A 288,358-nucleotide genomic window follows, 5' to 3' on the forward strand; every position below is an offset into this window, starting at 1 on the left:
ATATTGTGTGAAACTGTCAGGTCAGGTTTTTTTGCCCTGGTTGCAGGGGTGGAACAGGTTCACAGTGAATGGATTTAGAAACTACTTTTAAAGACTTGTGAGATAATTGCTCCCCGACCAGCAGCTACACGCAGACCACCCCTTCCTGCAACTGGGTCAGACATTTCTATGGCACTGCTTCCCCTCCATCTGCCGTGGTTTCACATGTTATGGTGAGTATGAGGGGGAGAAGGACACACCTCTACCTCCTCCCACCACCACTGCTAAACACTCCCCAGTGTTTGTCTAATACCAGGGAAAGGCCATCAGAGCTGGTGCAGAACCTCCCACAGTGTCTCTTGAAGCCACATGATATTTAAGGGAAAACAGGGATGTTTTGGTGGGGTGGAAAGGTGGGGATAAATGTTTCGGATGGAAAAGCTGGGGCAGGGTTAGGGGAGTTTTTCCCCAATTGCGCCATCAGAGATGGGGATTTTACCCACATTTTAATGTAGCACAGATCAAAGGTGTTTTAGGTAAATTTTCAAGTTAAACCTTTCATGAGGCAAGTGCCCTAGTAACGACACTGTTTTGTCTTGGTTTGTAGGAGTGAGGATGATACCATATGGCTTCAGAACAAATCAGCCACCTGCCCGTTGATAGGAAATAACTATCCTACTGGTGCAGATTACCTGCTGCTTTCTTTTCCTCTTCTGAAACAGAATTCAAAACTTAGCCTCAATGAAAGCAAAAAGGCTGTTTGAACTCTGGATTCAGGACTCATCACATCACTGCACAAGATTAGCTGATCTGTCCTTGGAGTTCAATGATGGTCTCCCTGGGAAGTGCAACATCGCCCCCTCCAGGAAATGTAGAAGTTTCATAATTATTTGTATTGCTGAGCCCTACAACACTAGAACATATCCTGGAGGTTTTTATGATAACATTACCAGTTCATTTAACTATACAAGTTGCTTTAAATTGAGCAACGTGAAGCCTCTTTCATGTAAACCCTATTGATGCTGGTTTTTTCTCTTGGAGTGACCAGACTCCATTGCAAGCAAGCCCTGAAATCTTCCTAGAGTAGTAGTAGCTACTGAGTAACTGTAAAAAGTGCAACTGGATCAAGTAGTGTAGATAGAACTCACCCTATGCCTGTAAAGAGTTTTCTATGCACATGCATATCTATTGAGCATATATAAACTTATACCCTAAAGAGTCTGTTCACAGAAGAAGGTTGTGAAACAAACCCACACTAGAATTTTCCTGCTTCCTACCATTACTGTTGATATCCTGTTATGTTTTTGGTTGCACTTTCCCCCTCACCTTCTTAGCTATGCACCCCTGTCTGTGGCCCCACAAAGTCATGGGACCTCCTGGCCCTGGCTAAAATGGCTATCTAGAGGAGGGTGGCTGATGGGGTTCTCCTGTGACGGTGGGGCCTATTTCCGATCCTCCATCCGCTCACACAGCCGGGCAGCGTTCCTCTGGGGGCATCCACTGGCTCCCTTGATGCCTTCGAGGGGCCCCGTCAGGTTCCCTTCGTTTGACCCTTTGACCTCACTCCTGTCCCTGTTATTTCATTAGTTGTCCCCCAGAATTATTTGGTTTCCAGGTCTTGTGGACACTCCCTTTAGGCAAGGGGAGGTCCTTTAGCAGTGGGGGGGATCCCAATAGGATCACTTGCCTATAGCCATCTGGCCTGAGCCTGTCACACTACACTATTACTGTTGGTTCAGATCCAGCGCTGAAAGCAGCATGGCCACCAGCTGTGAAGCAGATTAACAAAAGCTTCCCCCTGACTCTACTTCTGCATGAGCCTCTCTCCTTGTCAGACCTTTCTGAGGAGCATGCCAAGCCTGTAGCCAGCTGAAAAGGAGCAAGACATCCAGGAGTTACTCTCATTTATTGTAGCTCAGGAAGAGCAAAGGACTAAATCCACAAAGAGGATGTAGGCTCAGTGTTTCAACACCTAACTTTAGGTGCCCTGCCCTGTGGTTTGTACTGGCTGCCATGACAGCAGGTGCCTTCCTTTAGCTGCCCATAAACTAGGGCCTGGGTATTATCTGGGTAAGTCAGCTGTACAAACGAGATGCCTAGACCAGTGCAGCTGTTTTATGTGCATGCTTTGGGTGCCAGACAACAACTGGATTTCCCTATTGGGAATCGTGTTCCCATCAGTTGTCCCTGCAAACTGGTCAAAGCTCTCGCTGCACTGCAGGGAGAGAGTTCGGTACTGAAGAAAGGGCTCCACAGCAAGCTGAGGAAGGTGCCACCTAACCTAGCCAATAGGAAAGGCCAAGGATGGGTGTGGTCCAAATCCCTCTCCTGCAAGAGAATTAGGTGCCTATGTCCAGGCCAGAGGGAGGCATCTGGCTCTGCCTGGGATTCACAGGCATGAACCAGCTCCTGGAATGTTGGTGCCTGAGGTGGCTGTTCCCCTTAGCCCAGAGGTTGGAACACTAACCCCTCAGGGGGGAGATGCAGGTTCAATTCCTACCTCTACCCTGTGGAACAGTGCCCTGAACACACGTTCCCCACCTCCCTGGTAAGCGCCTTGGGCTAGTCAGTCACACACTGATTCAAAGCCTTATGCCAAGTGGAACAGGAGCTACAGTGCCAGACCTGCTGAAAAATACCCCAAAGCCCAGTGCGCAAGAGATCGGCGTTCAAGCCCTACTCAGCAGGCAGTGGAATGAGGTGAACCTGGGGGGGGGGGGGGGGTGTGCCAATCCCTGAGTTGTTACAAGGCAGCAGTGAAGCCAGTGCAACTAGTGGTGTTTTGGGCAGCAGCCATGCTGTTAGGCAGCCTCTGAAAACATGGGCTAGGCCCCAGCTGTTAAGACCAGTGTGGCTGTGAGCATGATCACTGCCAGCCAGTTAGCAGCCCTGGGGACGTTATTGACAGGAACGGCAGGCGCAGCAGCTGAGCAGGGATTCTGAGGCTCAACATGTTGAACGTACGACTGTAACGGCGCTAGTACCTCAGGTCCGTTGGGGTTTGAGCCTCAAGGGAATTGGAGCAGCCTTTGTTAATTGTTCCTCTTCCTGGGGCAATGGCTCCCGGGGGGGAGCGCACAGAACGGCCAGGCAAAGGTACGATTCTATCCACAGCAGAGAGCAGTATAACCCCGCTAATATAATTTACATCATCCTCCCCAGCACACAGAACCAAAAGGCAAACAAGGATGACAAAACTAAGACAGCACCAAATTCCCTCTAAGTACATCCCAGGTCACTTCAGGATGCAATCAAAGCAGCCGCAGAAGTACTACAGGCCAACACTCCCCTTCTCCCCCAAACCAGGGTGACTTTATCTTGCTCAACCAAGAGATGCAGCAAGAGCAGCCCTGCTACACCACCAGCTCTTCCTGTTGAAGTAACTTCCTGACTAAGGTGTTTACTCACCATTAAATGGAGTCATAGCAACAGAAAGTCAAAACTGCGTCCTCAGGCTCATTCAGCTACTTTGCCAAAGCAATTCTTGCACAGAAACCCCTTGCTTGCAGCTTGCAAGGAGCGACATGGGGAAGAAGCAGTTACTACAGGGTCCCACGCTACCAGAACACGGTACAGCGTGATCCAATGAATGGAAGTTGAAACTAGACCAATTCAGATAGGAGCCAAGGCACCCATTTTTGAGAGAGGGTGTAATTAATCCTTCGACCAAGGTGGATTTGCCATCACTGGCACCTGGTAAATCAAGCTTGGCTGTTTTGCTAAAAGAGCTGCTCTAGGAATTAGTTTGGGGCAGTTCTATGGGCTGGGGTATGCAGGAGGTAAGAGCTGATGATCACAATGGTCCCGTCTGGCCTTGGAATCTAGTGGCCAGTCTTCCAGCCAAAAAGGAGTTGGGGGAAGGAGACTGGCCGGACAGAGAGTGTTCCTGCTCATGCAAGCACAGACATGGCCCAGCTGCTTTTCAGGGTTGGTCCCTCTTTTTGCCATGGCTGGATCATGGTCCCATGCTGCACGTCTCACACTTTGTGCCCTGACCCTGCCATCCCACGGAGCAATTTCTTTATCCAAACCGGTCTTAGCCGGACAAAGGTCACCCCCGCCTCCCTGCTCGCTGACTTTGCTCGGCCTTGTTTCAGACCATCAGTTCAATGGCCCCTTGAAAAGTCAGGGGATATTAGCACAGGTAGGCACCTTATTTAGAAGAACCACTGCCCACCCCCCACCATGGCAATGGTCGAAGAGAAGCCCAGTCCTGCCTGAGCTGTGGTAACTGCCATTCTCTCGCCTTTAGACATTGCCCCCCCAGCAGGGGTGAAGTATGTGAGGAAGCAGATAGTGAATGTGTTTCAGAGTAACAGCCGTGTTAGTCTGTATTCGCAAAAAGAAAAGGAGGACTTGTGGCACAAATAAATTGGTTAGTCTCTAAGGTGCCACAAGTCCTCCTTTTCTTTATAGTGAATGTGGCAGCCTCTCACCCTTCAGCCCCACAGCCAGCTCATTAATAAAGAATCTGTCACTCCGCTGCCAGGTCCAGTCACAGGCCCATAGGCTTAGCAAGTGACTTTAGCCTGCCCTTCACATTGGCTGCGTGGAAGTTTAAGAGCGTTGTTTGTGGCTGAGGGGTGCGTAGCTGCCACTGCCCAAGCACTGGGGCTGTGCGAATTCATTGAACGTGGAAGAGCTGGGATAGCTGAGTGGGGTGGGAAGTGACACCATCCCTCTGCTGAAAAGAAATGGCTTGTAGGCAGAGTCCTAGGACAGAACAGCTGCCAGCAGCCTCCGTGTCCCTGTTCACAAGATCGCTCTGTTAGCACTAGCTGGCCCCGTCCTTCCACAGGCTGCAGCGGACGGGAGTTTAGGCCAGATTCATCTCCAGCAGCCACAGTGGGCAGAGGGGTCTCCTGAAAACAGTTTGACCATTCCTCTCTCCTTTCCATCTGGCCCGTTTACCGTGGGGCAGGGGCTTCCATTCACTATTGGCAGAGTTGCCCTTGGCTTCCTCTTTGACCATACATGGATGACTTTCAGTTTTGGTCCCTCTCGTCCCACTTCGCACTGTGTAGGGCTTAGGGTGGGTTCTTTGGCTTGTGCTGCCCCCTGCTGGAATTCCACTGGTCCTGTTCTAAGCCAGAGTCACTTTCATCTCCAGTTCTTCCATCTCTCATTTATAACTCTCCTGCCAAGAGGCTGCAGATACCCAACACCGAGAAGTCTCTTGAAGGACAGAATATGGCACTGTATGGCAGCTCAGGGCTTATGAAAGTCACAGCCTGTGCACCCACCCCTGGTGTGTTGGAAGAGAGGGGTAGGATACATTACAATGCATTGGGCCGTGCAGGAGAGTGGGCCTAGCCAGCTGGTCAGTTCATGAGTAATAAAGTGGAGAGTGAGTGAATTATGGCCTTCAGACAGCTCACAGAGTTAACAAGCAGGCTGCGGGGGAAATGACAGTATGGGAACGGGCACTTGAGAAGAAGCTATTCTGTCCTTCTATGCCATAGGTCATGTGTCTGGCCTAGAGGATCTAGGCTCGCTTGCTCTGATGTTTGTCTAGTAGTCTATCGTGTAGAAGATATGATATCCCACTGCTTCAGCACTTCACTGCCCCACACCGAATTAGGGCTTCACGTGCAGCAGATTGAGGGGCCAATCCAAACAGCAGCTGATCTTTCAACAGCTTCTGTCTCAAAGGAGGCTCTTCACTGTGATAAGTTTAACCTGTGGTGCTGTGTGTATTCTGGAGCAAGGGTCACTTAGTAAAGCCAAAAGGTAGTGCAGTAGGATTTCTCCAGCACCCACAGCATCTCCCCCTCCTTTTCATACTACACTAAGGAAAGCCAAAGATATTTACATTTTCATCCTACTCACCACTCCTTTTGCTTCTCAGTGTAAATCTTACAGGCGAGAGCAACGCTTGATCACACTCACACTCTCTTTAGGACCGCTGGCTGGCTAATCATATAGCTTTAAAAAAAAAAATCCAAGGTGTGTATTCGTGTGTGAACACTCCCTAGCTCACACAATGGGCTTAGCCCAAGTTCTTGGCTCACTTTTCTAGCCAATGGTTCTCAATCATTTTTGGGCTCAAGACCCATTTGCAAACCTTGAGGGCCTGTTGCCACCCAGTAAATAGCTTTAGAGACTTAAAGCCTCACTAAATATGTCTTACCCATGCTATATATTAGACACATTAACATACTAAATAAGTACCCCGTGCATACCCCAGTGGTGGCTCCTGTCCCATGGCACTGGCTGGGCTTAGCTCCCTGCTCCAGTGTGGCGACCTCCAAGTTTGCAGTAACGCTCAGGTTTGACTGGCCCCCCACATGGGATGCTGGGCAGGTCAAATTTGAGAGACACACACTTTAACCTGGCACATGGGGGCACAGTGCCACACTCAAATTTAGCCTGGCTGGAATGACTCTGTCAGATTCCGGCACCCCAAATTTTGGGACATGACCCATGGGTTGAGAGACTGTGTTCTAGCCTCTACTGTCCTTGCAGAATGGTTGAAACAACCACAGTGCTTTAAGCAACGGAGGTTTTGCTCTGTATTTCAGTGACAGGCCCATGCCCCGCTCAGCTCATGTCACCATTATCTTGGCCTTGTTTAGCATGATTTCCAGGTTCCTCACCTGTTTACCCACCTGACACCAATGGCCATTTAAGTAGCTGACTGATGTTAATGCAACAGTACAATTCACCTTGGCATTGTTTTGGGTGGGGAGCAGCCCCTGCATTTTGAACAGCGTTTCCTTTTTAAAGCAGCTGCTGTCTCACGGCGACACTAACAGGAAGCCCAGGTGCAAGTCCAGTGAATTGTGCTGCACAGCCGGCAGAGGAAGTAGGAGCGAAGAAACACAGTCCGAGCCATGTTGCTGCCACTGATCAAGCTGGGACAAACTGACAAAGTAGCTTAGTTTCAGGGGGCACAAGGCTGGGACAGGGGAAATCGCAATCTGTCCCATGAAAAGGAGCAGTGAGAAGGGAGACTCCTTATGTTCAAGTTTCACAGATGGTGTTTTGCAAACTGCTTGGATGGAGCATTTCCAGCATGGCAGGCTGGGGGTGGAGATGTTGCAGCACCTGCAGTTACTAAGCAATGATGCTTCCGGAATACTGCAGTCCAGTCACGGGTTCCAGCAGCTTTTCTATTCAACTAAACAAAGCCAAGCCCCCTTTCCATACCCTGTGTGGCAGCTTCAAGTCTCACTTTGTCAGGTGTTTCTTGGGTATAAAGTGACTCAAGATCAAATCTGGGGCTGAGCCCAAGGTTGCGGGGGCAAAGACGCAAGTAGAAATTCACCTGGAGAGATCAGAGCAGCAGGGGCTGCAGGCCACCTGGGGAGATTTGGTACCAAGATGCGTGAAGCCGTATACAGAGTTGGAGGAAAGAAACAGGCACGCCATATGGGGAATGTAACCAAATCGCCACTGAACTGAAGTGAGCTTATTTTCACCTTGTCCCTTAACATGACCTTAAGTGAAACCTTAACACCCGCACCAGGGTAGAAGTTGGACCAGATCTGACTTTGGGGCTGGTCCGTAGCTGCAGAATAGGTCTAACAAAAACTATGGAGCTTGCGTCGCTCCCCTTTGGGTTTTGGGCCTGTGTAGCTTAGACCCATCAAGACTCCTAACAGTCCTTTCCCAGTTGCTGTGGGAATCAGGAGAAGTCTGGGAGGGGCTCTTCCTTGTATCCCACTCTGACAGATCCAGTAATTCCCAAGCTCGAAGAGGTTATTACAAAAAATGAAGGGTGAACAAGAAGGATTCGAAAGGTCACTGGCCCTTTCAAGATGAGGCCACGGCAGGATTTACTATGTTTAAAAGTTGTTCTCCAAGTTTAGACATTTGAATTTTTTAAGCTTTAGCTCAGCAGATTGAGAGTCCCTTAAGTTTTCCTGGGGATGATGGAACAGCTTAAAATATTCTGCCTTTCAAAATGCTCTCCACAAATAGCCTACTTCCAAACAACTGGCTATTTATGACTATGTGATGCGGAGAAGCCTCCTCTAGGAGCTGGAGTTATGGAAACTATTTGACCCTAACTTGCTGCTGGGAAAGTGGCAGGAAGAGTCAGATGAACACCCATAAAGTTACTGCAGTGCAGATCCCTCCCCATGCCACAAGAAGTTCTGCTCTGCTCCTGCACATGCCATAAAGTTCCAAGCTGGCTCCAGAAGCTTTTCATAAACCCAGGAAACGAGCAACTCTTTACTCTTGCTCTTCAAGCCCTTGTTTGCTTGACGCAGTTTGGCATTCCAGCAGCAACAAACCCAACTCTTGCCTTAGCATGTCAACCCTCTCCCACGTAAACTAGCTCCCGGGACATGCATCTGTCTATTCCAAACTCCCCTCGCTCTGGCCTTGTTCGGAGATTAAGGTGCAAGATTGAATTCTTGCCTGAAAAGCATTCGCTAGAATTCCCTGTGATGAAGCTGGGCTGGAGTTGATAGATGCTACTTTTGAAAGCGGGCCTTGCCACAGCTCAAGTCCAGAGCCTGGGCAGGGGTCAGCCAGAAAAGTAGATGAACAGCTTTCCCCAGGAGGGCGATCTGATGGCTGGTGTGATGTGCTGCAGGAACACAAACAGGCCCCTAAGGAATGGACATGAACTACAGCCCAATAGGGTCAAGATGCCCTGAACATGGTCTCTCCCATCTCCCCACAGCCAGAGTGGGAACATTTCTCCTGATACATATGAATGCTACAGTGGGCACCGTTCAAAACTCAACATTAACACTGCAAAGGGAAATAGTCCTCTCTCTCAGCTACCATTGGGTGGGAACTACTGCACATGGGCCAGGAACCCCTCTGCCAAAGTCTGTGGCCTCTAACACGTGTAACTAGGGTATCTTAGCTCCACAAAACTATTAAGCAGCATTGAATATGCATTGAAGCACGGCCTCCCAAAGCACAGGTGAGGATCCAGAATATTCACATTCCGTGACCAATAAAGAACAAACCCCCAATAGGTTTCTGCCATCTTTGGTTTTATGACAACGGGGCAGCTGATACTTCAATTCTCTCCTTCAAAACTACACTTCTTGCTGGTGCCACGATCACTGCCTCCAGACAAACTCAAGACACACATAGGGGAGACTGTAGCAAGATGCCCCAAAGCGGCCATTCAAATCAGAGGCCACTGTGGATGCCAGAGCCACCTCACGATCCCGCAGCATTAGCATTAAGCCAGATGCTATAGGGCAGAGGAGAAAACATCTCTAAACACAACGGGGAGACAATGTCCTTACTGCAGGTGAAAGAGCATTCAGATTAACTTAAAACCAACAATAGTGGATTGTTCCACCCCAGAACATTTGTCAGTTTTCATTTCACTACAATGCTGGCTATAAATAACTCAGTTGGGTGCTTGCTCCTCAGTCAGCTCCACAGTGAACTTCCTGCAGCTCCAGCTCACAGTAATGTCTAGACTAAGCTAGTGTGTTAGCATTTTACTGCACACAGCTGCGACAAGAACCCGAAACAGCTGTGTGACTTTCCAGGCTTTGACTCAGTGACATTACAATGCGGGCATCATGGGAAGAATGTGATGTCGCAATATAAGTCTCCCTCCCCCACGGATACTTGGAAACAAGATTTGCCAAGCAAACTTTCCTGGGGGTGCGAAAATGACGGTGACCATCTTCCAAGCCACAGCAACACCTACATACGTGATCCCTTAAGGCTACAGCCAGCAAAGCTCTTTGGACCCTGCTGAGGGTAACCAGAGATGCTCTCAGAACGTAATAGTTTCCAAGAACAAGGAAACTACAATACAGCAGCTACACGACAAAGAAAAGGTGATGCTGACCTGTGTTAGGAGCCCAGGCCCAGATCTACAAGTGTATTTAAGTGCCTAACTTCCACTGAGATCAATGGAAGTGAGGAGCCTAACTACCTTTATGTGGATCTGGGCCCCAGTGTCTATGCCACACATTGTTCCACCACCCGGATGTTGGTCACAGAGATGGCTGGAAACCACAGACCTGCTGTCTTAGGGGATGCCACTTCTCCCACTAGTAGATGTGAGTTGAACACTGCCATTGCAAGACAGTCTGGCTCCTGTGCGTTTGACTGTCATGAAAAGCCCCTTGATTAAAAGCCAACAACTGGCTGTCACCCCGTGTTCTGGATACGGTACCCTTCTCTTAACAATCAGAGCATGTCTGATTCTGGCCAGTCCCTGTTTCACCAGAGCAGAAAGCTGAATGCAAAGCAGTCCTTTGTTTAGACGTTCTTGTGCTTGTTCCCTCTTCGGGGCAATTAGTGCCCTCCCTCCCCCATGTGCCCTTGGGGATGCTCAGCAGAAAGTGATGCATGGGGGCACACAAAGGAATGGAAGGCCTATCGGTTATGAGGACCAATGGAGAAAGGAAGTTCTGAAACCAGCCGAACTGCGTTTAGCAGCCATTAAGCAACAGTCAGCTGGCTTTTCCACTGGGGTTTAATTATAACTCATGGCTATTAAAGTCATTCCTTTTCTAGAGTATAAAATGACAGTTACCAGAAACCAACTGCAGGCCCCGCAACGCAAGCCTGCTTGTTTAAACCATAGAAACTCCGTGGATGATTTTGATACCGTCAGTTGCAGTGCCAAGGGGGAGGGAGGGTGGGAAGTAACGTAGCGATATCCGAAGAGAAGAATGGACGCACATCGTCAAGATAATGCTTAGGGATGGACTGACAATTCAGTGCACTGAAAAACAGTAAAAGCAACTCCGGGGCAGGGTTATACTCCTTCCAGTTCAGTAGCCCACAAGCAGGTGAGGGATATTGCCCTCGGAGAATTAAAACAGCCTCCACTAAAGAGAAGACAATCCAAATGGGGCTGATTGAGAATTTCTGTCCTGGTCAGTTTTATTTTGATGTTATAAAAAAAAAAAACGCTCCTGGGAGGTAAGAGGGACAGCCCTAAATACCAGAACTTGGCTAAATGATTTGGGGTGTGGGGCACAGGGAGATGAGAGGCATGAGAACAAGTCACAAATATTAGCACTCACCAAGAGCAAACACCAAAGCTGGGAGAGAGACTGGTGTGGGCCAACTTTCACCTGGACATCATCTGGTAAATCAGTATGATGGCTCCAGAGAAGAAGCCAAACAAATGTCACCTTCTTCAGCAAACAGAGTCCAAGTAAAAGCCATTTTCAGAGCAGAGCAGAGCAGTCTGGAAAGAGAGTTGGAGTGTGGGCAGGGACAGTAGCCACATGCACCATCTACCTCAACTGGAGACCTGGGTTTACACAGCTGAAGCTTCTGTGGAATTCTACCATCAAACCTCGTTCTGCAACCTAGGTAGAGATAACGTGAATGAAATCTGTGAGGTGTAACAGGAAAGTAACATGGTAATTCATTTACTTTACATACACACATCTGACCGAGCAGCTGTGCAACCCATCCCAAGTCCCTCGGCTGGCTTTCCAGATGACATTAATGCACAGCCTACAATAAACACAGTGCAAGGGACACATTACACATCACTGCTATTTAATGGCAAACAAATCTGTGATATTGGAAGAAAAGGGCGTAAAGAAGGGATTTTATTAGAGGAAGAAAAAGGAGACTCCTGCTAGAAGTGTCCTGATGGAACATTCCACCAGGAGCTAGTCAGCCTGTGTTCAGTGCCGTCAACTCCTCAATGTTCTGACAGACAGGAATGGACTAGTGGGAGTCTTTTTTGTCCCTAACATATATAGCTCTGGGCCCCATCCAGTCCCACAAGAGCCAGTGGCAAGACTGACTTCAATGGGAGTGAGAGCAGGCTCTCTGACACTCTTGGCAATGTAAGAGGACAGCAACAAGCTGGGGAAGTATTCATCATGACCTGTGATCAGCAAGGAACTCTGATCTGCTGCCATCACTGGATTCCCTCTCATGATGAGGAAATTATCAATCTGTCCTTTAAATAAAATAAAGATGAAACATGGAGAAGGGAAAATGCATAAATTGGAATGTTCAACAGAAAAATCATCATTTATCTAAAAAGAGCAGAAATAAACAAAATGTTTTTAAACAAAATCACAAAATATACAAATAAATCAGGTACAAAATAAATAGGAGAGATTGGAAATCTACAACACAATTGGAATAATTATAACATTCATTCGTACGACAATCGGTTTATGAAACGTATACACTTCGTTCATGGATTTCATTTGTGCTTATTCAGGTTTATGTACACAATTTGAAATACTGTAGTCAGAATACTACATCTCTGATAAAAAATGGAGTAATGTACAATATGATACAATTAGTGAAGACCACATATGATGGAAAATAAGACATAGTGAAAAGGCCTAGGAATAGCAGCATAATCTAAAGACAATTGTGTAAGTTTAAACAGTTGTGAACATACATTTTAAAGGTGAACTTCAAAGCTTTTTGGTGGAGAAAAAGGAAAAGTTTTATGAATAGAAGTTGAAGAAGAACTGTACAGACTTCAATATGTAGTCGTACAGGTTTTAAAGGTAAGGTTTAAATGCAGGGGAATGGCTTGATTTTAGGAATTAGGTGATGTAGCCGCTGTTACAGAGAGACAGCTGAATGTAGAACCAGAGGTCTTGGACTGTTAAGTGACAGAGGAGCATATTTGCCAACAATCTGGCTTCCAGATTAAATTAATTTGGCATCGACACATCTGCACCTTGATTTAGTTACTAATCTGGGATCTCAAGTAGCGTTAAGAACAAACAAAAGCTTTGCAGTTCACCCCCTAGGGCCCAACCCTACAATCCTTGTGCCCTTTAAAATCAGCAGGAGTTCTGAGGACAGGAAATGCAGGATCGGACTTGAAGGGTACACCTGCACAGTGTTTTGGAGCCTACGGCAGTGAGCCTCCCAGCCTGGGACAACAGTCTTGGGCTTGGTGGCGCTCTAAAAGTAGCTGTGTAGACAGTACTTTGAAGTTGCAGCTTGGGCTAGAGCTCAGACCCTGAACTCCACCAGGGCTATTTTTAGAGTGCTAGCACAAGCCCTGCTTGCCTAAGTCCATCAACCCAGGCAGGGCGGATCGCTCCCATGGGCTCCAAAATGCTGCGTAGACGCGCCTTTAGTGTCGGAGGAGCAGGTCCTGAGATTTTCCCACTATCCAAACGCCATGTGAGTGTGCAGCAAAGCTAAGACAGCAAATCTTTGAGTGATGTCCCCTCCCTCTTTAATAGCTACAGTTATTATGGGTGGAGTGGGGAGAGGATCAGAACAGTACAGTCAATTACTGCCTTCTGCAACTGCATGTGGCTAGATGTGCAGCGTTTCTTCTTCTTCCCCCTAACTCAACCAAAGCAGTGGGAGGATGGCAGGGAACTAGACACAGACAGAGCAGCAGCAGTGTCAGAATGTTGCATCCACGTACCAAGAGACTATTATCCAGAATGACAGAATGCATTAGCTAAGCGAGACTCCAGCAACGAAAAACTTCCCAGCCCAACCATGGAACATGGACCCTAGCAAGTAGGAACTGTGTTGGAGATTATCGAGCTACCACATGTCTGTTGCCTTTGTGAACATAGGCTCACAAACCTAATTAACTTCTTAGTGATGGAGGCACTAACCTATGGATGGGCCCAGAAGGCATTAATGCAAGTATCTACACTTTCAGTGACAGGTGTAAAACCCAGGTTAACTGGTTACCCATCTACCTGGGTTCTGCACTCACTCCAGATTCAGAACATGCCCCACATGCTGACACACTTCTCCACAGAATGGGGCACTTGAGATCTGCAGCACAGAAGAAACCAAATTTTTGCTCCAGGAGGAGCAAATCAACCAAATGCTGCTCGTCAACCAGACTCCACTTGCCCTATGTCCAAACACTGCCTCACAAAGGACGCAGACCTCTAGAGATACCAGCACATCCCAGTAACTCCTTGAGTGTCACAGCTGCTTACAATCTCAGATTTCGTTCACGTAGACTCTTTGCTGTTGCTGATGTTATGGCTCTGACTTTCCATTACTAGTGTCTATAAAATCTCAGCCACCACTCTGCAACAGACAGGTTCTCTTCATAACCCTCCAAATCATTCTTTAGAGAAGAGGAAAAAGATTGACTCAACAGCAAGCACGTGTCTAAAATGGAATTAGATTTTCTTAATAGCATTTTCACGGCAGCTGGGAAGGCACTTTACTCTGCAGGATTCCAGCCGCCAGCCCTGTTCAAAGGTAGAAGTCTCAGGAGAAATCACGAACAATAGGTTTGGGGTGGGGAAGGTGAGTCAGAAATCCCAAGAATCTTATCTCAATGTGAAGAAATATTATAATGGAATCAGACTTAGTCATGTTTGCGTCCCTCAACAGTCATCTTGGCTTGCAGATGAAGATATGACAAGAACAAAACCAGGCAATGGAATTTAATCCACTGATATACACACACTGTAGGTTTTTAAGGGTTTGATCCCATCCATAGGTGAGACTTTAAAGCAGCATGTGAATGGGGGTGGGTAGGACGGAAGAGAGGGCTCCATGTGACTCACAGAAACTAGGTGTTCAGACGATGTCGAATGTGTCTCACACCTGCGCCAGAAGTCAGTGCTAACAACAATTAAACATCTCAAACCAGGCTTCTTCAGTGGGCAAGAGGCTGACTGCATCGTTTTATTTCCATGCCTCCTACATTCACCTTCCCCAGCTCAGGAGGAAAGAAGCTGGGATTTCCTGCATTACCAAGGTCTTCCCCCTTCTCTCCTAAGGTATGCTCTAGCCACCCCTAACCCAGTTTCCCAGGTGTTAATGTAGAAAAGCAATAAACACATGAAATCCAAACTGAAAATCTAACCTGTGCTATTTAGGAGAGGGAAGTGCCATTGCCATAACGCGCCTCGTGCTGAACATGCCCTCATGGTGTGGGCAGCTAGCACTGTAGGGAAGCAAAAGGTGGAGAGATTAAACAGAACATGAAGAGTGGCCTTTTGGAGGAGAGGGGCAGAGCAGGACAACGAGGCGAAACCTTGATAATAATTTGGGGGTGGTGGCAGTAAATGAGGCAAGCCCATGTATTGCTGTTAGGCTCCTCAACGCCAGTCCTCACTTGCTATATGTGAGCTGCCGCATCATGTCAGTGTGCCGTTGGGGTAGCAACACTTCAGAAGCAACTCTCCCCAGAGAGACCACAAAGGGAGGTGCACCGGGACTAACGCGCAGACACACAGCATAGCAGTTCCGCTAGTTACTCATTTAAGATCTCCCACACACGTGCTCGCTCTGCCCTCTAGTCAGAACCAGGATGAGGGTTACTTTCTGCAATAATTCAGCCAGGATAAACCACCTGGCCTTTGGCATCCCTCATCAAGATGATTATTTCCCTGTCAGAAGAGGCCAACCCCCTATTGTTCTTTCAATCCAAGGGTCAAGTACTTCTTTAGATCCTTTTGAAGCCACACGATGGACAGCCTAAAAAAAGAACACCACACACAAAGCCAAAGCAGCATGAGGTACAGCAAGTCCAAGGTCTGTTTCACACAGTGCTATTGAGCATACCCCGGGTATGGCATCAAAGTCTACAATATACACATTTCTATACAACATATTAATGCCAGTCAGAGACCTTCAGTATAAAGTCTCAAGTTATAATGTTAACAAAGATACTGTAATGGTAACACCCACCCCTCCCCAAGTTTGCTAGTTCTAAACTAATCCAGACACTGGATAACGTAACAACTGGTACACAGGTACTAGTTTTAAACCAATGATTTGTGTATTCAACATCCTATCACATATGGTACGTATATCACATGGGAATGAGTTGTGTGTCTATTCTATATCAGCACGAGGAAGATGCATTTCCCAGCAGGTCCTGGAGAACTTGGTCACCCCCTCTGTCATCCTTACCTGGGACGCTAGCGAGAAGACAATGCTGCCATCTGCCACTCACAAACAACTCCCTTGTGGCGGAGCGCCACAGAGATCACGTGAAGCACCACTGCACCCAAAGGGGGCGGAGCACTGGTGCTGTCCAGTCAGCCACTCCATTTTCCTTTGAGCCGCTTTCAAACAGAACACAGCAGCAGCTCCCTGCATCACCTCCTCCAAGGCCAAATCCCAGCCTGTTTAAATGCCTGCCCATTGAGGGGTTAGGAGCAGCAATGGGGAGATATTAGGGGGTCTCCCAGATGCCACTCACTTTTTCCCCTCCCCACATGCCTTCTCCCCAGTCATCTTTCTCCCCAGGAGAGGTGAACGCCAAGGGAATATTAACAGGAATATGAGTCAGGAGGAAGTGTGTGTGTGTGGCATTACCACCACACTGCTAAATCTGGCACCAGATTAGACTTTGACTGCTACATATGGAAACAATACAGGGCACCACACGGAGCTCAGTATAGGAACAGTGACACAAAATGGTCTGGGAGAAGTTGGAGAGAGAATTGTATGGGAATGAAAGCAACAACCAAGGCAGGGAAGTACTGTATAAGCCTGCCCCTTCAAGCTCTACTGATGCATCTCAACCCTGATCCATAGCACCTCCTGCTATGCAATCCTGGGTCCCCCACTCAGCTTTGACAATGCACATCAATCCCAGGCTACACTGGCTATGCCAATCCTGGGCTATCCCACACCTCTGCCAATGTACCTCAATCCTGGCCTTCATTCTCTGCTATAATCCAGTCCCAAGTAATCCTTGGGGAAAGGCTTCCCACTGTGCAGGGATTTTGGGATACAGACAAATAGCAGATGAGGGCCCTGCAAACTCTCACCTGTGATTAGGGTCTGCAGAAGGGAAAGGTTATATGCTAAATCCACCTCCACACTCAGAGCTCATGTGCTTCATATGATCTCCATGTCACCAGAGTCAGCCTTGTTTGGAGCGAGAGATTCTCATTATAAAGCAAGAATATTCCTTTCCTCTTTACAAAGATTTGGCAATACACAGAATTAAAAATCATGGTTACAACAGATTCAGGTTCATTTCATTCATACAGGATTCAACCAACAGGAGTGTAAAAATTAATTCACAGTTGTGCATTTAAGATATTAGTGTGGAAAACCTCACTTCAAAGAACTTTTGTGCAAAAACTGTATTGACATAAGAAACTGGTGGCATGCCTTCCTGCCTCCCAGAGACCACCAGCTAACAGGCTGGATTCTGCACTTCGTGTTGCACTTCGATGCAGGCGGAAGAGGGAAACCATACAGGCCACAGGAGCCAATGTTGAAAGATACTGTATCCTTTCTACAAATCAAAGCCTTGCAAAAGGACAAGGACTGAAATCAAGTCCAATGGTTCCCAAAGCTTTCAGCTGGTGCCTTGTTTTATGACAGTGACTGATTGACAGCTCTGCTTTGGGTGTGCATGGCACTGTACTGCAGCATCCAGAATCTGAGCACCCCTGAATTTGGACAGCCAAGCGGAGACTCACACAATGCTATGTCTGCTCTCGGTAGACGCTTACGGCACAGGAGGAGCTCTTGGAAGCCTGGGGATTTCCACTGCAGCAGTAATAGACAGAACACTATTTCTGCAAACACGGGTTCAAAAACTAAGACTGGTTCTTGAGTTGGGCTTGTCTTCCCTCTGCTTGCATTGGTACCTGCCACACGGCCTGCTAGCCATTTCCCTCGGAAGCCCATCTCTACTGTGTCCCGCTTCGCATTTCAACAGGCCCATGTACTCTTACAGCAGAGAGACTGGATTTTTTCAAGGAAGCCAGTCTATGGAAAGACAGCATGCCTTGTCCCTGAAGCCAATTCGTGGGAGCTCCTGTCCCCCTAGAGAGGATGTCCATTTTCCATAAAAATCACACCTGTGACCAACTAGCTTTATGAAAGTTTCTTCACCTTCTCTTACCAAATTTGGAAGAGTGATGAGAAAAGTTATGTAAAACCAGCCTGGAGAGTTTGGACTGGCAACACATGGACAGAGACAGGAGTTACTCGCCTTTGGGATGACATGGCTTTTGTGGTTTGTGTTACAGGGGAACAAATATTTTCAAAAAAGCCACAACACAGCATGAAAGCCAGAAATCCAATCAAATTAGAAATCTCCCTGGCAGAGAATTTCCAGGAGGTTTGAGACAAGGCATACCGCGTCCCAGGGTTACCAGGCTCTGCATCGCTTTCAACAATGGTTCACAAGTAGGAACATTAGGGCACAAAGGCAGCTTAAACAAAAGGGACCAGAGCAAGGAAACAGATCACTCCCTCTATGGGGATTAACGTCATAACATTTCATCACTCTGCTCTGGCAGAAAAGGTGCAACGTTGGCAGTCCTCCTTGAGACAGCTAAATGGGGGGCTGCTGGGGCTAGACAATCAGGTGCTGTAAATAACCTGTGAGTTGCCAGCTCCATCCGAGGCATGTGTGACACATACGTCCACAGGTGGCTGCAGTTCTCTCGCAGCGCTGTACCAGAGCCAACGGGTGGGCCAGAAAATGCTGAAGGAAACAACAGGCACACAGTTTAAAAGGAAAAAGCAGGAGCATTTTTTTAAAGTACAAGGTTAAAAAATGAGGGAGTTAAGTTTCAGGGCCGAATTTCCCAGTCTGACTATTCCACATGTTAAATACCATGCATGGAACTACCATGCCCCCGTGGGGGACTTTATTAACTGCCCTCAAAAGGGCTGGAGTGCCTGCTGTGAAAGGGGCCAGGAACTGCCTCTCCCCATGCCATCTCTCCTTGAGGGGCACAGAGGACCCGTCTGTGGTCCCTTCTCAGAGTAAACAGCAAAATTCTTCTTAAGGCCTAAAGCAAATGGGACAGACTCCCATGTAGCAGCAACATACTCTGGCTTCCCGCAAGGAGTTGCTGCAGTGAAATATTGCACCTTTTCAGAACGTGTTTGCACAGACGTAACTTGTCTCGTAACCACAGAGAAGGCGCTTCCCACCTGGACTAAGGGACGGGGGAGGCAGCACTGACACCAAGGATTCCACAACTGGGCTTTGATTTTAAGCTCAGAGTCCGGTAAAGCTTACATGAGCGTAAAGGAAGAAAATGGTCCATGACAATCAGGCCACGGGACATTCTTGGAGCAGTGCAGACTGAAAGTCAACAGAGAAACCACCATGCAGCATTTGTTCACTGACAGACTCTGCATTTTGGGGGTTTACAATATACAACACAGTGAACTCCCAATGAACGCGTTTCCCCTCCACTCTGAGGCCAGGCTCCGGGATGGGCAGGTGGAGTGGCACTGATGGCAGTCATGGAGGACGCTACTGTGGACAGCAAGAAGAACAATAGATAAAAGGGAAGAGGGAAGGAAATCCAACAGCTCCTCAGAAATAGGGGAATTGCCTGGAGACTAACCTCTCCAATCCCTGAAGTGCAATATGCTCCCTCGAACTCCCTCCATAGATCAAGCTTGTAGTGGAAGTTCTTGGTCAGTCTTTGGGGAGATCAGGAAGGCCCTGACTCCACCATGAAATCCATCTTGCAATGGCAAAGGTTTAGGATCCACCTGGAGGATTTGCTTTGGACATTGTTGTAGCAGCATCTTTTGTCTTAACACAAACAACAATTCTGGGGGAATGGTTCGTCCTGAATTCTATCCCAGTTATTTAATATGCCCTGCAAATATGCTTTGGGTAAAGAGAAGGGCACTCAGACTACTTCAGTATGTTAGAATCTGAGATTGGACATTTCGGGGTGCACGCTTTCAGTACAGCAGGGGAGACAGGGAAATTGACCATGTGATTCCCAGTAACATTAATGCAAATCCCAGGGGGACAAAAATTGCCCAGTACACTACTAGGGAAATTTATCCCGGTCTGTAATTTGATGAGACTGCAGTTATGTCGATTAAAAACCCACCTTCATAGTCAAAACACACAACATCTGTGGAGGTTACAAAACTGTAAATGTAACAATCTTTTTGTTTGTTTTACAAGGAACCGTCTGAAATTTCAGATATTATGAACGCATGCAACCAAAATAACCACCCCTTCCCTGAAACTCAACTGGGGAGAAAATAATGCCCATTCCCCCAAACTTCCATACTGCTAAGCCCCAAGTTCCTTGAAATCTCATCCATTCTTTGTTCTCAGGACACATATACATATGGGTACCAGTTGCTGTTTTAACAACAGGGCAACAGACAGGACCAAAAGGAGGGGTGGAAACAGGTCTATGACACTGGAGCTGATTCACAAAGTCACAACAGAGCCTATTTGGGGAAGGGGAGGGACAGCAACAATTTAAAACTCTGCAAAATTCTTTTTAAAAACATGATCTCTCTTGAAAAAATAATCAGAGCAGTTTTAAAAACTTCTCTGCGCGCATCTAGGAAGGAGGGAAAACCAATGAGGATCAAAGATACGGCTGAAAAAATAAACACGATTCTACTTTGCGAGGAAGAATTCCATCGTTCTCCAAGGGGCACTCAACATGCCCAAGGTTTGTTTGGTTTTTGTCTTGCTGTGTTCTCGTTTCTTCCTCTTCTGTTCCCATGAAGGGCGCTAAGTCTTTGGTCTCAGAACACTGGATGCAGCACAGCATTGCAAGCACATACTAAGAGCGTTTGCAGTCAAGAAGGAGCAAGGACTGGTCCTGCTGAAGTGAAGGGTGGGAAAGGATGCAGATCGTTAGCTCCTAGATGGAGCCTTCGCTGTGCATACTGTGATTGGACTTGTTGTGTGTCACGCAGTTCTGTTCATTCAGCAGGTTTGCCGTCTCATCCGGCAAACCATCATGTAGCTCCGTAAGAGTCAGTTCGATTTTAGTGTTTTCACTGTCCGAGGACTGAGGTGTCTTGTCCATCCGGGATGCCATCAGGGCATTTTGGTACTGCTGTCTTGAGATCTATTTCATGCAAACAAGGGGGGTGGGGGTGGGAAACACACACACAAAAAAGACACAATAACACTTTGGTTTCTAATGCTGGTGTCCTACAGGACACACTATGAACATAAACTCTCTCCTCTTGCCAAATTCTCCTTTCAGCCCTGTTTTTCACGGGATCATCCCACTTTCTATAAGACAAGGCTGAGTTCTGCAAGCCTAGCAGGATAACAGAGAATCCTAACTTAATATCATGATGTGGTGACAGTTCAATGTGACACAACATTGTGATGATAATGTTGCCACGTGGTTCTATCCTGTCTCAGTGTTGTGATGCATGGATTTGTCTCACTGGATATACTCTCAAGAGGCCCAAGAGATTTCCAGTTACTCCTAGCTAAAAGCCATTGATGTTGTGATGCAAATTTTTAGGGCCTCATCCAAAGCCCATTGAAGTCAATGTGCTTGGGATCAGATTCTTAGAGCCCTCTTGTAGGAAGGGAGTCAAACAAGTGTTGCAATTCTGACACAGTTCAGCAATTCATGGTCTCACATGCAGCGTGGGCCAAATCCTGAAGTCCTTGCTCTGATGCCAATGGGTATTTGCCTGAGTAAAATCTGAGCTCTACATAGGGCCAACATAGATCATAGAATATCAGGGTTGGAAGGGACCTCAGGAGGTCATCTAGTCCAACCCCCTGCTCAAAGCAGGACCAATCCCCAATTTTTGCCCCAGATCCCTAAATGGCCCCCTCAAGGATTGAACTCACAACCCTGGGTTTAGCAGGCCAATGCTCAAACCACTGAGCTATCCCTCCCCTCCCCCCATCAAATTAGCCATTTGAAAAGTATCTTAGGTTAGCCAGCTTTTTGGGGTTTGCTATACTGGAGTAGCATATAAGTCAAATATTTCAATACCTTTTCCTGGTACCTGACGCTCCAGAGGAAAGAAAACCCACTAATTTCACACTATACCCGATAGTAGTGCCATGCTATACATGGGGAAATGGGGAACTCCTTCCTGAAAACAGTGAGCAATCCCCTTGCACTGCACTAGATTCACCTTCCCAGTTATATCAGCATATCGCTGTCTGAAATGATGTACATGTAAGATGACCCCAACTTCTGAGCAGCAACATCAGACTGACATGGGGGTTGGGAAAATGAAGGAGGTGGGAAAGGAGTTCTGCTTCTCCCTCACTAGGATCGTATCTCTCAGAGCAATTTCAAGGCATGTGGGTGCAACATAACCTTGGGTTGCCTCTCAATACAAAAAAATAATTGGCCATTGCAGTGTATAACAAGGGCCTGTAACACTGACAGTGAACTCTCAGTTCACCCTGGCCAGTATTAAACCCTTATTAATGTAAGTCTGTAAGACTCAGTGCATCAGCTGCTTGGAGCATGTGTCTCTGTGTTAAGACAGCATCACTTAAATCTTATTCCCAGTATACCTGGGAACATAATCAACATCTCAAACATTAAAAAGATTTTTTTTATTCTCTCCCTTATTTAAAGAGTTTTGAGTATCTGATTAACTGTGGCAAAGGGCAAAACAAGTTAAAGTGCACTGTTCGAGCAGTGTGCTTACAAAGAAAGTCTGAATGTAAGTAACCAATTGAAAACGGTTTTGTTTAAACTAAGCACCACGATCATTCAGGGACAGTGGGATACCAGCTTCCCTAATCTAACGGGGGACTTCAGCTAGGTTTGAATTTCTGGTTCCATCACATTGGTCTGCTCATCCCACAAGATCTCTACACATTTCAGCACCTTGCCTGCTTATCATGATGGGACACAGAGAGCTGAAGAACAGAGCAATATGCATGTGCCCAACGGTAGTTAGCACGAGAGGTGGGCCTGACATGGGGAGTCCAGATGCAGAGATGAAGTCAAGACTTCTCCAAAGTTGAGGAAGGGGAACAAGCTGGGAGGCAGGCTGGATTCCAAGTTACATTCTGGGCCAATTTTTAGTTAGAAATAAATCAGTTGCAACCACCAACAAATTCTTCATTCTTCAACTAATGAGAACGGATTCAGATTGTTCAAAAGGCTTTACAAAACTTCACAGCAATAGATGGGCTTTCAAGACTAACTCCAGTGGAAATTTTTTTTTTAAAGCTTCCTCTGAAGTGCTGGTAATCAGAAAATGAAGTGACCAGTCCGATTTCACTGTCCAAACCGAGCAGTGGAGGAAAGTCAACCAACAGCAGAAACAGGGGAAAGTAGGCAGTTCAAAATGACTACAGCTTGCATAATCCTAGTTGCTCTTTGTAACTCAAGGACATAACAGATCTGTCATCTCCCTCCCCCTGCCTCTCAGCTCTGCAACGTAGTGCAGCTTTTCTGAGAGGGAAGCCCCGCTGACTCTTTTCCTACCTTGACAAACTGAATATCTGAGAGTGCTTTCACTGAATAGTCTGGGACGTACACCTGAAGAAAAGATGCATTCAGCTGATTGTTGCTGCTCCCCAACGTTGGTGTCACTGCTTCAATGCGATCACCTCGATTTAGAGAGTCCGAATGATTCAAGCCACAAGGACGAGGGGGTGACTTGTTTTCAGCTGAAGAATAGGAATGAAGAGAGAAAAACTTTTTAAATAAAGCAGGAAACGGTTAGTAATTAGTTCTCAAAGACATTTGTTAACCCATGATATAGCATGGAAGACTGCACAGGTACTTAAGTCACTGAGTACACAAAGTACAGTTCAGCAGCAAAATTACCATGAGTGTTAGGACATTTTAAATCCCGAGCTAACTCGTGACATCACTATAACTAGGATAAGCTGTAAATGATTATGATCACGCACATTGGACAGTGCCTTTCATCCAGGGACCTTGGAGCCATTTACCAATATTTACTTCATCATACCATTTAGTACATTTCACCTACATCACAGGGGTGTCCTCTACTATATCACATCTGGCTGCTTCACAAGGTAGGGTGCATCCACCTTTAGAGGCTAAGGGACGTGGTTCTAATGGGCCAAAGGGCTCTCTCTTTATTTCATCTGTTTCTGAAACGTTCTCCCTGACACCTGCCAGGGCTCAAGGTTTGAAGGGATAACTTGGGCGGATGCAGTTCAGAACCTCTGTCAGCCAGGTGAGACAGTGGGACCAGTGAATTACTCTACTCCCGATGGAGAAACACCCAGATTCTGGAAAGGCCTGGCTTGTCCTCTGGATATGGCAAAATCATGACTGATCAGCTTCTTGCTCTCACTTTTTTTTAAAGTGCTGAGCTTCGCTGGCCGACCAAAGCATTGTAGCCATCCCAGAAGGGTGCCCTGGCCATAATGTACCTACTGCAAATGGTCCCTTCTGGCTTTAAACTATGAAAATACTAAAATGCTGCTTTCCTTGTAAGATGACGTTCACTTCCTTAAGTTTCCACCAACTCAATGCCCTACACGGACTGGGGCCCTACGTCTACACAGCAAAAGAGACCCACAGCAGTGAGTCTAAGAGGCCAGGTCAACTGACTTGGGCTCACACGGAAGGGCTAAAAATAGCAGTGTAGATGTTCGGGCTGGAGCCCACGCTCTGAAACCTGGTGAGGGAGTTGTGTCTTGGAGCCCAGGCCCAAACAACTACATTGCAATTTTTAGCCTTGCAGCACAAGCCCGAATCAGCTGACCCAGGCTCTGAAACTTGCTGCGGAGGGGTTTTTTGCTGTGAAGATGTGCCCACAGAAATGCATTCCAAAATGCAACTTCCCAAGACTTTTAGCAGGTCCTCTTCCCTGTCTGGATGCAAATACTGTGTGTGTTGATCAAGATACAGATTATCTGCAGGATCAGTGTGGTTTTGGTCCCTATCAGACCCAAAGTTCACCAATTCCAAATTAAAGCTAAACCTGGCTTGTTCTGAAGAGCTCATTGGGTAGCAAGTGTATCAAGTGAGAGGTCTCACTTTAAGACGTCATGGTGAAAGCCTTTTTGCATTGACTTAGCAACCAGCAGAACAGCATCTGGACAGCTGGAGCCTTTCTACAAAGGAGCTTTGATCTTAAAAGGTTTCACAGTGCTCTGAGCATTGTCTCCTTCATTTAATCATAAAATTCTTAATGCTCTCCTTGGTGGTTGGACACAGATCTGCCTTGTCATGGGCAGCACAGCCCACTCTCTGCACTGGCCACATGGATATGCAAACCATGCCGTCCTTGTAGGAAAATGAAATGTGGTTCTTCACTTCTTGCGTTCTTTTACCTTTTATCTCTTTCTAAAGTCCTAGCATCTCAGACTCCTCCTGGCTTATGACGGAATTGAAGTGACCCGCCAATTGCTTTTAAAATCCAGTGGCTACTTTACATCTTTCATTTCAAAACAGCAAGGAGGAAAATAAAGGTTTTGAGAAACAGGCAATTCTGTGCTGCAATTTCCATCAGCGGGGCAATCATTTTGGCCTCTAAGAGCAATGCCAAGCTTAGACTCAGAGGCAAGCAGTCAGATTTCTGTCAGCCCTCCAAGTGGATACTCCCTTGTCGTCTTTGAAAACCACTATAAGGCTACAAAGGCTATTAGAAGAAGCAACCCAATGCTACTAGGCATCTTTCTTCACAGAAAGTAGTCTGACAATATGCCATCATTCTGTCAACAGACCAAATCAGTCAGCCTTTGCTTTGCCATACTGATGCACAAAATACATATCTATGTGGCAAGAATAGCACATCACTAGTTTTTGGAAGAAAGTTTTTTTCTGAAGTAGCTTCAGCATCAGTGTGAATCTGACATGGACTCCTGAAATCCCCATTTATCAAGGGTAAGGAAATTATTAGAAAAATATGGTGAATGAAGGGGGGGGAAGTGAATGGAAAGAATGCATGTGCTAAAAACATGGAGTGGATGGAGGCAGAGGACAGAACAAGAACAGCAAGCATGCAGGAGAGCACAAAAAGCAAGGGACTGAAAGCTTGGCTCTTCCCAAATTCCTACAGAAAGGATCTAATGGCACAAACCACAAGCCTAACAGCGAGTTACACATTTGGGATTAACACAATGGAACCATTTTCAGAATGCCCCAGTACCACAGCCGAGAATCCTGGTATAGTCACCTCTTGTACCACATGTTCAGCAACACAACTGACAAGCTGCATTGTCAGTTGCCATAGCAACCAGGGTTACCATATGATTTCATTTCAAGTGGTATATCCCCTCCCCCCCCCCGCATTATTATTTTCCATTATTATTTTATTTCTTTCAGTTGGAAATAGCTAGGAAAAAATGTCTGGCATTTATATTGGAAATAGTTTGCAAGTGTGAGGGGTACATTTAATTTGTTAAATGGACAAATAAAAAAAAGATGATCTGGGCACAGCAAAATAATTGAGCAAAAAAGATAATCAAAGCTGCAGAGTTTCAAGAAAAAAAATAAAGCCATCAAACAGTTTAATTAAAGAAAGATTAAACTTTTTCCCCTTCGATTTTAGCTGCTGGAAACTTTAACTGGGCATGAAAAAAAATCCCCTGCAGGGCAATAACCTGTAGTTTGTTTGGAATGTGCGTAATACTAATTTCAGGACAGAGGGTAAAATATAGCAGAAAGCTAAAGAGAGAGAGGAAAAACCCAGGGAGTAGATGCCGCATAAACACCAAAAGCTCAGGAAATGGCCAATGAAGGAGAGCTCCTTTTGGTTTGTACATTAAAGTTTGGGGAAAAGGGGACAGTTTTGTTTTTTTAAGCACACACACACACATATTGTCCTGTTCATGTTCTGGTTAGAGGTACAGAGAGACAGTGGCATTAACATGAACATGGTAACTTCAATGGAAAACAAAATTTCAGCACGGCTCAGCCTCTGTTGAGGAACAGGTTTCAGAGTAACAGCCGTGTTAGTCTGTATTCGCAAAAAGAAAAGGAGTACTTGTGGCACCTTAGAGACTAACCAATTTATTTGAACATGAGCTTTCGTGAGCTACAGCTCACTTCATTGGATGCATACTGTGGAAATTGAGGAACAGTCATTCCAGTACACTCTGCCATTTCCCTCGGGTAGCGTTTTCATTTATCTCCTAACTAGAAAAGGCACCCCCGGTGCTCACTATAGGTGAGGCTGGCTTCCAACTTCCATTCTGGATTCCTCACCTCCCTGTTTCCAATCATTCACAAATGCCCCTAACAAGGTCTTTTTGGCCTGATACATTCCATACTTGGTCTCAGCCCTGAAGTGAAACGTTTTGGGGAAGTTTAAGCAAAATCAGTTCAAGTTCAGTCATCTGAGTAACATGGTCTTAAAATAAACAAAAACCCCAACCCCCACATTTCCCCCACATATCTCATCCACACATTACGTGTCTGAATAACTCAAATACCACTATGGGCAGAACTATCACATCTGGCTTTATTTATAAGTCTCCATAGAAATCCGTGAAATTAATTAATTTTGAAGACGACAGAGTTTTTGAGCATGTGAAACAGGATATTCTGTGTATAACCAATATATAATTTAAATTTTGTTTGGAGATAAGGTACCTCTTTCTCAGTTAAATTTTTTTTTTTTTTTTTTTTTTTGGCAGTTCAGCAGTATGCTTTCCTCCATTTTAACTCCATCTTCTGCAGAATTGAGACATTTTGTATATTTTTACATGAATCCAGGCTAGGGACCAGAATATTATCTTTAAAAAAAAAAATCACTCTGATACTGTATCAGTATAGGAGTAAGAGAAGCAAGAAGCTTTTCATTACCAAATATGTTCTCTTTAAACAGTTATTACTTTTATTTCATTTTGATGTGTCTGTAAGTTTGCTACCAATTAGTAATTAGTCATAAAAGAAAGTTTAGGATACTTACCTGTTAGGCATATCTCTTGGCTGAACTTCTCTCTAACAAGGAAAGGGGTCAGACAAATACAGACTGCAATGGGCTTTTTATTGGGTCAGTTCAGGCACAAGAATGATGGAAAAGAAGCATGCGGATTTACCTGGAGAACCTGCTGCTAATAATTCTGTTCTGCTGACAACAAAGGTACGAGACAGGGACAAGGGAACTAGAAGAAGGAGAGAAAAAGGGTGAGATCATGACTGGGAAGGGGACAGCTATCCACATTGCCAGGGAAAGAGTCAATTCATACTCTTTGAAGAAACCAGAAGCACAAATCAATTGCAGAAAAGAAAAGGGGGGGAAAAGCTGATTAGGCAATTTGTAGAAATAATTAAAAAAAATAAATCAGCAAGACTACATACATTCCACTTGGTAATCCTAACTGGCATTCAGTACAGAGATCTCTATTTACATTTCAAGACCCATTCATTTAAAAACAGTACACAACGCAAAAGCAGCAACCACTTTAGCCCAAGAGATGAAGAATAAAAATGAAAACCCGGCAAGTCATCTTGGGGGAAGGCCCAACGGGGGAACTAAATACAGAAACAAAAACAGGATAGATTTCACTATTCTTCAAATTCTTTTTATCAGACCATCAAAAAGAGCTCGCAATTCTCCAAGTTTAGCCATTTTAGGGTGAAGAACATAAGAGCAGCCATACTGGGTGAGACCAGTAGTCCACCTAGCCCAGTATCCTGTCTTCCGACAGTGGTCAATGCCAGATCCTTCAGAGGGAATGAACAGAACAGGGAATCATCAAGTAATCCATCCCCGGTCACCCATTCCCAGCTTCTGGCAAGGGAGGTTAGGAACACAACAGAGCATGGTTCTGCATCACTGCCCATCCTGGCTAATAGCCACTGATGGACCTATCCTCCATGAACGCATCTAGTTCTTTTTTGAACCCCATTATAGTCTTGGACTTCACAACATCCTCTAGCAAAGAGTTCCACAGACTGACTGTGCATTGTGTGAAGAAATACTTCCTTTTATTTGTTTTAAACCTGCTGCCTATTAATTTCATTTGGTGACCCCTAGTTCTTGTGTTATAAGGAGTAAATAATACTTCCTCATTTACTTTCTCCACGCCAGTCATGATTTTATAGTAACTTTAATAGTGATAATTTGCACTTAAGTAGCACTTCCCATCTACAGTTCAAACTGGACTTTACAGATATTTAAGCCTCAGCAACCTTGTATTGTCTTCACTTTCCAGATGGGGAAACAGAGGCATGAGGGCTGTTAGGGATTGGGAGTTTTAAAGAGTCAGGTAAGAGCACCTACTCTTGCTCTGCAGTGCCTCTCTCTGGCTATTACCCAGAGTGCTGAAGGGGAACAGCTTCCAGACCTACATGGAGAAATTACAGCCACTTTATTTATAAGAGTTCATCCTGGACATAAAATCTCAAAATAAAATGTACTCTCTTAACATATAGAAAAATGCATCCACAAACTAACGGCTTTGCTACTGGAAAAGGGACTGTAGAAAAAGTAATAAAATACAGAGCCACTAGCAGTCAATTTAAAACAAACCCCAGATGTATGCACTTGGAGTTTGGTGAGAGGAAGACCAACATGGATTTCAGAGCAGGAGGGCCCACCCTGGGAAAGATGCAATGACACAATCTATGGTGGAGTGGTGGGATCCCTAAAAAGACAGGTGTCGTCTGAGTGCAAAAACTGGAATGAAGGAAGGAAGAACCCAGAATATGTCAGCAAAAAAAGGACACAAGGAAGTTCACACTGAATAACAGTGGCCAAAGGACAGCTGTGAAAGATTTTCCAGTGAAGTGTTGGTACATGTGAGGTGAGAGATGATGCTCTAGCATACCCCCAGACCCAGCTGTATTGTAAGAGCTGAACCTCAAAATGAGGGGAACGGGGAGGGTGTAACACACACACACACACACACACACACACACACACACACACGACTGTTTCTAGAGCACAGACAAAACTCTTCCAAGGATCTGTCATTTAGCAAATCTGCTGTTCAAAAACCTACAGGGTAGCAGTAAGATCTATTAACTTCAGCACACATAATCAAGGAACAATTGCTCTCTACTTTGAATGTGAAATTGCTAACATATATTCAGAAAAATGTCAGCTAAATGGCAACATAGATTACTGCTTACATCTCATATGTCCCAGAGAATTGCTTTTGTCTTTGGAATTTACTCTAACCATCTGCTCTTACAAGGAAATGATAATACCTTATTTATATAGAGTACTTTTCATCCTAAAGGCTCTCAAAGCCATTTAACAATATATACTGAAATCATTAACCCACTTTTGAACTGCAGCTATTTCTTGGGTGGAACATGGAAGGTATTTTACTCCAGTAACACCAGAAATAAATTTCTGTGTGAGTGAAGAAAAACTTGTTCATTTGAAGCCATTCAAGGAATTTTAGGTGGGCAGAATGTAACTGCTAGACTAAACCACCAATATTTATGAAAAGTGTTGTGGGATTTTTAAATACTTCAGCTGATCAGAATCTTGTTTTTTTTGTCTCTAGCTGAAAGGCAGCATTTCCAGCAATAAAATATGCCCCCTGGCACCATGGTGGAGGCAGTGGCTCAATACTGTCTAAGATGGACAGGTACTACCCACTGAATCACTAACATCGTTTTCTGCAGCACTTGAGATTTCTGGGAGGTCTCCCATTAGACACTGAGCCAGCCCAACCTAGTTTAGCTTGTGAGATTTGACAGAATCACAGCCCAAGGTGGTACAGAGAGAACAGCATACTTATAGAGACAATTGAAGTGTTACCTTTACTTCTTGTAATCAGGGTTAGCCCACAGTGAATGTCTAATACATACTTATGTGATGGAGGTGGCTTGACAGGGTACCTGGCTCACAAGATTATGGTTTTTGTAATGAGGGTTCGCCTGGGTCCCAACTTGCTTTTCTCATTGTGGTTGCCCACATTTTTACTTACACATATTTTAAAGAAGATACATTTCTGTGCAAGTTGGTTGTATGGGCTGATTTTCAGCATCTTTGCATGATGGGAAAATCTCTCTTCCTCATTCTAGTATAACTGATAATTCTCAGAATCTCAGGTTTGTTTCACAAACTTCAGACTTGTCTACATGACAAGTTACTGCCCCGCAAAGCAGGATGCCAATCTACAGTGCACCAGCTTGCCACGCAGTAATGCCCGACATGGACACTGCTATACTCTGGGGCTTTCAGTACGCTGTAGCAGCATCCACATGGGATGTTACTGCGCAGCAAACTGGTGTGCTGTAGATTTGCACCTGGGCTTGCTGCACCGTAACTCGCCATGTAGACGATTATTAAGATATATCATTATTCTTTCCTGATATGTGTCATTTTCATTTGACAGCACCATATGTCTTTCTAGTACTTAGTATTACTTATTCTGTTCCTTCAGCCCCTATTGTGCTGCTATTAAAAACAAACAAAAACCCCCAAACCCAACTGTCCCTGTATTCAAACAGAAAAACAGATCACTAACTAGCAGACTTCTTGTTTGCCTGGAATCTGGCAAACTTGTGACAACTGGTCAGATTTCATGAGTTAATACCACAACCATTATCAATCTCTCCCAGGTGTGAAACACCAGGCAGCTAGTTACATTGGCAGGATGCTACCATGCATTGTGGATGCCAGCTGCATCAAACACCACAGGGGTCTCTCCTACACAGCTCCCTCCATCCACATTAACAGTGAGAGGCATGCTTGGGCATGAAAGAATTTCAAAAGCAGAAGGTAAGAGAACATACCTGGCGATGCTGTGAGGGCCATCACCCCATAATAGGAAAAAGCACCAGCTTCAAACTTCATTCCCTCTTTCCCAGCCTCCACTTCCACTTTCCCCTGTTGAGGAAAACGAGAGAGCCATAATTAAAAGGGGCCTCAAGCATCCCAAAGATCCAGAGACCTTATAACAGGCTGGCACCCTGAAAGCTGCAGCCTTGCCTGAAGTGGCAATTTAGGGTTAATTCCTGCCTTCTGCTGAAGTCCGTAAAAATGCACAGACAAGGGTAGAACTTTCCACCTCAAATCAGTCCCATCGCCCCACAAAACTTTCCAGCCTCATATCTGCTCCAGCTAATTTAACTCAGCAAGGTGGGTGGGCTCATCACTGCAAAGAAATATAGTAGCTTCTCAGTGGCACTTTTTTCCACTTCCAAAGAATGTTTGTGCACCACTAAGCCATTTACTTCGAACTGAAGGGAAGGAGTGGTCTCCAAGTCTGAGAAAGCCCATACTTACACACAGTTTGTCCATCAAGACAGATCTACTCATTTCAGGTAATTGCCCAAAATTCACACAAGGCCCTTCCGAACACAAACACAGGAAATCTCAACTGGGAATGTGAGTAAGCTCAACATATTTTGGGAGGCTGAAGTTAAGGTTGTATGCTTTCCCACACAGAAAAGAAATCCACAATTCCTGAAAGAGTCCCGAGTCTTCTTTCTCAAGGTTCTTTTTGGTTAGTTGGTTTCCAACGGTTTTACAAATTCCACATCCCTTGCTATTTGATACTGACTTTTATACAGGATCTTATCAAAGGATCCCAAAACACTTTACAAACTATACACAAGTATATCACCACAGAAATGCAGCCGCTTCTGGTGTGGAACACAGAAGTTATTTAACAGCACATAACCACTCTATATCCATGAGTCTAATACAGAAAAAGAACAGAAGTATCTATTCTAGAAACGTATTTTTAATGTTCAAAGTATAAAATTAGAAGCTTCAGTAACTACCTAGTGGGACCCTATTTTCAACGCCACCCCCAGTGCAGTGACACCACTAGTGGATTTTGGGACAAGGGAAGTAGAAATCTGATTCCATATCAAGCTGAAACTATATTTTGCAGGAGGAAGGAAGGGTAAACAGAAGTTAATTAATTACTTGCAGTGTTCTCGGTCTCTGCTGGGCTGGAGAGAAGGAACAGACTGGGTCCTCCCACATGTAATGGATAAATACGCCACTGAACGGATAGTCAGGTCAAACTGAAGCTAAAATTTAGGTTTTGTAAAAACAAGCTTACACTAAACCTAAGACCAATATCTATGTTTCCAAGTGTTTTTTTCAGTTCAATTAAAAACCATTTAAAAATAATCAGCCTTGTCCATCAGTATTTTCAATCCAAACTATGCAGCAATGTGCTAGTGCAGTAAAGTGCAATCAAATTATCTAGTCTAATTGTCCAAAATGAGAGTAGCGCAAAAAGGAATCCAACAGCATAAACAGGTCAGAAGTACGTTTGATCTTTATAATTATTTCAAAAACATACTGTTAATAATTTGTTAAAAATACAATGCTCAGCCTAGTAGAATCAATTGAGTAATTACTGGCAATTATTCATTGCACAGTCATAGATTCCACCCCCGAAATTAGATGTCTGCAGGCAGAATCCTCACATGGGAGTCCCTTTGAAATTAATGGTTGGAAAGTTTGAGCTGGCAGTTAGCTGTAAAAATGGGCCCTCAATTCTGCGACCTAGTTATTTCATTAGTTACACACTCCAAAAATGTCACCCTTGCCAAATCTGGGCCACACGACGAGCATGCGGCATGCTGAGCAGCTTGATAGCTGAGAATCAGGCAGCAAAATTTCACATGCATGATACTAGAAATGTCCTGCCACACTTTACAGGTCTGTCTTTGCATTTTTGCCAACATTGTTTAATGACACAACATGGATTTTGAAGAAGAAAAAAAAAGTTACAAATTGCTACATAATGTAGTGCAGTGGAAGAGATGAGCCTATCCAGTGGAAATAAATTACAGTTCAGAAATCAGTTAAATAGACTATTTGAGATTAGATTAAATTAATTTACAGAACTGTACATTTGTTTTCTTGTATATTTCCTATGTGAAAGAGTATTAATATACCTTGGGACATCCAGATCAGAGACTGACCATATTGCCAACCAAAGGGAAGTACCTATTATATGCTGATACTTGTTCTGCTAGAACCAAACCTTAGTACCACTTTCACAGCGTGTGTCTTTTTATACACTCACTTTCAGATGTGACACAGGCATGTAGAAAAGTTTCTTCTAAAAACAGCATGCTAGTTTTTACTAATCATATGCTTGCTTATTACAAGATGGTTTGTTTGTCTTAATGTGTGCTCTTTATTATGCCCATGCAATACTGCATCCTACAGCACTTGATCTATTATCTTGCCTACAGTGTATTTCAAGCTGCAGTGATCCACTGCAGAAGTGTGGGAGTTCACAGAGCTGATAATTCCTCATGGAAAGCAATCCATATTAACAAAGCTCAACTGGATACACAGCACTACATTTTTGGTGCTCCTTTCATTCTTTATTACTAAGATCATGGAAAAATAAAGACATCTTTATGTTTAATGCCACATAAGAGAGTCTACAACCCTGGTTTACAGTATAAGTTATAGTACTATAATGTTGTTTTGAAAGCTATTTTGTAAACACAACTGAACCCAGTCTACTCTGAGATTTGAGAAGTTAGCACCTTTCCAGCAAGATCCATGTTTAAATACCATTCTTGCTAGAAAGGTGCTATTGGGTTTCAATCTCAGTGTAGACAAGTATTCCTATGCGCCTGCTGCTTATCTCCTGAGGAGTAAAGTTCAGGAGATGAACACTGAAGAAATTAATGAGAAAATATACTTCCTAATCTCGAAGACAAAAGAGTATTTCCTCATCACCTGGGCCTGTAATCTCATTAGATCACACAAATTAAGCAGGGTCAGGCCAGGGTTACTGCTTGGATGGAGGACCTCCAGGAAAACCCACAGGGCTGGAGAAAGCAATGTTGGCAATTCAGTAGGTGGCGCTCTTCCCTAAATTAATACTGAACGATTGTGCTGTGATTCTGGAGATGCAGACTTTCAAACATAAAAAATGAGTTTTTGATCAGCTATCAAACATCCCACGGCACTTTTTGCAAGGAAAAAAATGCATTCGCTAGAGTGTCCTGGCCAAATGTCAATTCCAGTCATTACATTTTGCCTACCAATGTTTTCCCAACTGTTTCAACTGGACACAAAATTCTTCTTCGCTGCCTGCCCAAATAATACTGGCTGCATTTCTGTTGCAATTTTCAACAGATGATCCTTTTTGAGAAGTAGGGGCCTATTATCCACACCGTACAGAAGGTTAAAATTGAGTCTGGGAGCAGTTGAATGAGTTGCTCAAGGTTAGCAACTTAGCAAGAGTGTCAGGAAGAGAGGCCTGGTGGCCTGGCTCCATACCTTAAGAAGTAGACTAACATGACGATTTAAGTTTAGATATGGAGGGGAAGGAGTAAGGAGACAGATATCATGATACACATATATCTAGTCATGTGCCTGACCTGTAAAATGAGAACAAAGTAGTCGACAGGCTTGTTTCTCTGGTAGAGGTAGTATTCTGGGGCTTTCTTGTTCTTCTCATCGTATTTCAGCTCCTGGATGACATGGGGATGTTTTAGCAGCCTTAGGAGGATCTTCTCTGACATCTGGGATGGGCCAAATGCTTCTACTTCTAGAAACACAAGACATAACTTGGCATTACACCTTACGTGCATGGGGATGAATTGGCATTAGTTGTTAAGAAACATGGAAGCAGAGGCATATGTTACAGAATTGGAGTTTTCCTGTCTTTTAAGCCTCTTAGGGTACGTCTGCACAAGGATAAGGACCCATGGCACGACTGCACGTGACCCAGGTCAGCTGACTCGGGTGCAGGCTTTGGGGCTAAAAATTGCTGTATGGACACTTGGGCTCTGGAATGGACCACCCTCAGCCCGAGCCCAAACATCTACACAGCAATTTTCCAGCCTGAGCCTGAGTCAGCTGACCTGGGCCAGCCACAGGGTTTTATCCCTGTGTATACATACCCTGTGGAAGAGTTTCACGGGAAAACAAGACCTACTGCAGTTCCCAGATATTACAAATGTATTTGCCCTCCTTGAGTTAATAACATACATTTCAGATAACTGAGAATGATCTCCCCAACATGAAGGGAAAAGGAAGAGGAATTTGCCCAGCTGAGAGCTCAGAAAGCCATAGTTGTTCGGGCTTGCTCATGGACTGTGAAGGGAAGGGGTTTACAGTTAGGGTCCCGAGGACCTTTCAGTTTGGTTTTGAAATGATGTTAACGTGGATTCATTATTTATTGCATTTGTTTCTAAAGGTCTCTGATTGTTCATAGACCTAGAAAATGGCTATAAATAGGCCCACTGAGTAAACCCAAAGAAGAAATAAAGGAAAGGTGCCACAGCCCACATGGGGACAGCGGCTCAAAGTGAGAGGCAGAGTGCAGGCAAATTCACACCAGTGGGATTAATGCATAGCACACAGAACACACCTTATAATCTCTTGCTCTTATTGGTCAACCTTCCCAAGGAGAGCTATTTGAAGCGAAAAAAGCCCAGCTTTTGGTGGGATGGATTAGGCCAGGGACACTCAAGAAGTAGACATGCAAATTGCCAATACTTGCTAACGCTGGTTTCAGATCAGGACTTTGGAGACACAGGACTGTCTGCAGATCCTGGTCTGCATTTAGAACAGTCCAACCAAACTGAAATATCTGACTTACATAGCAATGCCTCCACAGCCAGACTTGGATTTAAATTATAAAATCATTTTACATTTCCTAGACAAGCACAGAAACAGCACCACCAAATTAAGTCAATAAAAATCTGTCAAGACGGTGTTTGGGAACTTCCATCGAACTTCGTGCACATAAATGAATGAAGTGCTATTTGTTATTAAAGCCGCGTCTTCCTGTTGAACGGTTTTCTTTCACTGGAAGCAGCAATGGTGAAAGGTGCTGACTGAAAGGCCTGTACATGGAAAGCCACTGCCTACACACCAAACAGGTACAGCATGAGCAATAGCAGGTCAAGCTTCACACACACTGCTGCTAATGGGTCTTATCTCTGATGCAGAGAGACCAGCTCTATGATGAAAAGAAAATCCAGTCGCAGTAGCCTACGCAATCCATGGGCTCTTTGCAAAGACTGCCCAGAGGGGGACCAACCATCATGGTGGGATTTGGGAATGCAGACATCTGCCCACTAAAAACTGGACTGAAGCCACCAACTCATGCCCCAGAGGCCAACAAGAAATCCATTTTAAAAATACAATTCCACAACCTGTTCAATTTGCATTTAATTTGCAAAGAAAGATTTTCATTTTCATTCAAAGCCTCATGGAACAGGTTACACTTTCCCCCTAAAGTCCAGGATCTCTTCCCAGATGAGCCACCAAACGGGAATTACAGTCAGCAGTCCAGTGAACTGGCCAGTTGGCACAGAGTCCTCATTAGTTTGTTCCCTGAACTCTCCCTAGTGGGGTGTACTTGCTAGTCGTTAACCTGACTGACTCTACACATGCAGTGTGGCACTTGCATTCAACCTTACCTTTCAGACCAATTTAAAGTTACTGGTCCACCCCTGGTAAATGTCTCAGAGGGTTCATGCCGACACTGAACACAGGAGAGGAGAGAATTTAAAAAGAAAACACAAAATACACAAAAGTGGCATTATTTGTCACCCCATTGTCCAGCCTCCCTCCCTGCCAGCACTGCCCACTGGCCTCGCCAGCCTCCACTGACAATCTAGCTCTCAGGCACTTGTGTGATTGCAAGCTGTGATAAGCCGTACTTGCCTGTTGCCAGGAAACGGTGCATTGCCAGGAGGAGTTGTGGTGATATTTTAACCTTCATCTCACTGTCTGTCTGTTTGAAGGCAGAGAAGTCCTGCTTCCTGTCCCGATGTGCTACTTTCTTTTTTGTCTTGTTATCAGCTGTGGAAGGGAGGGTGGGAAAAGGAAGGAAGCAAAGTCTGTTAGAACAGGGTCCAATATGAGCTTGACTAAATGTAGTTGTCTGAGGCCTTGTCTACACTACAGGGAAAAGTTGATCTAAGCTATGCAATTTGAGTTACGCAAATAGCATAATTCAAGTCAATGTAGCTTAGATCTACTTACCGCGGGGTCCACACTATGCGACGTCGACGAGAGACGCTCTCCCATCGACTCCCCGTACTCTTCTCGATCTGGTGGAGTACAGGAGTTGATGGGAGAGCAATCTGTGGTTGATTTAGTGGGTCTTCACCAGACCCAATAAATCGACCGTTGATGCATCGATCGCCGTGCGTCAATCCCCTGGTAAGTTTAGACAAGCCCTAAGACAATCCAAACTGCAACAGCCATCTAGAATAACAAACAGGACAGAGAGACCTCCCTACAATATACTCAAAGCCGATTATATGAGTGATAAAACTTTAATTGTACTACAGAACTCATCTTGCATTTGCTCCACAGGGTGTGGTCTCAGGCAGCAGCCCAGAATCTCACCAATTTCAGTGGGATGAAGGAATCTGCCTGTGGAATTTGGACTGGAGGACCATGGCCTGTATTGTTAGACCTAGTGGAAGATCTTGTTCTCAACATTTTTACTAATGATAAACAGAGAAATCATTTCAGTATCTGTAGCAGTCACTTTCGTTCTCCTATGCACATTATAGGAATACCTTGCAAATACTCAGGTTATTTAACTGCAGACTGAGCTATTTAATGTAACTGATAAGCATTAAAGAACCACCATGGTATGCTACCCCCTGACGGTACAGATCATTATATCTATTTTCTATGTATTATAAAATATTTCACACACGCTATGTTAAAAGGTTGTGAAGTCAAGCACTCAAAAGTTAGTCTTAATTCTGGTATTTCCTATCTGTGCAACTTTCATTTGGCCTCCTTGTCCATACGTATTATGGTATAGTCTTTCGTTACACAATCACATCCATTCTTGGGCTTCTCATCTCAGTCCCAGTCTCCTCGGGTTCTTCCCTTCCAAGCTCCTTATCCGATTTGTCTCTTCCCCTTGCCCTGGCCTCCAGTCTTAACCCCCTCTCACACTGCTGGTCCCAACTGCTCTCAGACCCAATCTCCCTCTCCTGTCTCCTTATCCCACTCTTTGCCCAGCCAATGCCAGTTCTCCCCCTATACCCCGGCTCCTCGCCAGATCTTCCTCTCCCCCCAACCCCACTGGTTCTCAGTCCCAATCTCTGCCAACCTACTGGTTCCAAGAACCCCCACCTCATTTCCTCCCAGCTCCTGTCCCCTTGCCCAGTCATTTCCTGTCCTTCCCCTGCATGCTCCCAGAGGCACTCTCCCTTTCCCCCTAACCTCCTGGCTATGTCTACACCCCAGTCTCAGGCTATGTCTACACTACCGCGGTAAGTCGACCTATGCTACGCAACTCCAGCTACGTGAATAACGTAGCTAGAGTCGACGTACCTTAGGTCAAGTTACCGCAAGGTCTACACCACAGGGGGTCGACGGGAGAACCTCTCCCATCGACTTACCTTACTCTTCTCATTGGGGGTAGAGTACAGGGGTCGACTGAAGAGCCATCTGCTGTCAATTTGGTGGGTGTTCACTAGACTCTCTAAATTGACCGCCGGTGGATCAGTCTCAGAGCGTCGATCCCGGCTGTAGTGTAGACCTGCTATCAGTTCCTTCTCCCCCAGTGGCTCCTTTTTCCATTCTACATTCCTCCCCCGAGTCTACCTCTTGTTCCCTGAGCATTTGAATCAGATGTTTCCTTCTCAACACTGCACAGGCTCCTCCACGCTACCAGGCCTCACTGAGAGCACAGCAGAGACAGACTCCCTGCTCTCAGTTCAGGTGCCCTGGCCTGGTACAGCCCAGTGGCAGCAGCCCAGAACTGCATATGCCCCAGGCTGAAGCATGATCAAAGCAGATAGAATCTTTGGGAGTCTACTGAGCATGTGCAAACTGCAATTTTTCAAAGGCTTACAACTTAGCCAAATTTGGGCAGATTTTCATGGGGATGGCAAAAAGCCCATCCCTGACACAAAGCCCACCCCTACTGGCAAATTTCATGTCCCTGTCCCAAAGCATGGGGGCACTAGAATGTTTCAAACAAGAAGTTGCTAGAAATTTTTAATATGGGCAAAATGAATTTTTGCTTTGCCTGGTTCTTGGAAATAGCTGAGCCATGTTGACTGAAAAAATGTGAGCCTGACGCAGAGACCCAGCAAGGAAAATTTCAGCCCAGTTATAAGTAACTGAAACCAGATGGAAGATGGGAAGCGTCAGGTAACCTTAATTGTAGGCAGTGCCATGACACTTGTCTATAAAACTACACACACAGAGTGATGTTTCCCATACAAGAAGCTTGACTAGAGTTCAGGTTGCACAAGAGTTAATTTCCACCCTGTTACAACATACTCACTAAACATTAAGGAAACCTGCAGTTAAGACAACATTAACGTCAAACCCCACAAAATTTATATGCTTTACCTCCTACTCACAGTTCATATACCATGCACAAACCACTTGTACTTTCCATCACTACACTGATTTGGAGTGAATACTTGGAGTGAGTACTAAATAATATAAATACAAAATACTGGTGGAATGGATTCTAGTACTTCATAATGAACCAACAGGTCCCTTGGATGCTTTCTATTAATTTACAGCAGATGGTTTTGGATGGCCGCAGCATCTTCCAGGAGGCCAGGAGAGTTCTCTACTATTTGTATTATACTGCATAAACGTACAATAGTTAAACTTTCCAAGGAAGAAAAATTTCACATGGACTTATGTTCACCAGATCTAATTTATCAGCCTACAAAGACCATGAAATACAGAGCCTAATTTTCTGGCCCCTTTCATAGCATTAATACAGTCAACCCCTTTTTATTTTCGGTATAAAATACAGAATAATCCAAATTATTGCTCTTTATAAAAAAGCAAAAAAGCTATACCAAAAAGCATAAACAGTACCTCCCACCTCTGGGAGCACTCCACTATCATCAAAGAGGCAGGTATAATACATCCAAAGGGAGGATGTTTTTGCAGTGTAAATGAAATCATAAGATCCAACTGTAAAGCATTAAGCCACAATCCTATTGAATGGACAATTAGAAGAGTTGATAGTAATGAGAGTTCCATCACACAGATGGTGAATTCTAGATGTATTATAACACTGCTCTTATATTGGTGCTTTTCATCGGTAGGTCTCAAAGCACTTTACAAAGGAGATCAGTAATATTATCCCCATTTTACAGGATGAAGAAACCGAGGCACAAAGCAGGGGGCATGCATGACTTGCAGAAGGCCACCCAGGAGGCAAGAGCCAGGAATAGAATCCATGTCTCCTGAGTCCCAGTCCAGAGCTCTATCCACTAGGCCATATTGCCACCTTATAAAACACACTTAAGGTAAGAATATTATGTCTTAAAGGACTGCCATACAGGAACTTCTGGGCACCTGAATACTGGTAAGATACTGACAAACTGAAAGTGGTTCAGAGAATAACATACTATTAGGAAGCTGAAGAGATGGACCTAGGAAAGATTCACTTAATATTTACAGAAGGGGAAAAGAACAGTGAACCAAAGGATATCTGAATAGCATAGGGGTATTTCAAATGATTATTTGTATTGTGATCATGCTTGTAGGCCCCAATGTGCTAAGCCCTACACAAACACACAGTAAGAGACAGTGCCTGCCCCCAACCAACTTAAAGAACAGTTAAGACAGATAAAGGACGGGAGAAAAGAAGTACTGCATTTGTAACCCAGTTGTACATGTGGGAAATGGGCAGAGGGAGAGATTAGGTAACTGGCCCACAGTGAGACAGGAAGTCTGATGGAGCTGGGAAGGGACCCCAGATTTCCGGGGTCTCAGTCTAGGGCTCTAACCACGACACCTTCCTTCATCTCAAAATATATTAATATTAAGGAGGGAAAGAAATTGTATTAAGTGGTGCAGGGAGAAATAATTACGGGCTGAGTAATCACAGTGCTCTGAAGGAAAGTACCTCATCACTACTGTGTCCCTACCAATTCACTGGCAGTGACCAACTCTAAAGAGAAATCATCCAACTTTCCTCTATGAAAGAATGGGAGTAGTACTGAGAGCTCCCAAGGGTGACGTGGATATTAATCAAGGAGAGGCATGGAGATCTCGACAGGCGCAATAAGGACACAGAATAGGATTGTTGGAGGTGGGGAAATGATAACTGAAGAAAACTGAAGTTTTGCTCACATAAACCATTGAGATTGAAGGGTTCCACAAAAAAACTGTCCTGTCTCAGCTAGAGGGTCATGCAGAGGGGGCCATATTGCAGAAATGAAAATGTCGTCAGCCAGCATGTGGATTTGTGTGGAAATTTGAGTTTCTAGATCTTAAGTAATATGTCATCACCTCTCCCAAAACAAATTAGCTAGACCGAGAACAGAGATTGGAAGAATTCTCTTTGATGTTTAAAGAAAAAGCACAAAATACTTCTACTCACTGTACAAATCAGTTTCATCTAGAATCTCAGACTTGATGATTTCTTCAATCACATCTTCTAACGTGACAATTCCCAGGACTTCATAAAAAGGGTCCCCTTCCCCTTCATTGTTGACTCGCTGTACTATTGCCAGATGAGATTTGCCTGCAGGGAGACAGATTAATAATTATGACTTTAGACTCAAAGATTAGAAATGGAATTATGAGCAAAGGATAAAAATAGACACTCATAAGAAACCGTGTTTCACGCATTCTAGAACAGAGCAACCATAGTCCAGTAGATGCTTAAAGGGATACTGTCAAGTAGAAGAAAAAATACATCAGATTTCCATATGAAAATGCCGTTCCTGTTGCTGTCACAAGTTGCCTCTAAGATTACCAGAGCTGAACAGTTAGACATATTGAACATTCCTCCCAGTTTCGCAAAAAGAAAAGCTTATGCTCAAATAAATTTGTTAGTCTCTAAGGTGCCACAAGTACTCCTTTTCTTTTTGCAGATACAGACTAATACGGCTGCTACTCTGAATCCTCTCAGTTTGTTTACCCTGTGCATTTGTCAGCACTTGGTGTTAAGTCCATTTCACTGTTTTGTTGATGGTCAGCTTCACTTCCTGTCTTGTACACCAGCACCAGGACATCACACCCCTCCACTGCATTGCACAGAGCTTCCATACATGCATTTCCTCACACTCTAACATCAGCAACAAAGCTGAAACTGAAGTAGCAGCAGGCAGGTGTGTGCAGAGGGCAGATGTGGGGGAGGAGAGGTAGGTCCGATTGTGTTTGGTGGCAATGGTCTGTCTCTGCCTTCTTCTCCCCCCACCACCAAACAAGAGATTGGCAGTCAAGTAGACAAGCCCATAACATTATAATTTTTTTTTTTAATGTAAGGCATACTATTTAAAGGGAGTTTTTTCAGAAAACAGAGTATTTTGAAATTAAAAAGAATTCAGGCTGACGTCAAAGTACGTCAGATTACAGCAAAGAGGCTAAAGCTGAAACGTGACACGCGAGTAGCAATGAAGCTCCCTCCGATTTCACAGTGCACTAACAACTCTTAAAATCTTCTCTGCCACCTACGGTATCGTTTTGTTTCATAGAACATGATAATGCCATGGTCACAGAATGAAAGAAACGCATTTGATAGCCAATTTCTATAGCCATCACTGAAACTCACTTAACGGCAAAGCCATGTAGAAAAATGCCTCAGACTCTAGGATCAAAGAGTTTGCCAAGACACACCCAACCAACCAGACCAGAGCTACATGCTGAAGCACAGGTATAGTGGTCTCAATGTATGTAGTCTATTACGAACTGGGCAATATTATGTTGCATCCCCTTTGTTGGTCTCCAGCCTGGCATCTAAGCCACCCACTCTGCGATCCATGGAACATAACCAAAATAGTCCAACTTTTGTTTCCTTTGCTCAGACCCCTTTATAGGCAATAATGTCTGGATGCATAAGGATTTGGATTATTAGACTAACAGGCATTCAAACTATTCCAACCCAGGCTCACTCATGCTCAAAGAATGAAAATATCTTGAACAAATTAGACCAGAGAGGAAAACTTATCAACGACTGATATAAACACTGCATCAGGTCAAGTCAATTCACTTCGGTAAGATTTTCACATCTGCTTTCCCAGGGACCCAACATAAGCAGTTAAAAACAATTCTTGGTGAATGCTGTCTGTCGAAAGTTAAATTCTTTTGCTATTCCCAGCTTGTAATCATTTAAAAGGAATTTTCCAAAGCAAGGTCTAATATTAGACTCAAAATGAAGTTTCCATTCCACTTAGGCGATATTCTCACCAAACTAACTACTGCATAATCGGATTGTCTTGGAGCTACTCGTTTAGATGCAGATGGACATACTTTAAATACCAGCTCCACAGAACCAATGAATCTTATCTTGAAGAGACCTTATTCAAGAGTGAGTTATTAGAATGATTATTTGCAATTTAAAAGATCAACATGCTTAGTGAGCTGAAAGTCTCACTGATCTCTCTTTACCAGCATTTCTTTCTTTGTGTCCCTGGTGAGATTTCCAGATCTCTCAACCTCTCTCAAGTTCTCAGGAGACACCATTTAAAACTACTGGGCTTTGTTCCCCGCAACTGAGATAACATTAGCTAGATACTGTGCTGTCCACGCATTAACTCTTTTGATGTTAGCCTGAAGATTTGGAGGTAACATCAAGGCAAGCTCCAGAAATCAACACATTTATTTTCAAACTAGAAGGCACCACTCTTTTCAATGAGCTGTTGATTTCTATCACATCCCAGAATGGATAGAAATGAGCATGCAGTCATTTAGATGTTAATACAACAGAATAATAGTTCTAGATCTTAATAAATAGAAGAAAGTATGCTCAGCTCTATACTAGACAGAGGACAACAAGGTCCCTTTCCCAAACAATTCACAATCTATTGAATTGTTTCAGCTCTAGATTATATAAACATAGCCTTTTACTCCATATCTATTGTCCTTTCAGAATAAGGCAGAACTGGTTTATCTAATTTTACATTTCAAACAGAAAATAAGAATCATTTACTAAGTGTGAGGTCACGGAGTTAGAGACACATCTGCCAAGCCATTTGCCACCACTAAACATTTCAAAGTGTAGAACATTCTCCATGACAGAATCCATCTAATCTTTGTATCTGTGGCATCCTTGTTATTTTGGTGGAAGATGCTTAATGTGGGAAGGTGAGCTATTCCACTAACCATCCGTATTTATGCAACTTTCTTTAAGGTTCCTTCCCCACTCTGAACTCTAGGGTACAGATGTGGGGACCTGCATGAAAAACCCCCTAAGCTTATTTTTATCAACTTAAGTTAAAACTTCCTCAAGGTACACACTATTTTACCTTTTGCCCTTGGCCTTTATTGCTGCCACCACCAAGCGTCTAACAAATATATAACAGGGAAAGAGCCCGCTTGGAAACGTTCCCCCCCCCCCCCCCCCCAAAAAAAAATCCTCCCAAACCTTACACACCCTTTCCTGGGGAAGGCTTGATAAAAATCCTCACCAATTTGCATAGGTGAACACAGACCCAAACCCTTGGATCTTAAGAACAATGAAAAAGCAATCAGGGTCTTAAAAGAAGAATTTTAATTGAAGAAAAAGTAAAAGAATCACCTCTGTAAAATCAGGATGGTAAATACCTTACAGGGTAATCAGATTCAAAACATAGAGAATCCCTCTAGGCAAAACCTTAAGTTACAAAAAGACACAAAAACAGGAATATACATTCCATTCAGCACAACTTATTTTATCAGCCATTTAAACAAAACAGAATCGAACGCATATCTAACTAGATTGCTTATTAGCCCTTTACAGGAGTTCTAACCTGCATTCCTGCTCTGGTCCCGGCAAAAGCAACACAGACAGAGAGAACCTTTTGTCCCCCCCGCCTCCAGCTTTGAAAGTATCTTGTCTCCTCACTGGTCATTTTGGTCAGGTGCCAGCAAGGTCATCCTAGCTTCTTAATCCTTTACAGGTAAAAGGGTTTTTCCTCTGGCCAGGAGGGATTTAAAGGTGTTTACCCTTCCCTTTATATTTATGACATGAACTATGAAGGATTTTTTTTTAAAAACAGGGCTGAGCCCTTTTTCACTTCTTTATGATGCAAAAAGAAGGTCAGAGGGGTTTTTGTTTTTTTCCAGGTTTATTTTTTGGCTTGTTACCTCACAAATATCAATTATGTCAAGACTGCTCTTCTCTGGCTTTGCTGGAAGACTTTTTGGCAGGTCACGTTATTGAGAGAGCCAATCCTTTTGTTGAAGGGATGGGTTGTGGAGAGTAAATCTCTAGGAAATACACACTTTATCGATAATGTTAGTCAGTCATTGAAGTAAAATAGATTTTAATAAAAATATATACCCTCTCCCCACATTTTTTATAATTTTATTTTAAAAATAGTTGGACTAAAAGTCCCATCCCGTCTCATCTGGCCGACTTGCACGCTCAACTCCTGTGGTATTGTCATTTCACTGGGTTCCCCAGTCATCAGTCTTTCAGCCTAGACAGCAATTAGCAGGGGGAAAAAAGGCTAAGAGGAAAACCGTATGCCTTTCAGGCCTTCTTTATACATCATAAAGATGCATTATAAGGCACAAAACCAGGTTTTTCTTCCCTTGCAGGCCACCTTTAACAGACCTTCCAGATTTATTAAGCAGAACCAAGCTCCACCTTTATTAGAAGATTACATACATGAAGCAACCAATTTTTGGTCAAATCCTTTAGTGGTAATTTAAAAACAGGTTTCACTGCATCTTTTGAAGCTAAAACTAAAATATATACACAGCTGAGTAGTGATGTAACTCACAGAAACACCTAACCAAACAGACAATCCATAATGATTGGTTAGCATTTTAGGTACAGAACAAAATTTAAAAATAAATATATAGCAAATATATATGGTATTCTCTTACCTCACTTAGACACCTCAAATGTGCCTTTTGCCATGATAAATAGCAGCCATGCATCTACTACTTCAACCTCTTTTTACCTGCCCACTTTAAGTGTCAGTCCGGTGAGATGCTGATTCTGTCAATGCTGCTGAACTGCATAATGGCCCAGACTGCTTGAGAGAGGTGTGCAGCTACTGGGAGACAGGAACTCCTGAGTTCTTACCTCAGCTTTACGGACTCTCTCTGTGGTCTCAGATAAGTAGTTTCATATCTCTGCCTCAGTTTCTCCACTATAAAATGGTGGTAACAGTAACAACTCACAATCTTGCTCCAAGAGCTAACGTTTGTACTGAACTCTGAAGGTGAAATGTGTTAACTGATAATTAGGACAAGAAGGAACGGGCTTAAATCTGTAGCAAGGGAGATTTAGGTTAGATACTGGGAAAAGCCTTCTAACTATAAGCGTAGTTAAGCTTTGGAATAGGCTTCCAAGTGAGGCTGTGGAATCCTCAACACTGGAGGTTTTTAAGAACAAGATGGACAAACACTGGTCACAGCTGGTCTAGGTTTGTTTGGTCCTGCCTCAGCATAGTTGGACTGGACTTGATGACTTCACAAAGTTCCTTTCAGCCCTATATTTCTATGATTCTAATTATTCAAATTATCTTTAGGGGTGACAATAGCTTCTAAGAGAGAATTTCGTTAAGAGCAAATCCCATCTAATTCTATTGTTCAAGAACTTGCAATACTTTGTTTCAGAGTAGCAGCCGTGTTAGTCTGTATTCGCAAAAAGAAAAGGAGGACTTGTGGCACCTTAGAGACGAACCAATTTATTTATAAATTGTAGTACTAGTACTCCTTTTCTTTTTGCAATACTTTGCTCTCTAGGTAGCATACCAGCAAAGTCAGGATTTTGCTCTCTGTCATAACTTTTGCCTTCAGTATAATAAAAAGTATTTTAAAATCCTGAAGGCCCCTAACTGAAATCTCAGTATGTCAGTGAATGTTCTAGATACAATCTTTGTTAGATGGGAGCGGATTCCTTGAAGTTTTCAAAGGGAAGTATTCCAAAAAGAACGGAAGGGAGATCAGGGTTAGAAATTATATTTGAAATACAGAACATACCTGGCCATTCTATTTCTGATGTGGGATCTTCATATTTTACGTTTGGGAATATAAATGTGTGTTAGGTTTTCAGTACACAAAGATGATGTGATCAGAATACTGATCTGGATTGACATACTACACTTTTGTAGGTGACCAAATGCAATAGCAGAATGCCATTATTAACCTCAGCAGTACCAGAATGTTCAACATTACTATGCGGCAGCTGCTATTTATACCACCACCACAAATAAAACAACTTTAAAACAGACAGATGTCAGGAAATAATTGAGCCACAAGGGAGAACACCCACACTTCATTCTGGGCGCTTTTAACTGGGAAGGGATAGAATGAGTATGAGTTGTCAAAGGATAAACTTGTGTTACTGGTGGATAACTGGAAACTCCCGTATCTCTGGAAGTGCAAGGTTTGCTAACTTTGCATCTAGAAAGGAGAGTGCCTTACGTAAGTTCCACAGAGCAGAAGATCTGGTTTGGCCATTTTATTAAAGCCTTTTAATTCAGTATTATTAAAAAATAAGGGACAACATAAGAATTGCCATACTGAGTCAGAACACCACTCCAACTAATCTAGATTGGCCAAGACAGTAGCCAACCACCAGGTATTTCAAATGAAAGCAATCCATCAATAGACAATTATATAATAGCATGACTATATGCAGGAAGCTTTTTCCTAATCCTATGCCGTAAATGCTTGATGATCGTCTTAAAGCTTGAAGGTTTGATCTCTTTTACATCCGATAAGATGTATAAATGAATGGGGAAGATTTTCTAAAGCATAAATGACAGGTGCCAAACTTTCCTTAACTTTCAGCAGGAGTTTGGCAGCTAACAAGTATTTGTGCCTTTGAAAATCTTCCCTGACATTTTTAAGATATGATGATTTAATCCTCATTTGAATCCTAAACTTTCAGTAATATCTTATGGGAGTGAGTTTCACAGGTTAATTGTGCACTGGGTAAAAATTACTTTAATCAGTTTGAAGTTTGTTGTATAACTTCAAGTGAGTTAAAATGTTGGTTCACAGATTCTATGTCCAGAAGGGACCATTGTGACCATCTAGTTACAGGTCATAGCATTCTCCCCAAATAATTCCTGTTTATCTTTACTTATGTATTCAATTACATCCAAGAAAGAATTATTTAAATTGCTTTCCCTACATTACTTTTCTGCTACATGGTGGATGAGCATTAACGCTCTTCTGCTTTCTGAAATCTACACTCTTGTTGTTTGCTTTTGCATTTCACCCACTTTGAACAGAGAGACAGAACTATCTGTTGCACTTTCTAATTATTCTTTGTTTCACTATCTGGTTTGCATGTTCTAGCAAAACTCTGTTTGGATTCAAAACACTGCACGAGAATATTAAAAGGTTTTTATTTAAACAAATTCAAAGGTTCAATAGATGCTTCCCTTTCCCTCACTCCAATCCTATCCCCCAAAACCAGAACAAAAAACACTTTATAAAATCTAAATTTGGGAATGAAAACTAGTTGCCAGTGATCCTTTAACATCCACAGTAAAATCACCCAGAATATGTAAAGAAATGACTAAGAATCAGATTGCTAGCACAAGGCAGATAATGATTCTTAGTATTTTATGACATACAGCTTTACAGCTTCAAAATCCTGAACAAATACTGATTAGACAAACACATCAGCTCTTTCCTCATATTCAAAATGCCATATTACAATAACTTCCTAGTATTAAACCCCCCATTCCCTACAGTCAGATCTTTCTGATCTAGTGGGATAACACCAAGACAGGGAAAAATTAAACTGAGTTTCAGGGAAAAACTTCCCAACAGTGAGTTGAATTAGTAGCGGAATGGCCTCTCAGGGGAAGTGGTGAAAGGTCAGTTGCTTGGGACTTTTAGAACTAGACGGGACAAAGCCATAGATTAAAGCGTATCCTGTATCTATCAAAAAATCCTGTATTGACTCTAAGCAGATGGAATAGAATGGATAATCTAATAGGTATTTTCCATCTTTAACTTCTAATATTCTCTCATTCAGTGCACACACACACTCCAATTCAACTGCTGTAGCCGACAATTCAATTTGCTTTTGTATGAAGCTGGTATCCCTGGTGAGGGGGCATTCTGCCAGCCGCCCTTGAAGTAAAAACATCGTTAGAGGCAGCTGCCACCTGCTGCAGTTTAGAAGGTAACTTAGCAAGCATGTCTCAGTCAAAAAAAGGGGCCATGGCCTCACCCATAAAGTAACGTGCAAGTCAGCAAAATCTACAGGAGAAGGACAAAGGTAATTCAGAACCGAGCCCTGCTGTCAGAAATGGAGTCTTAAGGAGGGATCCAGAGAAAAGAGAGAACGCTTGGGAGTCTCAAGATCAGAAGACTCTTACCACACATAGGGGACAGCGTCAGTGAAGGTCCAAAGCCAAGAAACGGAAGATATTAATCAGGGAACATTAAGGACATCACTGCATGAAAAATGACCCTCTGTTTGGCCCATATGTACCACTGCTGGCCACTGGTCAGTCGGGCCACCTTTAACTCATCATGCAGCTTGGGCTGACTGTGATTTTAAGACTGATTAGTAGCCCCAGTTGATTTAAAGCTTGCTCAGCTGAATGGGTTACAGTCAGCACTGGCCAGCACAGCTGACGTCTATCTGGTAAACTGGTACAGCTGCCTCTCAAAGTTGTCCCCAATATCTTAGAGAATGTATCCACTAGATCATACTGTAAGAGATGATAAGATTGGAAACAACACAGAACAAGGCTCAAAGAGCATGTTACCTGAAAAGCAAAATACTCTACACAAACTGTGAGGAGCCAACTTGGCAAGATTGCTGAAAGGGAGGGAAACTTTTCTGTGGGGCACGTGAAGTTATCAGAGCACTGACTGTTTCAACACAGAGACAGGTTAGGAATTTAAAACATCAGGGAAATATTTCAGAAGAATTAAGCAAACTAAAGCAGAGAGAAGGGGTTGCAATTTTAATAAGGGAAAATATTGAGTCTGGAGAGAGACCTATCAGTATTTTGGCTAACTCAAAAGAAAAAAATTCAGATAAAATTTAAGGACAAACAAACATACAGCATTAAAGTCATTTTTGGTCATAGTTCATCCAGGACAATTTAAGACAGTATTATTATTATTATTTAGACAGTTCTGATTCCCCCACCCCACATGCCCCAATTTCCCATGGTAAAGTGGATCTTTTTGAAAGACTCCTAAAACAGACTTCATTTCCATACAGATTTGCCCCTTTACTAGTCAGTAAATAAAAATTTATTTGTCCCTTGGTGTCTAATTAAGTTTTAAAAACACCATGCTAATTTTATTATTTCCTTGTTTAGCAAGACAGTCCTCACTGATGTCAACATCTCTCTGGGACCAGTAGCAGCCATTAACTAGCAGAGATGTAGCCAGCAGGGGGAGCACAAAACATTAGGTTTTGCTAAACTAAAACAAAGGTGCGGTAGGTATTCTCTGGATAAAACATTTCATTCTCCAGGGCTGCCACTTTTCAAGGGAGACACGACAAGGAAGCTGGATTGGGGAGGAAGGAAGGGAGACAATTTTCTGAGAGCAGGGCCTTTCTCTGGACCCTTGTCCATTCCTGCACACAGGCAACAATCCTCTGGGAAGCATCCACTGACTCCTTGGAGCAGTGGGTGTTCCCCAGGATTCCCCATTCAGTGTCCCCCTCTTTATCACTGTTTTGCCCTTGTGACCTGCTCCTCCACCCCCCCTTTTTGGTACCCTGTAATTGTTGATTTCTGGAGCTTGTGGCAGCCGCCTCACCTCAGGCTTTTCATTGCTTTTGGGCTCCTCCCACCAAGCCCAGTTATCACATAGTTCTGGTGAAAGTACCATGCTAAGTCCAATTTGAAAAAATAAAAGTGAAAAGGTCAGGAAATGTTTCTGAGAAACAAAAATCAAAGCCTGCGATGCTGACGAATTCTAATTGCCTACATACTGAGGTAGCTCATATGTCAAGTTGAAGAAAGCAAGCACTCTGCTGCTCTTTAAAAGCCAGCATCACAGCATAACCTACATTTAATCCTACTTGGCCCATTTCCTAGGGTAAGTACAATTTAATTTGGGGCGCTTCTAGATCCCAGCATCCACAATGCCGCTGGATTTTAAATTCCTGTAACGGTAAAGCACTAGCGGCAGCAACAGAAACATGCTTAGACTTTAGGAAGAGGTTATCTGAGGACACCGTGCTTATATAAGGATGTAAATAGTGCTGAAAGCAATGTATCAACCCAAAAGAAAGGCCAGCCAGCCTCTCTGGAGAGTGGGTGGCGGAGGTAGGGAAGGGAAGTGGGGGCTGGGTATATTTCCTTTTTATTATCTTCTCTTGCACTTTACTTTTTGTCCATTAAGCACATTCATTTTTAAAAATGACTTTTAACATAAGTGCCTTTGCGTTCCTAAGATCTTAGATCATTAACATTCAGTTTTAATGATCTAATCGACTTTTTGCCATTTACGTTGTTCATGTTTTGCAATTAGGCTGACAATGAAAACAGATCCCATCAGCTACACCGTCCGATATTCCTGTACTCCCATAAAGCTGCATCATTTCAGTTGCAGACTCTGCAGGGGAATGTTTAATTCTTACAAAAAAAAAAAAACAACCTACCCTCTGACTTTTTTAAAGTGACAAATACATCCTTTAATAGAAGGATTCATAAAAAACTTTAAATACAAAAGTTTAAACAACATGAGAGTAGAGGCTACAATAATGTGTGCAGTTTGGTTACAAACATGGCTAAAGTTAGTGAAGCTACTTCCAATGAACACCAGCGTGAGATCAGTAGACTATTGGTTCTAGACTATTCTCAGTGGTAGAAGAGGACAGGACAAGGAGTAATGGTCTCAAGTTGCAGTGGGGGAGGTTTAGGTTGGATATTAGGAAAAACTTTTTCACTAGGAGGGTGCTGAAACACTGGAATGCGTTACCTAGGGAGGTGGTAGAATCTCCTTCCTTAGAAGTTTTTAAGGTCAGGCTTGACAAAGCCCTGGCTGGGATGATTTAATTGGGGACTGGTCCTGCTTTGAGCAGGGGGTGGGACTAGATGACCTCCTGAGGTCCCTTCCAACCCTGATATTCTATGATTCTATGAGTACCAGGACAACATGTATATTATCTTTTTATGCTGTAATGTACACAGAAATGTACATGATATCAAACATCAATTAAGCACGGCAGAGTGTTGCGATTATTATTGAAGGTTCCTTTAAAATTATCTTTACGCTAGACAGAAGATACCTTAGAAGTCTACCTAAATACTTACAACACCCCTGCTTTGTAGTTCCTGAGCACTATGGAATGTATCTACACAAAATCCCTTCTACGAGAACTTTTTCTGGGTTAATTTCATTCTTCTGGAGGTAAAATGAATCGCTGTTATCAAATGTAGATGTCACAAATGCAGCATGGATCACTGTGGTCATTTCAGAGAGAGAGGATGGGGCATCACCCTTGGTTGGCCATAGACAGAAGGGGATGTTTTAGTAGCCGTAGGTATTTGGATATCTAAAAGTAACAAAGAGTCCAGAAGGATCGGCCATTGTAGAGAATTTTGATTGAGAGGAACATTGTAAAAGTTTTTCCACAGTACTTCCCTTGCCTCCCCAGAAATCACCTCCTACTTTCAGTTTCAGCCAAGTTAATCTTCATCAACATGCTGATAGCTCCTAGACACTGGGACAGCATGGATGATCACTAGAAACCCCCTGCGAACTGAAACATTTGTGCATGTGAAAGGAAAACTCATTTAAACTATCTGAAGACATGCACAAATGATCTGATGTGACTAGTACGAAGCAGAGAATAAATGCCTGCAGTTTCAGAAGAGCTGGGTGTCTGTCCTAACACCTGAGAAACAGTGTTTGAGAGATTTCAGAGTAACAGCTGTGTTAGTCTGTATTCGCAAAAAGAAAAGGAGTACTTGTGGCACCTTAGAGACTAACCAATTTATTTGAGCATAAGCTTTCGTGAGCTACAGCTCACTTCATCAGATGCATACTGTGGAAAGTACAGGAGATCTTTTTATACACACAAACCATGAAAAAATAGGTGTTTACCACTACAAAAGGTTTTCTCTCCCCCCACCCCACTCTTCTGCTGGTAATGGCTTATCTAAAGTGATCACTCTCCTTACAATGTGTATGATAATCAACGTGGGCCATTTCCAGCACAAATCCAGGGTTTAACAAGAACGTCTGGGGGGGGGGGGGGCGGGCGTAGGAAAAAACAAGGGGAAATAGGTTACCTTGCATAATGACTTAGCCACTCCCAGTCTCTATTCAAGCCTAAGTTAACTGTATCCAATTTGCAAATTAATTCCAATTCAACAGTTTCTCGCTGGAGTCTGGTTTTGAAGTTTTTCTGTTGTAATATCGCAACTTTCATGTCATGCATCACAAATTAAGTGTCTGAGAACGACACTGTCTATGGAAATAGAGACCTTATATAAATTTTAAAAAATGTTATTTCTTAAGTCCATTTCATCCTGACAGAGAAATGTTACTGTAAAACCTATCAAAAAAGGTTTTAAAGTAACATCAAGATGATTCCAAATAAGCTGTTTGTTTACAGCCCGGTTCCAAAATAGAAAGATCACTATAAGTTGTGTTATTGGTGAGAAGAATGACGACATTAATCATAAATTTGAACTTATTTTTCATATGGCTGATGAATGAAATGTTGTGACTGGTTTTCTTCTAGGGTTTTTTCAAACTTTCCGTAAACTGGTGACACGTCATCTCAAGATCTTTTCACTCAGAGAAGATCATGTTAGCCTCCTCAAATGGTCTCATGTGTACAGATTTTCTGGGGAGAAGAGAGGAGAGTGTCTGTAGATATCAATCTCTGTGATATGGAAAACTTTGAATATTTTAAAATTGTTGATTTAAAAATGGGACTTTTTCTAACTTGACACTCGCTAGTAAGTGACCTAATTTGAGCCTGACTGCACCATGTTGCATGGCTCCAATGTAGGCTGTGCATCTGATTTGTCCAAAGACCTTTTAGAGAAAGGAATGAGTAAGCAAAGTTCACAAACCGTATGAATCAAGGGTAACACTAAGATGCCTCATCTTTCAGGAAGACTGATTTTCTAGAGTCCCCACGCCTGATCACCCTGGGGAGAGGAAGTCACAGCATCAACCACCAGCCCCCTCTGGCCTTTGGCCAGTCTCTCTCTGCATCTGAAGAAGGCCCCACTAGGAATTACTGCAGCCCGACCGCCTGACTCCCTAACTGCTGTTCTAGCTTCTATCCGAATATCCAGAAGATGGCCAGAGCTGAAGATTTTGCAAATCCTCCTTTATCTTAAATATTGTTGTTTTTCCCCCCTTTTTTTAATCTTGTTTTAGTAGCTGGGAGATGTCCCAGCCTTTCTATTTTTAGAGTGTGGAAGAGAAGGTTTGGCTGTGCACATGCACATGAGAGAGCATCCAGAAAGTCCATACGGAAACAGGGCCAGAAAAAAAAAGTTTCCCATATTTAAACAGCCCTAAACATTGTCTCAAAGATACTCACTGAAGTGTATTCTGTCCTTTATTTAAAAGTCACAAGGAGCTGTCAAGAGTCTGTTTATTGGAAGTGTTCCGTTAAAGTCTGTGTTATAAAATCGGTTTCTTTTGGGCAGAAGTTAGCCACCATATAATAATTGGATTCTGAAAATGGAAACCTGACAATTGGCTCTGAGGTTGTGATTCAGACATTAGATAATAATTTGGTTTCAGAATTAAGATATTTAACCAGCTTTAAATTCACAGATTTGATTGACTCTGGACAAATCTTTCATCAGGAATTATAACCCAACAGCCACCTTCTGAGAATCATCTTTACTATTTATAAGGATTGATTATTTTTATATTAATTTGATGATTTAATGCATATGATGATTGAATTCCAATCCCACGTTGAGACTAATTTATTGATTTGATCTTGATTTGTGTTTAGTTTAGTATGAATAACAGCTTAGCTTTGATTATATGTTTTCTTGATTTTATTTTCTTGATTTTTAATTGTTATAATAAAGTTTATTAGAAGATACTGGGTTGTGATTCTTTCAATGAGCACCATGGGTCCAGAACCTTTGAGGTCGGTGGTGGACGCTATCCAGTTAATATAAAAGCCTGATCAGCTCCCCTAATTAGTCTTTGATTCTCAAAAGGTCCTGATCCTGCTGCCATTCACTGACATGAAGAGCAGCGCTTACTCACATCAGTGGGAACAGGATCAGACCATTAAGCCTAAGCTCACAGAAACAAACATTGGGCCACTTTTGCTGAGTGTGTGAACATGTACTCCTGCACATGCATAGCATTGGTCCTCAGGGGATTCTAGCCCACAGCAAGAACAGCGTTACCCACTGGTTGGATCCAAAAGATGATCGTCCTTGGTTGGCTTCTACTATATGAATCTACTCAGCTTAGTCTCCTAGATGTGGGCACTAGAGCAGGTTGCTTGCAAAGGTACGTCTGTATGTGACTGGACAGTATCATGGAATAACGTTGGCTAGAAGGTGGATATTGGGATATAGACAACCACCAAGACTTTCAGCTCTCAGGGATACTAAAAGCAGAGAGAGGACCCCCCCCCCCCAAAAAAAAAAAATCAAAGGTCTGAGATAAGAATAAGCTTCGGACAATTTGCCTCCAACTGAAAAATAGCAAGATGGTGTATGGAGGAATTACAGTCTGAGTTCTACTCCTGTCCCAAACTCCCCAGTGTTAGCATAAGTAAACATGCTCCACAGACTCCATAACTACATTTTCCCTCTGTTGTACATCCAGCCAGACAAACCTCCTTAGGGAGCTGGTTGCAGCTTCCTGATCCTGAGCCACACAGCTCCAGGCACAATTTAAAGCTGCAGAAGAGCAGCTATAGTTTACGTCAATTGGGAAAATCTTTGCTCCACCATGCCCCGCCCTGCCCACACAGATTATGCAACACAAATGGTTTTAGTTGATCGGAGAATCTGGCCCAATATCACTCATAATATGCTTTACATTTATGACACATTTCATTTAAAGATCTCAAAGAGCTTTACAAAAAGAAAATAAGTAAGTCTTATCCCCATTTTACAGATGGAGAAATGGGCACAGAACGGTTATGGGACTTACCCAAATCACACAGAGAATCAGTGGTAGAGTTAAGAACAGAGACGACGGTCCCACACTTTAACCACAAAAGGATGCTGCCTAATCACTCCTATATGCACTCTACTATCCTTTTAGTTCCCACCCTTCTTAAGGTGTTTTGCTGTGACAGTTATTTATCATGAACAGTTGTCTTAAGCCAGCATGAAGTCACACAAGGTTATCACACTGAAAAATAAACACCTAATAAAGTAACTGGGGTTTTTAACTTCAGGCTTCTTGGACCCAACTTCTTTTAATGATTGTATAAAACCAAGTTAATTCAGTAGCTTTTCAGTTACTGGCTGGGACATGACCTGGTACATATTAAAGTTTTGTCTAGGCATTTATTCTGCACTCGCTGCCGTATTATCCAAGTATGTCTCTTCTTCTGGCAAATTCTTTACCAGTTTCCATAGGCATTTCTGACCCAAGTCAGTGCTTTGATCTTTGCAAATGGGTGATAATTTCAGTAATGGAGCAGAAATCTATAAATATGGCTTTTTTAGACAGGCTGCCTGGTTAACATTTGAGGAGGTTTGGCAGAGCCAGTCCCCTGGATTTCTTTGCAATCCTGCAGAAGCTTGTATTTGATGCTACTATTTTATCCCCTTCCAAAATGAACCTGGAAATATCTGTACAGAGATGAGGAGAAAAATTGTTAAAAGCACCTACATGACTTAGGTGCTTATGTCTCTTTGATTTTCAGTTGCATATTGTTGCTTTTGAAAATTTTATCTCAGAACAAGGCTGACATCTGAAGGGGATAGATACTAACAGAGGAACAGAATAGGATAGAATAGGAAACTTTAATGCTCAGTCTGCCAGGATTAGGGATAGCACTGACCACTGCTTTAAATCTACTGTTTTTAAAAGTTTGTTCACATAGTTTGATGAAGTTGGTGTCCTACAGGAGCTCTTGGTTCAGGTGTGTTTGTCTAAGGCATCATCTTTACTCCTTTTCGAGCACTTCAGAGGAAGTGTGTCCTCTTATGACTTTGGCCTTCAATTTGTTTATTTTTTTAGCTAGGATTAAGCTGAAGTCCTCTACCTCCCAATAAATGCTAAACTAAACTCAAACAGCTCTAACCGCTAGTGAAGATATGGGCAAGTAGATCACTCAATATGCACACACACTTCACAATTGTTTGCTGTGACTACTCACAAATCCAAACACTTTGGATTTGTATATACAAAATCTTACAAAAACTTTCAACACATATATACTGATTAAAACTCAAACTATTATATTCTGGGAGATGTACCCTAAATCTACAAAACAGTGGTACTTATTCAGTATACTAACAGTAGCAGAAAAGATATGCATCACCATATGTGGCTCACAAAGCAATACCCTACAATAATTATATGTACAGATACAATACAAGAGAGATATGGAACAGATCACAGCTTGGGCAGACGTGTTGGGCTTTAGTCAGTGAGCTACCTTTAACATGCAAAAAGCAAAAGAAATATTTCAATATCAAACTACCCTGTATTAATTACATCTAGAAAGATATGATTTGCCTATGGAATAACCATGTTATTCATCCTTACACAACGGGAGCACTTCTGCACCAAAGACCCACGTACCTCGCTGCATATAAACATTCTACAACTCTTCTTGATTCATCATTGACTAATACTGCACCAAATACTGTATATAAACTAGCAAACATAGTACTGCTATGTCAAGTGCATACACCAATTCCGTTTACAGATCCATATAATACGTCAATTAATTGTATCACCATACCACACATAAAACCTGCACACACATTTATGTTAACCTGTATGCTTACATATGCTTCCCTGTAACTATTCCTATGAAACAGTTTTTAAAATCACAATATTGCCACCATTTCATTAATAAGGAGGCCAACATCTGTGAACTCAAAGTAAAGCCACAGAATGACCCATTATAATAAACTGCAACTAAAAATGGTTATTCAGATATTGTTATTAAGACCTAAACCCTATGATGTGCTGTGTGAGCTAAACAACTCTAACCACCTCCTCATTTCAATCGGGGGGACAGATATCATCTCAATAAGAGGAACACTATACACTCCAACACCCTGCATCTTTCCCATACACAGACAGAGAATTTAAAGAGGCAGAGAGAACAATAGTTCAGTTAAGTTCCACACACTGCCGTGTGCACTTAAAGGTTCCATTCCAGGCCTAGTGACAGTTCACATATCTGGTACTGCACACTGTACTGCTGTCCTTACAAGGGTTAGACAAACAGACCAGCGAATCCTGGCAAAAAGGAAATGCATGCTGAGTTCATGTTGGGGCTATCACTCGGCTATTTCTGGAGCGCCCGTAACTAAAAAAAGATCCAGTTCACACGAGTAGTTATTTTACCTTACTGTCCCACAAGAACTAAATGCATTTTTTCCGATTACATTTTCCCACAATAAAATACACTACAAAATGTGACAAATACTCCTATAAAAGCATATTTATTAATATATACAGAAACCTAGGCATAAATAGAAACATATAAAAGGGTATGTTTATATATAGACATGTCAATTTCTAACTAAGGCTAGTCCATGGGATTGAAGTCATGTCTTAATTCATTCCTAAAAATTTTTGTTTTACAACAATCAAATGCTGAAGTTACAGCCATCATCATATCCTGCCCCTTCATTAACAGCTAGCCAACAGTTCAGTTTATCTGAATTAAATAAGGGTCATTACATTTGGATAAAAGGGATTTTAGAGAAGAAAGGCAGTTTTCAATGGTAACGTTCCAGATACTTTTCTGGTATCTCTTGGGGAAATTAAAAATCAATAGAAGTGATCTTTACAAAGTGACAAAAAAAGGGAGGGTAATTTGCTCCAGCTCTTTTCTAAAATATGAGAGCAAACGTCAAACAGCTGAAGATGCATGGATTCCCAATCCTGTTTCTCCTGATGTTAAAAACCACCAGACTAACACAACCAGGGCAGGTTTCAGAGTAGCAGCCGTGTTAGGGCAGCAGTCTATTATCAATCAGAAGAAGAGCAGCTGGGTAGAGAATTCAGAAACCAATTCACACTGTGTGAGTTTACATTAGCCTCCCATTAAAAAATATCAACAGAGGAGTTGTTAGGAATAGACATCAGAGATCCTTGCATGCCAGCTGATTGCAGTGCAAGGTATAGTGGGGATTTTCTGAAATCAAGAATTAGAGTCTAATGAACTTCAGTAGCATTCTCCCATCAATATGACAGATCAGCGTCACCTTTCATGCTTAGTTCTCATGCACAGTGTTACCATATTAGGCTGCTTTGATTTCTTATTTGAAAAGCAGAGGTGTTTTTCTCCCCCTTAGCCTTCCCACTATGTAGGGTAACTGTCAATCAAAGGTCTGGAGATATGTTGGACAGTGGACAAATAAATACAAGATTCTTACCATTGTACTTAAACAGTTCTCTGCATCCTAATGAATCCCAAAAGCCCTTTACAAACATTACTTATTTTACAAGTCACTCTGCCCCAGCACTGCAACGCAGTCCTCTTTGGGGAAACATAGTAGGTTCAACAGTTACCACACATATGCCAGGCTGTAGGGGGAAGAGTTACACAAACTAGAATTAAGGCCAAGACACTGGGGTAAACAACCTCAGTTCACACCCTCTTGCAGAAAGGCCATGGACCCTTAAGAATCACAAATGGTCAGAATCTCCATTCTACATTTCATCCAAGAGATGACATCTCTGACAGCTGAGGCATTAATGCAACTAACAGAAGAAAACCACTTACTGCATTAACCTGTTTCCTGAAGCATTCTGGAATTTCCTAAGAGGTCCCCCATCCAAGTATCACCAAAGCCAACCTGGATTAGCAAATGCTATATGAGGAGATCAAAGCTTGAGGCAGGATGACTACAGGTCACAATAAAGGAGGACACTTCTTACCAGTGGTGTTAGCAAGCAGTGGACCCACAGACACAGGAAACACTGAGATTAAAGGTCAGACAAATAATGGCATATGATGCCTGGCACTCTTAGCCAATGAGTCGGTTCTCCTCTTGATGCTCATGTGTCACTTTCATTGATATCAATCAAAGCTTCACATACACACACAAAAGTCTCTAGCCTGCTTTCAGAAGCATATGTAATAAAACAGACTCCAGCAGGAACTCTATAATCCTAGCATAGGTTTATGGACCAGTTAATGTTACAAGACAGTTGGTCAATAGAAAGCTAGAAAGATTCCCTAGTAGAGATCTAGAGATCACGTAAAGTCAGCTTCCACACAATCAGCACTGCTACTAAATTAAGCATCAGGATGATTTGGGTTGTTTTGTTTTCAGAGCTGTTTATTCCCTTTGCACATTAGTCCACAAGGCAGTGGTAGCCATGTAACTGGTGTATCTTGCAACATACTGCTCTGCTTTCCAGCTGAATGGAAGTTAGGGTTTGGCTACAATGTGTTTTAAAAAACATTTGGAGACTTAACAGAAACAAACTATGCGGGGGGAAACTGGATGAGTCTGAGTAGTTGCAAGTGGGATATTTATTTGTATTATGGTAGTACTTAATCAATACCCAACTGACAACTGCATCTCACTGTGCTGTGCAAACACACAGGGATGGTCTACATTACAAGTTAGGTCAGTTTAACTACATTGCTCGGGGCTGCAGACACCACTAAGTGAATGGAAGAATTTTTCCGTCAACCTAGCTACCGCCTCTTAGAGAAGTAGGTTTACTAAAATGATGAAATAACCCTTTCCATCACTATAGTACCTACGCGACAGTGCTACAAAGTGCAGCTGCAGCTGTGCTCCAGCAGCATGACTAGTGTAGACATACCCAGAGAGAGATCTGGTCCCTGCCTCAAAAAGTTTACAATTTAAGGTAAGAGGAAACAACTAAATATCACACACTGGGGGAAAAGATCATAAGAATGGCCACAAAGGGTCAGAACAATAGTCCAGCTAGCCCAGTATCCTGTCTTCCAACAGTGTCTTGTAACAGACACTTCAGTCAGAATGAACAGAACAGGGCAATTATCAAGTGATCCACCCCATTGTGCAGTCCCAGTTTCTGGCATTCAGAGGTTTAGGGACACCCAGAGCACGGGGTTGTGTCCCTGATCATCTTGGCTAATAGCCATTGATGGACCTATCCTCCATGAACTTACCTAATTCTCTTCTGAACCCATTTACAATTTTGGCCTTCAAAACAAATCCTAGCAATGAGTTCCAAAGGGTAACCGTGTGTTGTGTGACGTAGTACTTCCTTCTGTTTGTTTTAAACCTGCTGCCTATTAATATCATTAGATGACCCCTAGTTCTTGTGTTATGTGAAGGGGTAAACAGCACTTCCCTATTCACTTTCTCCACACCATTCATGATTTTACAGATCTCTATCATATCCCTCCCTAAATCATCTCTTCTCTAAAAGGAACAGGCCACATTCTTCTAAACTCTCCTTAGATGGATGCTGTGTCATACCCCAAATCATTTTTGTTGCCCTTCTCTTTCCAATTCTAATATATCTTTTTTGAGATAGGACAACCAGAACTACATGCAGAATTCAAGGTGTGGCGTCCCATGGATTTACACAGTGGCATTATAATATTTTCTGTCTTATTATCTATCCCTTTCCTAATGCTTCCTAATACTCTGCTAGCTTTTTTGACTGCTCAAAAATGTTGATCGGATGTTTTCAGAGAACTATCCAACGACTGCAAGATCTTTTTCTTGAGTGGTAACAGCTAATTTAGGCCACATAACTTTGTATGTATAGTTGGGATTATTTTTTCTCCAATGTGCATTAGTTTGTACTTATCAACATTGAATTTCATCTGCCTTTTTGTTCCCCAGTCGCTCAGTTTTGTGAGATCCCTTTGTAACTCTTTACAGTCAGCTTTGGACTTAACTACCTTGAATAATTAGGGTTATAATAATATAAATTAGGGTTATAATAATATAAATCTGCCCACTGTATTTTCCACTGAATGCATCCGATGAAGTGAGCTGTAGCTCATGAAAGCTTATGCTCAAATAAATTGGTTAGTCTCTAAGGTGCCACAAGTACTCCTTTTCTTTTTGCGGATACAGACTAACACGGCTGCTACTCTGAAACTTGAATAAATTTGTGTCAGTTGTGAACTTTGCCAACTCACTGTTTACCCCTTTTTCCAGATCATTTATGAATATGTTGAACAGCATTGGTCCCAGGATAGATCCTTGGGGGGACCCTGCTATTTACCTCTCTCCACTGTGAAAACTGATAATTTATTCCTACCCTTTGTTACTTATCTTTTAACCAGTTACTGATCCCTGAGAGGCTCTTTCCCTCTTATCCCATGATGGCTTACTTTGCTTAAGAGCCTTTGGTGAGGGACCTTGTACTTGAACTTTCAGAAAGCCTTTGACACTATATCCATTGAATCACCCTTGTCCACACTGACTCCCTCAAAGAATTCTAATAGATTGGTGGGGCATGATTTCCCTTTACAAAAGCTGTGTTGACTCTTCCCCAACAAACCATGTTCATCTATGTGTCTAATAACTCATTTTTTTACCATAATTTCAACCAATGTGCCTGGCGCTGAAGTTAGTCTCACCAGCCTGTAATTGCCAGGATCGCCTCTGGAGCCTTTTTTAAAAATCATCCTCACATTAGCTATCCTCCAGGCATCTGGAGGATGGTTTGAGGATTTTTGGTCCTCTTACTTTTTTTTTTAATATGAATATACATGCAGTTTGAGTCTCTATTATGGTGTTTTTAAAAAGTTTCCATGTGGCATGTTAGTCACTCTTGTGACTGTTCCTTTTAATGTCCATTTAATCAGCCGCCTCATTTTTGTGCAGTTCCCCTTTTTGAAGTTAAATGCGACCGTGGTGGGTTTCTTTAGTACGGTATTTTCCCCACTACAAGGATGTTACATTTAATTCTAATATAGTCGCTATTACCTAGACGGAGGTCACTAGAGGGAGGGCAACATTTATGTAGGCTACCAATGTGCTTAACGTGATGGTCTGCATCCTTTACACTTTTTTTTTTTTAAATATCTATAAATAAATGTCAGCAAATTTCCCTGGCCAGTATCAAATGGCAATTTCCTCTAGGCATCCCAGTAGAAGGGATCTTGTGGGAAAGATTTGAAGGAAGAGTCTAGTGGCTTTACAGACTAGATTAGAGAATGTGTTCTTTGCATAGGGGACAGTGTGAAAGCGCTTGCAGGAAAAGAGAGCAGCTAAAACTGACTCTGTTTGTGCAACTGTGGGGGTGGGTGGTTCAATAAAGTACAAGAGCTGTTAAGAAAGGAGCAGCAGAGTGCCTTTACTCCTTAAAATCACCCCATCAAACTTGGTAAAAATTTTTGGGTCAGATGAACAGAGTGAGACCATCTGATAGCTACTGGGTGGGCTTCAGTAAAAGCCAGCGGGTGTTTGCAGTTCACTTCCTAAAAGGTAAAACAGACATTACATGAACTTCTGTCATAACGAGCCCTAATCAAGCCCTTTGATAGAAGTTTCAGGGTCCAAATATTGAATGACCCATGGAGACTCAACATCCCTCTTATCCCTTGAGTGTGTGTGGTGGGGGGAGGGGATGGGCAAAGGGTAGGGGGGGAGAAAAACTTACTCTGTTCTGCCCGTTCAGTACCTGTTCTGTGGGTAAAGGGCTTCAGTTTCCACGACTATCAACCTGGTACCTTTATTCAGCACTGACCTCATGCCAAAGAAACATCACTTTCCCCACCCATCTCTTGCTCCTTTAACCATCTTCCAGCAAAATATGAAGCATATGTGCAAAAAGCATAAATAAACACAGCTCCTTCCCCCATGATGAAGGTCTGATCCAATCTCTGAAACTATGCAAGCAGGAACTCAACATAAAGAAAACTCATACCTTTAACAATGAGATTTCCCCATCCATTAGCCTTTACTATCACACCAGTTTCTTTGTCATAAAGGAGGGGAAGTGGATTCTTTCCACTTTCCACAAGGTAGAGTTAGTCAGACAAAGAATGAGCTAGAGCTAGAGAAAAAAGGTAGTGATCACATAAGGTCAAATAGAAAAGGAGGAGTACTTGTGGCACCTTAGAGACTAACCAATTTATTTGAGCATAAGTTTTCGTGAGCTACAGCTCACTTCATCGGATGCATACTGAGGAAAGTGCAGAAGATCTTTTTATATACACACAAAGCATGAAAAAATACCTCCTCCCACCCCACTCTCCTGCTGGTAATAGCTTATCTAAAGTGATCACTCTCCTTACAATGTGTATGATAATCAAGTTGGTCCATTTCCAGCACAAATCCAGGTTTTCTCAAAACCCCCCCACACACACACACACACAAACCCATGAAGTGAGCTGTAGCTCACGAAAGCTTATGCTCAAATAAATTGGTTAGTCTCTAAGGTGCCACAAGTACTCCTTTTCTTTTTGCGAACACAGACTAACACAGCTGTTACTCTGAAACCTGTCATAAGGTCAAACACTAGATGGCACTGTTACTAAAATGTCTAAAGGTACTAAAGGAAGGTGCAGATAGCAAGAAGGTAACCTGACAAAGTAAATGCACTGAACTGAAAGAAAAATATCACCTCAAAGCAGCTTAAAATTTTCAAGGGGAAAGTGCACTTAAATGTTTAAGGATTTTAAGAATAATAACTGGACAGAAAACACTAGTTAATGGCAGAGGCACATCGGGGTAGGGTGAAATGGTGAGACGACAGATAGGACTATCACAAGCTCTGGGTTACTGATGTCAGCAGGTCACTTGCCCCAAGAAGCATGTTACTTACTAGAAAGTGAGCGTGAAAAGCAAGTACCCATGGGACGAGGCAAGAATCTTCCAGTTAAAAGGAAGCTATGATGTTTGAGAGATATAACTGAGGACTGGACAGCCTGTGAGAGTTCATGCAGCCCAGGAGAGTTGTGGTGCTCCCCACACTATCTACAGTTTGCCTCTCTCTCCTCTTCATTAACTGATCAGTTACCCCTGAAAAGAGAGGGCCTTCTATGTACAGGAATCTCTCCAAATCATATGGACTTGCCCAGTGGGTTCCGCCAAGCCTCTCGTGAGAAAGTCTCCTGAACCCTGTGGACAATGAAAGCAGCCCTTTTTCCATCCCTCCCAAAGTATTTAAAGACTTTAATTTTCCCATCTCTGTTTTGGTTCATCTCTCTCTTCCTATAAATAGAGAAGGAGCAGCGCACCCATCTCCTCTTCATTTTTCGGGTGGTCTAATATTGTATGCATGCTGGAATGTTTTTCTAGTAAACGATAAGCGATGTGAAACATGTCACAGACAAAGGACGAGTGACCTTGAGCTCAGAGAGATACGAGAGAGGGGAGCCTTCTCCTCTTTCCCAAGCGGCAGGTATCTTTTCTCTGAACCAAAGGGTTGTGTTTTGGAAACAAATGTATCTATTTCTGTCATTTCCTTTAGACTTACAGTCTTCATAGGGCTCATAGTGAGACTGACTACAGTGTCTGAGAATGACAATTTGGCCCCATCAGAAAGCATTTCCAATCTAAATATGAGATTTTCAAAGGAAATGTGCTCCTGCTGCTAAGCACATGTCTGAGTGGACTAATGCTGTGATCCCAGAGCCTCCACTTTAATCCAGTGACTCATAATCGAGTTAGCACTTTGGGTGGAGGGCCAAGTCTTCTGAATTCAATTGAACACACCGCTGAGGGACTGAAATAGAACTCAGCAGGCATTCTAGCTGCCATGGGAAAACAGTAGGGTAACTAGCCAACCCACTCTTTTGAGAAGAGCTGAAAGAAGGCATGCAGCCTTGAGCCTCACCCATAGGTGGTGCTATGGCTAATTATACAACTATGAAAGGTCCCAAGAAAGCCAAAAAATTCCTATAAGTGAGCGAGGAAGAGCCAGAGTGGGGGGAATAAATGCTGGGCCCTATTGGTTTGGTCACAGAGCTAGCTTCATACATCACCCACTCATGAGTGTAGAACATAAGACACTACATGACCAACAGTAAAATATATATTTTAGGCTGTTCACACTGGACTGGTGAACAGGCAGGTCTGCTGTATATTCATTTCAGTTAACTGAGGGAGAAGTTGGAGGGGCACAGGGGAAGAGAGGGAGAGAATTAATGAATTCCAGAAGGCAATGGTCCTCAACATCTTTTTAAGAACAAGAACTGCAGTCAAGGGTTTTAGATGGAAACTGACTGAAACCTCAAAATCTGACTCTGAATTTGAACACCCCAATGGTCAGAGTTAATTAGATTTGGAACATCTTAAAAATCAAAAATATCCTGCAAGGTCTGGACCAAGCTACCTCCCACTCCAAATATGTGAGCCTCTGAAAGTAGAGGATGGTAAAATGGAGCTTTGATCCAAAGTTACCTGTCCACTTTCTCACCCTGAAGTTGCAATGCTGCCTGCCAGTACCTTAAGAAAGTTGTTGGCAGTGTCACACAGACTCGTTGGCAAAGTGAATGAGAACTAGCTACTTTTACTTTCTAAGCAGTATTCATTGGGCAGTCAGGTTCTTGTAGAGCTGTCAGGGCCCTTGACTCTTGGCTAGCCTAATCCACTAGAAGATAAATCCTTTCCAGAAAACATTCCTTACTGCCTGAAAAAACTCCTTTGGCAACTGAAGGCCCATACTTTAGAACAGGAGCCTGAGAGGAATGTTCTCTGCTGCTCCTGATGGGGGAAGACAGGACACGGCTGGTGCCCCCAGCCTCAGCACATGAAAATCTCCAATGAACAGCCCTGATTTGAAGGGGGAATGGGAAAGCTGAGCAGAGTATGGGGGGCACTCACCAGCCCAAGATGAATGGCACCCAGACTCCCAGTCTGCTGTCACAGCCATGGACCTTGTTCCACAAGGCCCTTCCACCTCCCCTGAAAAAAGTCTGAGCCTGGACCTGTACCAATCAGCCTTGAAAGAGTGCAGAATGGGGCATTATGGTTATGGCAGCAGGAGTTTGCCAGTGAAGAAATTTGGACTTAGCCACATATGTGCATTTTCTGCCTACCTGGTTACCGCTCCATTAAGCGCAAGATGAACAAACAAGAAGTACAGGACTGTGCCCTCAATCACTCTGTCTAGCAATCTGAACAACAGAGGGAAATCCACTGGGGCCCAGATTGTGGAACGAGAGGAACTGGACCCATTTCATGCTTCTTGATTCATCATAAGAGCAGCCCCAAAAAAGGCACAACCCAGTTTTTAAAACTCCTCCGCAGAACACCTTCAATGGAACAGTTTGCCAAGGCCTACGCAAAAGGTGCTTCTTTAAATACATTTTCCTACATTCTTCCTTCCTACCTCCCTACAGCAGAAGAAGTTTTGAAATACGGAGAGCTAGCTCAAGTCACATTATCCAGGCATGTTGCTGTTAATAGGCTTTTGACCACAGCGGGTGCACACCATCTTTCTTGCGTGCACATGTACCAAACCTGTTTATCAGCTAGGGCAATATGGTTCACTCTAGATGATGGAACAGCCCTTCACCACTGCTTTGGTACTAAAAATAAGACCACAAAAATATAAGTTTAGAACAAAAAAAAAAACAAGTGAACTAATGGGATCCCACTCCTAACATTTTTCACCCATTCTTGTGTTTAATCCTGTAAAGTCACTGTAACTCTAGTGCAACTTCTCAAATATGCAGGGATAAATTTGATTACAAAGCAAGTACAGTGCGACGGTTAACTGTTCTCCAAACAGAATCATCATTAAGTTGATTCTAAGTTACATTCATTAGCAGATGATGCCTTCTGGGGACACAGTAAAGCCCAACGCACGACGTACTTTAGAAATGTTGAGAACCTAGGAACTTTCGTGTTGTTTTTATTCTTCAGATCACATAGAAAAAAGTCTAACACACTGCTGCTAAAAATGTTAAAGGGAACCACATGACATTAAATAAAAGAAACTTTACATTAAAAATTTTCTCTCCTTCTGTTATTACAAGACATGCCCAAGATTACTGTAGCCAGTAATGGGAAAATACTTTTTTATTCTTACTTTGTGCATTTGACAGCACTTTGTTTATGGTCAGCTTCATTGTTTCCCCTGGCTATATGGGTTTTTCACTCAGCAACATGGAAGCAAAAAACAAAAGAAGGAACCTTATAGTAAAACCATTCGGAACTAGTAGGGAGACCCAGAGGTAGTTATACACTTGTGCTTGCTTTAAACTCAATTTTATGGAACTGACTAAATTTCAAGCTGATGGTTTCCCATTAAATATATCAAAATTAGATACTATTTCTGAGCCACCCCTCCTCCTTCCCTCTCAAGAAAATTATACTGAAAGCATGCCCAGTTAAACAGGCCTATCTTCTTCTCATCCTCCAAATTTCTCTGATCACCCATAGTTTGGAGGACCAGCAAAGACCAGCTAGCTACCCTCAGAAATTCTGGTTACAGGGATGAATATATTACTGAATCCAGGCACAGTACTTCCTCCACCCCTGTAGTTGGCACTGTGAAAAATAAGACACATTTATTCAATGTCCAAATGCTTGACACTTCTTTCCACAGGGGCTTATGATCTAGCTTACATAAAAAGGGTTCAGATGTGCTGGAAAATGGAGTCCTTACAGATTACAGTTGCTTACTGAAACATGAGGGCACTGCAAGCTGCTCCATTTTATGCAGATACAGCCCTTCTTCATTTGGCAAGTTGCCAAAGTGGCTGTCAGCTTGGCAATGTTTATGCCTTCCTAGTTTATGGCATCTTCAATAGCCAGGACCAGTGATCTAGTGCAAGACCTTTAAAAGAAAACATAACCATTCTAGAAGTCTGAGTTGTCAAGGTTCCTTCCCCACTCTGAACTCTAGGGTACAGATGTGGGGACCTGCATGAAAGACCCCCCTAAGCTTATTCTTACCAGCTTAGGTTAAAAACTTCCCCAACATACAAACTTTGCCTTGTCCTTGAACCCTATGCTGCCACCACCAAGCATTTTAAACAAAGAACAGGGAAAGAGACCACTTGGAGACATCTTCCGCCAAAATATCCCCCCACGCCCTACACCCCTTTTCCTGGGGAAGGCTTGATAAAAATCCTCACCAATTTGTACAGGTGAACACAGACTCAAACCCTTGGATCTTAAGAACAATGAAAAAGCAATCAGGTTCTTAAAAGAAGAATTTTAATTAAACAAAAGGTAAGAGAATCACCTCTGTAAAATCAGGATGGTAAATACCTTACAGGGTAATCAGATTCAAAACATAGAGAATCCCTCTAGGCAAAACCTTAAGTTACAAAAAGACACAAAAGCAGGAATATACATTCCCTCCAGCACAGCTTATTTTACCAGCCATTAAACAAAAGGAAATCTAACGCATTTCTAACTAGATTACTTACTAAATAACAAAAGTTCTGAGACTGCATTCCTGGTCTGTTCCCGGCCAAAGCGTCACACAGACAGACAGACCGACCCTTTGTTTCCCCCCCGCCAGCTTTGAAAGTATCTTGTCTCCTCATTGGTCATTTTGGTCAGGTGCCAGTGAGGTTACCTTAGCTTCTTAACCCTTTACAGGTGAAAGGGTTTTGCCTCTGGTCAGAAGGGATTTTATAGCGCTGTCTACAGAAAGGTGGTTACCCTTCCCTTTATTTTTATGACATGAGTCAAGCACAGTGTAAACTGGATTTTGAAACCCAAAATGCTATCCTTGTGGTACCACTCACACCACGGCAGGATATCTTGTTGATGTCCAGTTTGGCTGTAAGAATACGCTCTGGGCTAAAATGTCGCCTATGAGAGCTCAGCCTCAGCTTATATTTCCAAATGAATTCACTAACAGTCATTGCCTTAGTCAAGTACAAAATACAGCAGAGAGAAGCCATATCACAATTTAAGATGCTTTGTGCTTATTCAATCACCTGGGATGTATTTTCTGTGGCTCATGTGTTCCTAAAAAGGACTGAATGCACGAGGTACATTAAAAAGGGGAAATCAAGGCTCATTGGTGGTAATGCCATCAAAATCAACAGCTGAAAAAGCTAAGGGGAACTGCCATTTCTGAGGCCAGGGACTGGTAAAGTGGGAGATAGTCCCCAGGATCTAGTTTTCCTTCTACAGCAGCAGCAGCAGTTTTGTGATCTGTTGATATTTCCCTCACATAGGTAGTTCTGGCAATTAAATCTATTTTGGGGGGAATGTGATCTTCACCCCAGAAGTTGCTGTATTTCAGTGGTGCTGTATGTGTTTTTAAAGCAGTTTGGGATGCCTCAGAATATGAAGCATTACAGCAATGTATTAACAAAAACTCATCTCCTAATCCCACCATGAGTCCCGAAGTATCTGCTTAACCCAGGATTACAGTGTACTCTATCAATGCACAGGTAGACCGAGTCCCTACTCCAGGAACAAAGCAAGATGTGGCTTCCCTAAATGATATTAATTGACCCCCTTGCTGACAGTCTCAGCAGAGAAGCCAAGAACAGAGTAGACCACAGAGATTTAATGATCCTCTTCATCCTTAGGTAATAGGAGGTGACAGTCTGCGCTCAAGAACCGGAATGACAGCAGTTATTGCCGGTTTTCAAAGCTCGATTCACCAGGAGATGGATTCACTACAAAGGACAGCAACTCCCCAAGAGGGGAGAGGGAAGTCAGAAGGGAGCTGCACATGTTGCAACTGGAGAAATGCCAACGCTAGCCTGGTTCGGGGGGAAGGGACCACCTTGTTTGAAAGCTTGTGGTTAATTACCTCTCTGTTGGCAACAGCTATGGTAACCAGAGGCAGACCCACGATCTAAAATGCACTCTCCTTCAAACCTTGATTTTATAAGTGGCCACCTCTAGAATGAAGGGCAGGGAGGACACAACAAAGATAGGGAGCTTAAGTGATCACAAATATCAACTGTTGTAATTCACTCCTCCAAAACTACTGCATCTCAATATTCAACTGAGAGTGCAGGGAACTTCAACCTCCATAATGCCAAAGGAAGCTCAGTGCTATGGATCAGCCAACAAATACACATTCCCTCCAACAGAATTAGTTCAGAGCGTAAAAGGGCTTTGTGTGAGAGCATTGTGTGGTTTTTCCCAAAAATCTTCTGATTCCCTTTCCATCAGCAGCTTTCCCATCACAGAATCTGTTGTTCCACTGAAAGACTCAAGTTTAAGTACGCTTGTTACTGAAACCCTCTTTGCTCAAATCCTCTTCTCTCCCTCAAAGAGAAACGCATCAACTGACACCCGTGCTCCTGGCCTCTTTTGCAGGAAATGCTCTAGTCTACTGTGTACTACATAGGTTCTTATATTATGCTCACCACTGTTGTACTGCCAGTCTAGTACTGGAAGCTATTGGGAATCAAATAGACTCTGCTTATCTCATGATCCCCTACATAAGAAAGATCTTTCTTTAGGCTAGCAGCAGAAAGTATTGGATCTTACAGCTCTAGCCCACTAGACATTTTCAGTGTAAAGCAGCAATTTCACCATTTAAAAAAAAAAAAAAAAAAAAAAAGACATGTACTGAGTAGAAATTTTATGCAAGATCTCCGCTTAGCGTAAAGGCACAAAACCACTCAGCCTTTTTTACTGCTTTAGAAGTCCAAACGCAACTTTACTGTGAACAGGGAAGGAAGAGTGGGAAGCTGGATTGCATGTTGCTTTTGGCAGAAATGGAGAAATCATGATTGGGGGTCATTTGAACTCTTCCCCTACAAGCTCTTTTACACTAGGGAGCTTAAGGAAAACTGTAGTGGAAAGTAAGAGACTCCAATTGCTACATTCAACTACAAAGAAGAGTCAAACTTTTAACATCTTACAAGTAATTTCAAAAGGTATTAGACCTAATGAACCATTGCAGTTTCCCCTGTAAAAACCTGCAGCTCTGTCTGAATTAAAGTCCAATCTAGCTGTTAACCCCTGCAATGCACAATGACCTTTTTATTTTCCACTGCTCTTGCAATTTTCCAGCAGTTTGAGTTCATTTGGGCTAATTGTCCCAACACAGAGCTGCAGATGGAAAATGTTGCTGCTAAGTTGTTCCATTCACATCCCTTTCGGCCTACACTGGTTGCGTCAGGTTCTACCTATTTTCTCCGTTTCCTTTGGCATCCCAACTTCAGGCCTCCAGTGCTACTCTACTTTCAGCAGTCACATGCCACAGACTACATGAGCAAACTCTAGGAGGAGGCCATTGACCTTTCATCTGGAGTGCTCCATCAAGTGCACAGGGTTTGCTCCTGGGCACCTTTCCTTTGCGGCACATCATGGGTTGGTAGCTGAGTGGACGCACATTGAGCCACCTGGAACTTGCTCTCCAGTCCTGTGTAAGAGAACACACTTGCTGACCACTTTGGAAACTGACATTCCTTGCAGTTTAATTATGGAGCAAAAGCAGTCACTCCATAGTTAACGTTGCCATTGACTTTCCATTATAAATTGGATTTTTGACCCCACCTTTAAAATGCAGAAAAAGGCATATCAATCTCAAAATTAGTATTTTGTATCCAGCATGGAGGCTGAATTTTTCTACCGAATTGAAAGTTAATTGGACAAGCAGTTCTTTAATTCTGACACTACAAACCAGAACTGCTAGATTCAGTTTCAAAGCACATGCACAGAAAGGAGGCCATGCTTCTACACACTTTAGAGATCTGCATGAGGGGGATGGGGATATCAAAAGGCATTTGTCATCCTGTGACCCTGCTGAGGTCTGGAAGGGAGAACCCCTCCAGGTATGTCTACACTGCAGTGGACAGCGAGCCTCCCAGCTCACATAGACAGACTCGCACTAGCTTCACTCGAGTTAGCGTGCTTAATATAGCAGTGTGGATGTTGCAGCACAGGTCTGGGTCTGAGTACTTATAAACTGCTCTCAAATCCCCAGTTAGTCATTGGTTCAGCCAGGCTATAAATACTTAGCTCTTTTTCTCTTTCCTCATTAGTCAATGCCTCCAGCTCCTTAATCATTTTTTGTTGCTCCTCTCAAAATTCTCTCAAGCTGGTTGTGATCTTTCATGTACAGCAGGACCCCGGAATTGCTGGCAGTACTCTAGGTCCAAAGAGCTGCTCTAAGAAACAAGCAGCATTCTTTACTACAAAAATACAAGTGTTACAGTGAGATGAATGGTTGTAGAGAAACAGACTTCACTGTATACCATATGTCCAAGTGAACACTCCAGTTTATGCCTTTTAGTGCTTCTTTAACTAGCCCCCTACAGATGGCACTGTACCATCATCTACAGCACTCCTGCTGGGCAAGTCCAAGCTTGGAGCAGCTAAGAGTTCCTAACACACTGAGTCAGCCGTGAACAGCCAGTTGATGCCACATGATGGAGTTTCCCACTTTCGGATGATGAAAGCACCAAGGGTATGATGATAGGGACACAGAACAACGACAGTGGCTGGGGGGCACAATGCTCTTGTACATCGAAACCTCTCTATTTGAGATTAGGAGGAGACCTAATGGAGGGGGCAGATTATCCCACATCAGCCTACCACAGGATTCTGGCACCTTATCTGAAGCAAGTGATTCTGGCCACTGTTGGAGACAGGGTATTGGACAAGATGGACAGCGGATCTGATCCAGTCTGACAATTCCTGTGAGAGACAACAAGGGAACCTCACAAGAAACCAGGCATCTCATGTGACATACGTTGGACTGACATGTCAGATATTATACAAATGCAATAAAAACTGCAGATATTTTTCCTAAACGATGCCAGGTATTTATATTACCTTCTCTGTGACTTTTTTGCATTCAACAAAAGCACACTGGGTAGAAAACATAGCAGTAGAAGTTACCCTTTGCCCTTGGTGAGAGGAATAATTAGTTGATCTGGCACTTCTCAAGACATGTGTGAAAGGGAGAAGTACTTGGCTCACACAGGCCCATGTTTATTAGCAGTGAATTCAATCCATGGTGTATTTTACCCACTGCTTCTTAATTTCCCTGCCTCTCAGCTGAACAGATTTGTAAGATAAGCATTTCATCTCAACATTCCATGACTGCTGAATCTTTTTTGCTTTTGATTCACTACTCTTATTAGTTGAGGGCAAAATTTTGCCCGTAGATGCACATACACAGTTCCTACTGACTCCCAAAGCAGATTTTCATTAACTAGTTTCAGAGTAACAGCCGTGTTAGTCTGTATTCGTAAAAAGAAAAAAGAAAAGGAGTACTTGTGGCACCTTAGAGACTAACCAGTTTATTTGAGCATGAGCTTTCGTGAGCTACAGCTCACTTCATCGGATGCATCCGATGAAGTGAGCTGTAGCTCACGAAAGCTCATGCTCAAATAAACTGGTTAGTCTCTAAGGTGCCACAAGTACTCCTTTTCTTTTTTCTTTTCATTAACTAGTGATTTCAGGTGCTGAGCCTCAGACACCTTAAAGGAGCCTGAGTTTCATGAAGTGCTGAGCAACCACCCTCTGAAAACTGGGCTCATTTAAAGGCTCTCAAGTTAGGAGACTGAAAATTGAGGAACCCAAGTATCACTTTGCACTTTTGAAAATCTTGGACTATGATAACAGAAGACTAGCATTTTATTAACATAATGGTGTCACTGTGCCCACCACTGAAATACATCCAGCTCTGGGTGAAACACAGAAGCTGTTTAACAGTACACATCAACATTCTGCAATAGTTTAAGACCTGGAAGTGAAAAAGAATACTGCAATCTATTGAAGCTGTGTAAACGAATTTAGGATCACAATGCAATTAGAAATTGACCAGGGCTAGCTGGCCTTCAGTTTTACCAACCAATCAAGAAAAGGCATCTCCATTGACCTACTACAGACTCAGGTGACAAAGAAATACCATTTTCTGCAGCATCCCGATTGTCTTTGATCAGAACTAGCTCTGCCTAGCTTCTGAGATCTGAAGAAATCATAGCCCAGTGTATTACGGAAGTAGACTTACATCTTTCTGTATTATTGGTTAGTAATACCATCGCCCACTGTAACTTTCAACAATCAGCAGCAATCCAGGTTACTTGGGAAGCAAGGAAGAGCAGACACCAAGGATTCAGAACCTGCTAGATTTCACACTCCATATGAAGAAAATAAAGCCACAGGTAGCCATTCAAATAAGCACAGAGCACTTTATCTGAGTGATGGTTAGCCAACAACGGGTGTTACTTAGCACAACACAGCTTTCTGAAACACTTCAGTTCAAGGACGAACTGAAAAGATTCTTCTATCACAAGATGACTTAACTAGGGTGCTTTATCACCCACAATTTGATTTGGGTTATAGATAGATGAAATCATGAATTGAAATATGTTTCTAAGTTCAAAATACCTTCCCCCTGGTCATTTGTTAATGTAAGAAATACTTTATTTTGTAAAATAAATACAATTTCATATGATAGTTATTTTAGTAGGTCATAGTTTAGAGTATCTGTCTTCTATTCCCAGCTCTTCCACTGATTTTTGCTGTATGACCTTTGGAAAGTCACAGCCTCTCACTGTCTCAGTCCTAACTAACCAAACTGGGCTACCATGAAGTTTAATGTCCATATAATACTCAGACTCCCCTGAGGACAGTTGCTATGTATTAACTACAAAAGAAAAGGAGTACTTGTGACACCTTAGAGACTAACAAATTTATTTGAGCATAAGCTTTTGTGAGCTACAGCTCACTTCACTGGATGCATTAACTGTATGTGGAAGGAAGATAAATATATTTCACATCCAAAAGAAAAGCTGAGGGAGGGAGGTTGACCGTTCTGGAGCCCCAAACACCCGCATCGGCTCAGAGGTCTGGGGCCCCCACGGTGGCTGACAGCTGTGAAAATGTCACAAAAGTCTCTGAAAGTCATGGAATCCGTGACCTCTGTGACCAAATCTCATCATCCTTACAACACAAAAACAAGGAGACATTCAATGAAATTGAACGTGTGAAATACAAAACCAATAAAACCAAGTACTTTCTCAAACAATGTACAATCAGATTGAGGAACCCATTGCAATGTGGAAGTCATTTAGGCCAACGATTTAGAAAGATTTTTTAAAACACTTGACTTTTATATGGGTAACGAGACTATCAAGGGTTGTCATAGCTAACCCTAACAAACATTTTGGAAAGAGTTTAAAACCTCATGCTTCAGGGATTCAGCTACCCTGTATTAGAGATCAGAATAAAACCTAATCTGGAGATCAGATTATCCTACAACTGTTACTGTAGGGTTCTTACACCTTCCTCGGAAGCATCTGGTTCTGGGCTCTGTCAAACAGGATACTGGACTAGATGGACCTTGAGTCTGATCTCAGATTAAATGTTGTCCCTCCTAATTCTGAGCAGGGCCTTAGAGAGTGGGAAGAGGGGCAGGGAAGAGAAGACTGCAGCTTCCCCTCTGCAAGAAGCAGAGAGATAAGCACCCCTTCTTTCCCCAGTTCCTGAAAGCCTTGCTCTCTCACAGCTCCCCTAGTTTTGGTTGGTGTGATGAGAATTCCCCCTCCTGCTTCATTCTATTTTAACAACTGCTTTTTGACAAGTCCCCAGGAAAGAGATCAATTCCCATACAGCTAAATTAAACATTGGCTGGGAGATGTTTTGGAATCAGAATTAGTAATGCCTGAATCAACACCCCCCCTCCCCCCAAGAGAAAATGCTAAATGAGTCTTGTCTTCCTAAATATTTAACCATAACCATCAGTAGTGACTAAACAAACAAGGAAATGCTCCTAATGAGGCTTGTGCCTATTTTGGGAGGCTGAGTTGTATAAGCAACTCACCTCTGAAGTAATGAAGCCGTTTCCCTATTCCCACTTTCCAAAGTGATCACATTGGGGCAAGTATCAATTGGCTTATTTCTGATTTCCTCCCTCCCCAATCACACACACAATCTATTACCCTGGCCAAACGGGAGAGGATAAGATAACTGCTGTTGACTCTTTGCAAGACGGTCACAGTGCTAGATAACATGTTTTCTGGGGTTGTAAAGCTTCTGGGAAGGTGCCTTGAAAATTTTGACTAATATACTCTAGGTGGTCCCTCCATATTGCAAAGTGGGGGAGCTCTCTTCCAACCCTAGACCTGAATCCATCTAGCTTGTGCCAAGAAATGTGTGGGTGGGACAAAACAAGTTCTACTGGCATACAGTGACTGACGGGAAGACAACAACATTTATGGAATGGACAGTCCAGGGCAGACCTCTAGACAGTGCTTTTCTTGAGAATGCACAACTGCACAGACCAGCTTGAGGAATGTGAACAGGTGGAATTTCCCATCTGCTCTGAACAGAGCATACAGTCAACATCTAGTCCAAGTTCCCCCTCACTGGGATTTGGCTTTATTGATAGCCAAATAATACCAACATAAGCCTCAGCCTAAGCTTATGCCTTTAGCCTGGCTGTTTCTAGGGCTTCCCTGCAGAGTCTTCTCTGTTGCAAACCCCAGTCCAGAGATCAGATCCATCTTCTACCCTCATGGAGTTAAGTTGCCCATGTCACAGTAAGTCAGCCACACTTACTCCGCAACTTCCAGAGGGGTTCTAATAGGGCCCAAACAACAAGAGAAACCGGACCTCCTCTTACAAGCACACAATCATCCCAAAGAACACCTTTTCCCACAAGACTTTGCATTAAGATTTGGATTTCTGAGGGCATGAGCTCCTCCCTTCTCTTCTCAGTTCACCAGCCCCAGTAAAATTCAGGAAAACTGCTAAAATAATAACAAGTTACATGAGAGACACATGATCTAGTGAGCTACATGGCTGGAGATCAGGAACTTTGGGGTACAACTCCTTCCATCGCTTTGAGCAAATCACTTTACCTCTAACCATTTCCCCATCTCTAAAATGAAGATTAGAGTGTTATTTAAGTGGCAAGTAATAAATTAGCATCATGACCCCCATGTACATATGGAATTGTGCTGTACTGTGTCTTCCTGAATTTAGGTTTCTCTTCCTGCATCAACAGCAACACAGTGAAAAATGGGAACAATACAATTACTGTATTATGTTTCTTCACATTTTATCTCAAAAACTCAATTGGCAGAGAAGGGGGAATGAGGACTGGACACGCCAATACAATTAGTCACTAAGTTCACTTCCAAACAACATCGGGATGGGGGAGGGAAGAGAGGAGGAGAACCACCATTGATGACACAGGCTGCATCAGGATCTGTCCCACCCTCCAAATCCTTAAACCCAAGAAAACAAGTTAAGGGGGGAAGTTCCCTGTGTTCCTTGTCCCCATCACATTCCCTACAATGCTGCTGCTAACACTACAACGCTCCATTGGGCACTGAGTCATAGATTTTTAGGCCAGAAGGGACAATTATGATAGTCTAGTCTGGTCTTCTGTATAATACAGGACTGAGACCCTCATCCACTAAACTCTGCATCAAGACCATGACTTCACTTCTGTTTGAGCTATAGCATATCTTTCAGAAAGATATTTAATCTTGAATTCAAGACTGAAATTCAAGTGATGGAGAATTCATCATATCCCTAGGCAAGCTGTTCCAATGGTTAATTACCGACACTATTAAAAAATTATATTTTATTTGTAGTCTGAATTTGTCTAACTTCGTCTTCCAACCATTGTATCGCTATATATTTCTATGCTAGATGAAAGAGCGGTCTACTCTCAGAAATCTCTTCCCCATATAGGTACTTGCAGATCATGACCAGGTCACCTCAACCTTCTTTTGGATAATCTAAATAGACTGAGCTTCTCAAGTCTTGAATTACAAACACTGCAGCTAGGAGGTATCATTCCCAGGGCAGGCAGACATACACATACTAGCTCTGCTCGAGCTAGTGTCTAAAAAATAGCAGGGGTGGTTGCAGTGGCACAGGCAGTGGGTCAGGCTACTCATCCGAGTATGTACCTCGCATCTGGGATAGGGTTGACGAACAAGCTCTGCTGTGACTACTCTGCTATTTTTTAGCATGCCAACTTGAGCATTATGCCTCCTAGCAGCAGTATAGATGTACCCTGTCAAGGCACATTTTCCAGACCTCAGATCATTCTTATGGCTCTTTTCTGAACTCCTTCCAATTTTTCAACAACCTTTTTGAAGTGTTGACACCAGAACTGGCCGCAGTATCTAGCAGTGGTCTCACAGACAGTTAATATCACCTCCCCACAGGCCCCTCATTATGTACCTGAAGGTCATGTTTGTCCTCTCTGGGTACATCTACGCTGCAGTCGGAGGTGTGATTGCAGCTCATGTAGGATGCCCATGCTAGCTTTAATCGAGATAGCACGTCTAAAACTAAGAGCGAGGATGCAATGGCATCGGAGGTATCAGCCTGCCCAGCACCTGGGCTCGTGTGCCTTTTTTGCCCCCTAGTGGCTAGAATACATTTTAAGCTTTGTGAGTCTGATGTTGCCTCTAGTCCTTTAGCCCTAGTCCTTTAGCTCAAACAGTTGAGGTTCATACTTTTAAATTCAAATCCTGAATTCTGGAATGACTCAAGTAGGGTCACTATTACATACAACAGAGCTACTAAAGAGGAACAACAAACCCCAGCATTGCGTTAATGTGGGTTGCACACTCTCTTAGCCAAGTAAGCTAGTCCCTAGCTGCAGAGATCCCCAGAAATTTTAATCCCTTTGTGCGTCTGTAGGGACTGATCCCAAGATTTCTGGATCTAAAAAGCCACCACCCTCCATTGCTTGAGCTAAAGGACCAATCTAGTTAGCTGAAAAGCTGTAGCAAACTCAAAACCCTCTACAAATGATTTAGCCACTAGAGGGTGACAGCCAGCCATACTCCATTAGCATGGGCAATCCTCCTAGCACTGAAAGTTCAGCAGTTCTAATCCCCATGTGTATCTGCTGGAACAGAACCGGGGACCTCTGGATCTAAAGCACGAGTCCTAGTGCTTGAGACATGGGAGCAGGTCCATTAGCTCAAAGGCAGGAGCAGACTCAAAACACTGTATGTGGTCTAGCCCCAACAGGGACACAACAAGCCACAGAGTGTTAGGGTGGGTCACAATTGCATCGTCTTAAATCCTCTACTGTTGCAGCAAGCATCATGTTGGAAACCTTGTTCGGTTGCAAACCTTCTGCCATTACATTCACATAACTTCTATGCTGTAATTATATCTTATGTCATCAGTAACCGTGTCAATGCAATTTCTGCTTATATTCAAAACAGCTCCTACTAAACATTAATTGTTCATAAAAACATGTTGCAACTTTTAATAAATCTTCCTCCCAACTACTCATAGCAAAGAATCACACAAAATTAATCTAATAACTCAGACTGCTTTAGCATCTTTTAAAGAGGGGTCGAAGAAGACATTATACATTGGAATATTTTTGGTCAATTGGTGCTTATAGAAATAATTGTAACTAACCTCATATTGGACTTCCCCCCCCCCCCCTTCATAATCCCACAGAAAATGCAAGCGGTTCATAACCACAATAAAGCATTTGAAATCGTTCCTCAAGCTCAACACTGAGATTTTAAGCCTTGTTAAAATGAAATTCTAAATGTAACCTCAGGAAACAGGAAAATGGTTTATTCACTTAAGCACATTCTCTTGGTTTTGCTGATTTTTCTCTTATCATTGTCACCCTTTCAAATGTCTCCAGAGAAACTGGATTAAGTAACAAGCTAACACATCTTCCCCAGACCCAACCAGCTTGTTCACTGAACAGCATGCCTCCTGGGATCTGCAAGTGGTACCTTCAAATAGATGAAGTGAGCTGTAGCTCACGAAAGCTTATGCTCAAATAAATTGGTTAGTCTCTAAGGTGCCACAAGTACTCCTTTTCTTTTTCCAAAGTCTTCCCTTTCCCTGCTACCTGGTTCTGGAACTCAACCAACAGGGGACGAAATTTCAGGGCTGCTCTCTTCTACCCTTCCCCCCTCTCCCCCCACCCCAGCACACCCCCTGGGCGGGGGGGGGGGGGGATTAACAGAATAAGATCAGGGTAATGATGGCCCAGGACATTTATCATTAACAGATTTATTTTTTTAAGCTTTAAAAAAAAATAAAACAAATGTTTTAGTGCAGGTTAAGAACATGAAACTGTCCCAGCAGGTCTGTCAGAGACTGTGTGTATATCCTGAAGATGTTACAACCAGTTCATGCAACTTTGCAGGAATTTCCTAATTACAGTACCCTGTTTTAAATTAACTTAAATCCAATTTTGTCGCTTGGTGTTTTCATTCCATTGAAGGGATTTGTCGTTCTTGTACATCTGTGGAATGTTAAAGATTTTTTTAGAAAAACATTTTATGCTGTCTCCACTCCCCTTCACCCCATTTTATTATAGCTTATATAAGCCGTAATAAAATGAATGGGATAAATACAATTTAGGCCTAACAATTTTAAGGGTGCAGATTTTTCTGTCCACGTCAAAGAGTTTTTTTGGTCAACTATTATAGTCAAGAGGACCAGAGTTGTTAGTTTTGTTGCCTTTGCAGCATAGCTGGGTGATGTCTTTTGGGGAGGCAGATTAGTGGAAAGGGGAATTTTCTGTCCTATAAAGAGATCAGCTACTATAGGCAAGGCTTCAATTCTGCAGACACCTATGAACATGCTTAACTTTAAGTATGTGAGTACTCCCATTAACTAGGCCGTGTTCTGATACAACTATTTCAGAAAAAAAAAGTCACAACCCTAACAGAAATAGTTATACTTATACAAAAATCAGTGTGTGGACCAGGCCTGAGTGAAGAGAATTCAGTTCCTCAGTAGCAGGGAATGGAATTCCAGGAACCTGAAACTTGGATCCAAAGATATTTTGCAATCCATGCTGGGTTCTCTACTGCTAACAGAATGCCCTTTGCTAAATGTAAGTAAGCAGGATCAATGGGAGCAGGACTAGGGACTTACTTAAGGTCTAAACTCACCTGTTTCCCTCCACTGAAACTGATGTAAGTATCAAAATCTCAGGGTTTTCCTGCTCTCACTGCATTGCTTTAGAGGTCAGTCTTCTGCCTGGAGAGTTGTTTTTCCTTTTTAAATAGAATTTCTTTCTGTGCCTGTTTCAGCAATTTTCAATCAGGAGACAGCAAATAACAGCAGTGAAAAAAAATGATCTTCAAGGAGCCTGGCAGATGGGGAACTATTTACTTCAGCAATTACTGACCACTGACTGCACTACAAACAGTTCTTTTATTATAAAATTTCAGTTCCTTTGGGCTCCATCCTGAGCAGTGCTGAGCACTCACTCCCGAATAAATGGGAGTTATAGGTGCTCAGCACCTCCCTCAATTCACACCCTGATCCTACTGGTATCTGGCATTAGACAGTGTTCCAACCCCAAGCATTTACAACTCATAAGTCAGGACCTAACAAAAGCATAAGATTGGCTTTAAAATCAGGAGGTTTTTTAAAAGTATCAATTTTGAGGAGTTGGGAGGCAGCCTTCTGGGTTCTGAGTCTTCAGGGGTCATATTGTCAAGCTTTTCTCCACTACACCACATTGGCTTCTTCTTTTTTTAAATGAAAGATGAGATTCACTCACCTAATCACATGACCCCGGATGTATATCCTCCCCACCACCAAGTGCTACCCTACAAATCTGAAAACCCAAGCAGCACAGAACATGGGCACCACAAAATCAGGAAATGCAATTTACATTAAAAAGTGACTCAGAGAACTGAGTCAAAAGAAAGATGCTAATGGCCCCTAAGAGGAGCCATTTCTTTCATTTCTGATCACTGGTTTTGGGCAAGTGATTTGAAAAACATAATGGTCCTGAAAGCATGTCTGCAGACGCCACCAAACATTTTGTGATCCCAGAAAGCAAGATGAGACATCAGACCTTCAGATCCTGTCATTCTGCAAAGCACCTTGCTCCTCCATGCCCACATGTCAACTGGAACAGGATTTTAGCATCTGCTATCTCATGAACTGCTAGAGTCAGAGATTATTGCTTTACACAGAATTTGAAAACTTGGATTCCAAAGCTGCTTTCAGAGGGAATAAAACACTGGTTTCTTGCTCTTATGGTTCTCAAGGTATCAGTCTCTACAATCAGGTCAGAGTTCAACTGGGGAAATCAAGAAAGATGGTAATAAGGGTTATGGGAATTAAAGTTCTAATATCTTCCAAACTAGCAGAAACAGAAATACATTTATCAGTGGAAAGCTGGGTTTTCCAGCCTGCCAGAGATACACAGCAGCCTTAGCTGCATACAAGATATCAGACCTTAAAATGGTCATTAGCCTCTCAGTATCACTGGGCTAGTCCATACCTAACAATAGTAAGTCCCAGGTCAAGGTATTTTTCAGTTGTTCAGTCCAAGAGTCTTAACGTTTGCTTCTCTTCTTTGCAGCCATCATGCACAGACCCCTTCTGAATTCACCACTATTATCCTTCAATGGAAAAGTGCTTTATATAGAAAAATCCTCAAGGACAATATGCAGGCAAAAAGCCAGCCCCAGATTTGGCATGTGCCTTTGCAGGGGTCAGTGACCCTGACACTGCTACATGTTGTTAAAGCTCCTTAGTTTGATCCCTCAACTTTGGAAAACCTGCCAGGTTTTTGCATAATTCCCCCTCCTCCCAGCCATGCCCCCTCCCCCCCCCCGACCCTCGCTCCCTGGGTTAATTTTACATCAGCCTTCTGGAAAACAACGGTGAGACAGACGCCTGTAGGCCGAAGCTAGCTGCAAACACAATTCCAGAGGACCAAAGCAATTAGCATTTGGCAGAGAGTTCTGTTTCAGCTCCAAATCCCATGGCCAATTCCACCTTCTCTCCACCTCCTAGAAAGGAGAGCACTTCGGGGAGTCCGTGCTGGGCTCAAAGCAAAATAGTCCTGCTTTATGTAAGATTCATTTTGGAATCAGGGGAGCTGAGTTCGAACTGAGTGGGTTCTGCATTAAATCGGAGGATTCGTTTCTCCACTGTTTCTTTTGTCATTTCTGTTGTTCTGTGTACAAGGGCAGAAGTGCCAAGTGATCACACAAGCCTATCATCACATAGAGCAAGGAAAAATCATAAGCTGCATCTAGTCCACCTCCGTCACCCCAGCCAGTAAAGGACTGTTCATCCCTGACAGAGTTTTCTTCAGGGCTTTGCTTAGTCCAATTTTAAATAATCCAAGCAAGGGGGAGCAGATTATTATGCGATTCATTCATTTTTATTAAACGCCAACGAAACCTTTAACCTCTCAAATGCTGGTACGTAACACATGTGGCAAGGCCACCCAGTTGAGTACATTCCCTGGCTGTGTTCTGCAGGTCCACATAACCAGGCAGTGCCAGTATACTGTTTGTACATCAGTCTATATGCTGGGCATGCTGAGTGATTTATATGATTATGGTGTATTTTAGTGGACAAGGACCATCTGGGCTGGGAACTTATACAGCACATTTTTTAAAAAATAGAAACTAAGGTCCATGAGGCAGTGTGTGCCGGAAAGATCCTTGGGAAGGCTCTCCATGGCCTGTCCCACAGCCACTTATGGCCCATTTCCCAGATAAACTGAGACCCTGTGGAGAGGAGGATGGGAGGAAGGATGCATTGACTCATCGTTCTCCCACTCAGGGCTAGAGGAACATTTAGTTTGCTGCAAGCTGGGATGTGACACTAAACTGCCACACGCTAGCTATCCACATGGACCCTGCTGACACGCACAAACAGTTCTTTAGAACATGTTGATCAACTCCTGCTTTGAAATGGGAGAAGGTCAAAGCACACAAGGGAAATGTTAGTGTGCGGCAGCAGGATCCACACGGACAGTTAGGCTAGTGCAGGACAGAGTCACACACCAGCTTCCCACAAACAAAACGTTCGAGTAGACAAGCCTTCAGAAAAGGCAGTGGTCTTCGGCAGGGGAAAGGGGAGACAGCACTTGGCTCCCAACTTCCATCACCTTCAGAGTACAAGGAATTTCTTGGGGACAATAGAGAGGAGATGCTCACTTATCGAATCTCCCTCTACCTTTCCCCGTTGAGTTCCTTTTGACCAGAAAGAAGTGGGAAGAAGGGCAAACTCACAGCCTACCCACGTCCCTCCAGAATGGCAGGGATAGTCCCTGTGAAAGTGCAGTTGGAAGAGACACAGCCCAACTTCTCCCTACTCTCAAAGAAGCAGTGACCAGAGAAAGAATCACGATCCCCTAGAGCAGAATAGCTCAGCTACATTGGACTGACTGAAGCACAGTGATTACCGTGAAGATGGAACTGATATCTCCATGAGCTTTTTTGAGGTGAGAGAGGCAGTTGGGTATTGGTCACAGTTAAAACTCCCCCAGGATTACACTCCCCCAACTCCAATTGGATTTTACTTGAACTGACTATATACAAACATGGAGAGGGGCTGGTCTTGTGATCAAGACAGATGATGGGAGACAGAAGACCTGCCCTCTAGTGAGCACGACTCTAGAAAAGTCACTTCCTCTTCATATCTTGTCTTTCCCCATCTGTTAAATGCTGTAATACAGACCTACCTCACAGGTCACTGTGGGGCTTAATTCATTAGTCTCTGTAAAACATCTTTTGACCTTGGAAAAAAGGTGTTAGCGAAAGCAGTAAAGACTTACCTTTATCTTAGATTTATGTAATTGCTTTCAGCTCAAAGAGCATCCAAAGTGCATTACAAAGTTTACAAACTATGTACACAAAACATTACATCCACCACCAATATTCAGCCACCTCTAGCTTGGAACACAGCAGCTTTTTAATAGCACAAACGAACGCTATAGAACAGTTCCACTTAAGAAGTGAAGAACTCCACGTCCAGTTGCAATTACAGAGCTCATTAGAAAACTAGAACAACCCAAATAAGAATTTGGGCAGGAAATAAGGACAAACTTTTCTGAAAGATGCCATAAAACCTCTAATAGACACCAGAGGTCAGGATCTCAGTACTACCTCATACTAAATATGGCATCGCCAGACTCAAAGCACCCGCTGACACCATGTTTGGGCACTGGCTCATTATTGCCTTAGAGGAAAGAGTGACACCTCCCGCTACACTAAAACCTCTTTTTGTAGCATTTGCTTTTACTTTGAGGTTTTCCATCCAAGTGCCAATATAGCTCAAACCTGCTTAAAACTGTGCAAAATAATGGGATCACTGCCTGAAATAATTTGGATATGGGATGCAGAGGGCATTATTTTTTGTGGAAGAATATCATGGTTTAACTGAAGGGAGTCCTGATACATCATGAACTGCGTAACAAAGGCTACCCTGCGTGCTTTGTCAGCAACACAGAGCCAACAAAACATCTGAAATATAAACTCTAGAGTTCATATGAGAAAGTGCTTGACTAATGACCCCTAACTACAGGAACACGAGCACTAACTAGCCATGCCTGCTCCAACAGTACAATGTGCTGGGCTGACTGCACACTGTTGTGTGTGCACCAAAGGAGTCAAAGACACTGGTTCCTAATGTTCCAAATGTTAGTGAAATTGGCCACTTTAGTCACCCACAGAGAACATTTATGCAATATCTGCCTTCACAATAGATTTAATGTCAATACACTGGGCACAGATTGGCACCTTTATGAACACAATGTTGATCATTAACCCTTAGAATACTAGCATTTTCCTGTCACCTAAGTAAATCCTTAGAAGAAGGTCAGTTGGAATTGACTGAAAGTAGTTCCCACCCAATTGCTCTTCGGTGGCGTATGTGAAATGAGTTTGTTGATCTCCAGTTTCTAGTGGTCAATGGTTCACATGATGAAAGTACCACCAAAATAGCTGGCATCCTTTCTGGCCATCTCAGTAAAGACAAAAGGACGGAACTGGCTTGGAGACGAGTCTTATGGGGCAGTGCTGAGGTTCAGTGATGGCAAGGTGAGGAGGTACGTGTGCTGTGTGTTGCTAGCACTGCCTCTGCTCTATTTGTTGTTTAGCTAAATAGAGAATGTCAGTCTCTGAGGGCTGTCAAACCAATCATTTTCACCAATGCTAAAGTATCTGATAACTTTTTAAAATGAATACTTAGAAGAACTACATTAAATATTCAATACATTACCCCATGGGGGCATGCACCTGTAAGCAACATGATTTTCTTTTAGAAAAACATGATTAAATCCAAGCACTATTCTAGTTGACTAAATGGTATCTCCTTTGCATGGCTCCTGTAGCACTGTCTTCAAAGGGTTTGATTCTGCAATGTGCTGAGCATCCTCAGCTACCCCTGATTTCAACAGGCATGAGGTGCTGAATGCCCTCCTTAGGAGCATACTGCATCTTGCAAAATTGAGCCCAAGAGCAGCTGTAAAAAAGGCTAGTGTAAGCTGTCTCCCCAGCGGAATCACCATTCATTTTAATCAGTTAAGCACTGTAATAAGATTAGAGGTGATTGGATTGAGAGTAGTGGGACAAAACTCATCTATTAATCCTCAAAGCTTACTATCCACAGCTCAGATGCATTACGCTTTATGAACAGGATGGGCTCAAACTCAATTTTACAACATGTCATGTTTAGAAAGGAAGAGGAAGTGAACATTAATATCTTGTAAATACAAGATGCATCATGCTCCCTGACTCTGGATAATTTGTGCCACAAGCTTACTAGACAGCAGAAATGCAGTTTTTATTAGTTGAATAGCTCCATAGCTGTCCACTCTACAAAGGTGGGGAGGGGAAAAGGAATCTGTCCCTACAAGGAGGGTACAATTTCTCCAGGAGAAGGGGAAATTTTTATAGGTACCACACAGAGTAGATTTATTTTGCATCCTTGATTTCTTTGATTTGTTGAACTTATTTTTTATTAATTTAAATTCTGTGTTTAATTAGAAACTCCCTCAGATGTGAGGGCAGGGAAGGTGAGTATATGCAGAAGGCAGAATTCTCCCACAAAACCTAGCCAGAGCTGTTCTAATGTCCTGGCAGAATGTTGTTTTACAAAAGCAGCTCTTGTATTCCATTGAAGCTATCCAGGTATTCTTCTGCAACATCTCCCCAGTACGCAAGCATCTTAAGTCATTTTACAATGCAAAGCAACAAGACCTATACAATGGAAGCATTTTTCTACTCATTTGCTAAGGTCACTTATTCAGAGATCCTATATGAGTGTGGAAACTGACTTAAGACAGCAAAGTTAACTTGCAACCACCAAAACTTTGCCATTTGATAGAAACATCCATTTGGAGATAGCCATATGTGATTCTCCCACCTCCCGCCCCCCCAATACAAGACCTGGAGGGATTGAAGTCATTAGGCAGGCCAATTAACTGCCCAGGCTACACCTGAGGAAGGAGACAGGGAACAGGCCATTAACTGGAAACGAGCTCAGCTGGACAGGAAAAGGAGGGGCCTGTATAAAACCCAGGAGCTGTGAGCAGCAAGGCATTGCAAGGAAGTAGTCTACAGTCACTCTCTTGGAGGAGGGAGCTTGGACTGGCAAACCCAGAAAGAGGGGGAAGCCAGATAAGTAGGAAGCAGTCCAGGGAAGGAGCAGTGAGGGCTGAGAGAGTAAAGTCCAGAACTACTGGGTTGAGGGTCCCTGGACTGGAATCCAGAATAGCATGGAGACCTGGGTTCCCCTACCAGCCACTGGGAAAGTGGCACCATCATGGCACTACTGGAGAAGACTTCCTGAGACTGTGCAGGCCAGAGAGCCAAGTCACAAAGAGAAGGCTGCGGTTCTTGGAACAAGAGGGGCCACTGGGTGAGATGAAGATGGGAGGGACTCTGCCGGAGGAGGGTGCAACATCTAGCCAGAGCTAATCCCCAGAACGGCCAGGAAGAGGTGCCACCTGAAGCCTGTGACACAATACATTAAAGCTCATCTGTGAAATGAGGCTAATAAAGATATGATTAAATAACCTGTCCAGCATTACGAAGTGAGACTGAGTAGCAGAGCTAGGTGAAGCCCAACTGTTAGTCCCTGCTCCAACTACTGTATCAAACTGCTTCTCAATGATTCTACTAAGCCAGTTGTTCCCAAACTTTAAAAACCTGTGAACCCCTTTCACTAAAATGTCAAGTCTCAAGAACCCCCTCCTAAAAATAAATATTTCCAGGGATTTTCTCCTTTACCTGACTATAAATTATAAAAGCAGTGATCTTGGAAATATAAAATTTGTTTTTATGACATGCTTATTACACACTATTTATTGTTAATTATTATCATCATTACAGTATTTTGATTACATTATGAAAACGGCAACAGTCTTCCATGATCTCACTTTTGTAGCTTGTATCACTTTAAATAAGCCTGTTCTAAGACAAGGCTCCTATGTTTCATCAAGAAGCATCAGATGTGAAACAGCATGAAGGTATTTAAGAAGCCAACTCAAAGAGTTCCTCCTGCACAAGCATTCAGGTCTTGAGCAGTCCAGGCAAACAACGCACGTTACAACAAAGCTTAAACTTGTTCTTCATAATAATTTTAAAAACAACACTAGCTGCCTATTTAATTTTAAAAACAGCAAAAAATATCCACCTCCCTTTCCATTTTTTATAAGGAGTCTTGAAGTTTAAATCTCCTCACTGTGATGATATGCTTGCTTTGATCTGCTTAGCTCTTAGAAGTCCAGGGGCTCCAGGCTGCTGGCCCCATGCTGCCCAGAGTCCCTAGGGACAGCTCTGTCAGCCATTACGGAATTTTTTCCCCGAGAACCCCCTGTAACATTTTGCGAACCCCAGTTTGGGAACCACTGTACTAAGCTACTTAAATTCAGCATGAATCACCTACTCTTTTTCAAGATTACCATATGATTTAACATCCTTTCAGAATTCCATTCAGATATATTCTCCCTAGAGTCAATATTCATCTCTTTTCCCTCTCCCATAGGCCACCAGTAATCAGATCATGGACTAACCTCCTAATAAACTTGAACAATTCCTGCAATTATAGAAATTCATAGATACTTAGAAAACGAAACTTCTTACTTTATTTTGCTTGTCCAACGTTAAAAAAAGACAGCACTATTGAGATTTCGGAAATTTAGCACAAAAACGATAGATATCAGGGATCTTGAACGTGTTAAAGACTTGGGGTTGTAGTTGCACAGTTAAAGTTATACAGTATGACACCTCCGTTCTTCTGTAAGAGAGGATGAACACACTCAGGGTGGAGGCTCCATGCATTAGCATTCTTTATTGCCCAACTCCCTTACTAACATTCCCAGAAATGTTCTTCCACCATTTCAGTCCCATGTAAAAGAAGAAAGATGAGTCTGAAAAGGACTAAGTCATCAGCAATTAGAAAGTCAAATGGAATAGGTGCAAAACACAAATTCAGAGACATCCACTTGGTCTCTTATTGACCTTTGCATTAAAAAAGATTCTATTATTAAGTCAACTTGTAGTGCTTAGAAGCTCATGCATTGAGTGGGTGTCCACTGACCTATCGTTTCCAAGGACATCAGTAGAGTCTAGAATTTCTGAAACTGGCAAAGCGCTGGACTCTGCATGAGTCACAAAGGCTGAAGCATGGCAATTTGTGACTTCTTTTTTTGTTCCAAAGGCTATAAGCCAGCAGGGCTTCTACTGTAATTATTGTTCAGGGAGACACATTAGGAAACATGCTCAGCATGCAGGCTCTTTTCCCTAAAGCAAGCTTTTCTATCTTAAATGTTAAAGATCCCTCCAGCATGCTGATTTCTGAAACGTGAGAAAAATAAGAGCAAACTGAACTGCTCTTAAAGCTAGTGCAGCTGAGCATTTCTAAGCTTATTCCACTACTGCAGGTGAGATAAGGCACAAAACAAGAGACAGTGTGCATGTACCAGCCTAGAATGAAGACTGCAATGACACAGTTGCTACTGATCACACAAGAATGCAACTAGATAACGTCCTTCAGCCAAAGATCTCGAAGTGCTTTAAAAAACACTGATAGTTCTACAGACATCCCTGTGAGAAATAAACCTCTCGATGTTTTCCTTTACCAACCTGTAAAATGGGAGTAAACAATTAATCCAAAGCCATACAGCAGATCAGTCAAAGTTGGGAGCAGAACCCAAGAATACTGACTATCCCTTGCTCTGACCATTTCAGAACATTTCCTTCCCTGGAGGGTTACAATGGAAATGCCTCCACAGTGCGTGATGTGAACTGCAAAGACCCAGATGACTTGGCTACATGATCACTTCATATCATACTCTTCAGAGCATGACAACAGAAACAATCCTGACAGGAAGACAAGTACAGCAAAACGTACATCGTATGTGCAGCAAGTCTGCATTTCTGTAATGGGAGAGAAACTCCAACCAGCTACATTATAGTAATTGTTAACATAATGCCAACATGAAGTTACAGCACAGCCACCTAATACTAAATGAAGAGAAAGTGGAAACTGTTGACCTTAAAGTATTAAGTGTTCTTCACATCAATTATGTATTCCAATGAGGTTAGTGGAGAAGTTTCCTTCGGCTCAGCACTAGACGAAGCCTTAGGCATAATGTTCTCCACCTGATACCCACACAACTGCCATTTACATTAATGAGAGTTCGATGTAAATCACAGGATTATACCCTTTAATGTAGCTGTTCTTACATTTACAATTAAGTATCAGCAAAAACAAATTATTGTGATCTCTTTTTTCAGGGACGTGATCGTATACAATAATTCACAGCAGGCTGGTGCAGTTAACAGCGCACGTTTAGCCAACTGTAAAAGCTGTTAAGAATTTGGAACCTAACCTTTTTGTGCTCAAGAAGGTCCAGTACCAACAAGCCTAGTACTTTCAACTTCAGTAACATTGTTCTTTCAAAGTTCTTTGACTAGTTTCTCTGCATTTCCACCCATGCAGCCAGCCAGCACTGCTGTATCAGACAGAGCAGACTGTTTTCCTAAAATGGGACACTGATCTCTACCCTCAACACAAATTTTTTTTTTTTCTGTTTTAATATCTAATTTACTGTCACCATTCATACTGTTTACTTTTTCCATTTCACTCTGTTTGGACAGCGATAATCATGCTTCACCTGAGGAATAGCACTTCACAAGACACCCCCTGGGACCGTTCCTATTTTACAGATGGGAAACTGTGGGACACAGAGGCAATGTGACTTGCTCAAGATTACACAGGAAGTCTGGTGTGGAGCCAGGAACAGTGGCGGTCTGATTCCCACTCCTGTGCTTGCACTAAACCATGGTCCACCTTCCACTTGACTTGCACTAGCTAATGGCTGGGTTCCCAAAACTGCAGGGGAAGAGAGTTAAATAAAAATAAATCTTGCTATTGACGTTTTTAAGAATTTATTTTTTCGTTTAAAATAAAACCTAGCTCTGGAGGCTAAAACTATATGTCAGAGTCTCTTCAAACTTGCTCTGCAATATGGCTGCCACGAACACTGCAGCAACAGGAATATAAAGGAGCTGGACACTATTTGCACTGGTTCCCATCTTTTCAGTATCCCACAGCTCATGAATAGAGAAATCTGTATCCACTTTCGATCCGTGATCCACAAACATGGTCCGTGGATGCAGATATCTGCATATATAAAGTAGATATCCACACATTTGCAGAGCTCTACTCAAATGGTCTCAAAACTTGGATAATAAATAATTCACGATGGAAAGAAAGTGGCTACTGGTCTTTTTCTCTCTCTCTCTTCCCAAAAGGGATTCATACACGAGGAATATTTACATGGGGCAGGTTATAGAACTAGGGAAGACTGTAATAAACCCTGGGTAATAGCAAGCCTGGAGATTCCCATCCCTATCTCTACTATCACCCTCTTCCCACCTTTACCCCTTTTTGTTATTTTTGCTCCTTTTTCAGCTCCCTTCCCTAACTCCCAAAGCTACATGCTGACCAAAGTGGGTGTGTGCGAGTCACCTTGTGGCCTCAACAGGCTGGAATGGCATGATCTCATAGCTAAGCAATACAGGAGCAAAAGAAGAGCACTTATAGGCCACTAGGCTGCTGCCCAAACATCCCAATGGCTAGCTGCATGAAGGCCCACAGTGACAGCAGGGAGGGAAAGCAGGCAGCATCCCAAAAGGCCATCTGCAGCTTTCTCCATGTCTGAAGAAACATTTGCCGTGGAGATGTGAGGCAGATCTAGAGCTCTGGAGCTTTTCCCCTGAGCTCAGAAGAGGATAAGGTAGAACAATAGTTATCAGATTTCTTCAGCACTGGATTTAATCCTGCTGAACTGCAGCTTTTGAGATGAGGCAATGAGAAGCCTAGTCTTGGTCCTAATCTTTCATCTCCTAAACTAGTACTAGGCCCTGGAGGAGTCTGACTGCCAGCCACAAGAGGCTAAGGCACAGGCTGCTGTCACCACTTCAGGAAGGCAGCGTTTCATGGGGTTATTGCAGCTGTACAAACTCAACAGGCTACAGCTACAATTCAGTGAGTGAAGCATTGTTAACCTTGTGCTATCAAGCTATACAAATAACAGAGGAAACAATCTACTAAACCGGAGCCAGTTTTTGACTGTGCTAACCCATGTGTCAATAGGAGTGGTTCTGCCAACCTAGGCAGAAATCCCAATGCCAAGGCAAAGATGTTTCCGGTTTGAACGAGCATATGGAGTTCCAGAAATTCTTTGCTGTAACTCCCTCTGATACTTGCTCCTTTTCATCAAGGTGATCTACTTCAACAGCTATATAAGTTGGCTAGTGTTTTTCCTGGGCTCCTTTGCATGGAAAGGGCTCCTTTGCATGGAAAGGGCTAGTGTTTTTCCTGGGCTCCTTTGCTCCTCTGCTCGGGTTTGGTTTGGCTGGGCTCCTGTCATGGGGCGGGGCAGGCCAAATTTGTGTGAGTGGTGTTGTGCCCTGGCACCTGGAGTCGCAATACCACTGACTCAAATACGGTCGAGCTAGTCCCCCGGCATCATGGAAGAGGAGCAGCTGGGCCAATCCTGAGCAGTGCTGCGACCCGTGCACCAGGTTGCAGCGCTTGGACGAGGGAGCAGAGCAGAGCCTAGCCAGTCCCATGGATGGGAGCCGCAGGAGCCACTACCGTGGGATGAGTGCCGAGCAGTCTCTGCAATCGCCTTCTAAGAGAAAAGACCCATTATCCCCTCACTGATACATTCTGACAGGTTTCAGAGTGGTAGCCATGTTAGTCTGTGTCAGCAAAAAGAACGAGGAGTACTTGTGGCACCTTAGAGACTAACACATTTATTTGGGCATAACCCACTTCTTTTAGCCCACGAAAGCTTATGCCCAAATAATTGTGTCAGTCTCTAAGGTGCCACAAGTCCTCCTCGTTCTTTTTGCTGATACATTCTGGCATCCCATTTTTAACCCACAGGTTGAGAAACCCTGGCCTAGAGGCCCCAAGCAAGGTGGGTGGGGCCTGAGGAGGGAATTAGTAAGAAGAGGTGGCAAAGGAAGAGGGAGGGGGGACAATGGAAGGAGGTAAGGGGGGAGGCAAGAAGAGAAGTAGGAGTTAGGCAGGGAAGAGGGTGAAAATCAGCCTATCACCAGAGGGGAAAGCGTGTGCAGACCAGAGACTGCAGAAAGCAATCTGAGAGCACCCTCAGCATCCCAAAGCCCCTGCTGCAGCTACTTCCATTTGCTGCTGCAGGCAGGGACTCTGTCCCCCAGCTGATTCCACCCTGGAGTTTCTTTCTTAATCTGTCCCCTATTCTGAGCAGTCCTTTGCAAAGGAGCTCGTTACTTGAGTACCTAATCCAATCAGCTTTTGAGATCACTCAATGTCTTATTTTCAGTCTCAAATAGGTGGTAACCATTCATCTATAGACAAAGTCCTCTGGAGCTCAACCCTGCTGAATAGCCTTGTAGGATGACTGGGATGCCTCTACTGGCTGGGTCAGATCTTCCAACTGAAGTGTTAAATCAAGGCCTATTCTGTACACTGGACTACTCAGATAGACATTTAAGATCTCAGCAGCAGAAGCAGCTCGTGCACCAATTGCTGCACTTGGTGGTGGGAAGGAAAAATTGGGCCCAGCCAAGGCCACTGCTCCCTACCAGCAGACCCTGGACAGAACTCTGCAGGAGAGATCCCTACTCCTCCAGGAGCAGTAGGACCCATCCTGCGCCTTCCTTCCCCACAGCCACCTGCACTTTGAGAAAGAAACTATAGGGAGAAACCAGCCAGAGAAGTTGCAGAAGCAGAGATCCATGTACATGGATAATGTTTTCTACAGTTTGATTGGCTTCAGGCAGAGAAAGTTCAATTCACTATCTGCTCCAACCTCTTCCCATCCCAGCCTCAGTCTTCCACTCAGTCTCCCTCTACACCTGCCCCTCAGGCCTTTCTCCCTTTCCTCTTACCATCTGCTCTCTCCCTCTCACTCCTCTCCCTTTCCTTATCTTTTTGTTTCTCTAGTTACCCCCCTACACACACTAAACCACCCCCCAAAATAGCTCTGGCCCTAGGATGACATTGGTTGCAATCACAGTGAACACTCTGTATGTTCTATCCCTTTCTCCTACCTTTTGCTGGTCTTGCCTATTGATATTGGAAGCTCTTTGAGGCAGGGACTGTCTGTTACAGCACTTAACACAATGAGGCCCTGATCTTAGTTAGTCCCTAGACATTAGTGTAATAAATATGATAATAATTATGCTGTCCCAGGCAGCCTGTTCTCTCTCTCATTTGAGAGCAATGCCCGAGAGATTACTGAACTCTCATGCACTTGTTCCACTGCTGAGATAGATAAACTGTCAATGGCCTCAAGAAGAGTGACTCAAAGAAAGCTATTGCCATTGACTGATTTTTAGAGTGCTCTAATCAGGGATGACGACACTGAGGGTTATTTACCAAGACAATATATAAACTGCAACTGTTACATCACCTCAAGGGAAACAGAAATTATCTAGTTCTAAAATCTTCCCCATTGAAATGCAATCCGATTAATTTCAGAGTAGCAGCCGTGTTAGTCTGTATTCGCAAAAAAAGAAAAAGGAGTACTTGTGGCACCTTAGAGACTAAAAAATTTATTTGAGCATATGCTTTCGTGAGCTACAGCTCACTTCATCGTCCACTGAATGCATCCGATGAAGTGAGCTGTAGCTCACGAAAGCTTATGCTCAAATAAATTTGTTAGTCTCTAAGGTGCCACAAGTCCTCCTAATCTGATTAATGCAACTGAAGTCACAGGTTCTCCTTCCATCACAAACATTTGAGACCTTTTAGTCCTGCTTTTGATATACACCTGCCTTCTTAATGCTAATGCTAATAGAGTTCCGCCTGCCCAGTAGCTGCTGCAAAAACAAGGATGTTATTTCATCCTCTACTGTAGGAGCTACTACAAAGAACACATTCAAAATGCACAGGTAAGGCAAGACTTGCTTAACAGAGGTCCAAGTACCCAGTGACCACAGAATCATGGAATATCAGGGTTGGACGGGACCTCAGGAGGTCATCTAGTCCAACCCCCTGCTCAAAGCAGGACCAAAACCAACTAAATCATCCCAGCCAGGGCTTTGTCAAGTCTGACCTTGAAAACCTCAAAGGAAGGAGATTCCACCACCTCCCTAGGTAACACATTCCAGTGCTTCACCACCCTCCTAGTGAAAAAGTTCTTCCTAATATCCAACCTAAACCTCCCCCACTGCAACTTGAGACCTTTACTCCTTGTTCTGTCATCTGCTACCACTGAGAACAGTCTAGAGCCATCCTCTTTGGAACCCCCTTTCAGGTAGTTGAAAGCAGCTATCAAATCCCCACTCATTCTTCTCTTCTGCAGACTAAACAATCCCAGTTCCCTCAGCCTCTCCTCATAAGGCATGCGTTCCAGTCCCCTAATCATTTTTGTTGCCCTCCACTGGACGCTTTCCAATTTTTCCACATCCTTCTTGTAGTGTGGGGCCCAAAACTGGACACAGTACTCCAAATGAGGCCTCACCAATGTCGAATAGAGGGAAACGATCATGTCCTTCGATCTGCTGGCAATGCCCCTACTTATACAGCCCAAAATGCCGGTAGCCTTCTTGGCAACAAAGGCACATTGTTGACTCATATCCAGCTTCTCATCCACTGCAATCCCCAGGTCCTTTTCTGCAGAACTGCTGCCGAGCCATTCGGTCCCTAGTCTGTAGCGGTGCATGGAATTCTTCCGTCCTAAGTGCAGGACTCTGCACTTGTCCTTGTTGAACCTCATCAGATTTCTTTTGGCCCAATCCTCCAATTTGTCTAGGTCCCTCTGTATCCTATCCCTACCCTCCAGCGTATCTACCACTCCTCCCAGTTTAGTGTCATCTGCAAACTTGCTGATGGTGCTGTCCACGCCATCCTCCAGATCATTAATGAAGATACTGAATAAAACCAGCCCCAGGACCGACCCCTGCTGCACTCCGCTTGATACCGGCTGCCAACTAAACATCGAGCCGTTGATCACTACCCGTTGAGCCCGAAGATCTAGCCAGCTTTCTATCCACCTTATAGTCCATTCATCCAGCCCATACTTCTTTAACTTGCTGGCAAGAATACTGTGGGAGACCATGTCAAAAGCCTTGCTAAAGTCAAGGAACAACACATCCACTGCTTTCCCCTCATCCACAGAGCCAGTTATCTCCTCATAGAAGGCAATTAGATTAGTCAGGCACGACTTGCCCTTGGTGAATCCATGCTGACTCTTCCTGATCACTTTCCTCTCCTCTAAGAGCTTCAGAATTGATTCCTTGAGGACCTGCTCCATGATTTTTCCAGGGACTGATGTGAGGCTCACTGGCCTGTAGTTCCCCGGATCCTCCTCCTTCCCATTTTTAAAGATGGGCACCACATTAGCCTTTTTCCAGTCGCCCGGGACTTCCCCCGATCACCATGAGTTTTCAAAGATAATGCCCAATGGCTCTGCAATCACATCCGCCAACTCCTTTAGCACTCTCGGATGCAGCGCATCCGGCCCCATGGACTTGTGCTTGTCCAGCTTTTCTAAATAGTCCCGAACGACTTCTTTCTCCACAGAGGGCTGGTCACATCCTTCACATGCTGTGCTGCCTAGGTGCAGTAGTCTGGGAGCTGACCTTGTTCATGAAGACAGAGGCAAAAAAAGCATTGAGTACATTAGCTTTTTCCACATCCTCTGTCACTAGGTTGCCTCCCTCATTCAGTAAGGGACCCACACTTTCCTTGACTTTCTTCTTGTTGCTAACATACCTGAAGAAACCCTTCTTGTTACTCTTGACATCTCTTGCTAGCTGCAACTCCAGGTGTGATTTGGCCTTCCTGATTTCACTCCTGCGTGCCTGGGCAATATTTTTATACTTCTCCCTGGTCATTTGTCCAGTCTTCCACTTCTTGTAAGCTTCTTTTTTGTGTTTAAGATCAGCAAGGATTTCACTGTTAAGCCAAGCTGGTCGCCTGCCATATTTACTATTCTTTCTACACATCGGGATGGTTTGTTCCTGTAACCTCAATAAGGATTCTTTAAAATACAGCCAGCTATATCATCCATCCACTATCAGAGATAATGTCATCAGGAAGTGACCAAAAGGAGCATGGAGAGACAGGTAAAAATACATTGCATGAGACATGGACAACGTACAAAGTTTAAGTTCAGCAAGAGAATACACAGCATGAAGGACTGCAGTAAGATTTTTTTTTAACCTCTCACCCTAGCTTACTGAATGTCCCAAGATGACAGGAGCAGAGATCAAAGGTGAACAGACAGCGGTTACCTTATAACAGAGGGTACACTACAAACCATTCAGGTCCGGAAGTGTAGGAGAATCCCCCAGACAGTCAAACCAACACTGAAAATTTGAAGACGTCTGAATGCAATAATTTAACTTGGAATTTGGTCGCCACCTAGGCTATACAAACCTACTCCTCTGAAAGAAGCTACCGAATCTTTAGTGACCAACACAAGTTATCATGAACTCTTGGCCTCCATCCCAGGAACAACACCCATAACCTAGTGTCTCCAAGCACCATGCTGCAGCAGTAGGAAGAACCTACATTTGCCATCCAGTTATTGGCACAGAAACGGCTTGTGGGATCCAACACAACCACAGCTCAGGGTGATAAGGATGAGCTTTTTGCTACATTCAAAGTTTTAAAAAGATATTGGACTCCTTAAGGTGACACTATGGAAACAGTCATGGGAGATCAGGGTTTGGGGAGTTTTTTGCTTAATTTTGACAGTTTTCCTGGAGGAAAGTTTACATTTAACTTGTCTATTAATGCCACAGACTGTAGGGTCTGAAAGGCAGTACAAGGGGAAGGGAAAAGAAACACATTTTTCTTGTTTTGTTTAAAAAGTAGTTTTAAAAAGTGAGGGTAGGAGAAACAGTCCTCGTGGAAGTCCACGAATGTTCACCCAGCTGTACCATATAAATGGTTTAGCCAAGGGAATGAAGTCTCTCACTCTGGAGCTATTGAGTTAACATATTTTTCAACGGTTTTTAAATGTACATTCTTCAAACTCAGGGAAGAGCTTTGATTTGCGATGGATTCTAGCCTTCTGGAACAGAAGCGTAAAGAAAAGTAGCTACATACTGCATTGAAGTTAAGAAAGCTCACCCACTTCAACTATACCCAAAATTATGCCTAGCTAAGTTCAGTTAGGACATATTATGAACTAGTGTGCTACCCAGCTGATTTTTCTGGTGAACCATTTCATAATTATGATGGCAAACATAATGGCTCAGCCTGCTGCCATTCAGCCCCCTGCTGGTCTGAGATCCCAGCCCTGCCCACATAGAGTGGGTAACTACCTTCTCCCTGGTTCTAGCCCATTCTCTTCCTCTCTCTCTACACCTAGCTGAGGGTGGGAGTGCACTGAGCACAGGGCTGGGGGTGAAGGAGTGGGCCAGGGGTTGGGGTGTAGGGCCTTGCCAAGAGCTAGAATGAGGGAGGGGGCTCAGGGTTGGGGCAGGAGGTTTGAGTGTGGAGTGCTTACCTGGGCAGCTGGGGTTATGGGGTGTGCAGGGGTCAGAGCAGGGGGCTTGGAGTGTGTGAGGGCGGTACAGAGGGCAGGGGGTGTGGGCTAGGGTCATGGGGGTGCTCCCAGCCCCCTGCCCAGAGCAGCTCAAGGCAGGGGGCTGGAGGGGATATACCCCGATTCCACACCCCTTCCCCAAGGCTCCGTCCCCACCTCTTCTCCGCCTCCTCCCCGAAGCAGGGAGTGCACTGCGGCTCACCTTCTCCCCCTCCCTCGCAAGGGCCATCAGCTGATCCGGCGGCAGGGAGTGAGAGGAGGAGGGGCAGGAACCCAGCATGCTAGGGGAAGAGGTGGGGGAGGGGGGAGCTTGCCTGCCCTGCAGCAGTAGCCAGCAGGATTAAGCTTCTTCACCCTGCCCCCGCGACGGGGGGGGGGGGGGGGGGGCGGGGGGGGGGGCGGAGGAAGCGAGCCGGGGCGGGCAGGATTTTTAATGGCACGCTGCTGCCTGCCAGGGTCCCAGCCTGGGTTCGGCAGCGGGCTGAGTGGGGCCAGCAGCTGGGACCCAGCAGGCAGCAGCGTGCCATTAAAAAATCGGCTCGCATGCCATAGGTTGCTGACCATTGGCCTAGAACATTCCCAGAAATTCTGAAATTGATCAGATGCAGCATTCAGAAATGATTGCATTACTGATGAACAGAAATGCCACCATGATGAATATAGGGCCTTGCAAGATCAGCCAAAAACAATCTGTTGGTGTTGCAGCAAGAGGTGGCCTTCTTGCCAGGTCAATACAAAACAAATATCCCAGTTAGATGCATCCTGCAATTAATACCCAGAGGGTTGCCCACTTCTGGTCATTCGAGATCCCATATCTTTTTTTTTTTCTTTTTTTTAAAAAAAACTATTAACACCATTGCCATAGCCAAACTCCAGTTTAGTTAATATTCTGCTACTCAAAATTCCCTCAGTTGCTTCAGGCCCTTACCATAGCCTTTATTTCTTGTTCTGCACTGTGTAGTGTAGCTTTGCTGTGAACTGTTAAACAGATTCCATGTTCCAGCCCAGAGGCAAGTGCAATTCCATGGGAATTTATACAACCAAATAATTGACATAAGAAAACTAGGAGTCAGCACTTGTGAGTCCTACTCCCACCTCTGCAACTAACTTGCTCTGTGATCTTAATAAGTCACTTCAGCTCTATATGATTCTGTTTCCCTTTCAGTAAGATAGGGATAATCAGGAATGTTGTTAGTTTTATAGAGAACCCCAGGTAGAAAAAGAGCATACTACTATTTCAATGGTGGTGTGACGCTGGCAAACCAAGTGCCAGCTCATGCCAAAGTCCCCATGCAAGGGGACACTGCCAAATACATAGCTGGAATCAGGCTGGATCACCTGTGTGATAGCACACATAAAACAGATATTTGAATCACAAGAATGTGTTTAGTCTCTACTGAATGCTTGTGAGTTGCTGCATGCATTAATCTCTCTTATAGCATCTGTATCCCATACTGTAAGGTAATATTTGAGCAGTTGTCTTGTGAGCCTCTGTGTGTGTAAAACACCAGACAGCAGAAAGACATTAACTAGTGTGAAGAGCTGATCTTCAATAAAAGGCGTTATGTCCTGCCCAACAAGAAAGGTCCATTGACCGGTTGTGCCCTCCTTCCTGTGATGATGAGTCATGCAAGTGGATTCCTCCCATCATCTGAGTTTGTGGCTCAGAAAACATGGCAGGAGGGAGATGAAATTCCCAGACAGAAGAAACTGATTATCTCTATCCTATTTGGACTCTAGGGGGCTGGGTTTACTCTGCATAAGCAAGAGATCCCCAGTGCTTAGCCTGGGTTAGCCCTAAAGGACATATAGGGCTTCCTTATTATAGAAGCTTCTACTACCTTTTGAAACTTAAGATTGGAATTATTTGTGTATATGTTTGTTTACCTGTTTTAACTCTAAATAACTCTTGTTTCCTTTTCCTATATAATAAATCTTTTATATAGTTTACTATAGGATTGGCTATAAGCATTGTCTTTGGCGTAAGATCTAAAGTGCAACTGATGTAGGATAAGTGACTGATCCTAATATTGCTGTGATTTTTGGTGTGAGAGATCATCTATCACAAGGTACACTCACCTGGATGGCAAGACAGACACTGAAGCCAAGTGTGAAGCCACCTTCATCTCTTACCAGCGGGTGTGTCAGGGGAGGAGAGGAGTAGACACAAGAGCTACCAAGAAATGCAATTAGGGTAATGAGATCAATCTGATGCACTGCTTGGTGGAACCTGCAGAATGCAAATACTACTCCTCTCTAGTCGAGAGAGAGACACAAATGACATTCTTGCCACCCCAAATTTACAGCTTAATAAAGACATTAAAGTCTATAGGTGGCAACAGTCAGGTTCCTGAGGGAGCTACTGCATGCCAAAACTTGTGTCCAATTCCCCATTTGTAAAATGAAAAGATCAATGCTCATGCTGTGAAGTTTATTGTAAAAAGCTCACATCGGAAACACGTGAGAAGTATTTACTATTATACCAATAACCTAAGGAAGTACAACAGTGGGTGTGCCACATGGCTGGCTGGGGCAAGTCAACACACATTTTGTACATGAATGATGTGTTTTTAAACAGGGTCTGAACAGACCTAAAGGAAAAGAGTGTTTTGATGGCTGGAATTGAGTGGATTGCTTTTGCTGCCTGTTTCCACGACTTCCACTTCAAACTTCACCTTAAATGCAGTATTTACTGTACTAACATATCAAACAGTTTAAATGCCACAGCAGAAAGCTAGTGGAACAGCAGTGGATTGATTTCTGTAGCGACTGAAGAATGGACTGACTAGCCAAGTAGAGCTAAGGAACAAGGAGGACCTTGCAGGGGATTTCTTTCACGTTAACAGGGGCTTGACCAAAGCTTTCAGGGAACAGACCAGATTCAATGTAAGGCAACTGCTGCCACCATGCTCAGCTGCTGGGATTTGTGTTTTCTCTTTAGTGGCATACAGTGAAGTTTCCAGAGGTCAATCGCAGGTGCTGGCGCTCATGCACACACATTCGCTTCCTGTCCCACAGAATGAATAGCAGAAGAAGTTGACTACAGGAGAGTAATGACCTACTTTTACTAGCAATCACAATTTAGACCCATCTTTCACTGATAAAGAGCCCACACTAACAGATGTACCTGACTCTAATTTGTACTCCCCCAAATATGTCAACCCTGGCCTGAAGCACTCCTGCTATTTCATTATCCTTTTTGATTCTTGAGCTTAAAAACATGTGGAAGTTGTAATAAGACTTTTTTTTTTTTTTAAAGGAGGACAGGCCTGCAAGTGTTCTGGAGAGGCATCACCAGAGTGATGCACAGTGCTCTCACCAACAGCGCACAGAGGTCTTTAAACATCTGTTCACTCTGTACATGCACTGCTAGTAAGGAGTACATAGCTCCCCTATGGTCAGGAAAGCAGCCAAGTACAAATATCACCTTACCCAACCCTGTTAGTTTTAAAACGTTATTCCCTGAGTGGGAAACCAGAAGGCATGATATTAGAAGATTTCAACACTGACTTGATAAAACCAGCCAAGTGGCAGTAAAATTTTGTAGTAAAATTATACACTTCCTCCAGAACGAGAGGATCACATACACCATTGCTCACACAGGCCAAGCACTGCGTGTTAGCCAACTTAATGTGCAAATAGCTTTTCGGGTTTAAGGACCATCTGAAAAGGTATTCAGGAGGCAGAATCTCAGAGTGGCTACCACCAGTAACTGAGAATTTAGCTGTGGAAGTTGTAAGAGCTGACATTTAGGAACTGATCAAACGCGGTATTCAAAAATTATCACATTACATCCACAGAGAGAGAAATACCATCAAACTGAGGGTAGATTTGCTTCACTCAGCCAACAAATAAAACCAAAACTTTACTACCAAAAGGGTTTGTGTTTATACAGTGGAGGAAAGCTTCTCTATAAGAGCATTCTGCAGATACTGAGTATTAACCCAATGCCATCATGCCTTTCCTTAAGGGGCCTCCTCTTACTCTGACGTCTGGAAAGTGAGAGGCCAAAAACTACCACGATAGTATTGCTCATGGTATACAAAGACCTTCATTGTCTAGAACAGGGAACAATTTGTATACTGGGGGTGCTGAGAGCCATTGAACCAGACTGGAAACGCTGTATATGATAGAAACCACTTCAAGGCAGGGGTGTGGCAGCACCCCCGAAACCCCTAGTTCCAGCAGAATGGTCTAGACCCAGAGGTTCTCAAACTGGGACCCTCAGGGGGTCAAAAGGTTACTACATGGGGGTCACGAGCAGTAAGCCTCCACCCCAAAGCCTGCTTTGCCTCCAGCATTTATAATGGCATTAAATATAAATTAAAAACACTTTTTAAAAAAATATAAGGGGGGGGTCGCACTCAGAGGTATGCTATGCGAATGGGGTCACCAGCACAAAAGTTTGAGAATCACTGGTCTAGACCCAAAATATTTGGTCAGCCTTTTCCCATATGTTTTGCCAGTGCAACTGAGGATGGCCTGGTTGATCCTGTACACTTAATCCTCACTTAATGTCGTCCCAGTTAACTTTGTTACGTTGCTGATCTATTAGAGAACATACTCAAATAACGTTGCACAATGTTTGTTTATAACATTGTTTGGTCGTGGGGGCCTGGAACCAGGGTGGGCTGGCAGCCCCCCATCAGCTCCCCTCCACACACACACCCCAGCACCTCCTGCCTGCCAGCGGCACTGCAGATCAGCAATTCCCTCCTCCTTCCCCACGCCTCCCGCCTGCAGCAATCAGCTGTTTTGCAGCGTTCAGGAGGTTTGGGGGGGGGGAGGTGGTGGAGGGCGGAGGAGTGAGGACGCAGCGTGCTTGGGGGGAGGGGGTGGGAAGAGGCGGGGCAGGGTGGAGCTTGGCACGAAGAGGCGGGGTAGGGGTAGGCCTGGGGAAGAGCCAGGGGTTGAGCACCCCGTAGCACATTGGAAAGAAGAGCAAGAGGAGGAGCTGGATGATCCATCCTCTTTCACCCTTTGACTCCACCACCTCAACCAAGCTTCACAATCATCATTGCTGAGTACAGTATTAAATTGTTTAAAACTTATACCTGTATATGTATATAATGTCTTTTGTCTGGCAAAAAAAATTTCCCTGGAACCTAACCCCACTCCCCATTTACATTAATTCTTATGGGGAAATTCGATTTGCTTAACATCGCTTCACTTAAAGTTGCATTTTTCAAGAACATAACTACAACATTAAGCAAGGAGTTACTGTCTGCCATTCCGAGATTCTCTTTTGGTTCATGGGCACCATCTACAAACCATCCTCCACTCCTGAGGGACTCTGTAGCTGTCTTGAAGATTCTGTGCAAACCCTTTTCTGGGTGCATACTTTGGGCATTTAGGCCTCCTTTCTCTCTCCCGCTCCTACCCTCCAAACACACACAGCTGCTCCTTCTCACTCTGCTTTCTTTTGTAGGTCTTTTTTCGAGGAAAGAGTTGGTTTCTCAGGGTCCTGAGCTCAGACATTTAAACAGAAGCAGCTTATGTTTGTTCATATCCAGAGAAGGGTGATTTATTAGTAAGGATATGATTTTGTCACAGATTCCGTGACTTTAACAGACCTCCATGACTTCCACTTCAGCTTCAGCCACAGGCAGGACTCCAGCTGTCACACACACACACACACACACACACACACCACATGCAGGGCTCTGGCTTCCATGATTTATGGTTTATTGCCTGCATCATACCCATGAATTTTAATAAAAATCCCTGTGCCAAAACTTAACCTTATTTATAAGGCGTCAATAAATGCTACGTTAAATAATGTCTATGAATGAGATTCGTGGACTAGATTGTGTATCTGAGGTACATGACATTCTGTTAGTTCTAGCTATTTAATATGCCAAAAGTTACTTTGAGATATGGATGAATATTGTATTTATTCCTGTAACCAAGTACTCATCTTGACTTGGTCAAGTTGCACTATTTGTGGGGTTGGCACAAGTTTGCAAGCACTCAATTATCCAGAGGAGCAAGTGTGGCTTATTTCACTCTTTAAATTAAGGAGATTTTGAATAGATTTCAAGGGAATTTTAATCACTTGCTTTTTTCTCCTCCCCCTCCTACAGCAGGTTGCTCTCTGTACAAAATGTCAGCTTTTTGGCAGAGAGCTAAGCTGGGAGCTCCTTCAACAGCACTTTTCATAAACAATTAAACTCAAGTTTGAAGATTGCCAACCGGTTCATCTAATGGTATCGTTCTAGGAACCCAGCAGCCTGGACAGCTTTCGATTAGGGCCAAGAAGAAATAATGAGTTCTTAAAGATTCAATGGCCAGGTAAACATGTAGAGGAAAAGCTACTCCCTCTTGAAATGATTGTGTTACCATGCACACAAGTTTCTGTACCCACAATTCATATGGTGGGTTTATTGTGCCTTTCTCCTCTTTTACTAAACACTACTACAAAAAAGTTTTAGTGTAATATAGCTTTAATAAATATACTTCTCACAATTTTTGCTCAGACAGTTTCTGCACCTCCCATAGCTAGAACAGCAAAAGCTAGACTACACAAATGAGTTTCACTTTGATAGGTACACATTAAAATACAGCAGCTACACTGTTTGCAATCACAAAGGAAGGGAACATTCAAGACAGTTTTTAAATCTAAGGTTTTGCAAAATGAATTTCCACATCATTCAACAGAAATTTGAGGGCTAAACTATCTAAGTTATGGATGTGAACACAAAAGAGTACTGCAGCCTAAAGTCATGAAAACTTCATTAACAATCCACAATAAAGACCTAGAAGTAACTAGCTGTATCCTTACAGCATTTACACAGCATTACCACTCAAGATTCAAAGAAGGCAAGGGGCCTGCTTAGGAGTGGGTTGGAACTTAAAGTCAAAAACACAGTTATGAGCTGGGATCCCCAAGAAAGAAAATGTTTCTTTAATTGTACTCTATTTCTCATAACAGAGGCATCAATGGTCTGGACATCACTGTTGGATTGAACCAGCTATTTCCATTACAGTGAAAAAAACATGTTCACCCCACTAGTAGTATCCAGAACGGTGGAAGACCATGTATGAGTGGGCTTTTACCATACTTTCTCTCTTGGCCCTGGTCTACACGGGGGCGGGGGGGGAGGGTGTCAACCTAAGATACGCAACTTCAGCTACGTGAATCACGTAGCTGAAGTCAGCGTATCTTACGTCGACTTACCTGCCGCTCCCTGTCGACTCTGCTTCTGCCTCTCACGAGCTGGAGTTCCGGAGTCGACAGTGAGCGCGTTCAGGGATCGATTTATCGCGTCTAGATGAGACGCGATAAATCGATCCCCAAGAGATCAATCACTACCTGCTGATCCGACGGGTAGTGAAGACGTGTCCTTGGTTTCACCTCAACCTCTTGTTATCCTGCTGAACAAGTAGCCCACAAAGAAAAACAGGGAGCTTCAAACACAAAAAGTAGAGATAGGGTTGCCACAAATTATACATTATCATTTTATAAATAATATTTCTATTTAGATTTTAGTGAGAGATTATACAGTGCCAACATAAAACCTGAGATTTGAAACAGGTAGTGGAGCCAGTAAAAAAAAATGGCATGAATGAGATATCATTATGAGTGGTTGGTACTTCAACGTGTTTCAAGGGAATGGTGAGAATTATTAGTGATGACAGAATTGTTCTTCTACACCTAAAGGAAACAAACATTGTGAGCATTTTTGAAGCTAAATGTAATCACACAGATAAGGGACTGTAGCTTTAAAAGGTAAAACTGCATAACTGGAGGTCAACATTTTTTGGTTTTAGTTTCAATCTAAATATCATTAACAACTTTCTATTCTTTGTCCATGTGCCTGCTAACACCTCAATAACCTATTATTTACTATTTGTTAAGTGGTAAGCACTTTCTTTTCTTCAGTCTTGGATATTCTTTGTTCTAAAACTCTTGAAATCTAAAATAAATAAATCAGACACAAAATACAGAGACAAAGCCAAAAAGCAAAACATTCTTTTTGTGACTCAGAGTCTATATTAGTGGCAGAACTTTTACTTTTCCGGGTTAGCATGGCTGCTATGAACTTTTGTGAGTAGTAAGTGTTAATTTTAGATAGTGTGATACTGACTTTGGAAAGGAAGTGGGGGGGGGGGGGGGGAAATGAGTATTCCTGAACTTGGAGCTTGGCACTTAAAAGAAAAATTGATTCTCACATATCACACATTGCAGGAGTCATATATCTGGAATTTAGTCTACCCATAAATTCTGTTTAATGATGTAGGATCAAAGGATTACCCAAGTTTTGCAACTCACTGAAGTGCATTCTAGATTTGGACATAAAAAGATTTTAAGTGTTTAGTTCTGAAGTCAAGTATATTGTGACTAAAAAAGAAAACTGAAGGTTTATTAGTTTAATGATGTTTCGGAGCCAAATTTACTGTCAGCCATTATGTAATCATCCCTTTTGATTTCCCAAGGCAAGGATGATGTGTGGCCTGCCAAAGACAAACCTTCATATTACTTAAAAGCTGCAATAATCCAAGTGAGAGGGATTGACCGGGAAGTGAAAATAATAAATGAACGAAAGTTAACAAATGTTTTCTGCCTGGTAGGGAAGTGCTGAATTTTCCATGCTGAGTCAATAAAAGAAAGTTAAGAGGCCTTCTTCTCACAAGCAATAGAGCATCAAGGAATTCCATCCTTAATTAAATGTGAACTGAATCAAAAAAGTAACTGGAAACTTTACCAACAGGAGTTTAGGTCTACTCTTCCAATTTAAGTGGAAACTCAGCAAGGGCAGTACACAAAGCCAGCCCTCACCCATGGGGGCCCCATTTTGGGGGACAAGTCAAAGTATCCACTTACAAAAAATGTATTTGAGTCAGAGTTAAGGTTATCCAGTGGTATATCATCCCCTTCCAGAACACAGAGTTCAGGAAAACTCAAATCTTTGAAAACCAGGAAACAGAGAGATTTAAAGCATGTGCCAATACAACTTTAACTCTGCCCTGCTAGAGCTGGCAATAGCCAATGAGAATTATCTGCAAGCACTCCAGCTGCATTCACTGTGTTAGTGAACTGTATTGAATGATGGAGAGTCTCAAAAAGCTCAGCAGAGCTGTGAATGTGGTATGAGGCAATTCGGGGGGGGAAGGAATATCCGGGGGTGGGGGGGGAGGCCCGAGAGGGAGGCTGAGCACCTCTCCCTGCCCTGTTTGTGAGGTAAAGGAAATAGGTGTAAGTACCCTAGTAGATGTGGTTTAACTCGTTTCAGCACTCAGTCGAGTAGCATGTGTTACTAATTGTACTCAAAGCTGTTTGCCATCAGGACTGTTAGCAGTGAAGGGTGGGATATGAGAGCGGTCTATGGGTTTAATAATGGGTCAGTGAAAGTATATTGTTAAATGGCATCCTGGGAAGGGGGTGAACAGGTGGAATTCTTTCTGTGGAATATGCTAACTGAGAAGGTGAGGGGAAGAGGTGTGAAGTGGCCCATTATTCTCAGTGTGGTGTCCTCGGCTAAACAAGAACACCTCATGGAGATGAATACAGCCTGAAACACTAGCTCAGATTTGCCAACTGCTCAATTCACCTCAGGCTAAATTCTGCATTTAAAAGGCTACACTACAGCACACTGTATACCTACACCGACTGGAAGGCGTCTCCTGTCCATTTAGGTAATCCACCTCCTTGAGAGGTAGTAGCTAAACCGGGGATTAGGCACTATGGCTATGTCTCAGGGGTGGGGATTTTTCACACCCAAGACATGCAGCTATACCAATGTAAGTTCCTAGTGTAGACCAGCCCTCTGGAGGTGTGCTCTTCCCCCCTGTGTGTTGTCCATGCTCGTGATATGTACCAAGCATGCCTGTTCTCAGCTCCCCATGCTAAGAAGCTCAGACACTCCCTACCCCTGAGGAGTAAGGCCTGCCCAATCCCCACACACAAAAACATTGTTTGAGGCTGACAGGCCCCCTGCACCCCCCTCCTCCACTCCCCTCCAATCCCCACTCACTCCCTAGGGCCTAAACTCCCTAATGCAGCTCCCCTACTCCTCCTCCCTCCCCTCACCGCAGCACCAACCTCCTCTCTTTCCAACAAGCATACACATGTAATTTATTTTCTTTCACAAACCCGAGCCCCTTGTGAATTATCTACTGTAGTCAGAATACATTTTCCAGAAGTTAAATAAAAACAGAAAACCACCACCAGAGAGCTGGAGGGTACCAACATACCTACAGATGGTCAGTCTCGGCTTTCTCCAAGGGCAGGACTTGAAGTTACAGTGCCTCAGTGTAGCTTAGTTTCAATGCCCATAGCATCTGCCCCTAAGCCGCCTTGGTCACACACAAGTGGACTGGTTAGGAACCCTCTTACCTGGTCTTTCTACACATTGCAAATCTGATGGGTGTGAGAGACTTTAGCATATGCCAGTCAAGAGCGCTCAACTCTTCCTTCAATAATGCTTTCAGTTATTGCTTCCTCAAAGAAGGAGCGAGTTCCAGGTATGATCTGAGATAAGCGTCAAGTGACGGAGATCAGTTGGTGGACAATTAGAGCCACACATGCCAAAAGAAGTTGGTAAAATCTGCTGACTTCATGAAATCCTGTTTTTACTGAAGGTCTATCTCAGGAACTCCTAACTCAAATAACCCCAAATTTGGTTCACTAACCCTGCCCCGTACCTCATAAGGCACAGCAAATTCCAAGGCAATCTTAGTAAGCATGCAGATTCTGGCATACTTTGAGTGGACCTTTAAGCAGAAAGATTTCTCAAACTCAACTATAACAGAGCTGGTGCTCCACTATGATATTAGGAAAGTTGTTTCACAGACCGAGACAAAAACACTAAGACTGGGCTCCAAAAGTCAGATCACTTTTGGACCCTCTTTTAGGTTTTGTTCTGTATTTGCAACCCCTTTGGCTGCAGTGCTTTGTAAAGGTATGAGGACCTGAAAGTGAAACTGACTAGAAGCGGACACATTTTACTTGTCCAACCTAAGAGAAATGCAGAAACTAAACAAAGCATGAACAACAGAAAGCGTATTAGATTTCCAAACCTTCAGTTTTAATAATCAAACTATAATCTGTCATTCATAGACAGAAAATTGTATTTAAAATATTCTAACATGACAGCATCATTTAATGGACAAAGACACACATCCAGAGATATTAACAGGAAAGACCTGTGTATTTAGAGTGGTAGTGAAGTAACAGACAACTCTCCTGCCAGCTTTAACAGCTGTTACATGTCACTATAGCTCTTATGGTAGGTACCACTCCTAACCGGAAACATTTTACAGGCTGGTCTCTTAGATTCTGGGTGATTTAAGATTAAAGTGAATAAATCCGCTTAATTCTGGCTGTAATTTTTTTTAGAACACTAGAGACTCATTAACTAGTAATGCAGTAATGAATATTTGTGCAGTAACTTGCTGCCTTGGCAACAAGGGACTGTATTTATCAAGCGTGAAATTAGCCTTAGAAAGTAGCCTTCTGTGGAAATTTAAGTGGAAGCTGTTGTAGCACTGTAGTTTGCTATTCAAAATTTTAACAGTTATTGTGATCCAAACCAGAAAAAGAAGAGTAAAGTGAAAATAAATCTTTTCTTACTTACGGTGGTGAAAATTAAGAGTAGCTCTACTTAAACCAGATTATACTGGTGTAAACCCAGCCTGAGAGGAGAATCTTTATTGCTGGAGTGACACTTACTACTCTGCTGTAGTTAAGGATCATACTCAGTTTTCTAGGGGGCAGTTCATTTATAGGACATTTCTACAGCACTCACTGTAATTTCTAAATGTCCTTGATATGAATGTTCTAAGAAGAAATCTGAAACAAATCTGGTTTGAAGTTGTGTAGGCAGTTAGTCCATCAAGGGGATTAAATACCGCAGGTAATTAAAAAACAAAAGGAAAATAAAAGACCAGCACATTTAAGTGTTCAGTAAATGTTTGAAAGTGAATTTTAGTGCTCTTGAAAAAGCTTCACTGGGGAAAATGCTGGAAACTGGAATAATCTATCCACAAATACAGCCTAGGTAGCTGAAGGGCAAGTTTCCCTGCATTCTGACCCACCAACGAGACTCAAGACTGTCTGGGAGGGACCCACAGCTAGTGGCAAGAGGAGAGAGCTGAGTCTAAGGGCAGATCTACACTTAAATCACTGCATCTGTGCAGAGGCACTGCTGTAGCACTTTAATGAAGATGCTCTATGCCGGTGATTCTCACCCAGGGGTACGCATACCCTTGGGGGGTACACAGAGGTCTTCCAGGAGGTACATCAACTCATCATCAGTAGTGTACTGTAACACTTTTGTATTTTTGTTTGATTTTGTAAGTAAGTAGTTTTTAAGTGAGGTGAAACTTGGAGTACACAAGAAAAATCAGACTCCTAAAAGGGGTACAGTAGTCTGGAAAGGTTGAGAGCCACTACTCTATGCCGACAGGAGAGAGCTCACCTGCCAGCATAGTTAATCCATCTCCCACAGGTAGTAGCTATGTCAACGGGAGAAGCTCCCTCACCAACATCACACTGTCTACACCAGGGGTTAGGGTCAGTATTACAACATCACTCAGGGGTGTGGATTTTTCCTGCAGTGCTTCAGTGTTGACACTATAGCAACATTTCTCCCATCATCACATGTAAACCACCTCCCTGAGAGGTGCTAGCTAGGACAATGGAAAAATTCTTCCATCAACCTAGTATTGTCTACACTGGGGTTAGGTCAGCTTCACAACATCTCAGGAGTGTGCATTTTTCACACCCCAGAGACACATAGCTAAGCCAATGTAACTTTTCAATGTAAACCAATCCATAGGTTTTTCTGAGAATCAACAAGGAATCTAGCCATGTCAGTTGTAATGCAAACGCCTGCTCAGGAACTGCAACAGAGGCCAATAATTTGTTTCACTGGGCAGTAAACAGAGGGATGACATCTATTGGTCACTACCAACCTATACAAGATTCAAATCAGTGATCTAGAGGCAAGAGGATCTATATTGTCACTTTTAAACTACACTACTTTTCATACATTTCTTAGTCAGAACTCATGTTCATTATACCGCATGCTGCAGGGTGACCCAGTGTATTATTTCTTCAATATGCAAACTCTCACTGACATTAGAGATAGTAGGTATAGTCCATTACAGACATTAAGAACACAAGAATGGCCAGTGGTTCAACTAGCCCAGGATCCTCTCTTCTGCAGCGGCTGGTACCACATGCTTCAGACAGAATGAACAGAACCGGGCAATTATCATGTGATCCTCCCCTGTTGTCCCATCCCAGCTTTGGCAGTCAGAGGTTTAGGGGCACCCAGAGGACAGGGTTGCATCCCTGACCATCTTGGCTAATAGTAATTGATACCTAGCCTCCATGAATGTATTTACTTCATTTTTTAACCCAGTTATACTTTTGGCCTTTACAACATCCCCTGGCAATGAGTTCCACAGGGTGATTGTGTGTTGTGTGAGGAAGTACTTCCCTGTGTTTGTTTTAAACCTGCTACCTGTTAATTTCATTGGGTGACTCCTGGCTCTTGTGTTGTATGAAAGGGTAAACAACATCTAAATATTGACTTTTTCCACACCACTCATGTTTTATAGACCTCTGTGAGGACCCCCCCTTAGCCATCTCTTTTCTAAGAGGAACAGTTGCTGTCTTTTAAATCTCTCCTCCTATGGAAGCTATGGAAGCTGTTCTATACCCCTAATCGTTTTTATTGCCCTGCTCTGTCCTTTTCCAATTTTAATATATCTTTTTTGAGATGGGTCAACCAGAACTGCACACAGTATTCAAGGTGTGGGTGTACCATGGATTTGTATGGTGGTATTATAATATTTTCCATCTTCTTATCTATCCCTTTCCTGACGGTTCCCAATATTCTGTTAGGTTTTTTGATTGTCGCTGCACATTGAGTGGAGGTTTTCAGAGAACTATCCATATTGACTCCAAGATCTCTTTCTTGAGTGGTAACAGTTAATTTAGACCCCATCATTTTATATGAAGAGTTGGGAATATTGCCCCCCCCCATGTTAATTACTTTGCACTTATCAACACTGAATTTCATCTGCCATTTTGTTACTGTCATAAATATAAAGGGAAGGGTAACCACCTTTCTGTATACAGTGCTATAAAATCCCTCCTAGCCAGAGGCAAAACCCTTTCAGCTGTAAAGGGTTAAGAAGCTAAGGTAACCTCGCTGGCACCTGACCCAAAATGACCAATGAGGGGACAAGATACTTTCAAAGCTGGAAGGGGGGAAACAAAGGGTTCTGTCTGTCTGTGTGATGCTTTTGCCAGGAACAGATCAGAAATGTAAGCCTTCCAACTCCTGTTAAGTTAGTAAGTAATCTAGCTAGAAAATGCGTTAGATTTTCTTTTGTTTAATGGCTGGTAAAATAAGCTGTGCTGGAGAGAATGTATATTCCTGCTTTTGTGTCTTTTTGTAACTTAAGGTTTTGCCTAGAGGGATTCTCTATGTTTTGAATCTGATTACCCTGTAAGGTATTTACCATCCTGATTTTACAGAGGTGATTCTTTTACCTTTTCTTTAATTAAAATTCTTCTTCTAAGAACCTGACTGATTTTTTATTTTTCTTAAGATCCAAGGGTTTGAGTCTGTGTTCACCTGTACAAATTGGTGAGGATTATTATCAAGCCTTCCCCAGGAAAGGGGGTGTAAGGCGTGGGGGGATATTTTGGGGGAAGACATCTCCAAGTGGGCTCTTTCCCTGTTCTTTGTTTAAAACACTTGGTGGTGGCAGCATACTGTTCAAAGACAAGGCAAAGTTTGTACTTTGGGGAAGTTTTTAACCTAAGCTGGTAAGAATAAGCTTAGGGGGGTCTTTCATTTAGGTCCCCACATCTGTACCCTAGAGTTCAGAGAGGGGAAGGAACCTTGACATGGTGGCAGAGCGGTGAGATCATTTTGAACCAGAAGCACAGCAGGATTTTAAAAGGTTTTGTAAAAGGTGATTGCAGCTGTTGATTCTGTGTCTCTGCCTGCAAGACAGAGCAGCAGGCATAACAAAAAGATTTTCTGTAGGCCGAGAACAGCTATCAGAGACAAAAGGTATCAGGTTACAGCACAGCAAAATTTTACAAGCCAGGTTTTTTGTTTTTGTTTTCTTTCTAACTTTCGGGTGTAAAGTTAGTTAAAAACAGAGGTTAGGATGACAGAATGAAATGTTCAACAGAAGCTGGAATTAGCCAGATTTGAGGCTGAAGAAAGACAAAAGGAACATGAAAGACGGGTAGAACTCAGACAGATGGAAATGGAGACAAAAGAAATGGAGGCTGCCCACAGGAGAGAAATGGAGGCAAGAGAAAAAGAAATGGAGGAAGCATGTTGAGGAGGAGAAGGAAAAAAAAAGAGAGGAAGCATGCACTGGAGATGGAGAAGGCAAGGGCTAAGCAGAATCTACTGGATAACCCTAACAATCCTTCCCCAACAATCCACAAATGGGAGCGACTATGTCCACAGTATGATGAATCCAGTGATATTGCTGAATATTTTCTCACCTTTGAGAGACTGTGCACTCTCCATAAAATTCCTGAAGCTCACAAGATGACCACACTGGTCGCAAAATTGACTGGAAGAGCTCTGGACATATTCAATAAGATGCCTATTGATGAGGCTTCTGACTATAATAAATTCAAGGATTTGGTTTTAAAGCAATTTCAAGTTAGACCTGAAACTTACAGAGTAAAATTTCGAACCCTTAAGAGAGGGCCTGGACTAAGTAATGTGACTTATGTAAACCAGATGACAGATCTGTTTGATAAATGGCTCAACGGATAGGCCGTAACTAACTTTGGAGGAATGCGGGATTTGATGATACAGGAGCAATTCCTGAATATGTCCAAGGAGGATATAAAATAGTGTTTATGGGATAAGAAAATGGACTCAGCAGGAAGTCTTGCTTCTTATGCTGATCAATGCGAGCAGTCCCAGACCACCAGAGAGACGGGGCAAACCGGAACAAAATGGGTGGAGGGAGGAGAGAGGAACAACCTTGGTCGCAGTTGGAGCGGATACCAGAAAGGACACCCTCAGACCACACCCTACTACCGGGGCAGCCCAAGGCCCCAACTACACCCCAAGGAACACTCCAGAATGTCTCATTATCATCATTCCACCAAGTTTCTGTGACGTCTATTGTATCAATTTCCTCATTTAATACCAGGCAGTCAAGTTCACCCATCTCAGCCTTTACACTTCTAACATTTGTCTACAAGCACTTACAAAATTTGTCTATATTTATCTGCCTTCATGTGATGTAACTGAATGGGACTCTGTTTTGTTTGACTGTTTCTCTTCAGTTTCTAACTGTACTTTATCAACTTCTATCCTTTCTTCTTTATTTGGATACAAAGTATCCCCTTTAACAAATCCTCCCCTAAGGGATGTCTCTGTCCAAACTGTACAGTACTAGCCTGCAGAAGTTACGTGACATGGCTCGGGCTGGAAATTTCTATTTTACCAGTAAAATCAAAGCCATGAAACCATAGGATGAGGAATTTAATCTGCTTATTGTAGTGTATTTCAAAGAACGCGGGTTTTTTTGGTGGAGCTGAGGTATTCTGTTCATTAATTCATTTTCATTTTGGATGTGTTCAAGAATTACAGTAATGCTGGAATAGCTATGATATTAAAACCCAGGAAGACTCAACAGCTGAAAACCAACAGCCTTGAAATGCTGGCTGTAATGGAATGCACCCTTGTATTCACAACCTACACTACACCCTACTGTAGTGATCTTTGTACAAAATATGGTTTGGAAGGTAACATTTGAAAACTAAACCTGCTGGTCAATAATATGATAAAAATGTATGTAGTAATATTACATATAAAGTTATGTATCCCCCCCCACCTTCCCTGGAAGATGTTGGTGACGTATTCAAACCCACATAACCCCAATTAGGCAGAACTGGTCAAGCACGTCTTAAAACAAAGGAATGTGTATTTACTTCAATTTACATACAATTGGAAACAATGTCCTCAGTAAGAGGGGGAAGACAGAAGACAAGGAAAATCTGCATTTCAGCTTACAGAGGTAAGAAGAAACAGCATGGAACCTGCTTTCCTCTGAGTAAGTTTTGGTTTGAGGGGTAACGCTCAAGAAAATGTACCTCAAAGGGGGAATGGTCTATAAAAGTGAGGGGGAACACACACCCCAAGTTCTCTCCCTATCCATCTCTCTCTTTTCACTTAAGATGACAAAAAGAAACAAGTCTAGTTTGTTAAGTTTAAAAAGCATTTTATCTTTATTTTTCTTGTAACCATTTCTGACTTTAATGCCTCATTATTTGTACTCACTGAAAATCTCTCTAAGTACGTAAATAAACTTGTTTTATTCTTTAATTAAAACTAATCCAGTGTTGTGGATTGTGTGGGTACTCCATTTAAGGTAGCAAACTGTTGTATGTGGAACCCGTTAGAGGGGCAACAGACCTAATATATCTGGATCATCCAGGGGAGGGCAGGACAGTGCAGAACACACCTGTTTGAGGGAAAATCCAGAACTGGGAGTATATTAGGGTCACCCTGCAAGTAGTATCCAAAGCTGTTGGAAGATAGAGCGTGGCAGGTGTTTGCTGACAGGCTGCTGGGGTCAGAGTTGCTGGACAAAGGCTGTGGCTATACACAGATACCCAGGGTGTGACATGCATGCTGTTTGGCTGTTTGTGAGGAGCCCAGGTTGGGAGCTACAGCAGCAAAGCAGTATAAAGCATCCCAAGTTGCAGGGCAAATAGTGACACTGCCCCTCACTGGTCCGGATCGCAACCCAGAATGTCAAACTGGCCTCAGTTTAAAACTCCCTAATCTGAATGGCAACTACTACATGAGCGTTGGCAAATCACAGCTGCTAGTTAGTCCTGGAAAAAGCATTGTAATACATGCAAGGTCACTCTGTTCAACAATTGCTAGGCCTCATTCAGAGCCCTATGCTGGGAACCATTTCCTTTTAAAGCAGGAGTGCAACAAAATGAGGAAAGGTCTAAAATATATGGTACCAGGAAATGTCTTTGGAAATAAGACCACCAAGAGGAGACATGTCTACAAATAAGACACACACACTGGGGCATGAATGAGAGTAACATGATAAACTCAATCTGGATAGAGCAAGGTCATTATGGTGGACTGGGGAAGCCACTGGAAGAACTGGATGAACTTATATTGCCCCCTCATTGAGGGTGTACAGCCATTATTGCATCCGATGAAGTGAGCTGTAGTTCACGAAAGCTTATGCTCTAATAAATTTGTTAGTCTCTAAGGTGCCACAAGTACTGCTTTTATTTTTACGGATACAGACCAACACGGCTGCTACTCTGAAACCAGTCATTATTTGTTTTGTTTAGAGTCCCTCTTTTTCTAGGGAATCAAACAGCAGCAGTGACCAAAACTGCTCCTGTCTCCTCCATCATCTGCACTTGACAAAGCAACTGCATCCTTATTTTCAGATGCTACAGGGATCTTGCCTTTGGCACCTCTAGATTGTGCTACTTCAATACATTCTATGGGACTACACCTTTCAATCCATTCTCAACATGGTTTTAGTGCATAACACGGCACCTTGTTTGAGTAGAGTAATCTGCCAGCATTCTGTGTTCTGCAATGGCTACCCACTGGCTTTTGGGTGGAATTTAAAAGGTGTTGCTTTTGATCTATGAAGTCATAAGTGTCCTGACACCATCCTACTTGAGAGATCAATTCTCTCCCTCAGAGTAATATTGCAGCTGAGATCAGCAGAGCCAGTGGAGCCAAAGGCACAGAGTCAGAGTTCACACCTCAACCCACTCTGCTACTGTCAACAGTCTGTTGATTTTCAAAGTTTCTACAAAATCCATTATTTAATCAAATGCCAGGGGGATCCCTTTGGAAATTTAAGGGGATATGGAAGATTATATTTTGCTTCCTGGAGACTGTAGGTATGAAAGGGAAGAGGCATATGCTGCTCTCTTCTTAATGATGTAATCAAATTTTTAACTGATAGCAGGAGCTCCTAGAAGCCATGAAGATGTTCCCATGTATGATTTAAATTTAAATAAAGGGGGAAAAAATAGGGAGCTTGATTCTTCACATGCCAAAGTGCCCTCTCCTGAAGGTCAGTGTGTTATGTACATCAGAGGCCACAGACAAACAGTTTACAGAGGGCAGGGATCAGTTATTAGTCAAAGATGGAATCACAGTTGGGGACGGGGGTCAGGGGGACGGGGAATAGTTTGAACACTAGGAAAAGTTCTAAGAAGGGTTCCAGGAAACTTGCTGCCAAGGGAGGTAACTTTCATTGGAGATACTCAAAGCTAGACTGATAGCTAACTGTCAGGGATGGTTTATGGATAATAAAGTCAATCTTGCCACAATGTAAGCACTGAATTGATGGCACATAGGAATCCTTTCCCACCAAATGACTCCCATGATCTCCACACTCCAACTTTACATGCTTGGTACACCCACAAGTAATAGCCATCGTTGGCCAGAACTCAACAGTTCAAAACAAGGAAGGAGAAGAATTGTTTAGCCTGGTCCAACAGGCTACATCTAGAAGTAATTGGATTAAATTTAAGCAACAGAAAATTTAGAAAGATTAATCAGTGAAAATCTTTCTGACAAACTCTATAAAACTGATCTCCCAAGGGAAATGCTGGGAGCTCTGCCCATGAGAATATCTGCAGCTTGTCTGGACAAAGCACTAACATACTGAGGGAAGCGGGTGGGGTGAACAGGTAGTGTTGGAGTAGACGGCTCAATTACCATAATTCTTAATAGGAATTCCAACACCCCATAACAGAATGTATCAGGATAACTTTTAACAAGAGAACTCAATGTTTTGCTTATTATCTATTGTATAGGACAGACTGCCATCCAAGCCAAAACAGTCTCATACACAATCAAATAAGATCATGTAAGGCAGCCACGTGCTAGTTTTCACAGGAATTAGATACTCTGTTCAAGAAAGAGGCAGATAATGCTATATACAACTTCAGCCTGAAAGGCCCAGGTCATCCATGACAATCATTTAGTTGCACTTCATTGAACAGACTATCTCAAAAGACACGGATCAATCAAGATATGTAAACTTCATTGCCAGGAGGCAAATGGATGGGCAATGTAGAATTAAGTGGACTTACTGCTTCTTGCTCACTATTGTAAATAATTTTTGAAGTCCTGTAACACCAGAATGTTTCCCATTGATGTCACATTTACAGCCTGGTTTAACCACTGTGGTTTAATCACCAATAGGCGCAGATCTTTTTTTTTTAAACTCCTTCCTTGCCTTCTAGATGAAATCAAATCTCTTTTCAACTTCCTATAGTTAACCTTAATGCATCTGATGAAGTGAGCTGTAGCTCACGAAAGCTTATGCTCAAATAAATGTGTTAATCTCTAAGGTGCCACAAGTCCTCCTTTTCTTAATGCAAGAGTGACTAACTATTGACCCATCACCGTACAAGCAGAAGGGGCAAAATCCAGGTCATATTGAAAAGAACAGAAAAAGTCCCATTCAACGGAGTCATAATTTCACCCAAGAACTATAGTAATCTTGGGGCTCTCTCCAGTTTATAGCTTCTTGATGTTCCTAATCAGCAATGAGTGCTCAACAAAAGCCTTTCATTAGTGAAGTTACCTTAATAAGAAAGGGAATTCTAAAAAGCTGCCTAGCAAGGTTGAACTGGTTAAGAGACTCCTGGATGGACACTAACATTGTCCAACAGACTGCAGGGAAAAGGTCACTGCCCAATAGTGCAACGGGTGTCACTTAATGCTGTGCTCACTTCCCCACAAAAGGTAACACAAAGCCACAACAAAAATTTGAGGATCAGAAACAGGAATTGGATCAACCCATTTTATTAAAACAGTGATCCCACAATGGAGATTTCCAAGAAGTGTGACCACATTGCGGTAAAGCAAAATCATCCAAAGGGACTTTACAAATTTCATGGAAAACTTTACTGCAAGATTTTCAGTGCTGCTAACAAAACAAAGATTTTTGTGTGTACTCCACTATATGTACAGCTGACCCTTGTTATAGTTATGCATGCTGGCCAAGAAGAATCTTGTCACAGTTCAGGGCAACCGCACCTGTATTTCCCCTCTGTGAGTCAGTGAGGGCACGCACTTTCAGACTTCAGGTGCCCTAGCCATTGCCTTTCTTGGGTGGAAACCCACATCTCTATGCCACCTGACCAGGGTATTCGCAAGGCTGAATGGTTCCCTGCCTTCACTGTGTTATTCCCAGCAAAAGACAGTCTGCCTAAGCAGACAAGCTGCTTGCTTTCCCTTCAGACACTGTTAACAGTGTAATGTGTACAGTTACGCTACCACCGAGCTCTTTCTATGCAAGTTTAATTATCCTTTGGATAATAGCATTCCAAAGGAGACATAATACAAGCATTCCAAAAGAGACATAATAAGAACAATAAAATACATGCTAACAAGCTTACCAGAGATCACCCCAACTCTAAAATGAGTTCTGGCAGGAGCAGTCTTTAAGCCCCCCAAAGGGGTCTCTTCTACAGTCACAAGTTCATAACAGCCACTACTCAGAACTAGCACACTCATGAAAAGTTTAGTCCATCCTTTATACAGTTCGGGCATCTGATCTGGAATTCCCAGGAGCAGGTAATCAGGAGCCAGTGGTTTTTGTCCCCAAGGCACAGCTTCAAAAGGCCTCTCAAGTACCTCCACTTCACTCATATCTGTCCCAAGCAGTTCTTTGAAGTTCCTAACATTTAGTCATGCTCCTAGAAAGATTGCATACAATCCTACAATAACACAAACAATTGCATTTTAATGCAATGGACCCCAAAGGTATTAAACCTAATTCAATAAGATTTAACTTAATTCAATAAAGTTTGAAAATACTGCAAGAAATTGCCATGTGTCACTTTTCACATAGCACAGTTTTAACAGAAAAGCTGTTTCACTGAGACATGTAGAAGGTATTGCTAAGATTTGTGATCAAGTGGAATTGGATTTTCGAATGATGATGAAATAAAAAGGACTCACCAAACAGAATCACTTTTTAAAAATCAATACACTTGTGTTATTGCAGCACTGAGCAACAGTAAATCTATTCTCTATTTAACCTGGAATCCAACATGACTGTCCTGAAGACCATTTTTAACTTTACTGTCTGCCACCCAGATTTCACACCTTTTTGAAATATTAAATTTAGGAGGAATTGAATTGAGACAAACTAACATCTTGGTTAGCAGTACACACACACACACAGACACACGCACGTGGATGTTGCTGGTGCATTTACAATACGACAACATCCAATTTTCTAAAGCATCACCATCCCAGAAGACTCCCTTCTTTGTTACAGCCATAGGAACCTAAATTAGTTCTTCAATACCTAGTAGTATCTTGCACTTAAATTCACTTTCTCTTTTCCCAAGTTTTGCAGGATTCCAAAGCTCTCGGTAAGAAATAAATAGATGTGATTAATCTGACACTGGAAAGTCTCTGGGGTGAAGAGTGGAAGGTTCTTAATAGCTCAGGACAGAAAGGAGTACCCTAACCAAACAAACTGAAGAAGAGATTTAGAGATGCAGAAATGAAATTTAGGCAGTTACCCTGGTCAGTAGGTCGCCATATGATCTTCAGGCTGCATCTACACAGCCACTGTCAAAAACAGATCTTAAAATTTCACTGGTGAACGCTATAATTATTATTACCATCACGCTTGGGAGCCATAGTCACAGATCATAACTCCATTGTCCCAGGCATTTGTACAAACACAGAACAAAAGGAAGGTTCCTCCCCCAAAGAGCTTACAGTCTAAGTGTAAAACAAGAGCCAAATAGATATATAGGCAGTTGGGGAGTACAAGGAAACAATAAGACAACAGTGGCCAGCATGGTAGGCACTGGTCTTAGCACTCCAGCAGCCTAACCATTTTTTTGTAGACATCAAAAGAGAGTTTTTAGGAGGATTTCAAAGGAGAACAATGTGGGCTTTGTGGGTGTTTGCAGTGACCTCCCTCAAAGTACAAGAGGCAGCATGGGAGAAAGCATGAAGATGCATGTTTGAAAATGTAACAAGTGGACAATAGAAGCTTGCATCATGGGCTGATCAGAGTGGGAGCCAACCTTTCAATACTGAATGAGAAATGATAGGTAGCGTGGGGATATGCCATGAAAAGTAAAGAAAAGCAGCTTTTGGTTTGGTGTGATAGAGAAGGGGGAGCCAGTCCAGGGATGTTAAGAGAGGGGTGATATGGTCAAGGTGACAGCCTAGGGGAATGATTTTACAGCTGCATTCTGAACAGATACAAACAGGGCAAGGCTACATTTATCAATCAAGGCAAGAGAGAAAGATGCTGCAGTAAATCGAGATGCAAGATGAGAGCCTGATTGAGGGCTTTAGTTGTGTGGATTGACAGAAAAGGTCATATCTTAGATATTCTGCAGAAAGTATTTGCAAGACAGACACAGCTTAGATTGTGAGGACCTAGCCAGGTCTAGGTCAACGATGACACCCACGTGTTAGGCAGGACAGTGGTGTTGTCCGCAGTGGTCGAGGACAACGTATACAATAATATAAACAAGTCAGGTATTGACCACTGAGTCCTCTAATCATGTTCTGAGCAGAGTTAGATGACAGCAGTAAAAACAGCTGTGACTTTTCTACACTATACATTTCCACCTCTGCTACAACCAGTTAGACAGCATTGGTAGTAAGTTTGAGGACTTAGCTTTGCCAAGGAAGGCAAAACCACAGTGACGCAAATGGTCAGGACTTCAACCGCAGCCCTTTAGTGGAAGGCAACACTTCCAAAAGCACATCATGCTGGGGGCCTGAGGTGTTTGTTGAGGAGGTGCCAGCCTTTTGACCACTGTCTGTATTTCTTTACCATTACCTATAAGACTCTGGATTCCATGGAAGCTGCAATCTGAGTACTAGCCAGGTCCAAATGTGCTTAGTCTATGAGATCACAAACCAAGATGCTACAAGTAGAAGCAAATCCATATAAAACTCTAAAATCATGTACCCAGCTTTCCCACTTTTTGTCTGGCTAATCAGCTCTTTTGCAAACTGAAAATCCACAATTTCTGGAAAGACTACCTTCTGCATTGAGCCAAATGATTATGGTCCTTTCCCTCCTTCTCCATAAAAGGGAGTGCACAACACACCGATTCCATTTACAGTACCTTAAGCCATACATGCCAGACCATTCCATCTCTTTCTTTATATCTTTTTACTTTTGTACAAATCTAACGAACAATTCAATTACAATATGGAATCTCTTGGGGCTTAACCTTCACTGGAGCAACAGTAAGAACAAGTTGTGCAGTTACCTACTCTGTATCTCACCAGAAATAAATGATTTAAGATACAGCCAAATTTTAAAAAGCGCATTCTCCACAAAACAGAACTTCAAGATTCAGCACATTCTGAAACTGAGCAACTGCATGATCCAGTTTTTTTTTAAATGCATACATAGTCAAAGCCTACATTTCACCAAGGTCTTTTTGAGGCTGCAGCACTGGGGAGAAGTTTTGGGGCGGTCCGTAAATGAAATCAAAGCAGAGTAAGCGAGAAAAGCATGTTTTGGGAAGACAGGAAGAATATCAACTTCGGGTTGTTTTGCGGGGAAAAAACACAAGACAAACAATCCCAAGTAAAATGCATTTCTCATGATCTACAAACAATGCAGAAGTTTTGTCTATAGTCTAGACAAGAGGAAAAAACAGCTTCCTTTCTTGCTGGATAGCACAACTAACAAAGTGTAGCACTATTCTGACCAAAACAGCAGCTCCATTTGAAACGGTTATCACACAATCCAATGTACACATTAATATTTAGAACTCTCATTTTGAGACACATCCTGAAACTATCCCCCAGACATCAACTTTTTATGGATAAGGGGTCAGACCCTGGCTCCACTGAAGTAAATGGGAGATTTGCTATTGACTTCAATGGGATACAGGATTTCACCCAAGACCTTAGTCTGGTATCGTTGAGTGAAAAGGGTCAGGAACCAAAGCTGGAGTACTGTACTCCTATATTGTAGAAAGGCAGGACACTAAACTGATGTGTTTACTGAAATAGTAAGTCAATTAAACTCAAGTGTATTTATAGTTGATGGTATTCAAAAACAGTGAACATTTTGGCATATGTTCTCCAGAGGTGCTTTGTTTTGTTTTTTCACTACTCACCTCTATCTATTCCATAAATTACTGCTCCCCAGACTGAATGTTAAATCAGAGTGCTTATAAAGCAACTGGGAGGGCTGCTAACTCTATACTTTCCCACAGAGCTACATAGGAACTCAAAAGCATCTATGAGGTTAAAAACATGTTTTCCCATACACTTCTTTGCAATAACAATGAGGGCAGTGTCGAGCTAACCCAGAGCTGAACAACAAAACAGTCATATCTGCAGTCCTGCACATTCTTGGCAATAGCTGTTTACAGGTTTGTGATTCATAATTAATACCCCCAATGACAACAATTACTTGTGTCTGAAAGCCCTAACGCCACAACGAGCTAATTACCAATCAAAGCTCTACAGTCTCAGTTAAGCTGTGGGAATGTCGCTAGGCACAGCAAATAGCCCAATGGTGAGCAAAAGTTTAAACTCTCTGGGAACTTTTTTGATAAATGTTCTAGTTTTACTCTTCCTCTTTCCCTCTCAGCCCCCCCAGGCTAAAACACACACACAGCAAATAACAGTGCAGAGAGATTAACGTCAGCCAGAGGCAGAACATTCTCTAAAGGACCCTAAAGGAACTTCAGGGCAATCTTCATTCCTATTCAGGTGACAGCAGATATTTGGAGCAATATTAGACTCTGTTCATCCAGAAAGGATGTCTGATTTGCATTCTTCCTCTTCAGGACAGACCAGCTGGGATCCTCCTGAATTTGTTTGGTCTTTTTTTATACAAACTCTGTAGATGAACTAAGTACCATGTTGTCCAGGAAGAACGGACACTAGAGTTCCTTGAATGATAGATACACCCCTTCCCCAACTCACTCATTCTCTTAGTTGAAGTGTGACAAATAAAGGAGACACAGGGATAAGTAAAGAGGCCACCAGCACTTCAAAGGGGTTTTGTGAAGGCCTGCAGAACTGATTTTCTTAGTGAAGTCCGCTCTTATTGATGCGCCTAGATAACAGTGATAGTTACCTGCAACTGAGAAAGTCTAATAAAAAAAAAAGATGGTATGAAAAAATATTTTAATTAATAACCAAGGGTTAAGCTCTAAGTTGCTGGTTTAATAGAGACTTGGTCCTTATGGAATCAAGCAAAATCAGAAGTGCTTTTTGCCAGGCATAGGGGGCACATTTAAACTACTGTGTGCACGCACTAAGGGAATCTCCAATCCTCTACATCCACACAGGCTCTGAATGTGGAGGATTTCTGAGAGACTTTAATAATCGGTTAACCAGCTCTGGGGTGTATCCATATTGAAAGCTCAGCCTCCATGATTTGAGATTTATTGGATTTATTGGGATTCTAAGGAGCCCAATGAAGAGGACCACTGAAAACTGGCCTCCTGTCTGTCTTGTCTTCCAAGCCCCTCTGATGATGAGAAAACAGGGAAAACACACAACAGTGAAAAGGTAAAGTAGTCTGTCAGCCACAACTTGGGATGTCAATGTCAACAGTAAGACACTGGTTACCTTATGCTGATCCCAGTTGCAAACAAGCCTATGTGAGGGAGAAGCCAACTGGTAGATTTTAGTAAAGATCTCCTGGTTCACCTCCCACTTGTCCGTTGCCAGTTCATATCAACTACACCACATTTACTATGTGCTGGGTGTATGTTAGGACAGTCAAATCTTGATTTCCGGATACTGTCCTGGTGGCATCTCCATTCAGAGCGGTTTTTTACGCCTGATGGTTTATGTACACCGTTCTCCAGGAGCGATCTGCAGAGTGCAAAGCAAGTGATGTCTCTGGGCATTTTGTGAAGCAGTGCCTCAGTGACATTGCGGAGTGCTTTTGGGGGGAGAAGCGGGAGGCAGAAAACAGAGTAGGGATAGCTCAGTGGTCTGAAAACAGTGCTTCTCTGAGAAGTGTCATTCTTCAAAAGGAAGAACTGAAAAGTCTGATGGGGGCAGAGTAGATCATATCTTACCACCACCATTATGAGTATCAACTAAAAATAACACTGAAAGGCAGTTACCTAAGCAGAATAAAGATTTTTTTTTAAAAAAGATGATTTTTTAAGAAGTTTTCTTACTGAGAGCTACCACTTGTGGTATTTTCAAAGTGTATCTTAAAGTTTGATAAAACCAAGAAATTCCAAAGAGATTGGGTCTATTTTCTTTAATTGATATTCCCTGCTTTGTGAAACTTCCTGTAAGTATAATTTTTACAATAGATATTTCACACCATGTAAATATAAATACCCTCCCTTTCACAGGTTAGGCTACCAAAAAACAAAAAAACAACAAAAAAAACCCACACAAGCTTTGAGAACTGTGGGAACAGGTGAGATACACCAAATGACATAATTATCATCATCAACAACAAAAAAGGTTTCTCAGAATTGCAGAAAGTGATAGTGACCAGGTCTGATAAATAAAGGCAGGATTCCCCAAAACTGTCATGCATGAAAAAGACAATTTACATTCTCCTCCGCGTAAGTCTCAGCATTTATCAGGGATGTATGCATAACATCTTCCAGTCTTCCATAGGGTCTATATAAAGAACATATTTAGATGTTGCTCCAAAGATGGCCAGTTATTTTTTTTAAAATGAGTTATAGCCAAGGAACAGATGGAAGAGGAGAAGCAATCTCTTGGAAATATTCCTTTTTACATGTTATTTAGAACCCATCTGCCTGAAGCAAGATTGGTCCCAAAGAAACAAGGAAAGGTTTAATTGGCCCTTTAGTCTTGAGGACATCTGGACTGACAAGTTAAAGATTATTTGTTTACTGGAAGAGAAGTTATGTTGAGTTTTGCCCTGCAACACTGGAAAAATTCTTCTGGGCTCCAGATGGCCAAAATGATCAGAAGAATTGCCCAAGTTTTCTGGCCTAGCATGTCAGCATGTACTTCCTTCACAGATTTCAGAGTAACAGCCATGTTAGTCTGTATTCGCAAAAAGAAAAGGAGTACTTGTGGCACCTTAGAGACTAACCAATTTATTTGAGCATGAGCTTTCGTGAGCTACAGCTCACTTCATCGGATGTGGTTAGTCTCTAAGGTGCCACTCCTTTTCTTTTTTCCTTCACAGAGGGTTTCATCCCTATTAGAAAAGGTGAGCTGATGAGGTAATCTGTGAGAAAGCTTGAAGGTGGGGTCTCTAACCAGGATTCTTTTATTTCACAAGCTACTGCAGTGGTATCTGATCCCTACCATGACTCACTTATATGGCGGAAGATTAACCTCTATCCCAAGCAGAGTTTGAACGGCAGAAAACCAGAAGAAATGGGCAGAAGCACCAGAGTTTGGGAACTTTCCCTTGCTCTAAAATGCTCTGAGTGCAGACGGGCCTTCTAGCTTTAAAGCTTAAACTACTTTCTGGGATGCTTTTCTCCCTTAGTACTGGCCTTTGCCTGAAGAATTACAACTGATGATGATGCTGGAAGGAGCTACCTGAGGGTGCAGTATATAGGGTTCCCATCACCCTTGTGCTCAACGCAACTTTGTAGGCAAAGCTTCACTCTAACAAGGACAGTGTGCAGGCACAAAGCAGCTTTATATGGGATGGATAAGATTAATAAATAGTTTAAGAGGATGACTTTCCCTCCTCCTCCCCCATCAATGGCTGAGCTGTAAATTAAGGAGACAATTGACTCCACAGTTAAGTTTGCAAGACCTTTTCCATTCTAAACTTGATTGTACATTATCATGTTGGATGAACTCCTTGTCGAGTATCAGATACCATGCATCAGACATCTCTCAGCAATTAAGATGGGTTGTTTTTTTTAGCAGCCAAAACTATCTGTTGTACCTCCAGGAAATTACTGAAGGGTGGATGAATAGCCGTGGGATGGGATTAACAAGGCAAATCAGTGATGTGATGATGCGTATATAATTGCTTCTATAACTGAAAACCTCAATGTGACAAGACAGAGTTTTAACATGAAATCAAACTCCACTCACAACTACATAATTTCTTTATACTGTTTGTCTACTGAGCTTCACTAGTTAGTATATGCCTGAAAGACGTAGGATTATTCCGGTTAGTATCTGATGAGCTATTTAAACATTTAAATGCTGGTCACTCAATCCAAGCCTTAGGCAGAGAGGGGAAACCAGATAATTCAAAACAGCCGCCTGCCAAGACAGAAGTTGAAGAGCTCTCCCAGAAAGGAAAACAGGCTAAGTCCCTCTGTGCATTCCTGGAAAGCAGAGGAACAAGAGCTCCTGATTTTCTTACCCTATGCTTTCCCATCTGTCCACTATTCAGTCACCCTTTTGGGGGCTGCAGGTGAATTTAACTGTGGCAGGACCTGAGCAATGAAGGTCCTTTAGCAACCAAAAGGATAGTTTAAGGCCAAGCTGCATAAAAATTCAATAGCCGTTAGCAGAGAGAAGGGGGAGGAAGAACCCCAAGAAGACAGATGAAAGGATGCTCTCCCAGAGGGAGGTCTGCCTGTCAACTGCAGCTGTGGAGACAGAGCAAACTGACAGGCATTTCAGTGGTTGGGCCAATGACTCCCAGGTCTGGTTCTGCTCCCAGACTTGCAAAGAGACTGAAGGATCTATAGACCTGATTATGAAAGCAAGTGTTATTTTACAATACAATAGCTATACACTCCCCCACAAAATAGGATCATCTTCTTTCAAGTTACCACATGAATTTCACAAGGTTGGGGAACATTTTCTAATTTTACATTGAAAAACTATGACTCAATCTTATTTTCCACCTTCTACTCAATATTAAAAGCAATTTAAAACTTGTGATTCTCTCAAAAAATTCTCATTAGATTTAGCAGTACCCTGGCAAAATTCCAGGATAAGTAATTAGATTCAGGGTATGTTTACACTGCAATTAAAAACCCACAGCTGGCCTATGCCAGCTGACTTGGGGTTGTGGGGCTCTAGCTAAGGGGCTGTTTAATTATGGTGTAGAGTAGACATTTGCGCTCAGGCTGGAGCCCAGGCTCTAGGACTCAGAGGTAAGAGGGTCCCAGAGCTCAACTGCAGCCCAAGCCAGAACATCTACACTACAATTAAACAGCCCCTTAGCCAAGACCAAGTCAGCTGACACGGGCTAATCTCAGGTTTCTAATTGCAATGTAGATATATACTCAGTGTCCCCGAATTACTCTGCTGATTTAATGGGATATGGTGTTCTTCTTCACTTCCTGTCCCTAGGTCACTTTGCAATTAGAATTCTATTTCAGGATGTTTTGAGCAGTATTTTTATTGGCCTGCTGCCATATTATTAGCTCTTAGACTTTGCAAGCTAAACAAAGTCCTGGTGGGTCACTACATGGATGGGACACCTCAAGAATGCTGCAGGAAGAGTTACTGGTGATTCAGTAGGATGTACTCTTTCCTGACTTGAACAGAATTATCCGGCTCATAGACAAAAATGATGTGTTAAGGAAGAGTCAACAAGGCTTTTGAAAAGGGCAAATCATGTCTCACCCACCTATTAGAATTCTTTGAAAAGGGGTCAACAAGCATATTGACAAGGGTGATCCACTGGACATAGTGTACTTAGATTTTCAGAAAGCCTTTGACAAGGTCCCCCCCAGAGGCTCTTAAGCAAAGTAAGCAGACAAGGGATAAGAGGAAGGACCTTTCATGGATCAGTAACTGGTTAAAAGATAGGAAACAAAGGGTACAAATAAATGGTCAGTTTTCACAATGGAGAGAGGGACATAGCGAGGTCCCCCAAGGACCTGTACAGGGACCAGTGCTGTTCAGAATACTCATAGGTGATCTGGAAAAGGGGGTGAATGGTGCGGACGCAAAGTTCGCAGACAATGCAAATTTATTAAGATCGTTAAGTCCAAAGCTGACTGTAAAGAGCTACAAAGGGATCTCACAAAACTGGGTGACTGAGCAACACAATGGCAGATGAAATTCAGTGTTGATAAATACACAGTAATAAACATGGGAAAACATAATCCAAACTTTACATACAAAATGATGGGGTCTAAATTAGTTGTTACCACTCAAGAAAGATCTTGGATTCATCATGGATAGTTCTCTGAAAACATCAGCTCAATGTTCAGCAGCAGCCCCAAAAAGCTAACAGAATGTTAGGCACCATTAGGAAAGAGATAGATAATAAGACAGAAAATATCATAATATCACTATATAAATCCTTGGTACGCAACACCTTGAATACTGTGTGCACTTCTGATCACCACATCTCAAAAAAAAAAAAATAGAACTGGAAAAGGTACAGAGAAGGGCAACAAAAAATGATTAGGGGTATGGAAGAGCTTTCACATAAGAAGAGCTTAAAATGACTGGGACTGTTCATCTTAGAAAAGAGATGACTGGGGGAAGGGGGAAAGAGATGACAGAGGTCTATAAATCATGAATGGTGTGGAGAAAGCAAAGAGGTAAGTGTTATTTGCCCCATCATATAAACACAAGAACCAGGGGTTACCCAATGAAATGAATAAGCATCAGGTTTAAAAACAAACAGAACACACAGTCTGTGGAACTCATTGCCAGGATATGTTGTGAAGGCCAAAAGTATACCTGGATTAAAAAAAAAAAAAAATAGATAAATTCATGGAGGCTAGGTCCATCAATGGCTATTAGCCAAGATCTTGGAGCGGCAGTCAGGGACTCAACCTCATGCTCCAAGTGTTCCTAAACCTCTGACTTTCAGAAGCTGGGACTGGAAGACAGGGGATGGATCACTCAATAATTGCCCTGTTCTCTTCATTTACTCTGAAGCATCTAGCCCTGGTCAATGTTGGAAGATAGGATACTGGAGTAGGTGGACCTATGGCCTGACCCAGTGTGGCCACTCTTATGTCACAAACCTGCAGGATGCTAGGTGCACTTTGATGCTGAAGATCTTAACACATGTAGTGATGGAAGAATCCATAGCAATTATCACATGAGTAGGGAAGACTGTCCTGGCATTATGGACAAATTAGACACAGAAGGTCCTCCCTCCCATCAGCAGCTTTCCCTTAAGAATACAGGATTTTCTGACCAATGAGCTCAAAATGCTTTACAATCACCACGTTTCAGCAACTTTGAAAGAGGCAAGTCATATTCAAAATCCTCATCCCTCAAGTCATTCAGCAACAGCTCCCATTGACATTAGCAATAGAATTCAAGAGTCACTTAAAATTCCCATCTAAGGCATGCAGAAGGTCAGCAGCAAAAGGAGACACACCAAGTTAACAATGTTAACATGTGTTGGAAACATCAAGCTGAGGATTAAGAAAAGTCATCATTATTTTGCAGTGGAAAAGTTTAAACTACAAAAAAGCGACCCAGATGACTTATTAAATAGACTATTCTGGGACCATGGAAAGAAACAAAACAGATTTCCCTTGAAGCAAGACACACCACAGTGTATCTCAACCATCTACACACAACTGTCCGTGAAGTTCAAATAAAACATGTTTGCCTTGCTGCCAATATGTCAACTCAGTCAACCAGATCTTAAGGTTTGACCTTCTACCCATTTTGACAATGTTTCCAAGCTAAACTACAAGGCATCTATAGCGAAGCTTGAATACTTCTGCGGCAGGGAAAGATAATTAGGGGATGGTAGGAGACTGTTGTGCTGCAGCATATCTCTAACTAATGAAAACTAAACTAGGGTATAGTGCACAGAAGTGCATAGCAAATGGCCATAATGAAAGTCAATTAAAAGGAACAGAGGAATTTTGGCTGTCAGTTTTCTGTAAAGTCAAGCTTGTTTCAGGACATCTGAAGTCCAAATTTTCCACCAAGAAGTCTGTTCTAGAGAGTGGTAAAATCTGATCCTAAGCAGGAAATGACCATGGCCCAGAGCACACAGCATAAATCTGAGTTGGGAGACCCATTTTCTATTACCAGCATTGCCACTGACTCACAATGTTGATTTCTGGCAAGTCACTTTATCTATATTCCCCTGCCTAATGTGAAGGGTGATACTTACTCAACTTTGAGATCGATGGATGAAAAGTGCCATATTATTATTTGTATTTCTGTAGTGCTTAGGAGTCCTAGCAACGGACCAGAACCCCTCCGTAGAAACAGAGAACAAACAAAAAAAAGTCCCTGACTCAAGATGTACTATATAGATACTAGTAGCAAAGGGAAAGGAGTACTTGTGGCACCTTAGAGACTAACAAAGGTATTAGAGCATAAGCTTTCATGAGCTACAGCTCACTTCATCAGATGCATACATGGTGGAAAATATAGCGGGGAGATTTTATATACACAGAGAACATGAAACAATGGGTGGTACCACACAGACTGTAACAAGAGTGATCAGGAAAGGTGAGGTGTTACCAGCCGGAGAGCGGGAGGGGGGATGGGGGGGGAGGTCAGACCTTTTGTAGTGATAATCAAGGTGGGCCATTTCCAGCACTTTACAAGAACAGTAGGAGGGGAAATAAATAAGGGGAAATAGTAGCAAAGGGATTCCTTAGAGATGAAGAACAAAGATATCATCTCCAACCTCAGGCTATACCAATGAAAACATCTTGCTCTCCTTGTATAGGACTCTTTTACGTTCTGTGTCTAAACTGAGACATTCCAATAGGAGAGCAAAAGCACATTTTGTAAGACCAATACTGGCTAATAAGTATCAAACTCTTATGGAATCTCTAGACAGTCAGCTTGCCAACAAGGCCAAAGTATGTATTAGATTTAACATCCTCAAAAGAAAGTCTTTCCAGATCTTGGATGGGAGAGTGAATTTCAGAGCACAACTGTCAGCAGTTCCCTCTTCTATTCCAAGGAAGCTCTAGCTCAAGCTCCTCCACTGATATCAGCTGTGACAGTATGGCATAAAAGAGAATTTCAGGTAGGATGGTCCCTGGCAATTCAGAGCTGTGGGGCAGCAGCACAGATATCTGACACTACCCTTTGGGCTCTCAGAGGAAAGAATGAAACCATCTCACAGCAGCCCTACTCCCCCCTCTCCAGAGATGAGATGTCTATCAACACAACCTGAAGACCCACAGTACCAAAGGCAGTTGACAGAACCTGATCTTTATCTATTGCCAGGAGAAACAGACTAAATGCAACAAATGCAGTCTTTGGGCCACATCCAGGTCAGTACAAATTGATAAGGGTCAAGGAAGGTGGGGACACTGAGGTATTTGGCATCTCATCACAACCTGATTAGCAATGAAAGTCAAGGATTGTCAACATCAAGGCTGTAGCTTTTGAGTGGAGGCCTAACACATGCTTCCTCTATAGCAGAAGCTCTCAAACTGGGGGTCAGCCCCCCCAGGGTGCATGGAATGTATTTGGGGTGGAATACAAAGCTGTAGGGAAAAAATTTACTGCACGCATTTTACCCACAGAAATTAATAACTAGCAAAGCTGGTTCCTCCAGACATATCAGGTCCTCAGATGGTGCTGTTCATTTTGATGGATTTCTGTTAAGCTTGCAATAGCATTATACAAAGTCACTGCCATCTGTACATTAACCCATTTGCTACGACACAGCGTGCACATTTAATTGTAAGCATTGACCACAGTCATAGTTTTGCTTTTGCTCTATTACAATGGCTTGTGGACTCTGTTTAAATCAATGCCTTACTGTTTTTAATATTTAGTGAGAGATGCATGGTGATTTTTTTTTATCAGTGTATGTACTTGTGTGGTGTGGGAAGGAGGGGATAAACTACTACAGGCACAAAGAAGGGGAGCGCGATCAAATAAATTTGAGAAACACTGCCTTTCTTAAGGGGGACACAGTACCAAATACAGCCTCCCACTATCTCACCCTGTTGTAACAAGCCCCAGATCCTGTAGGGTTCCAACCCAAAGCCACAGAACAACATGTTGACGCCCCACCACCTCTCTGAGGTTTAACAGTTCCATCCTATTCCCCACCTCCTGAAGCTAAAGGACAGGGCATTTCCAACCCCAGTATTTTAATTTCTCCTTCCCTTATTGCTCCATCCACATAGGGAATCAGTTCTTCCTCAACAATTCAAACCAACCTCCCCACACTCCTACAAAGAGCCTTTCACATACACAGAAGGAGGGACATCAAACAAATCCAGTGTAGAACTCCACCTTTGAGAATGGATTAAAGGGTATGGTCTAGTACATTAGTTCTCAATCTGTGGGTCAGCACCTCAAAGTGGGTCACCAGGGCTGACTTAAACTTGCTGGGGCCCAGGGCCAAAGCCCAAGGGCTTCAGGTGAAGGTTATAGGCACCCTGCCTGAGGCTGAAGACCTTGGGCTTCAGCTTTGGCCCCCCAGCCTGAGACAGTGGGGATTTGGCTTCACCCCCCCCCCCGGGGTGGCAGGGGTTGGGAGGGATCCGGTTTCGGTCCCCCCTCCTGTCAGAAGTTTGAGAACCCCTCGTCTAGTTTAAGAGAGAAGAAAGAGCCAACTTCCCGAGCCTCACCCTAACCTCACTGGTCATGCACATCACCATGCAGAAATAAAAACAAAAGGTTCCCTTGTCTTTGTTCCACCAGCAATCTGACGGTAGTCCTAGCCAGTCCTGGTGTATGGCTGGGTCCCTCTAAGGGGCATCCTAAACCTTAAGGGCTGTTTTATTTTTGATCTGTTTCTCACAACAGCCTTGGTGTTATCATGCCTTTGGACTCCCATTAGACAAAGGCCCTCCTATTTGCGTACTCAAGGTCAGACCACAGAGTACTTTAAATTCAGACCACAGGACACTCCTTTTTTTAATCTCAGAAGATTTTACCAATCAATCTTTAACAGTCTAAATCAAGACAGACACCTCTGTATTAAGAATTAGCAGTTTCTACAAGGCTAACTTGTATGTAAATTAGGCTATGGCTACACTACGAGGCTTTTAGCAACACAGCTGTGCCGCTACAGTCGTGCCGCTAAAAGGCATGCAGTGTAACTGCTGTTACAAAAAACTTCCACCCCCCCACAAGCGGCAGCGACTTTGTCAGCAGGACAGCGCTCCTGCCAACAAAGCGCTATTCACACTGGCACTCTGCATTGGTAAAACTTCTGTTGTTTGGCGGGACGGGGAGTTAAAACCCCTGAATGACAAAAGTTTTGCCGACTAAGTGCCAGTGTAGACAAACCCTTCGGTACAGTCCTTATGCTCCAGGAAAGATGCCAATGCAGCCTTCCACAGGGATGTTTGGTGGACCTAAAAACAAAACAAAACACCCTCATTCATGTTTTTTTAAAAAAGGACACCAAGCCTGAGACTTTAAAGTTATACCTCCACCTTTCCTTTGAGAGTACATGGTGCAGTCTTTCCACCCCCTTTTGCTGCTCTATTCTAACAAACAGCCAGGGAACTGAAATTTACAAGAAAACTGCTCTTAGAGAGTGGGCACTTTAAAGCAGCAAAGCCAAGTGAAGCACGCACACACTCATGCACTTTCAAACATCTTAAAGGACTTCATTTGACTCTAGACTTTTCAGTATCAGTTACTCCACTGGCCTGATTAAAGGCTCAACTTCTGACAGGATTTGGCAGAATTCTGCAAGAGACTGGATTAGATCTCCAAAGTCAAGAGACATGTTTAATTTGGCATTAAAATCCATAATAGCATTTCCAGAAATTTGAATTGTTCAGCAGATAATTTAGTCAAGCAAGGGTAAGCCTTATGTAAACTGGCTATTCCAAACCTACGACAGTTACATTATTATCAAGTCAAAGGAACAGCAAATATGAACACTACTTTTAATTCTGGCAAGTCTAGACAGCAGTAGGGAGCTTTGCACAACTAAGTAGGGACCCATTTTGCATTCTCCTCCATGGCTTTTTAGCTGAGCTTTAACTCCTTCTGTGTCATTTGGCAATACAAGTGACACCTGTAAGACCAAAGTCCATACAGCATCACGGGAAAATTCACTGCCCTAGAGTGCTCCAAGGGCTCCACCTTGCAAAGTACCCAGCAGTCTGACCCCCATCCAGCACAGCTTGTAAGCACATGCTTCACTTTAAGCACACATATACGCACTGACTTCATCCAGATCAGAATTCTACAATTAGGGACAATCCCTAGTTCAAACACCAATGAGCTTCTGGCTTGCCCACATACTCAGAATTAGCCATTAGCTGGATCTAATTCAGTACTGGAAAATGTTTTGAGATGCCTTACGTGCAGTTATTTTATTCTGATTTCTACAACAGACACCAGTCTAGTGCTCTGATTATGATGAGTATTATGTAGACCATATAAATAAGTGCAAGTCCAGATATCTAGCCTCAACCCACAGTCAAGAAAGAAATACTCATCCCCCCTAAATATCATTGTCATAAATATAAAGGGAAGGGTAAACCCCTTTAAAATCCCTCCTGGCCAGAGGAAAACTCCTCTCACCTGTAAAGGGTTAAGAAGCTAAAGGTAACCTCGCTGGCACCTGACCAAAATGACCAATGAGGAGACAAGATACTTTCAAAAGCTGGGAGGAAGGAGAGAAACAAAGGGTCTGTGTGTCTGTCTATATGCTGCCTTTGCCGGGGATAGACCAGGAATGGAGTCTTAGAACTTTTAGTAAGTAATCTAGCTAGGTACATGTTAGATTATGATTTCTTTAAATGGCTGAGAAAAGAATTGTGCTGAATAGAATAACTATTTCTGTCTGTGTATCTTTTTTGTAACTTAAGGTTTTGCCTAGAGGGATTCTCTATGTTTTGAATCTAATTACCCTGTAAGGTATCTACCATCCTGATTTTACAGAGGGGATTTCTTTACTTCTATTTACCCCTATTTCTATTAAAAGTCTTCTTGTAAGAAAACTGAATGCTTTTTTCTTTGTTCTCAGATCCAAGGGTTTGGGTCTGTGGTCACCTATGCAAATTGGTGAGGCTTTTTATCCAACATTTCCCAGGAAAGGGGGGGGTGCAAGTGTTGGGAGGATTGTTCATTGTTCTTAAGATCCAAGGGTCTGGGTCTGTAGTCACCTAGGCAAATTGGTAAGGCTTTTTACCAAACCTTGTCCAGGAAGTGGGGTGCAAGGTTTTGGGAAGTATTTGGGGGGAAAGACGTCTCCAAACAGCTCTTCCCCAGTAACCAGTATTTGTTTGGTGGTGGTAGCGGCCAATCCAAGGACAAAGGATGGAATATTCTGTACCTTGGGAAACTTTTTGACCTAAGCTGGTAAAGATAAGCTTAGGAGGTTTTCATGCAAGTCCCCACATCTGTACCCTAGCGTTCAGAGTGGGGGAGGAACCTGGACAACCATTTACTATGTTCTTGCCTTCCCCAAAGCCTGTGATAATGCAGTATGCCCCAGATGTCAGTAAGTTCCAGCTATTTGGGACCAAGGGGTTATCAGCCAGATTCTATTGTGTTCTTGCCAAAGGTTTCTTGGATTGCACGTCCTTATTCTCTCCCGGACACTGGAATCCAGACAGATGATCGTACCATTTCCCACTTCCCCAGATGAGTTTGTGCAGTTGCAAGAGATCAGTATAAAGTGCACTCATCTGAATTGTGGTCTCACCTAGAGGTCCAAGGGCCCCAAACTGAACAACAGTTAGGCAGCAGGTGTGCCAAGACCATTGCCTATCATGAAGACCAGCGTTGTCTCACTGTTTCCTTGTATTGCTCTGTCTGCATCTATTGTCTCTTTTTATTCTTATATTGTAAGTTCTAATGTCTTTGCTCAGTGCTGGACCATGACTGAGGCTCCTAGGTGTTACAGGAATACAAATAAATAATGATTTATGATCCAGTAGACAGGACGAGAAACTAAAGGAAGGGGTTCGAGCCAGCAGCCAATCAGAGGAAAATGAACCTTCTAAGCTAGATTCTGAGGATAGTGTTAAGGTCCATGATGAGGCTGCTTTCTGCAGTTGTGCTGACTGGAATTTCTCTGGTCCTTGGGATTGTCTCATTTGTTCTTCCCCAGGGTTCCTTTCTTCTCCAAGCCCACACAAGTGGGATACAAAGAGGGACACCACAACGTCCTAGTGATCTCAGAGAGGGGAGGGGGTCTCTATTGCACCATTCTAGGTCCAGGGAACACGGGGGTGGGGAGTGCATGAGGTAGCACTGGCTCATTAGGATGGATATGTTTTATAGCCTGATCTGCCTCAGTGGAATGGGATTTTTTAATCACTTACTTCAATGAGAGCTGGATTAGATCCTTATTACAACCCTTTACTAATCTTTCCCCCTCCCTCCCCACAAACGAGTATGCCTCTTTTGTTGATGGCACAATATTTGAAATCCCAATAATGTTTGAATTTTAGGAGTAGTCAATTACAACTTCATAAATTTTACTTAAAAATAATAAAAATAATAATCAATAATAATAATCAATCATCATCATCCCAGGCCTATAACAGGAATACTTAGGGCTTGTCTACACTTACCGGAGGATCAACGCTGCAGCAATCGATGCATCTGCAGTCAATTTAGCAGATCTAGTGAAGACCCGCTAAATCGACCACCGATAGCTCTCCCGCTGACTCCTGTACTCCACCTGATCGAGTAAGGGGAGCTGACGGGAGAACGTCTACCATCGACATTGTGTAGCGTGGACCCCGTGGTAAGTAGATCTAAGCTACGTCGATTTGAGTTATGCTATTCATGTAACTCAAATCGCACAGCTTAAATAGACTTTTCCCTTTAGTGTTGACAAAGCCTTAGAGAATACCTGCCATTTGGAGGATACTAAAATGCTTAAAATAATTAATTTAAGCTCAACATCTCTGCACAGTCCCCTTTTACATAGAGGAGAGCCAAAAACAGAGTTTAAATAATTTGTCCAAAGCCACACAATCATTGTGATTGAGTTGGATAGAGAACCCAGATCTCTCAATTCCAACTCCTATTTTCTTCCAATCAGTTAGCTACAAACTATTGGTGTTTCTACCACAGCTGTCTGAATTACAGGGAACAATCAGTCTTGAATCAAAATTAGTTTCTATCAGCAGCTTATAATTAATGATTGCAGTTAAAGCAGATGGAGAACAGCTTTTGTCTTCATGCTGAGTTGGTCCTACTCCGGTGAAGGCAGCACAGGAAAATTGTTTTGACAAGCCAACTGAACAAACATGATATTGGAAGTCACTCAGGAGTTTCCTTTCTGCAAGGGGTCTATCTGAACCTGATCAGAAGGACAAAGTACAAGTGACCTGCTGAAGTACACCATACTCTGTAAACAGAAAGGATTTAAGACAGAAAAATTAATCCATGGACAGGAGACAAGAAGTTCACAGCTTGCCTCATGACTAAGCTGAGACATCGAAAAATAGACATCCAATATGGCCACTTTTCTTTAAGTGGATTTTATGCTAGTGAAAGTTGTTGGATTGACAGCCATGGAGTGCACTGATCCAGCAGTGACCTTGTCTACACTACAGAATTTTTTTAGACAAAAGTCAGCTTCTGTCGACAAAGCAGCAGAGGTGTACACACAACAATGCTCTTTCCGCAGACAAAACTCTCCTGCTTTGCCGACAAAATAAAACAACCTCGATGAGAGGCGCAGAGCTTTTTGAGGCAAAGTTATATCAACAAAGTGTCAGTGTAGACACTGTGCTTGGTTATGTCGCTGTAAATGGCCTCCAGGAGATGTTTCACAATGCCCATCCTGACCACTTTGGTCAGCAGTTCGAACGCCACTCTCCTGCATCCAAGAACGCAGGCATCCAGCCCTCCCTCTTTAAAGGCCTGGGAATTTTTGAAATTCCACTTCTTTTGTTCAGCATGGACAGCTCACATTACATCTTCCCAGCTGACCATGGCGGCTCCACGCAGCAAATGCTCTTCTGCTTGGAGCACACCTGAGTTGTTGGATCTGCTGGCTCCGTGGGAAGAAGAGGCTGTGCAGTCCCAGCTCTGCTCCAGCCATAGGAGCTTAGATATTTATGGTCTGATTTCTCATGGTACATTGGATAAGAGCTACAAAACGGGACATGCATCAGTGCTGTGTGAAGATAAAGGAGTTGAGGCAGGCACACCAGAAGGCAAGGGGTCATACCGTCGCTCTGGTGCTGTGCCAAAGACCTGCCACTTCTATAAGGAGGTGGGCGCTATACTCGGCGGCGACCCCACCTCCACTGCCAAGAGCCCAGTAGATACCTTGGGGAGGTGGGGGGCTGGATACAGTGGACTCATTCCCGAGGATGAAGTTGTGAACGAGGAGGTCAAGTTGGAGGATGAGATGGGACAGGGTCATCTGGTACCGTTGCAAGCCAGGACTTCTTCTTGACCCAGGAGGGTTCAAGCCAGTCCCAGCACTCCATCTCTGGTGCACATGATGCAGGAGAGGGGAGAACATAAGAATGGCCATACTGGGTCAGACCAAAGGTCCATCCAGCCAAGTATCCTGTCTACCGATAGTGGCCAATGCCAGGTGCCCCAGAGGGAGTGAACCTAACAGGTAATGATCAAGTGATCTTTCTCCTGCCATCCATCTCCACCCTCTGACAAACAGAGGCTAGGGACACCATTCCTTACCCATCCTGGCTAATAGCCATTAATGGACTTAACCTCCATGAATTTATCCAGTTCTCTTTTAAACCCTGCTATAGTCCTAGCTTTCACAACCTCCTCAGGCAAGGAGTTCCACACATTGACTGTGCGCTGAGTGAAGAAGAACTTCCTTTTATTTGTTTTAAACCTGCTACCCATTACTTTCATTTGGAGGCCCCTAGTTCTTATATTATGGGAACAAGTAAATAACTTTTCCTTATTCACTTTCTCCACACCACTCATGATTTTATAGACCTCTATCATATCCCCCCTTAGTCTCCTCTTTTCCAAGCTGAAAAGTCCTAGCCTCTTTAATCTCTCCTCATATGGGACCCGTTCCAAACCCCTAATCATTTTAGTTGCCCTTTTCTGAACCTTTTCTAATGCCAGTATATCTTTTTTGAGATGAGGGCATGCAGTATTCTGCATGCAGTATTCAAGATGTGGGCATACCATGAATTTATATAAGGGCAATAAGATATTCTCTGTCTTATTCTCTATCCCTTTTTAAAATGATTCTTAACATCCCGTTTGCTTTTTTGACTGCTGCTGCGCACTGCGTGGACATCTTCAGAGAACTATCCATGATGACTCCAAGATCTTTCTCCTGATTAGCTGTAGCTAAATTAGCCCCCATCAGATTGTATGTATAGTTGGGGTTATTTTTTTCCAATGTGCATTACTTTACATTTATCCACATTACATTTCATTTGCCATTTTTTTGCTCAGTCACTTAGTTTTGTGAGATCTTTTTGAAGTTCTTCACAGTCTGCTTTGGGCTTAACTATCTTGAGCAGTTTAGTATCATCTGCAAACTTTGCCACCTCACGGTTTACCCCTTTCTCCAGATCATTTATGAATAAGTTGAATAGGATTGGTCCTAGGACTGACCCTTGGGGGAACACCACTAGTTACCCCTCTGGTAAGTGAACTTTTTGAGTTGATGCTGCTCGGTTATGAGGTAGAGCTGCCCTTTGCTTTGTTATATGCTAGAAGTGGGTTCAGGAATAGAAATATAAAAGAGTAGCTGTGTCTTCTACAGTCCCCTGTGCAGTTACAGAGAGGGGTGGAACAGTATGTTAATGCACCCCAAGATTTCACATGAATCCTCTACAGCGAGCCCTAGGAAACTTTCCTGGAGGTACTCGCCAATACTCTGCTGAAGGTTCCTTGGCAGAGCCGATGATAAAAGTGATGGAGGAAGAAACAGAGATGTTAACGTCCCTACTCATGGTGCAGGCAAAATACATGTGTGCTCCCTCCTCACCACCACCACCACCCTGCAGCAGATACAGAACTGGTTGGCATGCCCTCCCCAAAATCCTCCCACGCATTCCTTGCATCTTCCCAACCCATCTCAGGACCCCGTTCACTCCACCCCTTTGGACAGCTTCCAAAACGATAGCTGGAGTTACACACAGCTATGAGAGCCTATATCAGGATATTGCCCTTCCCTGTTATAGCCCTTTCCACCAAGCGTTTTTGGTTTGTTGTTAATTGGTATTTAATAAAAACACACTCTCTGAAAAATAATATTTAGTGTCTCCTACACACGGTGGTTTGCTGCTGGAATTAATATATAGTTGTAACTGGGACAACTGCAAACTATAAATCACAGTCAGGAAGCTAATCATCAAAATTTTCATGCACAGTGGCAAGTTAAAGCATGGCAGAGTGCTGTATAGAAAGACAGATTACTGGTGTTCACTGTCAAAATGGTGCCTCAAAGCCTTCCTGATCCAATAGTCCCCTGTTGTGCCCCTCTAATAGCCCTGGTCTCTGGCTGCTCCAAATCAGCGGCCAGGCAATCCACCTCTGCACTCCACCCTGCAGGAAACTTTTCACCCGTAGCCTCACAAATACTATGCAGTGCACAGCAGGCTGCTATCAAGCAAATATTTTCCTCATTTAGGTCTAGCCTGCTGTAAAGGCAGCATCAGCATGCTTTTAATCTGCCAAATGCTTTCAGCCTATTGTTGAAGTGCTCATTGCTGCTGTCTAGGTTTCTCGTGTAAGGCTTTATGAGACATTGGAGTAAGGGGTATCCTGAGTCTCCCAGGATCACTATGGGTATTTCAACATCCCCCACTGGAATCTTCTGGTCCAGAAAGAAAGTCTCTGCTTGCAGCTCTCTGTTCAGGCCCGTGTTCCTGAAGGTGCATGCATCATGCACCTTCTCTGAGTACCCCACGTTGATTTCAGTGAAAGGACCACGGTGATCAACAAGCACCTGCAATACCATAGAGAAGTACCCCTTTCTATTGATTTATTCAGTGACAAGATGGTCCAGAGCCAAAATTGGGATGTGTGCGCCATCTACTGTCCCACCACAGTTAGGGAATCCCATTGCCGCAAAACCATCCACTATCTCACTCAAATTTCCAAGAGTCACAGTCCTTCATAGCAGAATGCAATTAATGGCCCTGCACACTCGCGTTAATGCAGCCCCAATGGTGAACTTCCCAACTCCAAACTGATTTGCGACTGACCAGTAGCAGTCTGGAGTTGCCAGCTTTCACCCAGTGATCACCACGTGCTTCTCCACTGAGCACTCATTTTGATGTCCTTGCAGCACAGTGCTGGGGCGAGCTCCACACACAGTTCCAGGAATGTGGCTTCCCTCATCTGAAAGTTCTGCAGCCACTACTTGTCATCCCAGAGCTGAATAACGATGCAATCCGACGACTCAGTGCTTGTTTCCCAAGCCCAAAAGCAATAGTCCACCATGTGCACCTGCTCTGTGAATGCCAAAAGTAATCTGGTGTTGTTTCTTCCCATGGCACACAGCAGATTAGCTACCTCAGATTCCTCTTCAGAGTGGGAGCCCATGATATACCTGCATGACCAGCCACGATATGTTCATAGCAGTGACCACAACAGTACAGAGCAATGCAGAATCCATCCTGACAGAAATGGCAGGTGCACAGTAAACAAGGGCCATTGAAAAATGGCACGAAACACAGTCAGGAGCCCATGGAATCATGGGACATTGAGCACGCACCCATAATGCACTGCGATCCACTCTCTCTTCCCACAACTCTTAGCTGCAGAAGATGGTGAATAGCACACTTGGATAGCTACCCACGGTTCACTGCGCTCACTGTCGATGCTAAAGCACCAACTGGGGATGCACTCCGCGGACAGAAGGAGCATTGTGTGGACATGCACAAGCAATGTAATAATAGCGGTTTTGGATCGTGGGCGTAACTTGTGTCGACAAAACTCTGTAGTGTAGACAAAGGCAGTGACAGTGCAAGCTGTCCCCATGTTGCTCCTGCTTTGACTAGAAGGGAAGGAATTTTAACATTTTTGAGACCTTCCATGTAATCACAGATCAATGTCTTTTTTTGGTTGAAGTTTTATGGAGAGCTAAGACATTTGAACAATTTTTAAAAATTGCATCTGAAAAAGTAATTATGCACCCACAAAATTCGGTGATTAAAAGCTCAGCGAGAGAAATCCCAGCCAGAGGTGTCCAGCCACCCTACCACACTGGAGGCTGTATCAACCCTCATATGAGTCATTCGGTGCTGAAGGGAGCACTCTGGACAATGAGTCTCTGCATCACTCAGTCCAGAAGTGTCACTCCTAAATCAGCAGCATGAATGGTCAAAGCAGGGGCTCATCTTTTTAATGTTGTGACCTCACATTCAGTCACTCAGTCCTTCCTCAGAATCTTTGCACCTTCCCAGTCTTATCTCCTGGAAGAGCTGAGTGCTGAAATGCAGTTGATGGGGCACTTCTAGAATCTGAGGACAGCCACTATGCAAGTTATGCCTTGGCTGCACTAGAAAGGATTTGCCAGTATAGATATACCAGCAAACTCTCCTTGTGAAAATGCTTTCTACCAGCAAAATGAAAAACTGCATCTATAGAGTAACTGCATCTACAGCATAACTGCATCTGTACCAGGACTTTTGCCAGCACAGCTTTGTTGGGGGGGTGGGTTTTGAGGGGGGGTGGCAGCAGGGGGCATTTTGTCAGACAAATGGCTTTTACAACCCCTATTTTATAAAACAATGAAATTAGAGTAAGAGCAGGAAAAGCAGATTAAGTGGCCAAACCAAACAGAAAGAAAGAAAAGGCTGGTGTGGCTACCTGATGATGAGGGACCAGCAGGATCTGCAAATTAGCCATGCCGATTATAAAGCATCTGGCAACATACCTAATCTAGAAAGACTGACAACAGAACTCCCCTACAGAGAAAGATGGATGAATTTGCCTAAAATTAAAGCCTAGGTCTGTTGACTGCAATTTAGCTTTCTTCCTTCCTGCCCCATCTTAAGTAAAAATGCAGTGGAAAAATCAGATATAGTAGGCAAATCCAGTCATTTGTTTAAACCTCCTTAGCAAATATGCAGTTAGAGTTGAAAGCCTCCACAGAAGCGGGTTTTATGGAGGGATTATTTGAGCAATCATCTGGCGCAAAAGAAATGGGACAGTTCTGGGTATCATCCTCTCTCCACCATTTTTTAATGTCACCAACCGTCAGGACTGTGCTAAAAAGTCATTTTTTTTCCTAGTGGAAAAGAGGTCTTGTCCCCAGTGTTTTATCACGTGGTCTGAAATTGTGTCATGTTAAGTTATTGACATAAACATGAAATATTTGAAAGCCTTTTATACACTAGAAACATGTAGCTCTAATTTCAATCTATGAATGAAATGACCAGCTATCCTAACAAAACTAATCAGATTACCACTTTTCCGGAGTCTTGATAATCAATTTCTAGACAGTGGATCAAAAAACTCTTGGACTTTGTATTAGTTTTTGGCTTATAGATGTCAGGTGTGAAAATTGTGGACTTTGACAACAATATTCTAGACCAGCAGTTCTCAAACTGCGGGTCGGGACCCCAAAGTGGGTCGCAAACCCTTTTTAATGGGGTCGTCAGTGCTGGCGTTAGACTTGCTGAGGCCTGGGGCCCAAAGCCGAAGCCCGAGCCCCACTGCCCAGGGCTTAAGGATTTCAACACTGGATGATGGAACTCAGGTTATAGGTGTCCCATCTGGGGCCAAAGCCCTTGGGCATCAGCTTTGGTCTCTCCACCCAGGGTGGTGGGGCTCAGGCTTCGGTTCCGCCTCCTGGGGTTGTGTATTTTTTGTTGTCTGAAGGGGGTCACGGTGCAATGAAGTTTGAGAATCCCTGTTCTAGACCATGTTTCATCTTGAGAAAAGAGAAATTAAAAGTTCAGCAACAGGGCATTGTAGTAACAAATCAACACCATGAGTCAAGTTAGTACTTCTCTAACGCGGATAATAGAATAATTTGTTACTGTCGGTTTGCTCATGAGCAAAACATTTGCACATTTCTTTTAAAATAGCAGCAGCACAGCAATGATGAAATTTGTTCTAAAAAGTAAGACTAGTCACAGATATAGCTGATCTATCTTGGCAGGTACAGCACTTGGCAGCTACAGTCAAGTTCTGCCTTCCCAAAGCACAACAAAAGTCCATTTATAAATACTGAGATTTTATTTTGGATCCACAAAGGAATACCTTAAGGGTGGTGCCTTAAAGGGGTTTTTAAATGGTGATCAGTCAGTACTTTCTGAAAAACCCCCTTTTAAAGTGTCTCAATTTGGGCCCCCAGGAATGGAGACACGTAAAAAAGCGTCGCTTTCCAAAATCTTAGCTTCAATATATATAATGCTGTGACACTTCTTTCTTTTTCCCTAGAATGTGAATGGTAGCATAAAAGTAGAGGTTATCTCAGATACAAAATCATATTGAAACTTGTTAGGTGATCTTACCTATATTGCAACCACAGCCTTAGATTTTAAATTTTTCATTTTTCTAGTTTCCTGCACTCTCTTTCAGTGCAAAAATGGACGTCTTGTCACTTTTACTTGACAGTTTCAATTTCTAATAGTAGGATTCTGTATTGTTCAGGTTGCAAAACACTGCAGAAGAATGCTTATGTATTGAAAAAAGTATTTCTAGAAGTTCTTGAATTTCATAGAAACACTCAATTAGTCTTAGGTTCTGGACAATATCTCTTCTGAGAAAACCATGGAGAAATGGGAGAGGAGTGTGTAGCAGAAGATTGATAGGAGGTATCTTGAATAAAACAAAACATACACCAGTCAGAGGACTGAACCTTTAGGTAACAGAGGCTTAATCTTTATGAAGGTCATCCTTTAGAAACTGGAGGATGTCTGACAAGCATGTAGAATGAATCTGGTGGAGAGCCAGACAGTTCCCCAAATCCTCTTGTAGCTTTCTGAGATTTTAAACTAGAAAAATAATGAATTCCTAGGAGGATCCATGTGGAAGGGTCAGACTTTGTTTCACCAAAATCCAGTGTTTCCTCTGTCCATGGGGAAGATTCCAATGTTTGCAAACTGCCATTTTTGTGCCCAGGGATCTGCTGCTGGCCCCACTAGCCTTAATTTCCAAAAAGGAAACAGGGAGGGCTCCTATATGGTCCCATAAATTTATATTTAAAAATACATAAACTGAGAGAAGATAGAGAGAAAAATCTCTTGAAATTCCTATGGTACCATTTGTATAACATTTAGAATTCACGTGTCTTAGGTGGCACTGGTCCAGAAGAAAGGAAAGTGTTTAATTTTCTCCTTAGGCATAAGACTGTCTAAGATTCCAAGTTTACATTATCTTTTGTCATTTGAGCTGTTGAAGGAAAATCTGTGTTGACCTCTGTCCTCCGAAGTTGGAAAAAATACTTCCTGGCTTCACAACAAAACAACAGCTTGAAGGATTGCCTGTTAAGTGGAGAGCTCACCCTACATCAAACAGCTGGACTGAGAAAATATTGTTCAATTTGGATGAATCCTTCAATGCCTCAGCAAATAACAGTCCCACTCAAGAGAACATGAATGATATTACTACGGTTTAAAAAATGGGGGGGGGGGGGTTCCAGATGTGATTTAGGGTTTTATGGCACCTTACACCAAAGCAAGAGGACTGAGTGAAATTATGCAAGGTCATCATCACTTGCAGCTAATTTGGCTCTGAAATCAAAAGGTTTGTTTAGGGGCTCAGTAGTACTGGAAAAATATAAACTGATAATTTTAGATTTAATAGAACAGTGAAAACATGATAACATTAAGAAGTTCACTGAAGAGATTCCTTCCCCTTTTGGTTAGAGCATTAAAAATACTCTCCAACAAGTTGGCTTAGGTTTGGGCTTCCAGGCCTGGATGTTTGACATGAAGCTGTAACTCCTGTTGTAGGATTCAGAGTAGCATCCGTATTAGTCTGTATTCGCGGAAAGAAAAGGAGTACTTGTGGCACCTTAGAGACTAACCAATTTATTGAGCATAAGCTTTTTTGATGCATCCGATGAAGTGAGCTGTAGCTCATGAAAGCTTATGCTCAAATAAATTTGTTAGTCTAAGGTGCCACAAGTACTCCTTTCCTGTTGTAGGAGACACTCAGGAGAAACTCCCTGTCTTGCCCCAAGGAATGGTAGAGGCTACAGAACAAGTCCCAGCCTAATTTCAACATTCTAGTGAGGTCATTAGCACCTCAGGAAACTTTTGTGTGATCAAAAATTCTGCTTCTTCAGCTATTCACTCCTGATTCAGTCCACAACCATCACGAAGGGACAGAGGAATGTCCCTGACTAAAACAGAGGTTGAACTCTCAGGAAACTACAAGAGTTGAGCTTAAGCACTAGCGTCTGGGAATCTTTTCTTGCTCTAAAATGCCCTGTGTGAAAATACCTGCACAGCCACTGTAGCCCTGTGTCACACATGGAGCTCTTACTGCAGGACCACAGCTATTTGCACTGCCACTGGCATGCACTAACACCCCCCCATCCCCCCGCTGTGCTGCTTTGTAAGGAAGTGCCAAAAGCCTAACAAAGGTGGCAGCACAGAGGTAGGTTGCTCTAGCACAGTGGTTCTCAGCCAGGGGTGTGTACACCCCTGGGGGTATACAGAAATCTTCTAGGGCAGTGCTTCTCAACCAGGAGTCCAGGGCCCCGGGGGGCCTTCAACAGGTTTAAGGGGTCCGCCAAGCAGGGCCAGTGTTAGATTCACTGGGGCTCAGGGCAGAAAGCTGAAGCCCTGCTGCATGGGGCTGAAGTCCGGGGCCCTGAGCCCCGCCACCTGAAACCAAAGCCTGAGCAACTTGCTTCATGGGAGACCTTGTGGCATGGGGCCCCAGGCAACTGCACTGCTTGCTACCCCTTACCGCCGGCCCTGGCTTTTATAGGTAGAAAACCCGTTGTTGTGGCACAGGTGGGCCATGAAGTTTTTAATAGGTTTCAGAGTAACCGAAGTTTTTATAGTATGTTTGGGGGAACCTCAGAAAGAAAACTGTTGAGAATCCCTGTTCTAGAGGGTACATCAACTCATCTAGAGGTTTGCCTAGTTTTACAACATTAAAAACACTAGCAAAGTTGGTACAAACTAAAATTTCATACAGTTACTTGTTTATACTGCTCTGTATACTGTACAAAGAAGTATAATATTTATATTCCAATTATTTTATAATTATATGGTAAAAATGAGAAAGTCAGTCATTTTTCAGTAATAGTGTTCTGTGACACTTTTGTATTTTTATGTCTGATTTTGTAAGCTAGTAGTTTTTAAGTGAGGTGAAACTTGGGGGTATGCAAGACAAATCAGACTCCTGAAAGGGGTACAGTAGTCTGGAAAGACAGAGACACTGCTCTAGCATGCATATAGAGGAATTCAAGTTTACCTTTTCCTGCAGATTCCATTGGTTAGAATGGTCTGCTGACAAAAAACAGGTTGCTACTTCTGCTCTCTGGTGTTAAACCAGCAGAAGGCTGGAACAGTTGGTCAGGCTAGGCAATGTTTATAAGAGCATTGTGGGAGCTGGCCCACTGGCATAGGCAAGCAGGTGGTATGGACTAGAATTCTCTAATGCATGCCTGAGGAAAGCCAATGGAAGGTGTAATAAAATGAGGAGTTGGGGTGCGCTGTGAAGACACTCAGAACTGCAAGCAATGCACAATTCAGATCATAGAATCTGCAGGCTGCTCTTAAAAAAAAACAAAAACAAAAACACCACAACAGGCCATCAGGTTCAGATTACTAAAAATCGAATCCAGATAAGTTCCCAGCAATTAGCATGAAGAAATCCCCACACTCTAAACCTCTGTTATGGAGAACAGGTGGTAAGTCTGCTCTCCACCAAGTAAACTTGGATCAGGGTGCAATGTTGCAGCAATCCAGTAGAGGGAGACTGAATTCAAAGGAAAATAGCATTAACCACCTCCCTAGGAGTGGAAGGAGCTGCTCCAACCCCTGTAAGTTAATTAAGTATCCAGAGCAGTGGATGCCCATAAGGAAAAAAAAAAAAAAAAAAGCAACCCAAAGCAAAATCCTACTCTTCAATCTATAGGGCAGTTTTGACTCCACTATTCTGCTGATGTCAGTAGAGCAGAAGAGGGTGAACAAACTGTCCAAGCAGAGTCCTCCCACGCTAAGCCAAGCTGTGGTTATCTCCAGTCCCCTTTTAGAAATCAAATCAGCATTTTGTACTGCAAGGGACTGCATCCTTACTGCTGTGGAGGGGGTTGTCATTCCTGTAGGGCATTAACCCAGGCTATCCTTTCACTCAGTCACAAATCCAACACAAGCTATCAAGAGCCAGCTTTATAAAATCAACCAATTATAAGCTAAAAAAACCAACAACCAGTGAGACAATCTTGTGCAAAATCTTTTTGTTCCAGAAGATTTTCCTGACATTATGTAATTTTTAAAATTATTTCTGCTCCTAACCATGAAAATAAATATAGGCTGATCTCATTAAAGCTTCCCAAAGCCTTTGATGTAATTTTAATATGTTACTACACTTCTGTTCCTAGAGCTCTCTTGGGCTGCACTGACACAGTTTTGCAAACATTCTGCTCACAGGAACTATAGAACATAAGCTGGCATGAGTCAGCCACCTGCTCTGTGCTGTTTTATTTGAGGAATAGAGTGGGGCAGGGGCACTTTTTTTTTAATGTTACATTTTCTTGATACAGTTTAACTTTCTTTTAATATTTATAGCTGGTTTCATCTCTCTTGATATGGGAACTGCAAATACTTGACCTAAATGTGATTTGGTTTCACAACAGCCTACGTCCCACTGTTGAAGTGCTGTTTTGTAACTTCTTACAGTGCCACCCTTCAGTGAATCCCCACAGATACCAATACGCCTCCTGAAATACCAGGATTTCCCCCTCTACTACAGGTGACAACATGGTTTTAAGAGGCTATGCAGTTTGCTGCACTGTGAGTAGGTGCTATACTGGAGCAGTGGCATGGGCCCCAAGGAACCTGGATCAAGCCTAAGCAAGTCCCATTTGCATCCAATCAGAATCAAAGATTTTCAAGAACCAGTTGCTGGACAATCAGCAAATTGTGTTACAACATTGCAAATGCTGTAGGCAACAGCTGATTCAATATAAAGGCTCTTTAAACATTCATGGGAGCCAAGTCCACACCCTTTGTCTGATGCAGCTTTCTCACATTTTTCATTTGCTAATAACTATTTTAATTTTATTCCACTGTAAGTTTTGCATCTACCTTAAAAATAAAAGCACCATGCCATAAGTTACACAAGATATTCTTTATCTCACTCCCCTTAGGCTGTGACAGTGAATGAAAGTGAAAACTGAACCCACTCATGACTCAAAGTAGCTGTTTAATTTGGAAGTACCAGAAATTAATGATGTCATCATACATTTGATTTTTCTTAGCGGGACAGTAGTTTGTAGAAAACCAAAGACACTGATTTACCTTAAAATGCTACACTGACTTATTCACTGCAACCAGCTGACAAAAATCAGTGTCAGTCTGGGGTAAGTAAAATCCTCTGGGCTGCAAAAATAGATTGTTTGACAGACCAACCAGAAACACAGTTTCTCTCCAGTCACCCGCACACAGGCTGAGAAGCCACAGTTTGCCCTGGCTTCTAAGTCAAAGAAAGCTACAATCCTCCAACTGCTTAAAACAAGGCACAGCAATCAGAATATTCAAAGACTAGAGAGCCCTTTGCCCAGTCTGAGAGCTTAGGCTGTGTTTGTGCTAAACGTGGAGGAGAGGACAGTGCAACTGGCTTTAGTGCACTAGTGTTTCAATGCCTGGGGAGCTTTTTATGGGATACAATCCCCATCCCCCCATGCAGATATACAGCACCAACATAAGCCACTTTACTAGTGTGGTGTGTGTACTCTAGGAGGGGGTTTTCACAGGTGTGCTACATTGGCTACCTCAGAGATAAAAACTCCAACACAGATGAGGCCTAAATGGCTTTCATCTCAGTCATTGCACCATGGCATTTGCATCACTGTGTAAGAAGTTTTTTGCCCAAAAGATACAGATAACTTTGTATTAGTTTGGTAGATGAGTGGGATGCAAATATTACGTGGATTTTGCAGCAAGGAATAGGGGACAGGAATATGGATGTTAGGACAAATTTTGTCCTTAGTGTTCCTTTAAGAGTGGCCAGTATTACAATTTACACATTGAATTTACAAATTCAAATCAGTGAAAAGGAGGAATTATCCCTTTCCACACAATAGGGATGACAGAGGGAAACCAAGAAACTCTTTCACAGTGGCAGAGCCAGTAGCAGCCTCAACTTTGTTCGGGCTCACTCTCAATTAGACTTTGGCATTTTCCATCTTTGTTCCTTTCAGCATACTGTAGCTGTTTAAGAACAGGCTGGTGTGGAGAAAGAAAGTGGGGGAATATCACAAGGCACAGGCTTCCCAGTTTGCAGAAAAGGGTGTTTTGTCTTATTAGATCTGTGCAGTGAGTAATTAGACTTCCTGGCTCCCAGTCCTGTACTCAGTACACACTTTCAACCGAGATCTCTTCCGTGATACAGTAATGACCCTGACGGCAATTCTCTAGCCGTGGAGAAGAGGACTAGATTTATTTCCACCGTGTACATCCCACAAGAAAATGCCACGGAGTTGGAGATCTAGCACTAAACTAGAGCCAGTTATATTGTCATCACCTCTGTCACTAGCACCCACACAGCTCTACAGTTCTCAGGTTAGAACAATGTATTGTTAGTCCTGGGAAGCTTTGATCCAATAAGGAGGAAGATTATCAGTTACTTGCAGCATTCACCACTGAATTCAGGAATGGCAGCTTTATGTGAATTACTGTTGCACTTGCTTCCAGGGAAAAGCTCAGCGACGCAACACACATTGGAGGACACAGTTCGTATGACACACAAAAACAATTAAGGAACCCAACTCCCAGGTATGAACTGCAGCCACCAAATGGGGAATTAGGTCACAGGAGCATTCCAGGTAGGCACCAGGAAGAAACCTGCTGTATTTGAAGATTTCACACCCATCTCCCATACCAACCTTTACGTGTCCTGGCGGCAAAGTAACTATGGATTGGAGACCTGATTTCCGCTCAAGTTTTATGATACAGCAACATTGGTTGAGAGTAAATTTTTTTTTTTTAAACTGACATAGCTATGTTGGCAAAAGCCCTGGTGTAAACATGGTTATACTTGTATAATTGTGCTTATAACACCATAAGCTAAACCAGTATAAGCACATGCACACAGGCAGAAATGCATGCACACTAGAGGATTTTGCTGGTATAACTATACAAGTGTAATTATACCAGTAAAACCCTCCTCTAGTGTAGACAAGGACTGAGACTCCTGGTCATGACTCCCTGCATTAGAAGAGCCACTGCGCTTTACCTTGTGCCACATATTCTTAGCTTGCCTACACACTAAAGGTCACCAGCCATTTGCCCTACATTTACAACAAGGTTAAATAAAGTGACGGTGTATTTATGACATGAAATGTTTCAGTGCCGCATCACGGCATCCAAGCGAATCCCCAGTTAATTTGGGGGGGACAGACACATTGTATTAGATAGCAAACATTCCATTATTTCTGCTTTGTCCTATGCCTGTCACTGAGCTTCAGTCCTGGTCAATCATGATTACAGGAGCAATGAATGGAAGCAGAGATCTGTTGGTGCTACACTAGTCACATGTTCTGTTGACATATACACATTGGCTTGGCTCCTTTCCAGGTACTGTACTGATCACTATGGTGGACCACATGTCTCCCAACTTGCATGCAGTTTGCCCTCCCCCTCTTCCCTGAAAGATCACATTATCTTGCAATTCCACAGTACACCACCTTACAAACTACAATAAAAAGGAATATGCCTAATTTTAGGCCCACTAGAATGTTGCAGACTTTAAGATCGCTATTCAAGCAGGGATACAAGGTCTGGAAGAATCTTTGATGAGACACTGGGCACAAAAGTAGTCTTCAGTTTTTCTGGAAGGGGCATAGGAAGGTCCTCGCCAATTCAACTTATGTTTGATGCCATCACCATCACCCCTCCAAAAAAACCCACCACCACCACCCATCTCAAAAACGTCATCAAGTCAGCCAATCCTTCCAGACAAGGAGGGCTACACATAAAACTAACTGGAAGCAAAGACACTCCTAGGTTGCATAGATGGGGAAATCACATGGGAATGAAAGGTTTCAGAGTAGCAGCTGTGTTATGTATTTGCAAAAAGAAAAGGAGTACTTGTGGCACCTTAGAGACTAACAAATTTATTTGAGCATAAGCTTTCGTGAGCTACAGCTCACTTCATCGGATGCCGTAGCTCACAAAAGCTTATGCTCAAATAAATTGGTTAGTCTCTAAGGTGCCACAAGTACTCCTTTTCTTTATGGGAATGAAAGAGATTCCCCAAAACTAGGCTCCCAACTGCTGCTAGCCAAAGAAGCAAACGATGAATATTTTTCTATAGGTCAGTTAATACAGGCTATGGATGCTAAAATGAGCTATAGCTAGCACAGCTCAGCTAACCACCCCCAGACTGAAGGAAAGAGCTGTACAGAGATACTGATTACTAGTCCCCAACAAGGAGGCTCAGAAGGAGGAGCAGCAATGTTTCCTCCACCTGCCCTGAACCTCTCCCTTGGAAGCAGGAATTGATAATCTTTCCAAGTGAGAGTTACAGAGTCCTGCACAGCCAGGATTAAGATGTGGAGGGGGAGGAGGGGGAGTCAGATGGCTGGAGCCAGCTGGCCTGTATGTGGCTGAGATGAAGGTAAAGTTTTAATTTTGCTTCCATGGATTTTAGCAACAGCCAGGACTTACTTAATTGGGATTGCTAAAAATAGCACTTGCATACCTAACCACACAGGACCACATGCAGTTCTGTTTTCCTTCACTAGATCAAAAGCAAGCTGAATTCCTCAGTGAAGTAATAAAGGAGGCCTGGACTGGTGGTTAAAGCACAGAACTAGGGGTCAGGAGATCTGGATTTGATTCCTAAATCTACAGTCATTTCAGCTCTCAGTGCCTCAGTTTCCTCATGTATGTTGGAAATAACAAAACTTGCCTCCCAAAGATATGGCAAAACTAGTTCACAAATGCTTCTAAAATGTTTTGAGTGTCTCTGCAGATGCTATAGTAGAGCAAGTATAGTGCAGTTGCTGTGATTTATCTTAGCTAACACCCACACCACAAAATCAAGTATCAGTTTGGCAGGTTGCAGAGAATGACCTATTTCCCCCACTCCCCAGCTTTCCTCAGGGCCATCTGTAAAGAAAAGACAGTGACGGACAACTGCACCAGCTGCAGGATGGAAGCTACGCACACAGATATTTTAATTGGGACTGTTGATTAATCACAGTTAACTCACGAGATTAACTAAAAAAAAAAAAAAGAATCACGATTAAGATTAATCGCACTGTTAAATTTCAATTGGTATTCTATTGTTTATTACATATTTTGGATGTTTTTCTAAATTTTCATATATATTGTATTGTGTTGTAATTGAAATCTAAGTGTATATTTTTTTAATTACAAATATTTGCACTGTAAAAATGAAAAATTGTGTTTTTCAATTCACCTCATACAAGTACTGTAGTGCAATCTCTTTGTCCTGAAAGTGCAACTTACAAATGTAGATTTTTTTTTTGTTACATAACTGCACTCAAAAACAATGTAAAACTTCAGAGTCTACGAGTCCACTCAGTCCTACTTCTTGTTCAGCCAATTGCTAACACAAACAAGTTTGTTTACATTTACAGGAGATAATGCTGCCCTCTTCTTAATTACAGTGTCACCAGAAAGTGAGAACATGTATTTGCATGGCAGTTTTGTAGCGGGCATTGCAAGGTATTTACGTGCCAGATATGCTAAACATTCATATGTCCTTTCATGCTTCGCCCACCGTTCCAGAGGACATGCTTCCATGCTTTCCAGTAAAAAAATAATGTGTTATTTAAATTTGTGACTGAACTCCTTGGGGGGAGAACTGTATGTCCCCATCTCTGTTTTACCCACATTCTGCCATATATTTCATGTTATGGTAGTCCTGGATGATGACCTAGCATATGTTGTTCATTTTAAGAACACCTTCACTGCAGATTTGACAAAATGCGAAGACGGTACCAGTGTGAGATTTCTAAAGATAGCTACAGCACTCGGCCAAAGGTTTAAGGGTATGAAGTGTCTTCCAAAATCGACATTTGTAAGTTCAACTTTCATAATAAAGAGATTGCACTATATTACTAGTATTAGGTGAACATACTATTTCTTTTGTTTTTTTACATTGCAAATACTTGTAATCAAAAATAAATATAAAGTGAGCACTGTACACTTTGTTTTTTGTGTTGTAATTGAAATCAATATATTTGAAAATGTAGAAAACATCCAAAATATTTAAATAAATGGTATTCTATTGTTTAACAGTGTGATTAAAAAAATTAACTGTGATTAATCCGCGAGATTAATCGCGCAATTAATCACGATTAATATTTTTAAATCACTTGACAGCTCTAATTTTAATACTTCTATTAAATACTTCCTTGCCTGAGCACACTGGCCAGTTCAGAGGAGTTCTACCCTCTCGGGACTGGCCAGTGCCCTGGCTTTGCAGGAAGTTGCTAGGACTCTGTGGCAGGGAAGGAGATGGGAGAAGGCTCCGAGTTCTCCAAGTTGAGCCATTTCCTCCCTACTCTGCCTCCTGTGGCTCAGAACTCACCTGACACATCCCAGGAGACTTCCCTCATCTTCCACTACTGCTGCATCTCACCCTCTGCCACACATGGAAGCAGCAGATTCAGGCAGCCAGGTCAGGGGCAGGGATTTCCTGCCACAGAGCAGTCCTGTGCTGAAGAGGCTGGCCAGTAGGAAGGCAAGCTAGGCAGCGCCCCTTTCAGCACCCACTGGGTCAGGCTGTACTCTCAACAGCAAAGGGAGCCAGAAGAGAAACAAGCCTGGCACAAGAGGAGAGGGAAGACGACACATTTCTGAGATCCCATCCCTTACAGTAGAATTCCAAGGATGAGTATAATACACCTAACATTTAGATGGGAGGGGTTTCCTTCCCGATGCCTTCAACAAGTTAACTTGCACTTCCCTCTCACATACATCCACAAAAGCCTCCTGCCAAGCTGTCATCATGGGCCATGATGCCAACAGGCGTAGAAGCCAGTGGCTTTAAGGCCAGCACTTACTACTTCACCCATATTTGAAAAATAATATGCCTGAGAGCTATACCACCCTTTTAACAATAAGCATGCAGGAGCCTCACCTTGCAAGTGGACACATTCATTGAGTACCACAGTTAGTTTTCTAACAATTCCCCTACTGCTACAATAGCCATAAACGCTGCAACAAAACATTTGCAAGCAAACCTTAAGTGCTCTACAGGTTTCTGCTATCTTTATTAAATGAACTCTCCAAGGAGCACTTTTTTTTTTTTTTAAAGGACACATTAGTACCAAGATGTCAAGCAAAACAATACCACAACACAAGGAGAGATACCGAGATTCAGTAAGTGAGGTCTTAAAGACACAACATGAAATATTTAAAGGGGCACTATCAGAGCAAATCTGACCCCAAGTTTAGGATTAGTAAAAAACGATTTTTGCAAAAAAAAAAAAAAAAACAAGGACCAACAGAAAAGTTTCTTCTCCACTCTTCTACCTCAAAAAGCTCTCATATTTGCATCCCAAAAATTGCAGCCACATGCTAGTGCATGAGAGCCTACAATGAAACTGGCCTGAAAACAAGGGTGGAAACAAGGGTGTTTTACTTGTCTAAAGAAAGACAAAATTCAAAAAATAAAGGGAAAGCAAAGTAATGTTGCCATAGGGAACAAAAGTGGTTTTCAAAGCTACACTTAACAATCACACTCCACACTGCAGGTTTTAGAAGGAATTCTGTTTCCTCTCCGAGGAGCTGTTTAGGAGTTGTACAACAAGGAAAAGGGATGGTCAAATCCAGACTTTTTATAAGCTCTGCATTCACACTGATGCTATCAGCTAGTCAATCATGCACATAGTAAGCAAAGGAGCTTTTATATATACTTTCCCTATTACTATATCCAGAACATGCAGTTCTGAAGCACTCAAAAGAAAAGAAGACAGACGGATTACAATGTAACACTTGTACTGGAAAGTGATTAAGGAACCAGCATTACAAAATTCAACCACTAAACAAGTTCCAGCACGGACATGAGGAATCGTCGTAAGAACATAAGAATTCCCACACTGGGTCAGACCAAAGGTCCATCCAGCCCAGTATCCTGTCTACTGACAGTGGCCAATGCCAGGTAATGATCTAGTGATCTCTCTCCTACCATCCATCTCCACTCTCTGACAAACAGAGGCTAAGGACACCATTCCTTACCCATCCTGGCTAATAGCCATTAATGGACTTAACTAGATAAATTCATGGAGGCTCTCTCTTAAACCCTGTTGTAGTCCCAGCCTTCACAACCTCCTCAGGTAAGAAGTTCCACAGGTTGACTGTGCACTGAGTGAAGAAGAATGTCCTTTTATTCGTTTTAAACCTGCTACCCATTAATTTCATTTGGTGGCCCCTAGTTCTTATATTATGGGACAAGTAAATAACTTTTCCTTATTCACTTTCTCCACACCACTCATGATTTTATAGACCTCTATCATATATCCCCCCAGTCTCCTCTTTTCCAAACTGAAAAGTCCCAGCCTCTTTAATCTCTCCACATATGGGACCCGTTCCAAACCCCTAATCATTTTAGTTGCCCTTTTCTGAACCTTTTCTAATGCCAGGGCAATAAGATATTCTCCGTCTTATTCTCTATCCCTTTTTTAAATGATTCCTAACATCCTGTTTGCTTTTTTGACTGCTGCTGCACACTGCGTGGACGTCTTCAGAGAACTTTCTCCTGATTAGTGGTAGCTAAATTAGCTCCCCCGCCCCATCATATTGTATGTATAGTTGGGGTTATTTTTTCCAATGTGCATTACTTTACATTTGTCCACATTACATTTCCTTAGCCATTTTGTTGCCCAATCACTTAGTTTTGTGAGATCTTTTTGAAGTTCTTCATAGTCTGCTTTGATCTTGACTATCTTGAGCAGTTTAGTATCATCTGCAAACTTTGCCACCTCACTGTTTACCCCTTTCAGTAGATGGGGATACGTGCCAAGTATCACGCAACTTCTGAAATAGCCAAAACAGATGAGCCTCAAAATGTGGAAAGGAAAGGCTCAGAAAGATGGCAGCTCCATTAAGCCAGCAGATCCCAAACTCATGCACTGCTTTCATCAATTTTAAAGTTATCTTCAGAATTCTGGAAGCCAACATAAATCCCCAGACACCAGAGTAACATGCTACATCGATTGCGTGGGTAGTCAAGTTCCATAAGCAACCATTGTGTTTTATACTTTTGAGAAGCAATTCTATTACATGGCATTGAACTCTTTCTAGTATAAGGTTATTGTGCAGACTCAGTATCAGAAAAAATAGGCTTAATCCTTCCACCGAGATCAGAATTTGGCCAACTACAGTACTGCTATAAGATCTAAATGTGAGTCCAGCCCAGCCCTGAGGCATTTTAAGGATAGCAGGATTGGTTCAACACCAGATGACACACATGAAGAAAGAGATATTGAGACTGGCCCAGTAAATAAATTCAAAAATTCTAACAGATTTTGTTTTACTTGTGTCCTCAATGGATGTGCTTACCTCACACATTCATTAATACTAGTACCCTGATCATTCTGCAATGAGAATACTCATTCCTGGATGTCTCAAAAGTGACAATATACAAAGAGGCTGGAGTAACCCAAGCCAAGATGAAGAGGAAACCTGCAAATACTAAAGAGAACTGGGTCCTTAGATGACAGATGTTGCTCAATGGCTCTAAATTAGATGTCACACTGGAGTCTGCCCAGACACATATAAAGACACACTAGTAAGTGCCAGACACCTACTATCCAGTCTAGATGGAACATTAACGGACCCCGTCATCTGCTTGATCCACAGATGTGGTAGCTAGAGCCAAAAAGTGATACTTCTTAAGTATCAGGAAAAAGCATAGTTGTAGGATGTTAACTAGAGCCGTTTCATCACTATATCCCACCGGCAACACAAATCACAAGTCCAATCTGTTGATTAATATCCACAACTTTTGCCAAAAATATATGGGGGGAAAATGGCACATATGAACTGGGACAAAAGCTATCAAGTTAATTTGATAGCAAAGGTGGCATACTGAATCAATGCCAAGGCCTCCAGGCATCTACAGAAAAGCCAAGTAAGATTAAGTACTAGGCCAAAAAGTGGATATAGATGCCCGAGACAGAAGAATGCATAGGGACAGCCATGGCCACCTGACCTGAATTTCTCAGAATTTCCTAAGCAGAAGATTCAGAGAAACAGTCCAAGGCAGCTCTCCCCACCATGGAGACAGCAGAAGATCAGCATTTTGAAGACCTGTCATAGTCTTAAGGATGTTTGACAGATAACGGAAAATGTCCTAAGATGCCCCAGTAGTAGAACACCCAAGTAGAAACAAAGAGAGGAGGAGGAACTGGATGGATCAAAGGACCGAATGTTAACTGGGATATAGTGCACATTACCAGCTCAAATGTAGCCCAGATTGGTAATCACTAGAACCTGTTTGTGGCAGCTCAGGGGCTTATATGAATTAAAGTCAATGGACTCAGATCAATTCTCAGGGTGCAGGTCTAAGAGTTTTCCATTATACCCATCATCATCATACACATCAAAATCAAGCTAACACGACTGGCACCCTAGACAGTTTCTGCATATTTAGCCTGTCGCCTCTATGATAAGTCAACCGCCGCTCCAGGTCATAATCGAAACACTCTGGTGGAGGAATTACAGCATAAATAGAGGCAATGTACATCTACTCTGTGTCTGGAGGTCTTTAGGAGCACCAAAGCAGCTTAACAGATCACTGAAAGTAAGTGACGGAAAAACAAAAACACAGTAAAATGCACTAAAGTTTAAAACATGCACTAGGTAACTTTTAGTGTGCACCAGCATGATCCACGTGGATACTTAGTGCACGACACATTGGTGCACACTAGAATTTACACCCCTAGCTGGTGTGTACTAATGCACCATGTGAACCAGCCTTGAGTCAGGAGTGTCCTAGTTGCAGGAGGAAGGGGGGCAGAGAGGAAGACATGGAACATTCAGAGGCAAGTTATACGCCTCTATCAATATCCTGAAGTTAGAGCAATAGCCTATTGCTCTGCTACTTCTTGAAATGAGCATTTGCATTAGATCACTAAAAATGATTTAGGTATCTTGATTTTAAGTATCATTTCCCTCTTAAATTTTATACCACAGCATATGTAACTTATGGAAAGAGGCATGACATTTATATTACTTCGCACTATGCAAGAGGGGGAAAAAGCATTAGTGGGGCTATTGCAAATCTTTGTACACACACCAGGAGGTATACTGTAAAACCTATTACACTTCTACATGCCACCACTGTTCAGCAGCCAGCAGTGCATTTATTAAGAAAATCTCCTCCCCCTCACCCCACTTTCTAGATGCATGGCACTCAGCCCCTCTGACATTCAAGTTTGTTTTCTCAGCACTCTGATAGAAGTTTATAGCATTTAGAGGGAAGAGATAAATGCAAAGAGAAATGACAAGAGCTTTGTTTAATTTAGTTTTATTGTCATCTTCTAAAAAAAAGTTGTGATGTGCCAAGAAGTGTCCTGGTGCACGTGATACACACATGCAAATGGCTGTCATTGAACTCTGTGCCTCTGATGGAAAACTGCCTTCACATTGTGCCTCTGGTTGCACTTCAATGCAGTCAGCTATTATAAAAGTCAAAGATTATTTCTTAGATTTCCAAGAGGGAAATTAGGAATTTAACAGTAAAACACTTATTCCAAGAATCGCAAAACACTTCACAAACTGCTAATAGCAGCGAGTGAATCTTCTGGATCATGTCTAATTTTAAAGCTTAACTGCAAGTCCAATCCTTTAAGCATTCAGTTCTATTCTATGTGGGTTCCTATATCATGCTCATCACTGAGTATCTAAGAGCCTGCCTCCACAGTATCCAAGCATCCTTCCCCTCATGAGTCCACTGGCTTATTAACTTGTTGCTGTAGGGTCAATGACAGGCATGGCAGCCTAGAACTGCCTTGTCTGACCCAGGGGACTTCTGGCACCAATTTTTAGGCTCAACAAAACTTCACTCAAAGCACTAAGACCTGTATTCAGTGAAAATGCTCTAAAGTAACAGACTCAGGCAGAAAAAAAAAAAGAGCTAGGTTAAATTGTGGGCCTCCTGACCTTCGCACCCAAGGAGGGAGAAAATCCACAGAATGCCTGACTTGAAGTCAAACAGGTTTGACAACCACTCACCCGCCTTGATGCAGAAGGTAATTCACTCAGGATATGTCTACACTGCAATTAGACACCTGCAGGTAGCCCATGCCAGATGATGCAGGCTCACAGTGCTCAGGCTAAGGGGCTGTTTAATTGCAGTGTAGACTTTTGGGCTCAGCTGCAATCCAAGCTTTAGGACTCTCCCCCCCAAGGTCCTAGAGCCCGGGCCACAGTTCAAGCCTGAACCGCTACACTACATTTAAACAGCCCCTTAGCCCATGCCCCACAAGCCCGAATCAGCTGGCACAGACCAGCTGCAGGTTTTTAATTGCAGTGTAGTCATACCTTGAGCATCACAAGTCAGGAGGAGGTGGTGGAAGCTGCATGTGCCTAAGGAGGACCACAGTTCACTGAGCACATGACTTCAACTGTTACTTTAAAAGCTGTGCATTCCCCTACATTCTGCCTTCTCTGGCTGTTCCCACTCTTGCCTTCCCAACACTCCCTTCCATCTCCTTGCTTCTAACCCCACTGTATAGACAAGCCCAAAGTAACACACTCTACAAGAGTGTGATTTCTAAAGCACACTGTTATGCAGACCTTGCTGGTGTGCTTTAACAGAGTGCAGTTAGAAACAGTACGACATGAAAGCGCATTAGGGGATCTTTAATGTGCTCCAACAGAATCTACACAAGCCTATTAACCGGAAACACATTAGTGCGCTTCAGGCATCCTACTCTTGGAGCACGCATTACCCCACCCTGTAGACTAGCCCTTTGTTTCATTGCAAAATAAATCTAGTCTGTCAGAGACTAGAAATCCAGTAGGACTTCTGCAGTGGTGGAACTGGAAAAATTAGTCCCAGAATTCATCTGCTATTGGGGAAGGATGAACAGCCCCTCCCAATGCCAGCCCCTTCCTTCCCTGGGGCTCTCACCTCAGATCCTTTTCGCTGGGGTGGAGGTTGGTAAACAGCTCTCCATTCCCCCAGTCATATCTACATCTCTCAAGGGGAGCAAAAATGGTGTCACAAGCACTCTGCTCTACTTCCTTTACCTTACCACTAGGTCAGGGAAGTTTCCTGAGCAATTCTTTAGGAGACCGACTTCAAAGGGAAGGGGAAATTTTTCCCCAGTGATCTAACTGGCAGTGGAGTTCCTTCTTCTGCTCCCTTACGCACAGATGGAGTCAAAGAGAGAAGCTCCCTGCAAATCCAGCTCCTCTTTAGTCACAGATCCAGGATGAAGCACCTTGTGCTGCTTGCCAAAGTGAGAAGCTGGAGAAGGGAGGCAAATGCTAAAGATGATCATACGTCAGAATGAGAGTTGGGGTCAAGTCTCTTCATGGCAGCACATCACTAAGCTTCTAGTACAAGTCCAGCTCTAAGTTTCTACACTGAGAGCCACTTCCAGCAGTCTTGGCGGGAGCCATTAGTGGAGTGTGTGGGGAAGAAGTGATATTGACTGCAAGGGACTGGACAGTTTGAGGAACTGTTAATAGAATACAGAGACTTTCACTCTGAGGTCGCAGGTTTGAATCCAGCCTAGATTGGCCTTGAAAGATGTGAAATGAAGTCAGCAAGTCTCTTGTCCATTCACAAAGGGATATACACACACAAAACACTTAAGCCACCATCACACAATTGCTGTTGACTGGTCCCTTTGTTGGCAGACTCAAAGGAAGCTAGAATGAATGGGCCTTGGAGACAGCTTCTGCTGTGCAGCCGGAGAAATGATCCCTATAGACCAGGATTCAGCGGGGGAGGGGGAAAGGAGAAGTGAGAAGAGCAGGGGAAGGATGAAGAAGCTTGCACTGCCTCTACCTATGCTGTATCTGTTCAACAGATGAATTGGGGACACAAAAAATGGAGGATTATTGGCCCAGCACCTCTCCAGAGTGCTGCATCTCACACAAAAATAAAAACAGGGAAAAGACTTACCCAGTCATTCCTCTCCATGCTCCTGTTCCACCAGTGGACAATATTGAAGGAAACAGACTAGAGAGCACATATTTGGATGTTCTCTTGTGCCTCTCACCAGAGGTGTTCAAAACCCAGAAAAGGTACTTAAGAAGCATACTTGGGAGGCAGGGAGGTATTATATCCCCATTAGCATAGCGGTAAAAAAAAATTAAGTACATCAAAAGCAGGAAACCTGCCAGACGATCAGTGGGGCCAGATGCTAAAGGAGTGCTCAAAGACGACAAAACCATTGTAGAGATGCTAAATGAATTCTTTGCATGGGTCTTCACTGCAGATGATTCCAGGGAGATTCCCACACCTGCGCCATTCGGTTTAGGAGACAAATTTGAGGAACTGTCCCAGATTCAGGTGTCAATAGAGGAGGTTTTGGAAGACACTGATAAATTAAAACAGTAATAAGTCACCAGGATGAGATGGTATTCACCCAAGAGTTCTGAAGGAACTCATATGAAATTGCAGAACTACTAACCGGTGTGTAACCAGTCACTTAAGTCAGCCTCTGCACCAGATGACTGAAGAACGGCTACCTAGTATAATGTGGCACCTTAGAGACTAACAAATTTATTTGAGCATAAGCTTTCATGAGCTACAGCTCACTTCATCAGATACAGACTAACATGGCTGCTACTCTGAAACCTAGTATAATGCTGACTTTTAAAAAAGGCTCCAGATGAGATCCTGGCAATTACAGGCTGATAAGCCTAACTTCAGTACCAAGCAAACTGGTTGAAACTACAGTAGAGAATCGACATATGACACACAGATGAACATGACATATTGGGAAAAAGTCAACATGGCTTTCATAAAGAGAAATCATGCCTCAACAATCTATTAGATTTCTTTCAGGCGGTCAAACACGTGGACCAGGGTGATCCAGTGGATATAGTGTACTTGGACTTCCAGAAAGCCTTTGACAAGGTACCACACCAAAGGCTCATAAGCACACTAAGCCATCATGGAGTAAGAGGGAAGGTCCTTATGGATCAGTAATTGGTTAAAAGACAGGAAACAAAGGGCAGAAATAAAGGGTCAGTTTTCGCAGTGGAGATAGGTAAATAGATGGATCTGTACTGTTCAACCTATTCATAAATGATACGGAAAAGGGGGTAAACAGTGAGGTGGCAAAGATTGCACATGATACAAAGTTACACAAGAGAGTTAAGTCCAAAGCTGACTACAAAGAGATCTAACAAAACTGAGTGAACGGACAACAAAATGGCAGATGAAATTCAATGTTGATAAGTGCAAAATAATGCACTTTGGAAAACAATCCCAAATATACATTCACAAAATGATCTGGCCTAAATTAGCTGTTACAACTCAAGAAAGCTCTTGGTGTCATTGCGATTAGTTCTCGGACATTGCTCAAGGTACAGCAGCAGTCAAAAAAACTAACAATGTTAGGAACCATTAGGAAACGGATAGCTAATTAGACAGTAAATATCATAATGCCACAATATAAATCCATGGTACCTCCACACCTTGACTACTGTGTGCAGTTCTCATCATTCCATCTCAAAGATATATTACAATTGAAAGTACAGAGAAGGGCAACAAAAGTGTTCGGGGTGTGGAACTGCTTCCATAGGCGGAGAGATTAAAAAGACTGGGATTGTTCTGCTTAGAAAAGACACGACTAAGGGATGTGGTGATAGAGGCCTGTAAAATCATAAAATGGTGTAGAGAAAGTATTTACTCTTTCACATAAGAGAAGAACCAAGGGTCACCCACTCAAATTAATAGGCAGCAGGTTTAAAACAAACATAAGGAAGTCCTTTCTTCACACAATGCACAGTCAACTTGTAGAATTCGTTGCCAGGGGATGCAGTGAAGGTCAAAAGCACAACTGGGATGAAAAAAGAATTAGATAAATTCATGGAGGATGGGTCCATCAATGGCTATTAGCCAAGGTGGTCAGGGCTGCAACCCACACCCTGGGTGTATCTAAGCCTACAACTGCCGGTAGCTGGATCTGGATGACTGGGGATGGATAACTTGATAACTGCCCGGTTCTATTCATTCCCTCTGAAGCATTTGGCTCCAGCCACTGTTGTACGACAGGATACTGGGCTAGACAGATCCTTGGTCTGACCCAGTATGGCCATTCTTATGGGGCAACTGAAGCACAGAAGTGTTAAATGACTTGCTCATGATGATGGCAAAGCAAGTTTCTAGTGGTGCCACGAACAGAACAACCCGGGGTCCCTACCTAGCTAGAGAGCCTAGTTTCTGATTGCCATTAGTGCAGGGTAAATAGGTAGCTCCTCTCTGCCTTCCCAAATGGCCACAGATGGATTTCATGTGGCATAGCAAAACTGGAAATATTTAACACCCATATTCAATTAAAAACTGAGTTTTTACAATTTGAAAATAAAAACCAAGAAGCACAGGATAAAAGGATTATAGTGCCTCTGACACAGTAGGAAAATTATTAAAAACTCATGTGCCAGAGCAGGATTAGACAGCATGTGACATTGGACGCTATGGCAGTAGTTTTAGTAACCATTAGGCTGTTCAGAATAAGCCACCATGTACTAGGCAGTTAGTCTTGTTCATACTTCCCCACCGCTTGCCTGGTTGATAACTTCATGCCCCACCAATGTTCATTCTTCTTTAGAGTACCATCTTGTGCCAGAGATTCATCTGCAGAAAGAAAAGACCTACTGGGCATGAGAAACAAATAGCTATCATCATGATCTGCCAAGGGCCTCGTGGCAGGAGGAGCAAAAATATGATTCATTAGAGTGACTGTCAGCCCACAGCAGGTTAAACACATCAAACACCAAGGAATCTTAGCAGAAGAGTGAGATTAAGCTGTATAAGTGTTGTGCACCTTATGTTTCACTTATACGACGAGACCATCTAGATCAAACACCTCTCAATTATAGCAATTACTTAAAACTTACAGTCTCTTTAGACAAGGCAGAGGAAAGAGGAGGAAGTAGTATTCCCCATTTCACAGATTGGGAAACTGAGGCAGAGAGAGAGCTATGTCCCAAGTCACACATCAAGTGCAACAGAGCTGGGAACTTGAACTCAACTCTCTCAAATTCCAGTCCACTGGCTTAACCCCAAAACCATCCCTTCTCTGACCACTTCCCTTCAGACTTCTGGGATGGAACTTGTTTGTTCCAGGGGTTGACAGCGCTGCTACTCTTGGAAGCTGTACTTCCAGATTCTTTTCTTTACTGGAAGACATGAGGTTGATGATTTAGAGAAAGAAATGCGGTAAAGCCTCTTGCAATTGGACCCTGTTCAAACAGCAGCCCAGCAACAAGTTCAAACCCAGCTTTCAGACTGGAGTCAGTAATGCAAGTGCCCTGAACACTCCAATAGGCATGCTGCTGCTCTCTCCCCATTCTGAAAGGAAAGGCTTCTTTTGAAACAAGCACTGTCCAATTCAAAATGCCTGTTCTGAAAAGCAAAGAACTTTAACTGACCCTATTCCCTACAGATAGGAGATATTTTTTCCAGATAAACCATCCATTCTGTACACAGAACAGGTGTAATTTTGTACAGAGTAAGAAGGAAATGCTAATTCCTAGTGGCAAAGCACTAAGCTCGGTCCGGGGGAATCACCATCTTTTTCTCCCTCCCAAACCTCTAGCGGGAGGTAGAGATTATTTCACATATTTGTCAGTTACACAAAAGGTCACTGAAGCACAATCATTAATATAGTCCATCAAATTGCATTTGAATGCTAGTGACATTTTTCCATGCAGACAGATGCTCTTCACTCAGTGATCTCAAAGCTCTTTGATAAAATGGGGTAACTCGATTAAGAGATGTAGGTACATAGGAGTGAAGTGATTGCTCAAGTCAGATAGGTCATGTCAGAACAGTGGGTTCCCTCGGCCTGCATACAAGTCAAAGCTGATACTGGCACATCACATGTAGGATGCATTCAAGTTAAAAGCTCGTGTAAGGTGCCAGATGAGCTGCCTTAAAGACTGGAGCCCTCTATCTATACGTGCTGTACCAGCTTGCCTCAAACACTGACCTTAGAGGGGACTGCCCTCTACGGGTGTGAATTCAGTGTACTGTATTTAGCTTTCATTAGCCCTCTGCTGAGACTACTAACAGAGGGACGAACTGTGATGATCTGGTGATTTGATTTCACTCCATCACACGGCGGCTTTCAGTCAATACCAATACAAGTTAGATTCAAATGGATGACCACTTGGTGAGAGGTCACAAATCATCCTGCACCACCTTGGGCCTCCGGGTGCCCAAGAGGAAGGCCCCTAAATAAAAGTTAGGGCTGGTTGCGATGAAGGAGCATCTACCACGAAGAATAGGACCCACAAAGTGTCGCATGTAGGTAAAATGCCACAGCATTGCATGGACCTGAGAGTTTCCCTTTCACCTCCAGCACAAGAGAGGGACACGCTATCAGCTACTCTGAAAACTATCATCTCACTTTTCTTGAAAGTAAGCACATGTAAAAGGAAATACTCTACCCAGCTAACAGAACAAGAGACTACATTTCTGTCTTCAGCAGCAGAGAACTATTACAGCACAGCCTATAGTGTGCATACAAAACACAACAGCTGTGGAATTCAACTTACAGATGTTTACCTTCACCATTCAGTAGCTTTGCTTTTTGTTGGTTCACTTGCCCTGACCCACCTTATGAGTTTCCTAAGTTGCACGCTCCTCTGGGCAGGGATCTTGCATTTGTATATGTCCGTTAAGTACCCAGGTCACTGCTACCACTTAACAAATAAGCCTCCTGTTTAGCGTTCTAACATGACTTCAAGAATGGCAGAGTTTACACATCAAGTGGGCGCAGTTACAATTGTTGGCACAATACGATACTAGGATCTGAGACAAAAATATTGTACTAATGTGGTCAGATTTTAAAAAGCATGCTACATGATTTTGCATAAAAGAGATTTACTATTTAACAATCACTTCTGTAGACACAATTGCTTCTGAAAAATCCAATTCACTTGGTGCAACTAAGGAACTGCTTACACCAGAGGGAAAGCAAAGTTACACTCTTTAGTGAACAAAGTCCATGGATCCAGCCAGGAAGCTATCACCAATGCTTTCAAAGTAAGCAGTAAGAAAGACTCTTCTAGACTATGTGCTAGCACTAAACATCCTGAGTGCTTTGGATGAATGAGAATACTGAGCAGGAGTAAAAGCAGTCTCCAGACAATGACAGAGGATTATCATGCAGCAAGAAATCGCATCCCATATACTGAGCACAGTATCTCAGAGTAACCAATTCCATACAGCACCTGTAGAAGAATCTGTGCACTGGATTTCGCACTCCAGCACTGCCCCAGTCCTTACTGATGGGAACATCCCCACCCCCTACTGCCCCGTCCCAAGTTTCATATGCTAGCTGAACGCCAGCATTTGTTTGGTAAGTTTTTCCATGCCTCCTATATTTAAAGAAGTTTTTATTCTGTGACAGCTCTAATATTAAAGCAATTAGAATGGATGTCAAGTGTATTTCAATAGACCCGTCAAGGGTAGAGAGAGAGAAATCAAGCACTCAAATGAGGGACAGTTAGCCTTAAATCTGCTCCTTCGTGCATATGCCTGAACTTACAGGTAAATACAAGAACATTTTGACAGATAAGCTAATATAACAGGAACCAGGATTTACCTAGCCTTGGGCAAAAATAAGTTAATATCCCTTGAAGATCATATCCCACCATAAGCACCAAAGCTATGGGAGAGGGTAAAGTTGTGAATTCATAGAATCATAGGGTTGGAAGGGACCTCAGGAGGTCATCTAGTCCAACCCCCTGCTCAAAGCAGGACCAACCCCAACTAAATCATCCCAGCCAGGGCTTTGTCAAGCCTGACCTTAAAAACCTCAAATGAAGGAGATTCCACCACCTCCCTAGGTAACACATTCCAGTGCTTCACCACCCTCCTAGTGAAAAAGTTTTTCCTAATATCCAACCTAAACCTCCCCCACTGCAACTTGAGACCATTACTCCTTGTTCTGTCATCTGCTACCACTGAGAACAGTCTAGATCCATCCTCTTTGGAACCCCCTTTCAGGTAGTTGAAAGCAGCTATCAAAACCCCCCTCATTCTTCTCTTCTGCAGACTAAACAATCCCAATTCCCTCAGCCTCTCCTCATAAGTCACGTGTTCCAGTCCCCTAATCATTTTTGTTGCCCTCTGCTGGATGCTTTCCAATTTTTCCACATCCTTCTTGTAGCGTGGGGCCCACTGGACAGTACTCCAGATGAGGCCTCACCATGTCAAATAGAGGGGAATGATCACGTCCCTCGATCTGCTGGCAATGCCCCTACTTATACAGCCTAAAATGCCGTTAGCCTTCTTGGCAACAAGGGCACACTGTTGACTCATATCCAGCTTCTGGGCAACTGTAACCCCTAGGTCAGGGGTCCCCAACGCGGTGCCTGCAGGTGAAATGGGGCCCGCCGGGGCAGTTGTGTGTCCCCACAGGACACCACGCCTCTGAAAGGCTGCCGCTGAGCGCGGCCGCCGGAGAACCAGCCAGCGAAATACGGCAACACTTCTTGGCGGCATTTCAGCGGCGGGGCATCTGGAGCCCACCACCGTCTTCTGGGAATAGGAATATGCTATTCCAACAGAAAGTTTGGGGACCGCTGCCCTAGGTCTTTTTCTGCAGAACTGCTGCCTCACCATTTGGTCCCTAGTCTGTAGCGATGCACAAGATTCTTCCATCCTAAGTGCAGGACTCTGCACTTGTCCTTGTTGAACCTCATCAGATTTCTTTTGGCACAATCTTCTAATTTGTCTAGGTCCCTCTGTATCCTATCCCTACCCTCCAGCGTATCTACCACTCCTCCCAGTTTAGTGTCATCTGCAAACTTGCTGAGGGTGCAGTCCATCCCATCATCCAGATCATTAATGAAGACACTGAACAAAACTGGCCCCAGGACCAGCCCCAGAATTAGGCCTGCTTGTAGGATACTAAATTCTCTAGAAGTCCCCTACTGGTTATAAATGTAACATTGTACCAGCCCTTACTTGCGGTCAACAGGAGTCCTAGCTGACAAGAGCTGCTGCATTCACCTCTTAAGGCAAAGATGTCCCAAACTTGGATAGCAAGGCCTGCACTGGCAGGCTGCCCAAGACCCAGAGCCACACCCACCTACCATGCTACCTTACAATTTTATCAAAAACAATTCACACTGACAGAATATTTTTTCTTTGTAGATGGTTAAAGACTGCCAGCTCCATGTTCACCAGCAATAAAGCTGGCAATTGATCATCCTGGTCTCTTATACGGGGAGGGGAACAGAGGCTCTTTTTCAGCCATGAAGGACTGCACCTTGAACTTCACAGTGCAAAGGTCAAGCAGAAGAATTCCTGTGACATTCTTGGGAGGGTGGGAGGCAGAAGGAAATAAAAAATGGTGATATTTTGTGGTTCACTTAAATGGGTTCACTGGCAGCACATAGCCTAGTGAAGGGGCAGAGTCAGCCTTTTGTTACTGTGATTACTGATGGACAGATAAAATAAAGCTTTGCTCACCACTATTAAGATCAGAAGTGTATATCTGTAGCCTGTTCTTTCATATCACCATAAAAATGTTACACCACCATAGAGAATTAGAGAACGATTACATTCGCTCTCTTTCCAGTAGAGAACTATGGGAAGGAAACAAAGCACAGCATTTTAGCAAGACACAATATTCAGTGTATTGATACTCCTGAAATCTAAAATGAAGCTGGTTTCACACCAGACAAACTGGTTGAAATTATAGCAAAGACACACAGACGAACGCAATATGTTCGCAAAGAGTCAACAAGGCTTTTGTAAAGGGAAATCATTCCTCACCAATCTATTAGAATTCTCTGAGGGGGATCAACAAGCACTTGGACAAGGGTGATACAGTCAATATAGCATACATGGAGGGTAGGAATAAATGATCAGCTTTCACAGTGGAAAGAAGTAAATAGCAGGGTGCGAAGATCTGTACTGGGACCAGTGCTGTTCAACATATTCATAAGTTATCTGGAAAAGGGAGCGAACAGCAAGAAGGCAAAGTTTGCAGACGACACTAAATTATTCAAGTTTAAAACAGACTGTGAAGAGTTAATGGGATCTCACTAAACTGGATGACTGGGCAACAAAATGGCAGATGAAATTCAATGTTGATAAATGCAAAATAATGCATACTGGAAAAACATAATCCCAACTACACATACAAAATGATGGGGTCTCAATTAGCTGTTACCACTCAAGAAAGTTCTTGGAGTCACCATGGATAGTTCTCTGAAACATCTGCTCATGTATATCAACAGTCAAAAAAACAGAATGTTAGGAACCATTAGGAAAGGGATAGATAAGAACAGTCATCCTGGTTCAAACCAATGGTCAACCTAGCCCAGTATCCTGTCTTCCGACAGTGGCCCAACAATTAAATGCAGCCACCTCTGAAGATGACTGGGCCTCTGTTTTAGCACTAAGTAGTACAGTTTGGGTTAGAAAATAAATTATTGTATCCCATTAAAACTGCAAGGGGAATTGAGGCAACCAGAATTAGATTAGCCAAACTGACATTGGGCCAAGATAGTGGGATCAACATCACCAGCAAATTAGCAGCACCACCAAATATTTAGTGTCCACAAGCGGACATGTCCCGTGGTTTAAATCTCATCAGCACTTTCTGAAACAGACAGCAGTTCTTTGGGTAGCCTCCCAGCCAAGTACAGTCTGCTTTCTTAGGAGGTCACAGTTCAAATTGGTGTGATATACAAACAAGATCATCCACAAAATATTTGCCATCAAAAGTCTTTTCAGATCTGGTTGGCTCTTACCAGCCTTTAAAAGAAATCTTAATTTCAAGAAAATTTATGTTACCACAAACAAATACAATGAACTGCCTTGCTATTATTTTTTTACTGGCCCTTTTACAGAGAAGCAGAAACACTAATATGGGTGAAAGCCCAAGGTTAGGATTTTTAAATACACTAGTCTTAATTCAAGAATAGCCAAGACAAGCACTTCAAGACAGTAAGTATTTTAACTTCTGATCTGCCAGAAAACCTGATTTTGAGAGAAAGAGTGTATATATTACATACCCACATTATGTAATTTAAGATATACTAGTATTCACCTGGAAGACAGTCATCCTGTGAACACCCTGATCAGTGAGAAAATGGGCCATGCACTTCCTATGAAGTTGTTCTGTTCAGTGTGAATTGGCTATGAAAGTTCTGGCTGGTTCCAGGGTACTTAAAAGCAAGACAACTGCTCTAACTCCTCCCAGGCTAATAAAGGGCCCTCTCGGGTTCCTCTAGAGTGGAAACCCAAGAGACAGATGGTCACAAACAATGGAGAAAGCATCTTCAGAACTTCTGCAACAGACTTGCATAAGCAAAAGAAGGAGACAACTTGAAAGGAAAAAAAAAAAAAAAAAAAACCAAAACCCAAACACCTGAAGCCTCTCTACATCAGGTGACACCAACGAAGTAAAGGTAACATGGTGACCAGCTACGTGTAAGTGGGGGAAAAGGGGTGTCTAGTGAAGAGACTGAAGGATACTATGTTCTGTTCCAAATATGTATGTGAGCTTGGGTCAAAGGATATCACTGTGAACTACACCTTCAAATGCCAAAACTGGCAATTTCATCTGGAATGCCAAGCTGAGAACTGCTTCTTTGCATTGCCAAGAGCTTCTGCCTTAAGAATTTGGCACACTATTTTGTGGAGGATGAGAGACTGAAGCCTCTGGCAGGCTTGCTCTCCCAGAGCTGTACAGGCTTTGCAGTTATATTTCGTTTCAGGAAACTCTGAGTTAGAAGGAGTCTTTAGTCATTTCTCTGCCTGCACTCATGCTCAAATCCTGAGGACCCTGCAGATAAAGTCTGATCTTCATTAATAAACAAAAAGAAAAAGGAGTACTTGTGGCACCTTAGAGACTAACCAATTTATTTGAGCATAAGCTGTAGCTCACGAAAGCTTATGCTCAAATAAATTGGTTAGTCTCTAAGGTGCCACAAGTACTCCTTTTCTTTTTGCGAATACAGACTAACACGGCTGCTACTCTGAAACCTGTCATTAATAAACAAAGCACACATATGCTTCTGGACATCCTGTGCTTCCTGATCTACCCTTTCCCTATCCCACCAGTAACAGACCTGGTCCATGACTTATTTTAGTATAGTTCCCTTCCTTCTTCCACCTCTTTATGCCCCCTGCCATGGTCTTTGTTCAGCACAGAGGACCCCTCTGTCCTGCTCTTCAGCACACTGGGCTTCACACTAATAAGCTCCAGTTCATCTTAATCCTAGCAGAGCTGAGGGAGAAACTGGGTTCCACTAGCAGACAGATTACTAAAGGGTTAATATTTATGCATACAATACCCAACCAACAAAACAAAAAAACCACTAACAAATGCACCTGAATTGATCAAGTGACCTCGGCAGAAGCTAGGCTGGACTGGCCAGCTGATTTGGGGCTGCTAGCCATGTGCTGGTTGCTGCAGCTCATTAGGGTTTAGTATTTACTCTACTGTTTGTAACTGGCAGGCTGCAGTTTTGGACCTTGTCAAATCCCTGCGAGTTCCAGGTCACACTCACCAGACATGGCATGGTTCAGAGCACTGCACTGCTCCAATGTCAAGGGCTACTTTTATGAGCTCGATTAGTGGAACTGGGAAGGACTTGAAGTTAAAAGTGTAGTCAGTCAACACACAGCTTTGGAAATCCACATCTCAAAGCTCTCATCTTTCATTAGCTTACATATAATGGAACAAACAGGGTTAGGACCAGACGTATGCACATTCTGCAACACACTTTATAGATCCTTTAGTCTAAGCCAGCAGTTTTCAAACTTTTTGCATTGAGCCTCCCTTTGAGTTACAATTTATGGTTGCGGCCCCCAACCCAGACAGGCTGGGTGGCCCTCTGAGGTGAGTTGGGGGTGGAGGTGGCGCTCCCTCCTCAAGCCCCGTCACATGGAGTTGGCCCAAGCCACCTGGCAACACTGTCCCGAGCCACCTGGTGTCACCATTCCCCCACCCCAAATGTTCCTGCGCACCCCCTGGGGGGGGAAGAAGACATGTGCCCCACAGTTTGAAAACCTCTGGTCTAAGCCCATATATGCAACCTAAGTTAATTTAAATGCCAACTGATGCCTTAACATTAACGTACAATGCAAACTGTTTAGATGAGGTGGGATTTCAAATTCTCAAGATATTAATTCCTTTACCTTCAGCACTGGAGAAAGAAACTTAGCAGAATGTCTGCTTCCCAAATGGAGAAAGAGCAAAATCAGTACCAGCTATTCAATGACATATAGACTACGCTGCAATCTTCTAAATAGGCTAAAGATGTTTAGAGCTGGCAATATAATCTGCAATGTGCCAAGCTAAACCAGCTAGTCATCTCCACATACTCCTCCACCATGTTGCATATTTTGAAGTATTCAAAGATTTAAATGCAAGCGAGAGCCTGCTCAGCAAGATGTGAAAGAGTTAAACTACCTCATTTCCTTATTTAGGATGGTGGCCCATATTGCCAAGTGGAAGGACTGCTGATGAATTCCACTGTAACCAGGTAAATGCTAATGGTTCTGACAGCATTTCAGTGGAAGAACTCTGATATAGCAGGCTGACAGAGGGGCCATTATTTCTCCCATGCCCCTGCTTTAGTACACAGTACTAAAGAGGTTGATAAGTTTCTCAAGCTCTTATTTCTTCTCTCACATTCTTCCCCAGGGATCTTGTGGTAAAGACAGTATGTGACTATATAGTGAAAGATTATCACAATGCATATGCACAACAGAGTCAAATTAAGGTTGCACAGTAACCCTTAATTCTGGCATTTTGTAACTCATAAGTGCTTGACTTTCCACTCAATATTTCTTTTAACACAGGTTGCGTGTGTGTAATTTTCTAGTTTTTGAAAAATGCAAACTGAAAGAAACAAATTCCATCACGTGGCATCATTTTGACACCAGATGGTTCATCAGCAGAGTTGGAACCATCAGCTCAAGTGCTAGAGTCCTTCTGTGGACTTAATGGAGTACTGACAGAGGATGACAGCTTACTTCCGCTACGTGGACCAGCACAAGAGGGGGATGGGACGCTATCAGTGAGTTTCACAGCTCCATGCTGACAACAGAGGAATGGCAAGACTCAGGAATCTTGGGTACCATTCCAGGCTCCGGAGAGGAATTTTCTCTTGTACTCAGACACTTCAGCCTATTTCCCTCCCCCCATCTTGACCCATTCCGTCCCATCCCCTCCAACCTGTCCCCGGACTAGTCCTGTCTCTTTCCTCACTCCCCCTATCCACACTCTCCCACAGTTCTTTGTCACAAGTCTCATCTTCCCACTTCATGGATCCTCATCCAATCTGTATCTTGCCCACCACAGCCTCCAGCTGCCTTCTACTGCCCACACCTCCTGCTTCCATATGCTCCCACTCCAATTTCAATATCACCCCCCCACTTCCGCCAACGGCTCCTTTTCCTAGACTCTTTGCCCAAGATTGCCAGTTCTCCCCAGACACGCTGATTCCTTGTCAGAGCTATCTTCCTTCCCCCCATCCTACCTCCTTGCCCATCCAATCCTAGACTCCCCACCCTGATTCCCAGTCTCCTTGCCCATCTAGTCCCAATCCCAGCCTCCACACTCACCCAACTCTTAGTCCATTTTCCCTCCTTCTCTACGAGCCTCCAGTCCCCACCCTCACAGGCTCCTTGTCCCAGCCTACTACCCAGGTCCAACTCTTGTCCTCTACACATTCAAATTAGGTAGCTTACTCCTCCACACTGCCTGAATCCAGCAGAGGGATCGCTAAAAGCACAGGGGAGAGAGGCTCCCTGCTCAGTTCAGGTGTCCAGCTTCAGCTCTGGTCAATGCAGCTCAGACCTGCAACTGCAGGAAAGTCCTGCCCAGCCCACTGAGGACAGAATAGTTAGGGAATTTAGCTGCAAAGCTCTAGCAAGCCTCTCCTTAGCATGTGAGAGCTGCAAATTTTCAATGACTGCCTTATAACATTCCAAGAGGACAGTGCAATGGATTCAAATGAAGCGACTATGGGTTTGGATTACAGAATACTCTCGCATCCTACGAAGTGGGTATTCACCCACGAAAGCTTATGTTCCAATACGTCTGTTAGTCTATAAGGTGCCACAGGACTCTCTGGTGCTTTTACAGATCCAGACTAACACGGCTACCCCTCTGATACAGAATACTCTTAGACACTGAAGTAACTACATTAAATTTGACTGTGCTTCAGTTGTAGCCACTCGAGTCCATGGACACTATCCCCTGCCATGTTACAAGGGTGTAACTTTTTTGTAATCCATATCAGTCTGCTGGAGCCTGGAAATTAAGATCAGCCTCTTCATAGCACTCCTGTGTGTCACATCTTTATTACATATTCTGTTTTATTGCACTAAGGCCTGTGAGACCTCAATAGGCAATGGACACTTATTTTATCTTTACTAGAAGAGGAAAAAAAAAAGATTAAACAAAAAATGAGTGGAGAGTTTCATTCAAATCACAGAAATAAAAGGACAAGATGTAAAGTATCCTATTTAATATTTACATAACCCAGACCATCATATTGCCTTAGAGACTTCTGTCCCATCCATCAACATGGATATTCAGAGACTCTGGGCAACAAAGCTTCAAATATCAACAGTACATATGAGATATATTCATGGGAAAGAAACCGCTCACAGCCTCAGGTTGCAGTGTGGCCTACAGGCAGTCAACTAAGTCAGCCTGGAGAGGGACAGTAGAGTAGTCTACTCTGCAAGTCTCCCTCCCCTTCCATTCTCAACTGGATGTTCCACCCCTCTGTGTCAGCTACTGTGGATATTTTTCCACCAGCACATAAGAGATTCAAGTAAGTAACCTCCATGAATATTAAACAGATATTCTATGCAGAAGCATCAATACAAAAAACAAAAAAAAGACTGTCAAACTACACAGTGGAGTCATCTTGCAGTTGTGAGTCATATTCTTTGTTACTGCATAAGGAGACCAAGTATTGCCATGCCCCAATTCGTGGCCCTCACCATTTCAAGGCAAAGCAAATATCTCTGGAAGCAACACCTCTTTTTTCGCCCTTTAAGCGTGGCCACCAATAACCTAACCACGGTGGTGCTGCGAGCACTTGCCACCGACAGCAGTTATTTGGATGCTCCTCATCTCCATGACGCAGGTCAGTTCCAAGACAAAGAAAGTAACTGACAAAAATGGCATGATCTTCCACCAACAAGGAAGGGACATAGCCTGTCAATAAATTCAGAATGTCCTACTCTGAATTTCCACCCGAAGCGTTAGTCACGTTTCCCTCATTTGTTTCAAAACAGGCTCTTGTAGAGATGTTCATCTCTCAAACTTTTGCTGCTAACAAATCAACACTCCTTGGTAAGGAAGTGAACAGCTATTCATTACATTAGACAGGACACACTCAAGACGGAAGACAGAAAGACATGCAGAGTTTGAAAGGAGTGACTGACAGTGACTCCTTAGGGTCTTGGGTGAGGGGAGAACACCTGTTACTTATTATCTAATCAATTAGTTCTTTCAGCCATGAGAGCTGACTTGTTTTAACACCTGTGCTTAGCACTGATGGCTAGGGAAGGAGGAGCCAGATAGTAACCTGGTTAATTCCCCAGCTGAAGTGCAGACTCACTACCATCTGCTTCCTTGGAGGCTGTAAAGGTTTCCAGACTTCATAAACAAGTACAGGAACAAACAGGTGACTGCTTGTTCCGTCTGAGTGCAGACCCAGCAAGCTACTGATCATTTGTAAATTCAGAGAATCCTGTGAATGTCAATGATTCAAATCGCAGCTGTTCAAGGAAAGTTTTAAAAAGCTGCTGATTTGCTTAAACCTCTCTCTAGTAGTCTCCTAACCTGGACCTGATGCCCCCTATCACTTCTGAGCAGGGCCTACACCTGTGATTCTGACATGGAGAGGCATAGAAGGGAGGGCTGACTCAAAACAGCACGCTCCTCTCTTTCATAGATACTAAGGTCAGAAGGGACCATTATGATCATCTAGTCCGACCTCCTGCACAACGCAGGCCACAGAATCTCACCCACCCACTCCTGCGAAAAACCTTGTTAGTATATCATCTATCCACTTGTTAGTATATCAGAAAAAACCCTGTTGTCAGGGTCATGAAGAAATTATTCCCTAGGGCCTGCAGAAGCCTCACACCAAGATGGGGGTTCCACACCTGTCTGGAAGACAGGAGAACTGGTGAGTGCTCCCCAACATGTTGTTCTACTCCTCACGCTACCATGCCAGTGCAAGTTCTGCCTGCAGCAACCTATATCTTCCCTCTATACAGTGTGGGAATGAGCACATGGCCCCAGGAAGTCGTGCAAGTCCAGCAGCAGCTGAAGCCTCTGGCAGCATAGTAACTGCAAGAGCTATGCTGTCAGAGAGACATAAGAACGGCCATACTGGGTCAAACCAATAGCCCATCTAGTCCACCATCCTGTCTTCCGACAGTGGCCAATGCCAAATGTTTCAAAAGGAATGAACAAAACAGGCAATCAGTCAGAGGCCAGGGACACCCACAGCATGGGGTTGCATCCTTGACCATCTTGGCTAATCACCATTGATGAAACTATCCCTCCATGAAATTTAATTCTTTTTTGAACCCAGTTATACTTTTGGCCTTCACAACATCCCCTGGCAACGAGTTCCACCGCATGACTGGAAATTGCATGTAGAAGTATTTCCTTTTTGTTTCTTTTAAACCCGCTGCCTATTAATTTCATTGGGTGACCCCTGGTTCTTGTGTTATATAAAGGAGTAAATAACATTCTCCATCCATTCATGATTTTATAGACCTCTACCATAACCCCCCTTAGTTGTCTCTTTTCCAAGATTAAAAGTCCCAGTTTTCTTAATCTCTCCTCATATGAAAGTGGTTTCACACCCTTAATTGTTTTTGTTGCCCTTCTCTGTACCTTTTCTAATTCTAATATACATCTTTTTTAAGATGGGGTGATTAGTACTGCACTCAGTATGCAAGGTGTGGGCATAACACAGATTTATATAGTGGCACTATGATATTTTCCATCTTACTATCCCTTTCCTAATTGTTCCTAAGATTCTGTTAGCTTTTTTGACTGCTGCTGCCTATTGAGTAAAGGTTTTCAGAGAACTATCCACAATGACTCCAAGATCTCTTTCTTGAGTGGCAACAGCTAATTCAGACCCCCATCATTTTGTATGTCAAGACTCAAGAGGAAGTTTGGTGCCACGTGGCATTTGCCCTTCATATAGATCCCAGTCTGGGGCTAGAGGCAAGAGGAGAGAAATCTGCAGTCTCAGAGTGCTAAAAGCCTCCTATTTCATGACAAAAAGCAAATTCCCATCCCACTGCCCTCCACCAATGCCCCATTCCCCCCAAATAAAACATTTCACAAACTCCAAACTGAGCCTCTGTATTTCCACTCCTTTACGCACGTTATTTCTCTATAAGGCCCATGGAACCCTTTTATTAACACTGCAACAGGCAACTTTAATGTACACTGTTTTCCAAGAAACAGTTTTACAAGCCTCTTATAATCTCCACGGGGGATTTATTCAGATTCTTTTCTTATTTAGGCCTATGACCACAATATTAAATCAAGAAACTAACTGCACAGAAGAAACAGATCCTTGTGGGTTAACTGGCAGAAAAATGGACATTTCACATCCATTAGTCAAAGCCTGCCCATGTGAGAAATTATAAATTACAGTTTGGCTTGACTGGAGCTCATTTTCTGAATCACATTTCTCAGCCACTTAAAAAATTAGGAAAATAACTGCACAAAGTTTTGAGCTACAGCTATATCAAAGAGGTACGTACCTAGCTTGAGCGTAAACAGAGTGAATGTCTGACTTGATCTACTGTTGCATGAACTGAAGACAAGGAAAATACATAGTTTTGCATCCTTATGGCTCTAATCATCTACTACTCTACCCTTCCAATAGAGAAGACAGCTAAAGTAGAGTCCTGATGTACTTACGATTAAGAACACACCCCTATATATTATATAGATCCTGTGCACTGGGTAGTGCCTAGACTAGGAACATGGGCATCAAACATATACACTACTGAGAGACAAGATGTCGAGTATGTGAAACCAAGCAAAGCTCCTAGATCACTGTTAAATCTGACACGAGTTCCAGGGAGGGGAAATTCTCAGATTCCAGGTTAATTAGCACGGATTTTAATGAGGAATCAAAACACTTTCTAGAACTGCTTTGTAAATATGAAAACAAACATAACAGCTGCATTGCTTCAGAACTGCAATACACGGTTACCTTGCATTACCACGACATTTATGGAACGGGTTATTCATTCCCCACTCTGATCATCAGATTAATACAGTAGTAAACAGATAAAACAAGATCAAAACACAAGATTCCAAGTCCCCAGATCTCCTACTGCAGCAGATATAAAGAAACTGATTGAGAAACTGCTGCATACCAAAGCTGTAAAGGGCACCATGAAAGCTGCTGTACAATGGTTCATGCTAAGCGTGCCAGTTTTAAACTATTAGTATTACAACACAATTCTTGCAGCTTTGGCATGCAGGGCGCTAGAAATAGAAGGCTTTGGATTTAGGATCACACATGCAAAGATCAGCCAGCAAAAAGAAACAGCAAGAACAAATGCCAGGTAGCATTTGGCTAGGGCCTAGGGAAACAGTGTCACTAAAAACACTTGTCAACTGGGAAAGGGATGCAAGTGGAGAGACTGTCCACTAGGTTCTTTCCAAGACATAAGATTTTCTTCTTTCACTCCTCACCATGGATTCTAGGCCACTGATTCAACTCCTTGTATGCTACATTCCCTTGCTCCTCCTTACAGCGACAGAGCTGATACCAATACAGAGTGGCGTTATTCCAGTCTAAGGGACCTACCCTCCCATTAATGGGGAACACAGTTCAGTAATAGTAACAAGTGTCACATATATATGCATGCCCTTCTTCCTGCGCACTGACAAAAAGTTAGGTCTCCTATGTCTACCAGAGAGGCCTCAATTTGTATTGTATTCTTTCAAAACAAACAGGGAGAGAGAGAATGATGCGCTAAAACAGTGTGTGCAAGTCACATACAGAAGGATCTGACAGCAGTTATTCAATGACTTGTGGACAAGAGCAAACTGTTCCATTTTCAGAAGCTTTTTTTGAAACCATCCTCTCAAAGAGAAGCTCGTCTTCTGCTTACTGTTTTGTAAGTGACGTTTATTCATGCTCTAAGACGTTAAATGAGAGTGGGTGGTGGTGCAGCTCCATTTATTTCATATTTTTAACTACACTCAAAACATTATAGATTTATAATTTGCTCAGCACCACACCATACAGGAGCACAGCCCAGAGGTCAGATCACGTATAAAACCATCAATTCCTCTTCCAAAATAATCTGGGGTATATACCCCACAAGGCCCCAGTGCAGGTGAGTTTTTTCAGCTTTTTCTTGTAAGTTTCCATTTTATGTTGTTCAGGTTAGAAACAGAAAAGAAAAAAAAAATCCCTCTTAAAAATGAGCTTCAATCCCTGTCTCACAGACTAATGTGTTTTCAGAGAAAACAGGTCATTTCTTTACCAATTTAAGTACTCACTCTTATGACTCACTCTATCACTTACTCACTCTAAGTAAAGTAACATTTACTTGCCCATGACAAGAAATTGTAGACAGCATATGGGGAGGGGAAGGAAAGGGATGATTAAGATATCTTAAGCTTTCTACAGTGCTGGAAATGAATGAAGTGCAGCATAGTAAAATATTCTCCTTAAAACTAGCTAAATTCCCATGAAAATATGCAAGCGTCCCCTAGGGAAGTGTTCCTCAAAAGGTTTGGGAAATTCTTGCAAAAGTCAGAACCTATCAGGCAAGTTATCAAGTGTTTACGCTAGTTTCAAAGGGCACAAAAGAAGCACTTCTTCTCCAGCATATCTATGCTTCAACAGGAGTCTGGGTTAGGACAGACCTATTATTTTAAGGAAACATTTCAGTTTTAAATGGAAAAGGCACTAACACCATGGCTTGTCTACACAACAAAATTGACAGGCATACCTATTCTGTAATAGTTTAGCTATTCCAAAGTAACTCCCCCATGTTGGCACTATTCCAGAAAAGTCACTTATTTCAGAACATATGAACAGCCATACTGGGTCAGACCAATAGTCCATCTAGCCCAATATCTCTCTTCCAACAGTGACCAATGCCAAGTGCTTCAGATGGAATGAACAGAACCAGCAATCACGGAGTAATCCATCATCACCTGTCATCCACTCCTAGCTTCTGGGAGTCAGAGGCTAAGGATACCCAGAGCACGGGGTTGCATCCCTGACACATCAATGGCTAATAAAGGAAAAAGAACAAGAAGAGAGTTGTTAAATGGTAAAGCTAATAGCCTTTGATGTATCTGTCCTACATGAACTTATCTAATTCTTTTTTGAACCCTGTTATACTACAACATCACTTGGCAACAAATTCCACCGGCTGTGTGTTGTGTGAAGTACTTCCTTCTGTTTTAAACCTGCTGCCTATTAATCTCGTTGAGTGATCACTGGTTGTTGTGTTATGTGAAAGAGTAAATAATACTTCCTTATTCACTTTCTCTATACCATTCATGATTTTATAGACCTCTATCATATTCCCCCCCCCCGCCCCATCTCTTTTCCAAGCTCAAAAGTTTGTCTTTTTTAATCTCTTCTCATATGGAAGCTGTTCTATACCCTTAATCATTTTGTTGCCCTTCTCAGAGTAGTGTGTTCACATGGGGGAGTTATTCCGGAATACCTGTGACATTCTGTATGGAATCTGGGAGACACTTTCTGTTATCATTGATATCATTCTTGCAAAATTGCAAGGAATCTGACCAGATATGCCCTGTAAGGTATCTTGAAAATGTTATGTTTTGCAAAGTATGATCATCTTGTTTATATCTTTGTGTCACCTTTGTATTAGGAGTTACAGATATGTAATGTATATCTGTATTTCCAAACTTGTGCTGTATTTCTGGGTGACACCCCCAGACAGACTGACATCAGCACTAGGCCTGCTTGATGGCACATCAAGGGACATCAGCTGTACAATGAACCCATTGAAAGCAGCCCAGGACTACACCTTATGACTCAGCAAAGCATGCAGGGGCATGCCTATGGACAGAACTCTAAGGCCTTTCAATGCTATGTGCTATGAGTTTGCCTGTGAAACAAAGGAAGTACCAGACACATGACAAAAGGACTGTAAATGGCAGCTGCTTCATCTGCATTTTGTCTTCAGTCCTGCTTCTTACCTCTGGAGGAACTTTGCTACAAACAGTCTCTGAACAAAGGACTGAAAGACCCATCCAAGCTGTGGATGTGTTCCAGAGGGACTTCCAAGTCAGCAAACTCACCAATACTGCTAAGAACCTGATATATGGACTTTGAAGTCTTTTTACGTATGTGATTATTTTACCATTTAACAACTCTCTTCTTGTTCTTTTTTCTTTATAGTAAACCTATAGTTTTAGGCACTAAAGGATTGGCTGGCAGCGTGGTATTTTGGGTAAGATCCAAACCTATACTGACCTGGTAAGGTGGCTGACTCTTTGGGGTCAAAAGAACATTTTGTAAATGTGAGCAGAGTTTTTTAAATAACTTCTCATCATACTGGACCTATGTGCTGATTGTGAGCCAGAGAACTGGAATGCAATACAGGGGGCTGTGAGATTTCTTTTTTGCTTCTTGATAACCAATGTAGGGGATCAGAAGCACAGTTTGTGACTGGTTGGGGGAGTTAACTTCAGTGTTACTCCCAAGACTGGTGGGTATCTGCTCTCCCTTTTGCAGCCTGCCCTTACCTTGGCAATTCCAGTGACGGTTGCTCTAAGCACACTGGGTCACAACCTGTGCTGGTTAATTTCCCCATGTATACAAGTCCTCAGTGACTACAATGGAAAGATCTCCAGAGTACGTCTACTAAGATACACAAAGGAAGCAAAAGATAACCTCTTTTATCATAATCCTCATGAATCACAACAGGGAATATTTGGTCACCCACACTGAAAGAGCTGAAATTCTCAAATCTGCTTCTCTCAACAACCAAACAAGGAACCACATGCTAGCAGCAAACTGGTGGGATTTCAATTCCTTCAGCGAGAGAAACAGCGCTTTCAAAGTCATTTTGACTCCCTGACAGGCACACCGCTACTCAACCAAATTTAAGACCATGTGACCCTGACCTTGAGTCAAGCAATTAAAGAGGACTGAATGGCCTTATAGAAAAGAATACTATTGCTAAGAAATGTGAAATCAATATTAACTAGCCCAGAGTTAAGTTTTGAAGCTAGACAGCACATAATTCAATTTCCCAAAGCTCTTTTACACTAGAGAATCTACAAGTCAAAGAGTCAGGAGACAGGCGAGTCGCTCTTCCCCCTTGATCAGCTCCAAAACCACGGGTAGGAAAAGGACTGTAAAGCTTCAAATTACTAGCTCAAGTAGGCAAGGTGAACAAACCAGACACTTACTAATGTTTACCAACTAAGATAGCTCATTTGTTTTTAATCAAAAGGAAATCCAAAATTTGCAGCTTATGGAGTCTGCCTTTAAACCCCAATAACCGGGTTAAATTAGAAATCAAAACATAGGGATCATTTAAAGCTTAGCACCCAAATCAGATGCTGAACAGAAATTTAAATGGCAGAGCTTATTGCCTAGAAAAATCCCAGGTGCAATTTACAGAGTTCATCTAAAGTGCAGGAGTTACCATGAGAAAAGGGTAACTCTAATATTCCCCTATTTACCTGGGCATAATGCTCCAAAGAGCTCCTCCTTCAGTGAGGTTATCTCCCAGTGACTGAACTTTTCAGTAGTACTTTGATCACAGCTCCCTGGGTATGACAGACTTCAGGAGATCCACACTGCTCTGCGTTTCCTAGCAAGGGTCTCCACAAACATGCAACTAATTTGGAACTTCATTTCCCAGCCCTTTGGAAAAATTTCCCTCCACAATGTAAGCAGCCGCTCTATTACTTTACAGAGGAACAGAGTTGAAACTTGCTGTGCCATTGTTTATGACAAAAGAAATCCAAAACAGGACAGATGTGTCTGCCAGGAAAACTCACCCCACAACTAAGACAAGATTGGAAATTCCTGGGGTAAACATTACAAAACTGCAGTGTAGCTTTGATCCAACATTTAGACAACCAGCACACGGGCTATGTCACACACCAGGACGTGTAGATCAGTAAGGATTGTGCATACACGCGGCTACCAGGCAAAAGACTGGAGGGAAGGGGAGTGGGGGGGGGTGTAACCCTGGCGTGTGGCATTAACAAGCAAGTATAATATAATTGTAAGACACGTGCAAAAAGCCCTGAAGCTATTCATGAGCTACAGACCCTAAACCTCAATCAGATCAGCTGGGCGAACTAACACAAACAAGCATGGCACAGAAATAGCCCAGCTGAATCTATGAATGAAGTTTAAAAGCCTTGTTTATCTCAGCACGTGTGCAACAACCCAGAAGCTTTTAGGGATCTACAGCAGCAACCCAATTTCCTTACTCTCAGACTAACTGAAAGAGAGTGTGGACCACAAACAATGGGGGGGGGTTGCAGATCCATATCAGCAGAGCTCCTATATGTGCACATATAAATGGGGGGGGAGGGGCAGAAAGAGGTTTACCAGGAGCCCCACATCTATGCAGACCCACACATCAGCCTTTGGGGAAGGGGGATAGACAAATGCCCATCTGCAGCATACTCCTCTACTCTCAACCCAGCTTGCTAGGGAGGGTAGTCACAGATGCCCTAAGGGCTCCCCCCCCCCATTCTTCATGGCCATGGCCCCACCTTTCTTGAACTCCTCCAGCATGGCATCAAGCTTGGTGTCATTGAAGACAAAGTGCAGCGGGTGGTTGTAGAAGCGAGTGATGGTCTTGAGCGGGGTGCAGTCATCTGGGTCCACAAAGGCCAGGTCCTTGACGAAGAGCAGGTCCACAATGTTGGAGCGGTCGCCCTCAAAGACAGGGATGCGGGTGTAGCCACTCTCCATGATCTCAGACATAGTGTTGAAGTCCAGAACAGCCTCGGCGGCGATCATGAAGCAATCTCGGAGTGGGGTCATCACATCCTCCACTGTCTTGGTGCGCAGCTCCAGCGCCCCTTGGATGATGTTGAGCTCCTCCTTGACCAGATCGTTGTAAGGGTCGGTGACCCGCAGCATCTCAAGCAGCTTCTCACGGTTGTAGACCGTGCCGATCTCCTGGCCCAGCACACAGTCCAGCAGCTTGCTGACAGGGTAGGAGGCCGGAAAGGTCATCATCATGAAGAACTTGGTGAGGAAGATGGTGTTGGCACCCACAGCCAAGCCATGACGGGAGCAGATGGCCTGTGGCACAATCTCGCCGAAGATGACGATGCCGATGGTGGAGACCACCACGGCCACCAGCCCGGAGCCAGCGATGTCATCCAGTAGGATGGTGAGGGTGGTGTTGACCAGCACGTTGCCCAGCAGCAGGGAGCACAGCAGGTAGTTGCCCTGGCGGCGCACCGGCTCGATGCGCTTGGCGTAGTTCTTCTCCTTGTCGGTGCCACAGTTCTGCACGATGCGCAGCTCCATGGGGTCCAGGGCCATGAGGCCCAGGTTGAGGCCGCTGAACATGCCCGAGAGGCAGAGGAGCAGGGAGATGAAGATCACCTGCAGCCAGAACGGCAGCAGGAACTTCTTCTCCTCGCCCACGATCATCTTCGTGTCCTCGCCATCGTGGTAGATCCAGGTGGTCTCGGTCCAGGGCGGGGGGCCGGCGGGGCCGTCGGCCCCGACCAGCCCGCCCCCGGGGGGGCCGGCGGCCCCCAGCGCGGCCGGGCCCGACACCGAGGTGCACAGGTAGTAGGACTTGCTCTTCTCGGTCTTGCGCAGGGGCTTGATCTCGATCTCGATGATGCCCGAGGTGCGGCGGTTGAGCACGATGTGCGGCAGGATGATGATGTCCGAGGTGCGGATGCCGCAGCGCTGCGGGGAGCTGCTCTCCGGCGGCCCGTCCTCCTGCTCGGCCGGCGGCCGCCCGCCCCGCCGCCGCTCGTGCTCGGTGAAGGCGATGCGGGACCAGGTCTCGTTGTTGATGTTCTGCCCGTAGACCCGCAGCTTGACCCGCGTCCGCTCGCTCACCCGCAGCGCGCCCCCCTCCATGAAGGAGACGTCGTCCGTGTCCTCCAGCCGCAGCCCGATGATCACCGTCTCCTCCGCGTCGCCCGGCGCCCCGCCGCCCCCGGCCGAGGAGGAGGAGGAGGAGGAGGGGACGCCGGCGGCGGCGGCCGGGGGCTGCTCGCCCAAGCAGCCGCTGAGGAGCAGCAGCAGCAGGACCCGCGCCCCCCGCGCGCCCCCCGCCATGTTCCGAGCGGGCAGCGCGGCCGAGCCCAGCGCCATCTTTAGTCAGGGATCAGAACCGCCGGGGCCAAACATAGCGGGACGGCAGCATCCCGCGGCGGCGGCGGCGGCAGAGGAGGCCTGCGAGAGCTGACAGGCGCCGACTGCCGGACCCTGAGGGGAGTCGCTTCAACCCCTATCCCAGGGCCGGAGCCGGCAGCGCGCGCGGCCAATCAGGGCAGGCACGGGACCAGCGGGCGGGGCCCCGAAGCCGCCCCCCAGCCAATGCCGAGGCGACAGGGGCAGGGCCCTGCCGAAGCCTGCCCCACCCCCTCCTTGCTGAGTTTCCAACCGGCGAGCGCGTGACTCCTGTGTGTATGCGAAAGGGAGGAGGGGCGTGGCAACCGGAACTCTGCGAGCCAATGGAAGAGACTCTCTGCCTCAGGGGGCGGGGACTGCCAGGGGAGGGACCCATGTAGGCGCGTGCTCTTCTGCGAGTCTGTGCCCGAGCGGAGCTGGCGCGTGCTGGCAGGGAACTGGACGGGGACTTGGTAGCACCGGGGCCCAGGCGACCACCCGCCCCCAGTCGCCTTCGGCAACGGCTCTTTAGACGGGTCTGAAGCTTGAGTGCCTCTGTCTATCAATGCTTCATGCATTCGCGTGTGCAAGCGTGCATCCGTCCGTGCATCACGCTGCTCCATGCACACTATGGCGCACGCACAGACCTGCAGACCTCGGCCTGCGGAGCCTTTGCAGCGGACCATGGAACACGAGCATCTCCTTACACGTGCGCCTAAAAATGCATCCATATGACTGTGCGACTTAGCGCTGCATCCACACGTGCCCGCAGGTAGTAGATGCTTCTGCTCGTGCGTGCGGCTCTCCCTTTTGCGCATGCATCTATAAATCCATCTCCTTAACCAACTCTTTATTTACACTGAGATAATACACACGGGCTTTACTGACCTCCCCGCCTCTGCACGTGGAGCTGGGATGTAAGTCCCATTTCCAGCGGGCATGCTCCCGCTAGCTGTCCCCGCGCAGGTACCCACAGCATAGAGGCAGGTCTGCATTTATGGCAGATGGCCGGTCCCGGTGCTCTGCCTTTGCTATCACAGCCACGCTACTATTTCTAGCATGTTATCTGGATGAGAGAGCCAGCGCCAATATGTCTGCCACAGCTGCCTGGGAATCCCATCCCCACTTCCAAGTGCAGAGGTAGCCTTTAACACTTGGCGCAATCATCCGTTTAATAAAGCCCCGTAATTCTGCAGGGGTCTCTCTACTAAGCTGTTTAATGCAGGCAGCTATCCATCCATCTACTGTAAATGTGTGTCAGCCAAAGAAACAGAATTAGAAACCGGAACGGACAAGAAGAGTCAGCTACTCAGATACCAACCAGCAGCTCCTGCTATTGCAAAGTGAAATCGCTGTAGCTTGCCTGAACATCGCTCCTGCTGAGGTATGGGGAAGGGACAGAAGCTTCCCCCGGCTCCAGTAACTCTATTTTCATTCATTGGCTCGGTGTATATTACGCTAAACCCTTTGCGATAGGCAATGCTGCAGTCAGAGCTTGGGTCTACCACAGGACGGGATGCGTGATCAAGTACTCCTTTTCTTTTTGTGATCGAAAGGGTTGGGGTGTGTTCCTCACAGGACCAGGAGTAGTTTTAGCAGTTCTCCAGCGCAGAGGCTCTGAATGCTTCTGATAGTTGTGCAGCTCCCCCTAGTGACAACAATAAGTATTTAAAAATATGGTTAACATCCATAACACTTTACAAAACAAGAACAAGGAGGAGTCCGGTGGCACCTTAAAGACTAACTGACTTAAATCTGTTAGTCTTTAAGGTGCCACCGGACGCCTCCTTGTTTTTGTGGATACAGACTAACATGGCTACGCCTCTGATACTTGGTACAAAACAATGCATCTGGCATGATCCCTGATAAAGGAACAGAAATAGAGGGGAAGGAACCTGGCTGAGGTCACAGAGCATGTGCTGGAAATATTTCAGCATCTAAGACCTTTGTTCCAGTGGAACAAACCAGGGCAGCTACTTTCTCAACACTGGGCTATCTAATGGCTCCAAAGAGGGCAATACCAAAGCATGAAGCTGTCAGCACAGGGACATCTTTGGCCCCACGTTCAAAACATCTGATAGTCTATCCTATGAGGATCCATTGGTACCACTCTCAACTGGCCTCAAACACAAGGGCAAGAAAAGAATCATAGAATCATAGAATATCAGGGTTGGAAGGGACCCCAGAAGGTCATCTAGTCCAACCCCCTGCTCGAAGCAGGACCAATTCCCAGTTAAATCATCCCAGCCAGGGCTTTGTCAAGCCTGACCTTAAAAACCTCTAAGGAAGGAGATTCTACCACCTCCCTAGGTAACGCATTCCAGTGTTTCACCACCCTCTTAGTGAAAAAGTTTTTCCTAATATCCAATCTAAACCTCCCCCATTGCAACTTGAGACCATTACTCCTCGTTCTGTCATCTGCTACCATTGAGAACAGTCTAGAGCCATCCTCTTTGGAACCCCCTTTCAGGTAGTTGAAAGCAGCTATCAAATCCCCCCTCATTCTTCTCTTCTGCAGACTAAACAATCCCAGCTCCCTCAGCCTCTCCTCATAAGTCATGTGCTCTAGACCCCTAATCATTTTTGTTGCCCTTCGCTGGACTCTCTCCAATTTATCCACATCCTTCTTGTAGTGTGGGGCCCAAAACTGGACACAGTACTCCAGATGAGGCCTCACCAGTGTCGAATAGAGGGGAACGATCACGTCCCTCGATCTGCTCGCTATGCCCCTACTTATACATCCCAAAATGCCATTGGCCTTCTTGGCAACAAGGGCACACTGCTGACTCATATCCAGCTTCTCGTCCACTGTCACCCCTAGGTCCTTTTCCGCAGAACTGCTGCCTAGCCATTCGGTCCCTAGTCTGTAGCGGTGCATTGGATTCTTCTGTCCTAAGTGTAGGACCCTGCACTTATCCTTATTGAACCTCATCAGATTTCTTTTGGCCCAGTTCTCCAATCTGTCTAGGTCCTTCTGTATCCTATCCCTCCCCTCCAGCGTATCTACCACTCCTCCCAGTTTAGTATCATCCGCAAATTTGCTGAGAGTGCAATCCACACCATCCTCCAGATCATTTATGAAGATATTGAACAAAACCGGCCCCAGGACCGACCCCTGGGGCACTCCACTTGACACCGGCTGCCAACTAGACATGGAGCCATTGATCACTACCCGTTGAGCCCGACAATCTAGCCAGCTTTCTACCCACCTTATAGTGCATTCATCCAGCCCATACTTCCTTAATTTGCTGACAAGAATACTGTGGGAGACCGTGTCAAAAGCTTTGCTAAAGTCAAGAAACAATACATCCACTGCTTTCCCTTCATCCACAGAACCAGTAATCTCATCATAAAAGGCGATTAGATTAGTCAGGCATGACCTTCCCTTGGTGAATCCATGCTGCAAACTGCAAAAGGTCTCCAGTGTCAGGCTATGCTGAGCCTTAAGTCTGAGGAGGAGGAGAAACATCATAATGAGTCCAGGAAGCATACTGCTACAATTCCTATCACAGTAGCAGAGTGCTGAGGGCCCCTTCATCTTTTCCTGAGCTGCCAGTCTTGAGGTGGCAATGTTAGTTTCTTCATTAGGTGGAGGGTGGGTATCTTCAAACATTGCCAGCTGGGCTTATTGTTATATCCCAGGGCAATTGCTCTTCTGGGAGGGGTTGAAGTCATCAAGCACCATCTGCTCCAGGGATCAGGAATGAGTCTTTATCAAGATCTCTGTTCAGCACATTGTACATGGGCAGCCATGCTGCTGCTGCACGAGGTGGGCTAGGAGCCTCAACAGGACAACTTAGGGCAAGGATGATTTGGCGCTTCCTGATTACTCTGCTTATACGTTGCATCCTGTGGTCTATCCTGTGACCGTCAATTTAAATTGTGATGCCTTTGGAGCAAAGACCATGCCAGAGTATCTATTTGGACAGAGCTTAGCACAGTGAGGCTCCATTCCGGGTTGGGGCTTCCAGCTGCTGTTGTAACTGTGATGCCACTAATAATTACTAAGGATAAAAGTCAAGTAAGAATAAACAAAGGAAACAATTATGCCACAGATCAGAAACCACAATGTTCAACCAGCCTCAGAATGACTAGTTAGCGAAGTTCAACATTAAATACAATGGTTCAGATGGCAACTGGTCATCTGCATTAGACACAAAGTGTATTGACTCCATACTCAGACACATAACTTTCTGCTCATATTTGTTTAGATCCAGCTTTAAATTGCAATCTCAAACCACACTGTACACATCAGATTCAGCTGCTTGTAATGAGATCCTTAGCCAAGGCGTGTACATAATTATATTTTGCATTTTACGTTAATTTGTAGGTTAGCTTAACTGAAATTAAAATGCATTTCCTTTAAGTACTGCTGGTGAAAAGGGTTGTTTTGGCAGTTCTGGAGAGTGAACTCTTCTATTTAACCAGCAAATGTTGAGTTCACACTTAAGCTCAGTCAGAGGATGAAGGGTAGACATGAAATAGGTAGATGCTAAGAAATGTTGTTTCCCCAAACCAGCCAACACTTGTGACAAAAGACTGCTCACCAGCCAATAGTCAACTGTGCATCATTTCCAGGTATTAAGGGTCTGATATTTGTTTAGCTTTGAGCTGTAGCAGAGGTCTCTGATTACCACCTGCCAAGCTATTATCAGCAGGCACAAGACCAGTGACAAGATTTCTAACCAAAGCCATTCTAACCAAAGTCAGGCTGCTATCAAGCCCTCCATGCAATGAGGAGTTTGCCTCTTTTCCCATGGGTGTTTCACTGTTATTTCTCTTCTTGTGCTTTATCCCTTTCTCCTCCCTCTGTCTCACATGCTGCTCATCTCACGCACTGAGGACCTGGCCTCTTAACTTTTCCTCCTGGCCTGTTCTCTGTTTCTCTACCCACAGAACCCAAATGCTGTCCCTGCCTGTCTTCAAACCTCTCATTCTCTGCTCCTTCAGTTCAAATGGACTAATGCAGGTTCCCAACTGCCATTACCAGAAATTTCTCACAACTGCCCAGTTCAAATTCCACCCTCACCAGCCATGCGTGGCTCCCCAATTTCAGCCTGTGACCCCCACCTGCCACTTCCTGCTCTCCCAATTCAAAATGGTTCTCAACTGCCACTCGTTACTCCTCCAATTCAAAGGCCAGGCTGAGCTCCCCCACTTTGAGTTGAGACTCTCAAATGTTCACACCCAGCTGCCCAAATCATCCTCTCAAATACTCCCCTCAGCTGCAACAGCCCAATTCCCCATCTACCCCCCTCACCGCCCAATTCAACCAAAGCTTCTCCATTCAGACTCTGCCCCCCCAGTGGTCATGCCTGTCACTTCTCTCATCCTAATTCAAACTGTCACTTTCAACTGGCAAATGCAACCTCCCATTTGACCAGTTCAAACTGCTAAGGAACCTTTCGGTTGCAGAGCTACTCATTAAAGGGGTATCACCTGAAACAGCCTACTGGATTTTTGAACAGTAGGAGAGGAAAAACATAGGACTCCAGCTGTCCCCTATTTATCCATTAGGATGCAGGTTTAAATTAACTGACCATAGTAATTAGTTTCCTGGAATCTGTTTATTTTGCAACATTTTAATTATCTGGTTCTAGTAACAGATGCCTTTGGAGCTTTTCCTGGCAATCCCACTGTGTCCATTCATGGCGCACGAAAGTATGATGAGACCTGTACAGCTATCATAGCACAGCCCACACACACAAAAAGGAACTTAAAAGGAATCTCCTGCTTTAATGAGACAATGCACAGTAACATGGGTGTTAGGAGCAGAGCTGGGCTAAATTTTTCACTGACCAGTTTTGGCCAAAATATTTTTGTCAAGACTTAGGTGACATTCACAAAATGGGAGGAGGGGGTGGTAATGCCTCCCTTGTAACCTTTAGCCCAGTGGTTAGGGCACTCACACAGGAACTAGGACACCTCAGTTCAATTCTCCACTCTGCCCCCATTTCCACACAAGGAGAAACATAACCTGACATGCAGATCAAATGATGGGTCGATGACTTCATCTGTCTTGGAAGTACAATATGTACCAACGGCCAGTTCACTAAAGAAGGGAAGGCAAGAACTGGCAAAGATAGTGGCTCAGTGTCCTGTTTGTCAAACATCTGGAAGAAGAAGGAGAAGAAGATACATCTACACACTAAAATTATATTGTACTACACTCTTGCCCTCCCAACAGTACTGAATGCCTCGTTGTCTGGCACATGGTGAAAGTACAGACCAGGAAGCTGAATGCCTTTCACCAGCGTTGTTTAAGAATACTGGGAATTCCTTGGAGAGATCGTGTAACCAGTGTGGAAGTGTTGCACTACATGGGTCAGTAGGCTGAGGACTTAACAATCAGACAGACAGCTATGGTAGTCTGGCCATGCCATCAGGCTACCCTGTGGCAGAAGCACAAGGTACACCTTAGATTGGATCCCATCTGGAAAGAAGAGACGGCGTGGGGGACAAAGAGTGACCTCTCAAAGCATGATACAGAAGGATGCTGCCGTCATGGAGACAAAGATGGAGTCAGACATCTTGCTCTGGACAGACAGCAGGGGGGAAAAATCAGTTGTCTCATGTACCACAGGAGATTCTAGAACAACTAAAGCTGATGTGGAGAAGGGATTTGAACTTGGGTCTCCCCCCATAGCCTGAGACAGGAGCCTCTGGGAAACCCCCAAATTCAAAGCCCTGGCCCACATCAGGCATGAGGCAGAGGGGAGGAGAGGAAAGGAAATTGAACATAAGTCTCCTGCATCCCAGGTGAGTACCCCTAACCATGGGGCTAAAGATTATAAGGGCAGCAGCTACCCCACCTGCCATTTTATGAATCTACCCTTTCATTTCCCAGAGTGCCTGGAAACTAAACCAAATGTTTCATTTCAAATCAGACAAAACATTTTCTTCAATACACAGCAAATCTTGCCAATTTTGTTGATTCGCCAACGTTGTTTTGGGTCAAACTGGTTTTTGTTTTGTTTTTTTTGGAATTGCCACCAACGCAAAAAATCAGTTATTCGCCCATCTCTAGTTAGGAGGGTTAATGTATTGTTCTGGGATCCGTGGATGAAAGACGCCGTGGTAGTAATTAATAAATCATTTGTGTTTCTATGACCACAGGTAAGAATAGTAAATGTTACTTTTGGAATCCAGCCATCTGTGACAGATTAGTTACTTTCAAGCAGCAGCGGCCTTGCTTGGCTATTCCCAGACTGGCCTAGCTGACCGCACAGCTTTACCACAAACCCTCTTGTTACATTCCCATCACAGCCTTTGTATGTCATTACAAAGAAGTAATTAAAAACTAGCCTGCCAGGTTCCCAGCCGCATGAACCCACTCCCCTTCCTGCAGTGCTCATGCCCCCACACCCAATGTGACATTTCTTTTCCTTTGGCATTCCTACGGGCCGAGCATTTAATATTGATGAGGAGCATGTCTCTAATGCAGGCTTTTTAGCAGAGGGCCCAGGGCTCAGCTGCCCAGGACATCTCCCCTAATCAAATTAGATTGAACATTATATGCCAAGAATTACCATAAATGGGACCGGCTTTTTATATCTCCCAGGAGGAGCACTGAAAGGCTCCACATGCCCTCTGTGGGTGTTATGTTTAATGTATTAATATATAAAATGGCTGAAAATAGAACTTTAGGCCCCAATTCAGAAAAGCACTTAGGCGTGTGCTTAAGTTTAAGTACAAGCTTATGTTCCGTTGACTTGAATGAGCAGGGATGTGTCCATGAATCAGGGACCAAAGAACATAAGATCGGCCATATTGGGTCAGACTAGAGGTCCATCTAATCCAGGATCCTGTCTTCCAACAGTGGCCGGTGCCAGGTGCTTCAGAGGGAATGAACAGAATAGGTAATCATCAAATAAGCCATCTTAAAATAGAAGCACCATCAGTGGCTTAACTAGAGTTACCACCACAATGCTGCAACTTGAGAATAAGAGGATAAGTCCATTGCTGCCAAAGACTGCAAGGTTGTCACTATGCTGCCCACCGTGACTGCTTGAGTTTCCATTAGCTATTAGCAACGTAGGGCCCACAGTTTGGCAGTTCTTAGCCACTGCTGGGTATGGAATGGGGTAACAGATTACAAGACAGCCCATTACAATGCTTAGCACTTCTGGAGTATCCTCCACCTGAGGATCTTACCACACTTTTCAACCATTAAGTCTCACAACCCCCCTGTGAAGTAGGTAAGTGTCATCTGCTCCATTTAACCAACTATAAAACAGAGGCACAGAAAGGTTCGGTGATTTGGCAAAGATCCTACAGCAGAACCCCAGCTCTAGCCACTAGAGAATGGTTACACCAAAGTAACTTGATTAGGTGAGAGCATCACGGAGATGCCCTAAAGTCCCACTCCTCTGGGAAGGGGGTAAAAAACAGAAGTAGTGCTCTGAGCAGGTGTGGCCCTGTGCTTGATCATGGGCTGTCATTGCATCATGAGTCCTATGCAAGGGATGAGAGAGAGAGAGAGAGTGTGCGTGTGGTATGATCCTCCCAGAGGAAAGACTTGGTGCTTTGGTCTGGTAGAAGAAGCCTTTATAAAGCCTTTGATCCTCTACAGCAGGGTTCTCGAAAGGCCCCCATTTATGGGGACCACAGAATGAATTCAGAAGGGTAGCTGTATGGGATGCAGGAAACTTGGCAGATCATCTGCATGTTCCTCATGTAGAAGGATTGTGCCCTATTCATAGAATCATAGAAGATTAGGGTTGGAGGAGACCTCAGGAGGTCATCTAGTCCAATCCCCTGCTCAAAGCAGGACCAACACCAACTAAATCATCCCATTGAGTACATGGGCAAAGATCTCAACAGATGAAAGCTTCTGCAATCTGTGTACCAGGTTGGGCCCATTTGTTCTCACAGCTTTCGGCCCTGAAGAATTCCAAGAAGAGGCCCTCTGTGCTCATTTCCAGGTGATGAGCCTCTAGTTCAATGCCTACCAGCACAAGGGGAACCAGTACAGTTCTGTGAAGTGCTTCCTCACAGTTCTCCCCAAAATACCAGCAGACGATGGACAGACAAGGTTATGCAAATGCTCTGGCATTTAGCTGTGGCCTTTTTACATATGCACGGTGAGCAGGGGGAGTGCGGGGGCTGGAGTCACTCAGGGTGCCTCTATCAATAGGGGAGCTCTGGCAGGATTTCATTACTTTTTAATGAAGCCTGTTTCACAGGTAGGAAAAGACTCAAATCTGCTCTTTCATTCTCACTCCAAAGATTTTCTTTGATGACAAAAATAATGACAGTGAATATGCCAGCAGGGGTTTGCTTGGGTTTTTCAACACATTTATGAGAGTAGCAAAAGAAGGATAAGTTTGGGGTGGTTTATTAATTCCTGAGATCAGGACCTTGATCACATTATCGATAGGTGGTTTTAATAAATACAAAATACTACTGTCCCTTCCACTAACACCACATCTTTCCTCCTAAAAGATTGCAGTATCGTTTGCCAGTGATGTACTCGGGAATCACTCCCCCACCAGTGAAGTGCACCCATCTCTGGGGTGGTGCACCATAGATAGTTAACAGTACAGCAACACAACTCCTCAAGACAGGAAGAGGAGATTCGTGGGTCGTGTACTAATTATGCAAACTGGATGTAGCCAGGAAACCAGCGTCAACACCCATCACATGGTCAGAAGCTTCATTTTATGTCTTCTCTGGCAGACCAAAAAGTCCAACAAGACAATGAGTCATCCAGCAACCTCCTACTGGGTCTTCAGCCTGATTCCAGACTCAATAGCCCGGCCACCATGGCCTTCCCTCTACCCTGGTTGCAATCCAGGGACCCTGTAGCAAGCAGAGAAAAATCTACTTCTATTCCCTTTGTTTCAACTACCTGGAGCACTTCCTGCTTTGGCCCACGCCCTTTCTCTAGACCCCCTTCCCTATCCACCCCACTGCTGACCCTACTCACTGGGTAGATCTCTCCTATTGGCAAGCTGAGCAGGCTGCCTCTGACAGGAAGCCTCAGTACACATCCCTGGGGAGGCAGTTAACTAGGCACAGGTGGGGAAGATCACAACTCCCAGGAAGCCCACCCAGTGGCACAGCCCCTCTCACGTCACCACACACTGAGCTTGTAACAATGCAGAGGAAAGAGCACCACCTACCAAATCATTATCACCGCTTCCGGAAGCACCTGGATTTTCCTGAGTGCTCTCCTATCCAAGTACCAGCTCAGCCCAACCCATCTTAGCTGAGGATCAAAGCCCAGGGCTAGATGGGGACAGATTTGTTTAGCTAGGGAAGCATTTGGCATGCGCTATACTTCATCACATTTAGCTTGATGGTCCTTTCCCTCTTCTTTCCTCAGTGGGATGTGACTGGAGTTGGATGTCACAGAATCCCAACACCACTTCCCTTAAATCCTTGTGTACAAGGATCTCCGCATACATGCCTGTCACTGCATAGCCCACACATGCATGTAGGAACCAGGCAGACCCATGCTAGCCACATTCTGCTAGACGTGTTGCAACTATCTGGGTAACTGCACATTGGCTCCTTGTGTCTTTCAGCTGGGGACCCTCCGAGAGGAAGTGCTAACAGTGCAATGGCTGGGAGGAGGGACGGTGGCCGACTGAGTGGATTTTACACAGCTGTTCGATCAAGCAGTAAAAATGCGAGACAGAAAATGGGATTTATAAGAAAGGTGGCTGGGAGGTGAAAAGCTTCACTGCCATGGTGGGAAAATTAGGTGTCAGCAGCAGCAAGAGCATCTAACTGGTCCACCCTCCCAGCACCCACCTGGGTGACCAACTCCACACGTTGCTGATTTGCGTGTTGTTCAGGGGTAAGCCCATGGCTATGCAAAGGGAGAGTAAAGCTGCCGGTGAACCCACTGATCACTCCAGGCACTGACTAATTGGTGTCTCTCAGGGAGTTAAGCACGTGCTTAAGTGCTCTCCTGAATCAGGACCTCACTCAGTGGAGAACAAGAGATCTTTCCACCCCATATTTCACTAGGGACAGGCTTTCAGCCCCCACCTTCACGGACAGAGGATAACTCGGAGCTCACTTATCTTGGCAGGGCACTGCTCATGCTGTTCTTCTCGCTTCTCTCAGGGTATGTCTACACTACAAAATTAGGTCGAATAGAAGTCGGTTTTGTAGAAAGCGTTTTTATACAGTCGATTGTGTGTGTCCCCACGCAAATGCTCTAAGTGCGTGTAGTTGGCGGAGTGTGTCCACAGTACCGAGGCAACCGTCGACTTCCGGAGCTATCCCACAGTTCCCACAGTCTCCGTCACCCATTTGAATTCTGGGTAGAATCCCATTGCCTGATGGGGCTAAAACATTGTCGTGGGTGGTTCTGGGTACATATCGTCAGGCCCCCGTTCCCTCCCTCCTTCCGTGAAAGCAAGGGCAGACAATCGTTTTGCACCTTTTTTCTTGAGTTACCTATGCAGACGCCATACCACGGCAAGCATGGAGCCCGCTCAGCTGACCGTCACCGTATGTCTCCTGGGTGCTGGCAGACGTGGTACTGCATTGCTACACAGCAGCAGTTTATTGCCTTTTGGCAGCAGACAGTGCAGTATGACTCGTAGCCGTCGTCGACGTAGTCCTGGGTGCTCTTTTAACCGACCTCGATGAGGTCGGGGCGCCTGGGCAAACATGGGAGTGACTCAGCCAGGTCATTTCCCTTTTAAGTTTCGTCTCATGGCGATTCAGTCCTACCGGCAGTGCACTGTCTTTTAATCAGCAGCCAGCAGAGGACGATGGCCAGCAGTTATACTGCACCGTCTTCTGCCGAGCACCCAGGAGATGACGATGGCTAGCGGTCGTACTGCACAGTCTGCTGCCAGTAAGATGTATAAAGATAGATGAAGTGGCTCAAAACAAGAAATAGACCAGATTTGTTTTATATTCATTTTCTCCTCCCTCCCTCCGTGAAATCAACGGCCTACTAAACCCAGTTTTGAGTTCTATCCTTGAGGGGGCCATTCAGTTTCTCACAAAGCCACCCCCTTTGTTGATTTTAATTCCCTGTAAGCCAACCCTGTAAGCCATGAAGACTGGGGAATTTATGGATCTAAAGGTAGAGGAGGCCTGGGATTATTTTAAATCAAAGCTGCAGAAGCTATCAGAAGCCTGCATCCCAAGTAAGGGGAAAAAATTCATAGGCAGGAGTTGTAGACCAAGCTGGATGAGCAAGTGTCTCAGAGAGGTGATTAAGAAAAAGCAGAAAGCATATAGGGAGTGGAAGAAGGGAGGGATCAGCAAGGAAAGCTACCTTATTGAGGTCAGAACATGTAGGGATAAAGTGAGACAGACTAAAAGTCAAGTAGAGTTGGACCTTGCAAAGGGAATTAAAACCAATAGTAAAAGGTTCTATAGTCATATAAATAAGAAGAAAACAAAGAAAGAAGTGGGACCGCAAAACACTGAGGGTGGAGTGGAGGTCAAGGATAATCTAGGCATGGCCCAATATCTAAACAAATACTTTGCCTCCGTCTTTAATAAGACTAAAGAGGATCTTAGGGATAATGGTAGCATGACAAATGGGAATGAGGATATGGAGGTAGACATTACCATATTTGAGGTAGAAGTGAAACTCAAACAGCTTAATGGGACTAAATCGCGGGGGCCCAGATAATCTTCATCCAAGAATATTAAAGGAATTGGCACAAGAAATTGCAAGCCCATTAGCAAAAATTTTTAATGAATCTGTAAACTCAGGGGTTGTACCGTATGATTGGACATTAAGGGGCAGCCTCACCCCGCCCTTACTGAACTCTGCAGGTTGTGTGTGTTGGATCATATTAAAGAAGTTCTGTATTAAAATCAAGAATGAGTTTGACTCCCCATAGTTTAAATTCCAGGGTATTACTAATTAAGAGGTCTCTTGGTTTTTAGTACTGTTTCTCTCCCTCTATGTGTGAAACTTGCAAGCTGCTAATTGTGTTAGTACATTCTAAGACAGAGTCTGTTCTCAAAGCAATTCTTTGTAACAACAACTACTCACACAGAGAGAGACTCAAAGCAATACTCTGTAACAACAGAAACAGCACCCAGAGACTCCCCGCCCTTTTGTTGTATTAACAATTGTGATTAAAATAGAGATAGAGGATGTATGTGGATGGATGCTTGGTGTGGATAATAACTGAATGATCAGGGAGGTGCCAGCCTAAGAATCCAGTGTCCATCCGCTGAAGAAGGCGTCACGTGGAAATAACCAGAGGACCCCCGGAGGGCAGACTGGAATCCACCCAACAGCCCCAAGAATGGGAGAACCAAAGAACAAGATAACATCTTGGAGCCGTCAGGAATGTGCTATCTGCTGATTGATTCAGCAACAGCATGATGAAGCAATTCCCATAGACTGGCATAGGAAGAAATTCCTATAAAAATAGACTCTAAAAAGTGAGAACTTTGGGGTCTGATTCTGCAAAGCAACTTCCAGGAGCATCAGATGAGCATCTGACAAGGCCCTGCTCCCTCCTCATGTCCAGGCCACCTGGCCAGTGGCTTGGCATGAGCAACTCTAAGGCTGGTAACTATGATAACAACCTTGCAGAACCTGTGTGGTGTGTGTGTGTGTGTGTGTGTGTGTGAATAAATATGAGATTGAATTGAATGTTATAGCTATAACTAACTGCTTACTATGATTCTTTCTGTATTCACAATAAATGTGGTATTTTGCCTTTTTCCCTTTAATAAGATCCTGCTGGTTTTTATTTTATTGGTATAACATTTCCAGTAGGGATAAGGAGGTTTTAGTACCATTATACAAGGCACTGGTGAGACCTCACCTGGAATACTGTGTGCAGTTCTGGTCTCCCATGTTTAAGAAGGATGAATTCAAACTGGAACAGGTACAGAGAAGGGCTACTAGGATGATCCGAGAAATGGAAAACTTGTCTTATGAAAGGAGACTCAGGGAACTTGGCTTGTTTAGCCTAACTAAAAGAAGGTTGAGGGGAGATATGATTGCTCTCTATAAATATATCAGAGGGATAAATACCAGAGAGAGAGAGGAATTATTTAAGCTCGCTACCAATGTGGACACAAGAACAAATGGATATAAACTGGCCACTAGGAAATTTAGACTAGAAATTAGACGAAGGTTTTTAACCATCAGATGAGTGAAGTTTTGGAATAGCCTTCCAAGGGAAGCAATGGGGGCAAAAGATCTATCTGGCTTTAAGATTAAACTCGATAAGTTTATGGAGGAGATGGTATGAGGGGATAACATGGTTTTGGTAATTAAATATTCATAAATAGGCCCAATGGCCTGTGATGGGCTATTAGATGGGGTGAGATCCGAGTTACCGAGGAAAGAATTTTCTGTAGTATCTGGCTGATGAATCTTGCCCATATGCTCAGGGTTTAGCTAATCGCCATATTTGGGGTTGGGAAGGAATTTTCCTCCAGGGCAGATTGGAAGAGGCCCTGGAGGTTTTTTGCCTTCCTCTGTAGCATGGGGCACGGGTCACTTGCTGGAGGATTCTCTGCTCCTTGAAGTCTTTAAACTACAATTTGAGGACTTCAATAGCACAGATATAGGTGTGAGGTTTTTTTTTGTAGGAGTGGTGGGTGAAATTCTGTGGCCTGCGTTGTGCAGGAGGTCAGACTAGATGATCATAATGGTCCCTTCTGACCTAAATATCTATCTATGAATCTATGTGGTCAGTTGCCCCTCCCTCCATCAGGGCAATAGCAGACAATCGTTCTGCACCTTTTTTCTGTGCAGATGCCATACCACGGCAAGCATGGAGCCCGCTCAGATCACTTTGGCAATTAGGAGCACATTAAACACCACACGCATTATCCAGCAGTATATGCAGCACCAGAACCTGGCAAAGTGAAACCGGGCGAGTAGGCGACGTCAGCGCGGTGACGAGCGTGATGAAGACATGGACACAGACTTCTCTCAAAGCACAAGCCCTATGGGCATCATGGTGCTAATGGGGCAGGTTCATGTGGTGGAACGCCGATTCTGGGCTCGGGAAACAAGCACAGACTGGTGGGACCACATAGTGTTGCAGGTCTGGGACGATTCCCAGTGGCTGCGAAACTTTCGCATGCATAAGGGCACTTTCATGGAACTTTGTGACTTGCTTTCCCCTGCCCTGAAGTGCAAGAATACCACGATGAGAGCAGCCCTCACAGTTGAGAAGTGAGTGGCAATAGCTTGCAACACCAGACAGCTACCGGTCAGTCGGGAATCAATTTGGAGTGGGCAAATCTACTGTGGGGGCTGCTGTGATGCAAGTAGCCAACGCAGTCAAAGATCTGCTGATATCAAGGGTAGTGACCCTGGGAAATGTGCAGGTCATAGTGGATGGCTTTGCTGCAATGGGATTCCCTAACTGTGGTGGGGCCATAGACGGAACCCATATCCCTATCTTGGCACCGGAGCACCAAGCCAGCGAGTACATAAACCGCAAGGGGTACTTTTCAATAGTGCCGCAAGCACTGGTGGATCACAAGGGACGTTTCACCAACATCAACGTGGGATGGCCGGGAAAGGTACATGATGCTCGCATCTTCAGGAACTCTGGTCTGTTTCAAAAGCTGCAGGAAGGGACTTTATTCCCAGACCAGAAAATAACCATTGGGGATGTTGAAATGCCTATAGTTATCCTTGGGGACCCAGCCTACCCCTTAATGCCATGGCTCATGAAGCCATACACAGGCAGCCTGGACAGTAGTCAGGAGCTGTTCACCTACAGGCTGAGCAAGTGCAGAATGGTGGTAGAATGTGCATTTGGACATTTAAAAGCACGCTGGTGCAGTTTACTGACTCGGTTAGACCTCAGCGAAACCAATATTCCCACTGTTATTACTGCTTGCTGTGCACTCCACAATATCTGTGAGAGTAAGGGGGAAGACGTTTATGGAGGGGTGGGAGGTTGAGGCAAATCGCCTGGCTGCTGGTTACACACAGCCAGACACCAGGGCGGTTAGAAGAGCACAGGAGGGCGCGGCGCACATCAGAGAAGCTTTGAAAACCAGTTTCATGACTGGCCAGGCTACGGTGTGAAAGTTCTGTTTGTTTCTCCTTGATGAAACCCCCCGCCCCTTGGTTCACTCTACTTCCCTGTAAGCTAACCACTCTCCCCTCCTCCTCCCTTCAATCACCGCTTGCAGAGGCAATAAAGTCATTGTTGCTTCACATTCATGCATTCTTTATTAATTCATCACACAAATAGGGGGATAACTACCAAGGTAGCCCAGGAGCGGTGGTGGAGGAGGGAAGGACAAGGCCACAGCACTTTTTTAAAGTTTTAAACTTTAAAACTTATTGAATGCCAGCCTTCTGTTGCTTGGGCAATCCTCTGGGGTGGAGTGGCTGGGTGGCCAGAGGCCCCCCCACCACGTTCTTGGGTGTCTGGGTGAGGAGGCTATGGAACTTGGGGAGGAGGGCGGTTGGTTACACAGGGGCTGTAGCGGCGGTCTGTGCTCCTGCTGCCTTTCCTGCAGCTCAACCATACGGTGGAGCATATTAGTTTGATCTTCCAGCAGCCTCAGCATTGAATCCTGCCTCCTCTCATCACCTTTCAGCTTCAGCCCTCTCTTCAGCCCGCCACTTACTCTCTTCAGCCGGCCACCTCTCCTCACGGTCATTTTGTGCTTTCCTGCACGCTGACGTTGTCTGCCTCCGCGTATTCATCTGTGCTCTGTCAGTGTGGGAGGACAGCATGAGCTCAGAGAACATTTCATCACGAGTGCATTTTTTTCGCCTTCTACTCTTCGCTAGCCTCTGGGAAGGAGAAGATCCTGTGATCCCTGAAACATATGCAGCTGGTGGAGAAAAAAAAAAAAAGGGACAGTGGTATTTAAAAAGACACATTTTATAGAACAATGGGTACACTCTTTCACGGTAAACCTTGCTGTTAACATTACATACATAGCACATGTGCTTTCGTTCCAAGGTCGCATTTTGCCTCCCCCCACCGCGTGGCTACCCCCTCAACCCTCCCCCCTCCCCGTGGCTAACAGCGGGGAACATTTCTGTTCAGCCACAGGCAAACAGCCTAGCAGGAACGGGCACCTCTGAATGTCCCCTTAAGAAAAGCACCCTATTTCAACCAGATGACCATGAATGATATCTCACTCTCCTGAGGATAACAGAGAGATAAAGAACGGATGTTGTTTGAATGCCAGCAAACATACACTGCAATGCTTTGTTCTACAATGATTCCCGAGTACGTGCTACTGGCCTGGAGTGGTAAAGTGTCCTACCATGGTGGGTGGAATAAGGCTGCCCTCCCCAGAAACCTTTTGCAAAGGCTTTGGGAGTACATCCAGGAGAGCCTCGAATGCCAGGGCAAATTAATCATTAAACATGCTTGCTTTTAAACCATGTGTAGTATTTTAAAAGGTACACTCACCAGAGGTCCCTTCTCCGCCTGGCGGGTCCGGGAGGCAGCCTTGGGTGGGTTCGGGGGGTACTGGCTCCAGGTCCAGGGTGAGAAAAAGTTCCTGGCTGTCGGGAAAATCAGTTTCTCCACTTGCTTGCTGTGAGCTATCTTCCTTGTCCCCAAAACCTGCTTCCGTGTTGCCTCCATCTCCACTGAAGGAGTCAAACAACACAGCTGGGGTAGTGGTGGCTGAACCCCCTAAAATGGCATGCAGCTCATCATAGAACGATGGAGTACGTCTTGTGTTTTGGGCACTCCTTGGCATGCCCTACAATGCTGCTGTTTGTGTTGGGGAGGGGGAGGAGGGTGGCAGATAGCAGAGTCCCTGCACAGTCAGAAGCCCCTGCTGTGGGGCTCAGAAGCCAGAAGGAGCTCTCCTTTGATGTCTACTGGCCCAGAATGAACAGCGTGCTAGTTCTACCATGGCCCTGCCTCCACGGGCAGAGTGTCACGACTGGGGTCTGCGCAGTTAGGCCTAGTGGTCAGGGCTGGTGCCAGAGGCCAGGGGCCTAGGTCAGGGGTCAGACCAGGGTCAGAGTCTAAGATCAGTAGCCTGAGTTCGGTATCATGTCAGGTTCCTCGTACCGATGCAAGGAAGTGGGACTGGAGTCAGAGTTCAAGAGCCGAAGCTGAGGGTCCGAGCAAGAGCCAAGTCCAGCACCACAGCTGGCAGGGGAGTCCACCTCTTTGCACAGACATTTCCTGGGACTCTTCGTGGGCTTAAATAGGGTGTGTGGATCAATCAGGGGCCACGAGGGAAGCTGTCAATCCGGCCTTCCGAGGTGGTACTTCCTGTGCTGTTTATCCCCACAGGGACTATGGGGTAATGCATAGAAGCTTACCATGGCTGCCGGATAGCAGTGTGGAGACATGAGATGTCCCCCGGATCTGGGATCTAGTCCCATCCCCGCAGAACCTCGCCCAGAGCTCCTGAGCACACAGAGAGGCATGGCCAAGCAGACTAGCCTGGCTGCTAAGCAACAGTTGGAAGTGGCTCTGGTTTTACTGGCAACCGCAAACAAGCCAGTACTGCATGGCCCAGTGGGGAGGTTAGGAAGCAGCACTCAGAAACAACAGCTAGGAGAAGACGACGATCAGGTCCAGTCAAAGAGAAGTAGGCTCTTGTCCAGACTGGAATTGGGTCAGAACACTGTGATCAGGGTCAACACCCCGACTCTTGAGGAAAAAAAAGCAAACCAACATCTCTTCGGTCACCTTCCAGGCAAGGATCTCAAAGCACTTGACAAACCTCACAATGTGCTGGCAAGGTAGGGAAACATTTAGCTTCATTTTACAAAGGGCCAAGCGGACAGAAGTGACTGACCCCCCATCCCACAGTGAAGCCAGGAAGAGAGTCGAGACCTCCCAGTAACCTCATGCCCAGTCTTTCCTCAAATCAGGCAATTCCAGCAGTACGACGCCTCCAAATGCAAGGCTGGGTAACCGGCTCCACAGGGAGAGCATCACTTACGGAGTTGCCAATGTTCTGCAGCCCCTAGATTTGGGGTGGGGAAGAATCACGAAGAACCAGGTTAAGCAGGACGCCCTGCACGGCACCGCAGGCGAGCTTTTCAGAGGCAGTCCTCCCCCTTTGTGCTGGCACAAAAGCCACACAGCCCCTGGATACTGCCTTGCACCTGTTAACATTTCTGTACCAGGCGGGAAACCCAGGAACAGCAGAGGAAAGAAGATACAAATTCACAGGCCCTTACAGTCTGTCAGCAAGGCGGATCGTATTACAGCATGTGTCTGAACATCTGTGGGAGGGGCAGGAGAGGGGGCCAGATGCTGGCAGACAAACACTACGGCAAGCAGGAATGTGTACAGACTAGCCGATAGCAGGGAACAATGAAGTCATTCTGAGTATTAGTATTACGTAGCACCTCCAGCCCCAGTCATGCAGCGGGACCCCACTACTCTAGGCACCGTAGGAACAATGTCGCTATAGCAATCAGCGAGATAGTCAGTGGTCTCAGTGCACCAGCCGCTAACTGGGGTCAAGTTTTCTGGAGGCACCACGGCAAAGAGTTTGAAGGAGGGATGTGAAGGAAGTTAGTTCTGTGGATGTTTCCGGGGAGCGTCCCAAGCATGAGGGGCAGCATGCGAGGAAGCATGAAGATGCTTGTTTGAACAGTTACCGTCGACAATGCATCATGGGCCAATCAGAGTTTGGACAGACAGGTGTGGAATGAAGAGGTAGGTCTGTGAGTCATCAGCATGGAGATGGTCGTTGAATTTGTGTTTATGCTGAGATTATCCAGCAATAAAGTTTAGAGGGAGAAGAGAAGGGATGGAGACCAAGGACAGCACCCTGTGGAAGCCCAACACTCCCCTCACGGTCTGATCCAGGGCAGGGATTCTCTATAAGAGAAGGCAGCTGCAGAGGCTGTGCCCGACCGAAGGATCCAGGTCTCAGAGAGCCAGGTGCTGGAAAGAAACCTGGATGTGAATGGCTGTGATCTTTTTAGAGATGTAGTGGGCATTCCCATCAGCCAGAGAAGGGGAGAGGGCTCGGCGTGAGATTAGAAATGGTGGAACCTGTGGAGCATAGGCGGAAGTGGGCCGGAGTTTGGGAGAGCCAAGGCGGAGGGAAAGAGGATCGGGTACAGCACGTGGGAACCCTGGAGAGGTGAGGGTAACCAGGAAGAGGAGCTGGAACCCGTGCGGGGAAGGGAGGGTGGAAAACAGACGTTACGATGCAGAAGAGGGTGTGGTAAGAGCCATGGGAGTGGCAGAGGGAGAGAAGAAACGGGAGGCTTCTTACTAGCTGGTCCTGGTTGAAAAGGAGGCACTGTTGGTGTGGGGCAGTGCAAGCAGCATGGAAGAGAACTGCTAGCCAGCCCTTTGATACAAGGGCATCCACAGCACAGCATGTGAGCATCCTGAACTGAGCAGAGACACCAGAAACGGGGGGGGAGGGGGTGTCTCGTGGGAAGCCCTCAACTCTGCGCTGACTTAGACGGAAATGGCGTAGTCATCTAAGTAGCAGCTCCACAGAAGCTAGACTCTCCCACAGCCATGGAGTTGAATCGCTCCAGAGCTGGCTATGCCCGGCCTTCCAAGGTAAATCGACTGGGTAGGTTCTTTGTACGAGATTGTAATAGGCAAATTCTGCATGGACATTGAAGATTATAGGGCCCTTTCCAAGTTCGGGGCTTGCCCAGTGTCTTTGGCCAAAGTGTTCCCTCTCCCTCTATTGCTGGGCACCAGTAGCGGTCTGTCTCTACCCCAGAGGTGGCTGCATTTCAGTGGTGATGTACCTAGGGTAGAACCTCACTGATCTCCATATTCTGTAAGACACACTCACGAAAGATGCCTCTTCCCAACTATCTGCAAAGATTTAATAGCACGGTCTTCCCCATGAAGTCTACTACGAGCAGCACTTTATGACCTAAGTCCTGAGATCACCCACAACGCCCACGGAAGTCAATGCTCAGCTCCTTTCAGGATTTGGCCCCATTCTTTTTAAGGTACGTTTCTTACAACACTTGGTTCATTTAATCTGAACTCTCCCAGTTAAATAAAATTTGCATCCATTTCCACTCCCCTCTTGTACTTTCCAGTCTTCTCATCCTTCAAGTTCCACTATATGGTCCCTTGTTGAGAGTGGAATTAGGCATGCCACACACAGTCACCATGTTGTGTTCTGATTTTGACCTGACCCGGCTCTGAAGTCCTGTTGTGTTCTATGCTGTGCAATGGTCAGAACTTCACCCTGGCCCGAGTGAAAATTAATGAGCCTCTGATGCATGGCATTTGCAAAGCACCTTAGGAGGGAAAGCATCCTGTACCTGGTAACAATACTGCCAAGCTGCCTGCATTGGCTACGCCCACTGTAATCGGTGCAATCTCCATGCTGTATATGGCCATGATGAAAAGCATATTTTTCTGGGCTTACAACAGACACCAACATTAAATTAAACCATCCCACTCTGAGACTGCAGCTGGCTGTTCACTCCTCACACAGATCTGCAAAAACACCCTCTGTGTGAGGATGTCTGCATGCTTTATAGACAACTTCTTAATGGTCACAGCCTTTGGCATGCTAAGCATTATTGTCCTCGTTTTACAGATGGGGAAACAGAGGTTAAATATTTGTTGCTGACGACCTCTGTCTCCATTAATGCAACTTCTGGCTCCTGAAGCCCAAAAAACAGGCAGAGGCTTCAGGAGAATTTTAAAGGAAAAATGTGTTTTTACAGTGTGAAATTGGGAGAAAGATCATCAGCACATGCCATGCCACCTTGTGGCCACCAGGTGTCAATCTTTGCACAGCTCCCAGTCCTCTTCCTGTCACATATACCCCTGCAAGGTTAGCTGTATTTACAAATGCAGCTGCCACGTTTTGATTCTTACGCTTCTTGCACAAGCCCAACTATTTCAACACAGTACAAAATAGGCAAGTCCAGCTCCTCTTCAGTTGTCATGATCAATGTGGAGAGGGATTTACCTGCTTCCCAGCAGCAGTCCCCTTCAACGCTGCAATGCTTTACCGTCCACAGAAGGGAACGGAAGGAGCTATTTCGCTCCAGATCCTCATTCTTTTTTAAGAGTCCCCCGCTCTAACCACCATCCCCCCTGCCAGTCCCTGAGACTTCAGATCCAAGCGCTAAAGGGGGTTCTGCAAGCCCACGGTCCAGTTACAATGCTCCTCTCCCCCCAACACCTACAGAAAGACCTGCAGTGTTTGGGTCAAAAGACCCATACAGCTGTTAGGAAGCAGGGGATCGGGGGATGGGACAGTAGGGCGGTCCTCAGACATGAGCAATAGACGGCCTCTAGAGGCTGATGCTAGTAGGTGCTGAGTGTAACAGCAACTCCGCCGTCAGGGGGATTCACCATTTGTAACCCCAACCTACCTCAAGCCCCCGCAGCCAGGAAAGGAAGGGCGTTCTCCTACCAGCTGTGTGTGGGGCACAGCCCTGCTTGCCAAGCCCACCCCACAAGAGGCCGAGGGCTCTCAATTCCCACTCACTCCACCAGGGGAGGGCACTCAGCCCCTCCTAAGGCAGAGCTTTCCTCTGGAGATGCTGGGTGAGCATGGAGATGGGATCTGCCCCTAGACTAGCTGTGGTAGGTGTTGGGCCCATGGCCCCGGAAAAGCAATTCCCTGCTATTATTTACAACTGCTCTCTCTCAGCCTCCTCTCCCCTCCACCCGGACCCCAGGCGCCTCTCCTCCTCCTCTCCTCCATCCTGCCAGGTGTCTGCCCGCGATTTGGCTTGGATGCAATGTGAGATTCACTGGCTGCCAGACGCTGCCACTGAGCATGTTACACCTTCTTACACGAGGCTGGGGCCTAGTTTGACCTTCCCTGCTCTGAGCTAGCAGCAGATAAGAGAGGCTTCCTGTAGTGCTTGGCCCATCTAGCCCCCCAGGTCAGGGCTGCCAAAGGGAGCGGTTCCATTTGAATGGCCAGATATGTAACCAGTCACCACATCCCAGGTGCGAAGAGCAGCTGGGCGCCCTCAGCACGCAGCCTAAGAGTGCTTACTCAGGGAAGAGGCTTACGGCAACAGAGCCAGGAAGTTCCACTGTGGGAAGGAAGAATGTGTGCAAGGGGGTGCACTGCGCAGTACCATGTGGCTGCCTGCTTCCCCAGCGCACCAGGAGGGTCTAGGGGCAGAGTGGGGCTGGAGCTGCACTTCCCACATGGGTAAGCCAAGGAGAGGGGACAGTGTAAGCCTCAAGGCAGGGAACGGCTCCAAGGACACATTGCAGCCTGAGAAGAGCGTATTCCCTCATGCTGTGCCCTGGGCCTTACAAGGGGTTGGCTGGTCTCAAATAGCCTCAGTAAATAATTTTGATCCCTGGGATCCAGCCTCATCAGAGTCTATTCTGAGTTAGACAAAGCACTGGTCAGTTTCGTGCCCCTGCAGTTAATTAGGTCCCATGATTAGATCTTCCTCCTGGCTTGAACAGGGATGGGTTTGCTCTGATCAGTTAACATGGTGCCTACAAATAAACGGGCTATCTTCTGATTGCAGCCATGCACCAGGGCTGGAGCCTGGGGGATGGCTGGGGTTTATTTAAATCTCATTCCACAGTACCCGCACAGTGCTGCGAAGCCGTGAAGTGCTCAGCATCATTACCTAAGTTATTAATTTTTAATTGCTTTGCAGCGATGAGTAACAAAAGCAGCTCTGATTCTTCAGCTTCTGCTTCGCTGGCTCTGGCTGGATGCTCAACTTTTCAGCAGCACTCTTTGGGGCCACAGCAGCCCGTCGCCTTGGGAGCAAGGTCCTTTGCCTCCAACCGCTCCACTAATTGGAATGGATCAACAATCTTTTCCTACAGCAAGGAAACAAAAACAGCAATAAGTCAGATTTGAAGGAAAGGCTGCCACTGCCAGGTGGTTTTCCCTGGTGCTGGGAGGAGGGCTGTGAACTCCTGGGAATCTCCCCATTGTCTCACCATTACACAGCCCCCATCCAGTATTGCTAGCACCCTCTCTCTGGCTGAGCAGGACTGGATGGGACCCCTTCCTGCGCTCGTCCAGCCCCCCCTTCAGCTGGCTGGCGAGCTCATACCTCAGACCCTTCCTGCCATCCCCTGCTCCCACAGCTTTTTAACCTGGATCCAATTGTTGGGCACCCACAGAACCTCCCCCCTCTTCATTCCCCTACCGCTCCTCAAAGCCACATGTCTTCCTCTGAGCCTCGCAACAGCAGCCTCACCAGCACAGGGAGAGTGACAAACGTCAGCCCCAGGGGCCCAGCCACAGGGATTTTGTGCCACTGAGCTAGCTGGCTGGCAGGCTGCATGCTGCTGGGAGCAGGGACCATGTCGACCGCGCTGTAGCATGTCAGCAATCAGGCAAACCGTAACACTACTCCCTCCACTTGGACTGTGACTGCATCAGCGCTCAAGCTAAGCAGGCTGGGGTGAGGTCAGTCCAACCATCAGCCACAGCGGTGGTGGTGCATCAGTAGATGGAGCTCTTCCATCTCCCATGCTTACTTCTCACTAGAGCACGTGGGACTCCCAGCCAATCCTATTGTGGGTAGCTGCACCCTGCATATTTCAGCAGCTCTGCCGATTCTACTGGATACAACCCCCTACTCCACTGCCTGTCCTGCACCATCACAGGGGACTGGTCAGATCCTTACGTGGCCTGCAGCGTTCCACCCCAGAGGTGGCTGCATGGGCAATGGGAGCCCCATGAGGATGGAGCGTGCAACGCTGCACAGCCTATTGGCAGCTCTGTCAACCAACGATGACTCTCTCTGAATCCGACTGTTCAGGTTCCCCCAGGGAGACGTGCCCCTGACCACAACAATGTGCAGGACCAAGCCAAACCCACAGTGCTCTCTTTCAGTTCACAAAGGGGAATCCAGTCCCAGTAGGAAAAGGAGAGGCGCAGGGGGATGTATAAGTAGGGGCATAGCGAGCAGATCGAGGGACGTGATTGTTCCCCTCTATTCGACATTGGTGAGGCCTCATCTGGAGTATTGTGTCCAGTTTTGGGCCCCACACTACAAGAAGGATGTGGAGAAATTGGAGAGAGTCCAGCGAAGGGCAACAAAAATGATTAGGGGTCTGGAACACATGACTTATGAGGAGAGGCTGAGGGAACTGGGATTGTTTAGTCTGCAGAAGAGAAGAATGAGGGGGGATTTGATAGCTGCTTTCAACTACCTGAGAGGTGGTTCCAGAGAGGATGGTTCTAGACTATTCTCAGTGGTAGAAGAGGACAGGACAAGGAGTAATGGTCTCAAGTTGCAGTGGGGGAGGTTTAGGTTGGATATTAGGAAAAACTTTTTCACTAGGAGGGTGGTGAAACACTGGAATGCGTTACCTAGGGAGGTGGTAGAATCTCCTTCCTTGGAAGTTTTTAAGGTCAGGCTTGACAAAGCCTTGGCTGGGATGATTTGATTGGGGATTGGTCCTGCTTTGAGCAGGGGGTTGGACTAGATGACCTCCTGAGGTCCCTTCCAACCCTGATATTCTATGATTCTAGGGGGAAGGAAGTGGGAAGCCAAGCTGTGACATCAGCCACTGGCATCTAGGGGCTAAGCTCTTAACCACTTGCAATATCCCCGAGAAGAGACGGGTATCAGTCAAGGGAACATTAGCAGGCCACAGAGCTGAAGGTATTTGAATTCTTCACCCGCTGGGTGGGCCAGAGTTAGGGTGCTGGAGAAAGCGGATTGGTTTGGAGAGCTCAGCCGGGGGTCTCAGGCACCAGCCCAATGTCCAGGCTGGGAACGCTGCAGGGAAAGGTGAAACTCAACCTGGCTCCCATTGCAGCGGGAGGAGCTGTAATTTCATGAACATGTTTCTGTTAATAGGAGGGTTTGTAAAAAGAATCCTCCCCTTCCCCAGCCCGCCCTTTGGGAGTTAATCCAGCCAACCCCCTCTCCCCGCAACGTGCCCTGGCCCTCACACTGTGAAGGCTGGGGTTTCCTTGTTTCAGTTATTAACAGCTTCCCAGCCCTGGGCGGAGGGAGGTACATTCCAGATGCCAACCCCACGCAGTCAGACACTAGGAGTCAGCCCCTGCCACCCACAGCATCAGCGATTTGGAAATCTCTTTTGCTTCTGCTTTTTGAGCCCATAAGGCATCACTTTGAGCTTTTCTCTGCAACCAGGAGGGCTAGAAACATCTCTGTGTCAATAAAAGCCAAGAGTCTCCTGTAATCACCTGCCTCTGGGAGTTGAGGCTTTAAGCAAAACATCAAATATTGCAAGGCCAGCAGTAAAATCACTAGAGCTGGCAAGACTGCTGAGATGGGTACGAAGAGGTGAAGTGACTTAGCCGAGGCAGCACAGGGAGGCGATGGCCTGCCCAGCTCCCATGCCTGAACTGGTATCATCCTTCCTCCCTTTACAGTACAGACAGAATTCCTTTAGCCCTACCCTACCATCAAGGCTGTAAGAAAGCTTCTCCTAGCTGCTTTCCCAGCCTCCCCAGGCTGTTCAGGCTAATGAGCCACGAGCTATCACCAGTGGCATAAGCCCCTGCTCCACTTGCAGATCCCTGCCATTGCTGGCTGGCCAGTAAGCACACCCGGATCCTTTCGTTAGCGGAGAACTAACCCTTAGCCCACCGCACCAGCTGCCTGAGCGGTGGCAAAAATACACTCCTGGAGAGAAATCCACAAAGCAGCCCCGCACAATGCTGTCCTTAGCTGGGGCTCCTAAGGCATGACACCTGCACCCAGTGACAGATGATCCGCGGGGCTCTGCTTTGCTCGGTTGCCATGAAGAGGCAAAGAGAAACAAAAAATGTGCCTGTGCCTTTAAGAAACAACTCCAAATGTGGCAAGGTCAGCGATTATGAAGCCCCCCGTCCCTTGAGCACATTCCTGTCTGCACAGGGCCTATCTTTCCCCTCCGATAAGCCCAGCAGCCTATCAGCCACCTGCATCAGCTCTCCAATTCACTGGAATATTTTCAGTGCTGTGCATGAGATCCAGCCTCCTATGCTCCCAGGGGGAGGCTGGGAGGTTTTTTAATGGTCCAGCCTGTCATTCCCAAGCGTGATGAATGTGACAGAGACTTTCGCAGGATGCCAAGGAAATTCTAGTCCCCACGGCATCGTTTTCTTTTTTTAAAACCAGTCTGGCCTTAGCAGAGATAGGAATCTATGGCAGGGCTACAGCGCACACTCAGGGGCAAATGGATCACCACGGTCAGATGGTTCTGAAGGGGCTGAAATGCAAGGTCAGGGGAGCTCCCAAAAAGGTGTGTAAGGTCAGGAGCACAGTCTAATGGTTAGAGCCACAGACTGGTAATGAAAATATCTGGTGCTATTCCCACCGCTGCACCCACGTGACCTTGGGCAAGTTGCTTCCCCACTGTGCCTCAGTTTCCCCATCTGTACAAATGGAGGTGATGCAGCTCACCCTTCTCCCAAGAACTGTACGAGGGTTCATTCACATGTGTAAAGCGTTCAGAAAGCCATGGATGTGAGTCTCCAGAGAAGTGCAAAGTACACGGGGGGGTTGAGTTTCAGAGGTACTGAAAGTCCGTGAGAGTTGGGTGCTTGACTCCCATCTGTGCCTCTAAGAATCTCCCCCCAGCTCCCTACAAACAGTTTGTTTCAGAAGAATGGAAAGTCACCCACTTGGCGCCCAGCCCAAAACAAATGAACCCTGGGTGAATGGACTCAGGGAGCGTCAGGCCAGGGAGCTCAGTTCACTAAAAAGAAAACTGATGCAGTGTATTTATGGAAAGAATTATGAACACGCACCCCCTCCTCAGCCCACTCATACAAACACCTCTGGGATAGTTTAATTGGCCTTTCAAACAAGCTAAGGGGCTTCAGAAAGAGTTAAAACAGCAACAAAGAAGGGCCCAGCAGCTCTAATTTACTGGCCTTCCCAAGCATCTGACTGCGTCTGGCACAAGAAACTACTAAGGAAATAACAGCCTCGTAATCAGCACATCCACAGGGGAGTGCTCTTCCCACATTTACTCACACCGCTCCCCAGCAAAGCCTTGGTAGGGATGAGACAGAAGAGAGAATTGCTGCCTCTCTGCCTACAGAGGTTACCCACAGGGGCCGTATTGGCACCAGCCCTGCTTAATGAACCAGATTCATCCTCAGGGCCACGCCACTGACTGCCTCAGAACATGGGAGCTCTCGGACACAAGCTGTGAGGTGCTGAAACCTGAGCCAGAACTAAAGGAGGACTGGACTTTTAAATAACTAAACGACCCAGTTATGAATTAATGCCCACTAAAACAGACTAGACCTGGCAAATTGCTATGGACATTTGCACACGAACAGCTATTTAAGTTTGTGACAACCAAATGGGGTTTGAGAAACTACAGAGGAGCCAAAGCCTGGAGCAATAATACTACAGCATTCCATACTACAGATCCCTTGCGGTGTCTGGGGATCAGCACCCCCAAATACGATAGTACCGCTCTTGCAGGGAGTGGGCCAGTAAGATGGCAGAGGAGGGGCGCTGTTTCTAAACGCCGGGTATGTCCACATTGCCATCAGGGGTGTGGCTGCAGCTCGTGTACACATACCCAAGTAGCTTTAATCCAGCTAGCTCATGGCCCACGAGCAGCGATGCTGGGCGGCACAGGCCTGCCAGGGACCCAGAGCACGTACTCGGGCAGCGAGCCTACGCTGAAATCTGTGCTGCTGTGGTTTCCCTGCTATTGGCACTCCCTCCAGCTAGATTAACGCTGCTCAAGTACGTCTACACACACTGCTGCAATCACCGCTCTGACTGCAGCATAGACAGAAGCAAGGAAGCGTTCTGAGAAATTGTATCGGCAGAGGGCTGGCTGGTGCTAGAGCTAAAGCGAGGGGCTCAGCCCAGTACACAGCAGGGAGTGGAAGGAGTGTAACATGGGGGATTCCCCAATTGGCCCGAGCCTGCAGGACCCTGGGGATTAACAAGTGCTGACTCATTGGGCCACCAGTAGCCACCTAGAGGAGGGTGTTAGGGTTAGAGGCAGAGATGCGCTAAGGGAAGAAACCCTGGGGCCACCCCACTCTGGGGAGAAAGGTTAGGCAGGGGTTGACGTGGCATTATTTTTGCAATTACCTTGTTACTAACCCAGACCATAAGAGGGGTGATGCTTTTCTGGCTCTCCACTGAACGTGCAGCTGTTGCGTATAGGGACAGAAAACAAAAGACAAGCTGCAAAGGCAGGGTCCCCCCTCCTCACGACACTCTTGACAGTTTCGGTTGCCTCACCTCCAACAGACTGAAAACATCCAGAGAAAAGCAATGGCAGTTGTGACTGATGGGATCTATCCAATGACTCGATGGAGCAGTGAACAGTTATAGGCACCACAGGGCATCTGGGGGCAGGGCAGCAGGCCCCCCAGGTGTCAACTGCCAGGCAATACTGCCACACTGCTGTGTCACTGGGCTTTCCCCCCTTCCCCCCACACTGATTGGCTGGCCATTTTTGCTCCATGCTTATTAGCTAGTCATTTTTTTCTTTTGGCTTGGCTGGTGTTGCCAAAAGCGTTTTCTGGGTGATAAAACAGCGAGGGCTCCTCCTGCGACAGGGCTTTGAATAGGAGTACTTGTGGCACCTTAGAGACTAACCAATTTATTTGAGAATAAGCTTTCGAGAGCTACAGCTCACTTCATCAGATGCAGTGAGCTGTAGCTCACGAAAGCTTATGCTCAAATAAATTGGTTAGTCTCTAAGGTGCCACAAGTACTCCTTTTCTTTTTGCGAATATAGACTAACACGGCTGTTACTCTGAAACAGGGCTTTGAATATTACTGTGATGCGATAAAGGGCACAATACTGCACCAAACTCTGGGTGGGGGAGACCCCTGTCTCCATGCAGAGCCACACGGATGTGGGGGTCTGGCCACACAGAGCTGATGGCATGAGCGAGGCCTAAGATCATTTAGGCGAGAAAGGGGAAGAGATTTCCCTGACACACAACACAAGGAATAGCAATCATCAATCCATTTATCCATATTCTGACAGCATTCCATATTCCTAGGAAAATGAATGAAGCAGAACGGAAGGACCTGCAAAGGAGGCAGGGGTGCTCTCTGGCCTAACTGAGCTCAAAATTAAGGGTTTGTTTAAAAAATAAAATAAATAAATAAATAAATAAAAAAGAAGCTCTGTTAAATATTTCCACGGAGCTCCTGGCCTGCACAGTGCTTTACACCATGAAATCCTGATACGGTCCCTGCCCTGAAGAGTGAGGTTCAGATCTGCTAGGCATTTAGTGCCTGCAACTCCCATCGGCTCACCACTCCTGGGGTCAGGCCCTACATTAAAAAACATAAGAACTGATGACAACAAAGGGAGGAAGGTTCCATGAAGATAGAGTGATCGATATCTGTGTAACCCTTCTGCAAGGTGGAGCCAGCAGCAACAAGGGCCGGGTTCAATATCTAGGGGTTCCTTTTCAACAACACAAAACCAGCTCGAGCCCCCACCCAGTGACCTGGGACAATTACACACCACCCTCTGGGTGCCTCTAAGAGGCAATACTTCCCCTCTCACAAGCACCGAGTCTGAATGTAGCAAAACCTTTTAATAAAAGAAGGGAAGTAGCAGCATTAAATTGGGAAAATCTTGCAACTAGGGTTCATAAACCATGAGTAAAAAGACCCACCCTCAAATAAGTTGGGCAGGGTCCTTTTCCCTTCAGGTTCTGAAGTCCAGCAACCCAAAAGTCCCTTTAACATGCCAGTCTCTTCTCTGCACCCCACTCACCATTGCTGTCCTTGGCCAGTGCAGCCCGAGTTCAGAGGTTTATACGCAGAGTTCACTTCCCACCCTGGGTGGAAGCAGCAGGTTAGGAGGCACCTTACACACTCCCCTGCTCGGGCACTTGCTTGTCGCCCCAACGACCAATTGCTGCACCTCTCTGTGGGGCTCTGCTCTGGCCCTCTCCTGCTGGCTGCGCCTCTCCCGCCAGCTTCCCACTTGCCAAGATGTCTTCAGGGCCCCCCACTTAACACAGCTCTCAGTGATTTCAGCGGTCAGTGGGGACAGCCTCACTGCTGGTGCACACTGGGCAGTCTCTTGCAGTACAGACACTGTCCCAAGGCAGGTCTAATACTTAGACCTAGGCATCAGTGATTTCAGCTCTTCGGCGTGTGACAAGACTCTCAATGGAGTCTAAATTAGCTCTTATACGGTGGAGAGAGGAAGGGTCAAATGGTGTCTAGGGCCCTTAAACAAGGCTCACACCACCAGGTACAAGTACCTGTCCCCACCCTCTCCCAACGCATTGGGACCCATGTGCCCTGCCTAGTGAGTGCCGTTCAGTTGAGGGCGAGTCCCTCCACTGGGGTGTGCCAAGTACAGTTCTGCTACCCTCAGTTCACACAACAGGGATAACACCGCTTTATTATTCCTGCCCCAACAACAAGACTGGGGATTCAACACCAGCCACACGTGATTATTTGGGCAAGCAATCCCATCATGCTGAGCACCTAGGCAGAGTGGGTGTGACCATGCAAACGAGATCAGCTCCTGAAGTAGTTTTCCACAGCTCACCACTAGATGTGAGGGGAGAGCTCATTCAGACTCTGCTTACACTTGTAAATTCTGGATTCCAGACATTTGAATGGAGAACACAGTAGGGAAAGAGAAGTGACACCACCAATAGAAATGTTCGGTTAAATTAAGAACAGAATCAGTGATTTTAAAACAAACCTAGCATTTTCCTTTTCAGTGTCTGCAACCCAACCATTGGGCATGAGGACCTGAACGTGAAACTGACTAGAGAGGGAAGGCCAGCTGGTCAGCCGCAGTAAGTCACCTGACTCCAACTCTTGCTGATTTACAATAGTGGAGGCTCAGACACGAAAACCAAAGTGACCACTCTGGGATACATTCACCATCCAAGTCAAGAAAAATGCCAAATATACCTGCAGCAGAATCAGTGGTGAAAAGCACATTCCAATGTCAGATGTATCGCTCCAAGGTACCAACTGCCATTTAGGCACAGGGGCTTTGTTTAAAACCATGACACTCTTTAAAGCATACAAAGGGAAACGCTTCTTTCTGCAGTACATAGGCTGCCAACAGAACTCCCTGCCACATGACTCTAAGGGGCTGATTTTATGACCACTAACCCTGGTAACTATGCAAGTTGGAAAGCAGCCTCCTACACCAGGGCATAGGTTGATCACCTGTGGAGGATTGGGAAAATCTCCCCTACCAGCGTTGCAGGTGGCAAGGGAGGGGATTCACATTCCTCTCTGCAGCAGGATGCAGGACTGAAGACTGGATACAGGATTTTTCTATTCTTAACGGGGGGAAACGTGGCTGTAAGGGAGCTCCTGTACCACCTGGGAGCAGAACATGCGGGGAAGATGGGAAAGCTCGGGAATTCCCAAAATGCTACAGGGCAAACCCAATCCAAGGAGCAGAGTCCAGAGGATGGCAATAAAAGACACAGCCCCACACATTTCCTATCAGACCCTCAACTTAACTGACCTCCCTTCCTCCTTGACGTGCTCTGTCCGGGTTCTTTTGTGGCCCCTACCATGGTAACGTCAGAACACTTCCCTCCCCCCAGATCTCATTTCCTTTAACTCACTTCTCCTCCTCCAAGTCGAAAAAGCTTTTCTGTAACGCCAGAGAACTGCGGGAGCCAGCTCCAGCTCAGCTTTACAGCAGCCTGAGGGGCTGTGCCTAGAGGGCCACACAGCTGACTCCAAGGTGACTGTCATGATGCATCGCACTCCACGCTGACAGCAAGGTTCCCTGTTACAGCAGGGGAACCTCAGGGCCCTGCTCTGCTGGCAAATGGACCCCTTTGCTCTAAGAGCCCAGTGGCAGGTTGTTATAGGGAGGAAGGAGCCTACAGAACATCACTGCAAACCTCTCTCCAGTACAGCCCTTCACCTGAAAACCATCTCCTGCTTGGGGAAAGACAAGAACATTCTCCCCTCCCCCAGCACACACAAGGCCACACTTCGAGGACACACAGCCGCTTGGATTTATCGTCTTCCCCTATCAATTATTCCCATTTCACGGACTCGTGGCAGGTCTAAGGACTCATCAGACATCTGCAGGCTGTGTGGAAGGTGACAGGAGGAGGAGAACAGTTTTCAGCAGATAAAGCAGCTCTGAGCTGTGGAGTCAGGGTTGGCAGGCTAGGGTCAAACTCCCATCGAGCAAGCTGGATATGCATCTGCATGGGGTGTGGGTTGGGCAGCGAGCTGGCCTTCAGGAATGGAAGAGATGCTGCAAAAAACAGTACAGGCTAACCCTAAATTAACAACAGCCTCTTACATGGGGCCATGTGTTACTGGGGAATTGGCCTCTCAGCTCCCTCCCGCAAGTCAGAGCTCCAGAAAAGTCTCCTTGTGCTGCCCTGAGCTTCCCATGACCAATCTGACAGCACAGGGCTTCCCTCACTCCAGATCAGCACTCCGATTTCCCCCTCCCCACAGCTCAGAGATGTGCATTAGCACCTGGCAAAGCATCCCAATTCCACACACTCCTAAGCATTTCTCCTTAAGGATCCCAAGATGGCATCACAGTCTTAATTCCTGTACTTAAACCTCTTTCATTAACAACTCTTCAGGCTTTAATGGCATATTCAAACGCTTGAGGATCTTATGATTTGTAGACCTGCTTTAGCTGAAATGGATCCCAAAGCGCTTTACAAACTGCAGCTGATACAGATGATATGCATGGAGCAGTTCAGCCACCTCTGGTCAGGAGGGAAGGGGCAGATATGCAATAGCACTAGATTATAGTTTAGGACAGGAAGTGAATGCTGTAGCCAACTGAAATTACAGGGGGAATTTTGCAAGGCAGACTGTGATTAACCCACCAGCCAGAGGTTAACACCCTAGTACTTGTGAAAAATGTCTTGGCTTCTGTGAAGCATTGTTGGTCAGGACCTCGGGTTTATTAGCATCTCCAGCAGCAGAGCACCCCCTAGCACCAAGTTTTGGCATTGGGAAATGGGGTACGGATAGGTTAGGAAGGACAGCACCCCCAGCAACAGCACCCCTTACCACTAGGCTAGATCATAGGGTCCACACTGACAGAGAGATGAGCTCCCCGGGCTGTGTCACAAGCATCTCTTCCTACAGCAAGAGATATCTCCTTCCCTCTGAGCCCAATTCATCACTGGGTTAACTCCCTGAAGGGCCCCTGGGGGCTGTGTTTACTCTAGTTCCAGGGAGCATCAACAATGCAATTCAGCAAAGAAGCGGTAACACTGTTTGCACATTCAATGGGAGCAGCAGCACAGCGAGGACTGAGTTCTGCTCAGCAGGAAGCAGGTCCTCTCTGCTCACAGGCACCCTCTGCTCCTGCCAAAGCAAAGAGGATTCCCAGTCCCGTGTTACACACATGCCAAGAGCTCTCTGCCCATCCCACCAGGCATGGCCACAGAGGCAGACGCTTTAAGTCGAATCACAGCACCTTATTTAGGCTGGCTGGAGCTCAGATTCGATCAAAGGAGGAGTAATACCAGCACCCCCCCACCAAGGCCATGGACGGCAGACGGGCTTAGGCTGTGTTTTCTTAAGAGTCGCTACTGCACTCCCCAGGCTGTACAGGGAGGACACGTCTGCTTCTGGGCAAACCACCCGCCTTTCCAAGCAGTCCCTGTGCTGGCAGGCTCAGTGGAGAGGCCAAGGAGGGAATGAACCTTGGAAAAAAATCCCTTCAGCCCCTAGAAGGGCTGCTTCAAGTCAAGCATTGACACACCGAAGTCTGTGCTGGACCTGCTCAGTGGAGAACAGCACAGATCAGGGCTGCCAGGCTGATACTTTTCCCCAGCACTGAATTCTGGATTCAGAAAAGATGCCTTCTCTGAGCCAGGTCTGCCAGAGAGAAGTCATTCTTTGATGTCAACAGCACCCTCCAACAGAGGGTCTCAGCTAATTCAACCACAACCTCCTCTGAGGTCTGGAAACAAAGGCGTAGAGAAAAAAATGTAACTTGTCCAAGGCCACAATGCGGGTCAGCAGCAGAGCCGGGTGGAGAAGCCAGAACTCCCATCTTCCAGTAATCCCTCTCCTCAGATGGCCCATCAGGAAAAAGTCATCTTAAGGTCTAGAGCTATCTAGGAAGTATGGATGCAGTTATGAGCTGTACCAACATTCTCTGACACCTTGTGGTCCAGAACATCCCAGGGGGCTTTGCAACTTCGACTGACGTGCAAAGTAATCCTATAGGGATTACTTCATCCGCCACTGAAATGCAACCACTTCTGGGGCAGAACGCGGCTGCCAGTAAAAAGCCCAAGAAACATTATACAAGAACTGACAAAAGGAAACGAAGCACACGGTATCCAATGTATGTAGCAGGGGAAATGCACGGGGAAGCAGGATCAAATTGCACTGGGGTCAAGCCCCCCAGCCCTGTTAAAGGGCCATGAGAGGATCTTTAATGGTCCATGAGGCCAGGATCTCAGTTTTACATCTTATATAATTATACAGAGACACCTTGAATAAATTCTTTTGTTTATGCATGGATGGAGAAAATTGTATTTCATTTGCACCTCCCCTGTATCCTAATCCATCAGACACTGCGCAGCTTCAAACCACCACCCTCTGGTAGCCAGAATGGGGTTCTCTCTGCTTATCACCAGAGAAGCTGACTCAGAGCCTTGCTCCTATCAGACTTTGATTTGGAGAACTGCCTTAGCTAACTGGCTCTGCATGGCCACACCTGAGCTGGGAAGGGCCCCACATCCAGACAGGGGACAAGAAGGGGGAAGGAGGGAAAATCTGGGAGTTGGTTTAGCCCAGCTCACTCTGAGCCGGTCCCAGTTTGCCAGGAGCTGGACATCCAATGGGCCAGCTGACGCCATGAACTCTCCCCCCTACCAGCCTCCATTCAGACCCCAAACTGGATTATTCACTAGCACATGTCATGTGAAGCAGGGACGCTGAAGCCAGGAAAATCTACCCATGTGGCATGAACAGGGACACCCTTAGGTATAGCAGCCGCCCAGCTTGTCACTAACCTTTGGTTTGGCAGGACAACAGCCCCCAGGTGCCGGCGCCCTCCCTGCAGCCAGTCGGATCAGGAACTCCTCAGCAAACCTAGAGCTCCGTAAAATGGCTGAGGTTTCTGCATCCACTTCCACAACGTCCCCTTCCTGGGAAACAGAGGGGACGTCACACACAACCGAGAAGAACGCGGCAGGACCCAACACCCACCAGGCTTCCAGCTCTGTAGCGAGAGGGGGAGCAGGCTGGGGGCACGTGCATTTGCAATGCTGAAGGGAAGCCATCAAAGCAGGAGTCCCCCCAGCGCAGCAGCTCTGCAAACAACCCCACCGACCGCCCACAGTCACTTTGGGATCTAATTCAGAATCACACTGCTTCTTTTCCCCAGGCCCTCCTTCGATTTGCCCCAATCAAAGCCACAGGCCTGGCCTCTCTACTCCCCTCCCCATTCATCCTGTGCTGTCCTCTTCTCTGTCCCATCACACAAACTTGCCGCTAATGGCACAAGAGCCTTCTTCTCTGCAGCTCCCACCACCTGGAACAGCCGCCCTGTGTCTGGCCATCATCTCTCCATTCCCTCCCGCTCCTCCCTTGCGTCAAGTGTTTTTACGATACAGGATGCTGCTTGATAAAGCTGCGTTGCTGAATTTTGGGACCACCTCCGCTCGGGGCCCCTTCTGTACAGGGCTGCTGAGCAGCAGGCTGTGCCATGCTGCGATCACACAGTGCAGAAGGGGAAGTGTAAGCAAAGCCGTGAGCTCCGGACTTGGAGATCCAGCGAAGAGATGCAGTAATGCTGACACACGCATGCCAGTTACCTAGGCCTGGGGGGCTTCCCTGTACCTTGAATGTGAAATTGGCATCAAACTCCAGCTCTTTCTCATGTCCAGTGATCCCGCCGTTGTAAATAACCTGACACTGCTCGGCCGGGCCTTTCTTGGGGACTTTGAAGAGACGGAAAGTCGCAGAGACAAACCGACAGTCACCTGAAAGCAAAACACCAAGGGCATGGCTACACTTGCAGATGTAGAGCGCTTTGAGTTAAACCCACCGTCGTAGAGCGCAGTAGGGAAAGCGCTGCAGTCTGTCCACACTGACTGCTGACAGCGCATTGGCGTGGCCACATTTGCAGCGGCATTGGGAGAGGTGCATTATGGGCAAGCTATCCCAGCATACAAGTGACTGCAACATGCTTTTCAAATGCGGGGGGGGAGGAGGGGAGTGTGACAGGGAGTGTGTTTACGTATGTGGGGGGGGGAGAGTGGGTTTTTGGGGGGCTGAGAGCATGTCAGCATGCTGTCTTGTAAGTTCAGACAGCAGCAGACCCCCCCCCCCTTCCCCTCTGCCTCTCTCTCTCTCTCTCTCTCTCTCTCACACACAGCATTCCACACTAATGGCTTGCTTTGTCTCGGGGCAGATAAGCAGCTGGCTGTCAGAAACGGAGCTTTCAAAGGGCACATCCGCATTCCTGCAGTGATTCAAAAACAATGACAAGAGTGGCCACTTGACTATTGGGGATTATGGGACGTTTCCGGAGGCTGATCAGAGGGCACTAATGCAACACCTCGTTCACACTGGCACCACGGCGCTCCAGCAAACGTTATTCCTCTCGCCAAGGTGGGGTACCAGCAGCGCTGTAGCCGAGGAGTCAGAGCGCTCTACGTGGCTTGCCAGTGTGGACGGGGAGTGAGCTAGTGCACCCGGGGCTCCTTTATTGCACTGTAACTCGCAAGTATAGCCAAGTCCCAAGTGATCTAACACTGTTTACTTCAGTATTAACCCACCTCTCGCACCACCACAGTAACGGAGCAGCTTCTCAGGATGCTGCAGGATTGCTCCACCCAGCACCTCTGGGAGTCTGGCAGTATCTTTGTCCCCTTTTTACAGATGGGGAAACTGAGGTACAGATGAGGGAGTGATTTGTCATTGGTCACCTGATGAGTCTGTGGCAGAGGTGGGATCAGTGCCCATCTCTCCCAGGTCAGTCTAGGGCAGTGGTCTCCATCCTTTTTATGCCCAAGATTACTTTTTGAATTTAAGGGCAACCCAGGATCTACCCTCCTCCTTCCTCGAGGCCCTACCTACTTCATCCCCCCCCGCTCTGTCGCTCACTCTCCCCCACCCTCATTCACTTTCACCGGGCTGGGGCTAGGGCAGGGGATTGGGGTTGGGGAGGCAGTGCAGGCTCTGGGCTGGGGCCAAGGGGTTTGCAGTGTGGGAGTGGGTTCTGGACTGAACCTGGGGCAGGGGTGCAGGAGGGGGTGAGACAGATTGCAAACTCCGGGAGGGAGTTTGGATGCAAAAGGGGGCTCTGGGCTGGGGCAGAGTGTTGGGGTGCAGGAGGGGGTACAGAAGGCTCTGGGAGGGGGTCAGGGCTGGGACAGGGGTGCAGGAGGAGGTTTGGGGTGCAGGCTCTGGGAGGGGGCTCAGGGCTGGGGTGCAGCCTCCCACCAGGCGGCACTTACCACAGGCAGCTCCCAGTCAGCGGTGCAACAAGACTAAGGCAAGCTTCCTGCCTGCCCCGGCCCCACACCACTCCTGGAAAGAGCCAACGAGCCCCTGTGGCCTGGAGGGGAGGGGGGCACATGGCTCCATGCCCCTGTCTACTGGCACCACCTCCTCAGCTCCCATTGGCCACAGTTCCCCGTTCTGGCCAATGGGAGCTACGGGGGCGGTGCTTGCAGGCAGGAGCAGCATGCCAAGACCCCTGCCCTGTTGTGTCCACCCCCTCAGGGCCGAACTGGCCACTTCTGGGAGCAACGTGGGGCCGGGGGACAGGGCCGTCCCTACCCATACTCAAAGTATGCAGCTGCATAGGGCACCAGGCCCCAAATTTCCTGGTAACCTGCGCTGCTGCATGCTGCTCCAGCCCCTGCCCCTCCTATTGCCCATGGCCCCGGCCCCACCCCCACTCCCGAGGACTGCAGTAGGGCCAAGCCTCCGCTCACGAGCGGCGGGAAACGCAGCGACTCGGCCCCAGCCGCGCTGCCGGTGAGTGCTGGGGGGTGGTTCCCCCTAACCCCCCAAGCCAGCCCCACCCTCCCCATTCCCATGAAGGCCTGGGGCCAACCCCAGACCCCCTCCACGGCAGCCTGGGGCCCCACCACGGGGGGGTGGGGGCTGCGTAGGGCCCCAAAATAGCTAGGGACGGCCCTGCCGGGGGAAGCAGGGAGCCTGCCTTAGCGGCAGCCCCACTGCACCCCTAGAGTTTGCGATCAACTGGGAGAGTCTCTAGGATCAACCAGTCGATCATGATCAACCAGTTGGTGACCACTGGTCTAGGAGTTGCACTGCATATAACAGTGATGGCAGACAGCTGCTGTGCAACGCGATTGCTTCTAAGGGGACATCTGCACCCCAGCTGGAGGGGTCATTTCCAGGTCAGAGTGATGAGCATGCACCAGCTATGCAGAGCTGTGGTGGGATGGACCAGCAGCCCGAGTACGCACCTAGGGTCTTGGAGTGGATCATACTCCAGCGGCAAGCCTCACGCGTCAGTACCATTGTTCATTAAACTCCAGTCACTTAATTCTTACTGTTGGTGATGTGGGAGAGGGAAACCGGCCCATGTGACTGAGATCCCAGGCCGAGTCTGCAGGGCTAGGCAGCTAGAGAAGCCAGCAGTTCTGATCTGGAATCACTGACCCCGCCCAAACATGGCCCCTCATGATAGGTCCCACTTGTCAGAGAAAGGAAGCAAACTTTAAACAGAGGCCACATTCCATTGCACACCTGGCTGAGTTCCACTGAGGGCTGGAGTGATCCCTGCCTACCTCTCAGGGGTGCTGAGAGGCAGAATTTCTGCCTGTAAGGTGATCCAAGATCCTCGGAGAAAGGGTGCTGTGGAAGGGCAAACTGGTTGCTAGAGACAAACAGCACATTGCTCTGGTTCATCCTGTGCTTTTTCACAGCCATATTATGGGCTGGAGTATTTAGTCTTTTCTATTCTTGGGCTTTAAAAAAAAAAGCCCCAATTGCCTCTTTTCTACATTTGCATTTCCTGTCGCTCACAGATGGTCTAGCCTTGGGGCTATCAAACGAAGTCAAGGCTTGCTGGGGCTGCGGTCAATGGCGCACTCCCCACTCAAGCATTGTTCGCTTGCTGCAGATGATGGCACATGTAGATTGCAAGCTCTGCTGGTCAGGGACCGCCTTTTTATTTTGTTTTTACAGAGCCAAACGCAGTGGTGGTCCTGGTCCATCAGCTGGGAATGTGCTTTCCAGCCCTGCTAGATGGACTCTTGCTAGCTGAGGCTACACCACTTTGCTTTCTCCTAGAGTAGAACCATGGAACCCCAGCCTGTACTGCTAGGGCGGACCAGGGGTCGATGCTCGGCCAATGGCACTCACTCACCGACGATGCTCTCCAGTTCCTTGTTATTGATGGTTATTCGGCTGGCGGTCACCAACCGCGGTGGGCAGAATCCAACTTCCTCAGCAATTCTGTACAGGTCCTTCCACCACAGGGCTCCTCCCAGGCACTCGCCTATGATCACAGAGTAATTACACGCATGGTGCAGCCAGCCACGTCAGGGCACAATGAGTGGTGCACAGCCTGCCATCAGGTTTTTAATAGGGCTGTCGATTAATTGCAGTGAACTCACGCAATTAACTCAAAAAAATTAAGTGCCATTTTAATTGCACTGTTAAACAAGAGAATACCAATGGAAATTTATTAAATATTTTGGATGTTTTTCTACATTTTCATATATTGTATTCTGTGTTGTAACTGAAATCAAAGTGTACATTATTTTTTATTATAAATATTTGCACTATAAAAATGATAGAAAGAGAAATAGTATTTTTCAATTCACCTCATACAAGTACTGTAGTGCAATCTTTGTCCTGAAAGTGCAACTTACAAACGCAAAAATAATTTGTGTGTGTGTGTAACAACTGCACTCAAAAACAAAACAATGTAAAACTTCAGAGTCTACAAGTCCACTCAATCCTACTTCTTGTTCAGCCAATCGCTAAGACATACAAGTTTGTTTACGTTTATAGGAGATAATATTGCCGCCTTCTTATTTACAATGCCACCAGAAAGTGAGAACAGGCGTTCACATGGCACTTTTGTAGCCGGCATTGCAAGGTATTTACATGCCAGATATGCTAAACTTTCATATGCCCCTTCATTGCACAGAGGAGCCAAGAGGCCAGTGAAGAAGCTTGGCAACATGTGACCTCCAGAAGAGGTAAGCGGAATGTCCGGGTTCCAGTAACACAGACACAGGTAACCAACCGCTTTCATGTTCTCTCCACAGGTACCATTGCGGAGAGTGGACCAGACGATATGTCTGGGGGGAGAAAGCAGAAGGAGACTCCGCTGGTTGGAAGGCATGAGATGCTATGTCCTGAGGTTGGGGGTTCCACGACCACCACTCCCAAGAGGAGAAGGCGGGTGGTGGTGGTCGGGGACTCTCTCCTCCGGGGGACTGAGTCATCTATCTGCCGCCCTGACCGGGAAAACCGAGAAGTCTGCTGCTTGCCAGGGGCTAAGATTCGCGATGTGACGGAGAGACTGCCGAGACTCATCAAGCCCTCGGATCGCTACCCCTTCCTGCTTCTCCACGTGGGCACCAATGATACTGCCAAGAATGACCTTGAGCGGATCACTGCGGACTACGTGGCTCTGGGAAGAAGGATAAAGGAGTTGGAGGCGCAAGTGGTGTTCTCGTCCATCCTCCCCGTGGAAGGAAAAGGCCTGGGTAGGGACCGTCGAATCATGGAAGTCAACGAATGGCTACGCAGGTGGTGTCGGAGAGAAGGCTTTGGATTCTTTGACCATGGGATGGTGTTCCATGAAGGGGGAGTGCTGGGCAGAGACGGGCTCCATCTTACGAAGAGAGGGAAGAGCATCTTTGCGAGCAGGCTGGCTAACCTAGTGAGGAGGGCTTTAAACTAGGTTCACCGGGGGAAGGAGACCAAAGCCCTGAGGTAAGTGGGAAAGCGGGATACCGGGAGGAAGCACAGGCAGGAATGTCTGTGAGGGGAGGGCTCCTGCCTCATACTGGGAATGAGGGGCGATCAACAGGTTATCTCAAGTGCTTATATACAAATGCACAAAGCCTTGGAAACAAGCAGGGAGAACTGGAGGTCCTGGTGATGTCAAGGAACTATGACGTCATTGGAATAACAGAGACTTGGTGGGATAACTCACATGACTGGAGTACAGTCATGGATGGTTATAAACTGTTCAGGAAGGACAGGCAGGGCAGAAAAGGTGGGGGAGTAGCACTGTATGTAAGGGAGCAGTATGACTGCTCAGAGCTCCGGTACGAAACTGTGGAAAAACCTGAGTGTCTCTGGATTAAGTTTAGAAGTGTGTGCAACAAGAGTGATGTAGTGGTGGGAGTCTGCTATAGACCACCGGACCAGGGGGATGAGGTGGATGAGGCTTTCTTCCGGCAACTCACGGAAGCTACTAGATCGCATGCCCTGATTCTCATGGGTGACTTTAATTTTCCTGATATCTGCTGGGAGAGCAATACAGCGGTGCATAGACAATCCAGGAAGTTTTTGGAAAGCGTAGGGGACAATTTCCTGGCGCAAGTGCTAGGGGAGCCAACTAGGGGGGGCGCTTTTCTTGACCTGCTGCTCACAAACCGGGTAGAATTAGTGGGGGAAGCAAAAGTGGATGGGAATCTGGGAGGCAGTGACCATGAGTTGGTTGAGTTCAGGATCCTGACGCAGGGAAGAAAGGTAAGCAGCAGGATACGGACCCTGGACTTCAGGAAAGCAGACTTCGACTCCCTCAGGGAACAGATGGCCAGGATCCCCTGGCGGACTAACATGAAGGGGAAAGGAGTCCAGGAGAGCTGGCTGTATTTCAAGGAATCCCTGTTGAGGTTACAGGGACAAACCATCCCGATGAGTCGAAAGAATAGTAAATATGGCAGGCGACCAGCTTGGCTTAATGGTGAAATCCTAGCGGATCTTAAACATAAAAAAGAAGCTTACAAGAAGTGGAAGGTTGGACATATGACCAGGGAAGAGTATAAAAATATTGCTCGGGCATGTAGGAAAGATATCAGGAGGGCCAAATCGCACCTGGAGCTGCAGCTAGCAAGAGATGTCAAGAGTAACAAGAAGGGTTTCTTCAGGTATGTTGGCAACAAGAAGAAAGCCAAGGAAAGTGTGGGCCCCTTACTGAATGAGGGAGGCAACCTAGTGACAGAGGATGTGGAAAAAGCTAATGTACTCAATGCTTTTTTTGCCTCTGTTTTCACTAACAAGGTCAGCTCCCAGACTGCTGCGCTGGGCATCACAGAATGGGGAAGAGATGGCCAGCCCTCTGTGGAGATAGAGGTGGTTAGGGACTATTTAGAAAAGCTGGACGTGCACAAGTCCATGGGGCCGGACAAGTTGCATCCGAGAGTGCTGAAGGAATTGGCGGCTGTGATTGCAGAGCCCTTGGCCATTATCTTTGAAAACTCGTGGCGAACGGGGGAAGTCCCGGATGACTGGAAAAAGGCTAATGTAGTGCCAATCTTTAAAAAAGGGAAGGAGGAGGATCCTGGGAACTACAGGCCAGTCAGCCTCACCTCAGTCCCTGGAAAAATCATGGAGCAGGTCCTCAAAGAATCAATCCTGAAGCACTTACATGAGAGGAAAGTGATCAGGAACAGTCAGCATGGATTCACCAAGGGAAGGTCATGCCTGACTAATCTAATCGCCTTTTATGATGAGATTACTGGTTCTGTGGATGAAGGGAAAGCAGTGGATGTATTGTTTCTTGACTTCAGCAAAGCTTTTGACACGGTCTCCCACAGTATTCTTGTCAGCAAGTTAAGGAAGTATGGGCTGGATGAATGCACTATAAGGTGGGTAGAAAGCTGGCTAGATTGTCGGGCTCAACGGGTAGTGATCAATGGCTCCATGTCTAGTTGGCAGCCGGTGTCAAGTGGAGTGCCCCAGGGGTCGGTCCTGGGGCCGGTTTTGTTCAATATCTTCATAAATGATCTGGAGGATGGTGTGGATAGCACTCTCAGCAAATTTGCGGATGATACTAAACTGGGAGGAGTGGTAGATACGCTGGAGGGGAGGGATAGGATACAGAAGGACCTAGACAAATTGGAGGATTGGGCCAAAAGAAATCTGATGAGGTTCAATAAGGATAAGTGCAGGGTCCTGCACTTAGGATGGAAGAATCCAATGCACCGCTACAGACTAGGGACCGAATGGCTAGGCAGCAGTTCTGCGGAAAAAGACCTAGGGGTGACAGTGGACGAGAAGCTGGATATGAGTCAACAGTGTGCCCTTGTTGCCAAGAAGGCCAATGGCATTTTGGGATGTATAAGTAGGGGCATAGCGAGCAGATCGAGGGACGTGATCGTTCCCCTCTATTCGACACTGGTGAGGCCTCATCTGGAGTACTGTGTCCAGTTTTGGGCCCCACACTACAAGAAGGATGTGGATAAATTGGAGAGAGTCCAGCGAAGGGCAACAAAAATGATTAGGGGTCTAGAGCACATGACTTATGAAGAGAGGCTGAGGGAGCTGGGATTGTTTAGTCTGCGGAAGAGAAGAATGAGGGGGGATTTGATAGCTGCTTTCAACTACCTGAAAGGGGGTTCCAAAGAGGATGGCTCTAGACTGTTCTCAATGGTAGCAGATGACAGAACGAGGAGTAATGGTCTCAAGTTGCAATGGGGGAGGTTTAGATTGGATATTAGGAAAAACTTTTTCACTAAGAGGGTGGTGAAACACTGGAATGCGTTACCTAGGGAGGTGGTAGAATCTCCTTCCTTAGAGGTTTTTAAGGTCAGGCTTGACAAAGCCCTGGCTGGGATGATTTAACTGGGAATTGGTCCTGCTTCGAGCAGGGGGTTGGACTAGATGACCTTCTGGGGTCCCTTCCAACCCTGATATTCTATGATTCATGCTTCGGCCACCTTTCCAGAAGACATGTTTCCATGTTGATGACGTTCATTAAAAAAAATAATGCATTAAATTTGTGACTGAACTCCTGGGGGGAGAATTATATGTCCCCTGCTCTGTTTTACCCACATTTTGCCATGTATTTCATGTTATATCATTCTCAGATGATGACCCAGCACATGTTGTTCGTTTTAAGAACACTTTCGCTGCAGATTTGACAAAACGCAAAGAAGGTACCATTGTGAGATTTCTAAAGACAGCTACAGCGCTCGACCCAAGGTTTAAGCATCTGAAGTGCCTTCCAAAATCTGAGAGGGACGAGGTGCGAAGCATGCTTTCAGAAGTCTTAAAAAGAGCAACACTCTGATAAGGAAACTACAGAACCCAAACCACCAAAAAAGAAAATCAACCTTCTGCTGGTGGCATCTGACTCAGATGATGAAAATGAACATGCGTCAGTCCACACTGCTTTGGATTATTATCAAGCAGAACCCATCGTCAGCATGGACACATGTCCCCTGGAATGGTGGTTGAAGCATGAAAGGACATGTGACTCTTTAGCGCATCTGGCACATACATTTCTTGCAACGCCGGCTACAACAGTGCCATGAGAATGCCTGTTCTCACTTTCAAGTGACACTGTAAACAAGAAGCGGGCAGCATTATCTCCTGCAAATGTAAACAAACTTGTTTGTTTCAGCAATTGGCTGAACAAGAAGTAGGACTGAGTGGACTTGCAGGCTCTAAAGTTTTACATTGTTTTATTTTTGAATGCAGTTTTTTTGTACGTAATTCTACATTTGTAAGTTCACTTTCATGATAAAGACATTGCACTTCAGTACTTGGATTAGGTGAACTGAAAAATACTACAATATTTATTTAGTTTTTTTACAGTGCAAATACTTGTAATCAAAAATATAAAGTGAGCATTGTGCACTTTGTATTCTGTGTGTTAACTGAAATCAATATATTTGAAAATGTAGAAAACATTCAAAATATTTAAATAAATGGTATTCTATTATTATTTTACATCGTGCGACTAATCACAATTAATTTTTTTAATTGCTTGACAGCCCTAGTTTTTGAGCAGCAGCGCATGATGGGACAGGGCATTCTGGGATATTCTATCAGCTCTGGATAAAGATCTCACTTGGGAAAGTTGAAGGGTATCAGTTCAAGTTCCGAGGCACCTGGGACACAAGAGGCAGCATGTGAGGAGGGGATCCTTCTAACCAGGTTCCTAACTTCCAGCCTCCAGCTCACACCACTAGTCCCCGTTACCTCAGGTCAGGTAAGAAAATCATTCACCCCAGAGGACTCTGTGTTTCCTGATGTCCTCTGGCAGGTCATGGCTGGCATAGACATCGCTGAAATACATCTCCCCGCCAGCCTGGAAAAGAGCAATGCTTAGCCACAGCAAGAGCTAAAAATGACACCAGCCCCTGATAGGGACAGCATTCACCAGAGAACACAGACAGGACAGCTCGGCTGGGGCTGCCCTTGCTGGCAACGTGATTGCTTATTCCAGAGCTATTGTGTCTGCCCCAGCATTCCTGGCCAGCGCACCCAGACAGCCCAATGAGTCAAGGTCTCCAAGATAATCAATTAAGAGCAACCACCCCTCTGCTCCACCACCTTTGGCTCTACCCAGATTAAATTCCACCATCACCCTCATTTTGTTTCATAAGCTGAGTGTGAACATGGTGCTCAGGGATGGAGAGGCTGAGATCACAGGCATGTTGCAGACAGGTGCTGGGCAAGATTCTCTGACAGCTCTGCCAATACAGCCCAATCCTGCCCTGCAGCACCCCCTGCTGGCCCAGTCCTCGGGCACCCCCTTAACCTGTCCGTCTGGGCCTCATGGGCAAAGACTTCCAATTGTGATCTACTATTTGGCGGTGGAGAGGATGTGGACAAAAGGAGAGCAAGGGAGCACAGCAATCACTACACTGTGCCAGACCAATGGACATCTAGACCAGTATCCCATCTCTGGCAGTGGCCAGTACCACTGCTTCAGAGGAAGGTGGAAAAATGGACAGTTACAGAACAACCTGCCTAGAAAGGAAGTCTCTCATAACCTGCTCATCTGTTAGCTGCTGACTTCTCCTTTCATCATTCATATAAACATCTAACCAATTCTTGGACTCTGCTAAGCTCTTGACTTCAGTGATATCTTGTGGCAATGAGTCCTGCAAGTTAACTGATCGTTATGCTAAAAAATATTCCAATCTTTAATGTGTTGTTTTTCTGTGTCATTGGTCGCCCTCCTGGTTTATAACAATGGGAGAACAGATGTCTATTGTTAGTTTGAGTACCTCTATTGCCTCCTCTATTGTCATGCAGGGTGAAATCCTGCCCGCTTGAAAATAAAGGCAAAACTCCCACTGACTTCAACAAAGCCAGGATCTCCCTCTCCCATGAGCCCCAGAGTTCTTCATCTCTCCGGGCCTGTGTTCCGTTTTGCTGCCTGTCTGTGGACCCCACTTGCCCCAAAAGGCAGGATGGGATCCAGTGTTGCTCCCCAAACTCTCTGGTGCTCGCTCTCTCTCTCTCTCTCTCTCTCTCACACACACACACACACACAGAGAGCGTATGCCCCACTGTTGTGTTACCTTTAGCACTCGATAGGCCTCCTGCAGAACTGCTCTCTTATCAGGCGAGAGGTTAATCACGCAGTTTGAGCTAGACAGGAGATAAAAGCTCAGTGAGGCACCAGAAGGAGGAAAGCATTGTGGGTTTTAGTCAAATGGTTAGGCCTGACCTTGCAGCTGAGAAACACGGCAGCTTTTGATCTCTAACACTGGCAGGGAGTAACGGATGCCTGGACACCTTTCACATCCCCCAAAGGAGACTAGAGGGTCCTCAGCCATCCTTCAGCAAGCCTCAAGGAGTGTTTGCAGAGTCGAGGCTGGCTGATAGGATCTAAATTTAGTGATGGAGAAGACTCACTAGTCTACCCTCCACCCACCCCAAACAGGCTAGGGCAGGAATGTTGCCTGCAGATCAGTGTATTCCCTAGTACATCATACTATCTGTGTTTAAACCCACACCATCACTTCAAACCCTCGCTCTCACTATTTGGGGCTGCACTCCTCATTTGAGACCCTGTATTTAAAGGGCTCTTTTCAGGTTAAGAACATCTCCTTAACTGTGGTAATACCAGGGGAGCCATTTCAGATTTTGGTGGGTGAGGGGCAACTTTAACTGTGATTGCAAGGGCTACTTAGGCACCTGAAAACTCTAGGGTTGGTTTTTTTTTTTTGCAGATAATAATTTAGAAATTAGCTGAGAGGAGCACTGTATCTAATTCCTATATAAAAAAGAGGATTTAATAAATATTAGACCCACTCAACTCTAATAACATGTTCTCACATCTTGTGTCAAGTTATTTAAGGAACATGGGTTAGGTTTAAAATTGTAATGTATATTCTTTGTTACTAACTCTTGAATACAAGAACTGAAACTACTGCAGAAAAATCTGGATGACTTTCTATCACTTTTTTGCAGTTCATCAAGCTAGGAATAGATCATTTAACTTTGGAAACATCCTACTAGGGCAAGGCCCCGTGAGTTTATACTGCACCTGCCTGGGGCTCTAGAAGTGTTACCGGGGTGAAAGTAACTTAAAGGACTTACTGGTATGCAGGGCGGCCAGGGTCCTGGACAAAGTGGGCCTTCTGGGCCTCCAGAAGGGGCATGGCCTCAGGCAGAAGGGGCGTGGCCAGGGCCAGACTTCCCCAGCCAGCCCTTCAGTGCTGCCCGGCCTGCGCTGCCTGGGGCTCCGGCAGCAATTTAAAGGGCCCGGGGTGCCGGTTGCTACCACACCAGCAGCTGGAGCTCCAGGCCCTTTTAAATCACTGCTGGAGCCCTGGAGTAGCAGCGGCGGCCAGGAGCCCCGATCCCTTTTAAATTGCCAGGCCCCGGGGCAGCTGCCCCTTCCCTCCCTCCTCATCAGCGGCGGCCCTGTCAGTACAGTGCTCTCTCCCAGTGCTCTGCTGCGACTACACAAGCCACGTCAAAGCGCTGCCAGTGTAGACTAAGCCCTAAGTTCTGCAGAGGAGAGGTGCCCCTGAGGCAGGGAATCAGTATTTTGTTTAAAACAGAGGCAGGGTGATTAAGATAAGAAAGGGCTAGTGATTAAATTAAGGATCTGGAAGTTTAGCCTGAAAAAGAGGGTGGCAGGGTTGTTCTAGAGAGAACACTGTGGGGGGTCTCACAAAAAATACAGCAAAGCACTGAGCCTAGATAACATTCAGAAAAGGGGGAGATTTGGGGGCGTAGGTGAAAAGAAGGGGTCAAACCCAGGGCAGGGCTAGCAGTGTATAGAGAAGTTCCCTCTCTCCCTATGGTACTTATGTGGCCCAATCACCATAGTATCTGAGGCTGTGCCTCACAATGTCTAACCTATTCCTCCTCCCAGGCCCTCGGTGAGGTAGAGCAATGCTATTATCCCCATTTTACAGAAGGGGCACTGAGGCACACACAGACTAAAGGCCAGATTTTCAAAGGTATTTAGGCACCTAGTGAGATTTTTCAAATGCACTTAGGTCGTTAGGTGCTTTGTAAACCCCATTAGATGCCTAACTTCACCTTTGGGTGCCTAAAAACCTTTGAAATTCTGACCTTAAAGCACTGGCCTGGGGTCAGAGAGGAAGCCCATGGGGGTTGTAAAACCCAGGTCTTTCAGGGCTAGCTCCCTATCCAGCAGACTAGCCTCTCTCTCTGGTACATGCTGCAAAAATAGAGAGGACTCAGATAGATGGGAGCAGAACCAAGCTGGCCAGTTCTCTGAGACTCCAGCAAATGGTCCCAGGATGGATGCTATGGTTGACAGCATGAAAAGCAGCACAGAGATTAGGAAGGATGGAGAATGAGAGTCAGATGAGAGGAGATCACTTAACTCCCCAGGGGTGGCAGGTTTTGCCTCATGCTGGGGTGTAGAGCAATGGCTACTGGGCAATTTTACATTTTAACTGAGAACCATTTTGTTCAGTCATTTTTTGTTCTGAGTTTGATAAAAGGAAGGAACGAGAAAGTGCTGCAGGAGTATCCGATGGGTTTATGCCTCAAATTCTTAGGGTTTCAGCTGTATTCAGGCCAATTCCAGAACAAAGAACAGAAACTGCATCCACAGAGTCCATAAAGTTGACGATTGTCATGATTTGCATTAAGAACATAAGAACGGCCATACTGGGTCAGACCAAAGGTCCATCAAGCCCAGCATCCTGTCCCCCGACAGCGGGGAACAGCAGGCACCCCAAAGAGAATGGACAGGCAGGCCATCATCAAGTGATCCATGCCCTGTCACTCAATCCCAGCTTCTGGCAAACAGAGGCTAGGGACACCATTCCTTCCCATTCTGGCTAATAGCCATTGATAGACCTATCTTCCATGAATCTACCTAGCTCCCTTTTGAACCCCATTATAGTATTGGCCTTCACAACACCCTCTGGCAAGGAGTTCCAGAGGTTCACAGTGCGTTGCGTGAAAAAATACTTTCTTGTGTTTGTTTTAAAGCTGCTACCTATTAATTTCATTTGGTGGCCCCTTGTTCTTCTATTATGAGAAGGAGTAAATAACACTTCCTTATTTACTTTCTCTATACCACTCATGATTTTATAGACCTCTATTATATCCCCCCTTAGTCACCTCTTTTCCAAGATGAAAAGTCCCAGTTTTATTAATCTCTCCTCAAACAGAAGCCCTTCCATACCCCTAATCATTTTTGTTGTCCTTTTCTGAACCTTTTCTAATTCCAATATATCTTTTTTGAGATGGGGCGACCACACCTGTACGCAGTATTCAAGATGTGGGTGTATCATGGATATATAGAGAGGCAATATGATATTTTCTGTCTTACCATCTGTCCCTTTCTTGATGATTCTCAACATTCTGTTCGCTGGGCACCATCTGTGTGCTCAGCACTGTTCAGAATATGCCAGAAAATCCAGTCCCTGAGCCAATGCATATAAGATGTGTAACTCTGATATTTAAGTATGAAGTGTATAGTTATTGACCACAGTATGATGTTTATATCTATGAGCGGAGGCACTGAGGGCAATAGACGTTTTAGTTGATTAAGGACTAGAAGATTTGACTCTCCAACTTTCTTTCTAAAGGAAGAGCTGCCCAGAGCTCCAGTGCCTGTTTATTTTCCTTTCCTGCCTGCAGTGGCCCCGATATACCTCAGAAGTCTATGTTTTTCTCAACTTTAAAATATAGAACTTTCTTGGTGTTTGGTTCAAAATATTTTCCTGTGAAAATTGCAACTCAATCGCTGTAGTGTTGCATTTAAGAGCCTTCTGGAAAGTAACTAGCCTTTAAACAGAAGTAAAAGCAGTGTTGCCAACTCTCATGATTTCATCATGAATCTCATGATAATTGTTTTCCTTAAAGCCCCAGCTCCTGGAGTCAAGTGGATATGTGATGATTTCAGCCTTTATTCTTAAAGAAACATTAAGTTTCTAGTCCTCGTGGCTGTGGAGAAAGCTTCAAAATGTGACCCCAGTGCACCCTAAAGGCCCAGAAAGCAGAAGGCAAATAAAAAGAACCCCAAATCTGTTATTTTTACATAATCTCATGATTCTTGGTGAGCCTGGCTCAGGATTTTTGAACATTTGGGACTAGCAATACTGTGAGAGTGACCTGAAAGTGCCAGTTTCACTCCTGTTTAAGATTAGTTTCTAGTCTAGCGTTTGTAGTGAGGTAATACCCATGGGTGAAAGTAAGCCGGTATGATGTACAGGTAAGAAAGTAGCGGCTGGTACACAGCTGATGTTAAAACACTGCCATGGCAGCGCTTTAACGTGGCTTGTGTAGTCGCGGCAGAGCGCTGGAGAGAGTTCTCCCAGCGCTCTAAAAAAAAAAAAACAAAAAAAAAACCAAACCCACCTCCATGAGGGGAGCAGCTCCCAGTGCTGGGGCACTGTCTACACTGGTACTTTACAGCACTGAAACTTTCTTGCTCAGGGGTGTGAAAAAACACACCCCTGAGCGCAGCAAGTTGCAGCACTGTAAAGCGCCAGTGTAGACAAGCCCTTACATGTCACACTAATGCTGTGCTATAGTTAAGAACTCCATCTGGGAGCTTGCAAACCTCTTGAATGAAAAATGGGGGAGGCTCCCATCCTCCCCTGCCCCCCCAGTTGGAACCCTTGGATAATACCATCACCTGAAATTACTAAAACTGAAGAATCAGACCATTTTTCACCCTTTTGGCCAGCCCTTTATTTACTGCATCCCATGGACAGCTAAATCAGTCTGGCCAATTTAACACATGCGTCTAGTCAGTTTTACTTTCTGATCCTCATGTACTAACCTAATGCTGTAGTGTCCTTGCAGCAAACACTGCAGTGGGCTAAATGCTAACAAAAAACTGTTTCAATTGAGCATCTTAAAAAAAGTAAATCAAATGGAGGGACATTTCTAGACATCTTACATTCTATTAAACTTTGGGCCAGATGTTAACTTGGCATTTTCCCTTCAACAATTAGAGCTAAAACCAATTATTCTGTTGGACAAGGGTCAAGGACATTCGATTAGAGGCATCAATAAATGGAACAAGTCTGATCTGCCTCCTATTCCCAGCCCTATCCTGGGCTCTGAGACCCCACACGGTTTGAGGCTATGTTTCACCTTTTAGTTTGACTGGATCCAGCCACCTGTCCTTTCTGTGGGCACTGTTTGTTTGACAACACAAAACTCCAGCCAGGTATCCAGGCCTCAGATTAGTGTTTACGGTGTATTTTTTCAGTGTACAACCCTGAACTGAAACCCAAAGAGTTAAAACCTTGGGCAGGGAAATGGTTCACTGATGCGTGGGAAACAAGTACCCAACCTATTGTATAGACCCCTGCAGGAGCTCTGAGAATGGTACTCACATAACTATATCATAACTCTCGTCTTTAAGGCCAGCATCTCCCAGCTTTTCCATGTAGCCATGGATGAAGTCCACATTAGGCACCTGGTAGCCAAATTTCTTCATGTGATAGTCAATGTGCTTCTTTGCCACTTCTACCTGGAAGAGGGAAAAAAATAAGCAGGCTGTAAACTACATAAACTCTTTAAGATGTTTCTAAAGTCTCTTCCCCTTCATGTGGCAGAGGGCCCGCATATTCTCATTAGGGCCCTACGCATCTCCCTTTATTTCCCTCCAAACCCCAGCCATTTTGAATCCTAGATCATGGCTACCAAATCTCCTGGCCAAAGAAGAACAGAGGGGATTCCCTACAGAGACTAATAAATGGCAAGACCAAGTCTCGGACTGGCCAGGGATGGGGTGGGTGGGGAGTCTCTCTATTTGATCAACAAAAAGTGTGGGACTAGCAAAGACTTCTGATCAACGTAAAGCCCAGCAAGGGGCTGTGCATGTTGTCTTCACCACAGCACTCTCTGGGAAGGTAGGGAACAGGCCAGTACTCATGCCAGTGTCTCATGCCTGATGATGCAGGGTATTATCCCTGCATCTCCCTCCCCCCCACCCCACCCCACCCCACCCAGGATAGCACATACTGCGTGATGGTCTGGAAGGTGGAAGGAGTGAGACGATAAATGGCAAAATACATTTACCCCATTTCCACACTCAGGTCTCTAATAGGGCTAGGAGAAGCTGAGAGTAGGGAAATTATGTCTCTCAGTGACTATCAGAGGCAGGATCTCAATGACCAAGCAGCTATAAAACAATCACTCAGTGTCTTGCACTACAGGTACTTAAACCTGACCCACACGTGCACTGTATTAAACCTTGTAGCTTGCATGAAGGTAAGATTATTAAAAGCCAATAGCTAAGGTTACTATCTGCATGCAGCTGAACCCCCTACATCGGACAGTCCCCATATACCAAAGGATCAACTTTGAACTCTAAGCACCATGCAGTTCCGCCTTGGTGGGACGAAGTTATTTTCACTTCCAAAGCTGAGAGCCATGAAGATAAAGACCCGGACTTTGATTAGCACTATTCAATTCGAAAACATACCTGGGCGTCGGTCATGTCTATTCCAGTGACATGCCCTTTCTCCCCAACTAGTTTACTCAGCATATAGCAGTCCCTGCCACTCCCACTGCCCAGATCCAATATCCAACAGGTCTCCAGGCACTCTGGGATCACCAGGCCGCAGCCATAGTACCTGAGGGAAGAAACTCTCGAGATCAGTGATTCTTGAACCACGGAATCTCACCACACCTCAGTGGTGTGCAAGGGAAAGCTTTTTAGATGGGGTGGATGAAAATGTGTCATGAAGAGCAAACCATCAGGAACAGCCAACCCACATATGCAGATATGGATTAATTAAGCCTCATTGCTTATCTCCATTTTATACTGGGCAAACTGAGGCACTGAGATGTGTGATCTGCCCAAAGGCTCTCGGCGAACAAAGAAAATGACAGGCCAAGGAAAGCATTTTCTGGTCGAACATCCTGTAGCCTGACCTTGGAGATTAGAGCAAAGGTTTTTACCAGAACATCTAATGGATTTCTGATAGGGGATATATGACCTGTAAGGAGAGTGACATTTTTATGTCTATTAGCTTATCTTTTCATCTCCAGATTTGAATAGACAGGGTTTATGGGGAGCTTTTTAACTTTAATGTTCTTTGTGTTAATTTTTCCTAACATTTGCTGCTCATTGTAACTTTAAATTAATGACTGTGTCTAGAAATGGTTACTAAGGTTGATTGGAATTCATTGATTCATTTTAAAGCTCCAAACTACATTAATTTGTTTATCTCTCATTAATTTGTTCTCTGCATTAATTTGTTCCTCTCTGCCTCTGCTTTTGGTATGAATTTCTCCTTTGAGCTGGCAACCTCCAGGCCTCAAGGACTGTGGAGGTGGTAGGCTGCCTCCAACCGGGAAGTTATGAGAGACATACAAAGATAAACTGGCTACTTTCTTCCCCATTGTATTCTCTGGATAGAGTGACACCACTGGGCCAAAGACTGTTTCAGTGAAGCACATTGAGTGAGTGAAGCTCTATTAAAGAGTCAATTGTCAATTCTTTACCTTGACACTACATCATCATGGACAGACTTCAGAGCCTCCTTTATGAACATGGGCAAAGACCTAGCCACGGTGACGCAGGCATTGCTTTGCAGATCCTCCGATTTCTGCAACTCTTTACCATAATAATCCTGAGATGGGAACACAAAAAGTCCGTATGTCTCCATAGCACACCAGAGCCTACAGATTCTAGTTACTGCCCTGCCCCCACCCCAGGGTTACTCTTGCTCCTCTTTGCAGGGAGGATGGTCTGCCCCCAGCCTGCAATACTGGGAACCCACCTAGACAGCAGAATTACTTCTCATGTTTTGCTTACAATACCCCTCCTAATACATACCAGAATGATGTTTACTTTTTTTTTTTGTAAGAGTTACAATGTTGACTCATATTTAGCTTGTGACCCCCCAACTGCTTTCTGTAATACTCCTTCCTAGGCAGTCATTTCCCATTTTGTATGCGTACAATTCATTGTTCCTTCTTACGTGGAGTACTATGCATTTCTCTTTATTGAATTTCATCCTATTGACTTCAGACCATTTCTCCAGATCAATTTGAATTTTAATCCTATCCTCCCCAAAGTACTTGCAACTCCTCCCAGCTTGGTAACGTCCGCAAACTTTATAAGTGTACTCTCTATGCCATTATCTAAATCAATCATGAAAATATTAAACAGAACTGGACCCAGGACCAATCCCTGATGGACCTCACTCGTTATGCCCTTCCAGCTTAACTGTGAACCACTGATGATTACTCTCTGGGAACAGTTTTCCAACCAGTTATGCACCCATGTTATAACAACTCCATCTAGTTTGTATTGCCCGATTTTATTTAGGAGGTCATGCGAGACAGTATCAAAAGCCTTACTAAAGTCAAGAAGAAAAGGAGGACTTGTGGCACCTTAGAGACTAACCAATTTATTTGAGCATGAGCTTTCGTGAGCTACAGCTCACTTCATCGGATGCATACTGTGGAAACATAAAGTCAAGATATACCACATCTACTGCTTCCTCCCTATCTACGAGGCTTGTTACCTTGTCAAAGAAAGCTGTTAGGTTGGTTCGACATGATTTGTTCTTGAGAAATCCAAGCTGTTACTTCTCCCTTTATCTTCTACATGTTTACAAACTGATTACTTGATTATTTGTTCCATTATCGTTCTGAGTACTGAAGCGAAGCTGACTGATCTGTAATTTTCCAGGTTGTCCTCATTCCCCTCACCCTTTTTTTTTTAAAATACATGGGTACTATATTTGCCCTCTTCCAGTCCTCTGGAATCTCTCCTGTCTTCCATGAGTTTTCGAAGATAGTCACTAACAGCCAGTTAGCTCCTTGAGTATTCCAGGATGTATTTCATCAGGGAGGGAGCACTTAGATTGCTGCTATAACCAGGGCTCAGGTCATGGGCTGCAGGTATAAGAGGCTTGCGGAGGCTGAGTGCCCCCAAACAGGGCAAGAAATGCTGGATGCAGCGCACCTCCCTTTGGAAGTGTGCTGGCCCCGCTGCCTTTGGGGTGCCACCACTGGAAGTTCCCAAAAAGTGGGGGAGCCACCGGTGCCCGGACTGTGACCCTGCCGCACTCTGCCCACGCTCGGCCTCCTCCCCCCGATGCCCCACCCTCACTCAGCCTCTTCCCCCCGAGGCCTCCCCCCACCTGCTACTTGTGCCTCGCCAGGGAAGGGGGTGGAGAGGCCCGAGCAGCAGGCCAGGTGGGCCTTGGTGAAGGAGAGGAGCAAACAGTTGTAGGAAGAGGTGGAGTGGGGTGTGGCCTGGGGGGGAAGAGGCTGAGCGGGAGCAGAGCGAAAGGCGGGGCCATGGTCCAAGCACTCACTCCCATTTCTAGGGAGCTTCCGGCATTCGCGCCCAGCCTCCCCAAAGGCAAGAGTAATGCGTGGCCTCTGGCTCAGGTGTAACGTATGGAGGAGAGAAGGGCAGCTGGAGTCAATGGGGCAAGCTCCAGTGCAGGATAGGCCCTAGCAGTGCCCTCTCCTCCACCCCAGCTCTTACCTGCACCTCTCTGTAAATCTGCTCTGCAGATGGGGCAGCCACTGCAACGAGAACCACCAGAAGCCTGGGTCAGGCGACCTGATGCAACAGTGATAGGCGCCAGCCTCGAGCCCACACAGAGAGTGGCACCAAGCACCCCTCACCGCCCAGGGCAATGCAGCGCTGGGGGGGGTCCCCCCCAACACCTCCTGGGGGGCAAACCCCTATCCCCAGAGAGACCCGCAAGACAACCCCTCCCCCACCCAGAAACCCTCCCTCCCCACCCCACCCTGCTGGGGCCCCCGCCACCAGAGAGCCTCCCCCCCCCTGCCCTGCTGGGGCGCCCCCCTCCCACCAGAGAGCCCCCCTCCCACCCTGCTGGGGAGCCCCCCTGCTGGCCCCCCCCGAGAGCCTCCCCTCCCCACCCACCCACCCACCCCGCCCTGCTGGGACCCCCTCTCACCGAAGCCTACTCCTCCCCCCGAGACCCTTCCCCGCCCCGCCCTGCAGAGAGCCTCCCCGTCCCCCCCCAGAGACCGACCCCCCCGGGCGAAATGCCCCCAGGCGACCCGCAAAGGCCCCCCGCCCCCGGCGCGCGGCGGCGGCGGCGCGTACTGCTCGCGGCTGGACCGTCGGGCCGCGGACTCTGCCCCGGCACCGTCAGCGCCCCGCCCCGCGCTCGGGTTGGGGCCGGGCTACGGGGGAGGCGGGACTTCCGCTTCCGAAGGGGGCGGAGCTAGGGAGCCCTCCAGGGAGCCACGCCCCCTCCCGCCCATCTCCCTGCCAGCAGCAGCCGGGCCCCGCCCCCTTCCCAGCCCCGCCCCCTTTGTCTCCCCGCCCCCCTTGCCCCTCCTTGCCCCCAGGTTTGCCCAGCCCCACGTGCTGGGCTGTCCGGCTCCGTGAGCGCCATGCCAAGGCTGCCACATGCCACGCGGTGACGTGGTTCCTTCTGCTCCCCCCCCCCATGAATGCCTGGCAGACCCGGCCCCGCTCCAGCTCCAGCCATCTGGGCTCAGCCCCCCAGGCAAGGGGCCCATTCTGCACTCCCCTCCCATGCCCCCCGCCCCCGGCTGCAGTGCGGGTCGGTGGAGAATTGGGACCATGGGACATCAGGCCCTAGTCACCTCCAGGCACCCAAGGGCAGGATTCAGCGGGAAGGGCCAGCCCAGCGACCCTATTCTTCACACCCCACAACACACTGTGGAGATCCCAGCCCGGGGTGCTGGTTTTCTGGGCCAGCTGGAAGTGTTGCATAGGAAGCACATTCACCCCAGGCAACGAAGCGGCGTGTGGGGCTTTGCACTGATGCCGGTTTTGTTCAATATCTTCATTAATGATCTGGAGGATGGTGTGGATTGCACCCTCAGCAAGTTTGCAGATGACACTAAACTGGGAGGAGAGGTAGATACGCTGGAGGGTAGGGATAGGATACAGAGGGACCTAGACAAATTAGAGGATTGGGCCAAAAGAAATCTGATGAGGTTCAAAAAGGACAAGTGCAGAGTCCTGCACTTAGGACGGAAGAATCCCATGTGCCGCTACAAACTAGGGACCGAATGGCTCGGCAGCAGTTCTGCAGAAAAGGACCTAGGGGTTACAGTGGACGAGAAGCTGGATATGAGTCAACAGTGTGCCCTTGTTGCCAAGAAGGCCAATGGCATTTTGGGATGTATAAGTAGGGGCATAGCGAGCAGATCGAGGGACGTGATCGTTCCCCTCTATTCGACATTGGTGAGGCCTCATCTGGAGTACTGTGTCCAGTTTTGGGCCCCATACTACAAGAAGGATGTGGAAAAATTGGAAAACGTCCAGCGGAGGGCAACAAAAATGATTAGGGGACGGGAACACACGACTTATGGGGAGAGGCTCAGGAAACTGAGATTGTTTAGTCTGCGGAAGAGAATGAGGGGGGACTTGATAGCTGCTTTCAACTACCTGAAAGGGGGTTCCAAAGAGGATGGCTCTAGACTGTTCTCAGTGGTAGCAGATGACAGAACAAGGAGTAATGGTCTCAAGTTGCAGTGGGGGAGGTTTAGGTTGGATATTAGGAAAAACTTTTTCACTAGGAGGGTGGTGAAGCACTGGAATGCGTTACCTAGGGAGGTGGTGGAATCTCCTTCCTTAGAAGTTTTTAAGGTCAGGCTCGACAAAGCCCTGGCTGGGATGATTTAGTTGGGGTTGGTCCTGCTTTGAGCAGGGGGTTGGACTAGATGACCTCCTGAGGTCCCTTCCAACCCGGATATTCTATGATTCTATGATGCTGTGGCTGAGTTAGGAACATTGGTGATGGTGTCTGGAGGCAATCCAGTCCTCCTCATCTACTGGAAAGGTGGTGGTGGTGATGTAGCACCTTGGAGCCAACAGGCATGTTGTGACATTTTGGGGATCACCCAGACAGGTAAAGCACACGTAAAGCTGTCATCACCTGCCCTGTAACCTTGGGGTACCTTAATGCAGCTATGACTCAGATCCCAGTAGCCACCCCACAAGCACAAGGTCTCACCCCGACATCCAGCAGCCTAGTTACTCCTTGTAGGGTAACACCAACAGCCCTTAATCCCAGGTCTCCTCAAATCTGACCTTCCAAGTTCTTAACTGACAGACCCTCAGACTTTACCCCTCCAGTTCATCATCCCTGAAGGTGTGAAACCAGCCCCCAGATACCAGTTTACTTTGGTACACCCGCCCCAACAGTTTGCACAACAGATACCTGCTTGGGGGTAAAAATAAACAAAAAGTTAATTTAATAGACTAACCACAGACTCAATGACAAAATAGTAAGGGAAGCAAACACGTACAAGTTCCACAGCAAATAAACATGAAGAGGAAACTTCAGACTTTACGCTTCCATTGTAGATAAAATCCTTTTTCTCATACAAGCTACCTATTGCCTTTGAAGGATCCCAGCATACCTCCTAACTATATAGAGGATCCAGCATTTCACAGAGAGTATCCCGCCTACAGCCTGTCCCTGTTTCTGGAAGACTTCAGTTTCAAGTCTCCCTTTCCCTTCCCCCATTTTTTTGTCTCTCCTGGCACCGTGACTCATGGTTAAGGCTACGTTTTAGTCAGGGGTATTTTTAGTAAAAGTCATGGACAGGTCACAGGCAGTAAACAAAAATTCATGGCCCGTGACCTGCCCATGACTTATACTATATACCCCTGATTAAAACTTGGACCAAGGGGTCGCGGGTGCTCTGTTGGGGCGGTCCAAGGGCACTGTGGGTGCGGGGGGGAGGGAAGCAGGTGGCGGCACACAGCCCGGGACCCCTGCTGATGCTGGGGGGCGGGGTGGGGCGGGCAGTAGCACATGGCCTGGGACTCCCGCTGGTCCGGGGGGGGGGCAGGACCGCTGCTGGAGGGGAGGGTTGGCAGGGCTGGCAGACTCTCTACCCAGCTCCACAGAAGCAGCCGGCATGCCCCTGCAGCTCCTAAGGGGAGCAAAGGCATGGGGCGCTCTGCGCGCTGCCCCTGACACAAGCGCCGGCTCCACAGCTCCCATTGGCTGGGAACTGCAGCCAATGGGAGCTGCGGGGTGGTACCTGCAGGCAGGAGCAGCACACAGAGCCCCCTGGTCCCTTTGCCTAGGAGCTGCAGCGACATGACGGCCGCTCCTGGGGAGCCCCCCCCCAGAGGTAAGCATCACCCTGCACCCCATCCCCCTGCCACAGCCCATAGCACCTTCCCACACCCAAACTGCTGCTGGCCCAGGGCTGCCCAAGCTGTTCGGGCAGCTCTGGAGCCAGCCACACTGGCCACTGCAGAAGTCACAGAGGTCCCATGACACATGCAGCCTTACTCATGGTTATTCAGAATGGAAGAAACTCTAGCCAGGATGTCTCAATGTCTTTGCATTAACTTTAATGATCCACCATTTCCTGGGCTAGGCAACAGATGGGTACCCGAAGCTGGGCCACGTCTACACTAGCACTTATGTTGGCAAAACTTTTGTCCCTCAGGGCTGTGAAAAACACATACCCGAGTGACATAAAGTTTGTCAGCATAAGCGCTCACGTGCACAGCGCTATGTCAGCAGGACACTCTCCCGCCGACAGAGCTACCGTTTCTCATTGAGCTGGTTTTATTAGGTTGATGGGAGAGCTCTCCCCCATTGGCATAACGCAGCTACACGAGTACTCTTACAGCGGCATTGGTACGGCTGGGCCACTGTATGTTTGTAAGTGTAGACATGGCCTTAGCTTTGTGTAAACTGGCTTGGGAGATGCCCCTCCCAGCCTTACTGCTCTGCTGTGAAGTGGAGCAGAAGTTTACAAGCAGAGTTTTCTATATCCACAGATATATAAATGAATAACCAATCTGTATAAATATCTCATAATGACCAACAAGTTCAGAGAATTACCCGCTTTCATAAATGACCTTCCCTGATACACTTCTATAGTACAATGTGCAATCAGTTGGTTCAACAGCTCATGTCTGGGGCTTAAACCTTCTGTTCTCCCCATGGGGTGTCTGGATCCTGACTGTCACACATGTACCAGGAAAAGATGGAATGGTTCAGCCCTTCTCACCCAACAAAGCAATGCTGCAGATGTTCATCTTGAGATGACAGACCGGCAGGATGACATGGGGAGAAACACTGCAAGGGGAAACTGGTGAAAGTCAGTCCTTGACCTCCACATTCAATAACTAGCCTGCCTAGGGTCTGGAATTTCAAGGCAGCAGCTGTTGCAGTTTTAGCAAGAGTCAAGATAATTTTTGTTTTTACAAAGCAGGTGTCAGCACTTATAGGGACTTGGAGCTAAATTCTGCTCTCAGAGCTGCATGCACAGCTCCCAGTTAGGCCACTGGAGTTAACTGGTGTGTCTAAGGGCTGAATGAGCTGTGGTGTGTCAGAGGCCCAAAGAAAGATTATTCTGCTCTCAGTAGTTGCTAGGTAAGCATCCTGCTCAGAATCACTGATTAGCCAATGAGTTTGTTCTCATGATGGTTACCATTGGTCAAGTGCGCGCCATTCAATATCATGCAAGGGACAGCTGGATGCAGGTGATGCTCTGGAACAAATCAGAATATGCCTCTTTATGCAACTGAATTTAGTGTTGCATAAAAACCAGCGATTTTTAAATTCCTCTCTGGGCTTTTCTTAACAATTAACCTAACACACCATGTGCAGAAGGAGCAAGCATAATATAAGATATAGCACTAACTGTCAACCTATTCAGGCCATTGGATCTGCCAGTATCCTCTGGACTAGTTCTCCTCAGCTGCTAGCTATAGCACTGTATCGTAATGACACTCTCACTATAGGCTTTGTATTAAAAAAAGAGATTAAAAATATCTAAATAAGAATGCAAATCTTCTCAGAATTAAAAAATAATCAATCAAAACAGCATGTGTGTTTTTTAAACCTTCCTCTGCCATGTAGAAAGCCCAACCTAACTGCACTGCACTGCACAAGAGACTCACAAGTGAAACTGACTTTTGAAACAGACCCAAAGGAAAGCTCTGCATACATAGATGCTGGAACTAGGGGTGCTGCAGTACCCCCTGGCTTGAAGTGGTTTCCATAATAGACAGGGATTACAGTCTGGTTCAATGGATCTCAGCTCCCACACTCTACAAATTGTTCCAGCACCCCATCTGCATAGCTCGAAAGCTTGTCTCTTTCGCCCATAGAAGTAGGTCTTCTCTCTCTCTATAGAATCATCATATAGAAATATTTCATCTCATCTCACCGATCAAGCTCCATGGAATTTCTAAAACGTGATGAAAAGCACAGTCAGTGAATAAAGTGCTTCTCCTATGACTAAGTGGAGAGGCTATTAGTAACATGGAAAAGCAATTTACAAAAAAACCAGCAACCACAGACAACATATTTGTCTTGGACCCAAATTAAAGTCAATGGGAACTTTGCCACTGACTTTAATGGAAGCAGGTCCATTGATGGCATCCTTTAAAACACACTATTAGTACCTCACAGCTGCATATCTGAATAGTTTACTGATTCTGTACAGAGTTACAGAATGAATCCAAGGCTGCTTCATCAAGAGCCATAACAGCAATGAAATAGGAAGAATGCAGTTCAAGGCCAAAACAGACAGCAGATGTACTGGCAAGAGATACAACATTCCAACCCTGTGTTTTAGATTATATACAGAAACTAAGGAACAGTACAGTGCTAATGACATTCATGAAACAGACATCCTATTGGACAGGTGACAAAGGACCAGTACAGCGCTAATGACATTCATGACACTCAGGTGACAAAGGGCCAGGCAAGTTGTCAGATGCTGTATGTACCTACACACCTGGGTTTGAAAATTCTGGCCCAAATTAGGTCCCTAAAGCCATATTTAAGCAACTGATTTCCAAAGGTGATGTGTGCATGCAGCTCCCACTGACCAAACTCGTAGTGGTGGCTGCTCAATTCTCCAGAAAAAACAAGAAGATTGTTTATGTGTCGAAATGTGAATGTAGGTTCCCATGTGAAAATGCTGGCCCTGCTTTCTGTACTTTGTGGGTGGGGAATGTAAACTTGTGTGAAGAATGCTGGGCAGTGCATCTCCGTCACCGCACCTGTTAACTCTGTGAAGAACAGCTCCATATTCAGCAGAAATTATAGACGGGGGAATTCACCCTAGAGCAGAGGGCCCAGGAAAGCTATACGGGTTTGAATGGGACCTAAGTCACGTGTTTGGCATTGGGCCAAATATAAATAATAACACACGTTGCCTTTGATTCATTAGCTGAACATGCGCAATGCCTTGGGGAAAGGAAAACCCCTATTCAAATAGTACTTTGCATAGAAAAGAAAACAGACATGAACAGTGTTAGTCACAGGAAGGTTTTCGTAAAGTCTGCTTTAAATTAAGCGCAAGCAAGTGATCTAGCCTTCGGTATAGGGAGAGTTTGTGATGAGCAGGTTACAGAGCGGTCCCACGCACATCCACAGCCCTGCACGTTCAGTACCACACACGCTGCATTTTCACAACTGCCTTTCAGCACAGCTCAGCCTTGCAATGTAACTGCTGAAGCAGGAAGAGACTCTGAAGCTCCACCGACACAGGTCGTCCCATCAGCTCCCGCTAGGTGTGCTGGGTATTTCGGTTCTCCTGCTTCATTTCAGAAGGTGACTCAGCTGGTCCTGCAGATTTGATGAATGCTCGACACTGGGGACCAGACAGACGGAAGTGTTCAAAGTCAGATCAGCTCCCCAAATCTCTGTGTTTTGGTTGCTAAATAGATGCACATGCCATTACCACTTGTGCATGAGGGAACAGAACTGCTCTGTTAAAGAAGTTAGGAGGGGAAAATACCTTGTGAATCAGACAAGAGCCATGAGAATGACTAAAGGATTAGAAAACATGCCCTATAGTTATAGTCTCAAAGAGCTTAATCTATTTAGCTTAACAAGGAAAAGGTTAAGGGGTGACTTGATCACCATCTATAAGTATCCACATGGGGAACAAATATTTAATAATGGGGTCTTCAATCTAGCAGAGGAAGGTATAATGCAATCCAACAGCTGGAAGTCGAAGTTAGACAAATTCAGACTGGAAATAAGACGTAAATTTTTAACAGCGAGTGTAATTAACCATTGGAACAATTTACCCAGGGTCCTGGTGGATTCTCCATCTCTGACAATTTTTAAATCAAGATGGGATGTTTTTCTGTTCTCGGAATTATTTTGGGGACGTTCTGTGGCCTGTGTTATACAGGAGGTCAGACTAGATGATCAAATTGGTCCCTTCTAGCCTTAGAATCTATGAATCATCCAACCCATACCACATGCCATCACAAAGGCGAATTGTCTGCAAAGCCTGTGACTGGACCAAAGCCAAAATAACTCAGCACATCTATAAGCACAGAGCAAAGCTTTCCTTTTGCTCAAAAACCATCACAGATCAGAAACAGTGTCAAGTGAGGAACAGTTACAAAGATCCCAAGTGACCTGCATATTCTACTTAAACCCTGCTGAGAGGCTGAATGTCAGACAGGGGGACTAAACTGAGCCCTGATACAAGTGGGCATAATGCACCTAGGAGGCAATGAGGGCTCCATCTGCTTATGCCAGGGCTAAACTGGACCCCGAGCGTGGAATAAAGAGCAACCAGGATCTGGCTTACGATGCCTAGTGCATTTCATCTGGAAGGATCACAAAGGACTTCACAAATGAAATTACTAGTTACGGAGAGAATGAGTAGGGTTGGTGGCAATTTAAATTTCTTCATAACAAATTTTAAAAGAAAAATTTTGTTTCATTCAGAATTTCAGGGTTTTTTTTTTCATTTTTGCAATGAAAAAATTCAAAACAAAAAGTACATTTCCATTTCAAATTTCAAAATGTTACTCGCATTTTTCCCCCTTTCTCCCCTTACACTGCTGCTAAGATACCATGGTGATGGCAGCTTGAGATAGGAACTTGGCCAGGATACTAGGATGAACACCCGACGCCTGCAAAAAGCGCAAGTGATCATGAGCAATCAGTGCCTTGGTGTTGTATCTCATCCAAATCTCCGCTGAGAGAGGAAAGATCGCCCCCTACTGAGTCATCAGCATGACTTCATGCAGCACCCTGAGTTTTCCTTGGACGTTCCTTATCCAAGCAATGACCTAGTGTGACCCCGCTAAGTTTATGAGCTGATTGTTCCCTTCTTTGTACCTTGGGGCCACATTCAACTTCCTCTGGAGAAAAGAAAACATCACGCCATTGCTAGGACATGCTGCCTTCATGTCATTGCAGATTTACTTGCTGAAAACAGAAAACCCAGCCACGCATCATGCAAACTATGAGAGGGAATCAACATGGACTACCTGCTGAGGGTTAGCAAGAGAGGTGTAAGCTTAATAAATCGGCTAATAAAACAGGCTATACTCACTTCTTCTGAATAGCTTCTTGTCTAGACGAGGAAAGAAGAGAAAAGGTATTGTTGGAAAAATAGCAACAGGGCTAATTAAGTGCTGGTAAAAGGGGCTTGACTGACTGCTCCGAAAACTGAAACCATCAATTTGTCTTTAGAACAGGCCCAGCAGGGGCAGCAGCAGGGCAAGCTGCCCCCACACTGCCCTGGCACCATGTCTCAACCCTGACCTGGAAGACAACCTCTTCAGGTGAGAGGGGAGTCCTGTCTCCATGACCTATTCAGTCCTCAGCTGATTGCTAATGGGGGTGCGTGTGTGTATGCGTGCAGGGGTGCGGACGCCCTCACCCACTAGGAACTTGATGGAGACTCATCAACTCATGTCTCACACACACCGAACAGCCAACACATGGTGATGACTACAGGTGACTAGCGTCCTGGACAGAATTCATACTGGTAGCCTAGAGCTGGAAAGCATCATGTTGAATATGGAGATTTTTTGCTGGCAGTTGTATGCTTCTATCCCATGTGACTCATTCAAGTGACCATGGCTCATGCAGTTTAGCACCAACACTTAACACTGACAGGGACGTTGCAATGTTTTTTATCTGAACAATGTCCCTTTAACAAACTGTAGGCCGGCATGGTGAGCTAGTGATAGAGGGTTCCAAACCGTGGCCTGCTCAGTCCCAGCAGAGAGGAGGACAGGAGCCCTCCCTCATGCTGGAATGCCCCATTTTGGCCAGCGCTCAGACCAGGCTCCATGCAAAGCCACCAAAATGTGGGGCCTTTAAGGGGAATGAAAGGGGTTTCCAGGAGATCAGTCCCCCAAAACCCAGAGTATCCAGTGCTCCCTACTTACTGGTACTGGAGATGAGTGGTTATGATAGCCATCTTCCTTAGACTCTGCAAAGCACAAAATGAGGAATTACGGACCTTCTCTGTCCTGAGCATCTCGGCAGAATTAGTGTGAGCTGTTCTAGAATGATGACAACTCTGCATATTCCTGCAGCAGCTTTTCCTCCCCTCCCCGCCCCTCATCGCAACCCAATGGAGTTTATAGGCTGCACAGGAAAAGTTCACCTCCCTCACCCGGAAACCCAACTACCTCAGGGGAGCTCTTGAACGACTATCACAAATAACCCCGAAAAGACCATTTCTCCTCTGCTCTTTTCAGGCCCTTTTGCTGCGCTCATCTTGGCAGCACCTGAGCACTTTCCATTAGTGCATTAAGTGATGGGACTGACATCTATCGTGTGTGGTTTGTTCTCTCATTCTCTCCCCAGGATGCAGGGAAGGGTCGTATTTTGGTAGGATTTTAAAAAATACACACACACGTTGCTATGTGTTTCTGTTAGAGGAGGCAAGGTCAAATAAATGCGCCTTGCACTTGGATTGGGCTCATGGGCCTGACCTCTTGCGTTCAGCCCTGTTGAACACTACATCATTCCCACTAACGCTGTATCCAGCCTGCTCTCAAATCTCTGCCGTGCTACTGCCTTGACCAGCTCCCTTGTGAGCCTAATCCACTGCCCAGAGGCTTGTGTTGTTCAAAACTAAACATCTCCTGCATTAGCTTCAGGCCACTGTTTCTTGCCTGGTCATTTTGACCTTGCAAGGACAAGCTCACCGATCCTGGAATACTACTGTGTGGAGCTGCCTCCCCTGAAAGCAAATATTCTCCCACAGAGATGTGAGAGAGTAAACAAGTCCAGAAAACAGCAACGGGGTCATTTCTACCTGATCTAGCAAATTTCACTTCAGGACTTCACTCATCCCTCAGTGTCATGAAGTGTAAGAAGCCAGGGGCCTACAGGAGGTGAAATATAGGTCTGCAGAGGGTAAGCTAGAAAGGGTGCAACAATAATAAAGACTCTGAAGCCCTTCAGTAATGGGATAATTCAGCACAGACGTGGTGCAGCACAACTACTATTACCGCTCTTGAGGTCCAAGCTACTGTGTCTATTGGGAAGGATTCTGGTGTTGTGAGCTTCAGGGGAATCCCACAGTTTTACCTCTGCAGTTCAAGAAATCATAGCTGGCAAGTTCGGTGAAGAATTCCTAGATGTAGCAAGCCCATCCCACTGCACCAGTGCAAGACTGGCCTATAGTGAGCTCTATTAGAAAGAACTACACTACAACAAAAGAGTAATAATCTGCACTTCTATAGCACCGTCCATGCCACGATCTCAGAGTGCTTTGCAAGTCCCAGTGAACTGAGCTTAACACCACCTCTGAGAGGTCAGGGGACATTATCACCATTTTACAGACAAGGAAACTGAGGCCTGGAGAGATTAAGTGCCTGATTTTCACTGACTTCAATGGGAGCTGTGCGTGCTCAGCACCTCCTGAAATTAGGCCATAAAGACATGCCCAAGTTCATGCAGAAAATTGACAGCAGAGCCAGAAACAGAACCCAGATCTCCAAAACCATGCTCTGAAGTGTTCCCAGCCTCTGTTTGCCAGAAGTTGGAAATGGGCAACAGAGGATGAATCACTTGATTACCTCTTCTGTTCATTCCCTCTGGGGCACCCGGCATTGGCCACTGTCGGAAGACAGGATACTGGGCTAGATGGACCATTGGTCTGACCCAGTATGGCCATTCTTATGACTCCTAGCTCTGTACTTCAGCCACAAGATTCCCCTTCCGTACTCTGCACTGCCTTGCAGCCCCACGCTCTGTGCCAAAATCCAGCGCTTCCTATTAATCAGAAATGCCATTACTTCAGCAGATAAACGTTCCTTACATCTTCCGAGTGCAGGATGGCATCTTCTTGCATCACCATGTTTCTAGCCGCATGACCCAGGAGCTGAAAAACAGACACGCAAACTGCAGGCAGAAGTCCCGGGCCACCGGGGATTTCTTGTGGCTGCCACTCAACAGATCAGCACACAGAACTGATTGAATTGGGAATTCACTTCACTGGGATTAACTCTGCAACGATCATGCCTTGGATGAAACAGACCAGCAGAGAATGGGGTTTCCTGCAGCATCTTTCACGAAAGAGGTAACAATGCGTTTTACAGTGAGATATGGTGTCAGCAGTGACAGCGATGGTGTAGGCAAACGCAGCAGCCAGTGCGCTCAAGAATGGTTCGGCAGTAAAAACCCATCTGTCCAGATAGGGGGTATGCTGGACTTGGGGATCTGCCATCTCTGGGTCCGGAAGTATTTTCCACTCCCTAACTCTTGGGATTTGAGGAAGGCCAGGCTCCAGGTCTCCAATGCAGCGAAGACACCAAATGCTGGCCAGCATGCTCACGGGATGGGTTTCCTGAGGTTAAGGCTGCACGTGGGCGTTCTGAGTCAGCGCTCCACACCCACATCAGGTTCTCATTCATCCCCGTGCCGTGTCCCACACGGCAGATTATGCCCTGACCAAGGAGGGGGCAGAGTGACTGCTCCCGGGCGGAAGGCTCCAGGTCAGGGCCTGTGTCCAACACACACGAGCTGTATTAATCCAGAGCCCCCAGGGATGTTCTGCCGGGAGAGCTGAGTCACACTCGAGCCCTCCGATTGGGACGGGGAGCTGGGGCAGCCCCACCAGGCTCAGGAGGGCCCCACTGATGGGGCCCACCTGGGCGCAGCTCGCAAGGGGACACCTGCGGGGTCCCAATCCGCCGCAGGGATGCCAGGGGTGCTCGGAGCGGAGAGGGGGAAAGAGACCAGGGAGGGGAGGCGCAGGTCGCTCCAGCCAGACCTCGGCCCCCTTCTCAGGCCAGGGGGGGAAGAGGCTGGGGAGCCCCCTGGGCAGGGGGCAGTTCCCAGCATGCACTGCTCCGCCCAAGCCCCGCTGGCCGTGTCCCGCAGCACAAGGCACCGACGTGACATTTTGACCCCGCTCCAGCCGGACCCATAGACCACGAGCCCCGGCTTCCCCAGCCGGACTACACTTCCCAGCACACCCCGCGGCTGGCGCGCTGCATGCTGGGTGTTGTAGTCCCGGCGGCGGGCCCTCACCTCGGAGCTCCGCGAGCCTTTCAGCACCTGCTTGGTGAGGGCGATCACGTCGGTGCCGCAGCCGGTCACCCTGTCGATCAGCAGCCCCTTCACCGAGCGGCCGAACCGCGCCTGGGCATCGGACGCGCCCCCTGCCGGAGCCGCCGCCATCTTGGGGCTGCCACAGCCTGCGCCCCGCCCCCTCAAGGCCGGGCGACGGCGAGCGCCGGAGGACAGACTAGAGGGGAAGGCGAAGCAGGGTGTGGGCGCTTCCTGCCTCGCCGTGGGGATGGGGCTGCCCTGCTAGGGGTCGGTGGCACCAGCCCCCAGAGGTCCTGCCTGGTGGCACAGGCCTCTGCAGCAGGGGCAGCGAGCCTTGCAATGAGGGGCATGGCCCTGGTTAGTGACCCCTTGTGGTGTCCCATGGCACCCCGCCCTGGGCGAGGTCCTAGGCCACGTGTTTTGTTTGGAGGGGGTTTGCCAACTCCCTGCACTATTAAAGCAGAGTTTCCTTGCAGAATCCTTGCTATGGCAGCCCGGGCACACTGATTTCAGCCGGATCCCTCCCAGGTCCCGTATGGGAAAGGAGACAATGTCGCTCCCCTTTCCTCTCTCCCCACCACCCCACTCCCTTGCAGTGATCCAGGTTTCTGGGGCAGCTGCTCCTGATGACTCAGTTGTATAGGGATGTGCAATCCCTGATCACACCCTGGCCCTTTCAAACAAGCTGTTTCTCAGCCCCAACCCCTCCACATGATTTTTGGCAGCACGTTGTCAGTGTGGTGGGGAAATTGAGGCGGGGGGGGGGGGGCAGTGTTCTGCAGCAACAGGTTCAATAGTGAGCTCTCCACAGTGACATACGTGTGCCGAGCCACAGGCAAGGAGCCTCAACCCCCCAACAGACAGCTGCCCTGCCCAGTGTTCCCAAACCAGGGCAGGCAACAACATAGGGGAACTTCCCACCCCCAGTGGGGCCCTGCCCCAGAAACAGGCAGCATCTGCCGGTGGGAACACTGACCTGACTCCCCCATCCCGTATGACCCCGGGACTTTCCAATGGCCATGTGGGACCATGGGGCAACTTCAAAAATCGGGGCCAGCTGTGGGATGTCCTGCACAGCAGGGGGCTCTTGAGAGGTATGCCCGGTGGTTGTGCCCTTCCTGTTGATCCCAACCAGCTGGCAGTGCTGAGCCAAGCTCAGAGGCTGGGTCAAGCATGCACAGTGTCTGCCAGACGCTTAGTTTTGTGGTCCCCAGCTGCAGGGCTCTTGTCTGTGGGGATGGGAACAGGGTACGGATAACACTCAAATTCCTACCTTGGCAAATTTTCTTTACAGCCATGTAGCTAATTCTCCCTAGTTGAATGATTTGCAATCAGACACCTCTGCTGTCTTTAAAATAAAGGCACCCGGGACAGCAGCCCAGCACTTGCCAAGATGAGCAACACTAAAATAACAACCTTTTGGCCTCAGCCCAGCCCTCCTCATCTACCCTTTGCTAACAAGCAAGTGTGTGCAGTGCTCCTGGGCCAGCTTGCACTAATAAACCAGCATGTACAGTGCAGCAGAGCCATCCAATTCAGCACTTGTGAGCAACCTAGAATAGCAAAACTGCCTTGGGAGCCAATGACCTGTATGTGCCCGGCTGTTGGTTACTGCGCTTCTCGTTGATTACTAAGGCTTGTCTACGCTACAGGGGCTAGAGCAGCGTAGCTACGAGACATAGGTATGTCAGCATAACCTGTAGTGTAGACACTGTCTGTACTGATGGGAGGGTCTTTTCTATCACTGTAGGAAAACCACCTCTCCCAGCAATGGTATCGAGGTCGGAGGAAGCATCCTTTCATCAACCTAGCTGCATCTACAAGCTCAGCTTTGCTACAGCGGTCAGCGGCATGGATTTTTCACACCCCTGAGAGCCATGGCTAAGCTGACCTAAGCTCTAAGCATAGACCAGGCCTCAGTGTGCACAGGAAAAATTCAAAGTGTCCACTTCACTTCAGAACTATAACAATGCATCTTACTTACTTTTCATCAGAGGATCTCAAAGTGATTTACAGACACTAGGGAATCAGTCGTCCCTCAAGAGGCAGGGGAGTATAATGGGGGGAGGGATAGCTCAGTGATTTGAGCATTGGCCTGCTAAACCCAGGGTTGTGAGCTCAATCTTTGAGGGGGCCATTTAGGGATCTGGTGCAAAAATTGGGGATTGGTCCTGCTTGGAGCAGGGGGTTGAACTAGTTGACCTCCTGAGGTCCCTTCCAACCCTGATATTCTATAATTAACTCCATTTTGCAGATGTGTAAACAGACACAGAAGGGCTAAGTGACTTGCCCCAATTCTCATAGCAAGTCAGTGGCAAAGTTGGGCATGGGACCCATGAGTTCTAGCTCCCAGACCCCTGCACTGCCCACTGGCCAACACTCCTTTGGTATTATAACCCTCTTCCCAAGCTTTCACTTCTTGAGATCGCTTTCCTTCTTACACAGGCTTGGGAAGGACATTGCTGGTCTTGGCCCAGGGAAACATGTCATCTTTTTTCTTGTAAATAAACTGCTTACCAGCTGCTTTAAAGGCAGGATGACTGCTAACATACTACCAATGTACTGCTGCTTATATAACATTTTGCACGGCTATAGCTCTTGAGAGTCTCAAAGGAGATTAGAGCAGATGATCATGTGCCTCAGAGCTCCCCTCACTCATTCTCATGGGTAAGTCTTATCCTTTTTATTTGGGGGAAACTGAGGCACAATGCAGGCTTACGTCCCCTCCCCTGTATTGTCATTTGCATTACTTCCCCTCTCACTGCCCCCATCTCCTTCCCCCAAGTAGTAGCTTTACAAACCCTTGGAAAAGTAATTGACTTTGTGCACCTCTTCGAGGCCACTCTGCTGAATCTGTCCCCAAGGGTACAGTGGAAATCAGGTAGCATCAGAGAGAGAACTCGGAGCTCGGCCAACACGACAAGCCATTAATTGCAGCACCCGTGGTTTATCTTCACTCTGGAACATACCGTCTTGTCCGTGCCATTTAAGTGTACGCTCCGAGTACTGTCCCGGCCATTCCCTTGAGGTGTTCAAGGGAACCCAGCCACCGAGGACAGCTGTTGAGGCCACCAGAATGGAAAAGGGGGGATGCTAGGAAGCTGAGACAGCATCAGCCTTCCCAACGGTAGCTGGAAGGATGTTATGGAGTCTTGGATCCATGGCAAAAAGGAACCTGACCAGACTTAAACCAGATGTAAACCCAAGTAGCCTCAGCAAGATGCTCATCGTAAAGGGGCAGCTAGTCATTCATAGAGCCAAAGGGTTAGAAGGGACCACAAGGGTCATCTAGTCTAACCGCCTGCCAAGATGTCAGATTTGTTGTGGCTAAACCATCCAAGACAGATGGCTCCAGCCTCCTTTTGAAAACCTCCAGTGACAGAGCTTCCACAACCTCCCTAGGCGTCTGTGCCATTGTCCTACTGTTCTTACAGTTAGGAAGTTTTTCCTGAGATTTAATCTACCATGCTGTAGTTTGAACCCATTGCCCCTTGTCCTGCCCATTAACACAGTAGCAATAATATTCGTAAAAATACGTTGCCCTTCTACAGAACTTTCCATCCCACCATCTCAGACTGCTCCACAAGTTAATTAGACTGCACAATACCCCTGCTGACGTATGTTCCGCACTCTCCAATCTTAGAGCAGTTCCCTTTCATGGTGACAGCTGGATCCGGCCATTAAACCCAGTAGGTAGGAAACTGCCCTCCGGAAGACCCCTTTGAGCCCCAGTGTATTGTAGCCCTGGGTGGCAGCAGAGCGGTGTCGTCTTCATGCACGTCAGGCCGGGCTCATTTCTCTCGAGCAGAGGGAGAAGTTGCACTCACAGTACATGTACACAATACCCCAAGACTGAGCCAGAAAACAAAGCGCTGCTTTATCACACAGCTCTCAAGCTGTAAAAAGGCAGAGGTGAAGCTGTACTTAACCACAGCACTACACCGTGGCCCAGCCCGCCTCTTCCCAGAGAACACACAGCCAGCGGCTGTTCTGTCACAGAGGGTCAGTTGAGGAATGGGTACAAAGTTTTGGAGGCAAACTTCTCGGGTTAATTCAGCCCCTCCCCCTGTGCCGTGGGACGTTTGCTGAGCACTCAGAATTCCTGCAGGTGGTCGCGGCACCAGCTAACCAGGCCCTCTGTTGCTCTTGGTGCACTCAGAGAAGGGAATGTGCATGAGGCAGCCAATAAAGTTGCCTTATGTCTCAGACTTGGGGTCCAAATTCTGCTCTGAGGTAAATCCCTTGCAATGCCATTTTGTTCGGCAGAGGCTCTCCACATCTGTACCCATGTACCTGAGAGCTGCACCTGGCCCTCAGGGCTTCCTTTGGGCAGCGGGGGAGCCCCTGAGCTAGAGGTGCTTTTTCACCAGAGTGGTTCTCCCATTCTGTAATCTGCCTCACGTTGTCTAACCCATGGGGAATCGGTGCAAAAGGAATCCACATTCATTGCTAAAGATTCAGGGCTGCTAGGCCCACCTTTTCCAGGCTACCTTTCGAGAGGAATCCCACTTCCCCCTCCACGCGGGATCCTGCCCCGCTCCGTCCTCTGCCTCGGCTCTTCTTCTGGCTGGAGACCTGTCCCCCCCGCATTGGGTCAACCCCTGGCTAGGGCACCGCCGCGTTCACCCAATGAGTTGTGTTCACCCAATGTGCTGCCAACACAGGAGTAGCCGTTATATGGCACAAGGACTTTTTTAACGTCATCTAGTACATCTGCCATTGTGGAACTTCCCACGGACCTGGAAAGGCCATGCATCAGAGCAGGAAGAGTCCTTTAAGGCCATTCCAAAAGAAGCCAGTTCCCTTATGAGTTGTTTCCTGTTTGAGCGAAAAATAACTGCCTTTCTTTCTATACAGTGGAACTATGTAATGGTAGAGCCTTGGTATTTCAAAGCACCCCAGAGGCACTTGCTTTTCCTTCCCACTCACTGGAAAACTGCACGGGTGGGTTCAGGTGAGACACCTGTGTCAGTCTAATATCCCTCAGTGACTCTCAGCTTAGCTATGCTTCCAGTTGGGTTTTCCATCTCAGTCTGCGATCTCAGAGTATAACTGAGTTCTTCCCCTCCCACCCCCACTCCCCGCATGCATCACCCTGTCTCCCACTTACACCTATGCAACCCTGTGGGAGCGTAGAAGGTTCACAGAAGAGCCACGAGAATGATCAATTGATTGGAAGCCATGCCTAATAGTAACAAACTCCAGGAGCTCAATCGGTTTAGCTGATGAAAGAGACTGTTAAGGGGTGACCATCACCGTCTGTAAATACCTATGTGGGGAACAGAAATTTGATATTAGAGGCTGCTTCAGTCTAGCAGACAAAACCATAACAAGAGCTAATGGCTAGAAGTTGAAAATGGACAGCCTTAGACTAGCATTAAAGGTGCATATTTTTAACAGGGAGGATAATTAAACACTGGAACAACTTACCCAGGGTTAGGGTGGATTCTCCATCACTAGCAAATGTTAAAAATCACAGTTGGCTGTTTTTCTAGAAGACCTGCTCTAGTTCAAACAGGAACGAATTCAGGGAAGTCCCATGGCCTCTGTTATCCAGGTCAGCAGGATGAACACTTGGGGAATGGATGCTGTTAATGTGCCTGTTGTGGCTAGCCATAAAAACTGTCCTTCTGTGCTATTTAGTTATCTTGGCTGTTCCCTATAGCTCCTATGCGGATACTTTGGCAATATAAAAACACAGCCATGGTCCCTTCTCGGAGCTCTGATATTTGGCGTCCTCTCTAGCTCCTTCCTCCCAGAGTATGCAGTAAATCAGGCAAGAATTCCACAGGGGAGGATGGCTCTAAGAAGTGGGTTTTAAGGAGGGAGATCCAGTGGTGTTGGCTCCCTACTGATTCAGGGGGAAGACCACCCCTCTACTGGATTTCCAACACCACTTCCTGCAGCACTTCGCAGCTCTTCCAGCTGCTTAGCTCATGAGAGCTGCCCAGATCCCCGCACAAGCAGGCTGGTCCCCATGGAGTTTATCTGCACTAAGGAAGGGCTCATGATTATTAAAGCACTGAATTAGGACTCTGAAGTCCTGGGTTCAAGTCCCACCTTTGACCAGTCTCTTACTCCTTGAATGGTCCCCATCTGTACAATGGGGTCAAAATCTTCCTTTGTCTAACTGGATTGTAAATGGTTAGGGGCCAGGATTGGCTCTCACGATGCAGCTGTACAGCACGTGCTCCAATGGGGCCACGATCTCACTTGGGGCCTCTAGCTGCTACCGTAATGCACATAACAATAAGAAAGTCTTGCCATGCATCCTGGCAAAGGTAACTCTTCCTAGGTTAGCTCTGACCCTATGAGGCACTGCTGATCCTCCCTGCCTGCCAAACCCACAACCCATGTTGATATTGCTGGGGTTTGCTGGGATTTTTAGGAGCTTGCAAAGACCAGCTCAATTAGCCAAACTTACTAAAGACGGATTCTGCTCTCGCTGTGCTGGCAGCCGGGAGGCTGGCTGCGTTCCAGCCCAAGTGAGTGGTTATCTTCCAAGCTGTTGATAACACAGCCCTCCGCAAGGCAACAGGCAACCCCAAGCCAAGGCAATGTTAGCGAAAGCCCTTATAAGGGACCGCGCCTCACTTGCTCCAGGGAGAGCCGACAGCCCCAGCGAAGGACAATGGTCCCACTCCTGGGAGTGCTGCTCCTGTTGCTGGTGCTCCTCTCCTCCTGGAGACTTGCAAAGGGGAAAGCAGAGCCCAGGCCCAAGTACCCCAGGAGCCTGCCTTCCCTGCCCATCATCGGGAGCCTGCTGCACCTGACCGGTAACTGCCAGTTCCATCTCCTCTTACACAGCCTGCAGAAGAAATATGGCAGCCTCTACTCCCTGCAGATGGGCTCCCAGTACATGGTGGTGGTGAACCACTACCTGCATGCCAAGGAGGTGCTGCTGAAGAAGGGAAAGACCTTCGCCGGGCGGCCCCACACAGTAAGTAACCCACATGGCCCTGTCCCTCTAGCTGCCTGGGAGAGAAAGGAAGCAAAGACTAGAGAGTAGAGCACAGGGGTGGGAGACCTGGGTTCTAGTCCCAGCCAGCTTGGGGTCCTTGGGCAAGGCACTTCCCTGCTGTGCGCCTCAGTTTCCCCATCTCTAAAAGCAGGGGGATAATAGCCCACCTTGCGGTGCTTTGAGGTCATTGAATGACAGGTGCTAAACACACTAGGGCAGTGGGTCAGACCCTTTCCACTATGGTGACCCCCACATTTCCCCTCCTTCCCATCTAGCCAGAAAGAAGGGGAGGGGTGATTGTGAGACCCATCCACCCCCTGACTCCCCAACCTGTTCATAGCCCCCAGCTTGAGGTCCCACACAGGGGGGGAACCATGTTCCTGTTAACCCTTGAGCTGCTGTGCAGGAACTAAAGCCTCTTTATTCATATGGGTGGCACCCTCATGACAAAGGTGGCTGGTTCTCGGGGTACCAAGGCTCGTGAGTCACCTGGTTACCCCCCAACCTCCAGCATACAGGAATCCTGCATGTGTTTAGCTGGAGGCCAGCTCCTAACACCACCAGCCTGTTAGCCAGCCAAGCGCTCTCCTCCGGGCTAGGTCTTACTTTGACTTGCAGGGCAACAATAGGTGCACCCCACTCCCCACATCCCTTTGAAGTGTTGCCCTGGACTAGCCAGCCCCTGACACTGGCTACACTCAGAAATCCCAGGCTTGCTGTCCCCAAAGGCACAGTATATGCACCAGATGGTCAGATTCAGCCCCAAACCAGCGCTTGATTTAACACCACAGCCCAGAACTACATTTATAGTGAAAACACAGCTAAGTTTGTTAGCAGAGTTTAGAGCTTCAGGAGCTGGTGAGTAAGGAGCCTGGAAACAAAGAGGTACACGTAAAACAAAATGATACCATGCTTTCCAGAGACTAACTCACAGGTTCACCTCCTGCCTACAGCAGTTTCTCTCACCCCAAATTTTGACCGAGGCTGGTTCTGATCCAGTTTTCATGGGTATAAATGCACTGCCTGTTTATTTCCTAGGTGCAGGAGAAGGGGGTGTCCTCTTCATCTTCTCCGTGCATCCCCAAAGTTCATTATCTGTCCTCAGAAGCAGTATCACCCCTCACCCCGGCCGTCGCTTGTTTTTTCGGTGTGCTCTTCCCTGTTGTGTTTGTGTCTCTCTGTTGACTTGGAATGCGGATCTGCACCCCTTGTGTTAGCTTCCTATGCTTTATTTACACGCCGACAGAGAAACAGGGGAACAAACATCCTTTCTCGGACAGAAAACCTGTCTGGCCAACTCTGTCTTGGTACAGACATTAAAACGTATTTCCAGTCTCTGTGCATAACGCCTCACGTAGTCTCTGTACATACGTGTCACAAAGCCTCTGATGACCAGTGTGACCCCAGCTTTCCCTTTAGACCTCACCAAACATTCTTTGGTGAACCAGAATATACAGCCCAGAATCCGGCTATGCCTGTAACCCCTTGTCAGCTGGCACTGAGAGGGTCTCTTGGGTCACAGTAGGGTTACTTCAGTATGTGACAGTAATGACCCCACCGTGGCAGCATCTCTACTCACAGCTGGCTCCTGAAGGCCACTCAGCTTTTCCCCTCCTTTGCTTTATTTATCCCCACAACATTAGAGTGACCCTGCTGACCCAGGCTGTAGGTCCAGGGACATGTATGTGTCCCTGAGGAACCTCCTGCCCTGACCACATTCCCTTTCTGGTTTCAATGGGGGAGGGCACGCCACTTCTCGTCCCAAACTGTTGGGTGTACTGGCATGCACTGTTAAAGTGGGGCTGCGTTCCATCCCAGAGGTGGCTCCATTTCAGTGCTGGGTTAAGTTGCTCTGGTGCCTGCATAACATGCAAAGCGCTCGTAGATGCTCTGGGATGAAATGTGCTCTAGGGATGGTTTCACTGACTCTGTGTAGGGCTTTACACAGCCCCAAAGGGCCAAACTTACCATTGGTCCAAGAGGTGTGCAAAAGGTGCAACTCTGCCAGCCCCAGTGGCGTTGCACCTGTATAGGGCCAGAAAGTGTGGGGTGGGAGGAGGAGGGCTCTGTGGAGGTGAAAGACTGCTCCCCCAACCCTAACCAATCAGACTGGAACTGCAGCCAAGTGTGCAGGGCAGGAAGACATGCTCCCACGCCACGCTGCCACTCCATCAGCCTTGTAACTCCAGCTGCAGACAGGACAAAGCTCAGGCACCAAACCCCAGAGACCTGCGGGCCAGAGGCCAGGCTGGCCCATTTCCTCCCCTGTCGAATCCCAGCCTTGCTGTTCCTTAAATATCCAGAGGGGGCCTCCAGTGCCCAAGACAAGGTGCTCCTGTGTGCCATGCAGGTTACAGGCACTGTCCCCATTGTTCACCCCGCAGCGCCCTGGACTTGGAGGCAGCCCCATGTGTCCGCCCTGGCCATGCAGAGCACTAGACCTTGGCTCAGCCATTTGGGCCCGGGAGGAGCTGGGCACTGCACAGCTGCTTCAGGTCAGCTCCAATGCTCAGGGTGGCCGGGCCCGCAGGCAAGCAGAATGGGCTAAAGCAGGGCACAGAAGAGGCAAGGTGACATTGCTGGCTCCCAGGCCAGGCTCCCCCCCCGCCCCGTCTCACAGTCCTGCCAGCAGAGGAGATTGCTATGTCCCTCTCTTTGCCCTCAGGTGACCACGGACATTCTGACCAGGAACGGCAAAGACATCGCCTTCGCCACCTACAGCCCACACTGGAAATTCCTGCGCAAGCAGGTCCACGCGTCACTCTCCATGTTTGGAAAAGGGACGCTGGCCCTGGAGAAAATCAGTAAGTGTCACTTCCCTGCCTCTGCATCAAGGGAGGCCGGCCAACCGCAGCAGAGGGGAAGGATGGGCTAGCAGGTAGGGTGAAGTGCTGGCAGCCAGGAGAAGTGGGTTATATTCCCTGCTCCGCCACAGATACCTTGGGCAAGTCACAATCTCGCCTTGCAGGCCCCGTGCTATCCCAGCCCTGGGCTCTGCATATCACAGCTCTGCTGACATGCCTTAATCACGACTAGGGCCCTGCGAAAAGCAAGATTTCACTCCCTGCGTGGAAATTGCAGCATTAGCCCCGTACTGTGACTTTTCCAACAGCAGGGTGGTGGAAGTGGCCATCCATGTGTGCTGGTCTTGTGCTCAGTGGGGCTCGTAGTACGGCAGTGTCACAGCAGAGCAGCAGTTCGGAGGGGGTCAGCAGCTGGTTGTAGGCGAGGCACATAGCTAGTGGCACCGCTGCTTGGAAAACAAGCTATGAGCCACAGCGAGCATGAAATCAGCCCACATGGATCCCTGGTACTGCCTCCCTCCTGCAGGGAAATCACATCAGTCTGGGGAGGACTTGGTGGCTGCGCTTATTCCAGGAAAATCGATACTTTACCCGTGATGCTGCCGGGAAATTTTTAAAAATCATCCACGAGTTTTCCTGGGCCCGACTTATGAGCTGGGACACATCTTGCTTTTCCAGTCTCATCTTCCTTGCCTCCCGCACAGCCCCCCTGCTGTTCCAGTCATGGGATCCCCCCACAGCGCTGCCAGTACCCCTCGATCCTGACCCACAGCCCCCCTGCTATTCTAGCCCTTTGCACGACATGCCCCCCCTTTGTCCAGTTTGAGCTACCCTCACCCCAGTTGTGCTGACACACCCCAGGCTCAATGCACTCTCCCCACTTGCTAGGCCCCAGTGCTCACCAGATCACCACCATCTCTCCCCTTCCTTCTAGTCTGTCGGGAAGCTGCCTCCTTGTGCGAGTCTCTCAGCAGTTTTCAGGACGCCCTCCTGGACATGGCCCCGGAGCTCAACCGAGCTGTTACCAATGTGGTGTGCTCGCTGTGCTTCAACTCCTGCTACAGGCGAGGGGACCCCGAGTTTGAGGCCATGCTGCAGTATAATGAAGGCATCGTGAACACGGTGGGCCAAAAGAGCCTGGTGGACATCTTCCCCTGGCTGCAGGTGAGAGTTGGAGGGGGTGGTTGAAGAGGGGAGATGGTCAGTCGCTCTTAGTCACCTCTAGTTTGCCCCTCCTCGCTCTTCACTGGCCAAAGTGGGCTGGCTGGGACTCTCCTAGTAGCCCATAGAACCTCTCTCTGCTCAGCACCAGGGTGGCTGGAGCTGCACCAGGCATGAATTCACTGAAGTCAGTGGGTGACTATAGAATTGTCGCTACGTTCACTGGGAGGTTGGTAAAACGACGTCCAGTGGCCAGTTGATGACCTTGGTACGTTGGTGGATTTGCACAAAACACAGAGCACACAAAACACCAGCGCTTAACAAAAGCACCAGGCAAAGGTTGTCGTCTTGCTCCCTGAAGGACATTCCCCAGCTCACTGCTGCAGCAATGTGCTGGCTCTCAAACATCGCTAGACATTTGTAGTTGTTGCTACCTACCCTAGCCATTCAAAAGAAGAAGAAGTGGGTGACTCTGGACCACAGCGTTTTGCTGCCCAAACAAGGCACCTGACACCAAGGGTCCTATGGACCCCGGTGGGCCACCTGCGCCCCTCTAGCTGGACCTGCTGGGAGACCCAGGGCTCTGGAGGAACAGGGCTAATTTGGGAACCAGGGGGGACTTGCTCTGGATTGGGATACACACCTGCCACAGATGAAGTGGAGTGAATGGGTGTCACCGCCAGTCTTTCCTCCTGCAGGTTTTTCCCAACAAGGACCTGGCATTGCTGAGGAGTTGCATCGAGGTCAGAGACCAGCTGCTGCAGAAGAAGTTCAAGGAACACAAGGTAGGTAGCTCAGTGTGGCCGCTCACAGGCTGCACAGACATGGGGCCAGGCCTGGGGAGGGGCTCAGACCTGGGACCCAGCTGCCGGGCAGGGGGATGTATTGCTACAATCTGCACCCCACGTTTCCAAATCATTGAGGCCCTGCCAGCCCCAGTGGGGAAGCAGCAGAGACCAGTGAGGGATCTGCACCCCCCATTGCTGATCTGTCCCCAGGCAGCAGGATCCCCAGCTGACCAGCTGACCAGCATGACCCAGGGGATGGGAGTACACAGCACCTGCTGTGACAGGTGGGGCTGTATGAAGGGAGGGGTTTACAAGCGCTTCCCCACCCATTACAACCCTCACCTTACTCTAAGGAAAAGAAACTTTTCCCACACCCTCAGTGCTTGGTGTACAGTGGGGAAGGGGTTACAGCATGGGATTGCGTGCCCCAGCCCTGCTAGCGCACCCCCATCCTGAACTCCAGTACCCTGCTGCTACCCCAGTCCTGGGCTCCCCACGCTCAGCTCTGTCACCACACCCCACTCTGGAGTGGGTAGAATAGAAACGTCCTGCAGCAGCGCAGATCTAGGTCCAATTCCCAGCTCTGCTGCTGACCCAGTGTGCAGCCTGCACCAAGTCACGGACCCGCCCCATGCCTCAGTTTCCCACCTGTAACATGAGGCTAATGATACTTTCCAGCCACATTGACAGGCCTAGTGAATAGGAGAGCTGGGTTCTGCCGCTGGCCTGCTGAGTGACTGTGGGCAGGTCATGTCCCCTCCCTGTGCCTCAGATTTCCCATCTGTAAAATGGGGCTAATAGTACTGCCCCCCCTCCTTTGCAAAGCACTGTGAGACCTACTGGTGAGAGCGAGGTGTTATTATCCAGGATTAGTATTGTTACTCAGTCATTTCCCAGGCAGGGCCGAACGTTGCCCTTGTCCCCAGCCCCTGTTGGGCGGGGGAAAGGAGTGCTGGGGAGGTGGGAGGTTTAGCCACAGGTGGGGGGCAAAGAAGCTGCTCCTGTCCATCTTGAATGGCCACCTTCACATGGCTTGGAGTGTCAGGCCCACACCTCCTCATCCACTCCTGGTGGGGGTCCTTCTGGCTGGGGAGGGGACAGCCATCCCCTAGGCCCATCGGATCTTCCTGGCATATGAACTGACGCTGAAGAATAGAGGGGGGCCAGGAGGGGCCCGGCTGCTTAGCTCCCCTTGCGGCCTCTTCTGACCCCTGCTGTCCTGCCCCCCTTGCAGAAAGCGCTGGGCAGTGACTCGGTCAATGACCTGATGGATGCCCTGCTGCGCGTCCAGCTCAACATGGAGAACAACAACAGCCAGCTGGCCCTGCCGCTGGAGCTGACAGACGACCATATCCTCATGACCGTGGCCGACATCTTCGGGGCGGGCGTCGAGACCACCAGCACCGTGCTCAAGTGGGCTGTGCTCTACCTGCTCCACTACCCGGAGGTGCGCGTGTCCCCCTGCCCACGTGGCCCTTCCGCCCTGCACCCACCCCCAAGCACAGAGCCTGCTGGAGAAGAGCGCTCAGATGTCCCTTTCTAGGGTGCCCCCTCCTCCAGGCCATTCCTGGAGTGGCCCCAGGGCTGGCTGTTGAACATGGAGGGCAGGATGAGCGTGTCCCCAGCGGCCTGGTCCACAGGCATTTCCTGTTTGTTCTAGACTAATAACCTCCTCTGGAATAGCTATCCCTTACCTGGCTTGGGCTAGGGTCCCCCTCAATGACGCCGGGGTCCCTGGAAATCCCGCTCAGACCCAGGAAAGCATTTAACAGCGGTTGTTTGGCTCACCAATCTTTCACATCTGTCCTGCTTGGAGGGGCCAAACAGGCGGTTTTGGGTCAATGTTGTGACGAAGCCCGGCCCCGCTGGGACCTATCGATTGGGGCTCTGCTGTGCACCAAGCTAGGGACAGAATTCAGACAGTCCTGACAGAGAAACTCCATTAGCTTTTGGCCTTACAGGGCCCAAGACACACAGTGAGGGGTCCTCATTCAATCCACTAGGGGCAGTAGTTTACGTACCCTACCCAGGTCATTTAGTAGCTGGACCAAAGTGCCATGCTTTGCCATAGGGAGACCTGTAGCCCTTAGCAATCTCCGCCCTCGGCTAACGCTGGCCCGGCTGGGCTGTGCCCCCAGGTGCAGAGAAAGATCCGGGAGGAACTGGATCAGAAGGTCGGCTTCGAGAGACACCCCCAGCTCAGCGACAGGCAGCAGCTACCCTACCTGGAGGCCACTATCAGCGAGGTCCTGCGCATCCGGCCTGTCTCCCCTCTGCTGCTCCCACATGTGGCCCTTACGGACACCAGGTGAGACTTCTCTGGGCACATCCCAGCTCATGGCCCAGCCCTGTCCCTCCTTTGACAGGGGGAGGAGGCGATGGCAGAGCGACACACTGAATTATTCTCTCTCCCACCACGTTGCAGCATTGGGGAATACACCATCCGAAAGGGAGCCCAGGTCCTCGTCAACCTCTGGTCCCTTCACCACGACGAGAAGGAATGGGACAAGCCAGAGGAGTTTAACCCAGGTAGGTCCTTTTCTCTGCCCTTCCTGGCTGAAGCTTTGGGCTTAGTATCCGCACCTGCCCATCTCTGCCCCCCGGGCCGACGGGGTCATTGCTGAGCCAGGCTGGGTTGAGAGGGAAGTGCCAGACTTTGCCTCTCTGTTGCCGCCAAACAAAGCTTGGAGCTGGCTGCGGCCCAGATCACTGGCGGAGAGAGCTGCGGCCAGGGGCTCATTCTAGCTTAGGGGGCTCCCCGGGCTAGGTGGTGCTGCCCTCCCTCAAGTCCCCAGTCCCCATCCTCCCAGATGGAGGACAGCGTGGGGCTGTGTGGAGCCTAGTGACGCTGCTCCTCAAGCATCCAGAAGGGGGCGCTGCTGAGCAATGGGACCCGCTTCCCTCTGGGCAGTGCTGGGCCCACAGGTGACCAGCTGCATTGGAGCCTCCTGCGTGCAGCACCAGTTTGGCCCACCTTGGATTAACCTTACGCAGACTGGACTGTGCCAGGCTAGAGCTTCTTCCCAGGAGACAAGTGCGGTCAGGATCGGGGGCACACAGGGGCTGGCGATAAATCAGAGAGGCTCCAAGTGCAGAGGCCTTGTCTCGCTCCTTCGAATGGAGCAAAGGAATCAGGACAGACCCAAGTGGGATGGGGAGTGTAGGAGACCGGGTCTAGGATGCAGTGCTCACGCCTTCAGGTTGCTGCTACAAATCGGGCCTTGGCACCACAAGCTGGCACCATGGCACAGCCCTTTGGAGGGACGTGTGAGATGAGTTTGGCAGGTCTCTGCCCTTATGAGAGGCACCAAGTGCACCGTGTGACTGGGCCAGGATACACCCTACACCTCTCCCTCCGGGCTGGGGCTGTGAGGGAAAGCCAGCACTTCCTGGTCCTGTGCCAGCTTCAGCCTGGAGCCCCTACTTCCCCCACACAAGCCCTTTGGCCAGTAGCTGAACATGAAGGAAGGGGGGAGAGCTGGCTTGATCCTGCTGTAGAACAGCTCCGTCCCCCAACCACAGTCCCAGGTACCCCACACATAAGGAAACATCTCACCAACGATGCTGTCCCACCCTTTAATGAGGCTGCTGCGCCCCCTGCAGGTCGCTTCTTGGATGAGGAGGGCAATCGGATCTACTCACCCTCGCCCAGCTACCTGCCCTTCGGAGCCGGGAGCCGGGTGTGCTTGGGCGAAGCCCTCGCTAAGATGGAGGTCTTCCTCTTCCTGGCCTGGATCCTGCAGAGGTTCACCCTGGAGGTCCTCCCGGGCCAGCCGCTGCCTGCGCTGGAGGGCAAGTTCGGCGTGGTGCTCCAAGTGCAGCAGTTCAAGGTGAAGGCCAGGCTGCGGGCAGCCTGGCGGGATGGCATGTAGAGCTGCCCGCACCATGGACCCAGCCAGCCGCTCCAGGGACACAGCATGGGAGGCAGCTGCACAGGGCAGGTCTCTGGCCAACCCCAGGGATGTTTCTATCCCCTAGACCAGGGGTGGCCAACCTGGGGCTCCGGAGCCACATGCGGCTCTTCAGAAGTTAATCTGTGGCTCCTTGTACAGGCACCGACTCCGGGGCTGGAGCTACAGGCGCCAACTTTCCAGTGGACCAGGGGGTTGCTCACTGCTCAACCCCTGGCTCTGCCACAGGCCCTGCCCCCTCTCCACCCATTCCCACCCCCTCCCCTGAGCCTGCCATGACCTCGCTCCTCCCACCCCCAGCCTCCTGCACGCCATGAAACAGCTGATTGGGAGGTGCAGGGAGGGAGGGGGAGGCGCTGATCGGCAGGGCTGCTGGGGGGTGGGAGGCGCTGGGAGCGGGGGGGAGGAGCTGATGGGGGGCTGCTGACGTATTACGGTGGCTCTTTGGCAATGTCCACTGGTAAATCCTGGCTCCTTCTCAGGCTCACGTTGGCCACCCCTGCCCTAGACGGATGAAAGGGGCGCTGGTTGGGTCATTATTTAGGCAGGGATGAGCCCAGTGGGCCAATGCCCCAAGGGAAACCGCTGCTGGTGCCGGGGTATCTGAGCCCCTGCAACACCATTCAAAAGCTGTACCTTGGCTGCATGGCCACGATACACTGTGCCGCTCCCTCCTCATTGCTCTGCCATGCCTGCGGGGGGTGGGGGGGAATATCAGTCCCTCGGGGGACAGGCAAGGTGCAGAGGGAGTGAGTTGGTGGAGGGGCTTAGAGGACTAGCAGAGGCAGGTTTCCTGTTCCACAGGAGCAGATGGGGAACGCCCCCCATAAAGGGGCCTCGGCCTCTGGGACCCAGCTCAGCCCCTCATGGGGCTGAAACTTATCACCCCAGCACAGCTCCAGCCCTGTGTGTGGTGGGGAGGGCCCCAGCAGTTTGGGAAGGTGCTGGGAGCTCCAGGCTGGGTTGCCAGCCCTGCTCAGTTCCCCAGCCCAAAGCCTCAGTTACTGCAGCTTCACTGGCCACCTTGGTCTCTGGCCCACACCCATTTCCAGAGAGGATCCGTCCTTCCCTCAGATCAGGTGACAAGGCTCAGGTGCCAGGTGAACAGGAGCAGGGCAGCCGGCAGGAACCGCCACTTCAGGCAGGTGAAACAGAAGAGCGGGTGGACCTGGCTGGGGCAGACCTGATTCTCTGACTGGCCAGGATTTTCAAAGGGGGGGTAGGCATGCAGTTAACGAGTACATTTGCTCTGTGGTTTATGGCAAGTGCAGCCCTGGATCCCTACACAGTAGCTGTCATGCAGTCGAGAGGAAGCCTGGCCCAGTGGTTAGGGTGGCTAGCCTGAGACTTGAGAGACCAGCTTCAATTCCTGCATGAAATTCAGCAAGTCACTTAGTCTCCCTGTGGGTTCCTTCCCATCTGTACAATGAGTGTAACAGCACTGCCCTACTGCACAGGGGTCTTGTGAGAAGAAATACATTAGACTGGGACGGGGCTCAGATACAGTTGTAATGGAGGGCCAGATAAATCCCTTACATCTTTTCTACACACGGAGTTATTCTGGACTAGCAGTTCCACTTTGAGTTCACACCCAGCCTTAATCCAGAATAAGATTCATGTGTAGACAAGCCCTTAGACAGACAGTAGCGTAACTCACACGTATACTCTAGTGTAAACCGTTGGTCTGTGTATTACATGCGCTCTGCCTGATGTGCAGAGGATGGAGGTCTGTTACAGCTCCCACCTGCCCAGAACCCCCAGAGGAAGTCACTGGTTCAATCCCCAGTGTCAGCCGAGATCTTGCAGCCGTCACACTAACAGACACACATTGCTTAAATTCAAACGGTCCTATTAACCTCCTCCTCCTGGAAAAATTGGAAAGAGTCCAGCGAAGGGCAACAAAAATTATTAGGGGACTGGAACACATGAGTTATGAGGAGAGGCTGAGGGAACTGGGGATGTTTAGTCTGCAGAAGAGAAGAATGAGGGGGGATTTGATAGCTGCTTTCGACTACCTGAAAGGGGGTTCCAAAGAGGATGGATCTAGGCTGTTCTCAGTGGTAGCAGGTGACAGAACAAGGAGTAATGGTCTCAAGTTGCAATGGGGGAGATTTAGGTTGGATATTAGGAAAAACTTTTTCATTAGGAGGGTGGTAAAACACTGGAATGCGTTACCTAGGGAGGTGGTGGAATCTCCTTCCTTAGAAGTTTTTAAGGTCAGGCTTGACAAAGCCCTGGCTGGGATGATTTAATTGGGGATCGGTCCTGCTTTGAGCGGGGGGTTGGACTGGATGGCCTCCTGAGGTCCCTTCCAACCCTGATATTCTGTGATTCTTCCCCACACCCAGTTCAAAAATAGGCTGTAGGTTTGTGCCCCGCACTGCTTCCCGTAGGGAGAAGCTGTAGGAGGAGAACTAGCTGCATGGGGTTTGAGCCATGTATTTTCACTAGCTACAGCTGCTTCAGAGCGATTGCACTGATGGCACAAAGCCTGAATGCGTCCCTTAGCTAGTGAGAGACAATGTCATTCCCAAGCAGGCCTTTGAGACAAAATTTCATCCAAAATGCCCCTGCCTTCTCTGAGCTGGGCCACCCCAAAGGATCAGGACTCTGGAAATCCAAGTGCAGGGATTTTCACCAGTGCAGGGCAAGTTCAGCCTGGGAATGGCTCCCCTTTTTCTCTTTTCATCTGATGGAAACATGAGGGCAGCTACAGCCGAGGTGCTTTGGAAAGCTAATGCAGCCCATCAAAAAGGCAGCTGCGACCCTGGGGGCGGGTCAGTCAAGCTAGAGAAGCGTCAATGCCACTGAACAAGGCACTGGGGAGGCCTCATCTGGAATACTGGGTGCAACTCCAGAAAGATGAATTCAGAGTGGCGCAGGTGCAGGAAAGGGCTCCGAGGACGGTCAGGGGAACGGACAGCTTGTCGTGTAAGAGGGGATGAAGAGAGCCTAGGAAAACAAAGGCTGAGCAGGGCTCTGGCAGCTCGCTATAAATACAGCAGGGGAGTGGGGTAAACGCCGGGGAGGGAGAAGAGCTAGTGCCACTAACGGACAATGCTGGCAAGAAACAAACGGGGATAAAGTGGCCTTGAACAAATTCAGACTGGAAATTAGTGGAAGGTTTCTACCCAGCAGAGTGTGGGAGGGTCTGGAGCAGCCTCCCACCAGGGAACAAACCCTCTAAGACAGCTTTAAGTGTATGTGCTGGGGTTAGCTAGCAGGAGACTGACCTAGGAGGTCCCTTCCAGTCCTAGGCCCTGTGACGTTTGAGGGAAGGAAGCTGATCCCAGGCTGCATCTGTCACAGCTAACACCACGTGGCTCTTCCAAAGAGCCCTCAGACCCCTCTCGCTCACTCTGATGGCATTGTAGTAACTGAGCACCTCACAATCCTCCATTGTTTGTTCTCACAGTCACTATTATCCCCATTTTACAGATGGGGAAACCAAGACACAGGGAGACTGAGGCAGAGCAGAGAATATAACCCACTTCTCCTTAGTCCCAGGCTAGGGCTCTAACAACTAGGCCAGCCTTCCACTTTCCTACAGCTTGTGCTCCTGTCCCCTTGCGACCATAAAAGGTTCACAAAAATAGCTTTGCTGTCCCGAGCAGATTCCAACATGGGTAACCACATTCTGTCTCTCAGTTTGTCCTGCTATCCTAATTAGCCATGTAAGGTTGCCGTGTGCTGGTAGACATCCACCATATTCCACCCAAAGGTTGGCACTGTCAGTTGTAGGAACATGACTTTGGTCCACATTATTTATATTGCAGTAGCACCCAGCAGCTCCAGCTGGGATCAGAGCCACTTTGAGCTCTTAGAACTGTACAGACAGTCCTGAAGTTCTCACACTGGCAGCATTAGCCCCAATTTACATATGCATAATTAAGGCACTGGGAGATTAAGTGACTTGCCCAAGAACCCACTGGAAGTGTGTGGCAGAGCTGGGAATCAAAGCCATCTCTGCCCATTCCCGGGCAAGAGTTTTAGCCACAAGACCATCCTTGCCCCCTGTAAAGTGTGTTGCTATATAAATAAAGGGTATTATCACCTATCTGCTGGTGCCTTTTAACATTTACCCTGCAGCAAGCTGGCATTTTCACTCTCTGTGGTTTTATGATCCACAGCTATTCAGCAATCTGGTTGGATTACAGCATGTCCTCAGTGATCGGGATAACCTTTTAATAGAGTAAAGAGTCTGTGTTTGCTCTCGCCGTAAAAAACAGCCTGTACAAGAGGGAGCCGTGCAATTAGATTTTTCCTTCCCATTACTTGAGCTCTTAATATTTAACTAAATAGCAACAAGGCAACATCTTAGAACTAGAAAAAAACAAACAAACCAGCAACAGCAGAGGGCGCATAGAAAGATAAATTCTTCCCCTGTATTTAAAAACAGGAGCTGATATGAAATAAATAACAAACCCACACAGATTCTCCCCCGACTCTCATATAACTTTTTATAGACATTGGCAGATTTTAAAATAATGTTTATTCGGATCCCTCAATATGTGTGTTACTGACACAATGTTACCGCAATGAAACCAGAATGATTTTGTTAGCACTGGCAACAGGGGAACTTTCACTTTTAAAAAAATAAAATCATGTTTTAAATTCTGTTTAATTTGTGTTCTTAAGAAAAGGTCTGGACAAATTTCAGTTGACGATGAGATTTTATAACACACACACATCTCTGCCCATCAGGTGACATGGCGTTAATGGTACTGAACTCCTTGGTGAAGCCCTTTAAGATCTGCAAAGCACTGTATAATAACTAGGGATTATTATTATTAACCTGGAAAGATGCCCTTTTGAGAACATCTTCTCTGTATCAGAAGTGGCCAGGGTTGTCAAAGCCCCTGCAGTCTGTGAATCTGATCCTGCACAGTGCTTCACATGAGCAGGATCTGTGCATCTGCAGGGGAATCGCTGCAGGAGCGGGGCTGGCGGGAACTTCAACGCCTCTGAAAAACCAAGCCCTCACTTTCTTTGCTTCCTAGAATCCCTGTGTATCTTCTGTCTCCTGCTCAACAGTCCTGTCCCCGAGGAGTGGTAGAAGGGAGCGAAACCAGGAACATAGCATTTTCAAACTTGATCCCCGGCCCATGTGGCGATGAGGTTTACCCAAGGCGTTAGCTAGATGGCGCCATGCTCATATGTTGCTTGGAAAAGAGAGGACTAAGGCGGGATATGATAAGAGGTCTATAAAATCATGACCGGTGTGGAGAAAGTAAAGAAGGAAGTGTTATTTACTCCTTCCCATAACACAAAAAAGAGGGGTTACCAAATGAAATTAATAGGCAGCCGGCTTAAAACAAACAAAAGGAAGTATTTCTTCACACAGTGCACAGTCATCCTGTAGAACTCTTTGCCAGAGGCTGTTGTGAAGGCCAAGATTATAACAGGGTTCAAAAAAGAACTAGATAAGTTCATGGAGGATAGGTCCATCAATGGCTATTAGCCAGGATGGGCAGGGATGGTGTCCCTAGCCTCTGTTTGCCAGAAGCTGGGAATGAGAGACAGAGAATGGATCACTTGAGGATTCCCTGTTCTGTTCATTCCCTCTGGGGCACCTGGCATTGGCCACTGTCGGAAGACAGGATTCTGGGCTAGATGGACCCAGTCTGACCCAGTCTGGCCATTCTTATGTTCTTAATTTTTGTTGGGAACCCCCCTCAAAAATAGGCTATTCAGCGCTGCAGCTTTGTCACGGTCATAGGCACCAACTTTCCCCGGCGCCGGTGTGTGCTCGCGCCCCACCCCCCCGGCTCCTCCCCAACTCCACCCTTTCCCCACCCCTACCGTGCCCCCATTCCAACCCCTTCCCCAAAGTCCCTGCCCCAACTCCGCCCCCTCCCTGCCCCTATTGGGCCCCTTCCCCAAATCCCCGCCCCAGCCCCACCTCTTCCCCGAGCATGCCGCATTCCCCCTCCTCCTCCTCCTCCCTCCCTCCCTGCCACACGAAACAGCTGTTTCACGGCGCAAGCACTGGGAGGGAGGGGGGAAAAGTGGGCACGCGGCGCACTCACGGAGGAGGCGGAGGCCGAGCGGAGGTGAGTTGGAGCGGGGGGGCGGGGCGGGGCGGGGAGCTGCCGGTGGGTGCTCCAGAACTCCGAAGCGTAGACCAGGCCTGTGTCTGCAGGAGGAAAAGGAGCCATTTGCGGTCATTGCAATGACTCCGCTAAGGGAAACTACCATCCCCTTCAGCCCTATCCCCACTGTCCTATGTGGTGGGTAAATGATTTGTGCCTGCCCATAGTGGGGGGCACAATTTAAAATGGAAGACACGTGACTGCCCCGCAAGTCTCCTCTGCCCAGTGACACTCTCCCCGCCCTGAGCCACTACGGCGCTCTCCCGGCCCCATGTTACCTGTGGGGGTGGGGGGAGGGGGGAGGAGTTTGCGTTCCTCCCATGCCCCCCCACGCAGCCCCTTGGACCATCCCTGACAAGATTTTGCTAAGTGAGCTGCTCTGGTTCAAAGAAGGAGGACTTTGGGGAAGCTCTGGGCCTGTTCTGCAGAGCTCAGACTAGATGATCACAGTGGTCCCTTCTGGCTGTACAATCTAAGACCTGCCGGGGAGGAGATGCAGGCACATACCCCCTCCCCAGCCAAGTAGAGGAGCGGGCAGCAATCTCTGTGCAAAAAGCCTGCCCTGGGCAGTCGCCTGGCACCTGGGAGACACCAGTGGCATGGCAAGCCAGATGCAGCAGGGAAGCTGGATGTGAGCAGGGAGGGACACAGCCAGGGAACCACATGCGAAGCAGGGTGTGATTGTCAGATGCTGCAGCTGGGAGCAGGTCAGTGCAGGACACATGGGGAAGCAGCAGAGGCGGGGCCGGGGCCAGTGCAGAGGGGCCCCCATGAGACACAGCACTACCTGATCCTGGCCTGGAAGCCTGCAAGCTCCTGTTTGCTTTCAATAGAGGATTAGCCTAGAGATGCACTAGACCCAGAGAGCCCTAACTCTCAACTGGACGGCCCCAGGGGCCCACATAGGACCAACTACCACTCCCTTTGAACTGCAACTCTGCACCTAGGCTAGTGCCACCTCTCCCTTTCGTGCCAGCTGGAGTAAAACACCCCTTCCCTTTAGCCATGCATCTGAGTGGTAGGGCGAGTGCCACCGCCTCCCAGGCCTAGCTGTTGAAGCACCAACATTACTTGCCTCTGAGCTGTGGAACACCTGGCATGTTACTGGCCCTGCAGAGGTTTGGTGCCCTCCAGCACTGAGCAGCTCTGAAAGTGCTCCCTGTGTGGCCAGCCCCAGGAGTTTACAAGCCAGGAGTCAGGCCCCAATAATCACGAGGTTGACTTCAAAAAATCATATGGTTGAGCCTGTGGGCATTGCAGCGGCAAGCTTTTCTCTGTGACCCCGAGCACTCGAAACACACGTGGGTTTTGTTTTGTTTTAAATAAAAGCCAAGATTCTCACATGATCACCTGATTCTAGGAGCTGGGGCTTTAAAAAAACCCACCAAATATCATAAGGGTTGTCAACACTGATCTCCCCTCCTCAGCACAAACCTGGCCTGGGGTCCAGGGAAAGTAACTGACCTCCCAAGCCCACACAGGGAGTTAGTGAGAGAGCAGGAAACAGAACCCAGGGCTCCTGATATGCAGCCTCCTAGCTCTGACCACTAGGAAACACACCCCACTATGGAATTAGCTTGTAGGTTATTAAAAGCCATTAAATGAGGTAGGATCCTTTCCCTTTATCTCGGTCTGTGCCCATCACAGTGGTAACGGGGCCTTTCCAGCCACTTACTTTCATTGCTCTAGCAATACTAGGTCAGCCACAAGCAATAGAGTAACCTACTTTGGAAGTATCTAGGTTAGTCGCTGCCATCCAGAAAAACATGAGCCAGACTCGGCAGCAGAAACGAGCCCGTTCCCCCTGTCTGTCAGCAGCGCCCCAAGGGCCCAGCCAAACCCCAGTGCTTTCTGGGTTTGTTCAACCCCCAAAGTCAGAGTGAAATTGTCTTGGGGAAGTGAACCTGCAAGAAGCGAGACACAGGGAAAAAAGCATTCTCTGATTCTGTAGTGCTCGTAGAAAATTGTGGATGCAGACAATAGGCAAAATGAGTCAAACCCTGGACCAATGGCACCACAAGCCCCTGCCACTTGTCTTGAACTAAAGGAGCTAGCTCATTAATTATTGGTAATCAGCAGGATTTTATCTTCACTGAGGTCAGCTACTGGAGGGAGACAAGCAGATAGATGCATTTAGCCAGCACATTACATCCTTATTGCAGTAGCTGAATTATTCACAATATTAATAGTTGGAAGGTGGAGCTCATTTCTGGTTTCTTGCAGGGACAAGGGCTGATAACAGATTCCTTTTGCATCAGGTCTTATGATACAATTGTTTGGGGAAATTCTAGCATATGCCATGAGATGGACTTTGTGAGCAGAAGGTGTTGATTAAACCAAGCTATGTCCACAGCCATAAACAGGCTTGCGCACAGCTTGAGTTCCAGCTTTGTCTTCTTGTTCGCCGAGTCTGGATCTCTATACAGCACAGAGACCTCTAGTGACTGAATAATATATTGGAAGTAAACATCATTACAGTGTACACAGGTGTACATGCTGCCCCTGACCATCAAAAGTTGAAACCTGAATTCCATCAGCCAAAGCATCACTGCTGAGCATCAGCGAGTGTAGCAAATGTGATGCGGAGCAAAGAGAGAGACCTACATTTGCAGAAAGGACTGGGCCCCAGCCCATTCAGGGCTTTGAATATGAGGCCTTTGGCTAGATTCATGTACCAAGTCTGTGGTCTGCATGACAGAGGAAGGAGATGCAGATCTGGGCACCCTGGTGTCAGCAGAGTGTGTTGAGTCCAACATGCCCCACTAGCAGCCTTGCACAGATGCTGACTCACACGTGATCAGACTGATCTCTGCAGGCTCCTAGCTCCCGTCTTAAAGAGCCAGCATGCTTGCCCTCGGTTTCAGGCTGCTGCCACCTCCCATTCACTGGGGCATGGACCAACTCCCCAAGGAGCTTGGGCTGCTCGTAAGCCGATACAGGGAGATAACGAACATTTTACCTAGAGGGCTCATTGGGGTGGTGGGTGAGAATTGATATTAGACTAAGATTTCTACTTTCTTCATACGGCGACCTGTTGTTCAGGGATCCCCCTGCCAACTCGCCATAAAGAATGAACCATGGGTTGTGACCCCCATATGAAGTTCCCTACATTAATACATTTCTTTGTACCAAGTTGAGAACTCATGATTTAGATTGTTTTTAAAACAGCTGAGTCATCAGCACCAGGAGGAGGATGACAGCACCAGGTTACCTACCAGTGTTTACCACCTATGCAGATCCACAGTCTTGGGAGCACTGCCCCCAACCCGAGTCCTGGAATCATTTGAAAAGCAGCAAATCCTGGGGCTGTGTGCACAACCTGTCTGCAGAGCCAAATGCTTCAGGCCAGGTCAGGTGCAGACCCATGGTCATAGAATATCACGGTTGAAAGGGACCTCAGGAGGTCATCTAGTCCAACCCCCTGCTCAAAGCAGGACCAATTCCCAATTTTTTTTTTGCCCCAGATCCCTAAATGGCCCCCTCAAGGATTGAACTCAACGCTGGGTTTAGCAGACCAATGCTCAAACCACTGAGCTATCCCTCCCCCTGCCCTCCTTCCCTCTCTCCTGTTTGAAACCCAGCCAATGACTCTACAGTAGGGGGAAAGGAGTGAGACAACAGAGTACTCAGATATGCCCAGTTAGGGATAAGTAACTTTGCTTTCTCCATCAAAAATTGCTTCTGCAACTGCTCAGTCTTGGGAGCGAAACAAGCAGAGAGGACCCAAGGAGGAGTCCTGAAGAGCACTGAGCAACATCTCTGCTGAAACATGTGTCTGACCTGGCTCCAGCATTGAGAGAGCCCTCTTGAGTACAAACGTCGATTGAACTCCAGGAGGCAGCGCGACTAATGTCAGAAACAAACCTTTTGCTCCACCAGGAGCCACCTGCCACTGGCATTCCTGCCTGTTCGTGCTCAGAGTCCAATCCCTTGAGGCAATCCCTGAATAGACACAACTGGACCTTGCCCTAAGCTAGGGGAGACCAAGGAGACACGTGAAAGCGCTCGGTGCTGTACCTTCCCCTAACCTCTGCCTACTTGCCTGCCTGTCAGCCAGTGAGCTCCTGTGAACAAGGACTGTTCTTGGGTGTTTGGAGAGTGCCTAGCATGTTGCGGGTGCTACCGTAAATAATAATAAATTATATTCAGCTGGGAGCTCAAAGCATGGGCTTGGGAAGGAGAAAGAGTGGTTAATCATGCTGCCCCCAGACTGAGCAATAGCAGATACTTTGGCCTTGTAGCTCAGTTTCCCCTTAGGGAAGAAATCAGTGACGCAGTCTGGGTATTTCCATGGTACATACACCAACCCCTTACCAGAAGGGTCATAGGCAGAAGGCAAGCCCCATATCAGGAATCTCTGCCCAAACCCCAATGCCCGGATCCCAGGTGGCAATTCTGTCCCCCGAATTGACCCTCGTTAGTGAGATGAAAGCACGCAGCAAACTCCTGCTGCTTGCAACAGCTCCCACAAAGAAACCTCATCACAACACTTACATCACAGGGTTTCTCCAAAGCCCCCAAGCTGCAGGCTAAGAAAAAGAACTTGACAGAGCCCCCCGAACAGCGCTGCCCAGAGACTTCCTCCATAACAATGGAAAACCATTTGGGGGAGAATTTAGGGGGCCACCATCTTTGTCCTTAAGGGAACCCCTCTCCCCAAAAGATCAGATTGGGCATAAACTCCTGACTCTCACTCCCCCGCCTAGCTGCAACCACAAGTGCCATTTTCAGGCAGGGAGGATTAAAAGGACATGCCCCACTAGCCTCAAATGTGGGGGAGGGCGATGTGATGAGACTGGGGAAGAGCTAAATTTCAGTCTCATGAAGCAAAGGGTTTGAATACTGGGGTATGAACAGGACGCCTCTCTTTGATGCTAACCACCTACAGACCCAGAGGCAGAAGGTCTGGGCTTTGCCCCCCAAACCCTTCCCATTCTGTACAGGTCACATAGGAGAGGTCAGCAGTCTCTCTTTCTCCAAAGCTTCCACATGGCGAGTGCCCCAATCCAAGGAGGACACCTTCCCTTTGCCAGATGTGATACCCACACGCTGCAGCAGCAGTACCATTAGCAGCCGGGGTTTAGAAGACAGACTACTACTGCACGCTCTACAAGATACCTAGGAGTGAATTGCCCCCATGTTAAGTATCCTCACACCTTCCTGTCAACTGTCGAAAGGGGCCCTCTTGATTAGCACTACAGAAGTTTTTTTCTCCTGCTGATAATAGCTCATCTTAACTCATTAGCCTCTCACAGTTTGTATGGCCACTTCCAACTTATCTGTCTGTATATATATATATATATATATATCTTCTTACTATATGTTCCATTCTGTGCATCCGATGAAGTGAGCTGTAGCCCACGGAAGCTCATGCTCTAATAAATTGGTTAGTCTCTAAGGTGCCACAAGTCCTCCTTTTCTTTTTGCCCCTCTCTGAGAGTGATGGGAATGACTAGTGACTGACCTACACTTTCTTTTATAGCTCTATAGAAAATGGACCAAAGCAGGAGAGTAAGCAACAGGAAAACAATTATGTGGAAAGATGGCCCACTGCCTGGAACAGAAGGAAAGGGGCTGATGGGTGGTTCAGGACTCAGGGCTTTTATAACGTCACTGAGGACACTGGCACATGTCACAGCTGTTTTCAGTTATTGTTGTCTAAACCATTCCAGGACTCAGGGAACTGGGATTTGAGATCCCAAGCTCAGGGAATTGCAGAGGAAATTCTCAACCAAGTCTGACTCCTCATCTATCTCCTTTCTTTCCAAAGGGCCAAGAGTCTTACAGAGAGTGGCCCTGACCCTTTAGGCCCTTACACAAAGAAGTGTCTTTGTGTTAATCACATGAAGAGAGACCTGCAGGACCAAACCCTAAAGAAACAGAGAACCAACATAATGCAGCCACCTCTAGAGAGAAGCAAGCCAGCCAGCAAGTAACACCAAGGCTGGTTGGGGGAAGAGGAGCAGTGCTGTTTAAGGACACCGGTGCAAGCGCTTACTCTTCAGAAATGTGCCATGCAATCTTTAATATCTATGCTGTCATTGGGACTTAAGAACCCATCTCAATTTATGAAGGGCTTGTCTGCATGGCAAGTTACAGTATGCAAGCAGGAGTATGAACGTGCAGTGTACCAGTTTACTGCACAGTAACATCCCACCATGTCTGCTCCAGTGCAGCAAAAGTCCAGCTCAAAGTGTACTATGATTTCAGTGCTGCTGTCCTGCAGATTCACACCTGGGTAGACAAGTCCTTAGATGCCTTGTCATTCTCTCTCTCATTTTGCTGGATGTCACCCATCCGCATCCCCAAGTTACCCATCTTAGACATGACTTTGGTGCCTCCTCATTTTTATTGTTTAACACTATTTACGTGGGACAAAGGATCTTATAGTCATTTACACTCAGCAGAGAGGAAGGATGGTCCAGTAGTTGGAGCACCTGAGCTGTGGGAGACCTGGGTTCATTCCCAGCTCTGCCACAACCATCCTGTGTGACTGGCATGAGTCACAGTCTGCTGCCCCTCAGTGCCACCTGCCCCATGGGACCAGTACCTGGGCCCTACCTGGGGGTGCTGAGAGGGTAAATACATTACAGACTGGGAGGCACTCACATACTTCGGTGATGGGGGTCAGCTAAGTACCTTAAATGGATAAATACACTAAAGGAATCAAAAAGAAAAGGAGGACGTGTGGCACCTTAGAGACTAACAAATTTATTTGAGCATAAACTTTCGTGAGCTACAGCTCACTTCATGGGATGCATTCAGTGGAAAATGCAGTGGGGAGATTTATATACATAGAGTGTGCATGGTAACTGTAGTGTGTATGGTAACACCCACTGTTTCATGTTTTCTATGTATATAAATCTCCCCACTGTATTTTCCACTGAATGTATCCGATGAAGTGAGCTGTAGCTCACGAAAGCTTATGCGCAAATAAATTTGTTAGTCTCTAAGGTGTCACAAGTCCTCCTCTTCTTTTTGAGAATACAGACTAACACGGCTGCTACTCTGAAACTAAAGGAATCAATTCCACAGCATACTACATTCCCTGCCAGAATAATTTCTTTGTATTCCTTCTTCTGGATCTGTCAGACATCATGTCCCAGACCGAGGCCTCATCTATGGTTGCCAGGTGTCCGGTTTTCGACCAGAACACCCAGTTGAAAAGGGACCCTGGTGGCTTTGGTCAGCACCGCTGACCAGTCCGTTAAAAGTCACTGCTGGTGCAGCAGGGCTGGCACGCTCCCGGAAGCAGATGGCATGTCACTCCGGCTCCTCCCGCACCCAAACTCCCTCCTGGAGACCGCACCCCCTCCCAGAGCCGCCTCCCGCACTCAGAACCCCTCAGCCCCCAAACCCTCTCCTGCACCCCAAACCTCTCAGCCCCAGTCCCACCCCTCTGCCCCAGCCCGGTGAAAATGAGTGAGTGTGCGAGACAGCGAGGGGGAATGGAGGGAGGGGAGGCATCTCGGAGACGGGGTGGGGAGGTGCAGAGTAGAACAAGGGTGTTCAGTTTTCTGCGATTAGAAAGTAGGCAACCCTAGAGCCCTCGTCAGGTTCAGAGATCTGATCACAGAGGGGGGAATGTAGCAATTTTGATGGACAAATCCCATTTTCTTTTAGCTAAAAGTGCGAAAGAAGGGGGGAAGTTCTAGTGGGAGAAGTGACTCTTCAATCCCGCATGGCTTCACCCTGTCAGGTGCTCAA

The 288,358-nt window shown here is 45.8% G+C and overlaps 4 protein-coding genes across 5 annotated transcripts; 1 reads left to right on the forward strand and 3 right to left on the reverse strand.

The window, feature by feature from the left end:
* Window positions 1-11,458: 11,458 nt before the first annotated feature.
* CNNM2 (cyclin and CBS domain divalent metal cation transport mediator 2) lies at window positions 11,459-189,490 on the reverse strand. The gene is made up of 8 exons (XM_074959433.1): window positions 187,915-189,490; window positions 41,783-41,926; window positions 37,114-37,251; window positions 34,815-34,984; window positions 31,239-31,332; window positions 27,581-27,646; window positions 23,040-23,224; window positions 11,459-20,681 (listed from the first exon to the last, which is right to left on the reverse strand). The coding sequence occupies exons 1-8, from the start codon at window positions 189,488-189,490 to the stop codon at window positions 20,472-20,474; spliced, it is 2,583 nt and encodes an 860-aa protein (XP_074815534.1). The 3' UTR covers window positions 11,459-20,471.
* Window positions 189,491-212,891: 23,401 nt separating this feature from the next.
* Window positions 212,892-246,853, reverse strand: AS3MT (arsenite methyltransferase). 2 transcript variants are annotated; one of them, XM_074960067.1, is made up of 11 exons: window positions 246,748-246,853; window positions 246,154-246,194; window positions 244,152-244,279; window positions 243,127-243,277; window positions 242,033-242,169; window positions 236,765-236,834; window positions 235,461-235,542; window positions 229,627-229,758; window positions 226,116-226,258; window positions 225,287-225,421; window positions 212,892-213,180 (listed from the first exon to the last, which is right to left on the reverse strand). In XM_074960067.1, coding segments are annotated over exons 1-11 (1,119 nt in total). In that variant the 5' UTR covers window positions 246,749-246,853; the 3' UTR covers window positions 212,892-213,081. The 2 variants fall into 2 exon arrangements, with proteins under 2 accessions (XP_074816168.1, XP_074816169.1); XM_074960068.1 differs by having other exon boundaries at window positions 246,674-246,754.
* A 2,633-nt stretch (window positions 246,854-249,486) lies between these two features.
* On the reverse strand, window positions 249,487-259,114 carry BORCS7 (BLOC-1 related complex subunit 7). The gene is made up of 5 exons (XM_074959434.1): window positions 258,914-259,114; window positions 257,700-257,762; window positions 255,814-255,857; window positions 254,970-254,990; window positions 249,487-253,259 (listed from the first exon to the last, which is right to left on the reverse strand). The coding sequence occupies exons 1-5, from the start codon at window positions 259,061-259,063 to the stop codon at window positions 253,208-253,210; spliced, it is 330 nt and encodes a 109-aa protein (XP_074815535.1). The 5' UTR covers window positions 259,064-259,114; the 3' UTR covers window positions 249,487-253,207.
* Window positions 259,115-265,541: 6,427 nt separating this feature from the next.
* CYP17A1 (cytochrome P450 family 17 subfamily A member 1) lies at window positions 265,542-274,640 on the forward strand. The gene is made up of 8 exons (XM_074960070.1): window positions 265,542-265,874; window positions 268,561-268,699; window positions 269,634-269,863; window positions 270,559-270,645; window positions 271,883-272,095; window positions 272,787-272,956; window positions 273,074-273,177; window positions 274,252-274,640. Exons 1-8 carry the CDS (start codon window positions 265,566-265,568, stop codon window positions 274,518-274,520), a joined length of 1,521 nt encoding a protein of 506 aa, XP_074816171.1. The 5' UTR covers window positions 265,542-265,565; the 3' UTR covers window positions 274,521-274,640.
* Window positions 274,641-288,358: the final 13,718 nt, after the last annotated feature.

Source organism: Natator depressus, chromosome 7 (genome assembly GCF_965152275.1).
Source record: "Natator depressus isolate rNatDep1 chromosome 7, rNatDep2.hap1, whole genome shotgun sequence".
Lineage (NCBI taxonomy): Eukaryota > Metazoa > Chordata > Testudines > Cheloniidae > Natator > Natator depressus.

What these genes read in the sequence shown, in the direction of transcription:
- CNNM2 (XM_074959433.1), bottom strand. Translation starts at nt 189,490, where the DNA reads ATGGCGCTGGGCTCGGCCGCGCTGCCCGCTCGGAACATGGCGGGGGGC. An exon ending in ACTTTGTTCTCATTTTACAG is followed by an intron (nt 31,333 to 34,814) that starts GTCAGGCACATG and finishes TTTCCTCAACAG; the next exon opens with GGGAAAGTGGAAGTGGAGGC. An exon ending in CAGATATTCAGTTTGTCAAG is followed by an intron (nt 20,682 to 23,039) that starts GTAGGAAAAGAG and finishes TGCATGAAATAG; the next exon opens with ATCTCAAGACAGCAGTACCA.
- AS3MT (XM_074960067.1), bottom strand. An exon ending in AGGCCTATCGAGTGCTAAAG is followed by an intron (nt 235,543 to 236,764) that starts GTAACACAACAG and finishes GCTCTTTTCCAG; the next exon opens with GCTGGCGGGGAGATGTATTT. An exon ending in GGAACTGGAGAGCATCGTCG is followed by an intron (nt 226,259 to 229,626) that starts GTGAGTGAGTGC and finishes TTTTGCTTTCAG; the next exon opens with GTGACTGTCGGTTTGTCTCT.
- BORCS7 (XM_074959434.1), bottom strand. Translation starts at nt 259,063, where the DNA reads ATGGCGGCGGCTCCGGCAGGGGGCGCGTCCGATGCCCAGGCGCGGTTC. An exon ending in CCATCCTGCACTCGGAAGAT is followed by an intron (nt 255,858 to 257,699) that starts GTAAGGAACGTT and finishes TGTGCTTTGCAG; the next exon opens with AGTCTAAGGAAGATGGCTAT. An exon ending in ACCACTCATCTCCAGTACCA is followed by an intron (nt 254,991 to 255,813) that starts GTAAGTAGGGAG and finishes TTCCTCGTCTAG; the next exon opens with ACAAGAAGCTATTCAGAAGA.
- CYP17A1 (XM_074960070.1), top strand. Translation starts at nt 265,566, where the DNA reads ATGGTCCCACTCCTGGGAGTGCTGCTCCTGTTGCTGGTGCTCCTCTCC. An exon ending in ACATCTTCCCCTGGCTGCAG is followed by an intron (nt 269,864 to 270,558) that starts GTGAGAGTTGGA and finishes TTCCTCCTGCAG; the next exon opens with GTTTTTCCCAACAAGGACCT. An exon ending in AGAAGTTCAAGGAACACAAG is followed by an intron (nt 270,646 to 271,882) that starts GTAGGTAGCTCA and finishes CCCCCCTTGCAG; the next exon opens with AAAGCGCTGGGCAGTGACTC.